The sequence below is a fragment of the Coregonus lavaretus genome (assembly GCF_964263955.1).
Source record: "Coregonus lavaretus genome assembly, chromosome: 34".
Lineage (NCBI taxonomy): Eukaryota > Metazoa > Chordata > Actinopteri > Salmoniformes > Salmonidae > Coregonus > Coregonus lavaretus.
Genome location: NC_140021.1, coordinates 29901507 through 30132545, shown reverse-complemented (window position 1 = coordinate 30132545; position 231039 = coordinate 29901507). Strand labels below are relative to the sequence as shown.

Genomic DNA, 231039 nt, shown 5'->3' with positions numbered 1-231039 from the left:
GACAGTGGTTTTTTCTTTTCTGTACTACAACGACTTTGAAGTTACGTTTTCTTTTGACAGTAGGACAGTGAGTTGTCTCGGTGAGGAGTGTTCGTATGCTGATTTTAAGGCAGAGACAGGCCGTCTATCAACCCACCAGGATGTGGCGTCGTGGTTACAATGAGTGAGGCCCAGGGGGGCGGATGGAGTAGGATGGGACAGGAGTTGGGTCAATCCTGGGCTGGGGAGGCAGGGTAAGGGGTCGTTTTTAGGGGGGTGACAGGATGGGGCCGTGCCTGGCTGAGGAGAGTGCTGGGTGGGGTGCACAGGGCAGGTGTTAGCCCCTGCGTAGCCCGAGGCGGACGCTGGATCAAGGCACTGGAGTTGAGAGGCCCCACGTGGGTCCACGGGTCCTGCGGGGCCCTTGAGGGACTTTTTGTGCTGTCTGTCTGTCACTACGGCTGAAGTGCTCTCACCTGCTGCTCAGACTCCTTATCTGGAAGAAGACCAGGATATACATATAAACATATAATTAAGCTATTAGGGTAGCTAAGGAGAGTTGTCAAAATGAGAAATGAAGCTATTACACAGTATAACGGTAACTGTAGTTTACATTGCATATACACTGAATGACAAAACAATAAGAACACCTTTCCGATATTGCGTTGCACTCCCCCCCCCCCCTTTTGCCCTCAGAACAGCCTCAATCCGTCGGCACCTGGACTCTACAAGGTGTCGAAAGCGATCCACAGGGATGCTGGCCCATGTTGACTCCAATGCTTCCCACAGTTGTGTCAAGTTGGCTGGATGTCCTTTGGGTGGTGGAACATTCTTGATAAACACAGGAAACTGTTGAGTGTGAAAAACACAGCAGCGTTGCAGTTCTTGACACAAACCAGTGCGCCTGGCACCTACTACCATACCCCATTCAAAGGCATTTAAATATTTTTTCTTGCCCATTCACCCTCTGAATGTCACACATACACAATCCATGTCTCAATTGACTCAAGGCTTGAAAATCCTTGAAAACCTGTCTCCTCCCCTTCATCTACACTGATTGAAGTGGATTTAACAAGTGACATCAATAAGGGATCATAGATTTCACCTGGATTCACCTGGTCAGTCTATGTCATGGAAAGAGCAGGTGTCCTTAATGTTTTGTACACTCAGTGTATTTGGTCATATTAAATCAGAATTGGCCATACAATTCAGAAGTTCCCCAGACAGAGCAAGTAACAGTAAAACATGAGTCCTTTACTGAAATAATAATTACAAAATGCTAATCTAATGACGATCCCTTTCTGAAATCAATGCTGTATGACAATATGAGAGTTCTTCTTTGATTTTGCCTCTGATGTGTTGTGCTTTTCTTTGAGACTAAAACTAAAAACAGAGTGAATCACTGATACGGTGATGGTGCCAAACATAAAGAAAACCCCCATTAATAATTAATTAACATGAAAAGGAGTGTGTCCCATCGGTTGATGACGCAGCCGTCCGATTCGTCTCTTATTCTCTGTGCTCCTTCTCTCTTTCCTAATGGAACCTTTCTCTTTCTTCCTTCTCTAGCTGGTGCCTTTAGTCTCCCGTCCATTAAATCTCTTCCTTTAGATCCAAATGTGTGATGTTAGCCTTCTAAGTGTGAATACACGTTTTTTTTTCTTCTCCAATCCAACGTCCACACATGAAAAAGGGTGTGTTATTATGTGGAGCAGACAACATTGTGTTGCCACAGCGATGTGAGCCACGATCGATGTAAAACGCACATCAGCGCATTAAGAGGGTGTGTGTGTGTTTTACGACTGCTGAAAGGCAAAACTTGCTCCTTGAGACAGTGTGACATTTCACAGTCTGAAAGATTTGAGATTTTATGAAGTGACAACGTTTGGATCATTTTTCGCCCTGGTACTTTTTCAATCAACAAGGGGAGTCAACCCTATAAACTTAATTAAACAAAAGTAGAAAAGGGAAATGGAGGTGTCAATAGATTAAATAGAACAACAACAAAAAAAGTTTTCAAACCAGGTTTTCTTTCTGATAATTTCAACAAGTCCGTTACCTTTGACTGGAGGGGCAGGTAGCTTTCTCCTCTGTTGGCGTGATGTGTCGAGGGTTTGAGGCTACAGAGAAACAGCAGATGAGTGCGGTGAATACAGTGGCCATTAGGCTGTGTTTGTGTGTAATTATAGTACGGTGGAAGAATACTACCTTAGGTTTTGGCGTGGGGAATTTGGAGAAACGATTGCAGGCGGTGACGTTCAGTCCAGCTGTTTTTAAAGATAATATCCTCACCTCGATGTCTGATATCTGGAGGGGGATGATGAAAAATGATTCAGAAAAAGGATATCAGACCTGAAGTAAAACTATATTTGCTGTACATGTAGAGCAAAGCTCAGGTTAACAGATCATTTTAATTAACTTTGCTCCTGAAGGACAATTTAGAAAACACCAGTGGAATACAATTACATATCCTACACATTCTCTCCAGTCTCCCCATTTAAGCCTGCATTCTAACAGGACCATCAGACATTGGTCGCGTTCCAGGCCGACCACATTGCAGTTGGGCATCAAATTGCTATATCATAACATGTGGTTGGTAGCCTAGGGTGGTCTAGCGGTCTAAGGCGCAGCCTCCGGGACACATGCCAACCTACTTCCCTTTGACACAAACAATCTTTCCCCACAGTCATCCTCTCTCTTTGCTCAATAAAGTCCGAAAATACCTTAAACATATATATAACAAAAGAAGATGTGGTTGGCTCATATGTCAAGCACCTATACAGGCGTTGTGAAATCTGACATGCATCTGAAATGTAATCAGCATGGAACACAGCCATTGAAACAACTGGGCGTTTGGATATGAATGGACCCCCCTACCTGGAGCTCAGACTGCTGCACCTGGGTCGCGGCAGTGGCCACCTGGTCCTCCAGGAAGGCCAGCTCTCTGTCTGAGGTGCCACTGCTGATGCCCCGGGCCACCTCCTCCAGGTCCCCCAGTGCCCCCTCTAGGCCGTACACCACCCCCGCAGCCAGGTACACCTGCAGGGATAAGTCACATGTTACAGGAGAGCTCAATGGGCACAGGTACGGCGCATAACAACGTTGGGATCCCACAGGGCTCTATCCTAGGGCCTGTCTTGTTTAGCCTCTACATTAAATGAAATAATACAGGTGTTAGTCACTATATGGTCATGCTAGGATGGACAAAAGTGGCTCAGATAGTGACTTCAGATGCGCAAGTACACATTGGTTATTTATTCTCTTGATCTAGGGTTATGGTTGAGGTTATGGTAAGGATTCAGTTTAGGGTTTAGAAAGCGCTGCACTTTGGTCCTTTCTAGCATGACCAGATAGTGACAACCGCCAACATTCAGATGTATGTAGGCTGTGGGTCTCACGTTTTCCTCCATCTTGGTGAGTTTCTGGTCCAGCTTCCTGGTCTCTAAGCAGCTGGAGAAGGACTCAGACGCGCTCATGCACTCTGAGGGGGTGACGCTATCGCCCCCCGCCTCACCAATCAGCTCCTCGGTGGCGTTGAGCACCTTCAGGACCTCTGTGGTGATACTGCACAGAGATGCAGCCGAGTACTTCTGTTCAACACACACACACACGTCAAGACACACACACACACAGAGAGAGAGACACCACATACAAACACACACAGAGATACAAGTCAGGCACACATAGGCACAAAGATGATTAGTGAGTAAAAACATGAAACAGTGAAGAGAAGAGTCGTAGAAGGGTCCGAGTGAGATGTTTACAGCATGGTCCTCAATGACAGACGAAGTCAGTCAATGACACACAGCGCTTATACACCTCCAATCAACACACACACATCATCACGACTCACGCTCGACCTGCAAGGAGCGATCAGGTGGAGGAAAACAGTGTGAGGCTTCAGGTAGAAGAGGAGGAGAGCTGTTGACCTTTTCTATTAGTAGATTCCATTATTGAATAGGTTTAAGTTATAGAGGTCATGTAAGGGTGACAGTGGACCTAACATACAGTGCATTCGGAAGGTATTCAGAGCCCTTGACTTATTCTAAAATGGATTAAACAACAAATGTTCCTCAATCTACACACAGTACCCCATAATGACAAAGCGAAAACAGGTTTTTAGACATTTTTGCAAATGTATTCAAAATAAAAAACAGAAATACCTTATTTACATAAGTATTCAGACCCTTTGCTATGAGACTTGAAATTAAGCTCAGGTGCATCCTGTTCCCATTGATCATCCTTGAGATGTTTCTACAACTTGATTGGAGTCCACCTGTGGTAAATTCAAGAACCCGATGGTCACTCTGACAGAGCTCCAGAGTTCCTCTGTAGAGATGGGAGAACCTTCCAGAAAGACAACCATCTCTGCACCACCAATCAGGCCTTTATGGTAGGTGTGTCCAGACAGAAGCCACTCCTCAGTAAAAGGCACATGACAGCCCACTTGGAGTTTGCCAAAAGGCATCTAAAGACTGAGACCATGAGAAACAAGATTCTCTGGTCTGATGAAACCAAGATTGAACTCTTTGGTCTGAATGCCAAGCGTCACGTCTGGAGGAAACCTGGCACCATCCCTACGGTGAAGTGTGGTGGTGGCAGCATCATGCTGTGGGGATGTTTTTCAGTGGCAGGGACTGGGAGACTAGTCAGGATTGAGGGAAAGATGAACGGAGAAAAGTACAGAGAGATGAAAACCTGCTCCAGAGCGCTCAGGACCTCAGACTGGGGCGAAAGTTCACCTTCCAACAGGACAACGAACCTAAGCACACAGCCAAGACAACGCAGGAGTGGCTTCGGGACAAGTCCCAATGTCCTTGAGTGGCCCAGCCAGAGCCCAGACTTGAACCCGATTGAACATCTCTGGAGACCTGAAAATAGCTGTGCAGCGACGCCCCACATCCAACCTGACAGAGCTTGAGAGGATCTGCAGAAAATAATGGGAGAAACTGCCCAAATACAGGTGTGCCAAGCTTGTAGCGTCATACCCAAGAAGACTTGAGGCTGTAATCGCTGCCAAAGGTGCTTCAACAGAGTACTGAGTAAAGGGTCTGAATACTTGTTTTTTCTTTGTCATTATGGGATATTGTGTGTAGATTGATGAAGGAAAAAAAGTATTTAATCAATTTTAGAATAAGGCTGTAACATAACAAAATGTGTAAAAAAGTCAAGGGGTTTAAATACTTTCCGAATGCACTGTATGGTAAATGAAAGTGCAGTCCCGGCTGGAACCTATACGACATAACAAACCACACTCCAACTGTAAAGTACAAACAAGAACAGTACATCTGAACAGATGAGAAGGAGAGAGGGGAGAGGGAGAAGGAGAGAGATAGATGTAATTCAATATTGAGTTAATCATTGGCTTGAAGCTTTGATCTGTGGGACTAATGAGTGCATTGATCCACCCGCTTTTGCTCTCTCTCTCTCTCTCTCTCTCTAAGACATGTTAGTTAGCTAGTGACCTGCGTGGGCTCTGAAAGGAAGTGTACAGTGTGGGTGTTAGGGGGTGTTAGTGGGTGGCACTCGAGTCTGAGATGAGACGAGATGAGAGACGGCTCCTTTTCAACACTCAGCGGTGACATAGAGAGCAAAGAGTTCCGGTACTGACTAAGTAGGTCGATGGAGAATGGGAGCCGGAGTGAGAGTTTTGGCCATCACCTCCTTTACAAAGAGACATCATTATCACTCCCAACACATGCCTAATTTCCTACTGTGACATTTGTGTTTAGAAAGCACTTTAGAAAGTGCATCCACACTAGTATTCCTGAGATACCATGCAGTGTGTGCTTGTGTAAAGGACATCAACGCTGCTTGCTTTGCGAGTACCACTTCCTTCCGATTCGGCCCATACCTGGCTCGAACTCGGGATCTCTGCCTCACAAACACAAGTGACCGCCCTCCCTCAAGCGTCTTAGCCGATTGAGCCACCTCAAAAGCTAGATAATGAGGCGACGCAAGCGGGACACTTACGGCTGAGGAGTACGTTTCACATATCACCATGTGCTACACTTGGGTGATATGAACATGCTGCAGATCTATCCTTTTGATACTTAGTCATATCTCAAACAAGTGGAGAGCTATGCAAATTTACTTTACAGTGTCTTTAATATTCCAAAAGAGGGACGGCGACAGCATCTTCCACAAATGGCCGCAACAGCAACGTTTTCAATTCATGGTGCTCTTATTTATAAAAAAATTAATACATCACCTTTTAAAAAATAGAAACAAGAGCACCATGAATTGAAAACGTTGTTGTTGTGGTCATTATTTTGTGGGAGAAGATGTTGTCACTTTTCCTCTTTTGGAATAAAAAGGGACTTTACCCAGATTAGCACCCCATTCCAGAGAAGCCTTTTAGTAGTGTGTGGGTGTGTGGGATATCATGGTATATCAATCCATCCATATTTATACTTGAGTAAAAGTAACAAATGAAAGTAAATGTTATACATCAAATTCCTTATATTAAGCAAACCAGACGGCACGATTTTCTTGTTTTTGTACCTTTACGGACAGACAGGGGCACACTCCAAGACTTTACAAGACATTACAAACGCAGTATTTGTGTTTAGTGAGTCCGCCAGATCAGAGGCAGTAGGGATGACAACACGTGATATTGGTAGGTGCATGAATTGGACCATATTGCTGTCCTGCCTGAGCATTCGAAATGTAACGAGTACTTTTGGGTGTCAGGTAAAGTATTTTCTTTAGAAATGTAGTGGAGTAAAAGTAAAACTTGTCAAAAATATAAATAGTAAAGTACAGATACCAAAATAACTACTTATTAGTCCTTTCAAGTATTTCTACTAGTTTCACACCTTTTATGTAACTCTGCCATTCATACCCCAGCCTCTGCCCTTTCCAAATGTCTAAAATGTATTGAAAAAGAATAAAAGAGAAAAGCACTATAAATGAAACAAGTATATTAGCTAATGCAATCGGCTTCATATGTCTGAATTGAATTCAGCACCATCAGCTTTTCACTCCCTCTTTCACTCCCTATCTATTCCTAAAATAGGACACATCTCGATAAGAACAAATCGGCATCACAAATGGTATCCTACACACTACATGCCCTGGTCAAAAGTAGTGTACTATAGAAGGAATAGGGCGCTATTTGGGACACAAACAACTGAAGTAGAGCAGAGAGAGAGAGAGTGACTAATACCATTATGGTCCTTGACAAAACAAGCATGTCTCACTTGATCATGCCTTACTTGTGACAGAGTGTCTGAGAAAGCATTGTAAAAGGAGGAATCATCAGATAGATGCATGTGTGCCTGAGTGTGTGTTAGTGGTCTACAGTCATGGTCAAAAGTTTTGAGAATGACACAAGTATTGGTCTTCACAAAGTTTGCTGCTTCAGTGTTTTTAGATATTTTTGTCAGATGTTACTATGGTATACTGAAGTATAATTACAAGCATTCCATAAGTGTCAAAGGCTTTTATTGACAATTACATGAAGTTTATGCAAAGAGTCAATATTTGCAGTGTTGACCCTTCTTTTTCAAGACCTCTGCAATCCACCCTGGCATGCTGTCAATTAACTTCTGGGCCACATCCTGACTGATGGCAGCCCATTCTTGCATAATCAATGCTTGGAGTTTGTCAGAATTTGTGGGTTTTTGTTTGTCCACCCGCCTCTTGAGGATTGACCACAAGTTCTCAATGGGATTAAGGTCTGGGGAGTTTCCTGGCCTTTGACCCAAAATGTCGATGTTTTGTTCCCCGAGCCACACAGTTATCATTTTGCCTTATGGCAAGGTGCTCCATCATGCTGGAAAAGGCCTTGTTCGTCAGCAAACTGTTCTTGGATGGTTGGGAGAAGTTGCTCTTGAAGGATGTGTTGGTACCATTCTTTATTCATGGCTGTGTTCTTAGGCAAAATTGTGAGTGAGCCCACTCCCTTGGCTGAGAAGCAACCCCACACATGAATGTTCTCAGGATGCTTTACTGTTGGCATGACACAGGACTGATGGTAGCGCTCACCTTCTCTTCTCCGGACAAGCTTTTTTCCGGATGCCCCAAACAATCGGAAAGGGGCTTCATCAGAGAAAATTACTTTACCCCAGTCCTCAGCAGTCCAATCCCTGTACCTTTTGCAGAATATCAGTCTGTCCCTGATGTTTTTCCTGGAGAGAAGTGGCTTCCTCGCTGCCCTTCTTGACACCAGGCCATCCTCCAAAAGTCTTCGCCTCACTGTGCGTGCAGATGCACTCACACCTGCCTGCTGCCATTCCTCTGCACTGGTGGTGCCCCGATTCCGCAGCTGAATCAACTTTAGGAGACGGTCCTGGTGCTTGCTGGACTTTCTTGGGCGCCCTGAAGCCTTCTTCACAACAATTGAACCTCTCTCCTTGAAGTTCTTGATGATCCGATAAATGGTTGATTTAGGTGCAATCTTACTAGCAGCAATATCCTTGCCCGTGAAGCCCTTTTTGTGCAAAGCAATGATGACGGCACGTGTTTCCTTGCAGGTGACCATGGTTAACAGAGGAAGAACAATGATTTCAAGCACCACCCTCCTTTTAAACTTCCAGTCTGTTATTCTAACTCAATCAGCATGACATAGTGATCTCCAGCCTTGTGCTTGTCAACACTCTCACCTGTGTTAACGAGATAATCACTGACATGATGTCAGCTGGTCCTTTTGTGGCAGGGCTGAGATGCAGTGGAAATGTTTTTTGGGGATTAAGTTCATTTTCATGGCAAAGAGGGACTTTGCAATTAATTGCAATTGATCTGATCACTCTTCATAACATTCTGGAGTATATGCAAATTGGCATCATAAAAACTGAGGCAGCAGACTTTGTGAAAATTAATATTTGTGTCATTCTCAAAACTTTTGACCATGACTGTACGTCAATCACAGTAATTTCATAGTTTTGGTGTATCAAGTGAATGTTAAGGTTGGGACTTAGTCATGACTCATGTTGCATAGAAGGTCTATGTGTGTGTGTGTGTGTGTGTGTGTGTATGTGTGTATGTGTGTGTGCCCATACGTGTGCCCGTGTGTGTGATGTCCTGACCGGGGCCTGTGTTATAGAGACAGTAGATTTCACCTGCTGTAAGAGAGAGGAGAGCAACTATAGCCTCCGCTGTAGTTCCAACCCATTCTGTCCCTCCTGACAGACAAGACAGACACGCATGGACGGACCGACGGACGGACAGAGAGACAGACAGGAGAAAGGGAGAGAGGTGGGACATGGATGGCACAGCAAAATATGGATGAGAGAAGAGGTAAGAAGAGGTAAGCGAGCAGGGAGAAAGACGTTAGGGATGAGTAGAAGGTACAGACAGAAGAAATGGGAGGGGAAATAAAGGAGTGAAATGAGGAGTACGATACAGAGACAGTTTAAGATCAGATTGAAAGATAACTAAGGGTAGCCCCCCTGCCGTGTTTAGGTGAGGACAAACAGGACATTGCTGGTAGGCTAAAGCCATAGAGCCATAGATGTACTCGAGAGCTCATCTCCTATCTTTACCCATGCTAAAACAGGCTTTGGGCCAAGTAACCCTATCCTGGTATCCATATCCCTAGATTTGGCCCTCTAGCCAACTCTATGGCTAAAGCGAAATATGAAACAATGAGTTCCTGTTCCGCCTCTCTTTGCTCACCTGTCCGTCACACAGCACCCCCTCCTGGACAGATGGGGAAATAGAAGGTGAGGTGGGCGTGGATCTGATCTTTTCTTTTTGGTCTTCCACTTGTTCCCCCTTTTTCTCGGTCTTTCTGTCCACCTCTTTTCTCTGTGGTCTCTTACTTTGCCTGTTCTTCTCCACTGTCTTCTCTTCTCTGTCATCTACTTTCTCTTCCAAACTCTTTCCTCCTCTCTCCAACCTCCTCTCCTTCACTCTCTCCTCCTCTCTTAACGTCGGCCTTTCCGTTAGTCGCTCTCTCTTTTTCAGTTCCAGCCCTTTCACTGACTCGATTGTCTCTCTCTTCGTCCTATCCTGACTTTTACTGCTCGGTCTGTCTCTCGGTCTCTCACTCTGTCTCTGCCGATCTCGTTCTCTCTCATTCTGCCTCAACTTCTCTTTCAGTCTGTCACTTTCTCTGTCTCTCCCTCCAGGACTTTGGATTGGCTCGTCCTCGGACGAGCTCACTACTTCTTTGCTGTCGGCTCGTCCAACCAGCTGGCTCAGTTTGGAGCGGAGCTCCTGCTCCAGTGTGTCTCCAGAGCCGGGCCCAGTGCTGCTGGGGGACAGTGGGCCAGGGGCCATGGGGTTAAGGGGGTTGGGGGCCGCAGAGTTAGGGGCCATAGTGTCCTGGTCCTTGGGCTCGGGGGTCATGACCTCAGAGGAGGCTTTAGGGATGGGCACCACATCAGGGGCGGCCATCTCCTCACTCATGCCCCTCTTCAACAGGGCATTCAGCAGGAAACTGTTCTCCTAAGGATGGAGAGAGAAAGAGAGAGCGAGAGAGAAAGAGAGAGCGAGAGAGAGCGAGAGAAGAGAGAGAGGAGAGAGAGAGAGGAAAGAGAGAGAGAGAGAGAGAGAGAGAGAGAGAGAGAGAGAGAGAGAGAGAGAGAGAGAGAGAGAGAGAGGAGAGAGAGAAAAGAGAAAGAACGAGAGAAAGAAAGAGAGAGCAATAGGGAGAGAGACCCTAATGTTAATTTCTTTCTTTATGAAAAATATTGGTCCTTTTCTGCCACATAGTGGTGAGGTAATGTTTCTCAGTCTTATGAGGGTTGACCAATGACTTTAAACCTTTTTCAGACATTTGTAACAACAAAAATGAGGTGGAGTAAAAATTATTATAAATCCAAAATCTCTGTATAGCTCAATTTACTACTGTAAATGAGAAATGAGAACGAGATTAGTGTAGCTGCTACACGCTCCTTATCTTTACATTTTAGTAATTTAGCACAGGGTTTCCCCCCCTGGGTGCACGTTTTGGTTTTTGCCCTAGCACTACACAGCTGATTCAAATAACCAACTCATCATCAAGCTTTGATTATTTGAATCAGCTGTGTAGTGCTAGCGCAAAAAAAATAAATGTGAACCCATGGGGGGATTTAGCAGAGACTGTCAGCCAGAGTGACTTACTGTCAAAGCGTTCAACTAAGGTAGGCAAGACAACCGCATATCACAGTCATGGCAAGTTAAACTTCCTGTCGTCCTCCCACCTGTACAGATTGTGCGTAGAGGGGCTGTGTGTGGGCCTGGCTCCCCGCCGGTTCCCTCTTGCTCTTCCTGCGTCTCCGCGACCTCCTGACCTGGTCGCTCTGCCTGCTGTCCTCCGCCTCGCTACTATCCCCCGTCAACTTGGGGTTAAAGTTCACATCCAGCGCCTCCGGGTGGAGCGGGTACGAAGGGAGGTTCTGGTGTTGATGATGGTGGTACTGAGCTTGCTGGGGATGAAGATGCGGGTCCGAGTTAGGGCCTTTTTTTCCCATCAAGTTCTGGAGGGGTTTGCGGGGGCGGGCGGAAGGTACCGAGGTGGACTCTGAGTCCGAGTTGAGGGTCTCAGTGTTGGTGTACTGGCCCGAGGAGGGCGAGGTGACCGAGAGGTGGACCGGGGTGTACGTCCACTCCGGGTCGTGTTGGGAGTCCGTGTAGTACGTCTCGTCTGAGAGTTTCCGTCGAAACTGGCGGAGCGCGGTCCCCCAGCCCCCCTCGTCATTCTCCTGATCGGATTCAGAGCCCATCTCGTCATAGGCTGAGACCACGCCAGACTCTTTCTCCAGGACGCTGAACACCAGCGACTTTCTCTTGGTCAGTAGGCTGGGACGGGAGTGCTGAGAGCTCTGCAGAGCGATCCAGTTACCGTCAGGGCTCTGCAAAACCGAGGACGCGCCTGTACATACATACATACAAGCACAGACAAACATATACAAAGCTTTACATAAGTGACAAAAACAGCATTCTTCCTGTGAGCGTAATGGTATGGAATTGTCCTGTTGCATGTAACATACTGTTTTTGACTGTACAAATAAGAGACGTGAAATTACTGACATCTTTGCATGTCATGTGTGACAGAATGGACATGTCTCTGGGTTGAGTGTAGAGTGTTATGCATCTGACTAAAAGGATGACTGCTATGGACGTGTCTCTGTCTCTAATGTGTGTGTGACTGTATGAGGGACCCATGTTTCAGTGTGTGTCGTACTGGAGTTGTCCAGGCGGTCCACACTCTTCCAGCTGGGCAGTGAGGAGGCCCTGGCAGTGTCCTTCTTCAGAGAGGTGTAGTCCTGTACCCCGCCCCCTTCCCCTGCCCCCGCCACCACTAGTGCCTCAGTGACCTTCGCTGGAGAGTCATCACTGGTCAGGGAGAATGCCGACTGCGACCTCTGTACACACACGCACAAACAACAAATACAAAAACATGTTAATGATAGGCTACACACTTTAAAAACTACAAGTGCTGAAAAGGTAACACAGAATTATACAGAATGCAGAATGTTGGGTCTACCAGCCAAGGCCAGCTTCAAATGCTAACTGTCACAGTGGCAGAATTTTGTTCAGGGCAGCAATTTTCCCATGCTTCAGTTCCAGCCAAACAAAACTGGAGGATTAGGTAGAAAAGATTAGCTTGTTTGGGTGGCTATGTGGATAACAGTGACTACGTGATATCTGCTGGACTGTTCCTTTTTACGGTACTACATCCTGTTTATGTTTAGCCTCAGCCCAAACATGGTTAGTTTATTGTTGTTTCGGTTATTTCTAATTGTACTATATCACTGTAGACCCCCCAGCCTAGCTAAACCTGCCTTAGATAGCTCCTTTGCCCCTCCCCCAATAAACGCGAAGACCGACTCAATTGATGCCTCCAGCGATGCTATCTCTTTCATTGTTACCCAACGCTTAGGTTTACCTCCACTTTACTCATATCCTTCCATATCCTTGTCTGTACATAATGCCCTGAATCTTTTCTATAACACCCGGAAATCTGCCCCCTTTATTCTATGTACCCAACGCACTAGAAGACCAGTTCTTAAAGCCTTTAGCCGTATCCTTATTCTAGTCCTCCTCTGTTCCTCTGGTGATGTAGAGGCTAACCCAGGCCCTGCAGCCCTCAGTATCACTCCTACTCCCCAGGCGCTATCATTTGATGACTTCTGTAATCGCAAAAGTCTTGGTTTCTTGCACATAAATATCAGAAGTCTACTTCCTAAGTTTGAGTTATTCACTGCGTTAGCACACTCTGCCAACCCTGATGTTCTAGCAGTGTCTGAATCCTGGCTCAGGAAGGCCCCAACTATAACATTTTCCGTCTAGATAGAACTGCCAAAGGGGGTGGAGTTGCAATCTACTGTAGAGATAGCCTGCAGAGCTCTATCATACTATCCAGGTCTGTGCCCAAACAGTTTGAGCTTCTACTTCTGAAAATCCACCTTTCCAGAAATAAGTCTCTCACTGTTGCCGCTTGCTACAGACCCCCCTCAGCCCCCAGCTGTGCCCTGGACACCATATGTGAATTGATTGCCCCCCATTTATCCTCAGAGTTTGTACTGCTTGGTGACCTAAATTGGGATATGCTTAATACCCCAGCCATCCTACAATCCAAGCTAGATGCCCTCAACCTCACGCAAATTATCAACGAACCTACCAGGTACAACCCTAAATCCGTAAACATGGGTACCCTCATAGATATCATCCTGACTAACATACCCTCTAAATACACCTCAGCTGTCTTCAACCAGGATCTCAGCGATCACTTCCTTATTGCCTGCGTCCGTAACGGGTCCGCGGTCAAACGACCACCCCTCATCACTGTCAAACGCTCCCTAAAACACTTTAGCGAGGAGGCCTTCCTAATTGACCTGGCCCAGGTATCCTGGATGGATATAGATCTCATTCCGTCAGTAGAGGATGCCTGGTTATTCCTTAAAAGTAATTTCCTCTCAATCTTAAATAAACATGCCCCATTCAAAAAATACAGAACTAAGAACCGATATAGCCCCTGGTTCTCCTCAGACTTGACTGCCCTTGACCAGCACAAAAACATCCTGTGGCGTACAGCATTAGCATCAAATAGCCCCCGCGATATGCAACTTTTCAGGGAAGTTAGGAACCAATATACACAAGCAGTCAGGAAAGCAAAGGCTAACTTTTTCAAACAGAAATTTGCATCCTGTAGCACTAACTCCAAAAAGTTTTGGGACACTGTAAAGTCCATGGAGAATAAGAGCACTTCCTCCCAGCTGCCCACTGCACTGAGGCTAGGAAACACTATCACCACCGATAAATCTACAATAATCGAGAATTTCAACAAGCATTTTGCTACAGCTGGCCATGCTTTCCATCTGGCTACCACTAACCCGGCCACCAACTCTGCACCCTCTGCTGCAACTTGCCCATGCCCCCCCCGCTTCTCCTTCACACAAATTCAGACAGCTGATGTTTTGAAAGCGCTGCAAAATCTGGACCCCTACAAATCAGCTGGGCTAGACAATCTGGACCCTTTCTTTCTAAAACTAGCCGCCGAAATTGTCGCTACCCCTATTACTAGTCTGTTCAACCTCTCTTTCATAACGTCTGAGATCCCCAGAGATTGGAAAGCAGCCGCGGTCATCCCCCTCTTCAAAGGGGGTGACACTCTAGATCCAAACTGCTACAGACCTATATCCATCCTGCCCTGCCTTTTGAAAGTATTCGAAAGCCAAGTTAACAAACAGATCATCGACCATTTCGAATACCACCGTACCTTCTCCGCTATGCAATCCGGTTTCCGAGCTGGTCACGGGTGCACTTCAGCCACGCTCAAGGTCCTAAACGATATTATAACCGCGATTGATAATAGACAGTACTGTGCAGCCGTCTTCATCGACCTGGCCAAGGCTTTCGACTCTGTCAACCACCGCATTCTTATTGGCAGACTAAATAGCCTTGGTTTCTCAAATGACTGCCTCGCCTGGTTCACCAAATACTTCTCAGATAGAGTTCAGTGTGTCAAATCGGAGGGCCTGTTGTCTGGACCTATGGCAGTCTCTATGGGGGTGCCACAGGGTTCAATTCTTGGGCCGACACTTTTCTCCGTGTATATCAATGATGTCGCTCTTGCTGCTGGTGACTCTCAGATCCACCTCTACGCAGACGACACCATTTTGTATACATCTGGCCCTTCATTGGACACTGTGTTAACAAACCTCCAAACGAGCTTCAATGCCATACAACAATCCTTCAGTAGCCTCCAACTGCTCTTAAACACTAGTAAAACTAAATGCATGCTTTTCAATCGAACGCTGCTGGCACCCGCCCACCCGACTAGAATCACCACTCTCGACGGGTCTGACCTAGAGTATGTGGACAACTACAAATACCTAGGTGTCTGGTTAGACTGTAAACTCAACTTCCAGACTCACATAAAGAATCTCCAATCCAAAGTTAAATCTAGAATCGGCTTCCTATTTCGCAATAAAGCCTCCTTCACTCATGCTGCCAAACATGCCCTCGTAAAACTGACTATCCTACCGATCCTTGACTTCGGCGATGTAATTTACAAAATAGCCTCCAACACTCTACTCAGCAAATTGGATGTAGTCTATCACAGTGCCATCCGTTTTGTCTCCAAAGCCCCATACACTACCCACCACTGTGACCTGTACGCTCTTGTTGGCTGGTCCTCACTACATGTTCGTCGTCAAACCCACTGGCTCCAGGCCATCTATAAATCACTGCTAGGCAAATCCCCGCCTTATCTTAGCTCATTGGTCACCATAGCAGCACCCACCCGTAGTCTGCGCTCCAGCAGGTATATCTCACTGGTCATTCCCAAAGCCAACACCTCCTTTGGCCGCCATTCCTTCCAGTTCTCTGCTGCCAATGACTGGAACGAATTGCAAAAATCTCTGAAGCTGGAGACTCTTATCTCCCTCAATAACTTTAAGCATCAGTTGTCAGAGCACCTTACCGATCACTGCACCTGTACACAGCCCATCTGAAATTAGCCCACCCAACTACCTCATCCCTATATTGTTATTTATTTTGCTTTTTTGCACCCCAGTATCTCTATTTGCACATAATCTCTTGCACATCTAGCATTCCAGTGTTAATACTATTGTAATTATTCTGCACTATAGCCTATTTATTGCCTTACCTCCATAACTTGCTACATTTGCACACACTGTATATATATTTTCTGTTTTATTTCTGACTTTATGTTTTTTACCCCATATGTAACTCTGTGTTGTTTTTATTGCACTACTTTGCTTTATCTTGGCCAGGTCGCAGTTGTAAATGAGAACCTGTTCTCAACTGGCTTACCTGGTTAAATAAAGGTGAAATAAAATAAATAAAATAAAAAACGTGCTGTTATTCACCGATCCAACTGAACGTGAACTGGTTGTTTGGTAAAAATGTCAGAAGGTATTGAAACGAAATGGCAACTCAAGTTTGTGTTCTTCCGGTATCCTGGTACATTGTAAGACTGATTTTCAGGATGCGTCCCAAATGGTACCCTATTTTACATAGTGCACTACTTTTGACCAGAGCCCTTTGGGGTTCCATTTGGGACGAACACCAGTCACATGGATGTGATTTATATAAAGAGTCAGCAGGGGGCATCAGAGAACTACAAATACGGACAAGAACAGCGGAGGAGGAACTAATATGAATAAAAAATCTCTGTTTACAGACACACACTCACTTTGAGCTCATTCATAGCGTGTGTGTGTGTGTGTGTGTGTGTGTGTGTGTGCGCGTGACTGTATGTGTATATGTGTGCGCACCTGTGTGTGTGTGTGCAGAGCGTTGATAAAGGGAGCCCATCCCTCTGTGGCCCAGGGAGTGTGTGTAGAGGTTTCCCTGGTAAGTTACTGTACAGTTCACAGGTACAAACAGCAATCATGCCAAAATCTGCCAAAATAATGGAAACACTTGAGTAAATGAGGGATGCAAAGTATATTAAAAGCATGTGCTTCCACACAGGTGTGGTTCCTGAGTTAATTAAGCAATTAACATCCCATCATTCTTAGGGTCATGTCTAAAAATTATGCCCCCATAGGATGACAATGCCCCCATCCACAGGGCACGAGTGGTCACTGAATGGTTTGATGAGCATGAAAATGATGTAAACCATTTGCATGCCATGGCTGTCTCAGTCACCAGATCTCACCAGATCTCGCAACACAATTGAACTTATGGGAGATTCTGGAGCGGCGCCTGAGACAGCGTTTTCCAACACAATCAATAAAACACCAAATGATGGAATTTCTCATGGAAGAATGGTATCACATCTCTCTAATAGAGTTCCAGAAACTTGTAGAATCTATGCCAAGGTGCATTGAAGCTGTTCTGGCTCGTGGTGGCCCAACACCACTTTATATTGGCGGTTCCCTTATTTTGGCAGCCAGACCTCAACCCTGTCTGTCCTCATATCTCATCACTAGGGACAGCAGTTTTTCCTGACCAGGCTCTAGCTAGAGACTATATTTAGGGCCCAGTATTTCCTGGGTCAGGTCAAATGGTCAGGAAAAAGTGTAGTGTATTGTAGTGTAGTATAGTGGAGCTTACTTTAGTGTAGTATAGTATATTATAGTGGAGCTTATTGTGGAGTAGTATAGCATAGTGTAGTGTAGTGCAGTGTAGTGTAGGGTAGTGTAGTGCAGGGTAGCGTTCCATAGTGTAGTGTAGTGTAGTGTAGGGTAGTGTAGTTCAGGGTAGTGTAGGGTAGTGTAGTGTAGTGCAGGGTAGCGTTCCGTAGTGTAGTGTAGGGTAGTGTAGGGTAGTGTAGTTCAGGGTAGTGTAGTGTAGGGTAGTGTAGGGTAGTGTAGTTCAGGGTAGTGTAGTGTAGGGTAGTGTAGTGCAGGGTAGCGTTCCATAGTGTAGTGTAGTGTAGTGTAGGGTAGTGTAGTTCAGGGTAGTGTAGTGTAGGGTAGTGTAGTGCAGGGTAGCGTTCCGTAGTGTAGTGTAGGGTAGTGTAGTGTAGGGTAGTGTAGTGTAGGGTAGTGTAGTGTAGTGTAGGGTAGTATAGTGCAGGGTAGTGTAGTGCAGGGTAGCGTTCCGTAGTGTAGGGTAGTGTAACGTAGTGTAGTGTATGGTAGTGTAGTGTAACGTAGTGTAGTGCAGGGTAGCATTCCATAGTGTAGTGTAGGGTAGTGTAGTGCAGGGTAGCATTCCATAGTGTAGTGTAGTGTAGTGTAGGGTAGTGTAGTTCAGGGTAGCGTTTGGTAGTGTAGTGTAATGTAGCGTAGTGTAGGGTAGTGCATTGCGGTGCAGGGTAGTGTAACGTAGTGTAGGGTAGGGTAGTGTAGTGCAGGGTAGCGTTCCGTAGTGTAGTGTAGTGTAGTGCAGGGTAGCGTTCCATAGTGTAGTGTAGTGTAGTGTAGTGCAGGGTAGCGTTCCATAGTGTAGTGTAGTGTAGTGTAGTGTAGTGTAGTGTAGTGTAGTGCAGGGTAGCGTTCCATAGTGTAGTGTAGTGTAGTGTAGTGTAGTGTAGTGCAGGGTAGCGTTCCATAGTGTAGTGTAGTGTAGTGTAGTGTAGTGTAGTGCAGGGTAGCGTTCCATAGTGTAGTGTAGTGTAGTGTAGTGTAGTGTAGTGTAGTGTAGTGTAGTGTAGTGTTCCATAGTGTAGTGTAGTGTAGTGTAGTGTAGTGTAGTGTAGTGTAGTGTAGTGTAGTGTAGTGTAGTGTAGTGTAGTGTAGTGTAGTGTAGTGTAGTGTAGTGTAGTGCAGGGTAGGGTGGGCGGCAGGTGGCTTAGTGGTTAAGAGCGTTGTGCCAGTAACCGAAAGGTTGCTGGTTCTAATCCCCGAGCCGACTAGGTGAAAAATCTGTCGATGTGCCCTTGAGCAAGGCACTTAACCCTAATTGCTTCTGTAAGTCGCTAAAATGACTAAAATATAAATGTAGTGCAGGGTAGTGTTTCGTAGTGTAACAGAGTAGTGTAACGTAGTGTAGGGTAGTGTAGTGTAGGGTAGCGTTCCATAGTGTAGTGTAGTGTAGTGTAGTGTAGTGTAGTGTAGGGTAGGGTAGGGTAGTGTAGGGTAGCGTTCCATAGTGTAGTGTAGGGTAGTGTAGGGTAGTGTAGTGTAGGGTTGCGTTGTGTAGTGTAGGGTAGTGTAGCTTATGTAGTGCAGCGTAGTATAGTGTACTGTAGAATACAGTAGTGTAGTGTAGTGCAGTGCATTGCGGTACAGTGTAACATAGCTTAGTGTACTGTATTGTAGTATAGTGCTGTGTTGTGTAATGTAGTGCTGGGTAGCGTAGTGTAGTGTAACGTAACGTTGTGAAGTGTAATGTAACATAGAAAAGTGTGTAATGTAGCGTAGTGTAGTGTAGTGTAGCATTACGGAATGTAGCGTAGCATAGCCTAGTGTAGTGTAGCGTTACGGAATGTAGCGTAGCATAGCGCAACATAGTGTAGTGAGGGCTTCCACCCAGACTGACCCAGAGGGAGTAGGAGCTCTTGAGGTGGGTCCGGTTGGCCTGGGCCAGGGTGCTGTGAGGGGGCAGGCTGGGGGAGGACAGCTCACTGCCCTGGGGCTGGCCCTGGCTCTGTGGCCACACAAAGTCATACTCCGTCTGCATCTCGGAATGCTTCCTCCTCTGGATGATCTGGGAGAGAGAAGGAGAGGGGGGAGAGAAAGAGAAAGAGCGAGAGAGGGCAATGTTAATGTGATGTCACCAAAAACGTCACACCAAACTCCAAACATAAAACGTACTTTTTGTACGATGGTTGTGGCGAGTTCCTCTATAAGCTCTTCTTTGTGGTCCCGTAGGTAGCGAGCCTCATTCTGCTTCTCCTGCAACACAGATACATCAAAGCCTGCTCAGAACTACCGTAAAACAAGCTTTTCTACAAGCACCAAAACCTCATCCCTAAACCAAACCCTCATCCCAATAGCTCCAAACCAAAAGAGACAGACAGAGAGAGAGACAGAGAGAGAGACAGAGAGAGACAGACAGACAGACAGACAGACAGACAGACAGACAGACAGACAGACAGACAGACAGACAGACAGACAGACAGACAGACAGACAGACAGACAGACAGACAGACAGACAGACAGACAGAGAGAGAGAGAGAGAGAGAGAGAGAGAGAGAGAGAGAGAGAGAGAGAGAGAGAGAGAAAGAAAGAGAGAGGGATGGATGGGGAGAGAGAGGAGAAAGAGAGAGAGATCGAGAGAGAAGGAAGGAGTGTTGTCTCACCAAGCTGTCACTAAACTCCTCTGCCTTGGCGATGGCTTCCTCTATGGCCTCCTCAGCAACGCGCAGGGCAACAGTGAGGGTCTCTGCCATGCTGTGTCCTGCAAACACACACACATATACACACACACACGTTTACTTACAGCCCTCTCAGGAGCTGTCATTACATAAATGGCAGATTTAATTAGAGATACAGTATACTAGACAAAACATTACCATTGCAGAGCAAATGCAATTAGTGCTGTCTGACTGTGTGTGTGTGTGTGTGCGTACATGCGTGTGTATATATGTGAGAGCGTGTGTGTTTGGGGGTCTGTTTTAGATGGGCAGATAAATACACAGTGGTCTTGTCTATTTGCTGTGATGACTCAGGTCAGGGCTGTGGTGGAGTGCTGCTGTGATGACTCATGTCAGGGCTGTGGTGGAGTGCTGCTGTGATGACTCAGGTCAGGGCTGTGGTGGAGTGCTGCTGTGATGACTCATGTCAGGGCTGTGGTGGAGTGCTGCTGTGATGACTCATGTCAGGGCTGTGGTGGAGTGCTGCTGTGATGACTCATGTCAGGGCTGTGGTGGAGTGCTGCTGTGATGACTCAGGTCAGGGCTGTGGTGGAGTGCTGCTGTGATGACTCAGGTCAGGGCTGTGGTGGAGTGCTGCTGTGATGACTCAGGTCAGGGCTGTGGTGGAGTGCTGCTGTGATGACTCAGGTCAGGGCTGTGGTGGAGTGCTGCTGTGATGACTCAGGTCAGGGCTGTGGTGGAGTGCTGCTGTGATGACTCAGGTCAGGGCTGTGGTGGAGTGCTGCTGTGATGACTCAGGTCAGGGCTGTGGTGGAGTGCTGCTGTGATGACTCAGGTCAGGGCTGTGGTGGAGTGCTGCTGTGATGACTCAGGTCAGGGCTGTGGTGGAGTGCTGCTGTGATGACTCAGGTCAGGGCTGTGGTGGAGTGCTGCTGTGATGACTCAGGTCAGGGCTGTGGTGGAGTGCTGCTGTGATGACTCAGGTCAGGGCTGTGGTGGAGTGCTGCTGTGATTACTGTGATTCCCAAACACAAGAGGCCGACTGGGAGGATCACAGACCTCTGGAACAAGAGGACCACGCAGCAGTGTGTATGTGTGTACTGCTATAATGCTGTGTCATGCTGTGGCTATACGCAATAAGTTAGTCTGATGAAACAGATATAGCTAGTATGACCATTATTCATTGGTTGGGTTCTACATGAGGTTGTGTACCTTCACTCTGCCTGTAGAAGGTGGAGTCACTGCCACAGACGCTGCCATCGTTGTCATTGCTTCCGTCGTGAACACTGCTTTCTACAGGGGAGACAGAGACACAGAGTGAGAGAGGTAGACAGAGACACAGAGTGAGAGAGATAGACAGAGACACAGAGTGAGAGAGAGAGACAGAGACAGAGTGAGAGAGGTAGACAGAGACACAGAGTGAGAGAGATAGACAGAGACAGAGTGAGAGAGATAGACAGAGACACAGAGTGAGAGAGATAGACAGAGACACAGAGTGAGAGAGATAGAGACACAGAGTGAGAGAGATAGACAGAGACACAGAGTGAGAGAGATAGAGACACAGAGTGAGAGAGATAGACAGAGACACAGAGTGAGAGAGAGAGACAGAGACACAGAGAGAGAGAGGTAGACAGAGACACAGAGTGAGAGAGGTAGACAGAGACACAGAGTGAGAGAGATAGACAGAGACACAGAGTGAGAGAGATAGACAGAGACACAGAGAAAAGAAGAAAAGAGAGAGAGAGAGAGAGAGAACAGCAACTCACTGTTTTCTCCGGGGGAGACAGACACATAGAGACACAGAGGAGAGTTTAGAGGTCAGAGGTCAGCTACGGTTGTGCTGGGAGGAACCTTGGCTCACACTGAGAAAACCTCACCTCACCATCATCAGCAGAGGAGAGCAATGTGGCACCTATGGCACTGCTCCAATTCATTTGAACACATCCCTGAACCCATTTTCTTTCAGCCGTGTGTATGTGTGTGTTTATGAACTGTGGGTGTGTTTGCCTGTGTAGCGTTGTCTCTTCATTAACCACACCTCATTGCAGAGGGCCATTTGTTGGCAGATATGTAACCCATAGGGCCATCTGTTTTCTCCAGGAGGTCTTTCATCGACTCTTTAGTTCCTCTCAAGGGAACAATCGACTTCCTTCAATTAGCAGCTAAGATCCACAGTTCTGGGACTAACATCGGTGTTACAGCTGAAATTATCTCCCTGCCACAGCCTGTGCCCCTGAAGTACTGGTCTGAACTGTGTGTGTGTGTGTGTGTGTGTGTGTGTGTGTGTGTGTGTGTGTGTGTGTGTGTGTGTGTAGATGCTGGGGCTGTGATGGCTTTAGCGGTGACACGAAGCATTCGAACCTAGCAGTGGGAATCGCGGCAGGCCACTAGGAATCCTCTGAGTGTCTGTGTGCTGTGAGGCTGAAACTGCAGTGACATTTGGGGCTAGGCGAGCAGACAGACTTGCTTGTGTTGGCCTGTCTGTCTGTAGTGGGACTCTGCTTGGTCAGGCATAGGACAGGTTGTCTTGTGTTTTAACAGTTTTGGTCCCATCCCGGCTTAGAGGGAGTGGTCAGTCTTTCAGTTCTTCTTTGATCTGACAAGAACTCCCACCAATGTCATCTTCATTCAAATCACTGTCCTGTGTCCTCCCTACCTTCCTCTTCCTCTCCTGTTCCTCCTCCCTTTTCTGTCATCTTTCTACCATCCCACCATCTCTGGAGTTTGTTTTTCCATTTGATGGCTTGTTTTTCCCCCTCTGATAATAAGTGAGAATCGTGGCCCCACAACTCCACCACAGCGTATGGTTTAAGTCAGCTTCCAGACCACGTCTCGAATGCTTCAGGTCAGCTTCATTAAATGCCACTCCAAGGCCTCTCTCTCTCCTGTGCTCTGTTTTAGATGCAGGGTGTGTGTGTGTGTGTGCCTGCCCATTTTGACTTAAAGGAGAGAGAGAGCCAACAACAACATACAGTATATTACCCAGCACAAATAAAGCCTGAAATCATGTATGCAGTAGGACGGTGAGAGACACTGGCACTGCCGACGATAACCGAGTCCTAAAAAGGGAAATGAAGCAACAACAATGCCCTGTAAACGAACATGATCACAAGATGGAGGCCGTGTGGTATTTTGTTTACTGACACAGTAACGCTTTTCTGTTTCTTTCTTTTGTTTTCTCACTTTGTCTCCATGCTCACTTTCCCTCACCTTCCCTCTCTTTTTCCTCTCTCTATTTCCATGTCTCATTCTCTCTACATGCATTGTCATGACCCTCTCCTGAATCATTTCGACCCCCCCCCCCCCCCCCCCACACCTCCACTGGGCGTGTCCTCCTCAAACCAGGAAGCTTATGTCATCTCAAGTCAGTTTATTATAGAGATAACTATATCCTCTGTGTTCCTCACTGTTCCTGTTTAATTTCTTCTCATTGACCACGGTCTCACCTTTTCCCCACTCACGGCTCGGGAGAGGAATCACTCGATATCACCATGACTACCCTGCCGACGGCAGCACCGGGCTGTGTGTGTGTCTCTGTGTGTGTGTGAGACACTCCTGTCAGTAAAGCTCCGCTTAAAGGTGAAGTTCCTCAAGCAGTAGGAGGAAGGGCAGTCCAGACAGCTAGCTTTCAATGTTATTAGAGCATCTGCCACCGCACCCACACAACGACTGGGCCTTTATTTACACCACCACAGCTCACACACCAACAGTAAGAGAATGAGAGAGAAAGACAGACGAAGAGAGAGAGAGTTTCTGAATGAGAAATTCACAGACTGGGAGTACACCTGATTTCTCCATCTGCTGCATGTTGTAGTGAAATATACTGGCCACCAGGGGCACTGCAGATCATGATACAGTACAGCAGCAGCCATTAGGGGTTGAGATGAGAGGGGCATGGTGGACTTCTGTTCTGTTCTCCACCTATTAAATCTCTTCTGACACTGACAACGTCTCTGCAATAAGTTGTGTGGGTGGCACTGTGTGTGTGTGTGCAGGTGTGTGTGTGTGTGTAGGTGTGTGTGAGAGAGAGAGAGAGAGAGAGAGAGAGAGAGAGAGAGAGAGAGAGAGAGAAAAAGAGAGAGTGTGTGCGTGTGCGTTGGTTTGTGTGTGTCTTTAAACCACTTAAAACATCTGACGGATAGTTAGTGACAGATCAATATGTCTTTGACATCACAGAGTCAGGGCCACTTAAGGTCACATCATGACATCACCTCCGGCTTCTGTGGGACCGTACTCTATGCCATCCCGTAAACAAACACACACACACACACACAGACAAATACACACAAACACGCACGTACATATGCACAACGTACAGACACACAGAGACAAAGACGCATGGGCCACACACACACAAACATGCAGAGACAATCCATTCAAACATGCACACACAATCCATTCACAAAAACACACAGACAACTACTTGAGTCCTGAGAGTTGCCATAAACAGACATATCGCGATACACTCCTGGCTCCGCATGTCACCGATGTGACAGCGTTTGGCATTGCGTGGTTCGCCACAGACAGACAGACACACATGGATTTCAGGACAGGGCTGTGTGTGAGTCACTAATGTTCCAGCTGGAAGCAGGAAGCAGGAAAGAGACAACAAAGGTCACCAGTCACTGACTCAATGGGTTGGCTAGGGCTATACATACAGTAATGGTTGTGTGCCACGCTGTTGACTGCGCAGTCGGGCATCAGATTGCTACGTCATATTGTCGGGTTAGCTCATATGTTAAATGCCTATCCAGGTGTAGTGAGATCTGGCAGGCATCCGCAATGTAGTCAGCATGGAATGCGGCCATTCTGTTTGTTTGACCTCACATCCCACCGGACCACAATTAGTTGAGTCAACATTGTTTCTAGATCATTTCACCGTACCTTATCGAAACGATCATGTTCCATCAGTGTGGGAATCAGTCCTGGATGTTGGAGTCCCTAAGATGGCGCTGACGGAGAAGGGTGACATCTTACGATTTCCAACCCAACTTTGCTATTTAGTTACTTTAATCGTGTTTATCTTTACTTTTTTTGTACAGAAAGTTCATACTATTATCACATATGACCGCCAAGCACTTCTGAACATCAGATCGACAGTTACTAACCTCGATTTCGACTTTAAATACGACTTCAACTCCGACTCAGCTGTTCCACTGTTCATACCCTATTCCTTTGATCCAAGGGCCAAAACACTGCAGGTATAGACGCGGGAGACGAGGTGGAGTCCTGGTGAAATTGAGGTGGAGAGAACACCGAATGGCGCTCCCCTCCGTTCTATTGGCAAAGGTCCAGTCACTCGAGAATAAGATGGATGAGCTTCGTTCGAGTCTCCTATCAGAGAGACTTGAAAAGCTACAATACTGTGTCTTACTGAAACGTCGCTGGATGATGACACTATACACTTAGTACTCAGTGGATTCTCCATGCAGCGACAGGATCGGATGGCGGCTTCGGGGAAGTCGAATGGAGGTGGAATGTGTTTTTTCATAAATAACAACTGGTGTGCTGCTTCAGGTGTGAAGGAAATCTCGAGCTTTTGCCCAACTGATATAGAACACCTCATGGTAAGCTGCAGACCCTTTTATCTACCAAGAGAGTTCTCATCCGTTAATTATCACGGCTGTCTACATCCCTCCATAAGCCAACACCACTCTGGGACTCAAGGAACTGTATGGGGCCATAAACAAACAAGAAACCGCTCACCCAGAGGCAGTGTTTCTGGTGGGCGGAGACTTTAACGAGGGGAGAATTAAAACCCTCTTACCTCACTTCTACCAACACGTCTCCTGCGCCACTAGGGGCGCAAAAATTCTAGAGCACATTTATTCTACCACCAGAAACGCATACAAGGCCCTCCCTCGTCCTCCCTTCAGAAAATCTGACCATGACTCCATTCTCCTGCTTCCTGTTTACAGACTAAAGCTCAAACAGGAAGTACCAGTGGCAGGACTTGCAGGCAATAACGGATTACAAAGGGAAACCCAGCCGTGAGTTTCCCAGCAATGCAGAAATCCCAAATGAGCTAAATGCTCGCTTCGAGGAATATAACACTGTGCCTTGCATGAACGCCCCTGTTTTTCCGGATGACTGTGTGATCTCGCTCTCCGTGGCCGATGTGAGCCAAACTTTTAAACAGGTTAACAATCACAAGGCCGCCGACGGAATACCAGGGCACATTCTCAAAGCATGCAGAGATCAGCTGGCAAGCGTATCACAGACATTTTCAATCTCTCCTTGTCCCAGTCTGTAATCCCAACACGTTTGAAGCTGACCACCACTGTCCCTGTTCCCAAGAGCTTCAAGGTAACCTGCCTAAATTACTATCTGTAATTATGAAGTGCTTTGAAAGCCTGGTCATGACACACATCAACACCATCCCAGACACCCTAGACCCACTCCAATTCGCATACCGCCCCAACAGATCCACCGATGACGCAATCGCAATTGCACTTCACACTGCCCTCTCCCACCTGGACAAGAGGGGAAACAACAATGTGAAAATGATGTTCATAGACTACAGCTCAGCGATCAACACCATAGTCCCCTCCAAGCTCATCACCAAACTGGGGACCCTGGGACTGAACCCCTCACTCTGCAACTGGATCCTGGACTTCCTGAGGGGCCAGCCCCAGGTGGTAAGGGTAGGCAACAACACCTCGCCACGCTGACCCTCAAGACGGGGTCCCCTTAGGATTGTGTGCTTAGTCCCCTCCTGTACTCCCTGTTCACCCACGACTGCGTGGCCACGCACGACTCCAACGCCATCATCAAGTTTGCCACGACGGTGGTAGGCCTGATCACCGATGGCGATGAGTCAGCTTACAGGGAGGAGGTCCGAGAGAAAAACCCCATCCACATCAATGATGGGGCGGTAGTGGAGCGGGTCGAGAGCTTTAAGTTCCTTGGCGTCCACATCACTAAGGAATTAACATGGTCCACACACACCCGCACAGTCGTGAAGAGGGCACGGCAGCGCCTCTTCTCCCTCAGGAGGCTGAAAAGATTTGGCATGGGCCCTCGGATCTTCAAAAAAGTTATACAGCTGCACCATTGAGAGCATATTAACTGGCTGCATCACCACTTGTTATGGAAAATGCACCGCCCTTGACTGCAAAGCCCTACAGAAGGTGGTTCGGACAGCCCAGTACATCACTGGGGCCGATCTCCCTGCCATCCAGGACCTCTATATTAGGCTGTGTCAGAGGAAGGCCCGAAAAATTGCCAAAGACTCCAGCCACCCAAACCATAGACTCCAGCCACACCAGTTGCCGCACCAGTTGTATTCGGCGCATGTGACAAATAAAATGTGATTTGAGTTGTAATGATTGGGGAACGTTATCTTGTGGTTCTGTGAATATTATCACGTTGTTCTACATAAACATTTACTGTGCGCCACTACCCCAGGAATGCTATCTTGCTTGTGCTGTAAAACGCTATCATGCATGCGGCACTGTTATCTTGCTGTTGTTGGAACCTTATAGTAGTTTGCGAGTGTGGGTGAATTAAAGCTAGATAGCATTAAGTAGAGTTTGTTATTTTCAATGTGTGGTGCTGTCTCTGTTTGACAATTCTCAGGCCACACTGAGGCTAGAGAGCAAAGACCTCTAGGACACACGTTTTCTCTCATTCTCTAAATCAGAAAGTGGGATTTTTAGAGGTGACAAGAGCTGGCTGTTTCTTAGGCTGTGTTTAGACAGGCAGTCCAATTCTGATCATTTTTTCACTAATTGGTCTTTTGACTAATCAGATAAGCTTTGAAGAAGATCGGATGCGAAAAGATACACAGCCAAAGTCAGAGCTGGGATGCATCCCAAATGTCACCATATTTCCTATATACTGTAGTGCACTATAGAACAAAGCCCCATACGGAATAGCCATTTGGGACTCGAGCAGGATAACATGATGCGCTCTCTTTGACAGTGTGTTGATTGCTTAGTGAACGTATTGCTTGAGTCAAATGTGTTCAATTTCCGAGAAAGCAATTCCGTAGCTGTCACATAGTATGTACAAACACGGCTCAAACGTTTTCACATCTTTTGATAAATAATGAAAAAATATACCTTGGTGAGAATTGGTAAACATAGATATTTTCAAATATAGCCTATTCTCCATAGATGGGCAGGTCTAAGATGAGTGTGTAAGTCTAGGGTGACAGGTCTAGGGTTGAGTGTATAGTAGGGTATGTGGTTGGAGGGAGTCCCTGACATATTGCATGTGACTCCCTTCACCTCCTCTCCAATGCTTTGGGTTATACATGGCCCATTGTGTGGCTACTCCTCCAATCCTTTATCGATGTTTAAAACAAGCACACACGTATGCACGAACGGACGCACACACTCACACAGGCAAGCAGAAACAGAAGCGCACACACACACACACATGTGCACGCACGCACGCACACACACACAAACAGGTCATTGAGGCCACATCCATCAAAGAAGTCCAGCAGTAGTCTGCTTGTAGGTCACACAGGTACAGATCTCACCTTCACTGCATACGACAGACTTGAAAGGTACAAATACCTCACATTTAAGTTCCAGACATGTTGGAGTGAAGGTCACACATCATTCTCAAGGGGAAGTGATGCAGTTAAAGTGATAGTTCACCAAAATTACAAAACAACATATTGGTTTCGTTTCCTGTAAGCAGTTTATGGATAAGGTAAGACGGCAATCGATGCTTAGGTTTAGTTTACCTGTCCACTGTTTCCAAATGCTCACTTTTTCGCATTTTTATCCAAAAACCAGTAGTCGAAGTCTTGTTCTGCTTACAGGGTACGGACACCAATATGTCATTTTGTAATTTGGGTGAACTATCCCTTTAAAATGGCAATGGAGTTAAAACCTAACCTTCATTCACCTGTGATTTTCAATTGGACGGAAAGTGATCTATTACTTTCAAATCCTATCTGCTCTTTTTCGAAGCGTTTGACTTTTCCTTTGTCAAAGGCTCCTCAACTCAAACCAACAGCTGCAGTCAGATTGATCTCCCCAAATATATTTTTTTCTTCTGATGATTCGAGGTATAGTTCGTTATGTCACTAACATGTGCCTTCACAATGTGGCTTCACACAATGTGGGCTCAGATGAATACAAAATGTCATCATCCAGTATTTCTACAGCGCCATGGCCTTGACCCATTATGGGTACATCTTTACAATCTTTACCCTTTCAATCTAATATACGAGGAAGAGGAGGAGGAGGTGGAGGAGGGGGAGCGCACTCAGAATGGTGAGGAGGACATTCTCAGGGACAACACACATGGCCGCACAAACACGCACGCACGCACGTGTCAGCACGCACGCGTCAGTACGGTGGGATGCAGTCTCTCAGGCAGTATAATCTGTTCAGCTCATCTGAAATGGGAGCCCAGCGGCAGCTAGCAGCTAATCCTATTTTCTGCCTGTGTGATGTAAGAGTGGCAGTGAGTGGAGAGGAGGACAGTAGAGGAGACGGGGAGAGTAGAGGAGAGGGGGAGAGGTGGAAGGGGAGGGGAGGGGATGGGATCAGAGGGGGACAGCTGGAAAGCAGATTGGCAGACAGTGGAGCTGATTGGACCAACAGCCACCAGTCAGGTAGACAAACAGTCACCAGTACTGGAGCTTTGACACTCCTAATGCTTCAAATAGTGATATAACTGCTATGACTAGCAGCTGTTCCAGTAGGCTGGCTAAGGAAATACAGTGGCCCTATAACTGCTATAAGTAGACCTTATGGCCATGTTGGACACTTTTGACAATACCAGCCTGTTCCACATCAGCATTGGAAGTCAGGGGGGTGTACCCTTCTGTTCAATCAACACATCCCTTTAAAGGGGCAATCTGGGATTTTTTTTACTTTTAAATTGATGATATAGAGAGCTATTAATTATCGAAGAATATCACTTTTAAAAGCCCCATCCCACCGCTGTTGATGTTTGAATTCCAGATTACCCCTTTAACCCACGGTAATATTCCCTAACTCTATACAATCCAAGCGGTCAGGCTGATGGAGGGAGAGGGAAACAACGGTCTCTGGATGCTGAGAGGATGAGGGCAGATAAAACGTGTCTCCACTGTTCCCACAGCAGGAACTAATCATTCAGAGACCAAAGTGGCCCGGGCCACTGAGGGGATTACGACCCAGCCAGCAGAGCAGCTGCCGCCCCATCACCACCACCCCACCCAGGCCTAGCAGCATGGCCACTCTGCTCTCTCCCATTAGGCTTACTGAGCAGCAGCCTTAACGCTAGCTGTCTGCTAATATTACACAAGGATTACCCCTCTCAAACCTCAGGGATTAGGACCGTCTACTGTATCCAGGAGGCTGCCCAGTGTTGGATGATGAGTGTGTTTGTGTATGAAAGAGAGATGACGTGTGTGGGGGAAGGGGGGTGGGGGAGTGAGTGTGTGTGTGTGGGGGGTTGGGGGGTACGAAAAATAGATAATGTGTGTGTGCGTACGAACGAGAGATAATGTGTGTGTATGTGTGTGTGACAGTGTGTGTTAGAGCAAAAGCGTGGGTGTGTATATCTAATGGCCATTGTTTCTGTTTTTCACCATGTGACTGAGTGTGGTTATCTCTACTGTATGTATGAGAGTGGAAATGTGACCTGAGACCTTTTGCCCCCTGTAGTTGAGTTACTGACTGAGAGCCATTAATACGCATTAACCAACATAGCACACAAAATGGGCCAGGCAGTAGGTTAGAGAGGGGCCATATAGAAGTCCAGAGAGATAAATAAAAAAAGTATATATATTTTTTGATACATGGCAAAAAGAAGGACCAGGAAGCACTGCAAAATGTAGAATGAAGGTGCTCTTTGGTTACTTGGTCATTAAATTAAGCTGGACCAAGGTACTCTTCATATAATTAAAATGCTTTTTTTATGGTGGAATGTTCCATAGATATTTTAAACTCCAGAGATATGACACTGTTCTGTACAAGAAGACAGAGAGAGGGAGAGAGTTTGCTTTGGACTGATGCAGTCATGAAAGGCCACGAGGAGACTTTTACATGTACCTGGTAGATCAGAGATGCCTCCTCTCTCCACTATGTGATTCCTGTAGAGCGTCTTCAGAACCTTGGCACTGCCGAACCTCTTGAAGCGGCTCTTCACGTTGTTATAGTACCATTCTAGAGACTGGGTCCTCAATATCCTGGAGAAGAAAGAGAGAGAGAGAGAGAGAGAGAGAGAGCGAGAGAGCGAGAGAGAGAGAGAGAGAGAGAGAGAGAGAGAGAGAGAGAGAGAGAGAGAGAGAGAGAGAGAAGGGAGAGAGAGAGAGAGCGAAGGGAGAGAGAGAGAGAGAGAGCGAAGGGAGAGAGAGAGAGAGAGAGCGAAGGGAGAGAGAGAGAGAGAGAGCGAAGGGAGAGAGCGAGAGAGCGAAGGGAGAGAGCGAGAGAGCGAAGGGAGAGAGCGAGAGAGCGAAGGGAGAGAGCGAGAGAGCGAAGGGAGAGAGCGAGAGAGAGAGAGCGAAGGGAGAGAGCGAGAGAGAGCGAGAGCGAAGGGAGAGAGAGAGAGAGCGAAGGGAGAGAGAGAGAGAGAGAGAGAGCGAAGGGAGAGAGGGAGAGAGAGAGCGAAGGGAGAGAGGGAGAGAGAGAGCGAAGGGAGAGAGAGAGAGTCAGAGGTGAAATTAAACATGGCACAGAGTAAAGATGGAGAAAAAAACAAAGGAACCGAGGAAAACTTCTAATCACGGCACAGTCTAACTTTGGCACAGCGTCAAGAAATCCATGTAAAAACTCTGTTTAATTTTATGTCTCTGTATTACTGTGGCAGAGCGAGAACTACCGCTTATCTCTTTCAGACAACGCTCTGGGAAACAAACTCTTTCCCTTGTGAACAGAGGTCAGTGAGAGAGAGCTGGCTTCTGTCCTGTTCCCCATCTATGGGCTGTATCACAAATGGCACCCTTTTTTCCAACTTAGTGCAATAAGGAAACCCATCAGAGCGGGCTGGTGGGAGGAGCTATAGGAGGACGTGCTCATTGTAATGGCTGGAATTACAGTAAATAAATGGAACGGTATCAATCACATCAAACATATGGAAACCGCATGTTTGACTTCGTTCCATTTATTCCATTCCAGCCATTACAATGAGCCCCTCCTCCTATAGCTCCTCCCACCAGCCTCCTCTGAAACCCATAGGGCTCTGGTCAAAAGTAGCGCATTATATAGGGTATAGGATGCCATTTGAGATGCAGCCCATGGTGTTATGCCACCACGACTGGCATTGTAATCACTGAGCCGTGTAAGTAGTCAAGCAGTCAACAGTCCCATTCACAGCCCCTCTCCAGCACTTTTATGAGAATACTTGCCTTGTTAATCCGATGATCCAATGCCATTGGAGAGTATTGTGTGTGTGTACAGTTAATTCAGAAAGTATTCAGACCCCTTGACTTTTTCCACTTTGTTACGTTACAGCTTTATTCTAAAATGGATTAAATAGTTTTTAAAAATATTCTAAAAACCTGTTTTTGTTTTGTCATTATGGGGTATTGTGTGTAGATTGATGAGGGGGGGAAAAAACTATTTAATCCATTTTAGAATAAGGCTGTAACGTAACAAAATGTGGAAAAAGTCAAGGGGTCTGAATACTTTCCGAATGCACTATATGTGTTCTGTATTGACTGTGCGTGAATGTGTATTGTGTGTGTGTGTATTGTGTGTGTGTGTATTGTGTGTTTGTATGTGTGATTGGATGGCCCATCCTTTTCCCTATGGCTTGGTGTGGATCTGAAGGGTGCTAGCTGCTCATACCAGACCAGACTGCTGTGGTCTGTGTGTTATGTAAGCAGTCATTTACGCTGGAGTGTGTTCTGGTTTACGAAACATGAGAAAAGCGCTCGCCTTGCGCCAATGTTGCATCGGATTGCGTGAATCTCTGCCAACTTCCGTGTTTAATCTCTCCCAAACCGCCGCCCGCCCTATTTCTTTCACACCACAGAAAAACCCTTGTCACATACTGTTCACGTAATGATGGACAAAACGTACTCACACGTGTGCGCACACACACACACTACATACACTGAGTGCCTAATCTGTTTTTTCATTCTATATCAGGGTTTTTTCTGCATAGAAAAGTATTGGGTGGGCTACCTATGTGTTTTTTCGTGTCGCCCATGGCCATGCCCTAGCCACACCCACCACCTAAGCACCATTTTGATCCAGAAAAAAAACTGTATATAGGTTATATATATATACAGTGGGGAAAAAAAGTATTTAGTCAGCCACCAATTGTGCAAGTTCTCCCACTTAAAAAAGATGAGAGAGGCCTGTAATTTTCATCATAGGTACACGTCAACTATGACAGACAAAATGAGAAAAAATAATCCAGAAAATCACATTGTAGGATTTTTAATGAATTTATTTGCAAATTATGGTGGAAAATAAGTATTTGGTCAATAACAAAAGTTTCTCAATACTTTGTTATATACCCTTTGTTGGCAATGACACAGGTCAAACGTTTTCTGTAAGTCTTCACAAGGTTTTCACATACTGTTGCTGGTATTTTGGCCCATTCCTCCATGCAGATATCCTCTAGAGCAGTGATGTTTTGGGGCTGTCGCTGTGCAACACAGACTTTCAACTCCCTCCAAAGATTTTCTATGGGGTTGAGATCTGGAGACTGGCTAGGCCACTCCAGGACCTTGAAATGCTTCTTACGAAGCCACTCCTTCGTTGCCCAGGCGGTGTGTTTGGGATCATTGTCATGCTGAAAGACCCAGCCACGTTTCATCTTCAATGCCCTTGCTGATGGAAGGAGGTTTTCACTTAAAATCTCACGATACATGGCCCCATTCATTCTTTCCTTTACACGGATCAGTCGTCCTGGTCCCTTTGCAGAAAAACAGCCCCAAAGCATGATGTTTCCACCCCCATGCTTCACAGTAGGTATGGTGTTCTTTGAATGCAACTCAGCATTCTTTGTCCTCCAAACACGACGAGTTGAGTTTTTACCAAAAAGTTATATTTTTGTTTCATCTGACCATATGACATTCTCCCAATCCTCTTCTGGATCATCCAAATGCACTCTAGCAAACTTCAGACGGGCCTGGACATGTACTGGCTTAAGCAGGGGGACACGTCTGGCACTGTAGCATTTGAGTCCCTGGCGGCGTAGTGTGTTACTGATGGTAGGCTTTGTTACTTTGGTCCCAGCTCTCTGCAGGTCATTCACTAGGTCCCCCGTGTGGTTCTGGGATTTTTGCTCACCGTTCTTGTGATCATTTTGACCCCACGGGGTGAGATCTTGCGTGGAGCCCCAGATCGTGGGAGATTATCAGTGGTCTTGTATGTCTTCCATTTCCTAATAATTGCTCCCACAGTTGATTTCTTCAAACCAAGCTGCTTACCTATTGCAGATTCAGTCTTCCCAGCCTGGTGCAGGTCTACAATTTTGTTTCTGGTGTCCTTTGACAGCTCTTTGGTCTTGGCCATAGTGGAGTTTGGAGTGTGACTGTTTGAGGTTGTGGACAGGTGTCTTTTATACTGATAACAAGTTCAAACAGGTGCCATTAATACAGGTAACGAGTGGAGGACAGAGGAGCCTCTTAAAGAAGAAGTTACAGGTCTGTGAGAGCCAGAAATCTTGCTTGTTTGTAGGTGACCAAATACTTATTTTCCACCATAATTTGCAAATAAATTCATTAAAAATCCTACAATGTGATTTTCTGGAGAAAAAAAATCTCAATTTGTCTGTAATAGTTGACGTGTACCTATGATGAAAATTACAGGCCTCTCTCATCTTTTTAAGTGGGAGAACTTGCACAATTGGTGGCTGACTAAATACTTTTTTTCCCCACTGTATATATATATATATATATATATATATATATATATATATATATATATATATATCCCTCACTGCCCTGATGGAAGTCAGAGTGTGTGTGTGTGTGTGACAGGTAGCAGTATGTGTGTCTCTCTATGCCAGCATGAGACAAACCAGATACATACAGTATATAGACACTGCTAATAGAGGATCCTGAGTGCCTCTGAAGGTCCTTTGTTTTGTAGACTTTCATCCCTCCCTCCATCCCTCTGTTCTCTGTGGTTTTATTACCCTCCTCTCCCTTTATCTGCTGGCCTGCCTAACGCGCGGGCCTCCTTAATTCACGCCTGGGGTCATCCAGGTTACAATAATAGCTGCCGGGAAAGAGCAGAGCGCCCAACTGAAAAGGCCCGGCTGGTTTTTATCTCTGGCTACTTGCTTCTCACTGCCGCCGCACAGCCAAACAGGAAATAAATGAACTCAGAATAGCAACTGAAGAGAAACAGGGGAGAAATACAAATGGTTTCTGTGTGATAAGGCTTAACGTGACACAGAGGGTGAACTGGGACCCAGAGGTATACACTGAGTGTACGAAACACTTGAGTACACAACACATGAAGGACATCTGCTTTTTCCATGACATAGACTGACCATGTGAAAGCTAAGATCCCTTATTGAGGTCACCTGTTAAATCCACTTCAATTAGTGTAGATGAAGGGGAGGAGACGGGTTGAAGAAGGATTTTTAAGCCTTGAGACAATTGAGACATACACTACATGACCAAAAGTATGTGGACATCTGATTGTCGAACATCTCATTCCAAAATCATGGGCATTAATATGGAGTTGGTCCCCATTTGCTGCTATAACAGCCTCCACTCTTCTGGGAAGGCTTTCCACTAGATGTTGGAACATTGCTGCAGGCACTTGCTTCCATTCAGCCACAAGAGCATTAATGAGGTTGGGCACTGATGTTGGGTACTGATGTTGGGAGATTAGGCCTGGCTAGCAGTTGGCGTTCCAATTCATCCCAAAGGTGTTCGATGGGGTTGAGGTCAGGGCATCTTTGCAGGCCAGTCAAGTTCTTCCACACCGATCTTGACAAACAATTTCTGTATGGACCTCACTTTGTGCATGGGGGCATTGTCTGGGCTCCCGAGAGGCGCAGCGGTCTAAGGCACTGCATCTCAGTGCTTGAGGCGTCACTACAGACCCCCTGGTTCGATTCCAGGCTGTATCACAACCGGCCGTGATTGGGAGTCCCATAGGGCAGCGCACAATTGGCCCAGCGTCATCCGGGTTTGGCCGGTGTAGGCCGTCATTGTAAATAAGAATTTGTTCTTAACTGACTTGCCTTGTTAAATAAAGGTAAAAAAAAAAAAAAAAAAACAAGCACAGAATCGTCTAGAATGTCATTGTATGCAGTAGCGTTAATATTTCCCTTCACTGGAACTAAGAAGCCTAGCCCGAACCTTGAAAAACAGCCCCAGACCATTATTCCCCCTCCACCAAACTTTACAGTTGGCACTATGTATTGGGGCAGGTAGTGTTCTCCTGGCATCCGCCAAACCCAGATTCATCCGTCATAATGCCAGATGGTGAAGCGTGATTCATCACTCCAGAGAACGGGTTTCCACTGCTCCAGAGTCCAATGGCGGCGAGCTTTACACCACTCCAGCCGACGCTTGGCATTGCGCATGGTGATATAAGGCTTGTGTGCAGCTGCTCGTCCATGGAAATCCATTTCATGAAGCACCCGACAAGCGTTGCTTCCAGAGGCAGTTTGGAACTCGGTGAGTGTTGCAACCGAGGACAGACGATTTTTAAGTGCTACGTGCTTCAGCACTTGGCGGCCCCGTTCTGTGAGCTTGTGTGGCCCACCACTTCGCGGCTGAGCCGTGACGTTTCCACTTCACAATAACAGCACTTACAGTTGACCGGGGCAGCTCTAGCAGGGCAAACATTTGACAAACAGACTTGTTGGAAAGGGGGCATCCTATGACGGTGCCACGTTGAAAGTCACTGAGCTCTTCAGTAAGGCCATTCTACTGCCAATGTTTGTCTATGGAGATTGCATGGCTGTGTGCTCGATTTTATAAACCTGTCAGCAACGGGTGTGGCTGAAATACCCAAATCCACTAATTTGAAGGGATGTCCACATAATTTTGTATCCAATTATTTGGAAAGTATTCAGACCCCTTGACTTTTTCCACGTCTTGCTATGTTAAAGCCTTATTCTAAAATGGATTAAATCAAATGTTTTCCTCATCAATCGACACACAATACCCCATAATGACAAAGCGAAAACATGAATTTTAGAAATGTTTGCAAATGTATTACAAATAAAAAAACAGAAATACCTTATTTACATACTGTAAGTATTCAGACCCTTTGCTATGAGACTCGAAATTGAGCTCAGGTGCATCCTGTTTCCATTGCTCATCCCTGAGATGTTTCTACAACTTGATTGGAGTCCACCTGTGGTAAATTGATTGGACATGATTTGGAAAGGCACACACTTGTCTATATAAGGTTCAACAGTTGACAGTGCATGTCAGAGCAAAAACCAAGCCGAGGTCAAAGGAATTGTCCGTAGAGCTCCGAGACAGGATTGTGTCGAGGCACAGATCTGGGGAAGGGTACCAAAAAATGTCTGCAGCATTAAAGGTCCCCAGGAACACAGTGGCCTCCATCATTCTTAAATGGAAGATGTTTGGAACCACCAAGGTTTTTCCTAGAGCTGGCCGCCTGACCAAACTGAGCAATCGGGGGAGAAGGGCCTTAGTCAGGGAGGTGAGGTGACCAAAAACCCGATGGTCACTCTGACAGAGCTCCAGAGTTCCTCTGTGGAGAATGGGAGAACCTTCCAGAAGGACAACCATGTCTGCAGCACTCCACCAATCAGGCCTTTATGGTAGAGTGGCCTGACGGAAGCCACTCCTCAGTAAAAGGCACATGACAGCCCGCTTGGAGTTTTCCAAAAGGCACCTAAAGGACTCTCAGACCATGAGAAACAAGATTCTCTGGTTTGATGAAACCAAGATTGAACTCTTTGGCCTGAATGCCAAGTGTCACATCTGGAGGAAACCTGGCACCATATCTACAGTGAAGCATGGTGGTGGCAGCATCATGCTGTGGTGATGTTTTTCAGCTGCAGGGACTGGGAGACTAGTCAGGATCAAGGGAAAGATGAACGGAGCAAAGTACAGAGAGATCCTTGATGAAAACCTGCTCCAGAGCACTCAGGACCTCAGACTGGGGCGAAAGTTCACCTTCCAACAGGACAACGACCCTAAGCACACAGCCAAGACAATGCAGGAGTTGCTTCGGGACAAGTCTCTGAATGTCCTTGAGTGGCCCAGCCAGAGCCCGGACTTGAACACAATCGAACATCTCTGGAGAGACCTGAAAATAGCTGTGCAGCGACACTCCCCATCCAAACTGCTAGAGCTTGAGAGGATATGCAGAGAAGAATGGGAGAAACTCCCCAAATACAGGTGTGCCAAGCTTGTAGCTTCATACCCAAGAAGACTAGAGGCTGTAATCGCTGCCAAAGGTGCTTCAACAAAGTACTGAGTAAAGGGTCTGAATACTTATGTAAATGTGATATTTCAGTTCTTTATTTTTAATACATTTGCAAAAATTTATAAAAACCTGTTTTCACTTTGTCATTATGGGATATTGCATGTAGATTGATGATGGGAAAAAACTATTGAATCCATTTTAGAATAAGGCTGTAATGTAACGAAATGTGGAAAAATTCAAGGGGTCTGAATACTTTCCGAATGCACTGTAAATAGTGTAGATTTTGTATGTGTGCCATTCAGAGAGTGAATGGGCAAGACAAAATATTTAATTGCCTTTGAATGGGGTATGGTAGTAGGTGCCAGGTGCACCGGTTTGTGTCAAGAAATGCAATGCTGCTGGGTTTTTCACGCTCAACAGTTTCCAGTGTGTATCAAGAATGGTCCACCACCCAAAGGAAATCCAGCCAACTTGACACAACTGTGTGAAGCATTGGAGTCAACATGGGCCAGCATCCATGTGGAACGCTTTCGACACCTTTTAGAGTCCATGCCCCGACGAATAGAGGCTGTTCTAACAGCAAAATGGGGTGCGGAGTGCAACTGAATATCAGGAAGGTGTTCCTAATGTTTGGTATACTCAGTGTAGAGTTTGCCAAGCCAAATCCCAAATCTCCAGGCGGCTACAACGTAAGGACATTTCACCTCGTTAGTGAAATATATGTGAATCAGTAATTGTTGCTTAAACAGGAGTTTGAGACCTCATTTGTCACGTCACTGTATGTTGTGACACTGGACTAGACGGCCAATGCTATCAGATCCAGGTGCATGCATATTTCAGTTCTGCATCAGTGGGCTCAACTAGCAGCAGAGCAGCCCTCCTCTCCCTGCGCCTTTAGACGAGTAGTGAAACAGATGGGGAGAGTGTACAGTTCAGGTTCTCCTCCTCCCCTACAGGCTATTCAAATGTTAAGACTATACACTAAACTAACCCTCTCAAATTAAGTTATATCATGTCAGTACACTAACCTCTTCAAATGAAGTCAGTACACAAACCTTGCCAAATGAAGCCAGTACACTAAACCTTCCCAAATGAAGTCAGTACACTAAACCTTCCCAAATGAAGTCAGTACACTAACCTCTTCAAATGAAGTCAGTACACTAAACCTCCCACATGAAGTCGGCTCTACTGTTTTCATGTATTTTAGGAGAGTGATTTATGAAACATGACATCCTGTCTCGTGGGTTTATCCGATATGAGGAAGAGTCATAAGTTAGAATTTCAGAGAGTGGAGTGGATAAGGGAAGGAGGTTTCGGTCGGCAGCCCCACTGCTGCAGCACAGTTACTCTGTGCGCATCCATATTCCGTAATGAGGTTAGGAGAATCCCGACGTTCCAGGCTCACATGAATAAGGGAGCGGGATTCCTCAGGAGTGTCTCTTCGTGCAACCCCCAGCCTTGGAGCTAGGGAGGGAACAAGCTTTCCTCCCCCTTCCTCGCTCTCTCCCCTCCGATCAATTTGCACATCTAAATGCGATCTATATAAAATATGGATGTGAAAGAAAAAAGTGTAGAAAAAAAGCCTCCGTGTTGCTCTGCCAAGCGTCCCCTGGCAAAGGGAACTATTACCATAATTGACTTTCTGAGACTTGTAATGAATTGGCGTGGTTTCTGTCGAGGGTGTGGAGCAGGGAGAGGGGAGGCGAGGGGCGTGGGTGGGTAAAAGCTGCGCTTCTTTAACATCAAAGATCAAATCTCTGCTCTAACAGAAGATCTCTCTATTTAATGAAACAAAATAAGATGTGGTGGTGAAATGAAGCAGTTCTGTGTTTTATGATTAGTGTAGGGGTTTTAAAGTTTGAGGAGGAGATCATCTCATGTTTTTTACATCTTAATGAGTCTGCTGTGAAATGTTTGAAGTGTTCGTGGGATCTGACCATTTCATTCCATGGAGACTTCACTGTAAGAATGTGTAAAGCGTCACGGAAGGTTCAAGTTATGTGTCAAATATTTTTTTTTTCCCTGTCTGCGGAAAAGCAAGAAAAAAAAAAGTTTAAAAAAGAGGAATTTCTGAAGTTCTCTCTATTTTTACAGAAAATGTCACAAGAAATGTTACACAGACAGCCAAACGTTTGGGTGGAAATGGAATTCAATAAAACCAATTCGATTTACAACCACAAGAACATACAATTGAACAGACATATTTTTACTGTGATTTTAATCATAACCAGACAGTTATAAGCACGGCACAACAGAAAAGGTCAAACGGTCACCATCAGACTATTTATAGTGTTTGTGTGTGTGTGTGTGTGTGTGTGTGTGTGTGTGTGTGTGTGTGTGTGTGTGTATGCGTGCGTCCGTACATCTGTATTAAGAGACACAGACAAGGGGTGAGTCCATCACTAACCACTGGTTATGAAGCAGTATGAGCCACTCCGTGTCTGAATGGAAACCACATAGACGCTGACAGACGATCGGTAGCTCAACCTCATCCCTAAGAAAGGAATGCATGCGAAGCCATCACAAGCAGTGGCATGGCCTATTTTAAGGGCCATCACATTTAGGGCAACCTTAGATCCAATCTAACTCAAATAAAGCATGGTGAAGAGGTGGATGAGAGCAGTCAGACTGGAACAGCACTGAGCCCCTCTAGCATGTGACCTATGTGTGTGTGTATGTATGTGTGTGAGTGTATGTGTGTCTGTATACATGGGCACGCATGCGCGCGAACACAACCCCCCCCCCCCCCCCGGCCAGTTTAGAGGGTACAGGGTGTTCTGTCTTCCTCATTTAACTCACTCGTGTCTTAAAAAGTCTAAATATAGGAGCAGCACATTCTCACTTCTGCTCAGGCACCGCTAGGCAATTCTCTCACCAAAACTCTCATCTTCTCTCCCTCCTTCCTTCCCTCTCTCCTCCCCCTCTCCCTCTCCCTAGACCCCCTAGCACTGCAAATGGCCATGGCAGCCACTGAGAGAGCCCAGGGGTGGCATCCCAAATGGCACCCTGTTCCCTATATAGTGCACTACTTTTCACCTGGGTCCACAGGGCTCTGGTCAAAAGGAGTGCAGTATGTAGGGAATAGGGTGCTATTTGGAATGCATCCCGGGACAGACTGTTCATATTGGGCCCAGTCTGAACTTTAGATGGAGGCAGGTAAAATGAAATGAGAGAGAGACGAGAAGAGGGAAATAGGAATGGGATGACGGAAGACAAAGTATCAATCACAGTTGGTCTGGGAGAGGCTGGACACTGTATGAGATTGTGAGAGCGGTGTCTGTATTTAGGGTGTGTGTGTACACTTACATGCCTGTGTGTGTGCGTGTGTAGCTAGCATCCGACGAAGCAAGCGGCGCAGACCAGAGACAAAATTGTGAAAAGAAGATATATGGCAGTAATATTTTCAGTTGCCTCTTCTCATTCCGTTAGAGCCCAACATAGATAGGGCTCTAACTCCTCTAGCCCCACAGTGAAATAGGGTGCAGGCCAGGCAGCAGGCTGTTAGCCAACCTGCCAGCTTAGTGGAGTCTGCCAATAGCACAGTCAGTGTAGTCAGCTCAGCCATACCCATTGAGACTGTGTCTGTGCCTCGATCTAGGTTGGGCAAAACTAAACATGGCGGTGTTCACCCTAGCAATCTTATTAGGATAAAGACCTCCTCCATTCCTGCCATTATTGAAAGAGATCGTGATACCTCACATCTCAAAATAGGGTTACTTAATGTTAGATCCCTCACTTCAAAGGCAGTCATAGTCAATGAACTAATCACTGATCATAATCTTGATGTGATTGGCCTGACTGAAACATGGCTTAAGCCTGATGAATTTGCTGTGTTAAATGAGGCCTCACCTCCTGGTTACACTAGTGACCATATTCCCCGTGCATCCCGCAAAGGCGGAGGTGTTGCTAACATTTACGATAGCAAATTTCAATTTAAAAAAAAAAATATGGCGTTTTCATCTTTTGAGCTTCTAGTCATGAAATCTATGCAGCCTACTCAATCACTTTTTATAGCTACTGTTTACAGGCCTCCTGGGCCATATACAGCGTTCCTCTCTGAGTTTCCTGAATTCCTATCAGACCTTGTAGTCATAGCAGATCATATTCTAATTTTTGGTGATTTTAATATTCACATGGAGAAGTCCACAGACCCACTCCAAAAGTCTTTCGGAGCCATTATCGACTCAGTGGGTTTTGTCCAACATGTCTCTGGACCTACTCACTGCCACAGTCATACTCTGGACCTAGTTTTGTCCCATGGAATAAATGTTGTAGATCTTAATGTTTTTCCACAAAATCCTGGACTATCGGACCACCATTTTATTACGTTTGCAATCGCAACAAATAATCTGCTCAGACCCCAACCAAGGAGCATCAAAAGTCGTGCTATAAATTCTCAGACAACACAAAAATTCATTGATGCCCTTCCAGACTCCTTCTGCCTACCCAAGGACGTCAGAGGACAAAAATCAGTTAACCACTTAACTGAGGAACTCAATTTAACCTTGCGCAATACCCTAGATGCAGTTGCACCCCTAAAAACGAAAAACATTTGTCATAAGAAACTAGCTCCCTGGTATACAGAAAATACCCGAGCTTTGAAGCAAGCTTCCAGGAAATTGGAACGGAAATGGCGCCACACCAAACTGGAAGTCTTCCGACTAGCTTGGAAAGACAGTACCGTGCAGTACCGAAGAGCCCTCACTGCTGCTCGATCATCCTACTTTTCCAACTTAATCGAGGAAAATAAGAACAATCCAAAATTTCTTTTTGATACTGTTGCAAAGCTAACTAAAAAGCAGCATTCCCCAAGAGAGGATGGCTTTCACTTCAGCAGTGATAAATTCATGAACTTCTTTGAGGAAAAGATCATGACCATTAGAAAGCAAATTACGGACTCCTCTTTGAATCTGCGTATTCCTCCAGGGCTTAGCTGTCCTGGATCTGCACAGCTCTGCGAGGGCCTGGGATCGGGAGAGACACTTAAGTGTTTTAGTACTATATCTCTTGACACAATGATGAAAATAATCATGGCCTCTAAACCTTCAAGCTGCATACTGGATCCTATTCCTACTAAACTGCTGAAGGAGCTGCTTCCTGTGCTTGGCCCTCCTATGTTGAACATAATAAACAGCTCTCTATCCACCGGATGTGTACCAAACTCACTAAAAGTGGCAGTGATAAAGCCTCTCTTGAAAAAGCCAAACCTTGACCCGGAAAATATAAAAAACTATCGGCCTATATCGAATCTTCCATTCCTCTCAAAAATTTTAGAAAAAGCTGTTGCGCAGCAACTCACTGCCTTTCTGAAGACAAACAATGTATACGAAATGCTTCAGTCTGGTTTTAGACCCCATCATAGCACTGAGACTGCACTTGTGAAGGTGGTAAATGACCTTTTAATGGCGTCAGACCGAGGCTCTGCATCTGTCCTCGTGCTACTAGACCTTAGTGCTGCCTTTGACACCATCGATCACCACATTCTTTTGGAGAGACTGGAAACCCAAATTGGTCTACACGGACAAGTTCTGGCCTGGTTTAGATCCTACCTGTCGGAAAGATATCAGTTTGTCTCTGTGAATGGTCTGTCCTCCGACAAATCAACTGTACATTTCGGTGTTCCTCAAGGTTCCGTTTTAGGACCACTATTGTTTTCACTATATATTTTACCTCTTGGGGATGTTATTCGAAAACATAATGTTAACTTTCACTGCTATGCGGATGACACACAGCTGTACATTTCAATGAAGCATGGTGAAGCCCCAAAATTGCCCTCGCTAGAAGCCTGTGTTTCAGACATAAGGAAGTGGATGGCTGAAAACTTTTTACTTTTAAACTCGGACAAAACAGAGATGCTTGTTCTAGGTCCCAAGAAACAAAGAGATCTTCTGTTAAATCTGACAATTAATCTTGATGGTTGTAAAGTCGTCTCAAATAAAACTGTGAAGGACCTAGGCGTTACTCTTGACCCTGATCTCTCTTTTGACGAACATATCAAGACTGTTTCAAGGACAGCTTTTTTCCATCTACGTAACATTGCAAAAATCAGAAATTTTCTGTCCAAAAATGATGCAGAAAAATTAATCCATGCATTTGTTACTTCTAGGTTAGACTACTGCAATGCTCTATTTTCCGGCTACCCGGATAAAGCACTAAATAAACTTCAGTTAGTGCTAAATACGGCTGCTAGAATCCTGACTAGAACCAAGAAATTTGATCATATTACTCCAGTGCTAGCTTCCCTACACTGGCTTCCTGTTAAGGCAAGGGCTGATTTCAAGGTTTTACTGTTAACCTATAAAGCGTTACATGGGCTTGCTCCTACCTATCTTTCCGAGTTGGTCCTGCCGTACATACCAATACGTACGCTACGGTCACAAGACGCAGGCCTCCTAATTGTCCCTAGAATTTCTAAGCAAACAGCGGGAGGCAGGGCTTTCTCCTATAGATCTCCATTTTTATGGAACAGTCTGCCTACCCATGTGAGAGACGCAGACTCGGTCTCAACCTTTAAGTCTTTACTGAAGACTTATCTCTTCAGTAGGTCATATGATTGAGTGTAGTCTGGCCCAGGAGTGTGAAGGTGAACGGAAAGGCTGGAGCAACGAACAGCCCTTGCTGTCTCTGCCAGGCCGGTTCCCCTCTCCACTGGGGTTCTCTGCCTCTAACCCTGTTGCAGGGGCTGAGTCACTGGCTTGCTGGTGCTCTTTCATGCCGTCCCTGGGAGGGGTGCGTCACTTGAGTGGGTTGAGTTACTGACGTGATCTTCCTGTCTGGGTTGGCGCCCCCCCCCCTGGTTTGTGCTGTGGTGGAGACCTCTGTGGGCTATACTCGGCCTTGTCTCAGGATTGTAAGTTGGTGGTTGGGGATATCCCTCTAGTGGTGCGGGGGCTGTGCTTTGGCGGAGTGGGTGGGGTTATATCCTTCCTGTTTGGCCCTGTCCGGGGGTTTCTTCGGATGGGGCCACAGTGTCTCCGGACCGCTCCTGTCTCAGCCTCCAGTATTTATGCTGCAGTAGTTTATGTGTCGGGGGGCTGGGGTTAGTTGGTTATACCTGGAGTACTTCTCCTGTCTTATCCAGTGTCCTGTGTGAATTTAAGTATGCTCTCTCTAATTCTCTCGTTCTCTCTTTCTCTCTGAGAACCTGAGCCCTAGGACCATACGTCAGGACTACCGGGCATGATGACACCTTGCTGTCCCCAGTCCGCCTGGCCTTGCTGCTATTCCAGTTTCAACTGTTCTGCCTGCGGCTACGAAACCCCTACCTGTCCCAGACCTGCTGTTTTCAACTCTTAATGATCGGCTATGAAAAGCCAACTGAGAGACCTGAGCCCTAGGACCATACGTCGGGACTACCGGCCGTGGTGACTCCTTGCTGTCCCCAGTCCGCCTGGCCTTGCTGCTATTCCAGTTTCAACTGTTCTGCCTGCGGTTATGGAACCCCTACCTGTCCCAGACCTGCTGTTTTCAACTCTTAATGATCGGCTATGAAAAGCCAACTGAGATTTATTCCTGATTATTATTTGACCATGCTTGTCACTTATGAACATTTTTGAACATCTTGGCATGGTTCTGTTATAATCTCCACCCGGCACAGCCAGAAGAGGACTGGCCACCCCTCATAGCCTGGTTCCTCTCTAGGTTTCTTCCTAGGTTTTGCCTTTCTAGGGAGTTTTTCCTAGCCACCGTGCTTCTACACCTGCATTACTAGCTGTTTGGGGTTTTAGGCTGGGTTTCTGTACAGCACTTCGAGATATTAGCTGATGTAAGAAGGGCTATATAAAATAAAATTGATTGATTGATTGATTGATTCAGTATGTGGCCAACCGTAGTGTGTGGCTAATGCTAGCCGCGAGCTATGCTAGCCTTGTTTAGAGCTATGCCATCTAATGAGACGAGCACAGCAGAAGCTGAAGAGACAGGGGGGTGAGGGTGTAAACAAATGAATGGCCACTCCTAACACCTTATAGAAGTCCTAACACCTTATAGAAGTACTAGCAACGACCACGCTAATAATACAACAGCCTTGTCCTATTCCAATCATGTGGGGAGGTCCCTGGGTCGCTGGTTTGACTTGGTCCTGGTCCCTGGGCAAGAAAAGGTTGAAGACCCCTACATAACTGTCTCCAACCTTGCATTGTACCTGTAGTGCAATGTCACTCAGAGGAAGAAATCTATTCTGCCCTACCAAGCAACAGAGCAGTAACTGCACATTTGGTCAAAAATGAGTTGACATTCTTTATACATTAAATACATGCTTTATCATGTGGACAAATGTCCTGCCTCCATTGTGTTGTGTTATGGAGAAAATGGAGGGGTCATGTTTGCAGTAACTGCAAAAAGCTACAGTGAAACCAAGGAAAAAGGCAGTAACTGGCATCACTCACGTCGGTTACTGCCTTTTACCTTGGTTTCACTGAGCTTTGGGCTGCAGTGTCTACTGTTTACCTTGGTATTATTTATTGTTCTTCGCTGATACAAGTATTAGACTATATAACACCGACAGCCATATATTAACACAAGTTTGTGTAAAAAAACGAATCGTCATGGAAACGTATTCCAGTGGGTGTCCCAAGCAAGAAGGCAGTAATTGTTGTCTAGGGTCAAAGGTCATGTCAGAGGTCAGGGTCAATATGAATAATAAATTGCCTCATAGTAAGACAACAGATAACCACATCTCCAATGATCTGCCTACAATTCATTTGGCTGGACAATAAAAAAAAACATTTTGGTTATTTTTCTCAGTTTCACTCTATGAGCAGTCTCTGCTCTTTTGCTTGGTAGGGCAGTGTTGTTGTGTTATAAAATGGCTATCCTCTTACTGAAACTAAAACACCTTAGCCGGAAAATGTAATACTGGCTGGAAATAAACGGATCTGAGATTACATCAAATGCCAAGCTGAAAAGGCAAGATTCAGGATCCTCAGGAGAGAGAACCGTGCCATGTGGAAATGATATATGTTAAATTATTTATGTTATATACGGTCTCTGGGAAATCTCATAAGGACAACCCAACCACAAGCCCAATGCTTTGATGCACCTTCTGTAGGACATACAGTGGGGGATAGTATATACTGGTACCTACCGTGTAGACACGTAATGTCACCTTCAGAAAGGGTAAAACAATCTACACATAGAAACTGTAGATACTGAAGGTGACATTTTAGCTCCAATTGTAATAGCCTGGTGAACACACGGAGCTAACATGACAGCCATGTCCTAAACATACTGGCACCATCGTCACTAGCTTAGAGAGAGAGGAGAGAGGAGAGAGGAGAGAGGAGAGAGGAGAGAGGAGAGAGAGAGAGAGAGAGAGAGAGAGAGAGAGAGAGAGAGAGAGAGAGAGAGAGAAGAATGGCCTCCATTCCAGAGATTGTCTATCTATTCTACAGAGAGAGGTCATGGGGACAATATCACACACCCCAGATGCATGGGGCATTTGTTCCTCTGTTTCTCCTTGGTCTCATATTCATAGAAGCCTCTTTTCACCACTGCCATAATTCCCAGTGTGTGTAATCCATGCGGACCGATGTGCAAATCGAGAGACAGAGACAGATAAAAGAGTTTTAGCTATCTTTCATCTCCGGGCTACAGTTCCTTCAAGTGATCTTCCTCTGCCCTCGCTCACTCTGCGGGTAACAAACCATTTCTATTCTCCCTTTGAAGGCAAGCCTTTGCCTGACAAGCCAGCCAGCCGGACGGCCGGCCTGTCGTGCCAAAAGTGGTTTCTTACCAGAAAGGGAACATCTAGGGGATTATGCGCATCCTGGAAGTGAGGCAGCCTCAGAAATGAATCAAGTGAATCAGCCACCATCAGAGCATCCAAGGCTAAACTCTTTCAAACTCTGAGATATGGCCGGATCAATTGGCAGCACCACATCACCGTTTAGATTACCTTAAAGAGAGAGCAGGGGTGGTCAAATCAAACAGAGATTTAGGAAGTGGAGCGCTGCCTCCTGAAGCCCAAGGGTATGATGGGTAGCTGTCAGCGAACTTCCTGTGTGGCTTCCTGTGTTGCAGAGTGGAAATGTCCTTCTAAACAGCTGTGGGGTGTCAGGGATGCTATCTGTCCCAGTTAGAGTACACACCACTGATTTTAGATTCCTATACTGTTTTTGTAAAGGACAGTGGAATTCCACCATCCTTACGTATTTTCTCAAGATTTAGATAGACAATGTAGAAACAGATGGATAAGACAGGCCAGGAGGAGAGAAATTCAGAAAAGATACTGCTGGTAGTGTAATGTATCAAATGGAAAATACTTTATTTCCAGATGTTTCATATGTTCCATGCACAGTGTATCTATGTAATCTCTCAACAAAAAGGATTATCATTGTGTTCATGTTACATGGTCAGTGTAGGATATATAACAGTGTAAATCTAAGATATTGTAATGTGGTTCATGTCCACACACACACACACACACACACACACACACACACACACACACACACACAGAAAAGCACTCAGCTGTGCTTTAAACAATCCTTCTTAACAAAGCAGCATTTTCCAGCTTCAGTCGTATTGAGCTGCTCCACCAACACACATTGAACGGCCTTGCCCTGCAGAGACGAGTGTCCAGGCTTAGAAAACTTTAATACTCCCTCAATGGACTAGCTCACAGGCACCAGTGTGTGTGTGTGTGAGCGTGGATTACTCATAAAAGCATTTCTATAATAGGAATGAATAGAGATGTAATGGATGTGTTTGTCTTTTCCCATCAGAATAATTCCTCGACGCTTGTCACCCTAAGCCAACATTCTCCAATCATTTGAGTGCATTTTACATGAGGCAGCATTGCCAAAAACAGGTCCATAAACACAGGCATTTCACTGCAGCCCGGCCAATTAAGAAACCAACGAATGGCCACTTCTCCCAAACAAGCCCCTAGCCTCCCGAGCCCCTAGGGTTCAGTTTCCTTCAAGTTATACACACAACGCAAGCCAAAAACACTACGGGGACAATTTCTCCCTCTCTGTGGTTCCTTGCCTCTCTTTCCACTCACTCTCTCTCTGTAACTCTCTCTCTCTCTCTCTCTGTAACTCTCTCTCTCTCTGTAACTCTCTCTCTCTCTGTAACTCTCTCTCTCTCTCTCTGTAACTCTCTCTCTCTCTCTCTCTCTGTAACTCTCTCTCTCTCTCTCTGTAACTCTCTCTCTCTGTAACTCTCTCTCTCTCTCTCTGTAACTCTCTCTCTCTGTAACTCTCTCACTCTCTCTCTGTAACTCTCTCTCTCTCTCTCTCTGTAACTCTCTCTCTCTCTCTCTCTCTCTCTGTAACTCTCTCTCTCTCTCTCTCTCTCTGTAACTCTCTCCTCCTCCCTCTGCATGATTCCAAACTATCTCCCTTGGCAGTGGAACAAATCTGGGTGATTATTAACTCCATATTCTTTGGAAAATAGAATAGCAATAAAAAGGCACTGGCAACTGACCACAAAATTGAGGTCTCCGGAGTTCTGTATAATATAGCTGCAGTATATGAATAGGGAATTATCTGCAGTATATGAATGAGGAAAGTATATTAATTTATACAACATGGACAGTGAATTCCGGCTCCGATGTTCTCTATGGGTATGTCCCAAATGGCACCTTATTCGCTACGGGCCCTGGTCAAAAGTAGTGCACTAAATAGGGAATAGGGTGTCGTTTGTACGCAGTCTGTGTGTGATAGAAATACAGTGGACTCTATTTCCTGTCTGCATCTAACGCGTCAATAAGACAGCAGTCAGTCACAGAGACCTAACTCATCAGTCTGTCTGCTTGGCCCATGTCCTGAGCTGTCCTGACAAGCTAGACATGCAGCAAATGGCAAGCACGCCGCAAGTGTGTGTGTGTGTGTGCATGTGTGTGTGATTGCGCATCTATGCCCGCAGGGGTTGAGTCTGTTCTGGCATGGCCTGTATGCTCAGAGACACATCTCCGTGTTTGCATCCCAAATAGCACCCTATTCCCTATATAGTCCACTACATTTGACCAGAACCCATAGTGTACTATGTAGGGGGTGGGTGCAAGCCTATCTGCCAGTCCATAGCCAAGCCTGGTTCATTCACTCCTCACTCAGCTCAGTCAATAAACAGACTGGGAGAGAGACGAGGAGGGATCAATGACTGCACGAGACAAGCTGTAGATATCCTCTCTCTCTCGCAGTGTTCCATACATGGTTGAATCACCAGTAGTACAATAGGAAGTCCCGGTTGACATTACACATGCATCCTCCACTTCCTCTCTCTGCAAACACACAGGCCTTCTGAGAGAGAATTCATGTCTCAATAGACATCCCATGCATGTACGTGTATGTAGATGTTTCGTACACTCCCTCTCGTCACTGACGACAAAGGATGAGCTCTCTCTCTCTCTCCCAGTCTCTCTCTATCGCTCCCTCTCTCTCTCTCCCGCTTTCTCCCTCACTTGAGTCCATGTGGCTGGCTGTGCATTCTGTCCCATCTCATAGAGGGCCACAGGAGAGACAGCATCCATGCACACAAACAGAGAATTCGCCCACTCAAATGATCTCTATAATAGGATAGGAAGATTGGCTGGTGTCACGGATTCTGCCGAGGCTGCCCCTCCTCCTTGCTCGGGCAGGCTTCGGCGTTCGTCGTCACCGGAATACTAGCTGCTGCCGATCTATGTTCTAAGTTTCTATGTTGCACCTGTTGTCTATAGTTACACACCTGTTGCCCATTATGTGATCACTCCTTCCCTATTTAACCCAGTGGCTCCCAATGTGTTTTGTGCGTGGTTGTTTTTCGTTTCGTGTGTCGTTTGGTGAGCGGGTTAGTTCCTCCCTGTGTGGAAGTATTCTGTATTGTTATCTTTAGTTATTTCAGTAAAGTACGTTTCTGAGAGTTCTGTGTCCTGCACCTGACTTCGATCCACCGCATTACACTGACACTCGTGACAGAACCACACACCATTTATGCAGTCAGCAGGTACAGCCAGTCAGTCCGAATCGATGGAGGAACGATTTCAACGACAGGAGAGTATCATCCAGGCTCTCGGCACCGCCATGGAGAGGGTGATGAATACTATGGACCGTTGGGAGAGAGGTGGCCTTCCTACACCTCCTCCAACCACTCTACCACCCATACCACAGTCCACCCCTTCGCCACCTGGGCCCAGTGGGATTCGGCTCTCGCTCCCGAGGGCATATGACGGTACACCAGCCGGGTGTCAGGGTTTCCTTCTCCAGGTAGAGCTCTACCTGGCAACCAGTCACCCGGCGCCCTCGGGATACGAGAGCGTGTCCGCCCTCATCTCCTGTCTGTCGGGGAAGGCGCTTGAGTGGGCCAACGCTGAGTGGGGAGGAATTGACGCTACATCGGTCCGCTACGAGGATTTCACCCGCCGCTTCCGGGCGGTATTCGATCATCCACCGGAGGGGAGAGCGGCGGGCGAGCGTCTGTTCCACCTAAGACAGGAGAGGAGGAGCACCCAGGATTTTGCGCTGGAGTTCAGGACTTTGGCAGCCAGTGCAGGATGGAATGAGAGGGCCCTGATCGACCACTATCGTTGCAGCCTAAGGGAGGACGTTCGGAGGGAACTGGCCTGCAGGGATACCAATCTCAACCTGGACCAACTGTTGGAGATGTCCATCAGGCTGGATAACCTGTTGAAGACCCGCAGACGTTCTGATCAGGGCCCATTCATTCCATCCCCCAGCACCTCCGACTCTACCCCCATGGAGCTCGGAGGTGCTGCGCTTAGGGAGACCAGGAGAGGGGCCGTCCCCTGCACAAACTGAGGACACACTGCGGGTCGGTGCTGGGGAGGGTCCCCAGGGAGTCGAGGCAGTAAGCAGAGCACTGGTCGACCATCTCAGGTGAGTAAGCACCCGACTCACCCAGAGCTCCCTGTTGGTCAGTTGTGTATAGAGGTTGTTTTTCCGGAGTTTTCTCCTTATTCCCAGCATAAGGCGCTAGTAGATTCAGGCGCAGCTGGGAATTTTATTGATCGTCAATATTCACATAGTTTAGGGATTCCTACTGTCCGTGTTGATGTGCCCTTCCCTGTCCATGCATTAGATAGTCGGCCGCTAGGGTCAGGCCTAATCAGGGAGGTTACCGCACCACTCTTTATGAGGACGCAGGGGGGTCATGAGGAGAGGATTAGTCTCTATCTGATTGATTATCCTGCGTATCCTGTGGTGTTGGGACTTCCCTGGTTAACCACTCATGACCCCACTATTTCCTGGCAACAGAGGGCTCACCGTCGCTGGACCAGACAGGACTGGCAAAAAGTGCTCTTCACTGACGAGTCGCGGTTTTGTCTCACCAGGGGTGATGGTCGGATTCGCGTTTATCGTGGAAGGAATGAGCGTTACACCGAGGCCTGTACTCTGGAGCGGGATCGATTTTTGTTGTTATTCTGTCTCTCACTGTTCAAATAAACCTACCATTAAAATTATAGACTGATCATTTCTTTGTCAGTGGGCAAACGTACAAAATCAGCAGGGGATCAAATACTTTTTTCCCCTCACTGTATCACCAAAGTTACAATCCAAAAGGGCAGATGAATAGAAACTTCTGCATTATTCATGTAAATGTGGTAATATTGAGTAATAGTGGCCATAGGGGGAAGAGCTGTAAGATTATGTTCTGGTCGCTATTGGTGACCTTCTGAGCATGTGCAGTAGGCACCCATGGTGATTCCCTCCATCTCCAGGAATGTTAATGAGCTGTACCAAATGGCACCCTATTCCCTATGTAGTGCACTACTTTTGACAATAGCCCCTCTATGGGCCCTGGTCAAAAGTAGTGCACTATATAGGGAATAGGGTGCAATTTGAGATACATCCGAAATGTGATTAGATGGGACTGGAGAGCGCATAAACAACACAATGAATAGTAACTGCACTGCAGGTGGAAATTACATGCTAGAAGGCACTTGTAGGCGTCAAGCCTTCTGTTAGACATTTACATTTACATTTGAGTCATTTAGCAGACGCTCTTATCCAGAGCGACTTACAGTTAGTGAGTGCATACATTTTCATACTGGCCCCCTGTGGGAAACGAACCCACAACTCTGGCGTTGCAAGTGCCATGCTCTACCAACTGAGCTAGCAATCCAATTCAATATTGTCCGATTTTATAGCGATTTGACATTACTAGTTGCGATTTATTTTATTTTTATAATTTCTTTATTCAGATCATAGTAGTAGATTGCAATGAGACAAACATGACTTGTGCATGGGTTTGGGTTGGGAGACATTCCCTCCATTGAAAGATTAGAAACCTCATATACAGTAGCCTAATGTGAAAACCCACTCTAGCGGATTGCTTGCGGTCAAAGATCAACAGTAGTAATGCCTATCTGTGGGGAAGAGGGGATTGAAATAGAGCGAGGTGGGTGCTTTAATAGGGAGGCAAGGGGAAGCCTCAAGTCGCTAACCACTAACTGACCCTGTGGATTACGATGAATAAACATGTGCAGCTGGGTGTGAAAAATGATTAAATCAATTTCACTTGCAAAAGAGGACGCCCGGAAAACTTCTGCTGCCTGCATACCATTAGAAAACAACACCGCAAACAACAGCGGGACAAAACTGGAGGGGAGCGTGTGTGTGCTGAGTGTTAGCTCGCGCTAAACTAGCGTTAGCCTGGGAGGGTCTTTACACTGGGCTGAGGTGGAAACAACAACACTGCTGTGTTTTTGAGTCCCTTTGCAGTCAGGCAGTCTCCGGGGACAACTCTGTTTACCAACAGAGCTTCAACACTGACTGGGTGCCAGCACTGAGAACTAGGATACAGCTAGCAGCAGAGAACTGAACATTGTACAGTAGTAGTTGTTGTGAAACTGCAGCCAAGATGGCCAGTAAGTAGCCTAAGAACAGGTGAATGTGTGGTCATGTCACCCCAGACTAATATACAGGTGCAGCCATGCTATTTGACAGATATATTGCTCACTTCCATTTCCGTTTTGTGCCAGTGCCATTTCTCTGTGACCAAAAAGAACGAAATATAGTGCTTTCGGATAAGTTGACGTTTTAGGTAGTTGGAGTAAACAAAATTGGAAATTCCCTTGATGATTTTATGCTGTGAATTAAAACACCCCAAACTTGGGTTGAGTACCACAAATCCATAGCCTGTGAGGACAAGAGGAAAAATAACCTTAATTCAAAATGCATGGTTCCACAGCAAGGGACTCACTCCAGCTGCTACAGGGCTCCTACAGCTCACCTCTAAAGGCTAACACACACACACAGCTTTGAACATTCTCCATCAGCTTTGAACACTATCCATCAGATACAGCCACAGGGACTGCAGCCTCATTTGCAACAGCAGCCATAGGTTAGACACACATGCCCACATAATAACACACACACACACCAAGTAGAACAAGGTCTGGCCATTGCTTAGGGAGGAGCTGGTTGATCTATGCATTGCTTTCTGAAGCATTCAGTCAGGTGGTGATGGTGGGGTGGAGGGTGGGCGGTCAGGGCTGTGGACAGGAATCTTGGTTGGGTCTTGCTACACTGCTGATGAGAGCACCACATCAAACACCTCCGACCAGTCATCATACCACAGCTTTCAGTTTCCTCCTAACAAAGCATCAGCTTTCAGGATGCCCGAGAGCAAACACACAGATTCCACTACACAGTGCAATACCAAAACACCGATCATACACTGATCACCTCCAGCAAAGTGCCTCTGATTTCATCATCTAACTGGTGTAATGACATCAGACAACCTTAAACATATGATCTCTCACACACACACACACTCCTCCCGCTGAGGTGCTATATCATAATCAAACAAGGTGAGAAGAGAAGAGAAGAGAAGAGAAGAGAAGAGAAGAGAAGAGAAGAGAAGAGAAGAGAAGAGAAGAGAAGAGAAGAGAAGAGAAGAGAAGAGAAGAGAAGAGAAGAGAAGAGAAGAGAAGAGAAGAGAAGAGAAGAGAAGAGAAGAGAAGAGAAGAGAAGAGAAGAGAAGAGAAGAGAAGAGAAGAGAAGAGAAGAGAAGAGAAGAGAAGAGAAGAGAAGAGAAGAGAAGAGAAGAGAAGAGAAGAGAAGAGAAGAGAGGAGAGGAGAGGAGAGGACAAGATGGCTTTAGAGCACTGCGCTGTCTCAGAGCCTCCGCTCTAGTTTAAAGCGGTGAGAAATGAGTCAAGATGAGACGCAGACCTGGAGCGGTGCAGAATCATTGATATGCATCAGGGTGAGAGAGAGAAGAGGAGAGATGAGAGTGAAAGAGAGGGGAGATAAAAAGAGATGGAGAGAATAAAATAAACATAAATTAAAGTGTCTCAGAACTCACACACACACAACAGGGACAGTGGGATATTAACATATAGAGCTAATTGTTATGCATGCTTTACAGGAAGAAGAAGAAAAAAATCCATGAGTGTGTGCTGCATTCCTCTGACTCTCTCTCTGTGTGTGTCTGTGTGTCTGTCCTAATATGCATGCATACTGTATTTGTGTGAGATAGAGGTGTATCTCGAGTGTGGAAACCCACTGTTTGCCACAGAACTAGAATTTCTAGGTGTTTAGCCCAATTCAGTCAACTGAAAAAGGTCAAATTGCAAGATGACAAAAACGGGCACAAGATCTCTCTGTACGCTATAGGTCATTTTCAATAAAACGTCACAATATGTTCAATTTGGCTCCTGGGGGGCAAGGAGAGCGCCAGCTCCGCTAAAACCTTTGACAGCTATGTCCCGTTTTCAAGGGATTGTTAAACAAATGTTATAATGACTTGGTTTTAATATCATGCCCTATTGAGCATAGTCAGAACTACAAATGTCAAATTATTCCATGCAAAACAATTGCGCACATTTCACTCTATCATCAGAGTTATACAGCAAGTAACTGCATGCTTTTCATGATCAGTAAACATCAATTGATCATGTATTTTCAGATACGTGAAGGCACCTTATATCCATTTGGGATGTAGCTAGCTAGCTAAGCAAACAACATCATTTAGCTTGCTTCATCAGAGATGATGCTTTTGGAAAGAGCTTGACATTGCCAAGTCCTCGTCCTGGTAAAGCTGTCAGTCGGACTACTGTCATCACCACTATAGATGGCAAGCAAATCAAACAATTTTTGGATATAGGTATCTAATTTATTCCCTGAAAAAGTTAGATTGTTAACTAGCTACATTGACGTGATCTGTTATTAGCTAACGTTAGCTAGCCAATTTGATGTGGTCCATCAATCAATGTAGCCTATCATGTCTGTCAGCAGCAACCATGATTAAACACTTAAAACAATGTTGAAAAGGGGACAATGTTAGCTAACCTCACTAGGTAGGCCTACGTTAGTTGGAGAAAAAAGTACATTTGATCTACTTACCACTATGTTTAACCAACTGTACAAAGTTTCTACTGGTAGCTTGCAAAGTAAACATTATCAGCTAACAGTACCACGGCAAATGCGCCCTTCTGCTGCTTGACAGGCAGAGCCCACAAAGGATGGGAAATTAACCTAAACCACCCTGTCACGATCGTTTATAGACGGGACGGACCAAGGCGCAGCGTGATATGCATACATGTTTATTAACGAATAAACACAACGGCAAAACAATAAACAAACGATACGTGAAGTCCAAGGCAGCGCAACACCTTAACACGGAACAAGATCCCACAACCCACTAGTGCCAATAGGCTGCCTAAGTATGGTCCCCAATCAGAGACAACGAGCGACAGCTGCCTCTGATTGGGAACCACACCGGCCAACATAGAAATAGACATACTAGAAAATCACCATAGAAATATACAACATAGAATATACACACCCTGACTCAACATATACACGTCCCCTGAGTCAGGGCGTGACAGTACCCCACCCCAAAGGTGCGGACTCCGACCGCGCCACATAAACATAACAGGGTAGGGGCCGGGTGGGCATTCCACCTCGGAGGCGGATCCGGCTCCGGGCGTGACCACCACTTACTCTCCACCTCCCTGTTGCGCCCCTGGTCTGGTCCTCTGCGCGCTGCTTCCCCTCTCCTTCCTCCCACGAAGTACCAAGCCCTGTCTGGACCCTGGTGTGGGAGACCCCGAACCTGGAGAGGGGCTGACATCTGGCTCCGGAGTGGATCCGCTGACCGGAGCTGGACTGGACCCCGGTGGAGCGGATTGCTCTGGCTCCGGGGTGGAGCAGCTAACCGGAGCTGGACTGGACCCCGGTGGAGCGGATTGCTCTGGCTCCGGAGTGGAGCAGCTAACCGGAGCTGGATCAGGCACAGGTGGAGCGGACTGCTCTGGCTCCGGAGTGGAGCAGCTGACCGGTGCCGGACCAGGCACCGGTGGGACAGGCACGGGCCATGCCGGACTGGACACACGCACCACTGGCTTGGTGCGAGGAGCAGGAACAGGCCGGACCGGGCTGGCGACGCGCACCACTGACTTGGTGCGAGGGGCAGGAACAGGCCGGGCCGGGCTGGCGACGCACACCACTGGCTTGGTGCGAGGGACAGGAACAGGCCGGACCGGGCTGGCGACGCGCACCACTGTCTTGGTGCGAGGAGCAGGAACAGGACAGGACGGGCCGGACTGGCGACGCGCACCACTGGCTTGGTGCGAGGGGCAGGAACGGGTCGGCCCGTACTGGGAACACGCACCACTGGCTTCTGCTGCCTAACCAGCTCCTCTCGCCGTTCCTCTACACTTTCCTTCTCCCTTATAGCCTCCTGTAGTGCCTCCCTCTGACCGAATAACTCCTGTTACCTCTGTTACCCGTCGGCACTGTTGGCGCCGTTTCTCCTCTCCTACCTGGGCATCCTCCTTCATCGCCTTCCGGTAACGGACGGCCTCCTCCTCCATGATTCTCCCCCAACCGAGGAGGACATCTACTAATGTAACCTCCTGTTGAATTCCCGGCGTTTGCTCCTGAACACGTTGCTTGGTCCTCGTTTGGTGGGATCTTCTGTCACGATCGTTTATAGACGGGACGGACCAAGGCGCAGCGTGATATGCATACATGTTTATTAACGAATAAACACAACGACAAAACAATAAACAAACGATACGTGAAGTCCAAGGCAGTGCAATACAACATACCTTAACACGGAACAAGATCCCACAACCCACTAGTGCCAATAGGCTGCCTAAGTATGGTCCCCAATCAGAGACAACGAGCGACAGCTGCCTCTGATTGGGAACCACACCGGCCAACATAGAAATAGACATACTAGAACATATCACCATAGAAATATACAACATAGAATATACACACCCTGACTCAACAAATACATGTCCCCTGAGTCAGGACGTGACACACCCATACTTGTCAGGTATAGTTCACTTTTATTTTATATCACTCAAATATCCAATTAATGGTGGCTAATATTGAGAGACATCGTGAGGCTGCCCTACGTATCTGAAATTACATGATCAATTGATGTTTAGTCTACTGATCATGAAAAGCATGCAGCTACTTGCTGTGATGATGGAGCTAAATGTGCACAATTGTTTTGCATGGAATAATCGGTAATGTGTAGTTCTGACTAAGCTCTTCAAGAGGTGATGATATTACAACCAAATAGCTATAACATTTATTTAACAATCCCTTGAAAACACAACGCAGTTGTCAATGGTTTTAGCGGAACTGGGGTTCTCCTTGCCCCCCAGCAGGCAAATCTAACGCACTGCACCTTATTGTGACGTTTTATTGAAATTGACCTATCAGCATGCACAAGTGCAGCAGGGAGTGTGAATACTAATTCTCCTATTCTAATATAACTGCTGCATTGTGGTGACGAGGGAAGGGATTTGTGCAATTATGGAAATGTTTGCATTGGAAGGAGATCAAATCCTGCCTTACCCTCCTCTGTCTCCCTCACTCCCTCTCCTTCTCTCCAACCCTCTCTCGCTTTCCTTCTTATCGTTACCTCTCTCTCCCTACCCCCTCTCTCCCTCCAGCTCTCGCTTTCTCTCCCTAGCTCTCTCCGTCTTCAAAGGGGTCTCTCGGGCCGGGAGGAAGGGAGAGAGGGAGGGAGGGAGGGAATGTGTGTTGAATATGAACGCTGAGGTGTCAATATCTCATTTTGGGTTGGGCGCTGGAGAGCACACCGTGGCACAGGATCAGATGGAACCGCCTTGCCCTCAGGAAGAGTGGTGCACGAGCCAGGGCGGGAGAGAGGAAAAATACAAGGGGGTGCGAAAAAACGAGTGAGAGAGAGCGTGAGAGAGAGAGATATTTCTAACCCAGCAGCACCTCAGGATTCCCTCCCTGCTTGTTTTTTCTGAGAGGTATAAGAGAGAAAGAGAGAGAGTAGAGAGAACACAAATTAAAGAGAGAGAGAGAGCAATGAGATTACATGAGAGAGAGGAGTAATTGCACTTGAGTCTTTTATCAAATATCTCCCAGTGTAAAAACAAGAACAGCAGGAGATGGAGATCGGAGCCATTGGTCTGCCAATCACAGCCCGGATGCATCACCTGGAGACACACTTCAGCCGGCCGCTCAGCAGGCCAGCAGGATATGAGATACGGCACTCTGGGGTTGGAGAGAGACCGAAAGACTCTGATGCCAACATTACTACAGATCACATATAAAGCTAACTGCATAGCCAATACTATACGTGGGCTGGGAGCACATTTATGCAGTTTTTCCAAAAGGACTGGGTCCCATTCCAGTCTTTTTGAGGGTTGTAAGCACTAGTGTTATTCTGGTAAAATTGTGTTTCAACTAAGGACTTGTGACGAGCAGAATCAACAACCTCGGAATACTCTACACAGTTGCTTTGGAATGTAGAAATTGTAGGTCTAACTTGTTTTACTGTGAGGCAAAACAAGTTCAAATCCTTTCCCATTAACCCATAAAACAGCAAGGGCTTAGCACTAGACCTGGCATCCCATAAACTGATTTAAGAATCATGAGATTCCCAATCGCCTGTGTGTGAACAGGGAGGCCCAGCCGCAGCACAGACTGAATCATCTGAAAGAGCCCTTTCACGTGGAGAGCTTCCAGTATGGCAGCCAGTTTCCTGAATCAAAATGCTGAATTGGTGAAACCGGAGGCACAACAGGAGCCACAATGGAGTTGGGGCCACAGCTGTGAGTGGCAGAGGCTTGACACTCTGGGTCTCACTTTGTCACACACACAGCCACCAGGGAGGCCTGCAGATTGACAGAGAAACCATGGCACCACTATATTAACCCACAACAATGAATCAGGCATCTCTGCAGGGTGACACAACCACACACAGCACAGACAGACACACACACTGGCATGGCACCTGCCAGAGCGGATGGATGCCTGTTTGGCTGGCAGCAGCATTGGATTATCACCAGCTCCAGATGCACACCTGAGCCCCTACAGAGAGACTCTGATAGAACACATAGGGCCAACAGAGCAGCAGTCAAGAGAACTACAGGGAGAACAGAGAGCATGCACACGTACGCGCCTGACTCACACAGACACACACACGCGCACACACACACACACACACACGGGAAGATTGCCTCTAGGCTAGAGCGTTCAACTGTAATTAGTTTCGTGGAAGCTCCTGCACGAATTCCATTGGTAAAAATTAACCAGGTCTGTGAATTAGTCTGTTTAAATTTCTGAATGCCGGGTTGTTAAATGTATCTTAAATCAAGCACAAACAATTCCACTGTCTTCTCTGGTCCACAGGGAACCTAAACAAACTCCTAAATCACCACCTATACAGAATACTACAGATCAGCCTGTGTGTGTGTGTATGTGAGTGTGAGTGTGTGTATGATTATCTGGCTGTTTGTAACCAACTCAACACCCGGGAGTTACGAGCAGCCGATGGCTGCCATGTCAGATGGGAGGGACACAGGGAGAGTCTGTAAAGGACAGGAGCGAGGGAGAGACAGTGATAAAGAGAGAGGACGATATCAAGAGAAAGAGATGAGGAAAGTGAGAGATAGCGAGAGAGAGAGAGAGCAAGAGAAAGCTGAGGAAAAAGCTGAGGAAATAGAGAGCTAGAGCAAGCTGAGGAAATAGAGAGAGAGAGAGCTAGAGCAAGCTGAGGAAATAGAGAGAGAGAGAGTGAGAGAAAGCTGAGGAAATAGAGAGAGAGAGAGAGAGAGAGAGAGAGAGAGAGAGAGAGAGAGAGAGAGAGAGAGAGAGAGAGAGAGAGAGAGAGAGAGAGAGAGAGAGAGAGAGAGAGAGAGAGAGAGAGAGAGAGAGAGAGAGAGAGAGAGAGAGAGAGAGAGAGAGAGAGAGAAGAGGAGATCATTACTGCTCTAAGTCAAGTGGACTGGGGCTGCAGGTATAGTGTTCAGCTCCACTCTGCATTTGGCCCGAACCGTTTCAATTGACTAAAAGCTTCCTGGGAAGAACATAGAGTGAGTCTCTGAACCTACCCCCAGCTCACAGCACAATGCCACATCTCCCTAAGCCTCTCTCCCTTCGATCTCAAGAGATAGAAATACTGCAACTGCTCAGGCCAGTGCAACACACACACTTGAATACACCCACACAAACATGCACGCATACACACACAGGTTATTAACAGTCTGTGAACTACTCCCCCCCCCCCCCCAACACAGCATTTAACACAGCTCAACTGCTACTCCGTGGCCTTTAAGATGGGTAATGGGGATGATGCTGGGGATACTGGGGCTGCGGAGAAGAACATGATTACATTTGAGCGGAGAGAGTCTGCTCTCACCTAGCTAGACTGTCTGGTTGCGTCCCAAACGGCACCCTATTCTCTATTTAGTGCACTACTTTTGACAAGTAGTGCACTATTTATGGAATAGGGTGCAATTTAGGAAGTAGTCGGTCTGTCAACTTCCATTAGTCTCAGAGGATGTTCTTTTCCATTAGATTAAATCAATCACATTGGCTGCTATTTTGTTAATGTGTGTGCATATATTTGCATGCTATGGTAGTTCATATAGTGCATAATCTCTTCCATGCAGATACATTTACATGAAGACTTTAGGATGAGATTACACAATCCATATCTTAATGACAATACTCAGAAACGTCAGCCCCACACACTCCATTCAGTGCAGTCTAATCTATAGAGTGACGCAGATTGGGTCCATCTAGTCAGATTGAGAGTGGGGAATGCAGTTGAAATGTATATTTGGATAGAATGGTGACTTCATCTCACAGATGGATGTGGGGAGAGCAGCACGCGGCAACTTCAGAGAAAAATAAAAAGAGGATTTCATATTAATTCGCTAGAGTGTCTGCTCTGCTGGAGAACAGGGAGGCAGTTTATGGCTTTGCATCACTCTCTGTCATTACGCCTCTCTCTCTCTCACTCTCTCCTCAGCTTTCTCTCTCTCTCTCTATTTCCTCAGCTTTCTCTCTCTCTCTATTTCCTCAGCTTTCTCTCTCTCTCTATTTCCTCAGCTTTCTCTCTCTCTCTATTTCCTCAGCTTTCTCTCTCTCTCTCCTCAGCTTTCTCTCTCTCTCTATTTCCTCAGCTTTCTCTCTCTATATATATATATACATACAGTGGGGAGAACAAGTATTTGATACACTGCCAATTTTGCAGGTTTTCCTACTTACAAAGCATGTAGAGGTCTGTAATTTTTATCATAGGTACACTTCAACTGTGAGAGACGGAATCTAAAACAAAAATCCAGAAAATCACATTGTATGATTTTTAAGTAATTAATTTGCATTTTATTGCATGACATAAGTATTTGATACATCAGAAAAGCAGAACTTAATATTTGGTACAGAAACCTTTGTTTGCAATTACAGAGATCATACGTTTCCTGTAAGTCTTGACCAGGTTTGCACACACTGCAGCAGGGATTTTGGCCCACTCCTCCATACAGACCCTTCAGGTTTCGGGGCTGTCGCTGGGCAATACAGACTTTCAGCTCCCTCCAAAGATTTTCTATTGGGTTCAGGTCTGGAGACTGGCTAGGCCACTCCAGGACCTTGAGATGCTTCTTACGGAGCCACTCCTTAGTTGCCCTGGCTGTGTGTTTCGGGTCGTTGTCATGCTGGAAGACCCAGCCACGACCCATCTTCAATGCTCTTACTGAGGGAAGGAGGTTGTTGGCCAAGATCTCGCGATGCATGGCCCCATCCATCCTCCCCTCAATACGGTGCAGTCATCCTGTCCCCTTTGCAGAAAAGCATCCCCAAAGAATGATGTTTCCACCTCCATGCTTCACGGTTGGGATGGTGTTCTTGGGGTTGTACTCATCCTTCTTCTTCCTCCAAACACGGCGCGTGGAGTTTAGACCAAAAAGCTCTATTTTTGTCTCATCAGACCACATGACCTTCTCCCATTCCTCCTCTGGATCATCCAGATGGTCATTGGCAAACTTCAGACGGGCCTGGACATGCGCTGGCTTGAGCAGGGGGACCTTGCGTGCGCTGCAGGATTTTTATCCATGACGGCGTAGTGTGTTACTAATGGTTTTCTTTGAGACTGTGGTCTCAGCTCTCTTCAGGTCATTGACCAGGTCCTGCCGTGTAGTTCTGGGCTGATCCCTCACCTTCCTCATGATCATTGATGCCCCACGAGGTGAGATCTTGCATGGAGCCCCAGACCGAGGGTGATTGACCGTCATCTTGAACTTCTTCCATTTTCTAATAATTGCGCCAACAGTTGTTGCCTTCTTACCAAGCTGCTTGCCTATTGTCCTGTAGCCCATCCCAGCCTTGTGCAGGTCTACAATTTTATCCCTGATGTCCTTACACGGCCATTGTGGAGAGGTTGGAGTCTGTTTGATTGAGTGTGTGGACAGGTGTCTTTTATACAGGTAACGAGTTCAAACAGGTGCAGTTAATACAGGTAATGAGTGGAGAACAGGAGGGCTTCTTAAAGAAAAACTAACAGGTCTGTGAGAGCCGGAATTCTTACTGGTTGGTAAGTGATCAAATACTTATGTCATGCAATAAAATGCAAATTAATTACTTAAAAATCATACAATGTCAGTTTCTGGATTTTTGTTTTAGATTCAGTCTCTCACAGTTGAAGTGTACCTATGATAAAAATTACAGACCTCTACATGCTTTATAAGTAGGAAAACCTGCAAAATCGTTAGTGTATCAAATACTTGTTCTCCCCACTGTATATATACATATATATTTCCTCAGCTTTCTCTCGCTCTCTCTCTCTATTTCCTCAGCTTTCTCTCTCTCTCTCTATTTCCTCAGCTTTCTCTCTCTCTCTCCTCAGCTCTCTCTCTCTCTCTCAGCTTTCTCTCTCTCTCTCTATTTCCTCAGCTTTCTCTCTCCCTCTATTTCCTCAGCTTTCTCTCTCCCTCTATTTCCTCAGCTTTCTCGCTCTCTCTATTTCCTCAGCTTTCTCTATTTCCTCAGCTCTCGCTCTCCCTCTCTCCCTCTCTCCCTCCCTAAGAGAGGTAGTAAATGTCTGTGACTCTAAGGAGGAAAAGGCTTTCCAGACAGTGAGGACATGTGTCTGTATTTCTCATTAGAAAGACAGAAACGTATCTGGCCAGTCAACCATCGTGTCTGTGTCTGTGTGTTCGTGTGTGCGTATGAACCCAGGGATGGACCGCACGGTTAATATGACCAGACTAGACACGGTCACGCTTGAGACGCTCAATGCACCTGCTCATTCAGGACTGGTAGGGGCATGTGTGTGTGAGTGTGTGTATACGTGTGCCTGCGTACATGTGTGTGAATACTAGTGTGTGTGAGTTCAGGGACTTACAGGCAGATAGTGTGACGGGCCTGTCACTACAGTGAAGACCCACAGGAGAAGAAGCTAGCATCAATCTGATTACCTTTCCACCCTCTTAGCACACATACCTGCCTGACACGATCTATGTCTCAGTTACAGTACATCTCTACCTGGGTCGTATTTATTCGGCACCAAATGGAAGAAAACAGACTGAAACAGGGAGGAACTATCTGAACTTGTCCAATAAGAAACACTTGTTTCCATTTTTTCCGTTGAAAAACGTTTTGCTACGGTGTGCACTAAGGAATACAACCCTGGTGAAGACAATTGCAGCCAAAATGAAGTCTGTATCATTCTGGTGCACATAGGAAGAGCATAAAAAGCGAACAGATAATGCAAAATCATAGTTTGGTGTAAATCAACCAGTACGTTTTTATAACCCAAACCATAGGCCTATTATGAATTGATGTAATCAGGTGAGAAATAGCTACGGTATAAATACTGCAATGTGGGTTTTCAAATTAAAAAGCCATAACATTTTGATAGACATAGATGTGGTCCTCTGTAGCTCAATTGGTAGAGCATGGTGCTTGTAACGCCAGGGTAGTGGGTTCGATCCCCGGGACCACCCATACCTAAAAAAAAAATGTATGCACGCTTGACTGTAAGTCGCTTTGGATAAAAGCATCTGCTAAATGGCATATTATTATTATTATTATATTATTATTATTTTGAAGCCCTAAAACAGTTTGCGGAGCTCCATTTCATACACCCTTCTTCTTTCTGTGAGGCTGTGGTAGAGGCTGACGTCCAGAAGAAAGCCAGCCACACGGACAGGCTGTTTCACACATACAGTCTGTCCATCAACACCTACAGCAGTATACTACAGTACCGCGCCAGGAGAAATATGCGGCAGTCACATGCCAACCGCCACACCCAGATCTGATGGCCTGATATCAGGCAAGGTGATGAAATGGTAGTGGATTTTTATAGTAGTAGTTTATTACAGTTGACTGTAGTATTTCAGTGTGATAATTCATGAGACAGTGGGGAAACGATGGACGCTCTGTCCTTGTTGAAATTAGGTGATATACAGAATGATAGCTACATCTACTGCTGGTGTGTGAGAAATATACAGGCTAATAGTAAGTACTATGACTGAAGAAAGAAAGCACATTGCGGCTTTGATCTTTTAAATTGCATGGCGGCAAAATCATTTAAGCTACACAAAGCAATTGGATTGAATGTAATCGGATCGATGTTGTGATTCTCGTGAGTGTTTAGTTTAAGAACACACATATGGGCCATGGTCAAAAGTAGTGCACTATATAGGGAATAGGGTGACATTTGGGATGGAGACCGTCTTATGCGGTAATGAAAAGTGCTGTCTTGATATACAGTTAAAACTAGTTTTTCAACCACTCCACAAATGTCTTGTTAATAAACTATAGTTTTGGCAAGTCGGTTAGACCAAGTAATTTTTCCAACAATTGTTTACAGACAGATTATTTCACTTATAATTCACTGTATCACAATTCTAGTGGGTCAGAAGTTTATATACACGTTGACTGTGCCTTTAAACAGCTTGGGAAATTCCAGAAAATGATATCATAGACTAATTGACATCATTTGAGTCAATTGGAGGTGTACCTGTGGATGTATTTCAAGGCCTACCTTCAAACACAGTGCCTCTTTGCTTGACATCATGGGAAAATCCTTGAGAGCAATTTCCAAACCCCTGAAGGTACCACGTCATCTGTACAAACAATAGTACGCAAGTATAAACACCATGGGACCACGCAGCCGTCATACCGCTCAGGAAGGAGACACGTTCTGTCTCCTAGATATGAACGTACTTTGGTGCGAAAAGTGCAAATCAATCCCAGAACAACAGCAAAGGACCTTGTGAAGATGCTGGAGGAAACAGGTACAAAAGTATCTATATCCACAGTAAAACGAGTCCTATATCGACATAACCTGAAAGGCCGCTCCAAAACCGCCATAAAAAAGCCAGACTACGGTTTGCAACTGCACATGGGGACAAAGATCGTACTTTTTGGAGAAATGTCCTCTGGTCTGATGAAACAAAACTGTTTGGTCATAATGACCATCATTATGTTTGGAGGAAAAAGGGTGTGGCTTGCAAGTCGAAGAACAACATCCCAACCTTGAAGCACGGGGGTGGCAGCATCATGCTGTGGGTGTGCTTTGCTGCAGGAGGGACTGGTGCACTTCACAAAATAGATGGCATCATGAAAATTAAGTGGATATATTGACGCAACATCTCAACACATCAGTCAGGAAGTTAAAGCTTGGTCGCAAATGGGTCTTCCAAATGGACAATGACCCCAAGCATACTTCCAAAGTTGTGGCAAAATGGCTTAAGGACAACAAAGTCAAGGTATTGGAGTGGCCATCACAAAGCCCTGACCTCAATCTTATAGAAAGTTTGTGGGCAGAACTGAAAAAGCATGTGCGGGGAAGGAGGCCAACAACCCTGACTCATTTACACCAGCACTGTCAGGAGGAATGGGCCAAAATGTACCCAACTTATTGTGGGAAGCTTGTGGAAGGCTACCCAAGTTAAACAATTTAAAGGCAATGCTACCACATACTAATTGAGTGTATGTAAACTTCTGACCCACTGGGAATGTGATGAAAGAAATAAAAGCTGAAAGAAATAATTATCTCTACTATTATTCTGACATTTCACATTCTTAAAATAAAAGTGGTGATCCTAACTGACCTAAGACAGGGAATTTTTACTAGGATTAAATGTCAGGAATTGTGGAAAAACTGAGTTTAAATGTATTTGGCTAAGGTGTATGTAAACTTCCGACTTCATCTGTACATCCCATCATGATGGTTGTTGATATTATGATAGCATTTAGTATAATTTACATCAGTGACTCAGGCTGAACGGTAATGAGCGTGCGTATTAAAGAGCTGGGGGCATCAAAGCCTCTACTCATCTCACTAACATTAAGTTGGAGAGAGTTACAGCCCTTTGCCTTAGGGTAGTATCAGGGAGAGGAAAGATGAGGGAGAGAGAGACGGGGGGTGGAGAGAGGGGGGGGGGGTGAGGGAGGGAAAGAAAACAGGGGGTTGAATAGAGGAAGAGAGAGCGAGAGAGAGAGAGAGAAAGAGAGAACAACCAACTTCCATTCTGATCGATAAAACCCTTTCATCTCGTAAACCCAGTTTGGGGCTGCGTGTCTAATTCGATACAATGCAGCAAAAATAAGTCACACAAACACAGCGGAAGATAGAGAGAGAGAGAGAAAACACATCACGTTTTCCCCCTCGCATTGGCATGTTCAGCAATCACTCACCATCATCATACACACAAACACACACAGTGTCATATCACTGTCATAGATGGTACGATGTGGAGCACATTCGTTTTCCATGTCAGAGACTCAGGTGGTAGAGATAAAACTGACTGCACCCTCCTTCAGACATTTCTATACATCTAAAACCACTCAGAAGGCTGACACACTCAACACACAGTGTGATGCTGGGGCGGCAGTTAGCCTAGCGGTTAGCGCGCTGGGCCAGTAACCGAAAAGTTGCTCGTTCGAATCCCCGAGCCGGCAAGGTGGAAAAATCTGCCGTTCTGCCCTTGAGCAAGGCAGTTAACCCCCAACAACAACTGCTCCCCTGGCGCCGATGACGTGGACGTCGATTAAGGCAGCCCCCCGCACCTCTGATTCAGAAGGGTTGGGTTAAATGCGGGAGAGAAATTTCTATTGAATGCTTTTAGTTGTACAACTGACTAGATATCCCCTTTCACACACACACATGACATAACACATCCCGTCATATGAAGTCTACCCACCCTTAGGGGAAAACACACACAAACAGCTTTCCACACACCCATGAAAAGCAGTGTTCAGGTTTTCATCAAGCCCATAGCATAGAGTATAGCCCATATAACGCAACATAGCACTCAGCTCAATTCATCATCCTCCCATGTAACGCGGCTCAATACGGTGAAGCCTTGTTAGTCTAGCTTCATGCAGGTGTCACGCAAGCATACACACAGGAAGTCACTCCTCCGGACGTATACAACATGGAATACACTGACAACACCTGCAGCATCCAAAAAACACCTTTCTTTCTTCTTTCTTCTCTCTCTCAACTCTCCTTTCCTCACAACCTACACCCTCCCTCTCCTCCCCTCTGTCCTTCCCCTCATTCCTGAGAGCCCTCTCCGACACCGGCATGACATGCTGTTCACTCCCCCGTCTTCCCTTTCTCCCTCCCTCTCCCTCCATCCTAACTAACTCTGGTCAGCGTTGACAGACAGTAGTAACAGCAACGGTAGTATAGTATCCTCCTCATTCACTCTTCCCTCCCTGCTCTCTCTCTCTCCCTCCATCCCTCTCTCCCCAGTCTCCAACCCATCTATCCGCCTCTCTCTCCCCCTCTACCTCCCTCTGCTCTCCCTCTCTCACGCCTCCGGTCTTTGCCCCTCTCTCTCTCTCCATCCATTCATTCATCCAGTGAGATAGACAGATTCCGACCGTAGTAGACTGACCTGGTCTTCTGGCAGGCGGTGCAGAGCCAGGCTTTCTCCCGCTTGCTGTAGGTGCGGCAGGTCTTGCAGACGTTGTACTGGCAGTCCAGACACGGGCGCTTGGGGTTGATCAGGAAGGTGAAGGGAGAGCAGCAGCGGATACAGCAGTGCTCGTTGAAGCGGTGCTGCTTGGAGAGGATGGAGCATCTGCTGCCTTCCTCCGCCAGCTCCTGCTTCATCTCACTGCCCGACGGAGAGAGACAGGGATGAGGGAGAGTGGGAGGGGGGAGAGAGAGGGAGGGAGTTAGCGAACTGAGAGGTGGAATGTGAGGCGGCGGAGAGAAGAAGCAGATGCGGAATAATTGGACGCTGTAACAAATGAACAATTAAATGGAGGATAATGAAGGAGGTGGGAGAGAGTGTTAACATGGCGCCTGACATTTCAATCGGAGAGCATGTCACTCCTTGTTTTTGGTTTTTTTAGGGGGTAGATCAGCTTTAATATTGCAGATAGATTGTAACTTCCATCAATGTAATTGTCTGCATCACTTCCAATCCCCCATATGTTTTTTTCTCTCTCGCATATATATTCGGCAGGTAGCTTAGTGGTTAAGAGCGTTGTGCCAGTAACCGAAAGGTCGCTGGTTCTAATCCCTGAGCCGACTAGGTGAAAAATCTGTCGATGTGCCCTTAAGCAAGGCACTTAACCCTAATTGCTCCTGTAAGTCGCTCTGGATAAGAGCGTCTGCTAAATGACTAAAAGATAAAAAGAAAAAGATAAAAGATATATATATATATACTGCTCAAAAAAATTAAGGGAACACTAAAATAACACATCCTAGATCTGAATGAATGAAATAATCTTATTAAATACTTTTTGCTTTACATAGTTGAATGTGCTGACAACAAAATCACACAAAAATTATCAATGGAAATCAAATGTATCAACCCATGGAGGTCTGGATTTGGAGTCACCCTCAAAATTAAAGTGGAAAACCACACTACAGGCTGATCCAACTTTGATGTAATGTCCTTAAAACAAGTCAAAATGAGGCTCAGTAGTGTGTGTGGCCTCCACGTGCCTGTATGACCTCCCTACAACGCCTGGGCATGCTCCTGATGAGGTGGCGGATGGTCTCCTGAGGGATCTCCTCCCAGACCTGGACTAAAGCATCCGCCAACTCCTGGACAGTCTGTGTAATTTTTTTGAGCAGTGTATATATATACACACATACATACAGTGAGGGTAAAAAGTATTTGATCCCCTGCTGATTTTGTACGTTTGCCCACTGACAAAGAAATGATCAGTCTATAATGTGAATGGTAGGTTTATTTGAACAGTGAGAGACAGAATAACAACAACAAAATCCAGAAAAACGCATGTCAAAAATGTTATAAATTGATTTGCATTTTAATGAGGGAAATAAGTATTTGAACCCCTCTCAATCAGAAAGATTTCTGGCTCCCAGGTGTCTTTTATACAGGTAACGAGCTGAGATTAGGAGCACACTCTTAAAGGGAGTGCTCCTAATCTCAGCTTGTTACCTGTATAAAAGACACCTGTCCACAGAAGCAATCAATCAATCAGATTCTAAACTCTCCACCATGGCCAAGACCAAAGAGCTCTCCAAGGATGTCAGGGACAAGATTGTAGACCTACACAAGGCTGTAATGGGCTACAAGACCATCGCCAAGCAGCTTGGTGAGAAGGTGACAGCAGTTGGTGCGATTATTCGCAAATGGAAGAAACACAAAATAACTGTGAATCTCCCTCGGCCTGGGGCTCCATGCAAGATCTCACCTCGTGGAGTTGCAATGATCATGAGAACGGTGAGGAATCAGCCCAGAACTACACGGGAGGATCTTGTCAATGATCTCAAGGCAGCTGGGACCATAGTCACCAAGAAAACAATTGGTAACACACTACGCCGTGAAGGACTGAAATCCTGCAGCGCCCGCAAGGTCCCCCTGCTCAAGAAAGCACATATACAGGCCCGTCTGAAGTTTGCCAATGAACATCTGAATGATTCAGAGGAGAACTGGGTGAAAGTGTTGTGGTCAGATGAGACCAAAATGGAGCTCTTTGGCATCAACTCAACTCGCCGTGTTTGGAGGAGGAGGAATGCTGCCTATGACCCCAAGAACACCATCCCCACCATCAAACATGGAGGTGGAAACATTATGCTTTTGGGGTGTTTTTCTGCTAAGGGGACAGGACAACTTCACCGCATCAAAGGGACGATGGACGGGGCCATGTACCGCCAATTCTTGGGTGAGAACTTCCTTCCCTCAGCCAGGGCATTGAAAATGGGTCGTGGATGGGTATTCCAGCATGACAATGACCCAAAACACACGGCCAAGGCAACAAAGGAGTGGCTCAAGAAGAAGCACATTAAGGTCCTGGAGTGGCCTAGCCAGTCTCCAGACCTTAATCCCATAGAAAATCTGTGGAGGGAGCTGAAGGTTCGAGTTGCCAAACGTCAGCCTCGAAACCTTAATGACTTGGAGAAGATCTGCAAAGAGGAGTGGGACAAAATCCCTCCTGAGATGTGCGCAAACCTGGTGGCCAACTACAAGAAACGTCTGACCTCTGTGATTGCCAACAAGGGTTTTGCCACCAAGTTCTAAGTCATGTTTTGCAAAGGGGTCAAATACTTATTTCCCTCATTAAAATGCAAATCAATTTATAACATTTTTTACATGTGTTTTTCAGGATTTTATTGTTGTTATTCTGTCTCTCACTGTTCAAATAAACCTACCATTAAAATTATAGACTGATCATTTCTTTGTCAGTGGGCAAACGTACAAAATCAGCAGGGGATCAAATACTTTTTTCCCTCACTGTACATACATACATACACATACATACATACATACACACACATACATACATATATACACATACATATCATTTTAAAAAATATATTTCCCTTTATTACTTTCCAACCCCACCACCCCTTCCCTAATTGGAGTAAACTAGTGAACACTCCTTGTTTCAAAGCTGATGGGATACTGAGAATGCGGCATGCTACACACGTGTGTTTGGTGTGTGTGCATGCCTCCTGTGTCTGAAAGTTTTAACTCTTAATCGAACAGGACATGTGTACAAAAATCTACAAGCTTAGTAGCTGCTTTCCTCCCTGTAGCATATTGTTCCTTACCAGAGGTATTCTCAAACTTGTTGCAATGCAGCTACCAACCAAAGCCTCTAAATACCAGAATTTGCACTCAGCACTAGATATTATTTGTCTTTATGCCAGCATTGTTGAATGTATTATACATTTACATTTACATTTTAGTCATTTAGCAGACGCTCTTATCCAGAGCGACTTACAGTTAGTGAATACATATATATATATATATATATATATATATATATTTTTTTTTTATTTTTTTTTATTTTTTTTTTATACTGGCCCCCTGTGGGAATCGAACCCACAACCCTGGCGTTGCAAACGCCATGCTCTATCAACTGAGCTACATCCCTGCCGGCCATTCCCTCCCCTACCCTGGACGACGCTGGGCCAATTGTGCGCCGCCCATGAGTCTCCCGGTCGCGGCCGGCTGCGACAGAGCCTGGATTCGAACCAGGATCTCTAGTGACACAGTTAGCACTGCGATGCAGTGCCTTAGACCACTGCGCCACTCAGGAGACTATTATAATGTAGTAACAAAATAAAATGAATAACAAGGACGTATAAAAGGTAGATTTTCAGCTTGTCATGATTGAAGAGACCCTTTACCTCTAACTCCTGGGTCGTATTCACAAGAAACCAAACAGAAGAAAACGGACCAAAACGAGAGGCACTACCTAAACTTGTCCAACAAGAAACTTGGTTTGCTACGGTGTGCACTAATGAATACAACCCTGTTCTGTTCCCCCGACTATATTCCCTCTACTGGTGTCCCATCAGATGAACTCCTTTCCCTGTTAACTAGCGGTAATAGGAGACTCATTAGTGTTACCTCTCTTCTCCCTCTGCAACCCCTAATGACACAGAATATTAAGCTATAGGACTACCCCCATTGTAATAATGACGATGATTAAACAGTGCAATGTTAAACAGTTATAAAGCTGAAGGTCACTGGGGCGCTTTTAGCAAAACACACACGTACAGTCTTGGTCAAACGTTTTGGGAATGACAAGTATTGGTCTTCACAAAGTTTGCTGCTTCAGTGTTATGAGATATTTTTGTCAGATGTTACTATGGTATAGTGTATAAGTGTAATTACAAGCATTCCATACGTGTCAAAGGCTTTTATTGACAATTACATTAAGTTTATGCAAAGAGTCAATGTTTGCAGTGTTGACCCTTCTTTTTCAAGACCTCTGCAATCCGCCCTGGCATGCTGTCAATTAACTTCTGGGCCACATCCTGACTGATGGCAGCCCATTCTTGCATAATCAATACTTGGAGTTTGTCAGAATTCGTGGGTTTTTGGTTGTCCACCCGCCTCTTGAGGATCGACCACAAGTTCTTAATGGGATTAAGGTCTGGGGAGTTTCCTGGCCATGGACCCAAAATGTCGATGTTTTGTTCCCCGAGCCACTTAGTTATCACTTTTGCCTTATGGCAAGGTGCTCCATCATGCTGGAAAAGGTATTGGCCAAACTGTTCTTGGATGGTTGGGAGAAGTTGCTCTCGGAGGATATGTTAGTACCATTCTTTATTCATGGCTGTGTTCTTAGGCAAAATATTGAGTGAGGCCACTCCCTTGGCTGAGAAGCAACCCCACACATGAATTGTCTCAGGATGCTTTACTGTTGGCATGACACAGGACTGATGGTAGCGCTCACCTTGTCTTCTCCGGACAAGGTGTTTTCCGGATGACCCAAACAATCGGAAAGGGGATATATCAAAGAAAATGACTTTACCCCAGTCCTCAGCAGTCCAATCCCTGTACCTTTTGCAGAATATCAGTCTGTCCCTGATGTTTTTCCTGGAGAGAAGTAACTTCTTTGCTGCCCTTCTTGACACCAGGCCATCCTCCAAAAGTCTTTGCCTCACTGTGCGTGCAGATGCACTCACACCTGCCTGCTGCCATTCCTGAGCAAGCTCTGCACCGGTGGTGCCCCGATCCCGCAGCTGAATCAACTTTAGGAGACGGTCATGGTGCTTGCTGTACTTTCTTGGGCACCCTGACGCCGCTTTCACAACGATTGAACCTCTCTCCTTTAAGTTCTTGATGATCCAATAAATGGTTGATTTAGGTGCAATCTTACTAGCAGCAATATCCTTGCCTGTGAAGCCCTTTCTGTGCAAAGCAATGATGACGGCACGTGTTTCCTTGCAGGTAACCATGGTTAACAGAGGAAGAACAATGATTTCAAGCACCACCCTCCTTTTAAAGCTTCCAGTCTGTTATTCTAACTCAATCAGCATGACAGAGTGATCTCCAGCCGTGTCCTCGTTAACACTCTCACCTGTGTTAACGAGAGAATCACTGACATGATGGCAGCTGGTCCTATTGTGGCAGGGCTGAAATGCAGTGGAAAAGTTTTTGGGGGATTAAGTTCATTTTCATGGCAAAGAGGGACTTTGCAATTAATTGCAATTCATCTGATCACTCTTCATGACATTCTCGAGTATATGCAAATTGCCATCATCAAAACTGAGGCAGCAGACTTTGTGAAAATTAATATTTGTGTCATTCTCAAAACGTTTTACCACGACTTTACACACTTATTGCCCCGCTCAGGCATTGGGTAAATAATGTTAATGATGAGTCTGTGGGCCAAACACACTGCAACTATAGCGGCTAGGGCTTTGGTCCAATAATAATGGTCCTGCTGTACACTAATGAGGCTGACGCACACAGGTTATTCCAGGTATACTTAGTTAATTACACAATTACCTTTCTGTAGGCAGGATGTGCATTGATTACTGTAGCTTTCTGTGTATCTGTGGTGGTAGCTTTCTGTGTATCTGCGGTGGTTGCAGTGTTGCAGTTTCATGACTTGGACTTGACCAATGGTGACTCGGACTCGGAATCGCCTTCTCCACCATTGGTGACTTGGACTCGCCTTCTCATGACTATGATGAGCAGAATATTAGCAGCACTGGGTGCGCAAAGCAGCGAGGGTTCTGTTCTTTAACAGTGGGTAGGACCAGCCACACCCGGCACACACAGCCTACATCAGCTGGTGAGCTGCAGGGGAGCAAGCGATGAGTGTGGGCAGGCTCCACTCTGGCTCCGACTCCGCCTCCGATCATAGGCTACACATCGTGCAAGCGACTCTCTAGCTTCTCCGTAACGACCAGTAACCAGCCTACTACTTAGCTTTGCCTGGTTAAGAAACACAAACTGCTTTACAACATTGAAAATAATACTAGTATTGAGTTTAATACTAAAACAACAGTCTAGTTATTTGTCTCTCTCTCCCCTTGTGTATAGAAAAGTAGGCTGTGTCTTTGAATTTGTAGTCTCGCTCCTCCCTCCCACTTTCCCCCCTGCATCTCATAGCCAGGTTCTGACAAGTCTCCCTTTAGTTTTCACTATGCAATATAAAACCTACAAAAATGTCAGTGGGTGATTTGATTAATTTATGTAATAAATAAGTACGGAAAAACAGGTATTGAGTAGAACTTGTGAGGTAGTGATGATTAGTAAATGAGTTGGAGATATACTGCCATATGGCGGGGACTAGAAACAATTGAATAATAAGACAAACTATAAATTGACTCGTGACTAGACCATTGGTGACTCAGACTTGGACTCAGACTTCAGCAATAGAGACTCGTGACTCGACTCAGACTCGAGCACAGCGGACTTGGGACTCGACTCGTACTCTAGGCTTAATGACTCGACTACAACACTGGGTGGTTGGACTAGCAGCAAGCTCTCGCAGTCTCACTTCAGAATATCCGACGTTTGTCCATAAGGTTTGGGATAGGGTTAAAACAAAAACTACTTGGCGGTTAAGTTTAGGCATTAATTCCGAATGGTTAAGGTAAAGGTTAGGGTTTGGGATAGGGATAAAACAATGTTTGAACATGCAACCCTCGGAGCCAGCGCTTGCTGGTTACGCCCATCCGCCATCCCCAGCGCCCTAGCAACAAACCGCAAGCCCACTTGATGGTAATAGCGCTCACTGTTGCCCCTAGTGGCAGGTTTTGAAGTAATCTCCCAACGTCCTGGGTACCTAGCCAGATTCTTATGGGGCTAGTAGAAAGGTGAGAGACAGGGTGAGTTTAACTCATGGTTGGAGAGTAAATTATTCACACACACCTCTCCTCTCCTCCAGAATTTACTGTGCTCAGGATAACTCTTAAACAGCTTCTATTGATCCTACATCTATGCACGCACACACACACAGACACAGACACAGACACACACACACACACACACACACACACAGACACAGACACAGACACAAAACTAACCCTCCCTCATCTTTTGATATCAATCCAGTTACTTTTATCTATCCACAGAGATCTATAATTGAATTAATTTGATTATTTCTCCCCAATGAAAAGCCACATAGTGCAACATGATCTTCTAAATCCAGATAGTATAGAGCACATAGTACTGCAGTGATGGTGAATGCAACCTGCGATGGGGGGGTCCAACCATGTGTGTGTGAGAGAGAGAGAGAGTGTGTGCGTGCGTGCATGCATGAGTGTGTGTGTGTGTTTGTGTGCCTGCGTTTGACCCAGGTAGCGGCTTTGACCCATTTTAGTGAGCCTCCCTATCGCTTAATGCCTAGCGCTGAGGGGCCAGATGGATGATCCTGTAGCTCTGGACCATAGCTCTGGACCATAGCTCTGGACCATAGCTCGGTAACAGTGCAGATAGGCCATTAGGCTAAATGAGCACGGTAATACACACATATACAACAAGGACAGAGAGCCCTGTAACTCCTGGTGTCCCATCAGATTAAAGGGATACTTTATCTGCTTCCCCGGAGTCAGATGAACTTGTGGAATATCAGTTTTATGTCTATGTGCCCAGTATGAAGGAAGTTAGAGGTAGTTTCGCGAGTGCACAGCTGGAAATGCAAACTAGTAGTCTATTCTAGGTTTAAAAAGGCTTCTAAAGTTTGTAATTTCCACTTAAACATTTCAGACTTGATTTGCCGTAACAAAAATGTATCAACTCCTACAAAAAAATGCCATTCATTATAATCCACATAATAATTCCCATTTCCTGTTGCTGCAGGATTGATTTCCTGATGTAGTAAACTGGCTCAAATTAAGATCCTACATCTGAGATTTTTTAGCCGGACCTAGCCTTAGCCTCGAAAAGTGAGGTTAAAGACATGCTCTGAAACTAAGTATTTTTTTTAACTCCCGGTTTGGGCTGGATGTCAATGTGTAGTTCATACATGCATAATCTATGAGCAGAATTACTGTCTTACATCGATTAGCCACGAAATCCCTAGTTTGAAAGCAACTTTATCTGGAAGCTGTGCTGCGCCATTTTCCCTATATTTTCCTCCACCTGGGCCAGCCCCTTAGCAAGTCGAGTTTTAGCCAATGAGCTTCAGTCCCTCTCCATTTGAGTGACCGCTAAAAAATCCAAACACAGCAGAGTGAGAGAGAGCAATGACGTGGTGCACATATATGACATAGTACGCAATCTTCGGGGACCACTTTTTGCTCGTGAGTACTACTTTCAGAACTACTGGCTAAAAATATATAAAAGTACCAGAGAATCTCTTTAATGTTAAGCCTAGTGGAATGACCATTCTTCATCAGACCTTTTCACACACAACAGAAACCAGGTGTAAAAGAAGGAAGGGTGCATTTTCAATGTATTGGAACAGGGCTGCAGAGTGTACAGTGTGTGTGAGGGACACACTCTAAGTGTAACCCATCCCAGGGCTAACAGTTAGCGTCTGGGAACCATTAATCCTGGTGGAATAACAGCAGGGAGCGACCAGCCGGCAGATATTTCATCATGGAGCACAGCCTGGGGATTTACAACCTCTCTCTCCCAATGGTTTATTCTACAGAGTATGGCTCAGCACCTTAAATAGACCAGCCCAGACACATGCACACACAGAGATCCTATAAATTCTATATGTAATTCTATGTTCACACATGCTTGGCCCACACATACACAAACACCCATATGCACACACGCACACTGATCGACCAAGTGAGCTGGGTCCCTTCCCACAGCTGCTTCTTTCCTCAGCACTAGAGATGGCTGGCTGATGGGCTTTCCACTGCAGAGAGATGAAAAGCCTGGGCTGCGTCCCAAATAGCACCCTATTCCCTTTATAGTGCACTATGTAGGGAAGGGGAGCCATATGGGACGCAGCCGTAATCAGTCTTCCTGTGATGTGACCGTGCCGCCCTCCCTACACTAACCCCAGGTTAACGTTATTAGAAGGCCATTCTGTGTACTCTCGCCCAACCTCCACCCACACATGCGCACGCACACAAACACACGCATGTCTGGGGTCACACTACACCACAGGGGAATGTCCCTAACCTTTCATGAATAAAATACCAGCAAAAAGGAGAGTTAAACATGTGTGTGTGTGTACAGTGCATTCGGAAAGTATTCAGACCCCTTGACTTTTTCCATATTTTGTTACGTTACAGCCTTAATCTAAAATGTATACAATTATTTTTTCCCTCATCAATCTACACACAATGACAAAGTGAAAACAGGTTTTTAGATTTTTTTGCAAATGTATTACAAATAAATAAGTATTCAGACCCTTTTTTATTTAACCTTTATTTAACCTTTATTTAACTAGGCAAGTCAGTTAAGAACAAATTCTTATTTACAATGACGGCCTACACCGGCCAAACCCGGACGACGCTGGGCCAATTGTGCGCCACCCTATGGGACTCCCAATCACGGCCGGTTGTGATACAGCCTGGAATCGAACCAGGGGGTCTGTAGAGACGCCTCAAGCACTGAGATGCAGTGCCTTAGACCGCTGCGCCACTCGGGAGCCCTTTGCTATGAGACTCAAAATTGAGCTCAGGTGCATCCTGTTTCCATTGATCATCCTTTAGATGTTCCTACAACTTGATTTGAGTCGACCTGCGGTCAATTCAATTGATTGGACATGATTTGGAAAGGCACACGCCTGTCTATATAAGGTCCTTGACAGTGCATATCAGAGCAAAACCCAAGCCATGAGGTTGAAGGAATTGTCCGTAGAACTCCGAGACCGGATTGTGTCGAGGCACAGATCTGGGTAAGGGTACCAAAAAATGTCTGCAGCATTGAAGGTCCCCAAGAACACAGTGGCCTCCATCATTCTTAAATGGAAGAAGTTTGGAGCCACCAAGATCCTTCCTAGAGCTGGCCGCCCAGCCAAACTGAGCAATCTGGAGAGAAGGGCCTTGGTCAGGGAGCTGACCAAGAACCCGATGGTCACTCTGACAGAGCTCTAGAGTTCCTCTGTGGAGATGGGAGAACCTTCCAGAAGGACAACCATCTCTGCAGCACTCCACCAATCAGACCTTTATGGTAGAGTGGCCAGACAGAAGCCACTCCTCAGTAAAAGGCACGACAGCCCGCTTGGAGTTTGTCAAAATTCTCTGGTCTGATGAAACCAAGATTTACCTCTTTGGCCTGAATGCCAAGCGTCACGTCTGGAGGAAACCTGGCACCATCCCTACGTTGAAGCATGGTGGTGGCAGCATCATCATGCTGTGGGGATATTTTTCAGCGGCAGGGACTGGGATACTAGTCAGGTCAAGGGAAAGATGAACGGAGCGAAGTACAGAGAGATCCTTGATGAAAACGTGCTCCAGAGCGCTCAGGACCTCAGACTGGGGCAAAGGTTCACCTTCCAACAGGACAACGGCCCTAAGCACACAGCCAAGACAACGCAGGTGTGGCCCAGCCAGAGTGGCCCAGCCAGAGCCCGGACATGAACCCGATCGAACATCTCTGGAGAGACCTGAAAATATCTGTGCAGTGACACTCCCCAACCAACCTGACAGAGCTTGAGAGGATCTGCAGAGAAGAATGGGAAAAACTCCCCAAATACAGGTGTGCCAAGCTTGTAATGTCATACATAAGAAGACTCAAGGCTGTAATTGATGCCAAAGTAAAGGGTCTGAATATTTATGTAAATGTAATATTGCAGTTTTATATTTTTTATAAATTTGCAAAATTTTGCAAAAATGTCAAAAAAACTGTTTTTGCTTTGTCATTATGGAGTATTGTGTGTAGATTGATGAGGAACATTTGTTGTTTAATCCATTTTAGAATAAGTCTGTAACGTAGCAAAATGTGGAAAAAGTCAAGGGGTATGAATACTTTCCGAAGGCACTGTGCATATACAGCACCTTAATGTGCCTGTGTGTGTACATGTATAAGACCTTATGAATAAACTATAGTGGGAGCCTTAACAAGCCCCTGTGTGATGTTTAAATGGGGACAGCTTTTTTCATTAGCTTGCCTTTACTATTTAGTAGGGCCGAGATGATATCGTGGCAAGGACACAAAACATGAAGTGGATTTAACCTCTTTAGGAAAGCAGCTCTAATGTTGGAATCAAACGGCATTATGCTGTCATCCAGCGTCACATGTATTTATTTAGAAACTATAGCACACAATATTTTACATATAGCAGGTTTTTAAAGGACCAAATAGTTTGATCTGCTTCGTATTTTCATTTTTGACATTGAAAAAATATTGCGATACTGGTATCGTCACAACCCTACTATTTAGTCAATAATTCATTCTCCCTCTCATTCCCTATGCGTGGAACAGTTTACTGCTGCCCTCTGTAGACTGACTGAGAATGGGGATGCGTTGCAAATGGCACCCTAATCCCTATATAGTGAAACAATGTATACGATAATGCTCCAGTCTGGCTTTAGACCACACCATAGTACTGAGACTGCACTTGTGAAGGTGGTAAATTACCTTTTAATGGCATCAGACCAAGGCTCTGCATCTGTTCTCGTGCTCCTAGACCTTAGTGCCACTTTTGACAACATTCATCACCACATTCTTTTGGAGAAATTGGAAACCCTAATTGCTCTACAGGGACAGGTTCTTGCCTGGTTTAGATCTTATCTGTCTGAAAAATATCAGTTTGTCTCTGTGGATGGTTTGTTTTGGTGTTCCTCAAAGTTCAATTTTAGGACCACTATTGTTTTCACTATATATTCTACCTCTTGGTGATGTCACCTTCACTGCTATGCGGGCGACACACAGCTATACATTTCGATAAAACATGGTGAAATGTCCTACCCTGGAACCATGTGTTTCAGATATAAGGAAGTGGATGGTGGCAAATGTTTTACTTTTAATCTCGGACAAAACAGAGATGCTAGTTCTAGGTCCCAAGAAACAAAGATATCTGCTGTTTGATCTGACAATTAATCTTGATGGTTGTACAGTCGTCTCAAATAAAACTATGAAGGACCTCTGTGTTACTCTGCACCCTGATCTCTCTTTTGACGAACATATCAAGAATATTTCAAGGGCAGCATTTTTCCATCTTCGTAACATTGCAAAAAACAAACTTTTTGTCCAAAAATGATGCAGAATAGCTAATCCATGCTTTTGTCACTTCTAGATTAGACTACGGCAACGTTCTACTCTCCGGCTACCGGATAAAGCACTAAATAAACTTCAGTTAGTGCTAAATGCGGCTGCTAGAATCTTGACTAGAACCAAAGAATTCGATCATATTACTCCAGTGCTAGCCTCTCTACACTGGTTTCCTGTTAAGGCTAGGGCTGATTTCAATGTTTTACTGATAACCTACAAATCATTACATTGACTTGCTCCTACCCATCTCTCCAATTTGGTCCTGCCGTACATACAGTTGAAGTCGGAAGTTTACATACACCTTAGCCAAATACATTTAAACTCAGTTTTTCACAATTCCTGACATTTAATCCTAGTAAAAAATTCCCTGTTTTAGGTCAGTTAGGATCACCACTTTATGTTAAGAATGTGAAATGTCAGAATAATAGTAGAGAGAATGATTTATTTCAGCTTTTATTTATTTCATCACATTCCCAGTGGGTCAGAAGTTTACATACACTCAATTAGTATTTGGTAGCATTGCCTTTAAATTGTTTAGCTTGGGTCAAACATTTCGGGTAGCCTTCCACAAGCTTCCCACAATAAGTTGGGTGAATTTTGGCCCATTCCTCCTGACAGAGCTGGTGTAACTGAGTCAGGTTTGTAGGCCTCCTTGCTCGCACACGCTTTTTCAGTTCTGCCCACAAATTTTCTATAGGATTGAGGTGAGGGTTTTGTGATGGCCACTCCAATACCTCGACTTTGTTGTCCTTAAGCCATTTTGCCACAACTTTGGAAGTATGCTTGGGGTCATTGTCCATTTGGAAGACCCATTTGAGACCAAGCTTTAACTTCCTGACTGATGTGTTGAGATATTGCTTCAATATATCCACATAATTTTCCTTCCTCATGATGCCATCTATTTTGTGAAGTGTACCAGTCCCTCCTGCAGCAAAGCACCCCCAAAACATGATGCTGCCACCCCCGTGCTTCACGGTTGGGATGGTGTTCTTCGGCTTGCAAGCATCCCCCCTTTTCCTCCAAACATAACAATGGTCATTATGGCCAAACAGTTCTATTTTTGTTTCATCAGACCAGAGGACATTTCTCCAAAAAGTACGATCTTTGTCCCCATGTGCAGTTGCAAACCGTAGTCTGGCTTTTTTATGGCGGTTTTGGAGCAGTGGCTTCTTCCTTGCTGAGTGGCCTTTCAGGTTATGTCGATATAGGACTCGTTTTTTCTGTGGATATACAGTGGGGGAAAAAAGTATTTAGTCAGCTACCAATTGTGCAAGTTCTCCCACTTAAAAAGATGAGAGAGGCCTGTAATTTTCATCATAGGTACACGTCAACTATGACAGACAAAATGAGGAAAAAAAATCCAGAAAATCACATTGTAGGATTTTTAATGAATTTATTTGCAAATTATGGTGGAAAATAAGTATTTGGTCAATAACAAAAGTTTCTCAATACTTTGTTATATACCCTTCGTTGGCAATGACACAGGTCAAACGTTTTCTGTAAGTCTTCACAAAGTTTTCACACACTGTTGCTGGTATTTTGGCCCATTCCTCCATGCAGATCTCCTCTAGAGCAGTGATGTTTTGGGGCTGTCGCTGGGCAACACAGACTTTCAACTCCCTCCAAAGATTTTCTATGGGGTTGAGATCTGGAGACTGGCTAGGCCACTCCAGGACCTTGAAATGCTTCTTACGAAGCCACTCCTTCGTGGCCCGGGCAGTGTGTTTGGGATCATTGTCATGCTGAAAGACCCAGCCACGTTTCATCTTCAATGCCCTTGCTGATGGAAGGAGGTTTTCACTCAAAATCTCACGATACATGGCCCCATTCATTCTTTCCTTTACACGGATCAGTCGTCCTGGTCCCTTTGCAGAAAAACAGCCCCAAAGCATGATGTTTACACCCCCATGCTTCACAGTAGGTATGGTGTTCTTTGGATGCAACTCAGCATTCTTTGTCCTCCAAACACGGCGAGTTGAGTTTTTACCAAAAAGATCTGTTTTGGTTTCATCTGACCATATGACATTCTCCCAATCCTCTTCTGGATCATCCAAATGCACTCTAGCAAACTTCAGACGGGCCTGGACATGTACTGGCTTAAGCAGGGGGACACGTCTGGCACTGCAGGATTTTAGTCCCTGGTGGCGTAGTGTGTTACTGATGGTAGGCTTTGTTACTTTGGTCCCAGCTCTCTGCAGGTCATTCACTAGGTCCCCCCGTGTGGTTCTGGGATTTCTGCTCACCGTTCTTGTGATCATTTTGACCCCACGGGGTGAGATCTTGCGTGGAGCCCCAGATCGAGGGAGATTATCAGTGGTCTTGTATGTCTTCCATTTCCTAATAATTGCTCCCACAGTTGATTTCTTCAAACCAAGCTGCTTACCTATTGCAGATTCAGTCTTCCCAGCCTGCTGCAGGTCTACAATTTTGTTTCTGGTGTCCTTTGACAGCTCTTTGGTCTTGGCCATAGTGGAGTTTGGAGTGTGACTGTTTGAGGTTGTGGACAGGTGTCTTTTAAACTGATAACAAGTTCAAACAGGTGCCATTAATACAGGTAACGAGTGGAGGACAGAGGAGCCTCTTAAAGAAGAAGTTACAGGTCTGTGAGAGCCAGAAATCTTGCTTGTTTGTAGGTGACCAAATACTTATTTTCCACCATAATTTGCAAATAAATTCATTAAAAATCCTACAATGTGATTTTCTGGATTTTTTTTTCTCAATTTGTCTGTCATAGTTGATGTGTACCTATGATGAAAATTACAGGCCTCTTTCATCTTTTTAAGTGGGAGAACTTGCACAATTGGTGGCTGACTAAATACTTTTTTCCCCACTGTAGATACTTTTTTACCTGTTTCCTCCAGCATCTTCACAAGGTCCTTTACTGTTGTTCTGGGATTGATTTGCACTTTTCGCACCAAAGCCTGTTCATCTCTAGGAGACAGAATGCGTCTCCTTCCTGAGCGGTATGACGTTTGCATTGTCCCATGGTGTTTATACTTGCGCACTATTGTTTGTACAGATGAACGTGGTACCTTCATGTGTTTGGAAATTGCTCCAACGATGAACCAGACTTGTGGAGGTCTACAATTCTTTTTCTAAGGCCTTGGCTGATTTCTTTTGATTTTCCCATGATGTCAAACAAAGAGGCACTGAGTTTGAAGGTAGGCCTTGAAATATATCCACAGGTACACCTCCAATTGACTCAAATTATGTCCATTAGCCTATCAGAAGCTTCTAAAGCCATGACATCATTTTCTGGAATTTTCCAAGCTGTTTAAAGGCACAGTCAACTTAGTGTATGTAAACTTCTGACCCACTGGAATTGTGATACAGTGAATTATAAGTGAAATAATCTGTCTGTAAACAATTGTTGGAAGAATTACTTGTGTCATGCACAAAGTAGATGTCCTAACAGACTTGCCAAAACTATAGTTTGTTAACAAGAAATTTGTGGAGTGGTTGAAAAACAAGTTTTCATGACTCCAACCTAAGTGTATGTAAACTTCCGACTTCAACTGTACCTACATGTACGCTACGATCACAAGATGCAGGCCTCATTATTGTCCCTAGAATTTCTAAGTAAACAGCTGGAGGCAGGGCTTTCTCCTATAGAGCTCAATTTTTTTTGGAATGGTCTGCCTATCCATGTGAGAGACGAAGACTAATCTCTTCAGTAACTCCTATGATTGAGTATAGTATGGCCCAGGGGTGCGAAGGCTCCCCTCCCCTCTGACCCTACTACGGGGGCTGAGTCACTGGCTTACTAGTGCTCTTCCATGCCGTCCCTAGGAGGGGTGCGTCACGTCGTGCCAGGCTTTTTTTACCAAACTCGACTTGAGTGAGTTGAGTCACTGACGTGATCTTACTGTCCGGTTTTGCGCCCCCTTGGGCTTGTGCAATGGAGGAGATCTTTGTGAGCTATACTCAGTCTTGTCTCAGGGTAGTAATTGGTGGTCTGTTGATATCCCTCTAGTGGTGTGGGGGCTAGGCTTTGGCAAAGTGGGTGGGGTTATATCCTGCCTGGTTGGCCCTGTCCGAGGGTATCGTCGGACAGGGCCACAGTGTCCCCCGACCCCTGCTGTCTCAGAGTCCAGTATCTATGTTGCAATAGTCTATGTGCCGGGGTGCTAGGGTCAGGCTGTCCTGTCAGATGAAATTCACCTGTCTTATCTGGTGTCCTGTGTGAACTTAAGTATGCTCCCTCTAATTCTCCCATCTCTCTCTCTCTCTCGGCTCTCTTGGAGGACCTGAGCCCCAGGACCATGCCTCAGGACTACCTGGCCTGGCTCCCCAGTTCACCTGGTTGTGCTGCTGATCCAGCTTCTGCTGCTTTGCCTGTGGCTATGGAACCCTGACCTGTTCACCAGATGTGCTATCCAGACCTGCTGTTTTCAACCCTCTCTCTCCCTCTCTCTCTCCCTCCCTCTCTACCGCACCTGCTGTCTCAACCTCTGAATGCTCGGCTATGAAAAGGCAACTGACATTTACTCCTGAGGTGCTGACCTGTTGCACCCTCTACAACCATTGTGGTTACTAACCCTGCTGGTAATCTATGAACGTTTGAACATCTTGAAGAACGATTTGGCCTTAATGGCCATGTACTCTTATAATCTCCACCCAGCACAGCCAGAAGAGGACTGGCCAACCCTCAGAGCCTGGTTCCTCTCTAGGTTTCTTCCTAGGTTCCTGCCTTAATAGGGAGTTTTTCCTAGCCACTGTGCTTCTACATCTGCATTGCTTGCTGTTTGGGGGTTTAGGCTGGGTTTCTGTATAAGCACTTTGTGACATTTGCTGATTTAAAAAGGGCTTTATAAATACATTTTATTTGAAACACTTTTGACCAGGTCCCATAGCGCTATGTATGGAATAGGGTGCCATTTGGGACACAGCTGGGACTTCAGGCAGCAGCAGTGTTAGGGCCAGATTTACATGGTACATGAAAAACTCCTGGTCCATATACTTTTGGTACAGAGATAGAGCAGAGAACCCATGGATGACATGTTCTAGCTTACCAACATCTCTTTTACCTTCTTCTGAGCAGAAAAATTACTTCAAGAAGACAAGTACACAGAGGCATAAAAAACAGACAAAGGCATTATTGTGTGTGTGTTTGTGTGTGTGTTTGTATTGTGTGTTTGTGTGTGTGTGCGACTGACTGACGATAAGTAATGTGCTGCTGCTTGTGTTCATTTGATTTCTGTTTTTGGAGAGCTGTGGCAGAGAAGACCTGGGACTTGGCTTGTGTGAGTGTGTGGATGACTGCTGCTGCAGCTGAGAGAGAGAAAAAGAGAGAGACGTGTGTGTGTGTATATATATATATATGTGTGTTTGTGTGGTGTGTGTGTATTCAGAGAGAAAGAGAGAGAGAAAGAGTGAGAGATAGAGAACAAATGAACACAGCACAGACAATTACCACCTGAGCAAACCTTCTCTCTGCGACAAGCAGATGCAACTAGGCTGTCATAAATTCCATTTTAAATATGCTAACTTAAATCAGTATTCCACTGTATATATGCACTGTTAGTCTCTTGCGCTCGAGGCAAATACAGTACCATTATCATCTCCATAATCAATCAATACTGCAGGGATCATCAACTAGATTCAGCCGCGGGCAAATCTTTTCTTGAGTGGATGGTCAGGGTGCCGGAACATAATGACAAATAATTTTTAGACTGCAAATTGACCGCAAGAAGCCCAAACAGATATAATAATTTCAAACAGACGATCACATACAGTATATCTCTCTATTATGCGTGGGAATACTTTGGAACAGATTTCCAAAATTCAAACCACTTGGAGCTGATTTGCCGGTGTTTTTACAGTCTTTTATGTTTTGATCTCTCACACTACTTCCTGCTCTTTGAAACTGGTCCAGGGCCAGTTGTATGAATTGGCTGATAATGGATCGGAATATGAGTGAGGTAGGGATAACTGATCCTAAATCAGTTATCATGAAAATCAGTTGTCATCATAAATCAGTTATCCACAACATAACCTTCACTCCAAATCAAAACTCCAAACCTACAACCTGATTTTGGACAAAATTATCAAATCAAATCAAAAGTTATTTGTCACATGCGCCGAATACATTTGCAATGCAAATAGTCTGGGTAGCCATTGGATAGAACAGCAGCCTCTGGTAAGACAAGGGGTGGCGGTCTATGTATATTTGTAAAAACAGCTGGTGCACGATATCTAAGGAAGTCTCGACGTTTTGCTTGCCTGAGGTAGAGTATCTCATGACCTGGAAGGATTCCTACTACCAAAGATTCTTATTTCCAAGGTCTATACAGCAAATGCTCTGGCAAACCAACGACCAGCAAAAGAAGCACAAGAAACCTGAAAACACCATCCAACCTGGAACTGAGTGAGTAATGTTTAGTCTGAAGCTACTTTTAAAGCCAAGGCGCCGGAGGGGATGGCTGCCGTTTTATGGACTCTTAACCAACCGTGCTATTTTGTGTGTTTTTTCGCATTGTTTGTAACTTATTTTGTACATAATGTTGCTGCTACCATCTCTTATGATCGAAAAGAGCTTCTGGACACCAGAACAGCGATTACTCACCTTGAACTGGACAAATAATTTTTCTTTAATGAGTCAGACGAGAGGGATTTGCTCCAGACACCCGAAAGGGTCCTCATCCCCATCATTCGCAGTAGAAAGAAAAGGAGATATTGCGGAAGGAGATCAGGGTGCTTGGTAAGGAGCCGGCGACGAGTGGCTAATCTGCCTTTGCCATCAATACTATTGGCCAATTTACAATCGCTTGATAATAAAGTGGACGAACTACAGAAACGAATATCCTACCAAAGGGACATTTCCAACATTTCCTCATCTCCCACCCCTTCTAATGCGACTAGGCCCGGTGCTCCTTCCTCTTTTTCCCCTGCCCCACTACAAAGTTTCTCCCTGCAGGCGGTCACTGAGTCCGAGGTGCTAAAGGAGCTCCTTAAACTTGACCCCCAAAAAACATCTGGGTCAGATGGTTTAGACTCTTTCTTCTTTAAGGTTGCAGCCCCTATCATCGTCAAGCCTATCTCTGACCTTTTGAACCTGTCTCTCCTCTCTGGGGAGGTTCCCATTGCTTGGAAGGCAGCCACGGTGCGTCCTTTATTTAAAGGGGGCGATCAAGCTGATCCTAACTGTTATAGGCTAATTTCTATTTTGCCCTGTTTGTCAAAAGTGTTAGAAAAACTTGTCAATAATCAACTGACTGGCTTTCTTGATGTCTACAGTTTTCTCTCTGGTATGCAATCTGGTTTCCGCTAAGGTTATGGATGTGTCACTGCAACCTTAAAAGGTCCTAAATTATGTCAACATTGCCCTAGATTCTAAGCAATGTTGTGCTGCTATTTTTATTGACTTGGCCAAAGCTTTTGATACGGTAGACCATTCCATTCTTGTGGGCCGGTTAAGGAGTATTGGTGTCTATGAGGGCTCTTTGGCCTGGTTTGCTAACTACCTCTCTCAAAGAGGGAAGTGTATAAAGTCAGAACATCTGCCGTCTCAGCCACTGCCTGTCACCAAGGGAGTACCCCAAGGCTAAATCCTAGGCCCCACACTCTTCTCAATTTACATCAACAAACTGGTCCTGGAGCTGTCATGTGACAAGATGGCGTATTGAACACACAGCGGTGCGAATCACCTCAAGATAAAAATGTAATATTCAATATCAGTAAGTTAGACTAAATATTAGCATTTATATACTCATTGGTAATAACATTCAATCTGGATAATAACACAAAACAAATCATAAGGCTAGAGAAATGTAACAACAAATATTGCAACAACAAACAACACTCAAACATGATGAAGGATAAACGAGGAGAATCAATCTCCAAGAGAAAACGCGACTCCTCGACAGATACAGATGATTTATGCTTTTCACCACTGGGACTGGTAAGTGTGGAAAGTGATCTATTGGTCGATAAATGACAAACTGGGCATACTAGAGTTGGTCAGTAAGGATGTAAAAGAGTTGAAGGCGAGTCTTGAAATGAGTGACGAAAAAGCTGCGATAATGGAGAAAGAAACAAAAAAGCTAAAAAGGACAGTCAGAAAGATAGAAACGGACGTTAAGGAACATAAAAAGGAGAACAACTTTCTGAGAGAAGCCTTACTAGAGATACAGACTAGATCGATGAGAGAAAATCTAGTACTTACGGGTATCCAAGAAAAAGAAGGAGAGGTTACCGAAAAAATTGTGAAAGACTTCTTACAGCGCTTCAAATCCCACTCGATGCTGTCGATAAAATCCAACTCGAACGTGTACACCGTTTCGGACAAAGAGGACAGAGATATGAGCGTCCATTCGTTGCCAAATTTGCTTTCTTTAAGGATAAAGTAACGGTTTAAAGGTAAAAGACTTGCTGGCACGGAAATAGTCATGAATGATCAGTTCCCGAGGGAGATTGCAGAACGGCGCAAAGTTCTGTACCCAATCTTCAAGGAAAATAGATTGAAAGGGAAGTGTGTTGCTCTCATAGTCGATAAACGGTATGTTGACAACCAAATGTTCCGCGACACAAAGACTACTCCATGGCTATTCTGAAAGTTCTAATAGAGGAGTCGAATAATGGAACACCCAATACTAGCCATGGTAGGGATTGTAATAATAAAGCACATTTATAGTATTTATAGTATTTTAGAAAGGTGTGCGTTTTTGTGTTTGGAAAAGTGTGGCGAGTGAGTGAGAAAGGAAATGGTTGCATATCCCAGAACCAACATGTGTCTGTGAGCAGGGGTTGTGAGAGAGAGCTTTCAATTTTGTGCAGATGAGGGATATACATTTTAAAATAAAGTATATATCTAATCTATTTTTTTATTGTCCTATCATGATGGAACGGTCCCCAACCCTATATCCTAGACACCCACCTGAGCGACCCATACACCAAAGAGAAGTCCCCATCTGTTTTATGGCCCTGCTGTAAGTTGCCTATATGCAGCCAAAACAGAAAGATAAATGTGGTCAGAGACCTACTAGAGCAGCACCACCCCCTCAAGATTCTGAGCCTGCCTGGCAGAGTTGGTCCTACAAAGCCAGAGCCCCCTGATGGGAGAGCATAATATACAAGGAAATTCTCAAAGCTGCTAATGAGAACCTTGACGACCTTGTACCTAGCTGGTGGGGATTCCGGTGGGGTACCGCCACCCAGGTAGTGGCAGTGCTGGCAACACTGGCTGCAGTAACCCATGGGGAGGGGGTCACACTCGGACAATCAGAGAGGGGGTATATTATTGTGGCCCTGGTGGCACAAAATAATCAAAGGTCTGACTGCACAGAGATGCTTGGGAAGAATGGTTACAACGGGGGACCAGAGTGTTTGTGTCTCAGTGGAAGAGGGTGGATCTGATCTCCATCACCTAGGACTTGACATAGGTTAATCAAATCTCACATTTTTGTCAATTTTGGTCCTTTCTTGAGTTGGGCTCTGGGATGTAACAACCGTTGAGCATCTGAGCTTATGGTTGATTGTGGAGGAAAGGGGTTGAGTGTGTTAGAGTATGTGTGTGTGTGTGTGTGTGTGTGTGTGTGTGTGTGTATATGTATATATCCCACATCTGTTGCAAGGGGGTAAGGATGTTAGGGAGAATATAGGATGAACCACAATAATACAATGGCAATCCGGGTTATAGGTAACAATCCTTCGCATGAACTGCCAACATTATTACGCATATTAATTGATAATGATGTCAGGGACAAGATTGTAGACCTACACAAGGCTGGAATGGGCTACAAGACCATTGCCAAGCAGCTTGGTGAGAAGGTGACAACAGTTGGTGTGATTATTCGCAAATGGAAGAAACACAAAATAACTGTCAATCTCCCTCGGCCTGGGGCTCCATGCAAGATCTCACCTCGTGGAGTTGCAATGATCATGAGAACGGTGAGGAATCAGCCCAGAAATACAAGGGAGGATCTTGTCAATGATCTCAAGGCAGCTAGGACCATAGTCACCAAGAAAACAATTGGTAACTCTCCGTGAAGGACTGAAATCCTGCAGCGCCCGCAAAGTCCCCCTGCTCAAGAAAGCACATATACATGCCCGTCTGAAGTTTGCCAATGAACATCTGAATGATTCAGAGGAGAACTGGGTGAAAGTGTTGTGGTCAGATCGAGACCAAAATCGAGCTCTTTGGCAACAACTCAACTCGCCGTGTTTGGAGGAGGAGGAATGCTGCCTATGACCCCAAGAACACCATCCCCACCGTCAAACATGGAGGTGGAAACATTATGCTTTGGGGGTGCAAAGAGGAGTGGGTCAAAATCCCTCCTGAGATGTGTGCAAACCTGGTGGCCAACTAAAAGAAATGTCTGACCTCTGTGATTGCCAACAAGGGTTTTGCCATCAAGTACTATGTCATGTTTTGCAAATCAATTCATAACATTTTTGACATGCGTTTTTCAGAATTTTTGTTGTTGTTATTCTGTCTCTCACTGTTCAAGTAAACCTACCATTAAAATTATAGACTGATCATTTCTTTGTCAGTGGACAAATGTACAAAATCAGCAGGGGATCAAATACTTTTTTCCCTCACTGTATATTCACCCCCTTTGCTATGAAGCCCCTAAATAAGATCTGGTGCAACCAATTACCTTCAGAAGTCACATAATTACTTAAATAAAGTCCAGCTGTGTGCAATCTAAGTGTCACATGATCTCAGTATATATACACCTGTTCTGAAAGGCCCCAGTCTGCAACACCACTAAGCAAGGGGCACCACCAAGCAAGCGGCACCATGAAAACCAAGGAGCTCTCCAAACAGGTCAGGGACAAAGTTGTAGAGAAGTACAGATCAGGGTTGGGTTATAAAAAAATATCAGAAACTTTGAACATTCCACGGAGCACCATTAAATCCATTATTAAAAAATGGAAAGAATATGGCACCACAACAAACCTGCCAAGAGAGGGCCGCCCACCAAAACTCACGGACCAGGCAAGGAGGGCATTAATCAGAGAGGCAACAAAGAGACCAAAGATAACCCTGAAGGAGCTGCAAAGCTCCACAGCAGAGATTGAAGTATCTGTCCATAGGACCACTTTAAGCCGTACACTCCACAGAGTTGGGCTTTACGGAAGAGTGGCCAGAAAAAAGCCATTGCTTAAAGAAAAAAATAAGCAAACAATCCCCAAACATATGGAAGAAGGTACTCTGGCCAGATGAATCTAAAATTGACCTTTTTGGCCATCAAGGAAAACGCTATGTCTGGTGCAAACGCAACACCTCTTATCACCCCGAGAACACCATAGGCAGGGACTGGGAAACTGGGAAACTAGTCAGAATTGAAGTAATGATGGATGGTGCTAAATACAGGGAAATTCTTGAGGGAAACCTGTTTCAGTCTTTCAGAGATTTGAGACTGGGACGGAGGTTCACCTTCCAGCAGGACAATGACCCTAAGCATACTGCTAAAGCAACACTCAAGTGGTTTAAGGGGAAACATTTAACTGTCATGGAATGGCCTAGTCAAAGCCCAGACCTTAATCCAATTGAGAATCTGTGGTATGACTTAAAAATTGCTGTACACCAGCGGAACCCATCCAACTTGAAGGAGCTGGAGCAGTTTTGCCTTGAAGAATGGCCAAAAATCCCAGTGGCTAGATGTGCCAAGCTTATAGAGACATACCCCAAGAGACTTGCAGCTGTAATTGCTGCAAAAGGTGGCTCTACAAAGTATTGACTTTGGGGAGGTAAATAGTTATGCACGCTCAAGTTCTCTGTTTTTGTGTCTTATTTCTTGTTTGTTTCACCCCAAAAATCTTCAAAGTGGTAGGCATGTTGTGTAAATCAAATGATACAAACCACCCAAAAAACAATTTTAATTCCAGGTTGTAAGGCAGCAAAATAGGAAAAATGCCAAGGGGGGTGAATACTTTCGCAAGCCACTGTAATGCATTTAAAATCATCGAGGATGACACAAAAGAGTTTGAAAATGTATTTCCATTGTGGTCCTCTTAAATAAATGGCTAAAATGTTATACAAACATAACATAGTAGGCCTAGCCTTCTAGGCATACTTGGGTTACAGATATAATAATTAATAAAAAATTTAATCTGTATAGCGCTTTTCAAAGAATCTCAAAGTGCATTAAAAGTAAAACAGATAAAAAATATAAATGATGGAAATGCATTGTAGGTTCAGTGGAGAGGGCATCGATGGGACAGCCAAGGAGAAACAAAGAGAGTCTGAAAAAACAGGCCCAGAGCTCTTCAACAGCGCACCACACCTGCTTCTCTGAATGGTCAGTCACTCCATTGGAGCCGCTTCTATGGTACTGGTCTTCCATTGTCAGGAATCTAGCACCCACCTGGGTAATGCCACGGCTGCTGAGAAGTGCACGAAAAGCCATCACAACTTGGCAGTGGTTAGGAGCATTCCCTGAACAGTCCCTGAAATTATTCTGCTACCTCTGGACACAGCATGCAGTCCTTGATGTAATACTTCCAAACACATTATTTGAATCCAAACAGCCAGCTAGCTAGCTAGCCATCAAGACAAAATATATACTTTTCATCATGATCCTGCAACTCTGAGAGTCAAGACCACACGATATAGTGAATACATAAAAAATGCAACAAAAAACGTAAAAATAATACAAATATGTACAATATATACAGAGTTCTCTTCCTAGGTTACCTTATGGCGCCATGGCAACCATGGAACTCTACCAATTATTTGTGGCTAACTGGCTAGCCAGTTAGCCCTACTGACTTACTATGGGCTTCGATTTACGTACACTACAGTGGGTATTGTAGGCAGGTAAACATGTTAAATTAAAACAGTATGTTATTTTTTACGTATGAAGATAAAATATTGTGAATGGGCAACATTTCAACATTTTCAATGGGCAACATTTCATTTATCTCACTTCAGCTAAAATAATGGCTGCCATTGACTTCAAGTAATGTTTCGTAATTTTTTACATGGATGCGTCATATTTCTGTGCATACTTTCCATTGAAGCAAAATAGGGGGCAAAATAGTGACGACTGTCACCAGGTTTACAAAGTAACTGATTAGCTAAGCTTCACACATGTCTAGCATCAACCAAGCCATTTCTAAGGTTGGCTTGCACCGCTCAGTTTAAGGCCAGAGCTAGAAGACACTTATTGCTAATCATCCTCTTGGTCATTAGCTAGCCATTTTGCAAAGGTGTTTTTAAACCGCACTTAGGCTTTTGCATATCAGTCGGTATGCATAACAGTCACTTCTCTCTCTCACACACTCTCCCTCTCTCTCCCCCTCCTTCCCTCCCTCTCTCTCTCTAGGTAAGTGTAGCAGCCAGTGGCAGGGGGAGTTGGTGCTGGGCTGATTGACCTTGAGATGAACCGTGAAGTGTTTAAAGCTCCAGAGTATCCTTCTCACCACCTTTTCCTCCACACCTCCTATCCACTAAGATCTCTCTCTGGGTGGACGACTAGTGCTAACCTCAGCAACCACCCAGCAGTAGGAGCCTACTACTGTTACAGTAGAGAAATTGGCTGATTTGAAAGATTGAAGAAGAACAAAAACCTCTGGGGATATTCTTATGGAGAAAAGAGTGAGAGATAGAGAGAGAGAGAGAGAGGTCTCTATTGAGAGATAAAGCACAGTTCCCCTCCCTGTTTGGATGCACCCTATTCCCTATATAGCGGACTACTTTTGACCATAGTCCTATGGGTTTCCCTATGGGCCCTGATCAAAAGTAGTGCACTATATAGGGAATAGGGTGCCATTTGAGACACAGACTATGTCACTGTCCCATGACTGATGGAACCTGTCCTAGGGGGAAGGGAACAAGTCACAGCACGTGTCATTACCCAATTTCACGTTTTATTGTCACGTGCACGAGTACAGTGAAATGCCTTTCTTGCAAGCTCTTTTCCCAACAATCCAATAATCAATATATAGTACTATAAAATAAAGTAAAGTAAGACAAAAACTCACGAGAAATAGAAATAAGAAGAACATCAGAACGTAAGTAAGCTATATCCAGGGTCAGTTCCAACATTTACAATGTGCAGGGATGCTGGAGTGATAGAGGTAGATACTGTATAGGGGTAAGGTGACTAGGAATCAGGAGTAGCAGCAGCATATATAATGATTGTATGTGAGTGTGTGTAGAGTCAGTATGAATGTGTGTATGAGCAAATTAAGTGTGTGTGTGTGTGTGTGTGTGTGTGTGTGTGTGTGTGTGTGTGTGTGTGTGTGTAGAGTCCTGTGAGTGTGCATAGAGTCAGTGCAAAAATAAAAATACAATAAAAAGGTCAATGCAGATGGCTTGGGTGGCTGGAGTCTTTAACAATTTTCCGGCCTTCCTTTCACACCACCTGATATAGAGGTCCTGGATGGCAGGGAGCTAGGCCCCAGTGATGTACTGGGCTGTCCGCACCACCCTCTGTAGCGCCATGCGATTGAGGGAGGTGCAGTTGCCATACCAAGTAGTGAGGCAACCAGTCAAGATGCTCTCAATGGTGCAGCTGTAGAACCTTTTCAGGATTTGAGGGCCCATGCCAAATCTTTTCAAATTCCCAAGGGGGAAGAGGCGCTGTCCCGCCTTCTTCACGACTGTGTGCGCGTGTGTGTGGACCATTTTAAGTCCTTAGTGATTTGGGCACTGAGGAACTTGAAGCTCTCGACCCGCTCCAATGCAGGTAGCGTTAGAGTACTTGGGAAAAGGAATGATGGTGGTCAGCTTGAGGCATGTGGGGATTACAGACTGGGACAAGGAGAGGTTGAAAATGACTGAATATACCTGCCAGCTGTTCTGCGCATGCTCTGAGAATGCGCCCTGGAATACCGTCCAGCCCCGCGGCCTTGCGAGTGTTGACCTGATTAAAAACCTTACTCACGTCGGCCTCGGAGAACAAGATCACCCAGTCCTCTGTGTCAGCGGGGGCCCTCTTGCACGGCTCTGTTGTTTTTGTCGAAGCGTGCATTAAAATGCATTGAATTCGTCTGGTAGAGAGGCATCGTTGGGAAGATCACGGCTGGGTCTTCCTTTGTAATCCGTAATGGACTGTAGCCCCTGACACATGTGGTGGCCGTCGAAGACTGTGTAGTAGGTTTCCACCTTGTTCTTATATTGTCCTTTTGCTTGTTTGATGGCTCTGCAGAGGTCGTAGCAGGACTTCTTGTATTTGTTTGTGTCCTCAGCCGTAGCCTCGGTGTGTGGTAGCCCTGTCCTTTAGCTTAGCGCCAACCTCAGTGTTAATCCAAGGCTTTTGATTGGGGAAGCAGTGAACCTTCACTGTGGGGACAACGTCAGCGATGCATTTCCTAATGAAGCTGGTGACTGAGGTGGTGGTTAGGTCGTCGATGCTATCGGCGTAGTCCCAGAACATATTCCAGTCAGCGCTGGCAAAGCAGTACTGTAGCATAGCCTCCAATTCGGAGGACCATTTCTTAATGGAGCGCGTCATGGGTACTTCCTATTTGAGCTTCTGCTTGTAGAAGCAGGAGAATAGAGTCATGATCTGATTTGCCGAAGGGGGGGAGAGGGATGGCCTTGTGGGTGGAGTAACAGTGGTATAGGACTTTATCGCCCCTAGTGGTGAAGGAGACATGTTGATGGAAGTTGGGCATCACATGTCTTAATGATGTGGAATTAAAATCACCGGCAACAAGAAAAGCAGCCTCGGGTGCATGTGTTTTTGCTTGTTTATAGCCTGGTACAGTTCGTTAAGTGCCAGCATCTTGTCCTGAGGTGGAATGTGTACAACAGTCACGATAACAGCTGAAAACTCTCTTGGGAGGTAAAAGGGTTGGCATTTGACCATCAGGTATTCCAGGTCTGCTCGGTGAATGGAGAATCCAAAGAGTTGGATAGCCATGGGGGGGGGGTACCTTGTCTGAAAGCCATGTTTCCGAAAAGCAGAGAATATTGCAGTTACAAGAGTCCCGTTGATAGCAAATCCACTAGCGGAGGTCATCCATCTTATTATCAAGTGATTGGCCAATAGAATGGAGGGAAGAGGTGGGTGGTTTTCCCTACGCCTTAATCTCGCCAGGACTCCCCCTCTCCTGCCTCTTTTTCGCAGGCGTTTCTTCTTGGATAGCCTGAAAATTGGGTCTGAATTACACAAAGAGCCCAGGGCAGATGAGTCGAAGTTGAAGCCGGAATTTAGGTTAGCAACTGCCGATCTGATGTTCAAAAGTTATTGTCGATCATAAGAAATGATAGCGGATACATTTAGTACAATAAAAGTAAAGATAAACGACAAAAGAATCACAAAATAGCAAACTTTGGTCGGCGCTCACGCTGACGAACACTGGGAGAGGAATAGAGAGAAATGGAGATGAGTGGGATGGAATGGGGAAATGGAGGGATGGAGGGAGGGACTAGAGCAGGGTTCCCCAAACTCTGAAATGTACACATGTTCAGCATGTAACATTTTATTTTTCACATGTGATTGGGAACACTGTGTATGTTTATTGATACAGTAATTGTTATTCAACATGTCCTCACCTGGGATTTAACCTCACAGCCTCATTAGGGTCCACTGGTCAGGAGCACTGCACACACACATGTACGCACATGGTAGGGCAGAGAGTGGGATCGTAGAGAAGCGTACCAAGGAGAGATGACGCTTCATCAATTACTGTAGTAGGCTGCACCACTGCTGTCATGCGCTCACACACATGCTAGTAAAGGAAAACGCACTCACGCACGCATGTACGCACTCACGCAGGCAGGCATGAACACATGTACACACCCACGTCATTCACACACAGTACGACCTATGGTGCAGTAACAGTGAAAGACGATGGGTGAGAAGCTGGTTTGTACTAGTCAAGCCTGATTGCACAGTCATCACATATTCAAGTTTCTTGCTTATCCCAAAAGTCTAAATGAGGCTCATAACTTATCACTGATTTGGGAATCTAGGAAATATTGGCTATTATCTACGTTTATCTCACTTTGTGTAACATTGTGATATGATATATCATTGTCCCAATCTCTGTCCATCACTACAAAACTCCAGTCTATGTCTGCATCCCAAATGTCACCCTTTTCCCTATACAGTGCACTACTTTTGACCAGGACCCATGGTATGCCTGGGGTGTGGTGTGACTGTGATTGTGTGACGCATGTCCTGACAGCCCCCACACACACACACACCCATCCCTGAAGAGCGGATAAAGTACTTTAATCTCATCTTTCGCTATTAACATATTTCCACTTCTTACATACAGTCAGATCATTGTCAGTTCAACCAGCCCACAGTATAGAGACACACAGAGAGAACAGGTCATGTGTAGTGTTTACTGTATTGATTTGCCACTTCAACTATATTATCATAAAACCATGTCTGTCAGCTGTGAGAAAGTGCATTAGCGCAGTCTGTCTGGCTGCATCCCAAATGGCACCATATTCCCTATTTAGGAATTGTCCAGTCAAAAGTAGTGAACTAAATAGGGGATAGGGTGCCATTTGGGACACGTCCTGTCTGTGTGCATATTTATAACACCCACACAGCACCCCAGCCAGACAGGGTCAAACCAGTGGGTGTTTTTGTTGTGTCTGCTAGCTTAGTCCAATATGCCTCGGAGCGCTACGCTAGTAGCATTCTGCTAATGCTCAAATCAAACCATATTGCTTGGCTGTTACGAATGGGCCGCACATCTCAGCCTCTAAAATCTATAACTCGTCATCTTTAAAACTCAATAGCATATTTTTCACTCCTCAGACCTTGATCCAAAATTGCTTCTTGTGGGCGAGAGAAGTCCTTCTCCCTCCCCCTCCAGGCGCTCAGTAATCAAACGTGCTCAAGGGCTGTGCATCCGTCCATCAGTCTTGTTGTCTTAAAAGGGCTGTGCTGCTCGCTCAGGCCTGAGTGCTGGCAGAGCGCTACATGAGGCTGGGCCTAATTGATCATTTTAGGTGGGTTGGGAGGGGTGAGAGGGGGGTCGTCTATTGTTAGCGACTGTCAGATCTGTCAGAAATAAGGGTCACCCTCAGAGACCCAAAACAGGGCTTTATGAGGGGTGCATACTGATGCACAGACACACACACGGACGGATGCACACATACACACATCGGCAGCCCATCCCCTTACAGATCTGTCACTGATTCTAGAGAACCTGACAGTCAGGCAGCTATGTTCACCAGGCTATACTCCATTGTTTCAGTGAGTCAAGTCTATAAAAACAATATCAAAGCCAGACAGTTTTCCTCCTCTCGGTCTCTCTCCTTTGACGACATGTTCCACACACAGCTCTAGGAGGTTAGTAGATGACAGTCAGTCAGTGTGTCTGTGTCTGTGGAGCGCAGCGTCCCATAGTAGCTCTGTCATGTGTAATGTGGACCGTAATTGGGATCAGGACACCCTGGACAGGAAGTGAACCCAGTTCCCATTAAGTCACAGCGCCACCGCCACAGCCAATCCCTGGCTCACTAATTGAATTGGTATCTCCCAAAAAGAACTCTCTCTCGCTCCCTCTCTCATATTTTCCTGCGTACAGCACTCGTCATCACAGGGGAATAATGGTGAGCAATGTAGCTCGTCGATCTGTGTCTTTGTTGCCTTTGTTGCAGTATGAAAAAAAAATGTGTGCACTCACTAACTGTAAGTCGCTCTGGATAAGAGCGTCTGCTAAATGACTAAAATGTAAAATAGCCCCTATCCCTAGTGGCTCCCTCAGACCCCTGCATGTAGGCATACTACTGTAACTCACTGGCTCTGTCCCAAATGGCATCCTATTCCCTACATAGTGCACTACATTTGACCAGAGCCCTATGGGTCCTGGTCAAAGGTAGTGTACTATATAGGTAACAGAGTGCCATTTGGGACATGGAAACTGTACATCTTAAAGACGCAACAACCACCAAATGACTTATATTTACATCACCACAGCAACAAAATATACAGTATCTACCCACAATTACAGTAAATATCAAAAACGCTTGCTTTGAAATGAGTGACTAAAGTCACGTATTACTCTGGTGAGCTCGGTTGAAGTGGAGCGGGGAGCGGGATATTCTGAGTTACAGGTTGTGCCGCAACTGTTGTGCGCTTTAGATTAATCATCTGGTGGGGTCAGACTAGCAGTGCCAGCATTTCTACCGTGCGCCCCGCCATCGGGAGCGATCGCCATCATTCCTCTGTGTCCGCCCCGACAACAGATTGACTCCATCCATATGCTGCAAACAATGCATTTCTCCAGGGCCCGCGTACCGGGCCATTCAGGAGCCCATACGTTAATAGCTGTGAATGTCTCCATCTCTCTGTCCCACCCCTCTCTCATTTCCCCCTTCTCTCCCTCTCACTGGACTTCTATCGATGGGTGACGCTTAGGCTGAATGTTTGGCATATTTGGTTTGCTTTCCTCTCCATGTGAAAAGAGAGCAAATCACAGGCTTCCACTGAAGCAGCAGCGCCATGTGACAAGAATCACTTATCTCACCGAGCCTGAGTAACAGAGGGAGGGAGGGTTAAAAAGAGATGGTCAGGGTAGTCAAAAAGCCATCTCGTTTGGCAGTTGGTTTATGAGGCAGGCCATTACATTGGCATTATGAAAGTCTGGAAAAAGATGACAGTCAAATTCATATTTACATACAAATACTGTATGTGTGTGTGTGTGTCGCTTACATTTGTGTGTGAAAAGGGGGATTAAGTAGAAGAGTTGAGAGACGATATAATGATTGTCAAAAGTCAAGAAAAAAAAGGGGGTCATCTTCCCACGGTTTAAAAACGATAATTAAAACAAAACACTTCAATAGGTCCCTGTGGACATTTAAGTAGAATGTTCCATGTCATCATATTGCATTATGTTAAAGAGTTGGAAAAAAATGTCTCAGGAGATATTAGTTGACTACGGCAAACCCTACATTTTTAAACACTTTGTGTATTTGCCTCCTGTAATATGACTTTCCATTCAGCCACCCAATACAGGTCAAGGAGACCAGTGGAGTCGACTCATTATCCAATCAGGCACTACGATAACTCAATTTAACGAGGCAACACAAACCTGACCACCGCTCTGTCATTGACTTATACACCCCTGCCAGTCACCCATCTTCAGCCATTGTTAACCAGACTTTCTAGTAGAATCTATAACAGATAGGGCACTGTGTTTTGGACTATCATGTCACGTTACCTAGACTTTTACCTTTATTTTAAGCCTTTTCCAGAAATGAGAATTACACCAAAAAATTAAAGCAATTGTCTGAGGATGGTGCTGGACCATCTGACATAAATAGAAAAGGGGTTTAATTAAAAAGCTTGAAATAAAAGGTCATGTGACATGATTGTCCAAAACACAGGGCCCTATTGTGCGTGAAATGGCATTTACTGCAGAGTGGATACATAGTGTGTGTGTGCCCTTATCAGCTTGTTTGTGAGAACCTGACAATAGTGGTGCAGCCTACTACAGTGATTGATGAAGTGTCATCTCTCCTTGGTTCTGCCTGGGATTTCACTATCTCCTCTACCACACACACACACACACACACACACACACACACACAAACACACGTTTTCATTCACAGAATAATGATTCCCACAGTGACACACTCACAACTCACAGATCTAAAATAAGTGCTGCGTCTCGGTAAGACTCTGTCGTAGTGGCTCACACACCCCCTGGATCAAAAGCAGACAGGCGATCTCTGCAGCACGCGATCTGGCATCCTTCTGGGAGCAGCATACGACACTATAATGGGCCTCAGCAAGTTCTACAAACCTCTTCACAGAGACAGTAATGACAACAACATCAGTTTCAATATCAACTCCTCTGATGAGGATATAAATGTATCGGATATATTAAAGGGGCAATCTGGGATTCAAACAACAGCAAAGCGGTCACCCAATCCCAGATTGGTCCTTTAATATTGTAGCATTCAGTGATGTAAGTGGGGGCCACGTTAAAGAAATGCGAAGAGGGTTTGTAGGGGCGTGAACACTTACCAGCCGTGCACATCTTAAAATGTTATATTAGTTATTCAAAACACAACATAGGACACATAAAAAATACAGTGAATGAATTAAACCTATCAATGATGCAGAGTGGGGACCAAAGAAACATGAATGAAAAATAACAAAACCAAACAAAAGACAGAAGCAACTTCAACTTTTTTTTTACCCACAGATTAATTTGCATTCATTCATAGTAGAGCTGCGGTATTATGATGACAGGGAATCTTTTAAACTTCATTACAACCCCACTCTCTGGGGAAACACTGTGGAAAACAACAGAGCAGTGTGTGTGTGTGTGTGTGTGTGTTTGTGTGTGGTTTCACAGAACAGTCAAAAACAAAGAGCAGCAAGGTTTTTTTATCCAGTCTCTATGACTTAGCTTAGTAAAGAAACACTTCTGTTGTGTGTCGCATTTTAATTATTCCCCAAGGAAACGAAAAGAAGACCGCTCCACAGCAACAGTAGTGGGATATTCTCCCCTGATACTCTAGTCTACTCCTTAGTGTGATGCCAATTCTGTCTCAACACAACTGTAGCTTATACCTATTACAGAAGATGTGGTATGTTACCTGTTGGTTACAGGGTCTGTGAAAATACAGGAATCATGACTAGGTCTCAAGGTGGGATTTAAAATACCATGTTTTTTACCCCCTACCCTTTTCAGATCTACAAAACAGCTGGTATAAAAAAAGCTGCCATTGTAAAATAGTGGGATTGTCGTCTGTATATTACAGTAGAATATGATCAGCTATGTTTTTTTACTGCTTCCAGTGTGCATCTCTATGGTTGTGTTTACTCAGGCAGTCCAATTCAGATTTGTTTTTCACTAATTGGTCTTTTGACCAATCACATCAGCTCTGAAAAAGATCTGATTTGAAAAGATCTGATGTGATTGGTCAAAAGACCAATTAGTGGGGGAAAAATATCAGAATAGGGCTGCCTGTGTAAACGCATAAAAGCTGGTATAAAGCTGGTTGAAAGTATGTGTCCACATAGACAGTGGGCTGAGAGTGTGTCCACAATAGAGAGACGGTTGAGGGTGTGTCCACTTCCATGTAGAGAACAGGTTGACACTGTGTGTCCACATAGAGATTTGGTTGAGCGTGTGTCCACCTCACTATCATACTGAACATTGAGTTGATCATATGTGTCGATATAGAGAGCGGGTTTAATGTGTGTGTCCACTGCATAGAACAGGCTAGGAGTGTATGTCTCTGTCCACCTCTACAGTGGGTTGGTTATATGGGTGTGTCTGGCTCCAACGCTGTACCTGTCTATGACTTAAGGTTCCCCTGCAAAGGCTCTAATCTAACCCAGGGATAAACACAGCAATACACCCTGTATCTGACCTGGGTCTTCAGTAGCCCTTACAGTGCACTATAGGGAATATGGTGCCATTTCGGATGCAGCCAGAGAGGCTGTGGAGGGGTGACATGAGGTTACTCTGTGACAAGCATCTGCAGCGACAGGTGATCTAATGACATCCCTGTCTGTCACCGCGGGCAACACACTGTTAACTGACAGGAGATGACAGGCAGAGTAACAGAGGGAACACAGACACAGGCAGACAGAGGATCACTGAGGGAGACAGTGAATGAGAGAGGGAGATGGGGAGAGGGGGGAAGAGAAAGAGAAGAGTGAAAGAAAGGGTGAGGACAAAGAAAGAAAAAAGACAGAAGGGCAGAGAGAGAAAGAAAGGGCAGAGTGAAAGAACAGAGGGAGGAGAGAGGGAGAGTGAGTGCCAACAAGTGATAGAGGGAGAGAGGGAGAGCAAGTTCAATGAGAGAGAGAGCGAGCGAGAGAGAGAGAGAGAGAGAGAGAGAGAGAGAGAGAGAGAGAGAGAGAGAGAGAGAGAGAGAGAGAGAGAGAGAGAGAGAGTGCAGACGAGAGAAAGAGAGGGGGGGGGCACAAGTGCCAACGAGAGAGAGAAAGTTCAATGAGAGAGAGAGAGAGAGAGAAAGAGAGACTGTTTATATTAACAGGAAGCAGTAGAGGAAGTGTGGATGTACTGTGTGGCTGTATGGATGAGTCAAAACTCAGTGCAGATTGATTACTACAGATCACTAGGGCATCTACTGCCAGCAGGGAGACTGGGCTTACAAGCTCCTACAGCTCAGCACAGAATCCCAATAAGGAACATGGTCGATTCCATGCCCGCATGGCATGCTTAGACCTATACATTTGTAACACAAACCATTTATCAGAGAATCATGCTGAAAGTGGACATTTTAGGCCCTTTTCAGACCTACACTATCCAGGTCTGTGCCCAAACAGTTTGAGCTTCTACTTCTAAAAATCCACCTTTCCAGAAATAAGTCTCTCACTGTTGCCGCTTGCTACAGACCCCCCTCAGCCCCCAGCTGTGCCCTGGACACCATATGTGAATTGATTGCCCCCCATTTATCCTCAGAGTTCGTACTGCTTGGTGACCTAAATTGGGATATGCTTAACACCCCGGCCATCCTACAATCCAAACCAGATGCCCTCAATCTCACACAAATGATCAACGAACCTACCAGGTACAACCCTAAATCCGTAAACATGGGTACCCTCATAGATATCATCCTGACTAACTTACCCTCTAAATACACCTCCGCTGTCTTCAACCAGGATCTCAGCGATCACTGCCTTATTGCCTGCGTCCGTAACGGGTCCGCGGTCAAACGACCACCCCTCATCACTGTCAAACACTCCCTAAAACACTTTAGCGAGCAGGCCTTCCTAATTGACCTGGCCCGGGTATCCTGGATGGATATAGATCTCATTCCGTCAGTAGAGGATGCCTGGTTGTTCTTTAAAAGTAATTTCCTCTCAATCTTAAATAAACATGCCCCATTCAAAAAATACAGAACTAAGAACAGATATAGCCCCTGGTTCTCCTCAGACTTGACTGCCCTTGACCAGCACAAAAACATCCGTGGCGTACTGCATTAGCATCAAATAGCCCCCACGATATGCAACTTTTCAGGGAAGTTAGGAACCAATATACACAAGCAGATAGGAGAGCAAAGGCTAACTTTTTCAAACAGAAATGTGCATCCTGTAGCACTAACTCCAAAAAGTTTTGGGACACTGTAAAGTCCATGGAGAATAAGAGCACCTCCTCTCAGCTGCCCACTGCACTGAGGCTAGGAAACACTATCACCACTGATAAATCTACAATAATCGAGAATTTCAACAAGCATTTTGCTACGGCTGGCCATGCTTTCCACCTGGCTACCACAACCCCGGCCACCAGCTCTGCACCCTCCGCTGCAACTTGCCCATGCCCCCCCCCGCTTCTCCTTCACACAAATTCAGACAGCTGATGTTCTGAAAGAGCTGCAAAATCTGGACCCCTACAAATCATCTGGGCTAGACAATCTGGACCCTTTCTTTCTAAAACTAGCCGCCGAAATTGTCGCAACCCCTATTACTAGCATGTTCAACCTCTCTTTCGTAATGTCTGAGATCCCCAGAGATTGGAAAGCTGCCGCGGTCATCTCCCTCTTCAAAGGGGGTGACACTCTAGATCCAAACTGTTACAGACCTATATCCATCCTGCCCTGCCTTTCGAATGTATTTGAAAGCCAAATTAACAAACAGATCACCAACCATTTCGAATCCCACCGTACCTTCTCCGCTATGCAATCCGGTTTCTGAGCTGGTCATGGGTGCACCTCAGCCACGCTCAAGGTCCTAAACGATATTATAACCGTGATCGATAATAGACAGTACTGTGCAGCCATCTTCATCGACCTGGCCAAGGCTTTCGACTCTGTCAACCACCGCATTCTTATTAGCAGACTAAATAGCCTTGGTTTCTCAAATGACTGCCTCGCCTGGTTCACCAACTACTTCTCAGATAGAGTTCAATGTGTCAAATCGGAGGGCCTGTTGTCTGGACCTATGGCAGTCTCTATGGGGGTGCCACAGGGTTCAATTATTGGGCCGACTCTTTTCTCTGTGTATATCAATGATGTCGCTCTTGCTGCTGGTGACTCTCAGATCCACCTCTACGCAGATGACACCATTTTGTATACATCTGGCCCTTCATTGGACACTGTGTTAACAAACCTCCAAACGAGCTTCAATGCCATACAACACTCCTTCAGTAGCCTCCAACTGCTCTTAAACACTAGTAAAACTAAATGCATGCTCTTCAAATCGAACGCTGCTGGCACCCGCCCACCCGACTAGAATCACTACTCTCGACGGGTCTGACCTAGAGTATGTGGACAACTACAAATACCTAGGTGTCTGGTTAGACTGTAAACTCTCCTTCCAGACTCACATTAAGAATCTCCAATCCAAAGTTAAATCTAGAATCGGCTTCCTATTTCGCAACAAAGCCTCCTTCACTCATGCTGCCAAACATGCCCTCGTAAAACTGACTATCCTACCGATCATTGACTTCGGCGTTGTCATTTACAAAATAGCCTTCAACACTCTACTCAGCAAATTGGATGTAGTCTATCACAGTGCCATCCGTTTTGTCACCAAAGCCCCATATACTACCCACCACTGTGACCTGTACGCTCTTGTTGGCTGGTCCTCACTACATGTTTTTCGCCAAACCCACTGGCTCCAGGCCATCTATAAATCACTGCTAGGCAAATCCCCGCCTTATCTTAGCTCATTGGTCACCATAGCAATACCCACCCGTAGTATGCCCTCCAGCAGGTATATCTCACTGGTCATCCCCAAAGCCAACACCTCCTTTGGCCGCCATTCCTTCCAGTTCTCTGCTGCCAATGACTGGAACGAATTGCAAAAATCTCTGAAGCTGGAGACTCTTATCTCCCTCACTAACTTTAAGCATCAGTTGTCAGAGCACCTTACCGATCACTGCACCTGTACACAGCCCATCTGAAATTAGCCCACCCAACTACCTCATCCCCATATTGTTATTTATTTTGCTCATTTGCACCCCAGTATCTCTATTTGCACATCATATCTTGCACATCTATCATTCCAGTGTTAATACTAATTGTAATTATTTTGCACTATGGCCTATTTATTGCCTTACCTCCATAACTTGCTACATTTGCACACACTGTATATATATTTTCTGTTGTATTTTATAAATAAAGGTGAAATAAAAAATAAAATAAAATAAAACACAGTGTACAAAACATTACGAACACGTGCTCTTTCCATGACAGACTGACCTGGTGAATCCAGGTAAAAGCTATGATCCCTTATTGATGTGACCTGTTAAATCCACTTCAATCAGTGTAGCTGTAGGGGAGGAGACAGGTTAAAGAATTATTTGTAAGCCTTGAGACAATTGACACATGGATTGTGTATGTGTGCCATTCAGAGGGTGAATGGGCAGGCCAAAATATTTAAGTGCCTTTGAACAGAGTGTGGTAGTAGGTGCCAGGCTCACCGGTTTGAGAGTGTCAACAACTGCAATGCTGCCGGGTTTTTCACGCTCAACAGATTCCTGTGTGTATCAAGAATGGTCCACCATCCAAGGAACATCCACCCAACTTGACACAACTGTGGAAAGTATTGGAGTCAACATGGGCCAGCATCCCTGTGGAACGCTTTTGACACTGAAGGCAAAAGGGGGTGCAATTCAATATTAAGAAGGTGTTCCTAATGTTTTGTACACAGTGTATACATGCTTCCTGTAAAACACAATGATCTGTAAACAATACATGATATAGACAACACCTTGCTGTCATTACTCTGAAATACAATTTTACCCATGAATATCTTAAAAGTACCCTTTTTGATTTAGCTTATTTTTACATTTACATTTTACATTTTAGTCATTTAGGAGACGCTCTTATCCAGAGTGACTTACAGGTAGTGCAAATATATATATATATATTTTCATACTGGCCCCCTGTGGGAATCAAACCCACAACCCTGGCGTTGCAAGCGCCATGCTCTACCAACTGAGCTACACGGGACATATTGTTTGCAACAATATACGCTTCAAACACATTAAATTCCCAGTGGGCTCTCTGCTACTTTTAAAGTTATGATGAATTTTATGAGCACCACCAACACAGTAAATGGGAAAAAGGATTCAAAGGGATCTCCCTCTGCTGGTGATTTGCTGAATCCACAATCCTACAGGAGGGCTATGATTGGTTAATGACCTATAACATCAATTTCTATGTACAAAATGGATAATTTCTTCATAAGTAGCAGAAAGCCCACAAATTTGATGTGTTCGAAGAGTATATTGTTCCAAACAATATTAGGGCCCCATAAAATCTGCATTGCCGTAAACGTTTATAATAGCAATAAGGCACCTCGGGGGTTTGTGATACTGTATATGGCCAATATACCACGACTAAGGGCTGTGTCCAGGCACTCCATGTTGCGTCATTTCTTACATTTACATTTTAGTCATTTAGCAGACGCTCTTATCCAGAGCGACTTAAAGTTAGTGTACAGTTACATTATATATATATATATTTTATATTGGCCCCCATGGGAATCGAACCCACAACCCTGGCGTTGCAAACGCCATGCTCTACCAACTTAGCTACATCCCTGCCGGCCATTCCCTCCCCTACCCTGGACGACACTGGGCCAATTGTGCGCCGCCCCATGGGTCTCCCGGTCGCGGCAGGCTACGACAGAGCCTGGATTCGAACCAGGATCTCTAGTGGCACAGCCTTAGACCACTGCGCCACTCGGGAGACGCATAACAACAGCCCTTAGCCGTGGTATATTGGCCATGCACCACACCCCCTCGGGCCTTATTGCTTAAAATAAGCACCGGGCTCTGTTGACAGAGCAGTGTCGCTTCTCACAGCAACTTTTGAGGATTTTACATGTTGTGGTGGTCTTCTGAAAAGTTATTTCCACAGATCGCAAAAAGCTAAATGAACATGACACGAGCTGAATTAAATATAAATGGCTCTGTTGACATTTCAAAGAAATACGCTTGTTTTTCTGCGAAATCTTCAACAAAATTACAGGAATTTCGCATTGAGAAATCTTTGAATATATTTCAGGAGTTTCGCAATAATATGAAAAGCGTATACTAAAATATGAAAATACTACAAGTCTCAAAATCGATATCTATCTTACCTCCATATAGTTTTACGTCCTCCGGATTCGAGAAGAAAGATGACGACTTCAATGGTGAGCCTGTCAATTTGCCTTAATTCTCGCACAGCATCCAGCCTAGCTGACGCAATGCTATTTTCCAGATTTATTACCACTTTTTCGCCATTGATTTAGTCACCCTAATCTTGGCCATCCTACAAGGGTAAAAACTCCAATAACTTCTGAACGGATTATGATAGAGACATGAGGTTTGGACGCTTGGTTTTCTTAGAGGAGTATCTACACAATTAACACACTTATTTTACCCATTGCTAATCAAACAACAGTCTCCAGCTGGTTCACACTTGCATTAAAAGGGCAACTACACCCAACATTTTTTTTTTTTTCAGACCTCAAAAGTGGTCTCCTGATGTGGTTTTAGGGCTGGGCGCTATACCGTATTTTACTATATACCAGTATTGACGCACGGACCGGTTTGGGTTTTTACTTTCGCTTCTATAATAGTATTTGAATGTTTGGTTTGTTAAGTGTAATATGCTGTGTGAAACATCAATTTTTATAGTTTACTTCGCTACTTGAGTCATCCCTCTCCGTGCTCTCTCGCTCTCCATGCCACTTTCCACACAGACCTAGCCCCGCCCCCTGTCACTCAAGGAGCGCATTTGTTGTTGCTTGACCATGAGACAATTGCGTTCAGTATGCATGGTCAATGCAGCACATGCACCAATGTTGACAATGATGTTGTTTCCACTCTGCTTCTTAATATAAATCCAATAGTTTGTGTTTCTTACATCTGCAAACAGCCAGTTGGTCTTTTCTTAGCAAGTTTTAGCTAAATCGTGTTAGCATCTAATGCTAATCACTAGTTAGCTGGCTAGCTAGCTAATAAATGTACTGAGTCAGAGCAAACGTAGCTAGCTATACAGCCAGATAGCAGTGATAGTGTAGACCTAAATCAGCATGTTGTTAGTGCAACAGTTTCTTCTAAATCAAAGAGGAATAGGCGAAGCATGAATATGTTGGCTACATGAAGAAACATTTCATGTAGCCAAAGATTATAGGGTCCCCTAGGAAAAACTGACCAACGCTTTGGTACCTATCCTGTCACAATAACTCCTCCCTGGCATTTTCAATCATTGTAATGTCAAACAACACTGTATTCAAAGTGCCCACGGTTAACTTCGAAATATAGAATTAGAATAATCATTATTGATTAAATTGAATTGCAATTTGGTTAAAAATAAGGCCTAGATTTTTTGCCCATCTCGTGCAGCCCTATGTGGCAGTGTGGAAATGATCTCAAATGAGTGCAAGAAATGCAGAAATTGATAAAAATGCAGGAAATTATTTTTGGTTGAAGTTGAATTGAACAGTATAAAACAAATCATAATGTAGAAAGACCCATTGACATCACTTAGAATGTATGTGTTGCCACCCTAGGGTCACGCACTACTCATAAAGCAAATGTAGAACTTGTATTATTCCAAAACATAAAATACTGTCAAATACAGTCATATCATTTTTTTTTTTTTTATATACTGTGATATGATATTTTGGCCATATCGCCCAGCCCTATGTGGATTAAGCATTGTTGTAGACTTAAAACATCAAATTGTGTTGTTTTTATATGACAAAGTGTGATTTTGAGAGTGAAAAACTGAAACCCGGCAAAACTAAGTAGAGAAAAACAAAATTTGGGGAAAAACTAAAAGGAATCAGGCAAAAGAATGTAACATATATTATACAATATGTCCAAAAAATAACCTACATCAAAAAGGGTACTTTTTGGATATTATTACAAATGTGAAAATTGTATTTCAGAATATAGACATGCTACATATTTAAGAGCACACTATAAGTATAATGGCATGAAGATGTTGTACGTTCACTGATCATAGGGTCTTAGAGGACACATGTATAGGTCTGAAAAGGGCCTACAATGGCCACTTACATCATGATTTTCCCCCAAAAAAATGGTGATAGAAATGTAAAAAAACAAACATTTTAAGCATACTTCCTCCAAATGAAGTTTTTATGTCAGAATTACCAGAACAATCTGAGATACCAAAAATATTTTTGATATGGAATGGCACAATATTATACTGCAACTTTCTCCTTTTTGTAGCCTTTCCCTCATTTTTATGTCAGGATACCTACCCATACACAGTTGAAGTCGGAGGTTTACATACACTTAGGTTGGAGTCATTAAAACTTGTTTTTTCAACCCCTCCACAAATTTCTTTTTAACAAACTATAGTTTTGGCAATTCGGTTTGGACATCTACTTTGTGCATGACACAAGTAATTTTTCCAACAATTGTTTACAGACAGATTATTTCACTTATAATTCACTGTATTACAATTCCAGTGGGTCAGAAGTTTGCATACACTAAGTTGACTGTGCCTTTAAACAGCTTGGAAAATTCCAGAAAATTATGTCATGGGTTTAGAAGCTTCTGATAGGCTAATTGACATCATTTGAGTCAAATGGAGGTGTACCTGTGGATATATTTCAAGGCCTACCTTCAAACTCAGTGCCTCTTTGCTTGACATCATGGGGAAATCAAAAGAAATCAGCCAAGACCTCAGAAAAAAAGTACACCTCCACAAGTCTAGTTCATCCTTGGGAGCAATTTCCAAACCCCTGAAGGTACCATGTTCATCTGTACAAACAATAGTATGGAAGTATAAACACCATGGGACCACGCTGCCGTCATACCGCTCAGGAAGGAGACGCGTTCTGTCTCCTAGAGATGAACGTACCTTGGTGCGAAAAGTGCAAATCAATCCCAGAACAACAGCAAAGGACCTTGTGAAGATCCTGGAGGAAACCGGTACAAAAGTATCTATATCCACAGTAAAACGAGTCCTATATCGACATAACCTGAAAGGCTGCTCAGCAAGGAAGAAGCCACTGCTCCAAAACCGCCATAAAAAAGCCAGACAACTGCACATGACAAAGATCATACTTTTTGGAGAAATGTCCTCTGGTCTGATGAAACAAAAATAGAACTGTTTGGTCATAATGACCATCGTTATGTTTGGAGGAAAAAGGGGGCTATTTGCAAGCCGAAGAACACCATCCCAACCGTGAAGCACGGGGGTGGCAGCATCATGCTGTGGGGGTGCTTTGCTGCAGGAGGGACTGGTGCACTTCACAAAATAGATGGCATCATGAAGAATGAAAATTATGTGGATATATTTAAGCAACATCTCAATACATCAGTCAGGAAGTTAAAGCTTGGTCGCAAATGGGTCTTCCAAATGAACAATGACCCCAAGCATTCTTCCAAAGTTGTGGCAAAATGGCTTAAGGACAACAAAGTCTAGGTATTGGAGTGGCCATCACAAAGCCCTGACCTCAATCCTATAGAAAATGTGTGGGCAGAACTGAAAAAGCGTTTGCGAGCAAGGAGGCCTATAAACCTGACTCAGTTACACACAGCTCTGTCAGGAGGAATGGGCCAAAATTCACCCAACTTATTGTGGGATGCTTGTGGAAGGCTACCCGAAACATTTGACCCAAGTTAAAAAATGTTAAGGCAATGCTACCAAATACTAACTGAGTGTATGTAAACTTCTGACCCACTGGGAATGTGATGAAAGAAAGAAAAAGCTGAAAGAAATAATTCTCTCTACTATTATTCTGACATTTCACATTCTTAAAATAAATTGGTGATCCTAACTGACCTAAGACAGGGAAATCTTACTAGGATTAAATGTCAGGAATTGTGAAAAACTAAGTTTAAATGTATTTGGCTAAAGTGTATGTAAACTTCCGACTTCAACTGTATGTAAGAATATTTCCTTGTATAAGCCAGATATTCTCATTTCACCACCATATGCAAAGTGTCCTTGGATCCATCCCAAATGGTAGCCTATTCCATATAAACTGCACTACTTTTGACCATGGGGCCCATAGGGGTCTGGTCAAAAGTAGTGCACTATATAGGGAATGGAGTGCCACAAGGAGACATTAAGGTTGGTTCCACAGATGATGCTCTGTGTATCATGTGTATCAGGTTAAATAGCAGAGTAGCATGTTGAGTGACTGAGGGATTAGTACTGAAGAACTCCCTGTCTTAATTTCAATCCCTCCATAAACATGGTAAACACAGATGCCTGGAAGAGATTGTGTCCACCCTAAATGGCATCATTTTCCCTATATAGTGCACTACTTTTGACCAGGACCCATAGGGCTCTGGTCAAAAGTAGTGCACTATAGGGAATAGGATGCCATTTGGGACACAGTCATTATGTCCAACATCTCTTGTACAGTATGTGGAGAAACAAGCCCGTCTATTTCTATCTACATATTTCTATGAATATAGATACTGATGTCAAAGTCATAATCCATGATCAATTGCTACAATTATTTTTTTCTATATGTCAAACTAATGAGGATTATGAGGGGGAAATAGATGGATCCATATGTAATAATCTGTAATATCAAAGCCATAAAGAGAAATGGGGCCGACATGGATCTGTGACCTGCTGTACATACTGTACGTGTTTGCCATGCTGATGGATGTTAATACTAAATCACATGCAGACGACCCTACCTCATTAACAGGTGCCGGAGCTGGAGCTCATGTCTCCATGGCAACAGCCCACTGAGTGTGCATGGGGGGTCGACGCGGGGAGGGGTCGACGCCGGTTCCGGTAATTAATGAGTGTTGGTTTTGAACTCACAACATTGTACCATGGGCTGTACTCCAAATCACCTGTGTCCAACACACACGTGTACACGCGCACACACACACCCTCTACCGTCACACACCTTCTGTAAAGCCTTCAAAACTCACCCCATGGTGCCCTGACTGGGTCGTACCCCTTTGTAAACCTCCGCTACACCCTGTCGCTCCACAGCTCCAGTCCTCACACCCCTCCTGGCTGACTGACTACACTGCGACGGCAACACTCACTCCCTCTCCACCCATCACTGATCTCCACACACTGTGCTACAGATCCCTGAAAGGGTATACAGGGCTGGGCCAGAGGGATACAGTATCAGGAACGAGAAATAGGTGCAGGTGGATTTCTTCAATAAAGTGGAATCTGTGCCATGTAGCCTCTAGCTAAACACACACACACACACAAATCCAGTTAGAATTACACAATAGGCCAAACTTGACATTCAGGGGTGTGCAGACAACTGGAGTATACAGTGACTTGCAAAAGTGTTCATCCCCCTTGGCGTTTTTCCTATTTTGTTGCATTACAACCTGTAATTTAAATTGATTTTTATTTGGATTTCATGGAATGGACATACACAAAATACTCCAAATTGTTGAAGTGAAATGAAAAAAATAACTTGTTTCAAAAAATTCAAAAAAGTAAATAACCGAAAAGTGGTGCGTGCATATATATTCACCCCCTTTGCTTTGAAGCCCCTAAATAAGATCTGGTCCAACCAATTACCTTCAGAAGTCACATAATTACTTAAATAAAGTCCACCTGTGTGCAATCTAAGTGTCACATGATCTCAGTATGTACACACCTGTTCTGAAAGGCCCAGAGTCTGCAACACCACTAAGCAAGGGGCACCACCAAGCAAGCGGCACCATGAAAACCAAGGTGCTCTCCAAACAGGTCAGGGACAAAGTTGTAGAGAAGTACAGATCAGAGTTGGGTTATAATTTTTTTTATCAGAAACATTGAACATTCCACGGAGCACCATTAAATCCATTATTAAAAAATGGAAAGAATATGGCACCACAACAAACCTGCCAAGAGAGGGCCGCCCACCAAAACTCACAGACCAGGCAAGAAGGGCATTAATCAGAGAGGCAACAGAGACCAAAGATAACCCTGAAGGAGCTGCAAAGCTCCACAGCGGAGATTGGAGTATCTGTCCATAGGACCACTTTAAGCCGTACACTCCACAGAGCTGGGCTTTACAGAAGAGTGGCCAGAAAAAAGCCATTGCTTAAAGAAAAAAATAAGCAAACACTCCCCAAACATATGGAAGAAGGTACTCTGGTCAGATGAGACTAAAATTGAGCTTTTTGGCCATCAAGGAAAACGCTATGTCTGGCGCAATCCCAACACCTCTCATCACCCCGATAACACCATCCCCACAGTGAAGCATGGTGGTGGCAGCATCATACTGTGGGGATGTTTTCCATAGGCAGGGACTGGGAAACTGGGAAACTAGTCACAATAGTTATGCACACTCAAGTTTTCTGTTTTTGTGTCTTATTTCTTGTTTGTTTCACAATAAAAAATATTTTGCATCTTCAAAGTGGTAGGCATGTTGTGTAAATCAAATGATACAAACCCCCCCAAAATCCATTTTAATTCCATGTTGTAAGGCAACAAAATAGGAAAAATGCCAAGGGGGGTGAATACTTTCCCACGGGGGGCCAGTATGAAAAAATTAAAAATAATAATGTATACACTCACTAACTGTAAGTCACTCTGGATAAGTCTGCTAAATGACTAAAATGTAAATGTAAATGTACTTTCGCTAGCCACTGTAAGCCTAAAACACTGTCAGACTGCTTAATACTCCCAGACTCTGTATCTCACTAGTAGTGTGTGTGGCCTCCACGTGCCTGTATGACCTCCCTACAATGCCTGGGCATGCTCCTGATGAGGTGGCGGATGGTCTCCTGAGGGATCTCCTCCCAGACCTGGACTAAAGCATCCGCCAACTCCTGGACAGTCTGTGGTGCAACGTGGCGTTGGTGGATGGAGCGAGACATGATGTCCCAGATGTGCTCAATTGGATTCAGGTCTGGGGAACGGGCGGGCCAGTCCATAGCATCAATGCCTTCCTCTTGCAGGAACTGCTGACACACTCCAGCCACATGAGGTCTAGCATTGTCTTGCATTAGGAGGAACCCAGGGCCAACCGCACCAGCATATGGTCTCACAAGGGGTCTGAGGATCTCATCTCGGTACCTAATGGCAGTCAGGCTACCTCTGGCGAGCACATGGAGGGCTGTGCGGCCCCCCAAAGAAAAGCCACCCCACACCATGACTGACCCACCGCCAAACCGGTCATGCTGGAGGATGTTGCAGGCAGCAGAACGTTCTGCACGGGGTCTCCAGACTCTGTCACGTCTGTCACGTGCTCAGTGTGAACCTGTATCTCACTAGTAGTGTGTGTGGCCTCCACGTGCCTGTATGACCTCCCTACAATGCCTGGGCATGCTCCTGATGAGGTGGCGGATGGTCTCCTGAGGGATCTCCTCCCAGACCTGGACTAAAGCATCCGCCAACTCCTGGACAGTCTGTGGTGCAACGTGGCGTTGGTGGATGGAGCGAGACATGATGTCCCAGATGTGCTCAATTGGATTCAGGTCTGGGGAACGGGCGGGCCAGTCCATAGCATCAATGCCTTCCTCTTGCAGGAACTGCTGACACACTCCAGCCACATGAGGTCTAGCATTGTCTTGCATTAGGAGGAACCCAGGGCCAACCGCACCAGCATATGGTCTCACAAGGGGTCTGAGGATCTCATCTCGGTACCTAATGGCAGTCAGGCTACCTCTGGCGAGCACATGGAGGGCTGTGCGGCCCCCCAAAGAAATGCCACCCCACACCATGACTGACCCACCGCCAAACCGGTCATGCTGGAGGATGTTGCAGGCAGCAGAACGTTCTGCACGGGGTCTCCAGACTCTGTCACGTCTGTCACGTGCTCAGTGTGAACCTGCTTTCATCTGTGAAGAGCACAGGGCGCCAGTGGCGAATTTGCCAATCTTGGTGTTCTCTGGCAAATGCCAAACGTCCTGCACGGTGTTGGGCTGTAACCCCCACCTGTGGACGTCGGGCCCTCATACCACCTTCATGGAGTCTGTTTCTGACCGTTTTAGCAGACACATGCACACAGAAAGAAAGAAAGAAAGAAAGAAAGAAAGAAAGAAAGAAAGAAAGAAAGAAAGAAAGAAAGAAAGAAAGAAAGAAAGAAAGAAAGAAAGAAAGAAAGAAAGAAAGAAAGAAAGAAAGAAAGAAAGAAAGAAAGAAAGAAAGAAAGAAAGAAAGAAAGAAAGAAAGAAAGAAAGAAAGAAAGAAAGAAAGAAAGAAAGAAAGAAAGAAAGAAAGAAAGAAAGAAAGAAAGAAAGAAAGAAAGAAAGAAAGAAAGAAAGAAAGAAAGAAAGAAAGAAAGAAAGAAAGAAAGAAAGAAAGAAAGAAAGAAAGAAAGAAAGAAAGAAAGAAAGAAAGAAAGAAAGAAAGAAAGAAAGAAAGAAAGAAAGAAAGAAAGAAAGAAAGAAAGAAAGAAAGAAAGAAAGAAAGAAAGAAAGAAAGAAAGAAAGAAAGAAAGAAAGAAAGAAAGAAAGAAAGAAAGAAAGAAAGAAAGAAAGAAAGAAAGAAAGAAAGAAAGAAAGAAAGATCAATATTGCATGTGATGTTCATCAATGGGACTTTGCCTCATAAGAACGTATTACTTAAAAAAGCAAGTGTGCATTTGTTCAAAGCTTAGGCTTTAGTCGAGCACATAGCTGAAGGAAGAGGGGAGGCTGGAAGAGCCTCAGTTATTATTCATGTGGACATTATGAGGAACAAGCAGTAGCTTTTGAATATGAGATGAGAAGGGCCTAGCTGGCTGGCTGGGTCGGTGGGTGGTGGTATACTACTGCAGAGGGTAAGGCCTACCGAAACCAACATTATAGCTTATCAGAATCATAACAAAGTATCGCTTATCAGAGCCATTACATATTTTTTTTAATTTATTTTTTATTCACTCACCTTTGATATTTTTTATCTGGTTTGAGACAGCCATCTCTCCGGTAGGGAGATTATAATGTGTCTAGACCAAAGGCTCTGCATAACCCACTTTTATATATTGAATATATCCCTTATTGAAACAGTCACAAAAACCATTCGTTCCTGTTACGACTATAACGAAAATAATGAACTATCGTTGACAAATTGAAGAAAATCTCTTGATATCATAGAAAATGTAATTCATCACATCATCTATAGCCAGGGGATTTCAAAAAGATTGCTCTGAATTACACTATTCCTGACAACTCAATAAACCTACCATTGCTTTTCACATTAATTGAAAGCAGTAACTCCCGTCAATGCACTCTAAACATCTCATGATTCCAGGATCAAGAAAATGTATTCAAATTACCTTATGAAGTTTCGGAATTGCATGTTCGTCAATGGTAAAAATATGACAGGTTTCAATTTTCTGACCAGTTTCAGTTTTGGAGATACAAGTTTTTATTTTGACAGCAGCGCAATGTAAGAAATAGGGCAGATAAAGCCTAACGACGCAGTGTTCTACAATCACTGCAGAGCAAACTGTTCAGTACTCCGTGACCCACAGCTCTGATGTCATTGTTAACAGAACCGTAGCCAATCTAACCAACGCACCCATCGAGCACGGCACCTACATCCCCGCTTAATCACTAGCATGACAGGGCGTGCTAATTACTCTCTCTACCCCCTCTGTCTCCCCCTCCAACTCTCCTCACGCCATGGTGACAATTCTGTACAGTTTGAAACTAGAACTGTTCAGCTTCCTCCAATTAATTATTCCAGTCATCTCACATTGGTCACAGTGGTGACGCTACATAACACCTAGTCATTGTCTGCGTGCCAAATGGCACCCTATTTCCTATATGGAGCACTACTTTTGACCAGGGACCATAGGGAAGAGGTCAAACGTAGTGCACTATGTAAGGAAAAGGGTACCTAGTCACGGTACAATTACACAACACGGCCTGCTCTCGGGATGTTCAACAAAGTCTAGGCTAGTTCAGTAAAACATTTGCTTGAGGTTCTGTTTTGTGCTTTCATACCAACTCCTTGACTCGTTTGGCTTGACAATGACAGAATGGAGTTGGCTAGAGTGCAAACAGATTTGGAACTCAAGCTAGTAAAACATGGGCTATGGAATGAATACTGTACAGTAATGGCACTGGGGATTGTGAAGACTGATTGAAATACTGTACTTCACAACACCTCTCAATAGACTCTTGTGAGTTTATGATGCCAACATAGTATGTATTAACAGCAGAGATTGGCAACTGGTGGCCCCCCTTTTGTAGGCCTGGGGATCAACAAAATTAAGAACATCTTCCTAATATTGGGTTGACTCCAATGCTTCCCACAGTTGTGTCAAGTTGGCTGGATGTCCTTTGGGTGATGGACTATTCTTGATATACACGGGAAACTGTTGAGCATGAAGAACCCAGCAGTGTTGCAATTCTTGACACAAACGGGTGCGCCTGGCACCTACTACCATACCCTGTTCAAAGGCACTTAAATACTTTATCTTGCCCATTCACCCTCTGAATGGCACACACAATCCATGTCTCAATTGTCTCAAGGCTTAAAAATCCTTCTTTAACCTGTCTCCTCCCCTTCATCTACACTGATTGAAGTGGATTTAACAAGTGACATCAATAAGGGATTATACCTTTCACCTGGATTCACCTGGTTAGTCTATGTCATAGAAAGAGTAGGTGTTCTTAATGTTATGTATACTCAGTGTAGACATTCCTGCAGTCAACATGCTAATTGCATGCTCCCTCAAAACTTGAGACATCTGTGGCCTTGTGTTGTGTAACAAAACTACACATTTTGGAGTGGCCTTTTATTGTCCCCAGCACAAGGTGCACCTGTGTAATGATCATGCTTTTTAAATCAGCTTCTTGATATGTCACACCTGTCAGGTGGATGGATTATCTTGGCAAAGGAGAAATGCTCACTAACAGCGATGTAAACAAATTTGTGCACAACATTTTAGAGAAATACGCTTTTTGTGCGTAAGGAACATTTCTAGGATCTTTTATTTCAGCTCATGAAACATGGGACCAACACTTTACTGTATATGTTGTGTTTACATTTTTGTTAAGTATATATTTTTTTGGAACTCAGTCGGGGTCTCAACTTACTGTTGTGAGTTAGAATAGTATAATACAAGGTGCAATTTCTATATATATATATATATATATATATATATATATATTAAAAATAACATTACAAACATTTCTCTCCACCCTATGGCAAAGTGTGTAGGATTGCAGGAAATTATCTGTAAAACTGAAGAAAAAAAATTTGCTCCATGGCAAAATGTGTAGAATTTCACTTAGGGCCCCCAAACGCCTAGTACAGGCACTGACTGCATGTGTGGGTATGGATGTGGGTATGAAGACCCGCGAGCCACCGCGGCCCCTCATGATGAGTTCAGAGTTACGTTTTTTGTGCTCCCCACCCCCATCAAAGTTGCCTATCCCTGTATTACAGGGTATAATTTGGTTCACTTCCAACCTCTTTGTTCCTCGGTTTTTCAATCAACAGTACACATAATGCCTCAGGCATAAACACACACATGCACACAGTACCGTGTGTACAGTACCATGTCACTGTGTACATTGAAATAGTATTCAGACCCTTGAGTTTTTCCACGTTTTTACGTTACAGCCTTATTCTAAAATAGATTAAATTAATTGTTTTCCTCATCAGTCTACACACAATACCCCATAATGACAAAGCAAAAACAGGTTAACACATTAAAAAAATAAAAATAAAAATGAAATACCTTATTTACATAAGTATTGAGACCCTTTGATATGAGACTCGAAATTGAGCTCAGGTGCATCTTGTTTACATTGATCATCCTTGAGATGTTTCTACAACCTGATTGGAGTCCACCTGTGGAAAATTCAATTGATTGGACATGATTTGGAAAGGTCCCACAGTTTGACAGTGCATGTCAGAGCAAAAACCAAGCAATGAGGTCGAAGGACTTGTCCCTAGAGCTTCGAAACAGGATTATGATTTTGTCAAGGCACAGATCTGGGGAAGGGTACCAAAACATTTCTGCAGCATTGAAGGTCACTAAGAACCCAATGGTCACTGACAGAGCTCCAGAGTTCCTCTGTGGAGATGGGAGAATCTTCCAGAAGGACAACCATCTCTGCAGCACTCCACCAATCAGGCCTTTATGGTAGAGTGGCCAGACGGAAGCCACTCCTCAGTAAAAGGCACATGACAGCCCACTTGGAGTTTGCCAAAAGGCACCTAAAGGACTCTCAGACCATGAGAAACAAGATTCTCTGGTCTGATGAAACCAAGATTGAACTCTTTGGCCTGAATGCCAAGCGTCACGACTGGAGGAAACCTGGCACCATCCCTACGGTGAAGCATGGGGGTGGCATTATCATGCTGTGGGGATGTTTTTCAGCGGCAGGGACTGGGAGACTAGTCAGGATTGAGGGAATGATGAACAGAGCAAAGTACAGAGAGATCATTGATGAAAACCTGCTCCAGAGCGCTCAGGACCTCAGACTGTGGAGAAGGTTCATCTTCCAAAAGGACAACGACCCTAAGCACACAGCCAAGACAACACAGGAGTGGCTTTGGGACAAGTCTCTGAATGTCCTTGAGTGGCCCAGCCAGAGCCGGATCGAACATCTCTGGAGAGACCTGAAAATAGCTGTGCAGAGACGCTCCCCATCCAACCTGACAGAGATTGAGAGGATCTGCAGAGAAGAATGGGAGAAACTCCCCAAATACAGGTGTGCCAAGCTTGTAGCGTCATACCCAAGAAGACTCGAGGCTGTAATCGCTGCCAAAGGTGCTTCAACAAAGTACTGTGTAAAAGGTCTGAATACTTATGTAAATGTGATATTTTAGTTTGCAAAAATGTCTACCTTTTCCCAAACAAAATTTTACAATCGTGTTTCATGTATAAATATAACTAAAGTCAAGCGCCTGTCGTCTTTTCTAGTGCGGGGTTTTTAGGCTTGTTTTTTGGAAGTTGTTCTTGCTTAAACCAGATTGAGAGTAATAAATGCATGGTCAATTCAAGGATTTTCCCCACGCATTCATGTTTCCCTGTAATGAGGCCCCATTCCAATAGAGGGGGCTGAGAAACAATGGGAGATTGAACCCAGACCCAAGAGCTTGACTTTTCAAACATTACAACATTTCAAGTAACAGAGGACAAGAAAGCAGGGATTCCGAGTACAAAGGAAATGTCGACCTAAGTAATAGACCACGACTAAACGACTAAGATAAGAGTCTCGAGCAGCTTTGATGCTGCTGGCTTCTCCTGTCATGCTGAGCAGAGAAACAGAGCTCTTTGGATCAATGGGTGTAATTAATATTAGCCAAACCGGGATGGAGGAAGAGGGAGTGAGAGAAACTGAGAGGGAGACAGAAAGAGAGAGAGAGAGAGAGAAAGAAAGAGAGAGGGAGACGGAGAGGCAAACGGAAAGAGAGAGCAAGAGAGAGGAGAGAGAGGGAGACGGAGAATAGAAGAGGTGACTGTCCTCTGTTACGCTGTTGGAGTGTAGCTTCATTAAAATCATTACTGCAGTCAATGTGAAAGAAGTACGATACGTTTGTTTCTTATTTGTGTCATTGGTTTTTCGGAGCGAATATCACAGTTCTTAATGATACAGCTGATACATACATTTCCACACGCACATAGACAACACTGGTTAAAGGCGGACAAAGGAGCCTGGGTGTTGTTGACAGTAGCTAGGTTTCCATCCAATTGGCGACAGATTTTCATGCGAATATTCTAGACTCCGCATAAAGAAAATCGGAGCATTTTCCCACCAGTGGTATGTTTTTTACCAAACGTACTTGTTGCGGATCGAAATCAGTGCGTGATGAGGTAGTGCACACAAAACGTACTTTTCACTTAAGTTTTCATGTACTGAATAAAAATCGAAAGTTCAATGTGTTTCCATTGCATGTTCAACTCTACTGCATGTTCAACCTACTCTGGTCTTGGCACCGTCGCTCTAGCCAACTGCTCCCAGATACAGTGCGGGTAGGCTGTGCAGGCTGGCTAGTCTACATGATGATATTATTATGGATTATTTTTATTTCTCAAAAGGGCAGTCACGCATCGATAATTTCACCAGAATAAGACCCTTGATATTTATTGAAAAGCATCACCGTGCACTTTCACCACCCTGTGAAGTTCATCACAACTTATTTCATCTGTAGCCTAATAAACTGCATGGTTTCCCGAGTCATAGTGGGAGGACCACACAACATATCATCGTGTGACTACAAATTTACTTCGATATGATGGTTATTATATAAATATTTGCGCATAAAGGCGTTTCCACCGCCATTTACCGCATAATTCATTTTACCGACACAAAAAGATCCCACCATATCGAATGAACAAATTATCTGTCAGCATTTATAAAATGACAGTGATTCCTTTTTTATACGATATGACTTTACTCGCAAAACAACTGTGGAAACGTGGTTAGTGAGAATCTGTGTGGCCAGCAGGGGAGTCGAGACCTGACAACCTGGACAACAGTGCTCCCTATGGGCTCTACAGAGCAAGATCAACCCACCTCCAACCTCACAACCCATGGATGAACTACGACAGACCAACAGTGCAGCCTTCACAATCTTACAACCCACTGATGAGCTATGACAAACCCACGGACAAATCAATTTATCTGGACATTTCTCAAGCACTATAATCCACAGTAGTCCCTGGCAACCCTTTGTTTGGGAGGCCAGAAGGGAAGTGGCAGACCTTATTAACATATTTCGGGAAGTAACTCATAACCTGGCAACCCAGTAATGCACTGTTCAAACCCCACAGCACACAGAGCACTGTATTAAAGCTCCATCCATATCCACTGAAAAAGTTCATCTTAACACTGCTCCACTCAGTCAACATCAGCTTTGCTAGCCTTATCCACAGTTGCATCTTCAAGCCTACAGGCCAATCTCTTCGTACACTACATGACCAAAAGTATGTGGACACCTGCTCATCGAACATCTCATTCCAAAATCAGCATTAATATGGAGTTGGTCCCCCCTTTGCTGATTTGACAGCCTCCACTCTTCTGGGAAGGCTTTCCACTAGATGTTGAAACATTGCTGCAGGGACTTGCTTCCATTCAGCCACAAGAGCATTAGTGAGGTCGGGCACACTGATGTTGGGCGATTAGGCCTGGCTCGCAGTTGGCTTTCAAATTCATCCCAAAGGTGTTCGATGGAGTTCAGGTCAGTCAAGTTCTTACACACCGATCTCGACAAACCATTTCTGTATGGACCTCGCTTTGCGCACGGTGGCATTGTCATGCTAAAACAGGAAAGGGCCTTCCCCAAACTCTTGCCACACAGTTGGAAGCACAGAATCATCTAGAATGTAATTGTATGCTGTAGCGTTAATACTTCCCTTCACTGGAACTAAGGGGCCTAGCCCGAACCATGAAAAACATCCCCAGACCATTATTTATCCTCCACCAAACTTTACAGTTGGCATTATGCATTCGGGCAGGTAGTGTTCTCCTGGCATCCGTCAAACCCAGATTCGTCCGTCGGACTGCCAGATGGTGAAGCGTGATTCATCACTCCAGAGAATGCGTTTCCACTGCTCCCGAGTCCAATGGCGGCAACCTTTACACCACTCCAGCCGACGCTTGGCATTGTACATGGTGATTTTAGGCTTGTATGCAGCTGCGCAGCCATGGAAACCCATTTCATGAAGCTCCCGACAAACAGTTATTGTGCTGAAGTTGCTTCCAGAGGCAGCTTGGAACTCGGTAGTGCGGGTTGCAACCGAGGACAGACAATTTTTACACGCTACAGCACTCGGCAGTCCCATTCTGTGAGCTTGTGTGGCCTACCACTTCACGGCTGAGCCGTTGTTGCTCCTAGACATTTCCAATTCACAATAACAGCACTTACAGTTGACCGGGGCAGCTCTAGCAGGGAAGAAATTTTACGAACTGACTTGTTGGAAAGGTGGCACCCTATGACGGAGCCACGTTGAAAGTCACTGAGCTATTCAGTAAGGCCATTCTATTGCCATTGTTTGTCTATGGAGACTGTGCAATCGATTTTATACACCTGTCCACATACTTTTGTATATATAGTGTATATACTCACCAACGTCCCAAATGGCACCCTATTCCCTATATAGTGCACTACTTTTGACCAGGGGCCATTGGGCTCTGGTCAAAAGTAGTGCACTATATAAAGGGAATAGGGTGCCATTTGGGATGCAGCTTAGACTAGCGTCATGGATGGAGCCTGCATGCTATGGAAGACAGTAGACCCTATTAGATGCAGTACCGGTGTGCTCGCCATTTTGGTAGAAACTGACAACAAAGTTGAAGTTGGTATCCGATCTCAGTGCCTACCAGGCACACACACACACGAGTGTGAGTACATGCACTTGACACGCACACTTTAACTAAATCCAAGATGTGCTTTACCTACTACACTGCTACACCCTGGCTCCCAGCCAATGAGGTGCATGGGAATATCCTTTGTCAGAGAGTCAGGGCCCCAAAGCACTAATTCATGAGTCATAGGATGCTCCTAATCAGATATAATCTCATGTTAGCAGAAGCACTAAAGGAAAAATCCAATCATCCAATCATATGATTGATCTGACGCAAGCAAGGCCACGCCACAGTAAATAAAAGGTAATTTGTATCACTGTCTGTGAAACAAATGGTGTGGTTAGTATGAGTGGGCTGAGGGCCTGGGGCTTTGGCTCATGTTAAATACAGTACCTAAGCTGATATTGGAGGGACATTTATTCTAATTTTACCCTCCGTTGGGCACAGTTAAAGGGCGACTGCACTTCCTGATTTGGCCTCGTTTTAGATTTGGTTAATTTAGAAATGCTAGTGGCCATGACCGAATTCAAAAACGTGAGTTGGTTTCGGGGTGTGGTTTGATGTGGGTGTCTCTTGTGTGTGTGTTCGCAGGTGGGAAGAGTTGGATAAATTATTTTGCCAATTAGCTTCAGCCGGCTGGTGTGCGACTGTGGTAAAGTTGGTTTGACTTTGGATAGCCTATTTCCGGGGCTAGTTTGGGACGTCAATAAATTATACAATGTAAATGAGACAATATTTTCATGTTGCACACCTTTTAGTTTTCATTAAATGCTTTCAATGTTTGTATATTAATTTCTACAATTTATAGTTGTTTTGAGGTTTGGAATTGCTATTGTAACGTTAACTTATTTTTGTCCCTATGTACATTGTGTAATTTACCAATGGTCCCTAACTAGCCCTATACGGATATCCAAAGTGAACCCAAATTTACCACATGCATTACAATTTGGTCGCGTGCAGCTGCACTCCAAATTGATGATTACTTCTGTGCTGCCAGCTGTGGGCAGGCTTGAAACAAACCTTAATTTATGTTGTGATGAAGTCACGACCACAAGTCTCACAAAACTCAGTTTTGGACGAGACTGACATTATGTCCAAATGTATCCTATTTACATTTCATCAATTTTGACAGTAGAATAAATGTACCCGACTCATAGATGTTTTCTAAAATGATACGTGGTGGGAAATTGGACTTCATAGGGGAATGGCCATGGGCTAAAGCTGATCAATATCTAACAGTGATAAACTTGCCTGGTAGAGGACCCAAGTGTATCTTGTCCCCCACGCACAGTGAGAAGGATGGTTCGGGAGGCAAAGAAAAGTCCAAGGGGCCACAGTTGGAGAATTACAGAACTTGGTTGCATCTTGGGGTCACCAAGTCTCCAAATTTACAACGAGATGCCACCTTCATGCCAATAGGCTATTTGGAAGGGTTGCCAGAAAAAAGCCTTTATTGAGAGCAAAATAATTTTCTCAGAGAAATTGTATTAGTACAAAAGAATATACTTTTCTGATTTTTTTTTTTGCATACAATATAGCTCAGTATTTGTATTATTTATTTTATACAGCCTTTATCAAGGGTGTCAATCATTTTTGGAGGTGACTATGTTCACATTGCCAAAGCAAATGAAAAAACAAACATCTGAAATTAACAGTAAACTTTATACTCACAAAAGTTTCAAAGGAATAAAAGGCATTTCAAATGTTATATTATTAGTGTTTTAACAATGTGCAATTAGTAAGAATGGCAAGGGAAAATAAATACACAGCTAAATATTGGTTGTATTTACAATGGTGTTTGTGCTCCACCGAATTCCCTTTTCTTATGGCAACAGGACAGTTCACAAATGTTGCTGCTCTGTCTCTCTTTTCTCATTCCTTCTATTGTTCTCTTTCTCCCTCCTTGCCTTTCTATATAAACCCAGTAGTTCCCTGTGTGTGTGTGTGTGTGTGTGTGTGTGCGCTCCTGACAGCGGCCAGGCCATACTGTATCGGACAGCCCCCCCCCCCCCCCATCTCTGTATCTCCATACACTATCTCTGTGCCCAGATAACATATGCAGCTCACTGGCAACACAGACTAACAGCTGGCCTTTTTATTACCCATTACGGGCTTCTCCAGTTAACACCGTTCTCCAGTTAACGCCGTTACGCAGCTGCATAATGAAAATAATTTACAGTGTGTTTGTGATGAGTGTTAAAAATGTATCCTGATTGGAAAAGCTTGTAAAGTGAGGTTCCACCAAACTGAACAGCAGCTGACTTCTTTGCTCCGAGTATTTCTCAGGATCGCTTTTTTTTTTTAAATGGAGAGGACAGGTGCGTCACAGACACACTGATCATGTCCCAAATGGAACTCTATTCCCTATGTAGTGCACTACTTTTGACCAGGACCCATGGCCATTTGGGATGCACCCTCCAGCTTTACCTGAATTAAAGAACACTATGTTTGTCACTTTAGTTTTTACAAGTCAAGCTATTTAGAATTCAGACGCAGCCCATCTGGCTCTGCTTAGACCGCTCCACGAGACAATATCCAACTGGAATCTGACATGTACGATCAGTGGAGTGGCTGAAGACTGCAGAGAGAGAGAGAAGAGAGAGAGACAGACAGACAGGAGAGGAGGAAAGAAACGGCTGTGGATGGACCTACTGTGATTAGCAGTAGCACAGAGGCTGTTCTCACCCCACAGCAGCTGCTGCTGCAGAGAGAGAGAGATATTGTTGTCCTCATTCATTTCTTACTGTATTGTCCTGTTAATTATTCCTACTCATTGAGTATTATTATTTGTCCTATTATTATCTATCTGCGTCATCAATGATTTGATGTGTCTATATGTTTGCTTTGGCAATGTATGTGGTAACACAGAGAGAGAGAGCGAGAGAGCGAGAGAGCGAGAGAGCGAGAGAGCGAGAGAGCGAGAGAGAGAGAGGTGTGGGTGTGTGTCACACACCACTACTGTACAGAGAAATATCCTGTCTGGTTTGAGCTGAGGGGACCAGTGTATCTCCACGGGGAGTAGGGTTATACACAGGCAACGGGTTTGGTGCAACTTTCAGTTTGAAACATCTTCAGGATGTATACAGTAAAGTATAGTACACAGTGCAGTCTCTAGAGAGTGAAGGATCTATCAAACTAGATCCATGCAGAATTAAGAGTTTGTTAGATCTAGCCTGCATTAACATATTGCATTAGATGCATCACAATTGCTTAGATGGATTGCATACTATTCATGGTGTTCAGACCTGGGTTCAAATACTATTTGATATCATATCAAATACTTTCTGTGCTCGATTGAGCTTTTCTGGCTTAATGGACCAAAAGAATAGTCCAAAAACCGCAAACCATCTGGCACTCCAGGCAGGCTATGTGACACTCTGGCTCTAGGACTTTTGTATGTGAGCTAGAGTGTATGTTGTTTTGTTGGGGATTTGGGTGTTTTTCTATGTTGGTAGTTCTGTCGGGTGTATTTCTATGTTTGCAGGTCTGTGGGTTGTTTTTCTAGGTGGTTGTATGTTGTAGTCAATGACTCCCAATCGGAGGTAACGAGTGTCAGCTGTCGGCTCGTTATCTCTGATTGGGAGCCATATTTAAACTGTCAGTTTTCACCTTTGTTTTGTGGGTTATTGTTCCTGTTCCAGTGTTCTATGTTCTGTCGGTGTCACAGAGGACTTCACGTATCGTCATTTGTTGTTTTCTCGTGTTGTGCTTTATTTAATAAAAGTCATCATGTTCACTCGCAACGCTGCGCATTGGTCCGCTCCTTTAGACGATCGTGACAGAATAACCCACCCTAAAAGGACCAAGCAGCGTGTACAGGAGCAAAGAGACTGGACATGGGTGGAGGCGCCGGGTAAGGAGATCGAGAGGCTGGCGATGGCCCAGGTGGGCAAATCGTGGTCCTGGGAGGACATGCTCGGGGGCAAGGGACCTTGGGGGAAGATCAAGGCCCTGGCGAGAGAGGAGCATCGGCGGCAGCAGGTTTTTCGTCGGAAGGACGAGAGGCAACCCCAAGAAATTTTTTGGGGGGGGCACATGGCTTGGGCAGCTGGGCAGCAGGAGGCTGCCACAGGGAGAAAAGGAGAGAAGGCTAACGGAGTACGGGAGTCATTGGCGAGTAGAAGGAGGGAAGTGTGTGTGGCACGGCGTGAAGGACTGATGTGTGTTGCCAGTCCGGTCCGGCCCGTTCCTGATCCTCGGTTGAGGCCAGTGGTGTGTGTTCCCGGTACGGACCGGCCTGTTCCTACTCCAAGCACCAGGTCCACGGTGTGCTACGCCAGTCCGGTCCGGCCTATTCCGGCCACTCGCACCAGGGATGCGGTGCGCGTCGCCAGCCCGGCCCGGCCTGTTCCGGCCACTCGCACCAGGGATACGGTGCGCGTCGCCAGCTCAGCCCGGCCTGTTCCTACTCCACGCACCAGGGATACGGTGCGCTTCGCCAGCCCAGCCCGGCCTGTTCCTACTCCACGCACCAGGGATACGGTGCGCTTCGCCAGCCCGGCCCGGCCTGTTCCGGCCACTCGCACCAGGGATACGGTGCGCGTCGCCAGCCCAGCCCGGCCTGTTCCTGCTCTCCGCACTAGGCGTGAGGTGAGTCCCCAGGGTCCAGCATGCCCTGTTCCGGCTCCCCGCACTAGGCGTTATGGGAGTCCCCAGGGTCCAGCATGCCCTGTTCCGACTCCCCGCACTAGCCCTGAGATGCGTGTCCTCAGCCCGGTACCTCCAGTTCCGGCACCACGCATCAGGCCTACGGTGCGTCCCCAGGGCCAAGCATGCCCTGTTGCTGCTTCCCGCACTAGCCCTGAGATGCGTGTCCTCAGCCCGGTACCTCCAGTTCCGGCACCACGCATCAGGCCTACGGTGCGTCCCCAGGGTCCAGCATGCCCTGTTGCTTCTCCCCGCACTAGCCCTGAGATGCGTGTCCTCAGCCCGGTACCTCCTGTTCCGGCACCACGCACCAGGCCTACGATGCGCCTCAGACGGCCAGAGTCTGCCGTCTGCCCAACGGGGCCTGAACTGCCCGTCTGCCCAAAGCCTGTAAAGCCGCCCGTCTGCCATGAGCCATCAGAGCCGTCCGCCGGACCGGAGCCGCTAGAGCCTTCCGCCAGACAGGATCAGCCAGAGCCTTCCGCCAGACAGGATCAGCCAGAGCCTTCTGCCAGACAGGATCAGCCAGAGCCTTCTGCCAGACAGGATCGGCCAGAGCCTTCTGCCAGACAGGATCAGCCAGAGCCTTCCGCCAGACAGGATCGGCCGGGTCCGTCAGTCGGCCATGAGCGGCCAGATCCGTCAGCCAGCCATGAGCAGCCAGATCCGTCAGCCAGCCATGAGCAGCCAGGTCCGTCAGCCAGCCATGAGCGGCCAGATCCGTCAGCCAGCCGTGAGCGGCCGGGTCCGTCAGCCAGCCATGAGCAGCCAGATCCGTCGGCCAGCCGTGGGCGGCCGGATCCGTCAGCCAGCCATGAGCCGTCCAGCCAGGATCCGCCAGAGCCGTCCAGCCGGGATCCGCCAGAGCCGTCCAGCCGGGATCCGCCAGAGCCGTCCAGCCGGGATCCGCCAGAGCCGTCCAGCCGGGATCCGCCAGAGCCGTCCAGCCAGGATCCGCCAGCCAGCCAGGATCCGCCAGAGCCAGCCAGCCAGGATCCGCCATTTAGTCAGGTGCTGCCCCTTAGCTCGGTGTTGCTCCTTATCCTGGTGCTGTCCCTTATCCTGGTGCTGTCCCTTAGCCTGGTGCTGTCCCTTAGCCTGGTACTGCCCCTTAGTCCGGTGCTGCCCCTTAGTCCGGTGCTGCCCCTTATCCCGGTGCTGCCCCTTATCCCGGTGCTGCCCCTTATCTCGGTGCTGCCCCTTATCCCGGTGCTGCCCCTTAGGCCGAAGCTGCCCCTTAGTCCAGTGTTGCCCCTTAGTCCAGGTGGGGTTAGTTGGAGGGTGGTCATTGGGAGGAGGCTACCGAAGCAGGTTGTGACTGTGGTGGGGTGGGGATCACGACCGGGGCCAGAGCCGCCACCGTGGACAGACGCCCACCCAGACCCTCCCCTAGTCCTGATGTTGGTGCGCCCGGAGTTCGCACCTTTAGGGGGGGGTACTGTGACACTCTGGCTCTAGGACTTTTGTATGTGAGCTAGAGTGTATGTTGTTTTGTTGGGGATTTGGGTGTTTTTCTATGTTGGTAGTTCTGTCGGGTGTATTTCTATGTTTGCAGGTCTGTGGGTTGTTTTTCTAGGTGGTTGTATGTTGTAGTCAATGACTCCCAATCGGAGGTAACGAGTGTCAGCTGTCGGCTCGTTATCTCTGATTGGGAGCCATATTTAAACTGTCAGTTTTCACCTTTGTTTTGTGGGTTATTGTTCCTGTTCCAGTGTTCTATGTTCTGTCGGTGTCACAGAGGACTTCACGTATCGTCATTTGTTGTTTTCTCGTGTTGTGCTTTATTTAATAAAAGTCATCATGTTCACTCGCAACGCTGCGCATTGGTCCGCTCCTTTAGACGATCGTGACAGGCTAGAGCAAATTCTCAAAATATTTGAAAGATTTCAATTACTATTTGAACCCAGGTCAGGTAGTGTTCAAAATGTATTCCCAACCTATTAAGAATGTATGGCTGACACACCCACTCTCCTCATATCGTGAAGAAAGGATGAAGGAGATGAAGGATGTTGGTGTTACCGGGATGAATAATCCCCTCTCAGCAGAAAGACAAGAGAGCTCTCCATAACATCCGTCATCTTCCTCGTCTGTCATCATTATCCATCTACAGCTATCCATAGCTCTCTCTCCTCTCTTTCTATCTATCTATCTATCTATCTATCTATCTATCTATCTATCTATCTATCTATCTATCTGGTCTCCTCTGTCATTGCAGTCCCTCCTTACAGAGGCTTGTGCTTTGTTTCAAATGGCACCCTATAGACCCATTTCCCAGCCCCGTCGTGAAAAGTTGCGTGTCAGAAGAAAGTTTATATGGAAGTGGATGCGATCACATGCAACTTCAAATGCAGCACATGCAAGTTAAAAAACACGTAATTATTTGGATATCGTCTAAAACATCACAGATGTTGTCAGAGGATTGATTACCTAGCAAGCTAGCATGCCAGCGAGGCAAGGTCAAATATCCCAAACGGAGCTAGATAAAGCCAGAAGAATAATATACTGGTTGAACATAGCTATAGCCACCAGTCTTGTGTGTTTTCATGGTCTTCACTCACTAAGTTTGTCAAGGTCCCAACATCATGTTTCAAGTTGTATTAGTCGTATGTACATGGTATTAGTCTATTGTACATGCAACACCTCCGCGTTGTCGTGGTGCTTGTTGTGACTTGGCTACCTGCCAAACTTTTCATTTTTTACTTGTAATAACCATTTCATCAAAACTATGCATTTAACACTTTAACCAACGTCTTAGTTTTTTTCCATGCTCAACTTTTTTTCATTCAACTTTTTCACCCCGGAAGCTTTAGTACCTGGAAACCAAAAACCGAGCCAGGCTACCAAGAGCTCAACTCATACAACGCTCTCTATAGAACTACTAAAGGAAAGTGCTTATTTCCAGCATGTGAGTGTGACTCCAATTGTTGGCAAGTAAAGTTGAAGTTCAAATCAAATCAAATCAAATTTTATTGGTCACATGCGCCGAATACAACAGGTGCAGACATTACAGTGAAATGCTTACTTACAGCCCTTAACCAACAGTGCATTTATTTTAAACAAAAAAGTAAGAATAAAACAACAACAAAAAAAGTGTTGAGAAAAAACGAGCAGAAGTAAAATAAAGTGACAGTAGGGAGGCTATATATACAGGGGGGTACCGTTGCAGAGTCAATGTGCGGGGGCACCGGCTAGTTGAGGTAGTTGAGGTAATATGTACATGTGGGTAGAGTTAAAGTGACTATGCATAAATACTTAACAGAGTAGCAGCAGCGTAAAAAGGATGGGGTGGGGGGGCAGTGCAAATAGTCCGGGTAGCCATGATTAGCTGTTCAGGAGTCTTATGGCTTGGGGGTAGAAGCTGTTGAGAAGTCTTTTGGACCTAGACTTGGCACTCCGGTACCGCTTGCCGTGCGGTAGCAGAGAGAACAGTCTATGACTAGGGTGGCTGGAGTCTTTGACAATTTTGAGGGCCTTCCTCTGACACCGCCTGGTATAGAGGTCCTGGATGGCAGGAAGCTTTGCCCCAGTGATGTACTGGGCCGTACGCACTACCCTCTGTAGTGCCTTGCGGTCAGAGGCCAAGCAGTTGCCATACCAGGCGGTGATGCAACCAGTCAGGATGCTCTCGATGGTGCAGCTGTAGAATTTTTTGAGGATCTGAGGACCCATGCCAAATATTTTTAGTCTCCTGAGGGGGAATAGGCTTTGTCGTGCCCTCTTCATGACTGTCTTGGTGTGTTTGGACCATGATAGTTCGTTGGTGATGTGGACACCAAGGAACTTGAAGCTCTCAACCTGTTCCACTACAGCCCCGTCGATGAGAATGGGGGCGTGCTCAGTCCACAATCATCTCCTTTGTCTTGGTCACGTTGAGGGAGAGGTTATTGTCCTGGCACCACACGGCCAGATCTCTGACCTCCTCCCTATAGGCTGTCTCATCGTTGTCGGTGATCAGGCCAACCACTGTTGTGTCGTCGGCAAACTTAATGATGGTGTTGGAGTCGTGCCTGGCCATGCAGTCATGGGTGAACAGAGAGTACAGGAGGGGACTGAGCACGCACCCCTGAGGGGCCCACGTGTTGAGGATCAGTGTGGCAGATGTGTTACCTACCCTTACCACCTGGGGGCGGCCCGTCAGGAAGTCCAGGATCCAGTTGCAGAGGGAGGTGTTTAGTCCCAGGATCCTTAGCTTAGTGATGAGCTTAGAGGGCACTATGGTGTTGAATGCTGAGCTGTAGTCAATGAATAGCATTCTCACGTAGGTGTTCCTCTTGTCCAGGTGGGAAAGGGCAGTGTGGAGTGCGATAGAGATTGCATCATCTGTGGATCTGTTGGGGCGGTATGCAAATTGGAGTGGGTCTAGGGTTTCTGGGATTATGCTGTTGATGTGAGCCATGACCAGTCTTTCAAAGCACTTCATGGCTACAGACGTCAGTGCTACGGGTCGGTAGTCATTTAGGCAGGTTATCTTAGAGTTCTTGGGCACGGGGACTATGGTGGTCTGCTTGAAACATGTTGGTATTACAGACTCAGTCAGGGACATGTTGAAAATGTCAGTGAAGACACTTGCCAGTTGGTCAGCACATGCTCGGAGTACACGTCCTGGTAATCCGTCTGGCCCTGCGGCCTTGTGAATGTTGACCTGCTTAAAAGTCTTACTCACATCGGCTACGGAGAGCGTGATCACATAGTCATCCGGAACAGCTGGTGCTCTCATGCATGCTTCAGTGTTGCTTGCCTCGAAGCGAGCATAGAAGTGGTTTAGCTCGTCTGGTAGGCTTGTGTCACTGGGCAGCTCGCGGCTGTGCTTCCCTTTGTAGTCTGTAATAGTTTTCAAGCCCTGCCACATCCGACGAGCGTCAGAGCCAGTGTAGTATGATTCAATCTTAGACCTGTATTGACTCTTTGCCTGTTTGATGGTTCGTCGGAGGTCATAGCGGGATTTCTTATAAGCGTCCGGGTTAGAGTCCCGTTCCTTGAAAGCGGCAGCTCTACCCTTTAGCTCAGTGCGGATGTTTCCTGTAATCCATGGCTTCTGGTTGGGGTATGTACGTACGGTCACTGTGGGGACGACATCATCGATGCACTTATTGATGAAGCCAGTGACTGATGTGGTGTACTCCTCAATGCTGTCTGAAGAATCCCGGAACATGTTCCAGTCTGTGCTAGCAAAACAGTCCTGTAGCTTAGCATCTGCGTCATCTGACCACTTTTTTATTAACCGAATCACTGGTGCTTCCTGCTTCAGTTTTTGCTTATAAGCAGGAATCAGGAGGATAGAGTTATGGTCAGATTTGCCAAATGGAGGGCGAGGGAGAGCTTTGTATGCGTCTCTGTGTGTGGAGTAAAGGTGGTCTAGAGTTTTTTTCCCTCTGGTTGCACATTTAACATGCTGGTAGAAATTAGGTAGAACGGATTTAAGTTTCCCTGCATTAAAGTCCCCGGCCACTAGGAGCGCTGCATCTGGATGAGCGTTTTCCTGTTGATTAATGGCCTTGTACAACTCATTCAGTGCAATCTTAATGCCAGCATTGGTTTGTGGTGGTAAATAGACAGCTATGAAAAATATAGATGAAAACTCTCTTGGTAAATAGTGTGGTCTACAGCTTATCATAAGATACTCTACCTCAGGCGAGCAAAACCTTGAGACTTCCTTAGTATTTGATTTTGTGCACCAGCTGTTGTTTACAAATATACACAGACCGCCACCCCTTGTCTTACCAGAGTCTGCCGTTCTGTCCTGTCGATGTAGCGTATAGCCTGCTAGCTGGATGTTATCATTGTTGTCGTTCAGCCACGACTCCGTGAAACATAAGATATTACAGTTTTTAATGTCCCGTTGGTAGGATAACCGTAATCTTAAATCGTCCATTTTATTCTCAAAAGCTTGAACGTTGGCTAATAGGATTGATGGGAGAGGCAGTTTACTCGCTCGCCGTCGGATCCTTACAAGGCACCCGGATCTGCGTCCGCGATATCTCCGTCTCTTCCTCACGCGAATGACGGGGATTTGGGCCTTGTCGGGTGTTTGTAGGATATCCTTCGCGGCCGCCTCGTTGAAGAAAAAATCTTCGTCCAATGCGAGGTGAGTAATCGCAGTCCTGATATCCAGAAGCTCTTTTTGGTTATAAGAGACGATGGCAGAAACATTATGTACAAAATAAATTCCAAATAACGCGGAAAAACAAACATAATAGTACAATTGGTTAGAGGGCTGTAAAATGGCAGCCATCTTCTCCGGCGCTGTTCATGTACACCTTAGCCAAATAGATTTAAACTCAGTTTTTCACAATTCCTGACATTTAATCCTAGTCAAAATTCCCTGTTTTAGGTCAGTTAGGATCACCACTTTATTTTAAGAATGTGAAATGTCAGAATAATAGTAGAGAGAATGATTTATTTCAGCTTTTATTTATTTCATCACATTCCCAGTGGGTCAGAAGTTTACATACACTCAATTAGTATTTGGTAGCATTACCTTTAAATTGTTTAACTTGGATCAAACGTTTCGGGTAGCCTTCCACAAGCTTCCCACAATAAGTTGGGTGAATTTTGGCCCATTCCTCCTGACAAAGCTGGTGTAACTGAGTCAGGTTTGTAGGCCTCCTTGCTCACACACGCTTTTTCAGTTCTGCCCACACATTTTCTATAGGATTGAGGTCAGGGCTTTGTGATGGCCACTGTCGTGTCGCGTCGGCTGCTGGTGGCTATTGCTGTCAACCAAAGAGTCTGCTTAAGCTGCACCGTGTTCAAAGGCTTTTATTAAAATCACGAGGTTACAGCATAAGTTACAGACACGCGAAGTCTGGAGAAGCTCCGTTTCCCAAATGAATCTTGAATGCTTCTGCCCCTTCGTCGTTTTTCCCCCAGTATATATAAACTCCCAAGATGTGGGTGGCTCCCTCTACTGTCCAATCCCCGTGTCTACAACACACTTCCTGTCTGTTGTATGTGGTGTTACACTAAAACATTCCCTCTTGATACTAAAATCAACATTCTTTCAGTTCCACTTAAAAACATTTAACACCATCATAATCTCAATACACGACACCACTCCAATACCTTGACTTTGTTGTCCTTAAGCCATTTTGCCACAACTTTGGAAGTATGCTTGGGGTCATTGTCCATTTGGAAGACCCATTTGCAACCAAGCTTTAACTTCCTGACTGATGTCTTGAGATGTTGCTTCAATATATCCACATAATTTTCCTTCCTCATGATGCCATCTATTTTGTGAAGTGCAACAGTCCCTCCTGCAGCAAAGCACCCCCACAGCATGATGCTGCCACCCCCGTGCTTCACAGTTGGGATGGTGTTCTTCGGCTTGCAAGTAGCCCCCTTTTTCCTCCAAACATAACGATGGTCATTACGGCCAAACAGTTCCATTTTTGTTTCATCAGACCAGAGGACATTTCTCCAAAAAGTATGATCTTTGTCCCCATGTGCAGTTGCAAACTGTAGTCTGGCTTTTTTATGGCTGATTTCTTTTGATTTTCCCATGATGTAAAGCAAAGATGCACTGAGTTTGAAGGTAGGCCTTGAAATTGATGTCAATTAGCCTATCAGAAGCTTCTAAAGCCATGACATCATTTTCTGGAATTTTTCAAGCTATTTAAAGGCACAGTCAACTTAGTGTATGTAAACTTCTGACCCACTGGAATTGTGATACAGTGAATTATAAGTGAAATAATCTGTCTGTAAACAATTGTTGGAAAAAGTACTTTTGTCATGCACAAAGTAGATGTCCTAACCGACTTGCCAAAAGTATAGTTTGTTAACAAGAAATTTGTGGAGTGGTTGAAAAACAAGTTTTAATGACTCCAACCTAAGTGTATGTAAACTTCCGACTTCAACTGTACATGCTGAAACTATGTTTTGTATCCCCCACGACTAGACACTGGGGACACAGCTCTGAGAGGCTACACCAAACGCTAACACGCAGCCGGGCCGGTGTGTAGCAAGGAACAGCCGGCGACCTGCCCCTGACAACCGACCTAGCCATCACCCGCCCCCCTGCGCTTCTCTCTTGCTCTTCACATTCAACGAGAGACAGACAACAACACGGTTGTGCAAGGCGCTGTTAGGGGCATCCGCGGCCATGGAGCATCTAAGTTCCTGGCGGCCCCGGGAAATGTTTGTTCCCTTGGACTGTCGGCGTTCAGCAGTGAAAACTCCTTTGAATCTGCTGGGAACTCGTGTGCTATGAAGTGTATAATCTGCGACATGTTTGTAGTCACAGGGAAAGGTCCAATGGATACCTTCATTTGTGAAAAATTTGTTGAACTTGATGCAGCAAAATAAAGTATTATTACTCTTCATGAAGAAATAAAAAAAATTAGCAAGCGCCTTGAACTGAATAAGGATTCCATGAGACTATCGGCATCTTTAAATGCATCCTATCAAAACATCCAAGAAGATCATAATGAGACCTTCCTGGACTATGATACATTTCCGCCACTGCACCCCTCTACTAGCTTGAACCAGAAAATGGCTGCTCATTGTTCGACTCCAGGTGAGAGTAAATGGATGCGTGTCGGAACCAGAAAGAAGGAGAAGAATTGTTATCGGCGCACCTGACTTCTTCCCCCACGTCCGGACTTACAGTGAGGGAAAAAAGTATTTGATCCCCTGCTGATTTTGTACATTTGTCCACTGACAAAGAAATGATCAGTCTATAATTTTAATGGTAGGTTTATTTGAACAGTGAGAGACAGAATAACAACAAAATAATAGATTTGCATTTTAATGAGGGAAATAAGTATTTTACCCCCTCTCAATCAGAAAGATTTCTGGCTCCCAGGTGTCTTTTATACAGGTAACGAGTTGAGATTAGGAGCACACTCTTAAAGGGAGTGCTCCTAATCTCAGCTCGTTACCTGTATAAAAGACACCTGTCCACAGAAGCAATCAATCAATCAGATTCCAAACTCTCCACCATGGCCAAGACCAAAGAGCCCTCCAAGGATGTCAGGGACAAGATTGTAGACCTACACAAGGCTGGAATGGGCTACAAGACCATCGCCAAGCAGCTTGGTGAGAAGGTGACAACAGTTGGTGTGATTATTCGCAAATGGACGAAACACAAAAGAACTGTCAATCTCCCTCGGCCTGGGGCTCCATGCAAGATCTCACCTCGTGGAGTTGCAATGATCATGAGAATGGTGAGGAATCAGCCCAGAACTACAAGGGAGGATCTTGTCAATGATCTCAAGGCAGCTGGGACCATAGACACCAAGAAAACAATTGGTAACACACTACGTCGTGAAGGACTGAAATCCTGCAGCGCCCGCAAGGTCCCCCTGCTCAAGAAAGCACATATACAGGGCCGTCTGAAGTTTGCCAATGAACATCTGAATGATTCAAAGGAGAACTGGGTGAAAGTGTTGTGGTCAGATGAGACCAAAATCGAGCTCTTTGGCATTAACTCAACTCGCCATGTTTTGAGGAGGAGGAATGCTGCCTATGACCCCAAGAACACCATCCCCACCGTCAAACATGGAGGTGGAAACATTATGCTTTGGGGGTGTTTTTCTGCTAAGGGGACAGGACAACTTCACTGCATCAAAGGGACGATGAACGGGGCCATGTACCGTCAAATCTTGGGTGAGAACCTCCTTCCCTCAGCCAAGGCATTGAAAATGGGTCGTGGATGGGTATTCCAACATGACAATGACCCAAAACACACTGCCAAGGCAACAAAGGAGTGGCTCAAGAAGAAGCACATTAAGGTCCTGGAGTGGCCTAGCCAGTCTCCAGACCTTAATCCCATAGAAAATCTGTGGAGGGAGCTGAAGGTTCAAGTTGCCAAACGTCAGCCTCGAAACCTTAATGACTTGGAGAAGATCTGCAAAGAGGAGTGGGACAAAATCCCTCCTGAGATGTGTGCAAACATGGTGGCCAACTACTAGAAACGTCTGACCTCTGATTGCCAACAAGGGTTTTGCCACCAAGTCATGTTTTGCAGAGGGGTCAAATACTTATTTCCCAAATTTGCAAATCAATTTATAAACTGTTTGGCATGCGTTTTTCTGGATTTCTTTGTTGTTATTCTGTCTCTCACTGTTCAAATAAACCTACCATTAAATTTATAGACTGATCATGTCTTTGTCAGTGGGCAAACATACAAAATCAGCAGGGGATCAAATACTTATTTCCCTCACTGTAAGACTTTCAAATCTTCTGCCGGGGACTTGGGTATTCCTTCCATGGCTGTGGATGTCCCTCCAGCTACCTCTCCCTGTCCTAGTCAATCAATTGCCTGGGCACATCCTGGACCATCGCGGCCCCCCTCCACTGGGCCGTGCCCTCTGGATCACAGCTCTGTCCCTTTGGCTGTTGTGGCCTGCACACAGCCGGCGTCCCAGCAGCCCTCTTCTCAGGTGAGTCCTGTGACTCTGGCATAGTAATCAGCTTCGAGACACGGAAGAGGCCGGATCATTCCAGCTATTGTGATAGGGAGTTCGATGGTGAGGCATATATCTGTACCTGGGGCAAAGACTTTGTGTCTTCCTGGGGCAAAAGTTCAGGATATCATCAGGTTGCTTCCCGAGGCTGTGCGTCAGTCACCGGGGGCTGATACTGTCATGGTTCATGTGCGGTCGAATTACATTATGAAGGGCAATTCAGAACAGCTGAAGATGGATTTTAAAGAACTGATTGGGTCCCTACTTGACACTGTTCAATGCCACAATTTAGGGAGGGCAGAGGGCCAGATATTATGGGGCGTTTGTTGGCATCAACAAACACCCCATAATATCTGGCCCTCTGCCCTCCCTAAATAGTAGCATTGAACGGTTCAGCAGACTTTTAGCCCTCCATAACTGGCTACGAGACTATTGCAGCTCTGTGTGTGTAACAGTTTTTTACAATTTTGATACCTTCTGGAAACCAAGCTCGTATTATAAGGAGGATGGTATCCACCCAATGGATCCATCCTGGATCCTTTCACAGCATTATAAGGCTGCGTTGAGACAATGATTTATCAATGACCCAAGCCCAGCTCATTTAATCCCTACCATTGTGTCGCTGAGTTGTCATGCTTCAGCAAATGTACATTATCACAGGGGCGTTGGAAGACACAATATAAGCAACCTAATTTATGTTCCTCTTACTGCCCTGAATGCCTCTGCTGATCCTACAGCTATTGTATGCAGTAATAATATGCCTATGAACCAGAGTTATACTGTTAGCTCTGAGGTGGTGTGCCCTAGCAGGGGGTCAACTGTGTGCAGTTCACCCTTTACTAACATAAGTAACTCGAGCATGTCTACCTCTGCTAAGCTTCCCAGTAAAGCAAGAAAAACAATCAAGCATCCAGAAAAGTGTTACAAATAGCCCACGTTAACATATGTAGCTTAAGAAACAAGTTTCATTAAATAAATAATTAGCTAGTAACAGATGACATTCAGACAATCTCTGAAACTCACTTAGATAATACCTTTGATGATACAGTGGTAGCAATACATGGTTATAAGATCTACTGAAAATACAGAAATGCCAAAGGTGGAGGTGTGGCTGTTTATATTCAGAACCACAGGCCTGTAAAGCTTAGAGAGGATCTCATGTTAAATACTGTTGAAGTGATATGGCTACAGGTTCATCTGCCTCACCTAAACCCATTCTGGTGGGAAGCTGCTATAGACCACCAAGTGCTAACATTTAGTATCTGGATAACATGTGTGAAATGCTTGATAATGTAAATGCAGCAAAAAAAGAAACGTCCCTTTTTCAGGACCCTGTCTTTCTAAGATAATTCGTAAAAATCCAAATAACTTCACAGATCTTCATTGTAAAGGTACACTGTTTCCCATGCTTGTTCAATGAACCATAAACAATTAATGAACATGCACCTGTGGAAAGGTTGTTAAGACACTAACAGCTTACAGACGGTAGGCAATTAAGGTCACAGTTATGAAAACGTAGGACACTAAAGAGGCCTTTCTACTTACTCTGAAAAACACCAAAAGAAAGATGCCCAGGGTCCCTGCTCATCTGCGTGAACGTGCCTTAGGCATGCTGCAAGGAGGCATGAGGACTGCAGATGTGGCCAGGGCAATAAATTGCAATGTCCGTACTGTGAGACGCCTAAGACAGCGCTACAGGGAGACAGGACAGACAGCTGATCGTCCTCACAGTGGCAGACCACGTGTAACAAGGATCGGTACATCCGAACATCACACCTGTGGGACAGGTACAGGATGGCAACAACAACTGCCCGAGTTACACCAGGAACGCACAATCCCTCCATCAGTGCTCAGACTGTCCGCAATAGGCTGAGAGAGGCTGGACTGAGGGCTTGTAGGCCTATTGTAAGGCAGGTCCTCACCAGACATCACCGGCAACAACGTCGCCTATGGGCACAAACCCACCGTTGCTGGACCAGACAGGACTGGCAAAAAGGCTGGTGTAACTAAACCCACAGGTTTGGGATGAGTCGGACGGCAGAGTGAAGGAAAAGCACCCAACAAGTGCTAAGCATATGTGGTAACTTCTTCAAGACTGTTGGAAGAGCATTCCAGGTGAAGCTGGTTGAGAGAATGCCAAGAGTGTGCAAAGCTGTCATCAAGGCAAATGGTGGCTATTTGAAGAATCTCAAATATAAAATATATTTTGATTTGTTTAACAGTTTTTTGGTTACTACATGATTCCATATGTGTTATTTCATAGTTTTGTAGAAAATAGTAAAAATAAAGAAAAACCCTTGAATGAGTATGTGTGTCCAAACTTTTGACTGGTACAGTAAGTATTCAGACCCTTTACTCAGCACTTTGTTGAAGCACCTTTGGCAGCGATTACCGCCTTGAGTCTTCTTGGCTATGACGCTACAAGCTTGGCACACCTGTATTTGGATAGTTTCTCCCATTCTTCTCTGCAGATCCTCTCAAGCTCTGTCAGGTTGGATGGAGAGCGTCGCTGCACAGCTATTTTCAGGTCTCTCCAGAGATGTTTGATCGGGTTCAAGTCCAGGCTTTGGCTGGGCCACTCAAGGACATTCAGAGACTTGTCCCAAAGCCACTCCTGCATTGTCTTGGCTGCGTGCTTATGGTCGTTGTCCTGTTGGAAGGTGAACCTTGGACCCAGTCTGAGGTCCGGAGTGCTCTGGAGCAGGTTTTCATCAAGGATCTCTCTGTACTTTGCGCTGTTCATCTTTCCCTCGATCCTGACTATTCGCACAGTCCCTGCCGTTGAAAAACATCCCCACAGCATGATGCTGCCACCACCATACTTCACTGTAGGGATGGTGCCAGGTTTCTTTCAGATGTGACGCTTGGCATTCAGGCCAGTATAGGTTTAATCAGACCAGAGAATCTTGTGACCTTCGGGTTCTTGGTCACCTCCCTGACCAAGGCCCTTCCCTCCCGAAGAGTCTTGGTGGTTCCAAACGTCTTTCCATTTAAGAATGATGGAGGAAACTGTGTTCTTGGGGACCTTCAATACTGCAGAAGTTTTTTGGTACCCATCCACACATCTGTGTCTCTACACAATCCTGTCTCGGAGCTCTACGGACAATTCCTTCGACCTCATGGCTTAGTTTTTGCTCTGACATGCACTGTCAACTGTGGGACCTTATATAGACACGTGTGTGCCTTTCCAAATCATGTCCAACCAATTGAATTTACCACAGGCGGACTCCAATCAATTTGTAGAAACATCTCAAGGATGATCAATGGAAACAGGATGCACCGGAGCTCAATTTCAAGTCTCATAGCAAAGGGTCTGAATACTTATGTAAATAAGGTGAAAAATATAATAATCTGTTTTCGCTTTGTCATTATGGGGTATTGTGTGTAGATTGATGAGGGAAAAAATTATGTAATCAATTTTAGAATAAGGCTTTAACCTAATAAAATGTGGAAAAGTCAAGAGGTCTGAATACTTTCCGAATGCACTGTACTTCATAAACAACAGGTGTAGACTAACAGTGAAATGCTTACTTACGGGCCCCAACAATGCAGAGAGATAAAAGGAAATAATAGAAGCAAAAACATGTAATGATAAAATTAATAATAGTAACACAATGAGTAGCGATAACTTGGCACGGGTACCGAGTCCATGTGCAGGGGTACGAGGTAATTGAGGTAGATATGTACCTATAACTAGGAATAAGGTGACATATAATAAAGAGTAGCATCAGTGTATGTGATGAGTGATGACCTGCAAAACAGGTCAATGCAGATAGTCCGGGTAGCTATTTGGTTAACTATTTAGCAGTCTTATGGCTTGGTGGTAGAAGTTCTTCAGGGTCCTGTTGGTTCCAGACTTGGTGCATCGGTACCCCTTGTCGTGTGGTAACAGAGAGAACAGTCTATGACTTGGGTGGCTGGAGTCTTTGACAATTGTTAGGGCCTTCCTCTGACACCGCCTGGTATAGAGGTCCTGGATGGCAGGGAGCTCAGGATCTGCCCATGCTAAATCTTTCCAGCCTCCTGAGGCTGTGTTGGTGTGTGTGGACCATGATAGATCCTTAGTGATGTGGACACAGAGGAACTTGAAGCTCTCGACCCACTCCACTACAGCCCCGTCGATGGGAATAGGGGTGTGCTTGGCCCTCCGATTCCTGTAGTCCATGATCAACTCCTTCGTCTTGCTGACGTTGTGGGAGAGTGTGTGTCATTGCTGGGAAGGGATTCACACAGCAGCCACTCCAGTCCAATTATTTACTGAGTCATGGCGTCTGAGGAGGAGTTGATTAAAAGCACTGAGGCCTAAGGTTACTGTCGCTACTACCACTTTATGATGACTTGGCTTTAAATAATATTTATTTTCTCTCTGCTGATATTTTGCTTTGGTTTCAAATTTGGTTTCTCTCTCCCTCGCCTTTTCTCTCCACACCCTTCTCTTTAGCTAGTGGTTTAGCTCTGGTCTGGGGGCATGGGCTATAGAGTGTTTATGCTTTCTGCAATAGCCTCTCACAGGATCACTTCACTCTAACTCAATCTACCAACGACCAAACCCATTTCAATTTCCCCTGCTTTATCCTCAGCAGGTTATACCCACACAGTAAAGCTCAGCCATTGGAAACACAGGATGCGTCCCAAATGCACTCTATTCCCTACAGTACACTACGTTTGACAGGTCAAAAGTAGTGCACTATATAGGGAATAGGGTGCCATATAATACCTCAGAGAAAGAACCTCCATTTCAACTCTAACTCACCTCGATAGACTCTTACAGACTCTTACTCATAACCATGATGAAACTTCTCCATCAAACCGAGACAGCAGAAAAGCCTGGAGCTCAATCCCAGCTTTGTCTGGTGGTGTTTGAAGTAAGCCCAAGTCCTCCTCTCTTTTCGTCTCTCTTCCCCTCTCCTCTATTCTATCTGGGTGGACCTTAATCTTGCAGGGAGCCTGAGACTATAGATGCTTCCCAAATGGCACTCTATTCCCTATCTAGTACACTTGTGCTCAATAGGGATCTAGTCAAAAGTAATGCAGTATATAGGGAATAGGGTGCCCTTTGTGACGCAAACTTAGACTATCAAATAATTTGCAATAAACCATCGAAAAGCCACTCCAAACCCAGGATAATGAACTATGTCACATAATTTGAACCTCTCGGCGGTGGCTAATAGTGACTGGGATGTACCGTAAACCCCACTTTAATCCAGGAGCTGTAAAGTTCCATTTTAATTCAATATGAAACGACCCGCTGGCCTCGCATGGATGGATGGATGAATGGCATTTGGAGAGTAACTGCATGACGGATGTGTGTGTCCTGACCGGATGTGAGAGACTGATGATGATGATTCAGATAGGGAGAGTTTAGCTACTGTCTGTCTGTCTCATACTTCACTTTGACTGACTGACTGGACTGGGCCAGCTCTGCTTTTCTCAGAGAGACAGAGCGAGAGAAAGTGAGAGAGAGCGAGAGAAATTGAAAAAGAGAGAAATTGAAGAAAAAAAATGAGAAAGAGAAAGAGAGAGAAAGAAAAGAGATGGAAAGAGGAAGAGAGAGAGGACGAGAACAAGAAAGAAAGACCAGCATATCCTGAGCTAAGGCGCCCTGTGAACAGAGCAGAAGAGATCCGCTGCTTGACATTTGGCCAGTGGAAAAAAGTAATCGCAGCAGCGGTCAGCCTGTTCCTTGTGACATGATCAAAAATAAAAAATAAAAAAACTTTTGTACTCAGCCTGTTACAAACCTTGATAGCCTCAGAATAGCCTCAGAGCCTGTATTGGAAAAAGCCAATATCATATCTCGTATACTGCATCTTTCTGCGATGATGAGCAAGGGCTTATCAACTACAGTATGTATGCATGCGTCCCAAACGGCACCCTATTCCCTATCTAGCGCACTAGGGCTCCATAGGGCTGTGGTCAAAAGTAGTGCACTATATAGCGAATAGGGTGCCATTTCGGCCGCAGTTATATTGCTCCCCTTCACTTGGACCCAGCTGAGCCCGGCTAAAAAGCAAGGGGATGATGATTACCTTTCCAATGTGACCTGGAGGAATTAGAGAGGGTGGCTCTTCCGAAAACGTATAAGCTACATACACCCGAGCGGGCAAGGTTACTTTGGAAAACACATACAGTGGGGGAAAAAAAGTATTTAGTCAGCCACCAATTGTGCAAGTTCTCCCACTTAAAAAGATGAGAGAGGCCTGTAATTTTCATCATAGGTACACGTCAACTATGACAGACAAATTTAGATTTTTTTTCTCCAGAAAATCACATTGTAGGATTTTTTATGAATTTATTTGCAAATTATGGTGGAAAATAAGTATTTGGTCACCTACAAACAAGCAAGATTTCTGGCTCTCACAGACCTGTAACTTCTTCTTTAAGAGGCTCTTCTGTCCTCCACTCGTTACCTGTATTAATGGCACCTGTTTGAACTTGATATCAGTATAAAAGACACCTGTCCACAACCTCAAACAGTCACACTCCAAACTCCACTATGGCCAAGACCAAAGAGCTGTCAAAGGACACCAGAAACAAAATTGTAGACCTGCACCAGGCTGGGAAGACTGAATCTGCAATAGGTAAGCAGCTTGGTTTGAAGAAATCAACTGTGGGAGCAATTATTAGGAAATGGAAGACATACAAGACCACTGATAATCTCCCTCGATCTGGGGCGCCACGCAAGATCTCACCCCGTGGGGTCAAAATGATCACAAGAACGGTGAGCAAAAATCCCAGAACCACACAGGGGGACCTAGTGAATGACCTGCAGAGAGCTGGGACCAAAGTAACAAAGCCTACCATCAGTAACACACTATGCCGCCAGGGACTCAAATCCTGCAGTGCCAGACGTGTCCCCCTGCTTAAGCCAGTACATGTCCAGACCCGTCTGAAGTTTGCTAGAGTGCATTTGGATGATCCAGAAGAGGATTGGGAGAATGTCATATGGTCAGATGAAACCAAAATAGAACTTTTTGGTAAAAACTCAACTCGTCGTGTTTGGAGGACAAAGAATGCTGAGTTGCATCCAAAGAACACCATACCTACTGTGAAGCATGGGGGTGGAAACATCATGCTTTGGGGCTGTTTTTCTGCAAAGGGACCAGGATGACTGATCCGTGTAAAGGAAAGAATGAATGGGGCCATGTATCGTGAGATTTTGAGTGAAAACCTCCTTCCATCAGCAAGGGCATTGAAGATTAAACGTGGCTGGGTCTTTCAGCATGACAATGATCCCAAACACACCGCCCGGGCAACGAAGGAGTGGCTTCGTAAGAAGCATTTCAAGGTCCTGGAGTGGCCTAGCCAGTCTCCAGATCTCAACCCCATAGAATATCTTTGGAGGGAGTTGAAAGTCTGTGTTGCCCAGCTACAGCCCCAAAACATCACTGCTCTAGAGGATATCTGCATGGAGGAATGGGCCAAAATACCAGCAACAGTGTGTGAAAACCTTGTGAAGACTTACAGAAAACGTTTGACCTGTGTCATTGCCAACAAAGGGTATATAACAAAGTATTGAGAAACTTTTGTTATTGACCAAATACTTATTTTCCACCATAATTTGCAAATAAATTCATTAAAAATCCTACAATGTGATTTTCTGGATGTTTTTTTTTTTTTTTTTTCAGGCCTCTCATCTTTTTAAGTGGGAGAACTTGCACAATTGGTGGCTGACTAAATACTTTTTTTCCCCACTGTATCTGTCCAGTCAACTGGAAACACCTAAATATTAAGCCACAATGTGTCCTACTTTTGACCAAAGCACTCTGGGAAAATCAGAGTCCCACCCATCCGCCTGGTGATGCAGTAAACTGTTCTCCACTGACACCCAGAGGTATCACCTCACTGCCACTAACAGGCTAGCACACACAGATACATGGTCAGCATGACAGGGTCAGCACGACACACAGTGTAATCAAAAGAGATGGAATTGTCTCATAACCAGAAAAGAGGATGAAAGATGATGATGACAGCAAACAGTGAAAGAATGAAGTAACTTTACTATGTAAATCAGAATTGCTCTCTGTTTTCTATTTTCTTTGGCTGAAAGTACATGACTGTAAAGTCAGCAAATATGGATGACCTTTAGCCAGAGTTCAGAGGGTGTTTTCCCCCTCTCCCTTGGCCTTGTGGGTAACTGGACTGTATGGCCAGAGAAAGCTGCCACGTCTCTCATAGTCAGAATAAAAGCAGGTACACTATGTGACTGAATAAGTATGCATATGAGAGTGCATAATTGACATGGTTAGGGCTACATTTTTGGTAGGCTATTTTAACTTCGCCAGAATTAAATATCAACTACTCAGAGACAAAATTATAGCCTAATTAGGAATCAAGAGCCTCAACCAGGCGCAGAGATCACCTTTACAACCCTGGACGTACGCTGGCAAATTAAAACACAACTGCTGATTAGAAGAGCTAAGGAGGTTTTATGGCCATCCCATAGAGATACACTACATGATCAAAAGTATGTGGACACCGGCTCGTCGAACATCTCATTCCAAAATCATGGGCATTAATATGGAGTTGGTCCCCCATTTGCTGCTATAACAGCCTCCACTCTTCTGGGAATGCTTTCTACTAGATATTGGATCATTGCTGCGGGGACATGCTTCCATTCAGCCATAAGAGCATAAGTGAGGTCGGGCACTGATGTTGGGTGATTAGGCCTGGCTCGCAGTCGGCGTTCCAATTCATCCCAAAGGTGTTTGATGGGGTTGAGGTCAGGGCTCTGTGCTGGCCACACCGATCTCGACAAACCATTTCTGTATGGACCTCACTTTGTGCACGGGGGCATTGTCATGCTGAAACAGGAAAGGGCCTTCCCCAAACTGTTGCCACAAAGTTGGAAGCACAGAAACATCTAGAATGTCATTGTATGCTGTAGCATTAAGATTTCCCTTCACTGGAACTAAGAGGCCTAGACCGAACTATGAAAAACAGCCCCAGACCATTATTCCTCCTCCACCAAACTTTACAGTTGGCACTATGCATTGAGGAAGGTAGCGTTCTTCTGGTATCCGCCAAACCCAGATTGGTCCGTCGGACTGCCGATGGTGAAGCGTGATTCATGACTCCAGAGAACACGTTTCCACTGCTCCCGAGTCCAATGGCGGAGAGCTTTACACCCCTCCAGCCGACGCGTGGCATTGCACATGGTGATCTTAGGCTTGTGTGCAGCTGCTCGGCCATGGAAACCCATTTTATGAAGCTCCCGATGAACAGTTATTGTGCTGACGTTGCTTCCAGAGGCAGTTTGGAACTCGGTAGTGAGTGTTGCAACCGAGGACGGACGATTTTTACGCGCTTCAGCACTCAGTGGTCCCGTTCTGTGAGCTTGTGTGGCCTACCACTTCACGGCTGAGCCGTTGTTGCTCCTAGACATTTCCATTTCACAATAACAGAACTTACAGTTGAACGGGGCAGCTTTAGCAGGGCAGAAATTTGATGAACTGACTTGTTGGAAAGGTGGCATCCTATGACGGTGCCACGTTGAAAGTCACTGAGCTCTTTAGTAAGGCCATTCTACTACAAATGTTTGTCTATGGAGATTGCATTGCTGTCTGCTTGACTTTATACACCTGTCAGCAACGGGTGTAGCTGAATCCACTCATTTGAAGGGGTGTCCACATACTTTTGTATATATAGTGTAGTTAGAGGATGCAACATTGTATATGAGCATGGGTAGCACCATTGAGGTCATCTCCATTTTGAAGAAGAATAATTGTCTTCTTCTACTATGTGCATACTGCCACCTATAGTGTGTTTGAACAGGTATAAAGCCACGGCTGACGATTTACTGCCACCTGCAGTTATGGAATGTTTTCTCACGAGTATAATTCATTGGCTGATCCCTCCTGATGACCTGGATGGAATTATGTGATCCTTCCTTAACCCACAGGACGTCCCACCCAGTTGACTACTTCGAAAGTCCTCAATGGCGCTGCCCATGCTAAAACAGGCTCTCTGTGGGGCACATTAACATTTTTTAATTTTAGTCATTTAGCTGACGCTCTTATCCAGAGCGACTTACAATTAGTACATTCGTCTTAAGATAGCTAGGTGGGACAACCACATATCACAGTCATAGTAAGAAACAACATTAGTTCAGAACAATTAGCTTGATAGCAAGAGAAAATGTCGCTCTCAAAAAGTATCAAAAGAAAAGGTGGATAATGAAACTCGAAGTTTCAGGGAAGAATGGACAGAGAGATATGCCTTCATCTTACCAATGCCAAGCCAACGTGTCTTATTTGCAATGAAAATGTCGCTGTTTACAAAGAATTCAATCTCAGACGTCATTATGAATCTAAGAATGGAACTTTTGAAGTGGCCTTCTCGCCCCAGACAGAGGCCCGACGCAAAAACATTGAAGCGTTAACTGCAAGCTCCCACACTGCTTTTTTGGCTGACATTCTCTGTCACTTAAACAGGTTAAATCTGCAGTTACAAGGAAGAGGGAAAACTGTCGTGGACATGGAAAAACCTGAGGCCTGTACTGGAAGATTTGGATTTGTCATCTGGCTACTGCACTTCAGCACACTAAAGAAAGGACAGGCAGAGGGACCAGGCCGCAGCATTGTCACAGAGATTATGGAAGATTTCATCAAGCAGCTGAGGGACAACTTCTCCACCAGATTTGAAGACTACAGCATGCCCATGGATACCATTGAGTTTGTACGTGATCCTCTCACAGTCCAGCCAGGTGGAGAATTCTCCTCCCTTGCTAAGAAAACGATACCCTCGCTGGATGAGGCCGCAATTCAAACTGAGCTGATTGAATTCCAGACATCGAGCCAAATCAGGGATGCGCTCAGGAGTGCCGAGTCCTTGTGTGCGGTTTGGTTGGCATGCTCAGAGGAATAGGGCACAATAAAGAAACTTGCATTTTATGTGCTAACAATGTTTGGATCGACTTACACCTGCGAGTCCTCATTTTCCTCTATGAACACAATATAGACTCACGACAGGAACCGGCTTTCACATAAGTCAATCAAGGACTGCCTGCTTATTAAAGTCACATCCATCTCACCCGATATCCACAAGATCGTGTCCGAGGGGAAATGTAACTTTTCCCATTGAGTAAGTAACTTAGTGGCCTATATGACTGTATTTAGTAAATACTAACATTATTGTGAGTGCTTATCCAGGGATATTTAGATCTCAAGCTGACAGTATTTTCTGTTTGTTCTATCTTCACAGGAGCAGGTTATCCCGAGACACCCGATACAGACATTCAGACATCGCTTTTATTTTCTTAAAATTATTGTTTTATGTAGGATGCTACATTTTTGGCCAGTTGCAATTGTAAGTAGGCCTAATTTTAAAAAATCCCTCTTCTATTAGGCCTTATTTTCTTCTTGTGAAAGATGCTGTTTAGCCTCATAATTGGCTGAGGTAGGCTAAGTGATTTTATATAGTGCTGTGCGTCACTTGCATAAGAAGTTAGCTATATTTTCAGCACCAGGCGCTGTTCACCTCCTATTGATTGCACTGTGGTTGCAGCTTTACGTTTCAGCACCACAAAATGGTCCACTGCCTGCTTTATTAGTTGACTGTCTCCTGCATTCTCTCTCCTCATGAATTAAGTTCAAATGTAGCTTTTGCATTATTTAGGTAGGGTAACTTCCTTCTTGGGACATTGCATTTGCGACTTTTTGGATCTCGGGTCCGAGACGTATTAATAATTAATTTGGGGGGCTTTGGGGGACCAAATAATATTGCTGGTGGGCCAGATTTGGCCCGCGGGCCGCCAGTTGGGGAACCATGTTGTAGAGCATGCACCTGCAGGTGCGAGTCACTGATTGGATGTTTGCAGAGAATGAAATGTGTTTTTCACGGTCACGCCAAGGTTCTTTGCACTCTGGGAGGGGGACACCGTGGAGTTGTCAACTGTGATGGAGAGGTCTCGGAGCGGGCAGGCCTTCCCCGGGAGGAAGAGCAGCTCAGTCTCATCGAGGTTGAGCTTGAGGTGGTAGGCCGACATCCAAGCTGAGATATCTGCCAGGCACTCAGAGACGCGTGTCGCCACCTGGGTGTCAGAAGGGGGAAGGAGAAAAGTAAATAATAAATATAAATAATATGCCATTTAGCAGACGCTTTTATCCAAAGCGACTTACAGTCATGCGTGCATACATTTTTTTTGTGTGTATGGGTGGTCCCGGGGATCGAACCCACTACCTTGGCGTTCCAAGCGCCGTGCTCTACCAGCTGAGCTACAGAGGACCACGTAATTGAGTGTCATCCGCATAGCAATGATAGGAGACATCATGTGAGGATATGACAGAGCCGAGTGACTTGGTGTATAAAGGGAAGAGGAGAGGGCCTAGAACGAGCCCTGGGGGACACCAGTAGTGAGAGTACGTGAGAGTATGTGGTGCAGACACAGATCCTCTCCACGTCACTTGGTAGGAGCGGCCTGCCAGGTAGGATGCAATCCAAGAGTGTGCAGAGCCTGAGACACCCAGCCCTGAGAGGGTGGAGAAGAGGATATGATGGTTCACGGTGTCGAAGGCAGCAGATAGATCTAGGAGGATGAGAACAGAGGAGAGCAAGTCAGCTTTGGCAGTGCAGAGAGCCTCCATGACACAGAGAAGAGCAGTCTCGGTTGAGTGACCTGTCGTTATGCCAAACTGGTTAGTGTCAAGAAGATCGTTCTGAGAGTGATAGCGAGAGAGTTGGTCAGAGACAGCACGCTCAAGTGTATAGGAAAGAAAAGAAAGAAGGGATACTGGTCTGTAGTTTTTAATACCAGAGGAGTCGAGTGTTGGTTTCTTGAGGAGGGGAGCGACTCAGGACATTTTAAAGTCAGAGGGTCAGGGATGAGTTGGAGGGAAGTGAGGAATGGGAGAAGGTCTCCAGAGATGGTCTGGAGAAGGGAGGAGGGGATGGGGTTGAGCGAGAAGGTTGTCGGGCGGCCAGACCTCACTAGTTGCAGGATGTCATCTGGAGAGAGATGGGAGAAAGAGGTCAAGGCGTAGGGTAGTTCTGTGTGAGTAGGACCAGTGGACTCAATAGACCTCAATAGATACTCTACAGCACCATATTTATTTAATTTAAACTAGTGTCAGATAGCAGGAAGATAGGATGATGAGACCTCTTTGCACAATTCTCATTTCCCAATACTGTGAGAAGCAGTTTGATGTTTCGCGTAATCAGCAAACGTATCATAAACAACTTCATTTAAAAAAGAAGTACAGTAGCCTATATCATAAGGACTGTGGCATCACCAAAATAAAGAAACCCTAGGTATCTGAGAGTGTCTCGGCTCTATCTAGTTCCCCAGTTGAGTGTAGGTGACAGGCTGTTGTTAGAGACAGGGGCTCAGGTGTCACATCTAGAGGGCAAGGCCCTGTCGACAGACAGACACCGCGACAGGCTGAGAAGGCTGCTTTTCTGTTTTCCTGTCAGACTGTGGTTTCCTCCTCTCTTTATCCTTTTATCTCTCCATGTACCTGACTGTCCTGTAAAAGAGGGACTCATTTCTTCACCGCACCCTCTCTGAAAGCAGACAATACCAACCAAATTCTCAACTTTGTCTATGAGGATGGGAAGGAGGGAGGGAATAATGATGAAAAATAATCACATTTGTCCTAAATTACTTTTCTGTCAATCAGATTGGATTTGGATTTAAAAGACGAAAGCAAACCCCCTGAGCAGATATTGTCTTCAGGTGAACATGTGTCACTGTAGGCTAGGTCTGGTTGTTGTTCCGTTAACTGGCCTCCAATGAAGACCGATTAACCTGGTGGCTCAGTCACATGCCCACAGTCATGTCCTCTCTGCTAACTATATACAGTGCCTTCGGAAAGTATTCGGACCCCTTGACTTTTTCCATTTTGTTGAGTTACAGCCTTATTCTAAAATTGATTGAAAAACAAAAATGTCACATTTACATAAGTATTCAGACCCTTTACTCAGTACTTTGTTGAATAACCTTTTGCAGTGATTACAGCATCGAGTCTTCTTGGGTATGACGCTACAAGCTTGGCACACCTGTATTTGAGGAGTTTCTCCCATTCTTCTCTGCAGATTCTCTCAAGCTCTGTCAGGTTGGATGGGGAGCGTTGTTGCACAGCTATTTTCAGGTCTCTCCAGAGATGTTCGATCAGGTTCAAGTCCAGGCTTTGGCTTGGCCACTCAAGGACATTCAGAGACTTGTCCAGAAGCCACTCCTGTGTTGTCTTGCTGTGTGCTCAGGGTCATTGTCCTTTTGGAAGGTGAACCTTCTGAAGCAGGTTTTCATCAAGCATCTCTCTATACTTTGCTCAGTTCATCTTTGCCTCGATCCTCACTAGCCTCCCAGTCCCTGCCGCTGAATAACATCCCCACAGCATGATGCTGCCACCACCATGCTACACTGTAGAGATGGTGCCGGGTTTCCTCCAGACGTGAAGCTTGGCATTCAGGCCAAAGAGTTCAATCTTGGTTTCATCAGACCAGAGAATCTTGTTTCTCATGGTCTGAGAGTATTTAGGTGCCTTTTGGCTGTCATGTGCCTTTTACTGAAGAGTGACTCTACGATAAAGGTCTGATTGGTGGAGTGCTGCAGAGATGGTTGTCCTTCTGGAAGGTTCTCCCATCTCCACAGAGGAACTCTAAAGCTCTGTCAGAGTGACCTTCGGGCTCTTGGTCACCTCCCTGACCAAGGCCTTTCTCCCACGATTGCTCAGTTTGGCCGGGCGGCCAGCTCTAGGAAGAGTCTTGGTGGTTCCAAACTTCTTCCATTTAAGAATGATGGAGGCCACTGTGTTCTTCGGGACCTTCAATGCTGTAGACATTTTTTGTACCCTTCCCCAGATCTGTGCCTCGACACAATCCTGTCTCAGAGCTCTACGGACAATTCCTTCAACCTCATGGCTTGGTTTTTGCTTTGACTTGCACTGTCAACTGTGTGACCTTATATAGACAGGTGTGTGCCTTTCCAAATCATGTCCAATCAATTGAATTTACCACAGGTGGACTCCAATACAGGTGGACTCCAATCAAGTTGTAGAAACATCTTAAGGATGATCAATGGAAACAGGATGCACCTGAGCTCAACTTCGAGTCTCATAGCAAAGGGTCTGAATACTTATGTAAATATGTATTTATTTTATTTATGTTTTAATTAATTTGCAAAACTTTCTAAAACAACCTGTTTTCCCTTTGTCATTTTGGGGTATTGTGTGTAGATTGCTGAGGATATTTATTTATTTAATCCATTAAAGAATAAGGCTGTAACGTAACAAAATGTGGAAAAAGTCAAGGGGTCTGAATACTTTCCGAAGGCTTAGTATGGCTCACGATAGCTTCGAAACACAACTAAGGATTCTGAGTCAGCCCAATGTCCGCTCAGAATCCTTAGTTGTGGTACGTACGAAGCTTACCATAGCCCTATCCCTGAGCCCCTAGCTGATACTATAGATTAACTACCTTCTATTAATGACTCAGAAAATGTTATTTTAGTAAATTGGAATAGTTCACGCTACATTTGACCACTTTAGATATTGCAGAACAATAAAAGAAAGGTAGCTAGCATTGATAATCACTTGTTGGATTTAAATCAGAAAACATGTATTGCTCTCACTTCCTGCCGCAAGGCATTCTGATCAAGTTTTTAACCGATACAACAGAACATTTCTCAATCACATGAATCAATGAAATACAATTACTATTGTAATTAACTGTAAATAATATCTGTAGATAATCTCAGTGAAATGAACTGTGTATATTTAACTGTAACCATTTAAATAACAAAAGATTTGTACAAATCTCAATCTATTCTTTACATTTTGTTTTCAAAGTGTGTTATTAGGTTTAAGCTTATTGGTCCCAGACTTGTGACCTTACCGTACCCATGGATATATAAAGAAGATTTAAGATTTAGATCTGCTGGGGTGGGCCACTTGGGACGCAGGGCGGAATTTGGCACGCAGCCGTAGTGTTGGTATTATAGAGGTCAGCCTGTAGTCACAATGCAAATTATTCTTAAATCCCACCCTTTCATCAATCTCCACTGACACAGTATTAAAACGACAGTCTATTTTTGGTAACACACACGTAGGCCTACACCATGCCTGTACCATGTCATAATAAGCCTTGTCAGGTAATACAACCATCAACCCAAAAGACAAGGGTAAAACAAACCGCACATTGATACTGTTCAAAGTAGTCTTTGATACAGTAAGGTAGTTTTCACCAGGTCAAATTCCTGATATACAATACCAGTCAAAAGTTTGGACACACCTACTCATTCAAGGGTTTTTCTTTATTTTTACTATTTTCTACATTGTAGAATAATAGTGAAGACATCAAAACTATGAAATAACACATATGGAATCATGTAGTAACCAAAAAGGTGTTAAAAAAAATCAAAATATATTTTATATTTTAGATTCTTCAAACAGCCACACTTTGTCTTGATGATAGCTTTGCACACTCTTGACATTCTATCAACCAGCTTCATGAGGTAGTCACCTAGAATGCATTTCAATTAACAGGTGTGCCTTGTTAAAAGTTAATTTGTGGATTTTCTTTCCATCTTAATGCATTTGAACCAATCAGTTGTGTTGTGACAAGGTAGACCAAGTCCATATTATGGCAAGAACAGCTTAAATACGCTAAGATAAACGACAGTCCATCATTACTTTAAGACATGAAGGTCAGTCAGTCTGGACAATTTCAAAAACGTTGAAAGTTTCTTCAAGTGCAGTCGCAAACACCATCAAGCGCTATGATGAAACTGGCTCTCATGAGGACCGTCACAGGAAAGGAAGACCCAGAGTTACCTCTGCAGCAGAGGATAAGTTCATTAGAGTTACCAGCCTCAGAAATTGCAGCTCAAATAAATGCTTCACAGAGTTCAGGTAACAGACACTGTGTGAATCAGGCCTTGATGGTTGAATTGCTGCAAAGAAACCACTACTAAAGGACACCAATAAAAGAAACTTGCTTGGGCCAAGAAACACGAGCAATGGACATTAGACCAGTGGAAAGCTGTCCCTTGGTCTGGAGTCCAAATTGGAGATTTTTGGTTCCAACCGCCATGTCTTTGTGAGATGCAGAGTAGGTGAACGGATGATCTCCGCATGTGTGGTTCCCACCGTGAAGCATGGAGGAGGAGGTGTGATGGTGCTTTGCTGGTGACACTGTCTGTGATTTATTTAGAATTCAAGGCACACTTAACCAGCATGGCTACCACAGCATTCTGCAGCGATACGCCATCCCATCTGGTTTGCGCTTAGTGGGACTATCATTTGTTTTTCATCAGGACAATGACCCAACACACCTACGGGCTGTGTAAGGGCTATTTGATCAAGAAGGAGAGTGATGGAGTGCTGCATCAGATGACCTGGCCTCCACAATAACCCGACCTCAACCCAATTGAGATGGTTTGGGAAGAGTGAAGGAAAAGCAGCAAACAAGTGCTCAGCATATGTGGGAACTCCTTCACGATTGTTGGAAAAGCATTCCAGGTGAAACTGGTTGAGAGAATGCCACGATTGTGCAAAGCTGTCCTCAAGGCAAAGGGTGGCTATTTTGAAGAATCTCAAATATAAAATATATTTTGATTTGTTTAACAGTTTTTTGGTTACTACATGATTCCATATGTGTTATTTCAGTTTTGATGTCTTCACTATTATTCTACAATGTAGAAAACAGTAAAAATAAAGAAAAACCCTTGAATGAGTAGGTGTGTCCAAACGTTTTGAGAATGACTCAATTATAAATTTTCACAAAGTCTGCTGCCTCAGTTTTTATGATGGCAATTTGCATATACTTCAGAATGTTATGTTATTTTGCCTAAGAACACAGCCATGAATAAAGAATGGTACCAACATATCCTCCGAGAGCAACTTCTCCTAACCATCCAAGAACAGTTTGGTGATGAACAATGCCTTTTCCAGCATGATGGAGCACCTTGCCATAAGGCAAAAGTGATAACTAAGTGGCTCGGGGAACAAAACATCGACATTTTGGGTCCATGGCCAGGAAACTCCCCAGACCTTAATTCCATTGAGAACTTGTGGTCAATCCTCAAGAGGCGGGTGGACAAACAAAAACCCACAAATTCTGATAAACTCCAAGCATTGATTATGCAAGAATGGGCTGCCATCAGTTAGGATGTGGCCCAGAAGTTAATTGACAGCATGCCAGGGCGGATTGCAGAGGTCTTGAAAAAGAAGGGTCAACCCTGCAAATATTGACTCTTTGCATAAACTTAATGTAATTGTCAATAAAAGCCTGACACTTATGGAATGCTTGTAATTATACTTCAGTATACCATAGTAACATCTGACAAAAATATCTAAAAACACTGAAGCAACAAACTTTGTGAAGACCAATACTTGTGTCATTCTCAAAACTTTTGACCACGACTGTACAAGCGACTAAACAGCCTTGTTTGGCCTTGACACTTTATTTTATCACCACTTCATCTCCAAACATTGACCAATTAAAATCATCGCCATAAAACCTACACCGTTTACTAATCAGCTCCAGATTTGTTTTCTACATATGGGAGGGGGGAGAGAACATGCTTGAGCCAGCACATCCAGTGACAGAGAAACACAGACAGAGAGAGAGATACAGAAAGACTGGGAGAGAGCGAGAGCGAGAGAGAAATAGAGAGAGAGAGAGACCGACAGAGAGAGAGAGAGACCAACAGAGAGAGAGAGACCACTAGATATAATGACAAAGAGAGAGAAACCGAGAGAGAGAGAGAGAGAGACCGACAGAGAGAGATTACAGAGAGAGAACGACAGAGAGAGAGAGAGAGACACAGACACACAAAGAGAAGGCATTAGTCTACACGGGACAAAGGAATAGCAAATTGGCCACCAGACATTGTTCAATTATCATGCTATTTTTACCTCGCACGGACCACTAGCTTCACACAGACAGGACGGTAAAATGCAGACACTTGACTTTCGCCTACGGCTGTAAAGATAGACTTGTCAAAGGCTCATTAATAGCAGTGTCTGTGAGCTAGGTAAAGACTGACTGAGCATGGGATGAGTAATGTTCATTATCATGTCAGGAACAGCCCTTTAATGGATCAATCTCCACCATCTCCAGGAGTAATCACTGCTGCTGTACGTAGAAACAGAGAGAACAAACACATTTTTATAATTCTATTGTCTTTCCCTCTGTCCGTTGGGAGTCAGTGCTGTTTGGTCTCTTTTTTTCAACCATCTCTCTGGCTGGGCTCTGAGTCTGAATTCCCTGTGCTGGTGTAATGAGACACACTCCAGAAGGCTGGCTACAGTGAGAGGAGGAAGCAGGCCAGAGGGTGGACAGTAGATACTGTAACTGTACATCATAATTGGGTAAAAATCACATCATCTTGTACATTTTACGAAGGAAATATTTAACAATGTTGACATACAGTAGCAATCCATTCTAAACAATTTAGCTCACTGGCGTTACAATCACTGAGTAAACTAAGCTTTAGTAGTATTAGAAGAAAAATAGCTATGAATGTTTAAAAGGCAGTCAAAAATGTGATTTTCCTGTGTTTTATATATTTCCACACTATGAGGTTGGAATAATACTGTGTAATTGTGAAAATTATGATAATGCCCATTTAGTGTAAGAGCTGTTTGAAAAGACCGCCTGAAATTTCTGCCTGTTTTGGTGGGATGGAGTTTTGGCCTACCTGATGACATCACCAGGTGGTAAATTAGTAAATAGACTAATAACCTCTCTGCCAATAACAGCTAGTTTTCAGTTCTCCCCACTCAGACCACTCCCAGACAGTCTTAGCAAAATTCTTGCTTGAGAAATTGCTCTTTGCTATGGAGTTATTTTTGTTTCGTTTTCACCATTTTAATTGAGAACAATCACAGCAAGGTACTTAATTGTTACCCAGAAATGATTTGATATTGAGATCAAAACGGCTGCATTGGACCTTTAAGAAGTCACTTGCAGAATTTGAGTCGCACAAAAAGCTGTGATTGTACCCAAGTTTGATTACATGCACATCATTTGGTTATTTACACTTTTCTGACAGGCCAGTATTTATGTGACAGAAGGTAATATCAATTAAGTTTCTCAACATTTCTTAGTAGGAAACACTAGGGAAATTAAAATGTAGCGTTCGAAGTGCCAGCTGAGACTTGTAAATTAGCCTTGTGAAGGATTCATGGGACACTTTATAACTCCGGCAGGCTGGCGTCATTTAAAACAGAAGAAACAAACGTCAGCCATGCATGGAGGGGGGAAAAAACCCGGGGGGGAGAGTACGACAACCTTGAAACAACCAAACTACCATCTGCTACTGTTAGCTACTGTTTTCATAGGTACAATTGCTTTGTTTTTATTAATGTAATGTTCAAAACAGTCCTTTCCTTCTGACTGCATTCATATCAAAAGGAGAACAACAGGCTTTGTTTTTGTCGTTGTAACCTAGTCACTTGGAATATTGTGAAATGTGGAATTCGGGCTTGATCCCTCTTATAGCTCAGACACACGGGTAGGATTGTCAAACGTTTGCCTGCCGACAGTACTTAGCACCTCTGAACAGTGTTGGCAGTCAATCTCTGTTGTGATCACACAGCAAAGACCTTGAAGTCGTCAGCCACTCAGCCTTGTTAAAATACTCCAAACCAGAAGCTTAGGTAGTGTTGTTTGGCAATGCATGTCCGTGTGTTGCTTTATGGTCTAGTCAATGTTAGCTAGCTAGCTGCGCTAATCTTGCTATTGTTGTAGAAAGCCGTTGTTAATACTAGCCAGCTAGCTAATAAGCTAGTGCACATTATCAAACCAAACAAAACAATCCTTCTTCCAAGCACAAAACTCCTATGCTAGACATAAAAGATGTAAAGACTTGATCTAAAAAAAAAAGTATGTATTATGCAGCTTTATTGTTAAAGTTAGAACAATTCTGATGGAAAGCGTGGATTAGACTGAAAAAATGCCCTATTCTTTCCTTTCTTTTCAGCTACTCTACAACGTCCATGAACATCCGGTGTTGGTCGGTCCTGAGTGGGGGAGAGGGCTGGTTACGGTAAATGGAAAGAGAGGGGGCTCATGGGTAGGTGTCAGTAAGAGGCAGGAGAGGTGCATTAACTGGAGAGAAAGAGAAGAGAGACAGGGAGAGAGAGTCCAGACTGTTTTTACACTCTTGCTTTGACCACCATGCGACAGAAAGAGAAAGAAAACAGTTATGAGTTGAACATAACAGTAAGCCAGTGGAAGGGAGGACTGTAGCAGGTGACCCAACTGTGGTTTGTGACTACTATGAATTCTCATTGTAGCCAATTGAGTTGCAGTCATTCTGTTACAGATTTTGTTGCCGATTTGCTAACAGAATGAAACATTTTAATCACTTAATAAATCATAAACTAAATTGTTATCAGGAAAAACACTATAACTAATTGGTAGGTCTACCTTTACTTGTTACTTCTATGAACTGTCATTATCCTCCCTTCTCATGAGGGAGAGAAATTAGATAATATCTTAAAGATATGTGGGTTTTGGGTAACAGAATGACAAGACACTAGGCAATAATTCTTAACCTTACAGAAGGCAAATCATTTCTGCAAAACTAAATATAAAAGTTAATGTTAGTTGGCAGGGGTCTTTACTTCAACATTATTGTGTTTTGATGGATTTCTAATACCTTTTAAGACTTTTTCTGCTAGATGTCTTCAAGGACCCCTTTTCCATCTGTTTGACCAGAAATCAAAGCCTTTGCTCATTCCTAATGCCCATACACGTGTAATGGGCGTAACACTGCTTGCTTAGCGAGTACCACCTCATCCTGATTCGGCTCACACAGGACCTCTGCCTTGCTAGCACACGTGACCGCCCACCTGAAGTGTCTTACCAGTTGGCGCCACGCGAAAAGCTAGCAATATGGCGGTTCAGACTGAGGAGTACGTTTCACACATCCCCATGTGCTACATTCACCCCTCAAACTGACTCAACAGCGAACCCAGGACCGAACCCAGGACCTCTGCACTCCAACCAACCTCAACTACAGGAGTCTGATAGACGTGAATGAATTTGAGCAAGTGTTCAGCACTGCTCAGAGAGCCCTCGACTGGGAACTATCGATTTCTCTAGAGCAACGATTATTGCACACCGTTGATTGTGTTATGAAACAGAGAAAGTCCACAGAGAAATCAAAAACCAACGGAAGACGTAATTACATTTCGGAACAATACAGACCAAATTGAACTAAGAAAACAGAAGACGTAACTCAATTTGTTGTCAGTGGGCATCTAGTATATATAATATAGTATACACTGCTCTTTACTGGTCTAGACCACTTTGCTCCAGCTCGTGTTCCTTTCAACAAGGCTACCAAGCAATCTTGATTATTTCTTTAATGAGCCACGGAATTCCCAATAAAAATGTGCATGTTTTTACAAGGACATTCATCCTTTTATCCATTCATCTTTTAAATGGGGAGAAACACCAATAATGGCTCGACATTGTGTTTTTTCAAAGGTTTATTTGGTTTTGATCATTTGAAAGACTTTGCAGAGAGGACATCTTGTATTTCCCAGTAATTCATGGAGAAGCTAGCTAGCTGTAGTCCGGTCTTGATTAGACAAACCCCAGAAGGGTCTAAATCAAGAGTTGCTGACTCAACTGCTGCCTGCTGTCTGGTCAATAATAATGTAGCCTCGATCCAGCCTTCCCCTAGTAAACTGAGTGAATGTGAGATTACAGAGTCTGATGATGCAAGATATAATAATGTTATGTAAAAATAATGTTCTTCACTGGGTAAAAAAACTAACCAATAACGGACTGCATTCATGTCGATACACATCATCCCATGGTAGGTAACCACTGTGGTGTCCTATAACACAATAATAAGCCTAGAAGAGAAACTGCCAAGAAGTGTAAAAAGCTACTGCAGTACAGTGGAAAAACACTTTGGGCTCTTGATGAAATGTGGGGACTGGGGAGCATAACGTCGTAGAAAGTGAAACTTGACAACCCTTTAAATAAATATGTACATGTATTTCCATATTCAGTTTGATAGATTTGTCATTTCGGAGTGGTTCGAGGCATCCTCCAGGATCATCACCATAGAGGCTTGCTGATACATCACAAACCAGACGGTCTGATCTGCCTAGAAATCAGATGACCGATTCTCACAGGAGCCTGTCAACATCACAACACTGTATCCCCTAGCTGCAGCTTGTCACACACACACACACACACACACACACACACACACACAGACACACACAGACACACACAGACACACACAGACAGACACAGACAGACAGACAGACAGACAGACAGACAGACAGACAGACAGACAGACAGACAGACAGACAGACAGACAGACAGACAGACAGACAGACAGACAGACAGACAGACAGACAGACAGACAGACAGACAGACAGACAGACAGACAGACAGACAGACAGACAGACAGACAGACAGACAGACAGACAGACAGACAGACAGACAGACAGACAGACAGACAGACAGACAGACAGACAGACAGACAGACAGACAGACAGACAGACAGACAGACAGACAGACAGACAGACAGACAGACAGACAGACAGACAGACAGACAGACAGACAGACAGACAGACAGACAGACAGACAGACAGACAGACAGACAGACAGACAGACAGACAGACAGACAGACAGACAGACAGACAGACAGACAGACAGACAGACAGACAGACAGACAGACAGACAGACAGACAGACAGACAGACAGACAGACAGACAGACAGACAGACAGACAGACAGACAGACAGACAGACAGACAGACAGACAGACAGACAGACAGACAGAGAGAGAGAGAGAGAGAGAGAGAGAGAGAGAGAGAGAGAATGTCGCATGAAGAAGAGCAGCACCCTGAGGCCTGACCCCTGACCGGATCCTGACCTCAAGACCCTAAGAGACAGTCACATCTTAGCCCCCTTTAAATCCAACAGGATCAGCACAAATATCTTTCCTCAACCTCATATCAAAGTCAGATAGTTATGTCAAAGATTTGGATAACACGGCTATCATTAAAAAAAGAAGCACTCTTCTCCATTGGAGAAGTGTATTAACTTTCGTAAGGGGGATTGTATACCAGGTAGTCCTGGGGGCACCAAATCTTCAGTCATTTTATTTGTGTTTTGAATTGACACAGGAATAAAAATTACCGCAAACATGGTACACTTTCATGCAGTGGCCTCCCCTTCCCTGCCCCCCCCATCTCCCCCAGTTCCCCGTCTCACCTGAGCCTGACCTCCTCCTTCTTCCTCAGCTTCATGTCCCGCTGCACCACCTTCAGCACGTGCTCTGCTTCGTCGTCCGTCAGGCCCGACAGGTCCAGCTTGCGCCCCATCTCTCCTGGGCTCGCCACCGCCACGGGGTGCTGCTGCAGGGGGGCCCTGGGGATCTGGGGGGGTCACTCGGGGGGCCCGGGGCTGGGATGACCCTGCACAGGGGAAGGGGGTAGAGGGGGCTTAGAGACAGAAAAAGAGTAGAGGGACCATATCTATACAGAACAGAAATATAAACTCAACATGTAAAGCGTTGGTCCCATGTTTCATGAGCTGAAATAAAAGATCCCAGAAATGATCAATTTGCATAAAAAGCTTATTTCTCTAACATATTGTGCACAAATGTGTTTACATCCCTGTCAGTGAGCATTTCTCCTTCGCCATGATAATCCATCCACCTGACAGGTGTGGCGTATCAAGAAGGTGCACCTTGTGCTGGGGACAATAAAAGGCCACTCTAAAATGTGTGTTTTGTCACACAACACAATGCCACAGATGTCTCAAGTTTTGCGGGAGCGTGCAATTGGCATGCTGACTGCAGGAATGACCACCAGAGCTGTTGCCAGAGAATAAGCCGCCTCCAACGTCATTTTAGAGAATTTGGCAGTACGTGCAACCGGCCTCACAACCGCAGACCACGTGTAACCACGCCAGCCCAGGACCTCCACATCCGGCTTCTTCACCTGCGGGATCGTCTGAGACCAGCCACCCGGACAGCTGATGAAACTGAGGAGTATTTCTGACTGTAATAAAGCCCTTTTGTGGGGAAAAAGTCATTCTGATTGGCTGGGCCTGGCTCCCCAGTGGGTGTGCCTATGCCCTCCCAGGCCCACCCATGGCTGTGCCCCTGCCCAGTCATGAGAAATCCATAGATTAGGGCCTAATTAATTGTATTTCAATTTACTGATTTCCTTATATGAACTGTAAGCTCAGAAAAATCGTTGAAATGTTTGCATGTTGCGTTTATATTTTTGTTCAGCATACATTCAGTGTTCCAGCGTTTTTGTATTGTATTATGTTGCATTGTAGTGTAAATGTAATTTCCATGTGAATGGACAATAAAGTTATTGTATCGTACGTATGAGTGTGGACGCAGCCTATTGAATGAAATAAGAGGGGATGGAAAGAGAATGGTGAATCATAAGCTCTGAGAATGATGTGCTCTATTATTGACCTAGCCTCATCATCAGAATCATTTTGACAAGGATGGATGGAAGGGGTAGGCATCATATTCAGTTGTTTCAGACCGGGAGGTGACAGTTGCCTTTCGTTAGGTCAAAGCTATCTAAATTGGCAATCAACTTCCAATGTCATATTGTATGTTGAAAACACATCTCTGTTTTCAGTCGGCTTAAGATATACGTACAGAATAGATCAAGAGCACATACAGCGCATTCAGAAAGTATTCAGACACCTTGACTTTTTGCCCCATAATGACAAAGAAAAAACTGGTTTGTATAAATTTTTGCAAATGTATAAAAAAAAAAAAAAACTGAAATACCTTATTTACATAAGTATTCAGACACTTTGCTATGAGACTCGAAATTGAGCGCAGGTGCATCCTGTTTCCATTGATCATCCTTGAGATGTTTCTACAACTTGATTGGAGTTCACCTGTGGTACTTTCAATTGATTGGACATGATTTGGAAAGGCACACACCTGACTATATAAGGTCCCACAGTTGACAGTGCATGTCAGAGCAAAAACCAAGCCATGAGGTCGAAGGAATTGTCTGTAGAGCTCAGAGACAGGATTGTGTCGAGGCACAAAACATTATTGCAGCATTGAAGGTCCCAAGAACACAGTGGCCTCCATCATTTTTAAATGGAAGAAGCTTGGAACCACCAAGACTCTTCCTAGAACTGGCCGCCCGGCCAAACTGAGCAATCGTGGGAGAAGGGCCTTGGTCAGGAAGGTGACCAAAAACACGATGGTCACTCTGACAGAGCTCCAGAGAATCTCTGTGGAGATGGGAGAACCTTCCAGAAGGACAACCATCTCTGCAGTACTCCACCAATCAGGCCTTTTTGGTAGAGTGGTCCTCTGTAGCTCAATTGGTACAGCATGGCGCTTGTAACGCCAGGGTAGTGGGTTCGATCCCAGGGACCACCCATACGTAAAAATTTATGCACACATGACTGTCAGTCACTTTGGATAAAAGCATCTGCTAAATGGCATATTATTATTATTATTATTATTATTCGAGTGGCCAGACGGAAGCCACTCCTCAGTAAAAGGCACATGACAACCCGCTTGGAGTTTGCCAAAAGGCACCTAAAGGACTCTCAGACCATGAGAAACAAGATTCTCTGGTCTGATGAAACCAAGATTGAACTATTTGGCCTGAATGCCAAGCGTCACATCTGGAGGAAACATGGCACCATCCCTACGGTGAAGCATGGTGGTGGCAGCATCATGCTGTGGGGATGTTTTTCAGCAGCAGGGACTGGGAGACTAGTCAGGATCGAGGGAAAGATGAACGGAGCAAAGTACAAAGAGATACTTGATGAAAACCTGCTCCAGAGCGCTCAGGACCTCAGACTGGGGCGAAGATTCACCTTCCAACAGGACAACGACCCTAAGCACACAGCCAAGACAACTCAGGAGTGGCTTCGGAACAAGTCTCTGAATGTCCTTGAGTGGCCCAGCCAGAGGCTGGACTTGAACCCGATCAAACATCTCTGGAGAGATCTGAAGATACCTGTGCAGCGACGCTCACCATCCAACCAGACAGAGCTTGAGAGGATCTGCAGAGAAGAATGGGAGAAAATCCCCAAATACAGGTGTGCCAAGCTTGTAGCGTCATACCCAAGAAGACTTGAGGCTGTAATCGCTGCCAAAGGTGCTTCAACAAAGTACTGAGTAAACGGTCAGATTTTTTGTATATATATATATATACACATTTGCAAACATTTCTAAAAACCAGTTTTTAATTATTCATTATAGGGTATTGTGTGTAGATTCGAGGGGGAAAAAATGATTTAATCCAGTCTAGAATAAGGCTGTAACGTAACAAAATGTGGAAAAAGTAAAGGGGTCTGAATACTTTCCGAATGCACTGTAAGGCCACAAACTAACACGCAAACACCACACAAACAAACAGTGTCACGTTCTCAGCAGCTTCAGTGGGAAAAAGCTGAGAACTCTCTCAGGCTGAGTCTCAGTAAGCCGCTATGGTTCTGCTTAAATGCATAATGATGTCATTCCCAAGGCCAACCACTCTGGCATAGACATGCGAGCACTTCTAGACCTCCATCTCTGACTGTCCACAGGGGGAAAGTATCCTGGCATAACTGGATGGGATTTCAGCATTTCACTTTCTATTGTATATCACACTCTTAAGGCTGCAATACCCTGCCTTGTATTTCTGCCTGACTAAGGAACAACTGCTCGGAGAGGTTGAGAGTAGAAGAAGTTCAGTAGAAAAAAAAAATATATATATATAAAATTATTGTAAAATTGACTGTGTCCATAAAATGTAGATAGTAAGTATAAGCTAGAAGTAGAGGCCTAAGTATTGTTGTTCACTAGTTTACCCCAAGTAGGGAAAGGGTGGCGGGGTTGGAAAGTAATAAAGGGGAATATATATATATATATAAAAAACATGGGGGATTGGAAGTGATGCAGACAATTACATTGATGGAAGTTACAATCTATCTGCAATATTAAGCTGATCTACCCCCCCCCCCCAAAAAAAAGAACAACTGCTTTCTGAACACAAATTCTAATAATACTTTGAGTCCTTTTCAGTTGCACACAAGTGGCTTCAAGGCACCCCGTGATACAATATCTGTGTCCCTACTGATAAAAATGATCCTGGTGATGACAGAGCGAGAGATCGGAGAATACAGTACAAGGCCATCGCCCGTCCTACCCCTGGCCAAGCCGCTGGACTTCCTGGAATTGTCTGCTCTGTCTCTGACGTACAGCAGGAGAGAAGGACCAAGCTATTTATCTGTTGTACTGTATCTGCCTTTGGCTCAGGCATTGGGCAGGGCCATAGCAGTAGGTAGGTAGAAAGGTAGTACAGTCCTAGTGTGCGTCCCAAATGGCACCCTATTCCCTATATATGGCACTCCTTTTGACCAGGGCCCATAGGGCCTTGGTCAAATGTAGTGCACTACATAGGGAATAGGGTGCCATTTGGGGTAGACAATGTATCTAGAGGAGGGAATTATTCAGTCCTGCAGGGGGAGGAAATTATTCAGTCCTGCTTTTTATAGTCGTGTCAAGGACAGGGTGGAGGGCATCAATTATGCCTGTGTGTGTGTGTGTGTGTGTGTGTGTGTGTGTGTGTGTGTGTGTGTGTGTGTACACAGTAAGTATGTGTGTCTGCATCTGCTCGCCGGGGTGACTCAAGAGATTTAGGCTCTGTGGCAGCCAACGTTCCCCACAAGACCGTTTTCATTGATGATGCGTTCCCTATTACACGTGCACGCATGTCCACACACACACACACACACACACACACACACACACACACACACACACACACCCCCTCCCTCCTGGGAAGATGTCACCACATTTGTGTCACACACTGTCAATAACCCACCCACCATCCCTCCACCTAAAACAATAGCACAAATTAGGCTTGGATCAGCCTGAATGCTGCAGCACAGCGGGATGTGTGGGTTATACAGGCTGCGCCCCATATAGACTCTGGTCAAAAGTAGTGCCCTATATAGGGTATAGGGTGCCATTTGGGATGCAGCCTTCGATACCAAACTGTGCTGATCTGCTACGGTGTTTGGAAATTGTGTCGACAACGTTTCAATGTCTTTTAAATGGGTATAGCCTATCGCAATCCTTCAAGACACATGTTCACGCCCAGAAAATAGCTATATCTATTTCAAAGAGCTAATATAGATTGCTCTTTTTGCATCGTACTGTGCACCACAAATGATACTGTTGCATTAAAGCATGGATCATTACTAAGTGAGTCACTGCAAGCTCTAGTGAATGAAAACAACAACATGGCAACTCATAACAGATGTCATGTGACTCATGTCCACTAAACACAGGGAATCAGACAGCCTCATTCAGAATGCCTCGCTTCAGGGTGATGTTTTCCCTAGGTACAGATCTAGGATCAGCTTCCCCTTCCCCAATCCTAACTTTAACCATTAGTTAGGGAAATGCTAAACTGAGCCCAGATCAGCGTCTACGGGCAACATCACCCTACTCCCCTACATGAGATAGCTATGCTAATCCATCACCACTGCTTAACTCGGACTGATGAGTCATCAACACAGACACCCTCAATCCCACAATGCAAAGCTCCTCTTCATTATATAGTGTTTTACCCGATGCTTTCTCTTTACGTAAACAAACAATACTCGTTGTTGATCAGCTTTGACTTCACTGCCCTTGTGAGTGAGTAGTATTGAGAACAGGCATTGGGAATACGTAACATAGCAGCAACCAGGACATGACAATAGTTGGATAGAGGATGGACTGGAGAATGAAAGTCCTGTATCTCTCAGCTAAGGATGTTCAAGATAGGGAGTCCATTCTATTCTTCACAGACAGAATTCCACACAGTCAAACGGAAAATACACACGTACTGTACATATACATAGATGAACGTATGCACACACACAATTATATTATGCACAGACCTATAGTAGCCTACTTTACTGCACTGTCAAACTGTACCATAACTCACAGACACAGCGACATCCTTAATGCATGTATAGCAGGGGTGTAAAACTAATTCATCCCCAGGGGCTGCATTCTGTCTTCAACGAGGTCCGGAGGGCCGTACTGAAAATGTGTTATATTTCTTTGCCATCAAAATATCCATCGTGTTGGAAATGTGTTATGCTCCCTGACTGTCTAGCTTTCAATTCGGTGATTATTAACGAGCTGGACACAGTAAGAAGAAACTGTATGAATGTAGGTCCATTATCATTTCTACACAGTTTCGATTTGGTTTGAGTCATTTTAAAGTATATTGAGTTCGTTCCCCATACAATAATTGTGTCAGTGCAACCCTGCTAGGGCTCCACAGCAGACGGACGCATAAAAAACAGGCCTGTGTGTGTGAACTCAAAAGGGCCATCTGTATTTGTTCAGGCTTGTGATTGGAATAGCTGAAATACCGTACGGTAGGTATATCCTATTATTACATGTAACAGAGTCACCAGTATTAAATGAACTGCTTGTTTTAGCCTCTTAGAGGCTAGTTTAAGGATCAGCGCTTAGCCTTAACCAGAAGAGAGAGAACCGCTCTCACTGTCTACATCTTAAATGGCACCCTATTCCCTATAGAGTGGACTACTTTTGACCTGGGCCCATCCGGCTCTGGTCAAAAGTAGTGTACTATGTAGGGAATACGGTGCCATTTGGGACGCATCCACCGAGTGACTGAGAAGGACATTTTTATTCTAAGACGTATCTTATGAATAAAATCAATGGACTTTTCCACTTGAGGTTTATTCATTGGCGCACTGTAGGGCCTACGATGTGTGACGCATAGCATGGCTCTGTGCTTTTAGGGTGAATGCTGGAGATAGAGAGGGTGTGGAAACAATTTAATAGATCATAGACGATACTCCATAGTGGCGCTGTCACTTTGCAAAACGGGACACCTAAAGCGCTGGATCTGGTTTGCGAGTTTCACTCGAAAAATGTGTAAGTCCACCAAGTCTCCTCAAAAAGTGTCCCACTTAACTGGTATAATTGCCTTTCCTTGTGTCTATTTGGCCATTTGTCTTGTCTGACTAATGTGTCAGGAAGTAGACAGTTTCCAATCCTCCTAAGGGCTGAGAAGTAACTAGAGGAGAATCTCAACTGCATACTCCTCGCGTCCTCTCTCCTCGCCTCCTTCTCAAAACCCATTGGATGAAAACGCCAGAGGTCCCTCCCCTCTGACCTTCTCCTCCAATGGGTTTTGAGAAGGAGGCAAGGAGAGAGGACGCGAGGAGTATGCAATTGAGATTCTCCCTAGGACTATCTGTCAGGAGTGGCCTCCATTCTGGGGCTTCGTCCCAAATGGCACCCTATTCCCTATATAGTGCACTACTTTTGACCCGGGGCCTGCACTATATAGGGAATAGGGTGCTATTTGGGACGTATTCCGGGCCCTGGAAGCGGGAACGCAGGTTCCAGGTTGGGAGAAACACCTGATCATTTGTCACTGTCTGACATCTTGCTATCACACCCCGCACCTGCCTCCCAATTACCACCCTCTATATAGTAGGTGCCAAGTTGAGAATATGCTGCATTGTATTCACAACCTGCTGGCAGTGCAGCATCCAACGGTTTCTGTGAATAAACTACTGTGTAACTGTGCTGATGACCAGTGGCGTGTATTCATGGATGCCAATGGAAGCCAGGCTTCCCCAAAAAAAGAAAATAATGTATCTTTCATCTCTCTGTGTTTTCATAATGTTCCTTCAATTCGCAAGAGGCTGAATGTATCTCACCGGAGAAAGCCTCTGAGCGAGCAAAATAGCGCCCCTCTGTCTCTGTATGTGAAGGCCATCTACCTGATGCTGTTTCGTCATAAAGAGTATGACATTGTTGCCACCCATAGCATTGAATGCAAGGGAAGCCAGCGAGCATTTGGCCTCCCTTGATAAAAAAAAGTATAATATAATAGCCAATCAGCGTTGAGCTAAACTGAGTGAGCTCAATTGTTAATGGTCCTGGCGCATAAAAAAAAAAGTATCAAGGGAAGTCTGGATTTGGATTTGGCTTCACTCCTATCAGATCGCATCAAGAGAAATACGTCATTGACAGAAACAACTTGAATTGTTGCATCTCGTTGTGTTGTTGTCCTCCCGTGGCTAGCTAGCTAAAATTGGCCCTTTCCTAAATTAGTCATGGATGGAGATAGGGATTTTGACTTGTGGTTTTACTTAATTCTCCGTACTGGCCAATGATTATAACAGCGATTCTGATCCAACCATAAATTCATACATTGTGCCCCTGGACTGAGAGGATGGAAGTAGCTAGATGTAGAAGGCTAATGTTAACTAGCTAACGTTGCCCATGAAAGGAAGTTAGGCTAGCGAGCAAGGATTTTAGCCAGGTAGCCTAGGACAACAAAAAAATTAAAGAGTGTAATGTATGACAGAGTCATAGACCGTTTCGTCAAGATGAAAGAGAGGAGGATGGCATTGGTGTTTCTCTACAAGTAGGGGGTTATTTCTGCACGCACAGACATATCAGAACTATGGACAGCCACATCATATGCATCTTACATTCATTGGACTAAATTGTTTTTGGTATCTTTTAGTTGTCACTGTATTAGACTAAGCATAGGTGATTTGATGATGTTGAAATGTTGAAGTTGAAATGGTGCTGGAATAGTGGAGGCAGCTCCTGTTTTCTTTGCAACATGCGTTAACTCTCCGTGGTTCTAAATCAATTGCTGTTTAGTAGTCAGAAAATGTTGAAAACATTAACTTGCTTGACCATGTTGTAGGTCATGGAACTGTTTGTTATATGCAATATGCTTTGTGGACTTCACCAGACAGAGGTTGCTCTCCGGTTTTGTGATGAAACAAAGGTGTGTTTGAATGTATTCTTTCACTGTCTTCTTATTGTCTCAGCCTTAGGCCTATATATCACGGTGGCAAGGCATATGAACTAACAGGTCATAGAGCAAACAACGCAATTATCACAACACATAGGTTGTAATATGGCTATTTTTTTTCTGGCTTGGCTTCCCCAGTGATTTGACCCACCACTACTGCTGATGACACAAAAACCAAATGTATGTGAATTAAAAAGGAGACTGGTTCCTAGAATAATAACATAGACATGTACATATTGTGGTATATTGATGTGAACTATTGTGGGTAGCCAATTGCTAGTAGGACATTGTTGAATTTAAAGACAATATCCAGCTAATCAAAGTCAGACAGACAGGTGCAGTAGTATATGACCTGTTTATTTTTAATGGGTTCTCTTGTCATCTTGTGTCCATAAGATAATAACTCTGAGCATTTTGCAGTCTCTATTATCACATTGTCAACCATTGACACACATCACCTTGCTGGCCAACAGTTGAGAGCAATGGGTGTCAAAGAGTCAAGGCATCACAGATACCAACTCTCAGTATGCATGCTTGTTTTGCTTATATTTAGGCTCCGAATAGAAATGATACATAATGGGATATAATATTATGCCATCAGTCCCCCAGTCCAGACTCGCCCCCTAAGGGTATGACTGCAAGCCATTACTTTTTGGCAGCCCAACCCGCATCACATTCTTCCCGATTTAAATCCCCACAACCTACTCTCGTGACTCACTCTCACGCATTCTCCTGCATATTCATTCATCGCCATAGTTTTTTGACCTAGGCCTACTCCTTCTTGCTCGGTCAGAGGTATCCAAACACTTGTTTACAATTACCTATATACTCCTGCATCATGAAATGGACAATGTTGAGCCTGATATTTTGCATTTACACCGATTTTCAGGTCTCTTATTGCATGAAGGAGATTCTATGTATATGGCTATACCTACATTGACATTTAAATCACAGTGTAATTTAAACAATCAGATCGAACCTCCGCACTGGGCACACACTGGTTAAATCAACGTTGTTTCCAAGTCATTTCAATGAAATTATGTTGAACCAACGTGGAATATACGTTGAATTGACGTCTGTGCCCAGTGGGTCATGAAATCAATTGTTGCAGTCCAGCGTATCCTCCACCCCCCGTTCTGACTGCCACCTTTGCAATGTTTTATTGAAACAGATTATCAATGAGGATTTGGCATGCAAACATCAGTGATCAACATGCATAACAGGTGTTATTGATAAACGAATGTGGTGAGTGGATGTCGGTCCCTGCTATGTGTTCTTGTCACCTTAAGACACACAATAATTTATAGGCTAATGAATGAAAACATTTCAAAGTGTTCATATCTGTCCATATGGATAGGCTATAACGAGGTAAACAAACGTTTAGATAAGCAGATACTTGTCATGATTTTTATTTCTCAACAAGGACAAAGTTAATTTCAATCTTGTATCAGGGAATTCTTAATTTTGGTCAATGCTATTTGTGATGATATCGCAAAGGTAGACTATAAAAAATGAGAAGTTAATGTGATAATCGATCACTTACACGAGCGCCGGATGACCGCCAGCTACAGCCTCCAAATCGAGCGCTCTCCCGGACACACAACGTGGGAGGAAGCGTTCAGATAAGCGGACAAGTGTAAACTTCCTTTAGATGTGTCTCAGATACTTTGACTGCCTCGTCTTCAGGTTATTTTCCACACGCAGCGGTCGCAGCAGTCACCATAGAGGAGTCACGAGGTTTGAATTACAGTGAGAGGACGCAGACGGGCGATGTGAGGCTTTACATATCTTTGTTCTCCTTGTTGATAATTATACTGCCAATGTCTAGTAAAATCTGGGTAGCATATGCTACAATTGGAAAGATAGCAAGGCGAGCCTCACTTTCGGTGTCTCTGTCAGGCAACGTCGTAAGATCCAGCTGCTGATTCCAATTCTCTGTCAACACCTGTGCATCCTGTGGGACAGCCAATGGGAGAGCCTCAAGCCAACACCACTACTCTCCTTTCTCGAAGAAGCAGCGCGCGCCCCGGCTACCGCAGAATTAACTCGCGCGATGCGTTCATTCACAACGCCACTGCCACTCTGTCTTCGGTCCGTGCTATCCGTGATCCTTGGGATGTCCCTACCCCATTGAAGTTGACATTTAAATGGTTAAGGTTAGGGTTTAGGGTAGGGACGTCCCAAGGATCCCGGATAGCACCTCTGTTGAGATGTGTGTGGAGAGACAAAAGCAGGTAAACTAATTGGACATATCTCCTGTCTTTCTCAGCACTGGTTCAAATAACTTAATTAAAGTGATGATCCAGAACTTTTGTATAATTTCATCCAGCAGTTTTGAAAGTGGTGCTCATGAGCCAAAACGGGTCCCCATTTTTGATGTACTATGTAATCCTATTGCGTACAACATCATCCATTTGGTATTATATGTTACGTTTGTATTTATTTTTTGCAATTCGTACGAATTTGTTGTGCTTAAGATCCTGGACTGCATATTTAACACAAAATGTATAGATAATTCTGCTGTGTAGGTTAGGTGGCGAGCTGATAACATTCATTTGACTTTGCTTCAGAAATCAAGGGGGACAGTTCAACCAGCTCTCACAGTCTCACTGCAGAATTAGATGTTCATCCACATTCTCCAAATGTCACATTTCGAAGTTGCTGCAAAGTGTTTCTGTTGCTCCTGCTGCTCTGTATAGTTCCATTTCTCCAAATATCACATTTCGAAATGAAGGATTAAGTTTAGGCACTCATTCTGAATGGTTAAGGTGAGGGTTAAGGTTTGGGATAGGGTTAAAAAGCCCCCAAAAACAGTGTCCACAATTGGAATTAAACACACAACCTTCTGATCCAAAGTCACGGGATAACAACCATCCACAATGCCCTAGCAAAACCAAAGCCTACTTGATGGTAATAGTGCTCACTGTTGCCCCTAGTGGCCGGTTTTGAAGACATTTCCCGACCTACTCGGGACATGGATAGACGTCCAATTTCGACGTCAATCTTGAAAGACCTGGCTGGATAGTTGCATAACAATGCAAATTAGGCTGTGTATAAAGACCCTCTTTCTTTCTAGTTTGCCATCTGCCATGCATGCAACCCTGAACAAAATGTTGAGTAGGCTACTTAGTAGAAACTTTTATGTTATGCAAACGTGGCTAGTAGTAATTTAAAAGTTCAACAACTCAGCCTGTTTAAGTGGGTGAGGCACCAAGCCAACCCCCGATGACAAATAGCCATGTCACTACCAACCAAAACCTCATAAATCTAGATAACAATTGAACATTCTACTATTTGGCCTTGTCAAGTGGGGAGCAGAGTTAGTGTGTCAAAATAGATTTTCCCTCCAGTCTGAAAACATCCCCATGTCAGCATAAAGACTAGTTGCTCCTGCTGAATCAGGGCCTTACGTGGCACACTAAACCTCAGCAATGGAATGGGCAGCGGGTGGTGGAGGGGTGGGCAGAGATCTGGAGAGACGCCACGGTGGAGCGTAAGGAGGAAAGAGAAGACACAGCAAAGCACTTTTTGATTCCAGCAAAGAGAGCAGCATTACGTTTCACCCCATCTCCTCCGCCACTCTCACACTCAAAAGCACACAGACAGCTATAATGCCCTACACAGATACGATGTCTCTGTGGAGACCTCTGGGGCTTTCTCTTCACTCTCTGTGGAGACCTCTGGGGCTTTCTCTTCACTCTCTGTGGAGACCTCTGGGGCATTCTCTTCACTCTCTGTGTTAGTGTTACAGACCGTCAACACACAATAACATAAGTTAATATTTAAATGTACAGATCGACGGCACTTCGGATGGAAGCGTATCCTGGACCTCCAAGCCAGCAGCATACCTCTCTGCATCCAACAGTATTCAGACGCCTTGACTTTTTCCACATTTTGTCAGGTTACAGCCTTATTCTAAAATAGTTTTTTTTTCAATCTACACACAATACCCCATAATGACAAAGCAAAAACAGTTTTTTAGATTTTTTTGCAAATGTATTAAAAATAAAAAACGGACATATCACATTTACATAAGTATTCAGACCCTTTACTCAGTACTTTGTTGAAGCACCTTTGGCAGCGATTACAGCCTTGAGTAAGCTTGGCACACCTGTATTTGGGGAGTTTCTCCCATTCTTCTTTGCAGATCCTCTCAATCTCTGTCAGGTTGGACTGGGAACGTTGCTGCACAGCTATTTTCAGGTCTCTTCATAGATGTTCGATCGGGTTCAAGTCCGGGCTCTGGCTAGGCCACTCAAGTACATTCAGAGACTTGTCCAGAAGCCACTCCTGCGTTGTCTTGGCTGTGTGCTTAGGGTCAATGACCTGTTGGAAGGTGAACCTTCGCCCCAGTCTGAGGTCCTGAGCACTCTGGAGCAGGTTTTCATCAAGGATCTCTCTGTACTTTGATCTGTTCATCTTTGCCTCGATCCTGACTAGTCTCCCAGTCCCTGCCGCTGAAAAACATCCCCACAGCATGATGCTGCCACCACCATGGTCCACCGTAGGGATGGTGCCAGGTTTCCTCCAGACGTGATGCTTGGCATTCAGGCCAAAGAGTTCAATCTTGGTTTCATCAGACCAGAGAATCTTGTTTCTCATGGTCTGAGAGTCTTTAAGTGCCTTTTGGCAAACTCCAAGCGGGCTGTCATGTGCCTTTTACTGAGGAGTGGCTTCCGTCTGATTTGTGGAATGCTGCAGAGATGGTTGTCCTTCTGGAAGGTTCTCCCATCTCCACAGAGGAACTCTAGAGCTCTGTCAGAGTGACCATATGGTTCTTGGTCACCTCCCTGACCAAGGCCCTTCTCCCCAGATTGCACAGTTTGGCCGGGTGGTTCCAAACTTCTTCCATTTAAGAATGATGGAGGCCACTGTGTTCTTGGGGACCTTCAATGCTGCAGAATTTTTTTCTACCCTTCCCCAGGTCTGTGCCTCGACACAATCCTGTCTCGGAGCTCAACAGACAATTCCTTCGACCTCATGGCTTGTTTTTTTCTCTGACATGCGCTGTCAACTGTGGGACCTTATATAGACAGGTGTGTGCCTTTCCAAATCATGTCCAATCAATTGAATTTACCACAGGTGGACTCCAATCAAGTTGTAGAAACATCTCAAGGATGATCAATGGAAACAGGATGCACCTGAGCTCAACTTTGAGTCTCAGAGCAAAGGGTCTGAATACTTAAGTAAATTAGGTATATATTTTTATAAATGTGCAAAAATGTCTAAACAACCTGTTTTTGCTTTGTCATTATGGGGTATTGTGTGTAGATTGCTGAGGATGAAATTAAATGTAATCCATTTCAGAATAAGGCTGTAACCTAACAAAATGTGGAAAAAGTGAAGGGGTTTGAATACTTTCCGAAGGCTCTGTATATATCCCAGGGCAGTGATTGTGGACATTACCCTGTGTAGGGTGCTGGTTTCTGGATGGTACGTTAAACTGGTGTCCTGACTCTGTGGTCACTAAAGCTCCAATGGCATTTATTGTAAGAGTAGGTGTGTTAACCCTGGTGTCCTGGCTAAATTCCCAATCTCGCCCTCATACCATCATGGCCACCTAATCATCCCCAGCTTCCAATTAGCTCATTCATCCTCCCTCCTCTTCCCTATAACTATTCCCCAGGTAAATGAGAATGCTTTCTCAGTTAACTTATCTGGGAAAATAAGGGTATAATGAATTCGCTGAAGTGATGGAACTTTCTATCTCATCCCAGCTATAGGTTCCTGTCTATTCCTGTTCCTTCAGAGGGAAGACCCAAGGTAAATAAATAGTTAAAAGACCCAGGGTAAATAAACAGTTACAAGAGCAAACCAAGGGTACAGATTACTTCATCTTATCAAATCAAATGTATTGGTCACATACACATGGTTAGCAGATGTTATTGCGAGTGTAGCGAAATGCTTGTGCTTCTAGTTCTGACAGTGCAGCAATATCTAGCAAGTAATATCTAACAGTTCCACAACAAAAACCTAATACACACAAATCTAAGTAAAGGAATGGAATAAGGGGTCCCGTGTAGCTCAGTTGGTAGAGCATGGCGCTTGCAACGCCAGGGTTGTGGGTTCGATTCCCACGGGAGGCCAGTATGAAAAAATTTATGCACTCACTAACTGTAAGTCGCTCTGGATAAGAGCGTCTGCTAAATGACTAAAATGTAATAAGAATATATAAATATATGGATGTGCAATGTCATTATCAGAGTGGCATAGGCTAAGATGCAATAGATAGTATAGAATACAGTATATACATATGAGATGGGTAATGCAAGATATGTAAACATTATTAAGATAGTATAGAATACAGTATATACATATGAGATGGTTAAAGTGGCATTATTAAAGTGACTAGTGTTCCATTTATTAAAGTGGCCAGAGATTTTCAAGTCTGTATGTAGGCAGCAGCCTCTCTGTGCTAGTGATGGCTGTTTAACAGTCTGATGGCCTTGAGATAGAAGCTGTTTTTCAATCTCTCTGTCCCAGCTTTGATGCACCTGTACTGACCTCGCCTTCTGGATGATAGCGGGGTGAACAGGCAGTGGCTCGGGTGGTAGTTGTCCTTGATTATCTTTTTGGCCTTCCTGTGACATTGGGTGCTGTAGGTGTCCTGGAGGGCAGGTAGTTTGCCCCCAGTGATGCGTTGTGCAGACCGCACCACCCTCTGGAAAGCCCTGCGGTTGTGGGCGGTGCAGATGCCGTACCAGGCGGTGATACAGCCCGACAGGATGCTCTCAATTGTGCATCTGTAAAAGTTTGTGAGGGTTTTAGGTGACAGGCTACATTTCTTCAGCCTCCTGAGGTTGAAGAGATGCTGTTGTGCCTTCTTCACCACACTGTCTGTGTGGGTGGTCCATTTCAGTTTGTCAGTGATATGTACGCAGAGGAACTTAAAACTTTCCACCTTCTCCGCTGCTGTCCCGTCGATGTGGATAAGGGGGTACTGTTAAATAATAAAATGCATTTAAATACAATGCAAATAAAACATGGCATGATGTGCACAAACTATGCATTAAAAGGTACAATATACTGTACATATAGGGTTAAACAGCTTTCTTAAAATATACAATTCCCATTCATACGTTGCATTGGATCTATTCATAGAAATCCAACCAAAACCTTCTCTCCTCCTGTATGATGCAAAAACTAATTTCCTAACGGATACAATGAAATCACCATCCTATGAATCATCAGGATCAGTCATAGTGAAGATTCTATAATTAAAGATTCTATAATTAAAGGCTCTATAATTCATGTGTCTCAAAAATCACTTGTCTGGGACAGAGCCTCTTTATTACATTCTTATAAATAGTTCCCATTAGCTTCCGATGTAGTGTGTATGAAACATATTGCAGCTAATGAGGCAAACAGAAATAGATAGGAACGTTCATTAACTGCTATTGAATACCATTTAATTGATTTCCTTTAAGGATCAATCACACTGAAGTAGTTATCATCACATTAGCATTTGAATAATGAACAACATTACGTTGTCACTATCAACATTCTGTAATTAAAATGGTTGGTAGGCCTAGATACAGTTGAAGTCGGAAGTTTATATACACTTAGGTTGGAGTCATTAAAATTCGTTATTCAACCACTCCACAAATTTCTTGTTAACAAACTATAGTTTTGGCAAGTCGGTTTGGACATCTACTTTGTGCATGACACAAGTAATTTTTCCAACAATTGTTTACAGACAGATTATTTCACTTATAATTCACTGTATCACAATTCCAGTGGGTCAGAAGTTTACATACACTAAGTTGACTGTGCCTTTAAACAGCTTGGAACATTCCAGAAAATGATGTCATGGCTTTAGAAGCTTCTGATAGGCTAATTGACATCATTTGAGTCAATTGGAGGTGTACCTGTGGATGTATTTCAAAGCCTACCTTCAAACTCAGTGCCTCTTTGCTTGACATCATGGGAAAATCAAAAGAAATCAGCCAAGACCTCAGAAAAAAAATGTAGACCTCCACAAGTCTGGTTCATCTTTGAGAGCAATTTCCAAACGCCTGAAGGTACCACGTTCATCTGTACAAACAATAGTACGCAAGTATAAACACCATGGGACCACGCAGCCGTCATACCGCTCAGGAAGGAGACGCGTTCTGTCTCCTAGAGATGAACATATTTTGGTGCGAAAAGTGCAATTAAATCCCAGAACAACAGCAAAGGACCTTGTGAAGATGCCGCCATAAAAAAGCCAGACTACGGTTTGCAACTGCACATGGGGACAAAGATCGTACTTTTTGGAGAAATGTCTTCTGGTCTGATTAAACAAAAATAGAACTGTTTGGCCATAATGACCATCGTTATGTTTGGAGGAAAAAGGGGGTTGCTTGCAAGCCGAAGAACACCATCCCAACCGTGAAGCACGGGGGTGGAAGCATCATGCTGTGGGGGTGCTTTGCTGCAGGAGGGACTGGTGCACTTCACAAAATAGATGGCATCATGAGGAAGGAAAATTATGTGGATATTTTTAAGCAACATCTCAAGACATCAGTCAGGAAGTTAAAGCTTGGTCGCAAATGGGTCTTCCAAATGGACAATGAACCCAAGCATACTTCCAAAGTTGTGGCAAAATGGCTTAAGGACAACAAAGTCAAGGTATTGGAGTGGCCATCACAAAGCCCTGACCTCAATCCTATAGAACATTTGTGGGCAGAACTGAAAAAGCATGTGCGAGCAAGGAGGCCTACAAACCTGACTCAGTTACACCATCTCTGTCAGGAGGAATGGGCCAAAATTCCCCCAACTTATTGTGGGAAGCTTGTGGAAGGCTACCCGAAACGTTTGATCCAAGTTAAACAATTTAAAGGCAATGCTACTGTCAGCGCGTGCTGTAGGTGCAGTGGTGGAATCAACGCAGGACGCAGACGGATAATCCAACAGACTTGTATTAATGCCAAAACATGGCAAACGGACAACACTTGCCCGAAGGCGAAATACGCACGAAGGCGAAAATGAAACAACAGCGCACCAAACAGGTGCGTAATAACTCCAGCGCAGTGGAGAGAAGCTCAACCGAGCGAAATACACGTCTGACAAAAACCAATAACACACAACACCTGACAAACACAACGAGAACTAAATAGGACGCTAATGACACTAAATGAAAACAGGTGTGACAACAATCAGACAAAAGCAAACGAACATGAAACATACAACGGTGGCAGCTAGTATTCCGGAGACAACGAACGCCGAAGCCTGCCCGAACAAGGGAGAGAGGCAGCCTCGGCCGAAACCGTGACAGTACCCCCCCCTTGACGCGCGGCTCCAGACGTGCGCCGACTCCGGCCTCGGGGACGACCCGGAGGACGCGGAGCAGGGTGCGTCGGGTGCCCACGATGGAATTCCGTCAGGAGAGACGGGTCCAAAATGTCTCTCCTCGGCACCCAGCACCGCTCCTCCGGACCGTACCCCTCCCACTCCACTAGATACTGGAGACCCCCCATCCGACGTCTCGAATCCAAGATGGACCTCACGGAGTACGCCGGTGCCCCCTCGATGTCCAATGGGGGCGGAGGAGTCTCCCTGATCTCACTTTCTTGGAGTGGGCCAGCTACCACCGGCCTGAGAAGGGACACATGGAACGAGGGGTTAATACTTTTATATTCAACAGGTAGCTGTAATTTATAACACACCTCGTTCAACCTTCCCAGGACATTAAATGGCCCTACAAACCGCCGACCCAGTTTCCGACAGGGCAGGCGGAGGGGCAGGTTTCTGGTAGAGAGCCAGACTCGATCACCAGGTGCGTACACCGGTCCCTCACTGCGGTGGAGATCGGCGCTCGCCTTATGACGTCGGAGGGCCCGCTGCAGGTGGACGTGTGCAGCGTTCCATGTCTCCTCCGAGCGCCTCGCCCACTCATCCACCGCAGGAGCCTCGATCTGGCTCTGCTGCCAGGGTGCCAGAACCGGCTGGTAACCTAACACACACTGGAAAGGGGTTAGGTTAGTGGAGGAATGGCGTAGGGAATTCTGGGCCATTTCGGCCCAGGGAACGTACCTTGCCCACTCCTCCGGCCGGTCCTGGCAGTATGTTCTAAGAAACCTGCCCACATCCTGGTTTACACGTTCCACCTGCCCATTACTCTCCGGGTGGTAACCCGAGGTGAGGCTCACCGAGACCCCCAACCGCTCCATAAAGGCCCTCCAGACTCTGGAGGTAAATTGGGGACCCCGATCAGACACAATATCCTCGGGTACCCCGTAGTGCCGGAACACATGGGTGAATAGGGCCTCGGCAGTTTGCAGGGCGGTAGGAAGGCCCGGCATGGGGAGCAAACGACAGGCCTTAGAAAACCGGTCCACAACGACCAGTATAGTGGTATTCCCCTGTGAAGGAGGAAGGTCAGTAAGGAAATCCACCAAGAGGTGGGACCATGGTCGTTGTGGCACGGGCAGGGGTAGTAACTTACCCCTAGGCAGATGTCTAGGCGCCTTACACTGGGTGCACACTGAGCAGGAGGAAACATAAACCCTCACATCCCTTGCCAACGTGGGCCACCAGTACTTGGCACTAAGACTAAGTGCACTGTCCGGCCGATACCCGGATGTCCAGAGGAGGGTGACGTGTGAGCCCAATAGATCAATCGATCCCGAACCTCGAGCGGAACGTACTTCCGACCCTCCGGGCACTGTGGTGGACTAGGGTCGGTGCGTAACGCCCGCTCGAGTTCAGCATCGACCTCCCACACTACCGGTGCCACCAGACACGACTCCGGCAGTATGGGAGTGGGCTCCACGGACCTCTCCTCCGTGTCATACCGCCGAGACAGCGCATCTGCCTTACCGTTCTGTGACCCAGGGATGTACGTGATCTTAAAAGTAAACCTGGTCAAGAACATATTCCATCTTGCCTGGCGAGGGTTCAGCCTCCTCGCTGCCCGGATGTACTCCAGGTTACGGTGGTCCGTCAAAATGAGGAAAGGGTGTTGAGCCCCCTCAAGCCAGTGCCTCCACACCTTTAGGGCCTGTACCACGGCTAACAGCTCCCTGTCCCCTACGTCATAGTTCCGCTCCGCCGGACTGAGCTTCTTAGAATAAAAGGCACAGGGGCGGAGTTTAGGTGGCGCGCCAGACCGTTGTGAAAGCACGGCTCCTAGACCGGCCTCTGACGCGTCCACCTCTACCTGGAACGGCAAAGAGGGATCCGGATGCGCCAGCACCGGGGCCGAGGTAAACAGGTCCTTCAGCCTCCCAAACGCCCTGTCCGCCTCGGCCGACCACTGCAGACGCACCGGACCCCCCTTCAAAAGAGACGTGATGGGAGCTGCCACCTGTCCAAAACCCCGGATAAACCTCCGGTAGTAATTCGCAAACCCCAAAAACTGCTGCACCTCCTTCACAGTGGTTGGTGTTTGCCAATTACGCACGGCCGACACCCGGTCTACCTCCATCTTCACCCCTGACGCAGACAACTGATACCCCAAAAAGGAGACCGACTCCTGGAAAAACAGACACTTCTCTGCCTTCACATACAGGTCGTGCTCCACCAGCCTCCGCAACACTCTACGCACCAGGGCCACATGCTCGACACGGGTAGGCGAGTACACGAGAATGTCATCTATGTACACAACCACCCCCTGCCCCTGCATGTCCCTGAAGATCTCATCCACGAATGATTGGAAAACTGACGGAGCGTTCATCAACCCGTATGGCATGACCAGATACTCGTAATGGCCCGAGGTGGTACTAAAGGCTGTATTCCATTCATCGCCCTCCCTGATGCGCACCAAGTTGTACGCGCTCCTGAGATCTAATTTAGTGAAGAAACGCGCCCCATGCAACGACTCAGTCATGGTCGCAATCAGCGGGAGAGGATAACTGTACTTCACCGTAATCTGATTGAGACCACGGTAATCGATGCACGGGCGCAAACCACCATCCTTTTTCTTCACAAAAAAGAAACTCGAGGACGCAGGGGAAGTGGAAGGCCGTATGTATCCTTGTCTCAGAGATTCGTCTATGTAAGTCTCCATAGCTTTCTTCTCCTCTTGAGACAGAGGATACACATGGCTCCGTGGGAGCGCAGCTCCTGCCTGGAGGTCTATCGCACAATCTCCCTGCCTATGGGGCGGCAACTGCGTCGCCCTCGACTTACTAAACGCAATAGCCAAATCCCCATACTCAGGGGGAACGTGCAATGCGGGCACCTGGTTTGGACTCTCCACCGAGGTAGCCCCTACGGAAACGCCAAAACATCTACCCACACACTGGGCAGACCACTCCATCAGAGCCCTCTCCTGCCACGAAATGGATGGGTTATGGGTACTCAACCAGGGCATGCCCAGCACCACCGGATACGCAGGAGAGTCAATCAGAAATAGCTGAATCATCTCCTGATGACCCCCCTGCGCACACATCCTAAGTGGCGCAGTGACCTCCCTGATCAAGCCCGCACCCAACGGACGGCTATCTAGGGCATGAACGGGGAAAGGAACATCAACAGGAAGAAGGGGAATCCCTAAAGCTAAACAAAACTTCTTATCAATAAAATTCCCAGCCGCGCCTGAATCTACCAGCGCCTTATGCTGGGAATGAGGTGCTACCTGTGGAAAACGCACAGGCATACAAAAATGTGCAACAGAGAGCTCTGGGTGAGTGGGGCGCCTACTCACCTGGAGGGAATCCCCAGTGCGGGACCTGTCGTCCTCTCCCCTAGGAGGCCATCCCCAGCACCTAGCCGCGGTGTGTCCTCCCCGACCACAGTTGGTGCAGGGGATGGAACCCCTAGTAAGCCGACCCCTCCTCTCTCTAGCGCCAGCGCCCCCGAGCTCCATGGGGCACGGCTCGGAAGCGCTGGAGGGTGAAATGGACGGACCCCCCTCGGAACGTCCGCGGGTAGCTAGCAGGTTATCCAGCCTGATGGACATGTCGACCAACTGTTCGAACGTGAGGCTGGTGTCCCTACAGGCCAGCTCCCGACGGACGTCCTCTCGTAGACTACACCTGTAGTGATCGACGAGGGCCCGATCATTCCACCCTGCATCTGCCGCTAGAGTACGGAATTCGAGGGCGAACTCCTGAGCACTCCTCTTCCCCTGCCGGAGGAAGACCAGACGCTCCCCCGCCGCTTTCCCCTCCGGGGGATGGTCAAACACCGCCTTGAAGCGGCGGGAGAACTCGTTGTAAGTTATGGTGTCCGCGTCGATCCTCCTCCACTCCGCGTTGGCCCATTCCAACGCCTTCCCGGACAGGCAGGAGATCAGGGCGGACACGCTCTCATGTCCCGAGGGCGCCGGGTGCACGGTGGCCAGGTACAGCTCCACCTGGAGAAGGAAACCCTGGCACCCGGCCGTGGTCCCATCGTAAGCCCTCGGGAGCGAGAGTCGGACTCCTCGGGGTTCTGGTGCGGGAATAGGCTGACTGGCCGATGGTGCTGGCACGGAGGGTGGCGGTGGAGGCGTCCCCCAGCCTCGGATGGTGGTGATCACCTCCTGCAGTGCGGTCCCCATCTGCAGGATCTGGTCACCTTGTTCCCGGACCCTGTCCTCCAGAGTCGCCTGGGCTGCTGCGGCTCCTGCTGATTCCATAAAGGTGTGTTATTCTGTCAGCGCGTGCTGTAGGTGCAGTGGTGGAATCAAACGCAGGACGCAGACGGATAATCCAACAGACTTGTATTAATGCCAAAACACGGCAAACGGACAACACTTGCCCGAAGGCGAAATACGCACGAAGGCGAAAATGAAACAACAGCGCACCAAACAGGTGCGTAATAACTCCAGCGCAGTGGAGAGAAGCTCAACCGAGCGAAATACACGTCTGACAAAAACCAATAACACACAACACCTGACAAACACAACGAGAACTAAATAGGACGCTAATGACACTAAATGAAAACAGGTGTGACAACAATCAGACAAAAGCAAACGAACATGAAACATACAACGGTGGCAGCTAGTATTCCGGAGACAACGAACGCCGAAGCCTGCCCGAACAAGGGAGAGAGGCAGCCTCGGCCGAAACCGTGACAGCTACCAAATACTAATTGAGTGTATGTAAACTTCTGACCCACTGGGAATTTGATGAAAGAAATAAAAGCTGAAATAAATCATTCTCTCTACTATTATTCTGACATTTCACATTCTTAAAATAAAGTGGTGATCCTAACTGACCTAAGACAGGGAATTTTCTCTAGGATTAAATGTCAGGAATTGTGAAAAACTGAGTTTAAATGTATTTGGCTAAGGTGTATTTAAACTTTCAACTTAAACTGTATAAATACAAATGGATTAATCGACATGGACAATCAATCTTTCACAGTGCACAGATAAATGTAGTGTACACCAAGCTTCCTCACACTACAAACGAGATAGGCTCTATGGGCCATTCTGGCTTGGACAAGGCTAGCTTGCTTGCTTACTTACTTGGCTAACCATTAGTTCTGAGAATGTAAATAATAAATAAAAAAAGATCATCTTTTAAAGAATGATTCCAGTTACCTAAGGCTGGGGCGGTAATCTTGTCTTATCAATTGTCACTATAATCCTCAACATGTGTCTGCCAGCATGACCGCATAGTGGCTGTTCAGTGGTGCACATTAACAAAGATTAGCCTATTAGGATCGCATGCACTGAGCAGCAAGAATATTGAGGTGACACTTGGAACAAAAAGCTCATGCGTTTCAAATCAGATCAATTTGAACCTAACAGTTCATTTTAGTTTTTTTGTTAATTACCTAAGTAACCATTAACCGTTGATGACCATTCATGTTATCAATCACATTACCCTCTCACCTGTTAGAATGTACTGTATGTACAAGTCACGTCCTGTTGAGCAACTCTGTATGATGTCTCCTTATAAGTCTTAACTTTCCTAATTAATGTTGAAAGTCTCAGATACAACAGAAAGCTTACTAATGCTTATGTAATGTACTGCACTGTTTGGAGGATTCGGAGAGTGGAACATCAATCATCAACATCCAATCCCCTTTAAAACAGGTATGAGGGTAATGTGATTAATAACATGAATGGTCATCAATAGTTAATGATAACTTATGGTTATTGATGGTTAATGGTAACCTATGGTTCAGCAAATCTATCTAATCATGTTGAAGTGCTGAATCACTGCTGCCTGAGCTCAGCTTCAGACCATTGCCAGACAAATACTGATATGCAGCTCTTAAGGCAGAATTCTAACAAGCTCCTCGTCATATATGGAAGGGAAAATGTATTCTGACCAGCGTTGCATTATTTTGCCCTTTTCTTTCAATTAATTCCTCTGACAGTTGTTGTGTTGACCATTTCATAATTAAGAGGTTGTTGTAAGTGTTTTTGTTTTTCAATATTCGGCAAGGGAAATAGAATCCGGTGTTTCTATGTCAAACAGTTTTGTTATATTTCAGTCTTCTGTGATGTATATAAAGTGTAATTTTGGGATGCAAACGCAACATCTAATACATTTCAACTCTATATCTGATTTGGTACAGGTGTCTTCTTTTTTTAAGCCCATAACCATGTGTGTGAGGTGTATTTGTTTTAACTACCAAGAAACACTGTGTGACCCTGATTTAGCCCACTGCAGTAAAAGGTTAAACCCCTCCACGCACACACCAACCCACCAGAATCACTTTGGGGCATACATAGAGTACTCACAGTAATCTTCAGCCATAATGAATATAAATCTACAGGCCATACCTTTCTTAGCATGTTTGTGCCTGATATAGATTTTCCCCGCATGAGACCTCTCATAGGCCTACTGGGGAACAGTGTGATTGCTAACATGGAATTACTAGGCAGAATAAAAAGAGCAAAGCATTCTGGTCCTTCTATCCCTGTCACATGCCTCCTGCAGAAGGAGTGTCAGTAGTGTTTGTGTGTGTGTGTGTGTGTGTGTATGTGTGCGTGGGTGTGTTCGTGTGCAGAACTCTTGTTTGTCTGGGAATATATTAGCTTCACAGCGTAATGCTGGCATTTGAGGGACATTTTTTCAGGGGGTGTTCTACACGTTGTATGAACTCTTCCTTCAGCGAAATGTCACACTTCAAAACAATGTAATTGGTCAATGAAACGGAACTACATTGACAGCAAAACAGAATTGATTTATGAATCCTAAACAGGTCTTTTGTGGGGATTATTTGTAACAATTATTCTTCATAGTGGTTGGCTCTTTGTTAGTGTTGTTACTTCTTACAGGAAATAGACTCCATTGTTACGTGATGTAGGTACAGTGAGGGAATAAAGTATTTGATTCCCTGCTGATTTTGTACGTTTGCCCACTGACAAAGACATGATCAGTCTATAATTTGAATAGTAGGTTTATTTGAACAGTGTGAGACAGAATAACAACAAAAAAATCCAGAAAAACGCATGTCAAAAATGTTATCAATTGATTTGCATTTTAATGAGGGAAATAAGTATTTGACCCCTCTGCAAAACATGACTTAGTACTTGGTGGCAAAACCCTTGTTGGCAATCACAGAGGTCAGACATTTCTTGTAGTTGGCCACCAGGATTGCACACATCTCAGGAGGGATTTTGTCCCACTCCTCTTTGCAGATCTTCTCCAAGTCATTAAGGTTTCGAGGCTGACGTTTGGCAACTCGAACCTTCAGCTCCCTCCACAGATGTTCTATGGGATTAAGGTCTGGAGACTGGCTAGGCCACTCCAGGACCTTAATGTGCTTCTTCCTGAGCCACTCCTTTGTTGCCTTGGCCGTGTGTTTTGGGTCATTGTCATGCTGGAATACCCATCCACGACCCATTTTCAATGCCCTGGCTGAGGGAAGGAGGTTCTCACCCAAGATTTGATGGTACATGGCCCCGTACATCGTCCCTTTGATGCGGTGAAGTTGTCCTGTCCCCTTAGCAGAAAAACACCCCCAAAGCATAATGTTTCCACCTCCATGTTTGACGGTGGGGATGGTGTTCTTGGGGTCATAGGCAGCATTCCTCCTCCTCCAAACACGGCGAGTTGAGTTGATGCCAAAGAGCTCCATTTTGGTCTCATCTGACCACAACACTTTCACCCAGTTCTCCTCTGAATCATTCAGATGTTCATTGGCAAACTTCAGACGGCCCTGTATATGTGCTTTCTTGAGCAGGGGGACATTGCAGGCGCTGCAGGATTTCAGTCCTTCACGGCGTAGTGTGTTACCAATTGTTTTCTTGGTGACTATGGTCCCAGCTGCCTTGATATCATTGACAAGATCCTCCCGTGTAGTTCTGGGCTGATTCCTCACCGTTCACATGATCATTGCAACTCCACGAGGTGAGATATTGTATGGAGCCCCAGGCCGAGGGAGATTGACAGTTCTTTTGTGTTTCTTCCATTTGCAAATAATCGCACCAACTGTTGTCACCTTCTCACCAAGCTGTTTGGCGATGGTCTTGTAGCCCATTCCAGCCTTGTGTAGGTCTACAATATTGTCCCTGACATCCTTGGAGAGCTCTTTGGTCTTGGCCATGGTGGAGAGTTTGTAATCTGATTAATTGATTGCTTCTGTGGACAGGTGTCTTTTATACAGGTAACAAGCTGAGAAAAACATCCCCAGAGCATGATGCTGCCACCACCATGCTTCACCGTAGGAATGGTATTGGCCAGTTGATGAGCGTGACGCTTGGTTATCAAGCCAAAGAGTTCAATATTGGTTTCATCAGACCAGAGAATCTTGTTTCTCATGGTCTGAGAATCCTTTAGGTGCCTTTTGGCAAACTCCGAGCAGGCTGTCATGTGTATTTCACTGAGGAGTGGCTTCTGTCTGTCCGCTCTACCACACTGTCTGTCCACTCTGGAAGGTTCTCCCATCTCCACAGAGGAACTCTGGAGCTCTGTCAGAGTGACCATCGAGTTCTTGGTCACCTCCCTGACCCAAGGCCCTTCTCCCCCGATTGCTCAGTTTGGCCAGGTGGCCAGCTCTAGGAAGAGTCTTGATGGCTCCAAACTTCTTCCAGTTAAGAATGATGGAGGTCATTGTGTACTTGGGGACCTTCAATGCTGCAGAAATGTTTTGGTACCCTTCCCCAGATCTGTGCCTCGACACAATCCTGTCTCGGAGCTCTATGGACAATTCCTTCGACCTCATGGGTTGGTTTTTGCCCTGACATACATTGTCAACTGTGGGACCTTATATAGACAGGTGTGTGCCTTTCCAAATCATGTCCAATCAATTGAATTTACTACAGGTAGACTCCAATAAAGTTGTAGAAACATCTCCAGTATGATCAATGGAAACAGGATGCACCTGAGCCCAATTTCGAGTGTCAAGTGGTCTGAATACTTTTGTAAATAAGGTATTTAGGTTTTTTATGTTTAATACATTTGCAAAAATTCATAAAAACCTGTTTTCACTATGTCATTATGGGGTATTGTGTGTAGAATGATGAGGAAGATTTTTAATTTAATCAATTTCAGAATAAGGCTGTAACATAACAAAAAAGTGGAAAAAATGAAGGGGTTTGAATATTTTCCAAATGCACTATATTCCCTTACAGAAAATCCACAGGAATTCCACGTGATAACATTACATTGTCACTATGTTATCTTACAGTTGAAGTCGGAAGTTTACATACACTTAGGTTGGAGTCATTAAAACTTGTTTTTCAACCACTCCACAAATTTCTTGTTAACAAACTATAGTTTTGGCAAGTCGGTTAGGACATCTAAATTGTGCATGACACAAGTAATTTTTCTAACACATTTTTTTTTCTCACCTTTATTTAACCAGGTAAGCCAGTTGAGAACAAGTTCTCATTTACAACTGCGACCTGGCCAAGATAAAGCAAAGCAGTGCGATAAAAACAACAACAACACAGAGTTACATATGGGGTAAAACAAAACATAAAGTCAAAAAATACAACAGAAAATATATATACAGTGTGTGGAAATGTAGCAAGTTATGGAGGTAAGGCAATAAATAGGCTATAGTGCAAAATAATTACAATTAGTATTAACACTGGAATGATAGATGTGCAAGAGATTATGTTCAAATAGAGATACTGGGGTGCAAATCAGCAAAATAAATAACAATATAGGGATGAGGTAGTTGGGTGGGCTAATTTCAGATGAGCTGTGTACAGGTGCAGTGATCGGTAAGGTGCTCTGACAACTGATGCTTAAAGTTAGTGAGGGAGATAAGAGTCTCCAGCTTCAGAGATTTTTGCAATTCGTTCCAGTCATTGGCAGCAGAGTACTGGAAGGAATGGCGGCCAAAGGAGGTGTTGGCTTTGGGGATGACCAGTGAGATATACCTGCTGGAGCGCATACTACGGGTGGGTGTTGCTATGGTGACCAATGAGCTAAGATAAGGCGGGGATTTGCCTAGCAGTGATTTATAGACGGCCTGGAGCCAGTGGGTTTGACGACGAACATGTAGTGAGGACCAGCCAACAAGAGCGTACAGGTCACAGTGGTGGGTAGTGTATGGGGCTTTGGAGACAAAACGGATGGCACTATGATAGACTACATCCAATTTGCTGAGTAGAGTGGTGGAGGCTATTTTGTAAATGACATTGCCGAAGTCAAGGATCGGTAGGATAGTCAGTTTTACGAGGGCATGTTTGGCAGCATGAGTGAAGGAGGCTTTGTTGCGAAATAGGAAGCCGATTCTAGATTTAACTTTGGATTGGAGATTCTTAATGTGAGTCTGGAAGGAGAGTTTACAGTCTAACCAGACACCTAGGTATTTGTAGTTGTCCACATACTCTAGGTCAGACCCGTCGAGAGTAGTGATTCTAGTCGGGTGGGCGGGAGCCAGCAGCGTTCGATTGAAGAGCATGCATTTAGTTTTACTAGTGTTTAAGAGCAGTTGGAGGCTACTGAAGGAGTGTTGTATGGCATTGAAGCTCATTTGGAGGTTTGTTAACACAATGTCCAATGAAGGGCCAGATGTATACAAAATGGTGTCGTCTGCGTAGAGGTGGATCTGAGAGTCACCAGCAGCAAGAGCGACATCATTGATATACACGGAGAAAAGAGTCTGCCCAAGAATTGAACCCTGTGGCACCCCCATAGAGATTGCCATAGGTCCAGACAACAGGCCCTCCGATTTGACACATTGAACTCTATCTGAGAAGTAGTTGGTGAACCAGGCGAGGCAGTCATTTGAGAAATCAAGGCTATTTAGTCTGCCAATAAAAATGCGGTGGTTGACAGAGTCGAAAGCCTTGGCCAGGTCGATGAAGACGGCTGCACAGTACTGTCTATTATCGATCGCGGTTATAATATCGTTTAGGACCTTGAATGTGGCTGAAGTGCACGCATGACCAGCTCGGAAACCGGATTGCATAGCGGAGAAGGTACGGTGGGATTCGAAATGGTCGGTGATCTGTTTGTTAACTTTGCTTTCAAATACTTTCGAAAGGCCGGGCAGGATGGATATAGGTCTGTAACAGTTTGGATCTAGAGTGTCACCCCCTTTGAAGAAGGGGATGACCGCGGCAGCTTTCCAATCTCTGGGGATCTCAGACGTTACGAAAGAGAGGTTGAACAGGCTAGTAATAGGGGTTGCGACAATTTCGGCGGCTAGTTTTAGAAAGAAAGGGTCCAGATTGTCTAGCCCAGCTGATTTGTAGGGGTCCAGATTTTGCAGCTCTTTCAGAACATCAGCTGTCTGAATTTGTGTGAAGGAGATTTACAGATTTACTGTACTTTATGTCTAAAGAGTAGGAATACAGGTGAAGTCAGTCATTGACACAGACATGGTGGCGTAGCAGGAAGATTGGAATACTGTCAACTAAGAGGTTGTGAGTTCATATCCCAGGTGAGGACATGTTGAATAATAATTACTCTATGAACATACACAATGCAATCATGAATGTCAAATATGTACGTTAAAAGCACTGTGTGTGTATACTAACGACTCATTTTTGTTTGCAGGGCATCACCTGTGAAATCTCGTGAAAAATATACACGTGAACATTTGAATCCACATGTGAACGGTTATGTGATCACATATGAAAATCCAACAGTGAAACTTCATGTGAAATATCATCACGTGAAGTGTTCCCTAAAAAATTATGTGATTTTCATGTGTTTTTTCCATTAGGGTTCCCTCTGTCAGCCTGAGAGAGAGTCACTAAGCTCCAGGTACCTCTGATGCATTTAGAGTGGAACAGCTTTTGCACCTGGGCCACTCCATATTCACCCACCTGTGAGCCGTGACACATCCAATCCTGTGTTTGATCCCAGCTGTGAGCACTCTGCACCATCCTGCTCCTGTATTCAGTTACCTCTCCTCGCTGTCAAGGGAGTTAAAGGTAGGGTTGCAATCTCAGACGTCACATTGCAGCTGCTACTTCATCCTGCATGTGACTCTCTGTCTGTGTGTGTCAATGCCACAATGTGAATACCCTCTTATTTAATGACCTCTTACGTAGCTTATAGTGTAGCTTGTCGTTTATCAATGGCTGCTATAATGTCAGTGAATTAATGTCACAAAATGTAAATATGTAGAAAAACCTCAGCCCCAATATTGATCGCATGGCCACAACACTGGGCATTAAAGTAATCATTTGTTTTCTCCAAATCGAGCCCTTTGCTCTGATCTCATCCCAATTATATGCGCATATTGAGTGCTCGAAGTGCTCGAAGTGTTTTTCAAAACGTTTCCATAGTCACGATGAAGCTGGCACGACTGTGTGGTTGCACAGTTATGTATCTTAGTAGCACACACACATTTAAACTGTGGAAACATATTAGTCAGTCAACCTGAAGCCTGTATTGGACACTGGTTGACAGAGGACATAGTGTTACAGTGCTGGTGCAGAGTGCCTCTGTATACATGGACCCCTCGGAATATTGTCGCTTCCGTTACGAACCATTCAACATCTCCATCTCAGTGCAAGAGATGAGCGGTTTCATTGAGGAGTTCATCCACTTTTACATGCACAAGATAGACCACCTGAAATACTTGCAGGTCCATTGGAGGGCTATCAACTTATGAAAATATATATTATATTTTCCATACATGTTTGTGATGGACTGCTGAGGTCAGAGACCATCATGAGGGGACTGAGAGAGGCGCTTCTCTATAGCCCACGTGTGGGAGAGGCTCTGTGGGAAGCTGCCTTCTCCACCATCCTTCGTCCCTGGTGCCTTGGTCAAGTCAACTGACTAAATGAGCTTCACTGAGAGACTGTGAAACTTCCTTATCCATGCGTCCCAGGACATGATGGCATATGGTTATTGGCTAGACATAGACACCTACTACAGTGAGATTCGAGCAAAGCCATCAACCTATTGTGAGATGATAGGCCAAGCTGACTTGTGGCTGATCCGGACGTACCAGGACTTTGGCTACCCTCATCCTTTCCTCCCTAACTTCAAGTTTGTGGGGGGAATCCTCTGCAAGCCTGTCAAGCCATTACCAGAGGACATAGAGGAGTTTGTGCAGAGCTCTGGAGATGACGGCATCCTAGTGTTTATCCTGGGGTCCATGATCAAGAACCTCACCACAGAGCAGTGGAACATGATCACCTCAGCTCTGGGACAGAACCCCCAGAAGGTCCTGTGGAGGCTCAGCAGGGAGAAGCCTGAGACCCTGGCCCCACAACACCAGTCTTCGACTGGATCCCCCAGAACGACCTGCTGAGTCACCCCAAGACCAGTGCCTTCATCACCCACGCCGGAACCAATGGCATCTGCAAGGCCATCTACAACGAGGTCCTCATGGTGGGGATTCCTATGTTCGCTGATCAGCCAGACATGAAGGACAAAGGGGCCGCGGGCCAAGCACCTGAGGGTCTAATCCCACGAGCTCACTTGGTATCAGTGACACAGACTCGATGTGTTTGCTTTCCTCCTGGCCATCATGCTGCTCCTCATCCTCCTCTTTGTTAAAACATGCTGCTTCTGTGTCCAGAGGTGCTGTTAGGGAGCAAAGTCTAAAGGGAAGACAGAGTGACAGGTTCAACACCAGCAAACTTCCATACTGTTCTGTCCTTAATTTAAATGTATTTTCTCCTTGTAAAGAGTTGAGACCAGGCTTTATACAGTCTTACATTTTAATGGATTTCTCAGATTTTTCTGTTCATTTCCGGCCTTTCTTGATCCTAGAGAAATGCATAGGCATGATATGTATATACAGTTGAAGTCAGAAGTTTACATACACTTAGGTTGGAGTCATTAAAACTAATTTTTCAACCACTCCACAAATTTCTTGTTAACAAACTATAGTTTTGGCAAGTCGGTTAGGACATCTACTTTAGGCATGACACAAGTAATTTTTCCAACAATTGTTTACAGACAGATTATTTCACTTATAATTCACTGTATCACAATTCCAGTGGGTCAGAAGTTTACATACACTAAGTTGACTGTGCCTTTAAACAGCTTGGAAAATTCCAGAAAGTGATGTCATGGCTTTAGAAGCTTCTGATAGGCTAATTGATATCATTTGAGTCAATTGGAGGTGTATCTGTGGATGTATTTCAAGGCCTACCTTCAAACTCAGTGCCTCTTTGCTTGACATCATGGGAAAATCAAAAGAAATCAGCCAAGACCTCAGAAAAAATTTTGTAGACCTCCACAAGTCTGGTTCATCCTTGGGAGCAATTTCCAAACGCCTGTAGGTACCACGTTCATCTGTACAAACAATAGTACGCAAGTATAAACACCATGGGACCACGCAGCCATCATACCGCTCAGGAAGGAGACGCGTTCTGTCTCCTAGAGATGAACGTACTTTGATGCGAAAAGTGCAAATCAATCCCAGAACAACAGCAAAGAACCTTGTGAAGATGCTGGAGGAAACAGGTACAAAATTATCTATATCCACAGTAAAACAAGTCCTATATCAACATAACCTGAAAGGCCGCTCAGCAAGGAAGAAGCCACCACTCCAAAACCGCCATAAAAAAGCCAGTCTACGGTTTGCAACTGCACATGGGGACAAAGATTGTACTTTTTGGAGAAATGTCCTCTGGTCTGATGAAACAAAAATAGAACTGTTTGGCCATAATGACCATTATTATGTTTGGAGGAAAAAGGGGGTTGCTTGCAAGCCGAAGAACACCATCCCAACCGTGAAGCACGGGGGTGGCAGCATCATGCTGTGGGGGTGCTTTGCTGCAGGAGGGACTGGTGCACTTCACAAAATAGATGGCATCATGAGGAAGGAAAATGATGTGGATATTTTGAAGCAACATCCAAGACATCAGTCAGGAAGTTAAAGCTTGGTCGCAAATGGATCTTCCAAATGGACAATGACCCCAAGCATACTTCCAAAGTTGTGGCAAAATGGCTTAAGGACAACAAAGTCAAGGTATTGGAGTGACAATCACAAAGCCCTGACCTCAATCCTATAGAACGTTTGTGGGCAGAACTGAAAAAGCGTGTGAGAGCAAGGAGGCCTACAAATCTGACTCAGTTACACTAGCTCTGTCATGAGGAATGGGCCAAAATTCACCCAACTTATTGTGGGAAGCTTGTGGAAGACTACCCGAAATGTTTGACCCAAGTTAAACAATTTAAAGGCAATGCTACCAAATACTAATTGAGTGTATGTACACTTCTGACCCACTGGGAATGTGATGAAAGAAATAAAAGCTGAAAGAAATAATTCTCTCTACTATTATTCTGACATTTCACATTCTTAAAATAAAGTGGTGATCCTAACTGACCTAAAACAGGGAATTTTTACTAGGATTAAATGTCAGGAATTGTGAAAAACTTAATTTAAATGTATTTGGCTAAGGTGTATGTAAACTTCTGACTTCAACTGTAAATATGCACTTAAATTGCTTATATCTCTGTAAAATTGTCTGGGATTCTTGTCATTTTTATTATATGAGCGTTTACATCTTAAAGCTGCAATATGTAACTTTGTGGGAGACCCGACCAAATTCACATAGAAATCTAAGTTATAGATCTGTAATTCTCATTGCAAGCAAGTCAAATAAAATAAAATATAAAAAATGTGCCACATGCGCCGAATACAACAGATCGAATACCTTACAGTGAAATGCTTACTTACAAGCCCTTAACCAACAATGCAGTTTTAAGAAAAATAAGTGTTAAGTCAAATATAGATAAGCAAAATAAAATTTTAAAAAATAATTAAAGAGCAGCAGTAAAATAACAGTAGCGAGGCTATATACAGGGGGTACCGGTACAGAGTCAATGTGTGGGGGCACAGGTTAGTCGAGGTAATTGAGGTAATATGTACATGTGGGTAGAGTTAAAGTGACTATGCATAGATAATAAATAGCGAGTAGCAGCAGCGTAAAAGAGGGGGTGGGGTAGGGTGGGTGGGACAATGCAAATAGTCCGGGTAGCCATGATTAGCTGTTCAGGAGTCTTATGGCTTGGGGGTAGAAGCTGTTAAGAAGCCTTTTGGAGCTAGACTTGGCGCTCCGGTACCGCTTGCCATGCGGTAGCAGAGAGAACAGTCTATGACTAGGGTGGCTGGAGTCTTTGACAATATTTAGGGCCTTCCTCTGACACCGCCTGGTATAGAGGTCCTGGATGGCAGGAAGCTTGGTCCCAGTGATCTACTGGGCCGTACGCACTACGCTCTGTAGTGCCTTGCAGTCGGAGGCCGAGCAGTTGCCATACCAGGCAGTGATGCAACCAGTCAGGATGCTCTTGATGGTGCAACTGTATAACTTTTTGAGGATCTGAGGACCCATGCCAAGTCTCCTGAGGGGGAATAGGCTTTGCCGTGCCATCTTCACGACTGTCTTGGTGTGTTTGGACCATGATAGATTGTTGGTGATGCGGACACCAAGGAACTTGAAGCTCTCAACCTGTTCCACTACAGCCCCGTCGATGAGAATGGGGGCGTGCTCAGTCCTTTTTTCCTGTAGTCCACAATCATCTCCTTTGTCTTGATCATGTTGAGGGAGAGGTTGTTATCCTGGCACCACACGGCCAGGTCTCTGACCTCCTCCCTATAGGCTGTCTCATCGTTGTCGGTGATCAGGCCTACCACTGTTGTGTCATCGAAAAACTTAATGATGGTGTTGGAGTCGTGCCTGGCCATGCAGTCATGGGTGAACAGGGAGTACAGGAGGGGACTGAGCACGCATCCCTGAGGGGCCCCCGTGTTGAGGATCAGCGTGGCCGATGTGTTGTTACCTACCCTTACCACCTGGGGGCGGCCCATCAGGAAGTCCAGGATCCAGTTGCAGAGGGAGGTGTTTAGTCACAGGGTCCTTAGCTTAGTGATGATTTTTGAGGGCTCTATGGTGTTGAACGTTGAGCTGTAGTCAATGAATAGCATTCTCACGTAGGTGTTCCTCTTGTCCAGGTGTGAAAGGGCAGTGTGGAGTTCAATAGAGATTGCATCATCTGTGGATCTGTTGGGATGGTATGCAAACTGGAGTGGGTCTAGGGTCTCTGGGATAATGGTGTTGATGTGAGCCATGACCAGCCTTTCAAAGCACCTCATGGCTACAGACGTGAGTGCTACGGGTCAGTAGTCATTTAGGCAGGTTATCTTAGTGTTCTTGGGCACAGGGACTATGCTTGAAACATGTTGGTATTACAGACTCAGTCAGGGACATGTTGAAAATGTCAGTGAAGACATTTGCCATTTGGTTAGCGCATACTTGGAGTACGCGTCCTGGTAATCCGGCTAAGAAGCTGTAGATCTGTTCTATGTGCGCTATTTCTATGCTTCCAGTTCTTAAGTTAAATTTTCGTATCTTTTACTTTCTGTTTTGTACACCAGCTTCAAAAAGCTGAAAATGCAATATTTTTGGTTATTGAAAATATATTTCACAGCAGCTTAGATGGTACAATTATTCTCTACACTATGCATTGCGTGTTTCATCACATAAACTGAAATTAGGTGAACTATTAGAATTTGAGCAACCAGGAAATGGCTGAGCGATTTTCTGCTTATTGCATTTTTAAAGTAACTGTCCAGTGCAAATCTCACTTTTAAAAGTAATATTGTGTTAACTCATACACAAATAGTGTTGTTGACTCATCCTTGTCGATGAGTATTTATCGTATTTGTGGCCAAAGCATAAATTGGAGAAAAACACTTTAAAAAACCCACCTCAAACTTGTATCTCAAAGAGACCGTTTCAAAAATGCTTGCTATTTCCTCAAAGAGCATTATGTTATTTGAAGTGCATATATAGTCAAGATCCTTGCACAACTGAAGAAGAGAAAACAATAGATTTTACAGAGAGACATTCTAATTTCTGCCTCTGAGGGGGATATGGGCTTGTGTGTTCATGCGTGTGTGTGTACGTGTGTATGTGTGTGTGTGTGTGTGTGTACAGTATGTTCACAGCCACAAGAGTGACAGTCTGATCTGTATTGAGTAGAATAAACTGGGATTAAACCCCTATATCCAGTCTTTATTCAGACCCGGAAGTAGTCCGAAGTTTAGTGAGCCTACAATCCATACTCTAAACTTTGACATACACTATATATACAAAAGTATGATGACACCCCTTCAAATTAGTGGATTCGGCTATTTCAGCCACACCCGTTGCTGACAGGTGTATAAATTCGAGCATACAGCCATGCAATCTCCATAGACAAACATTGACAGTAGAATGGCCTTACTGAAGAGCTCAGTGACTTTCAACGTGACACCATCATAGGATGCCACCTTTCCAACAAGTCAGTTTTCACATAAGGGCAAAACACGTGATAAATGTACAATTGAAACTTCACACGTGTCTGAAAACTCATGTGAAAGAACAAAATATACAGTATTTAATATATACACCGCCCCTTCACAAAAATGTGGCCATGGCTTGCTAATTGAAGACAGGCATCGAGGCATTCAGTTACTGTTCAATTGAACGTTAGAATGGGCAAAACGAGTGACCTAAGAGACTATGATCATCGGTGCCGGGCGCGTTGGTTCCAGTGTCTTAGAAATGGGCTTTTCACGCACGACAGTGACTAAGGTTTACCAAGAATGGTGCGACAAATAAAAAATATCCAGTCAGTGGCAGTCCTATGGGCGAAAACAGCTCGCTGATGTTGAGGTCGAAGGAGAATGGCAAGAATCGTGCTAGCTAACAGCCGGCCACAAACAGGCAAATAACGGCACAGCAAAACAGTGGTGTGCAAAATGGCATCTCGGAACGCACAACTCGTCGGTCATTGTCACGGATGGGCTATTGCAGCAGGCGACCACACCGGATTCCACTGCTATCAGCTAAAAAGAAGAAGAAGCGGCCCCAGTGGGCACACGATCACCAACACTGGACAATTGAGGAGTGGAAAAACATTGCGTGGTCGGACAAATCCCGGTTGCTGTTGCGTCATGCTGATGGCAGAGTCAGGATTTGGCGTAAGCAGCATGAGTCCATGGCTCCATCCTGCCTGGTGTCAACGATACAGGCTGGTGGCGATGCTGTAATGGTGTGGGAAATGTTTTCCTGGCACACGTTAGGTCCCTTGATACCAATTGAGCAATGTTTACATGCCGCAATGAATTCAGGCTGTTCTAAAGGCAAAGGGGATCCGACCCGGTACTAGATGGGTGCACCAAATAAACTGGCCACTGAGTGTATTATATACAGTATATATAATTTCCACGTGACATTTTAAACGTGATTTGTTCACACTTGTCCAAAAACCACATAAAAAAAAGTCATGTTTTTTTTGTGGCACTGGGTCTGTCAGAAGGGCATCAACAAAAACAAACGCTAAAACAAACTCCAAGATTTTACAGAGATCTAAGTAGAAATGTTGGGCAGTTGGCTACGCTTCGGGGAAAAAAGACGGCTATTATGTGAGCACTCTTAATCAGGGAAGCCAGCTTCACATACTCCATTACGTATAGTACTTTATGTATTAAAGTAGCCTACACAAAAATAAACCCTGGGGTGTCTAGTTTCCATGGAGGAAGGCAGGAGGCCATTCTCCCAGATACAGCTAATAAACTAGCGCTAATAATGCCCCGGCCTCTTTAATGAGTCAAAGTATAGTGGCCGAGGATATTCCCATTCATTATACATTTACATTACATTTTAGTCATTTAGCAGACGCTCTTATCCAGAGCGACTTACAGGAGCAATTAGGGTTAAGTGCCTTGCTCAAGGGCACATTTACGTCATTTAGCAGACGCTCTTATCCAGAGCGACTACAAATTGGTGCATTCACCCTATAGCCAGTGGGACAACCACTTTACAATTATACTTTTTTTTTTTTTGGCCAAAACAACTATCTGCCTCCTATTTACAGCACACTCACAGCTCAACTATGGTCATTAAAGTAATGAGAGACAGCACAGGCTTAAAGAGAAGTTTCACCGCTGCTCTATTTCACTGTATATGTCAATTAATATGTAATTTACATATCATATGTGTCATAAAAATTGTGAATTACGAGCGTTTTTGAATCTCACCAGTAGAAATAGGGCCATCTACATTTCCTGGTTGTAAGCAAACCACAATATCCTAAATTCATAACGATTTCAGGATGTAGTGCTGCCCCGGTGGAGGTGGATCTAGTTGATGTGAATACTCCCGTGAAGAAATATCAAAATGTCTTTGTTTGAAGCCAGCACTTTCAGCCAGAGGATTTCTAAACGGACCTGAAGTCTCAACTGATGGGTTGCCAGGTCATTGAACATTGAAAGGTGATGCTATTCCATAGATTTTCCCCTTCACTTCAAAGAGGAATGCATCCGATCCGCAACCATCAGCAAAGCCGAAAAGAAGTCGAGCTGAGCTAACTACCGAACTGCTTTTGTTTATCTAAACCAAAATCTATCTAGCTAGCTAGCTTTCATAATACAATAGCTAGACATTCCGAAGCAAATCAATGTAATTAGCCAGCTGCTATCTGGCGATGGGATTTCTAACTTTGCAAGCTATAGTTAGCTACGTTAAGTTATGTTAGCTACAGTCTACCGGACCATATCTAACTGTTAGCTAGCTAGCTAACAAACTACCGCAGAGGCTAACGTGACTATGTATTCTATTTAGAGTCCGATCCCATCAACATCTGCAGCAGCATCAACATCAAGCTCAGCACCAGGAACTAGTGTAAGTCACCTTTACCTAAATTCACCTAAATCTTTCCATGACTCCATGATGAGCAAATAAATATACTGGAGCTAGGCATAAACATGGTTCATGTCTTCTTGTCATAGTTGGTGTGTTTGCAAGTAGGCTACAACTTCAAATTTCAGGCAGTCTTTCTGTCATGGGCTGATGTAGATGTGGTGTAGGAGTCAGGCGCAGGACACAGAAGCTTAGTCCAACAGACTTTACTAGTCAAAACTAGGCAAATACAAATAACGGCCTCGACACAAAACAGAGGCGAGCGATTACGCAAACTGTGCGTAAACTACAAAAACAATAAATCAGAGAAAACACGCAGCACCAACGGACAGGCGGACAATAACACACAAACTCACAAACACAAAGCAGGAAACTTATAGGACACATAATCAGACACAAACGGACACAGGTGCAACAGACAGACCAAACCAATCAAACATCGAAACATCTAACGGTGGTAGCTAGTACTCCGGGGACGACGAACGCCGAAGCAAGGAGGAGGAGCAGCCTCGGCAGAATCCGTGACAGTACCCCCCCCTTGACGCGCGGCTCCAGCCGTGCGCCGACCCCGGCCTCGGGGACGACCAGGAGGACGCGGAGCAGGGCGCGTGGGATAACCACGGTGGAACTCAGTCAGGAGGGATGGATCTAGGATATCCCTCCTAGGCACCCAGCACCGTTCACCGGGCCGTAGCCTTCCCACTCCACGAGATACTGGAGACCCCCCATTCGACGTCTCGAATCCAAGATGGTCCGGTCCATGTACGCCGGAGCTCCCTCGATGTCCAGTGGGGGCGGGGGGGTCTCTCCTATCTCACCTTCCTGGAGTGGACCAGCTACCACCGGCCTGAGAAGAGACACATGGAACGAGGGGTTAATATTCTTATAATCAATAGGCAGTTGTAACCTGTAACACACCTCGTTCAATCTCCTCAGGACTTTAAAAGGCCCCACAAACCGCCGACCCAGCTTCCGGCAGGGCAGGCGGAGGGGCAGGTTTCGAGTCGAGAGCCAGACTCGATCTCCCGGTGCGTACACCGGGCCCTCACTGCGGTGGAGATCGGCGCTCGCCTTCTGTCGACGGATGGCCCGCTGCAGATGGACGTGTGCAGCGTTCCACGTCTCCTCCGAGCGCCGCACCCACTCATCCACCGCAGGAGCCTCGATCTGGCTCTGGTGCCATGGTGCCAGAACCGGCTGGTACCCTAACACACATTGGAAAGGGGTTAGGTTGGTGGAGGAGTGGCGGAGAGAGTTCTGGGCCATCTCTGCCCAGGGGACATACCTCGCCCACTCCTCCGGCCGGCCCTGGCAGTACGATCTCAGAAACCTACCCACATCCTGGTTCACACGTTCTACCTGCCCATTGCTCTCCGGGTGGTACCCCGAGGTAAGGTTCACCGAGACCCCCAAATGCTCCATGAACGCCCTCCAGACTCTGGAGGTGAACTGGGGACCTCGATCAGACACTATGTCCTCGGGTACCCCGTAGTGCCGAAAGACGTGGGTGAATAGTGCCTCAGCGGTCTGTAGGGCAGTAGGGAGACCCGGCATTGGGAGGAGACGACAGGCCTTAGAGAACCGATCCACAACGACCAGAATAGTGGTATTCCCCTGCGAGGGGGGAAGGTCTGTAACGAAATCCACCGAGAGGTGAGACCAGGGTCGTTGTGGAACGGGCAGGGGTTGTAACTTTCCCCTGGGCAGGTGTCTAGGCGCCTTACACTGGGCGCACACCGAGCAGGAGGAGACATAAACCCTCACATCCCTGGCTAACGTTGGCCACCAGTACTTAGCGCTAAGACAGTGCACCGTCCGGCCAATACCTGGATGTCCAGAGGAGGGTGATGTGTGAGCCCAATAAATCATTCGATTCCGAACCTCGAGCGGAACGTACGTCCGACCCACAGGACACTGTGGAGGACTAGGGTCGGTACGCAACGCCCGCTCGATTTCCGCATCGACCTCCCATACTACCGGTGCCACCAGACAAGACTCCGGCAGTATGGGAGTGGGCTCAACGGACCTCTCCTCTGTGTCATACCGCCGGGACAGAGCGTCTGCCTTACCGTTCTGGGACCCAGGGATGTACGTGATTTTAAATACGAACCGGGCTAGGAACATGTTCCACCGCGCCTGACGAGGGTTCAATCTCCTAGCTGCCCGGATGTACTCCAGGTTACGGTGGTCAGTCAAAATGAGGAAAGGGTGTTGAGCCCCCTCAAGCCAATGCCTCCACACCTTTAGGGCCTGTACCACGGCTAACAGCTCCCTGTCCCCTACGTCATAATTTCGCTCCGCCGGGCTGAGCTTCTTAGAGTAAAAAGCACAGGGGCGGAGTTTAGGTGGCGTGCCGGACCGTTGCGATAGTATGGCCCCAATACCGGCCTCTGACGCGTCCACCTCTACCTGAAACGGTAAAGCGGGATCCGGATGCGCCAGCACCGGAGCCGAAGTAAACAGGTCCTTCAGTCTCCCAAAAGCCCTGTCCGCCTCAGCTGACCACTGCAACCGCACCGGACCCCCCTTCAAAAGAGACGTAATGGGAGCTGTCACCTGTCCAAAACCCCGGATAAACCTCCGGTAGTAATTGGCAAAACCCAAAAACTGCTGCACCTCTTTAACCATGGTTGGGGTTTGCCAATTACGCACGGCTGACACACGGTCAGCCTCCATCTTTACCCCTGACGCCGACAACTGATAACCCAAAAAGGAGACAGACTCCTGGAAAAACAGACATTTCTCTGCCTTGACATACAGGTCGTGCTCCAACAGCCTCCTCAACACTCGGCGCACCAGAGCTACATGCTCGGCTCGGGTAGAAGAGTACACAAGAATGTCATCAATGTACACAACCACACACTGCCCCTGCATGTCCCGGAAGATCTCATCCACGAAGGATTGGAAGACTGAAGGAGCATTCATCAACCCGTATGGCATGACGAGATACTCGTAATGACCCGAGGTGGTACTAAATGCTGTCTTCCATTCATCGCCCTCCCTAATGCGCACCAAGTTGTACGCGCTCCTGAGGTCCAGTTTTGTGAAGAAACGCGCTCCGTGCAATGATTCCGTCATAGTCGCAATCAGAGGGAGTGGATAACTGTATTTCACAGTGATCTGATTGAGACTACGGTAATCAATGCACGGGCGCAACCCTCCATCCTTTTTCTTCACAAAAAAGAAGCTTGAGGACGCAGGGGAAGTGGAGGGCCGTATGTATCCTTGTCTCAGAGATTCGGCTATGTAAGTCTCCATAGCCCTTTTCTCCTCTTGAGACAGAGGATACACATGGCTCCGCGGAAGCGCTGCTCCTGCCTGGAGGTTTATCGCACAGACCCCCTGTCTATGAGGGGGCAACTGCGTCGCCCTCGATTTACAGAACACGAGTGCCAAATCCTCATACTCAGGGGGAATGTGCATTGCGGGCACCTGGTTTGGACTCTCCACCGAGGTCGCCCCTACGGAAACACCTAGACATCTCCCTACACACTGGGCAGACCACTCCATAAGAGCCCTCTGTGGCCACGAAATGGTAGGATCATGGGCGATTAACCATGGAAGCCCTAGCACCACGGGATACGCAGGAGAGTCGATCAAATATAACTGAATGCTCTCCTCATGACCCCCCTGCGTCGTCATCTTAAGTGGTGCTGTGACTTCTCTAATCAACCCCGACCCCAGCGGCCGGCTGTCTAGGGCATGGACAGGGAAGGGGACTTCCACCGGCCGGAGGGGAATTCCTAACCTAGAACAAAATTTACGATCCACAAAATTCCCAGCTGCGCCTGAATCTACTAGCGCCTTATGCTGGGAATGAGGTGCCACCTGTGGAAATCTCACAGGTATACATAGGTGAACAACAGAGAGCTCTGGGTAAGTGGGGCGCCTACTCACCTGAAATGACTCCCCAGTGCGTGACCTGTTGTCCCCTCTCCCAGGAGACCCTCCCCAGCACCTAGCCGCAGTGTGCCCTCCACGGCCACAGTTGGTGCAGGGGACGGCTCCCCTCGGGTTCTCTCTCCTCCTCTCTCTAGCGTCAGCAACCCCGAGCTCCATAGGAATCGGCTCGGAGGCGCTGGAGGATGGAATGGACGACCCCCATTCGGGACGTCCGCGGGTAGCCAGCAGGGTGTCGAGACGGATGGACATGTCCACCAACTGGTCGAAAGATAGGTTGGTGTCCCTGCAGGCCAGCTCACGACGAACGTCCTCACGTAGGCTGCATCGATAGTGGTCGATGAGGGCCCTCTCATTCCACCCCGCATCCGCCGCTAGAGTCCGGAACTCCAGGGCGAAATCCTGTGCACTCCTCTTCCCCTGTCGGAGGTGGAACAGACGCTCCCCCGCCGCCTTCCCCTCAGGTGGATGGTCGAACACTGCCCTGAACTCCGAGTAGGTGATGGTGGCGGCGTCTATTCCCCTCCATTCGGCGTTGGCCCACTCCAACGCCTTGCCGGAGAGACAGGAGATGAGGGCGGAGACGCTCTCGTATCCCGAGGGCGCCGGGTGTATGGTAGCCAGGTAGACTTCCACCTGCAGGAGGAACCCCTGACACCCGGCTGCGGTACCATCATATGCCCTCGGGAGCGAGAGCCGAATACCACTGGGTTCCGGTGCTGGGAGAGGAGGACTGGCCGATGGTGATGGTAAGGTGTGCGGAGGTGTGGGCACCTCTCCAGTGACCAAACGGCGCAGAGTGTTAGACACCTCGTTCATGGCGGCCCCAAGTTGCCGGATCATGGTGTCCTGATCGCTGATCCGTTCCTCCAGCGACTTGGGTGCCGCCGCTGCTCCTGCTGACTCCATAGTGGTGTGTTATTCTGTCATGGGCTGATGTAGATGTGGTGTAGGAGTCAGGCGCAGGACACAGAAGCTTAGTCCAACAGACTTTACTAGTCAAAACTAGGCAAATACAAATAACGGCCTCGACACAAAACAGAGGCGAGCGATTACGCAAACTGTGCGTAAACTACAAAAACAATAAATCAGAGAAAACACGCAGCACCAACGGACAGGCGGACAATAACACACAAACTCACAAACACAAAGCAGGAAACTTATAGGACACATAATCAGACACAAACGGACACAGGTGCAACAGACAGACCAAACCAATCAAACATCGAAACATCTAACGGTGGAAGCTAGTACTCCGGGGACGACGAACGCCGAAGCCTGCCCGAGCAAGGAGGAGGAGCAGCCTCGGCAGAATCCGTGACACTTTTCAAACAGCTCTTACACTAAAAATGCATTATTATCATGTTCACAATTTCACAGTATTATTCCAACCTCATAGTGTGGGAATATATATATAAAACACAGGTAAATCACGTTTATGATGGCACTGGGCCTTTAACAAAGCTGAGATTTACTTTGAAGTCCAAAGCTTAAGAATACAGGTGAAATCAGTTATTGATACAGACATGGTGGCGTAGCAGGAAGATCGGAATCCTGTGAACCAAGAGGTTGTGAGTTCAAATCTCAAATGAGTACATGTTGAATAATAATTACTGTATAAATAAACATACACAATGTAATCATGTACAGTACCAGTCTCAAGTTTGGACACACCTACTCATTAAAGGGTTTTTCTTTATTTTTACTATTTTGAATATGAAATAACACATGTGGAATCATGTCCTGTTGAAAAACAAATGATAGTCCCACTAAGCCCAAACCAGATGTGATGACTTATCGCTGTGTCGTATCGGGTGAATGCTGGCAATTATTGCTGTCAACAAAGAGTCCGCTTAGGCTGCACCGTGATTAGAGGCTTTTATTAATATCACACGTTTACAGCATAAGTTACAGACCCGCGGTGTCTGGAGAAGCCCCGTCCCAAATTAATCTGAATGCTTCTGACTCTTCTTCGTTTTTCCCCCAGTATATATAATCTCCCCAAGATGTGGGTGGCTCCCTCTACTGTCCAATCCCCTGTCTACAACACACTTCCTGTCTGTTGTATGTGGCGTTACACTAAAACATTCCCTCTTGATACTAAAATCAACGTCCTCTCCGGTTCCACTTAAAACATTAACAACGTCATAATCTTCATATACGATATTCCCCCCTTCGAGACTAAACAGTCTCGAAAACAAACAGAATAGGATTATGACAAGTGACAATTTATCTTATTGAGTATCTTTAACATTAAACCAAAAACATTCTTCTCTAGAGTGTAAATACCTTTCTATGAAATATGAATAACTGTTTATGAAGTGTGAATACATTACTATGAAATATGAACAAATCTTTATGGAGTGTAAGAGCGAAAAACTGTCCGGCAGCCATCTTTCCAGATATCCATCCATCAATCAAGACAGTAAAATTCTCTCACGGTTCCTCTGCCCCAGGCAACCACCTAGATACTCCAGATAAACTCATAAACCATGTAAATGCATTTGAAACTATGATGCAATTAAATACACATGTAAGCCCCTGCAAACAAAATACTATCCAAAAATGTCCACTCTAAGGCTGGTCAACCCATTGGACCCTACAGTGGACCTCTCCCTGCCTAGACTCCCTGTCCCTAAGCATCAACGAAATAAACAAAAACATCTAAGATCCTCACATGCATTCAAAAACATCAAATATCCTTCTACAAAAATTAATACCTAAGAATATGACACAAATTATGTATTACACATGCAAATATGTCTATATTTCATTGCAGACACTGGAATGTAGTCCACTACACTTCATCTCCCCGTAGTCTCGACTTCCAATGGATTGTTGATGATGGAATGGGAACCTTTCCACACCCTCCTTTGTTCCATCTCCTCCAGTCATTGTCCTTTCATATTGTCCCTTCATATTGTCCTTGTTTGAGTATTTCAATCTCCACATATTCCCCCAAATGCTTCTGGAAGAAAAGAAAAGACCAAACAGTATCTTTTGCAAAACAACCCTTTCAAATTAAACATCAATATCAACTAAGAATATAAAAATGATATATAAATGATGTATGAATCACATTAACCATTTCCCCCCTTTGATTCATAAAATCATACTAAAATCACCCTAATATTGATTTCTTTTTTGAAAAATGATCAAATAATCAAAAAGGATATTTATCATCCAGTCCCACTTGTCCATCTTCATCCAGATCAGGAACAGTCAACAACGGCATCTGAGTGTTGTCTCCAGGCATCACTCTCCAACCTATCTCAATATCATAGCTTTCTCAAAGGTCAGTAACAAATTACAAACCTCACACACAGTGCTATCAAAGCTGCCATTAAAATCTGAACCATCACTGCCCCTACTGGGCCTACCTGATCTTGCAACCAAGTCTTCGCTGATCATCCAGCTCCTTCAGATCTACCAAATGCATCCCTTATATTCTTCAATGCATATATAACCCTAGTGATAATATCTGAACTATCTGGACTCGAAGTATAACTAACATTATCAATAGGATCTTCCCAAATGTTACACCATACCATGAAAAAAGTCCCCCCTTCTCCCTTAGATTTATCCTTCAAGATAGGCTTGAAGACTATCCTCTTTTAATGGTAAAAGCCTCATATAGAAGCTTCAATGTTGACATGTAACAACATCCTATCCATCCATAGGGTAAGAATATATATATTTCATCACCACAAACCCTCCAAATATCTCTACAATTCACAATAGTCACATTGTCAGGCAAAAGCTAATCTTTCACCATCAAAGTATTGCTGTTCTTACTACCTGGAACATAAAAAGTAACATTATATTTCTCATTACTACCCTTAAGGTCATGCATACCCAAAGTTATCATATAATCATCACAATCTGATATTCCCATAAACATACCCCTTACATCATATGTTTTATTAGAACAAAAACAACTTTTAGCCCTCAATGGTTTCACCTCCAATACTTCAGGATTCGCTGTTACCTGATTTTCCTTCCCATCTAACAAATGCACACAAGTTAATTCACTTAACCCAATAACACCTAACCCTAGGCTTAAACAAATGTTTTGACAACAACATTATTTTATCTGTTACTGACTGTTGCTGATACCACAGTCATGACAAAGCATAAGATTGACACATACTTGATAGAGGTCGAGCGACCGTCTCTAAAATGTTTGACTGGAATTCTCAACAGACATGGACCCTCAAGATTCCTCACTGATCTTACAGAATGAGCTGCTGGAACCAAAGATTCCTACCTGCTATCTTTAATTTTTCACAACAGAATAATCAAACCCATCCATTTAGTTTCTCTCTTCCCTAACGAGCGGTACTGATCAGATACCTCTCCTTGTCTGTCATTAAAATCAAAGACCTCATCCTGTACCTCCATGATAGTATCCTTCACTATTTCAGATGAATCTATATTGCTCTCTACTACTATCTGCTCTCCTATTTTAACCCTATCCTTACTATCATTGACAGCACTCTCCATCCGTAACATAAACCCCTGAGTCCTTCTTGCTACCCCCTTTAATTTCAGAAAAGTTGTTGTCGGTGTCATACTTCCTACATTTGCTATTGCCATCGTATCATTAATCCCTTCCAAAGTTACCATTAAAGTAGTTGATTTAGTTGATGAATTAACACCCTTAATTACTTCTAGTGGGAAAGCTACCGATATCCTATGTGCATTATTTACTGTTGGAGTGACTACTGTAACATATTCTTCCTGAACTCCTTTGGTGACTGTGGAAACTTCAACAGACTTCAAATCTTCCATTATAAGCGTCACTTTACGAATTACATAGCCTTTTAACTAATAATTCTTAACCGGAACAAATTGTAATGCTTGCACTAGATAAGTACACATATATTCTCCCTGATCTTTCTCTGTAACATTACGCAAAATAAATGAACAATCACTCATAACCCTCTTCCACTTCATATCGTTGTACAAACTATACCTCCTTTGACTAGGGGCACCGCTTCTACATCTGGTCCTGATAACAATACTTCTTCTCCATAATTATCTCTCCATGTGGGAGGAACGTCCCCATCCTAACCCTAATAAGTATTTTTCCTCTAAAATTGGTGCTGGAGCCATTGGCTCCCTTATAATCAAATGCGATATATTTATGGCTTTAATAACTATCAATGTTGAAAGAGTTAAATTGCTTCTCACTGTTGTTTTAATAGACTGAAGTGTTAATGTCCTTAGTTACTTCATCCATTTTCCCCAAAGCTTTGAAGTCTTTGCTTGTACTTCCATCTATCACCACTAGTGTCACTTTTTCCCAACTCTCAGTCCTACCTCTAATCCCTGACTTTCAAACTTTTGATTATAAAAAAATACACCTATAATTACCTTGATCTCCCTGCTGGGAACTGTAAATATAGATACTCAATCACCCTCAATCTTCTCTTATTATTCAGCAACACATACTTTCTCAATGCATCTGCTCCTAACAGATCTAAACTCCTACCATATCTTCCCATTAAACTCTAAAATGTCCTTCACCACTGTTCTCTCTCTTACTACTAACTTTGAAACTTAGCTTACTGTCTTAGAGTCCCTTCAACCTAGTTCTCCTAACTTATTTTAATCTAATATTTTCTCCTAACCTTTAAAAACCTTTTCCACTGATTTATTCACAAAATCCCTTCACCACCAATTTTTAGGATATGTGATTGGGAAGTCCCCACATGCTTCTGACTTCTTTACACACAGACTTGGCAAACGACCAAACATCTTTCAGCCTAGCCTGAAATCTCTTTGTGTAGGAATGTAACCCAGAATAACAGTCACCCCTTTTAACTTTATTTTTCAGACAGATTGTCTAATAGGCAGTCTAATAGATTGTCATCCTTCCTATGATATTATCTTTTCAAGCAAATAGGGTTCCCAAAAACCCTATTCTTTCAATGCTCTAATATTAGTATGTCTATTTTAATTTCTCTTTGAGTTCTATAGCAGAGCTCAATTGGTTCCTTAAGAGTAATTAACTGTTTTACTACCTCAAATCCCTATCCTAATTAGTTAATTTTACATAGTGAGATGTTTAACCTCTTTAGGCTGAACACAGATAAGTTTTTCCACTATTCACCATTATTTCTCATAGTCCTCTGTTTTTACTTCAATTGTTAGATATTTTCTCTTCTTCTCTAATAGGTGCTATCAGCTGACACCCCCCTTCGTATCTTCTAGGCACTCTAGACTCTTTAGGGTTCACCTGGAGAACAGGTGATCTTGACTGGCCCCTGTATCTTCCTTAAAAATGTTCTCTGTTGTTTCCTCCTGACTTATTGCACTCACAGGTAAAGTGACCAACCTGTCCATAATTATAACAGTCTTCTGGAGATTGCTGGAAGTGTAGCTGAAATCTTCCTCCTCCTTCTAAGCCTTCTCGTCCTCTTCCTCTCCAATTCTGTGTCTGTCCAGAAACTGGCTGTGGATATGGAACATCTGGTACCGCCCTTGGTGGCTGGTACATTGCATTTGATATTGTTCAGTTGAAGCTGTAACAGTGATTGTTGATTTGGTTCACTCTGATTCTTCATAACCAAAGCTTCTCTTCTCCACCAGTTGTATGATTGAGTTTTCTGAGAGTTTCTTGATCCCGTTCTTTCCTGCCGTCGACACATCAGGACTCTTCAAAAGCTTATATTCTAAGTTCTGTCCTCGAAATATCATCTTCCATCATCTTCTTACTTTTCTCCAGCTTCTTGGCCTCAATGTATTCTTCTCCTCCAATTCTTGGGATCCTTTTCTCAGCAGTTTTTCTTCCTTAGAAATGTTCTCTTCTTGAGTTGTTCATCCAGTTGTGTTACTTCTTCTAAACTAGTCGCTTTATCCAGGCATAATAAGCATCGGTCTATATCTTCTTCTATTTCTTCTGTGCCAGTCCTTGTAGGACAAACTCCTTTTGAATACACAGCACCTTTAGTCTCCTCTTTATCGCTGTCTTCATCTGAACTCGAATCTCTTGTATCCTTCTTCCTTCACCTTCCATCAGAGATCAAATCTCTAGTATCCTTCTTTCCTCTCTTGCCAACTTCCTTCTGATCACAGAGTCATATCCACCCATGATCTCTTCTCAATCACTCTGATCTTCCTCTTCATCATCTTCTTCAAGTTCCATCTTCCTTAACCTCACTCTTCTCTTCCAGACATCTCATTTTCTTCCTTCTGGAGTTTTGGATTCATCTTTCTGGTCGTTTCTGCTTGTCCTCTATCTATTATTCGTTCATCTTCCTCTCCGATGCAACAATCACCCTGCTGGATGATCACCGGAAGCTGAGGATAAACATCCCTAAGCTCTACTTCCTTCTCGTAAGGTGGGGGTCTTTTTGCTGAATCCGTATGTGAGAAAGGTGTACTAACTTCTGCCATTAGTTTTCCTGTCGCCTTTTCTTCCTTTAGCATTTTCTCTATACCTTTATCTTATCGCTGGAATCTTTTATCAGTTTTTGTTTGAGAATGAAGGGCAACTTTTGTTTCATTTGCCGGATAACCTAACACTACTTTAGTTAAAGGATTACTATTTTGTACTATATCAACCGGTGTAATCACTTTCATAGCCTTGATGTCGTTTTTCCCCATTGTAACAACCCTTTTATATTCCTTTATCGTGAATTATTTTATTTTAGCCTATATAGCCTATATAGCCTATGGCTTCCCCCCTTTAATTATTAATATAACCTAAACAACCCCCAAAAAAATAAATCAATAAAAATATGAATATGAAAAAATTCAATTCAATTTTTTATTCAAAAACCATTTCTAATTAAAATTAAAAATCAATTAAAAAATGAATTAAAAATTATGAATAATTAAAACCAATTTTTATTTCTATATCCTATCCTACCCATTTATCAATTAGTGGCTATTTTACCACAACCCATCAGGAAAGTAAATGTAAGTTAGTCAACTTCAAAGCAATCCCAAAAACAAAGCCTTCTAACCTTACAACACTACAATTCCCATAAACCCCCTTGCTCTATAAGCACCTAATTATTTAAATTTTACAGAATAATGTCAGTCCTTGATTCCCAACACAACTGCAATTATGCACAGAGCCTCCCAAATGCAATTTTTAATGAATTTGCCAAGCCTATGTGAAATTGTCATAACATCAAACATCCTGTAGGGGAAGATTTTGTGAACAGACCAGTACCAAAACCTTTTTGACTTGATCCTCTGTCGCGTCACGTGACGTGATGTATACGTCAGCACCCCCTCTCTCTCTCTCTCTCTCTCCTGTCGTATCGTCCTATTGCTCCTCTCATATGACAGAAGAACAGAGACACAGGAAAATATTTTAGTAGTTAATGCAATACTGAGTTACTTCAACCATATTCAATATTCCCCCGTTCACATTCGCTCTAAGACTAAACTCAGGACTAAATAGATCGCTCAAAAACATTTTTATTTTATTTTAATCCATCATTTAATTTAATTCATTATAATCCGTCACAATATATCTAATTTATAAATTCACTACATCTCAACAAATAGTTTCATTTTCTAACACCAGTCACTTTAACGATTAGAAGATTCGTGTCCAAATCTCTCTTGTCTGTGGCTATTTCTCTGTCGCCCCCTGCAGCAAAGCCCCACAGAAATATGACACTTTATCCACAATCCCGTGTTGTAGTTTAACCAAACCACCTCGTGTCGTAGTTTTAGCGCCGTAAAATCAAGCGCATGCGCAAATCCATTTAACCATACGATTGCCACACAATAGAACGCCAGCGTTCTACCTCAGTTCTCTATTTTACACTTATAGTCAGACAATTACACATAACAGAGCTCACATTTGCGTAGAACTCTGAATTCCACCCACACACAAACACATTTAAGAGGCTTATCTCATCGCAATGAGACCTCTAAGGACACGTTAGCATGTAGCACGCAACACAATTAGCATTTAGCCTTAGCCTTTAGCATTAGCCGCTATGTACAATGTGGCATGAAACCCCATCCAGCATTTAGCATTAACATTAGCCTTAGCCTTTAGCTAACTGTGGCCTACCACGCCTTAAGTAACCTTGCATTGTGCCTAAATCATTGTCCATTTATCCCCTGCTAACTTTATGCTGCCGTGAATTCTGGATATTATATGAGCGGTTACCCCAAACAAATACCCCGTCGACTACCATATGAGAATAACTTACAATATAACCGTCCACCTCATAGTTCCCAGAACCAACCTGACAACACCTAGCGCGTTGCAAGGATTTGTGGCCTACTCCTAAGGAGTCGCCTCATTTAGAGGTCTTCCACAGATTCACAATGCCCTAATGTATACATATTCCTGACTTAATTGTACACCTGCCAATAATTAATTCCTACCGTTTTGTGCTCTAAAATTCCAATTATCTACCGTTTACCAATGGAACCACATTTTAGAATATTATTACAGACTCCTAGTCGACAGCAATAACGCCACATGAGGCACATTTCAGTCGTAATGGTACACCCCTCCAGTGTACACAAGCAGTATCCAAACTAAGCTGTGAGGAACACTCACCCTTGTCTGGCCATGACTTCAGACCGAGTTAGCTTGGCGGCTACGAATGAAGCAAAGGAGAGATGCAGACCAGCCCCATGTTGGGCGCCATTTGTCGTATCGGGTGAATGCTGGCAATTATTGCTGTCAACAAAGAGTCCGCTTAGGCTGCACCGTGATTAGAGGCTTTTATTAATATCACACGTTTACAGCATAAGTTACAGACCCGCGGTGTCTGGAGAAGCCCCGTCCCAAATTAATCTGAATGCTTCTGACTCTTCTTCGTTTTTCCCCCAGTATATATAATCTCCCCAAGATGTGGGTGGCTCCCTCTACTGTCCAATCCCCTGTCTACAACACACTTCCTGTCTGTTGTATGTGGCGTTACACTAAAACATTCCCTCTTGATACTAAAATCAACATCCTCTCCGGTTCCACTTAAAACATTAACAATGTCATAATCTTCATATACGATAGCTGCAGAATGCTGTGCTAGCCATGCTGGTTAAGTGTGCCTTGAATTCAAATAAATCACAGACGGTGTCACCAGCAAAGCACCCCCACACCATAACACCTCCTCCTCCATGCTTTACGGTAGGAAAAACATATGCATCTCACAAAGACACAGCAGTCTCCAATTTGGACTCCAGACCAAATGACAAATGTCCACCGGTCTAATGTCCATTGCTCATGTTTCTTGGCCCAAGCAGGTCTCTTCTTCTTATTGGTGTCCTTTAGTAGTGGTTTCTTTGCAGCAATTTGACCATGAAGGCCTGATTCACACAGTCCCCTCTGAACAGTTGATGTTGAGATGTGTCTGTAACTTGAACTCTATGAAGCATTTATTTGGGCTGCAATTTCTGAGGCTGGTAACTCTAATGAACTCATCCTCTTTAGCAGAGGTAACTCTGGGTCTTCCATTCCTGTGGCGGTCCTCATGAGAGCCAGTTTCATCATAGCGCTTGATGTTTTTTGCGACTGCACTTGAAGAAACTTTCAAAGTTCTTGAAATGTTCCGTATTGACTGACCTTCATGTCTTAAAGTAACGATGGACTGTCGTTTCTCTTTGCTTAATTGAGCTGTTATTGCCATAATATGGACTTGGTCTTTTACCAAATAGGGCTATCCCCTACCTTGTCACAACACAACTGATTGGCTCAAACGCATTAAGAAGGAAATAAATTCCACAAATTAACTTTTAAGAAGGCACACCTGTTAATTGAAATGCATTCCAGGTGACTACCTCATGAAGCTGGTTGAGAGAATGCCAAGAGTGTGCAAAGCTGTCATCAAGGCTATTTGAAGAATCTCAAATATACAATATATTTGTATTTGTTTAACACTTTTTTGGTTACTACATGATTCCATATGTGTTATTTCATAGTTTGATGTCTTCACTATTAATCTACAATGTACAACTTTTTAAAAATAAAGAAAAACCCTTGAAAAAGTAGCTGTGTCCAAACTTTTGACTGGTAGTGTATGTCAAACAGTGGAGGCTGCTGAGGGGAGGATGGCACATAATAATGGCTGGAACGGTGCTAATGGAATGGCATGAAACCATGTGTTTGGTGTATTTGATACCATTCCGCTCCAACCATTACCACGAGCCCGTCCTCCCCAATTAAGGTGCCACCAACGTCCTGTGATGTCAAAGTGTGTCAAATATGTAAGTTGAAAACACTGTGACTGCATGATGTTCCAGGGACATCATAACGACTCACCTTTGTTGACAGGGCATCACCTGTGAAATCTCATGTGAAAAATATCCACATGTGAGACTTCATGTGAAATAACACCACATGTGAAGTATTCCAAAACCACATGGTTTCACGTGATTTCAAGTGTGAAAAGGTTATGTGATTACGTGAAAATCCACGTGAAACTTCATGTGAAATATCATTACATGTGAAGTGTTCCAAAACTAGATGGTTTCACATACCCCACACACACGATTATCTGTAAGGTCCCTCAGTCGAGCAGTGAATTTCAAACACAGATTCAACCACAAAGACCAAATCAAATCAAAATCAAATCAAGGAAGGTTTTCCAATGCCTCGCAAAGAAGGGCACCTCTTGGCAGATGGGTAAAAATGTAAAAAGCAGATATTGAATATCTCTTTGAGCATGGTGAAGTTATTAATCACACTTTGGATGGTGTATCAATACACTCACTCACTACAAAGATACAGGCGTCCTTCCTAACATGGATTTCACCATGAGGCCAATGGGGACTTTAAAACAGTTACAGAGTTTAATGGTTGTGATAAGAGAAAACTGAGGATGGATCAACAATATTGTAGTTACTCCACAAAACTAATCTAATTGACAGAGTGAAAAGAAGGAAGCCTGTACAGAATATAAATATTCCAAAGCATGCATCCTGTTTGCAACAAGGCAGTGAAGTAATACTGCAAAAAATGTGGCAAAGCAATTAACTTTTTGTCCTGAATACAAAGTGTTATGTTTGGGGCAAATCCAATACAACGCATTACTGAGTACCACTCTCCATATTTTCAAGCATAGTGGTGGCTGCATCATGTTATGGTTATGCTTGTAATCGTTAATGACTGGAGAGTTTTTCAGGATAAAAAATAAACGGAATGGAGCTAAGCACAGGCAAAATCCTAGAGGAAAACCTGGTTCAGTCTACTTTCCACCAGACACTGGGAGAAGAATTCACCTTTCAGCAGGACAATAACCTAAAACACAAGGCCAAATCTACACTGGAGTTGTTTACCAAGAAGACAGTGAATGTTCCTGAGTGGCCGAGTTACAGTTTTGACTTAAATCTACTTGAAAATCTATGGCAAGACTTGAAAACGGTTGTCTAGCAATGATCAACAACCAATTTGGCAGAGCTTGAAGTAAATATTGTACAATCCAGGTGAGGAAAACTCTTATTAGAGACGTACCCAGAAAGACTCACATCTGTATATTGCTCATGTGAACAGCAAACCTGGTTTCAAAAAACAGATAAAGCAACACCTCACAGCACAACGCTTCTCCCCTATTTGACCTAGATTGTTTGACCTAGATGTATTGATATGTAGGCTACGTGTGCCTTTTGTGAAAAAAATATAATTTATGTAGTTCTGTTTTTGTCTATTAATGTTCTGTATTATGTTTCATGTTTTGTGTGGACCCCAGAAAGAGTAGCAGCTGCTTTTGCAACAGCTAATGGGGATCCTAAAATACCAAACAGCTCATCTCAATGCCTCATTATTGACTCTGAGTGTAACAAAACACATACCAGTCTACTGTATCCTTTTATTTTTTTGAGATTAACATGGTTTCACATCTTCATTATCAGTCTTCCCACAAGCTCAGAACCCACCACTTCAGGGAGAGGCTTGTCCACCTTGCTATGGAGTGCAGAAAGGAGCCAGAGTCACAGCTCCCCAAACCCAACATCCCTGCCAACATTGCCACAGCCTGCTAAACCAGCTGCCATTACCCAACAACATTTTACATTTTAGTCATTTAGCAGACGCTCTTATCCAGAGCGACTTACAGTTAGTGAGTGCATACAATTTTTTGAGTGCATACAACCCTGGCGTTGCAAGCGCCATGCTCTACCAACTGAGCTACACGGGACAACACACCAGGTTCACCAGCTGAAGAACAATCTGGAAGGTGCCTGGAACATTCAACCTACACAACATCCATATTCAGTTAGATTGATGTTGTAGTATAATATAGAATGTCTAGTATGCTCACAACTGCATTGTGGTATAGATATTGCTTGCTCTTGTACATATGTATATAATAGTGTACTGACAAGTTACTAAATGATTCCAGCTGCATCAAAAACCAATAAAGTGTTTACTTCAACTTCTGGATCAATTCATTGTGATATTCATGAAATGTATTTGGATAAACGAGCTATGATTTTACTGCTAAAGCAAATGATGCAGGGAGTTGGTGTATCATTTAAACTTTAATTGGTTGGCAAGGAAACATGTTTCAATAAACAGATTAGTTTGTCAATTTAGCAAGTAAATAGAAATGGCTTATATTCAAGACGTTTATTTGCTCTGGAGACTGAGGTGAGTTTACACAGTGGTATGCAGGAACAGTTATGGCAATGTATGACATATTGTATTTACACTAGAATAAAAATATACTGCTAACGCCTATGATAAATACTACAGTTCTAAAAAGGGAATACTTACATTTGGTGTGTTTGGGTGGTGCAGTGAGGTGTTCGGAGTCACTTTGATACAAGGGGAGATTGTTGTTATGGTACATTTCACATCTCCTCTTGAGTCACCAACTTCTTTGTATCCAAGCGGCATTGTCTGTGAGAGAAAGAAAGAAACACTATTAGACATTCATGGGCAATCATTGTGTACTATTTGTATTCCTACTGTAGCAGCATGATGTATAATATGAGACATCTCACAGACACACGTTAGCTAGCTAGCTACAACACACAGGTATAGTAACTCAACGTTAGCTAGCTAGCTACAACACACAGGTATAGTTCTATATCGTGGAGCTCCGCCCCATAGGGAAGCTCTGCTCCTAATGGTTTACCCTCTGCCCTAAGGCAGCAGCAGCCTGAGACAAAATTATGCACACACCTACAGCCAATAGGAGTACAGGTGTCCCTATAAGAGGGGGTGCCTCCCCTCAATCAGCCTCCCTTTTTCTTCAGCGACTGGATGACTAGACTGAAGAGCCAAGAAGAGACGAAGCACGAAGACTCAGGACGAAAACGCCGTTGATACTCCAGTCATCAACGTCGTCTAAATGAGCACACCGGGAGATTTTCCACCCCCAAAAGCTCTTTTCAGAGCTCAGTGCAGATGCACTTCCATGGCGGCCGGTGACCACCACGACTTATGTTTCGTGTGTTTGGGATCCCAGCATGCCAAGGAAGGCGTCTGCAGTCCCCCGAATTGCGCCTCCTGCGCCCTCCTTTCTTTAAAGGAGAGGAAGCAGCGTTGGGCGTTTTTCAGGGAGGACATCCCCCTTGAGGATGTGTTGTCGATACTAGCCTCTGCTTCAGAGGCGTCGTCCGACGCCGCAGACTCTGGGGAAGATGGGGATTTTGAGGAAGGGTCTGGCATTCCAATGGAACAGTCGGACCCCGTCCCTCATACTTTCAAACCCCCCTTTCCTTTGGAGAGCGAGAGGGCTTGTAGTCCCTATAGCGAAGGGGATACGAGCTCTGAGAGATCAGAAGCTCTCTCTTTCGCTGCAGCCTCTCTGAGAGCGGATTTTCCGGGTCTCATTGAGAGAGCTGCTCAACGGCTGGCAATAGAGCTGCCCCCTCTTCCCTCCGCACCGGAGGTTGATATGATGGAGGGCTGTCCTTATTCCAGGCCAAGGAAGGCGGCAGAGCCAGTGGCTCCTGCCATGCCTTCTTTGGCTAGGTACGTTGGAGGCTCGTGGGAGGCACCTTTAGCGGCGCGTTCGCCGGTAAAAGCGTATCTCCCATTCACGAGAGTGGAAGGAAGGCTTCAGGGTCAGGGAATCCCCAGGTTAGAGAGCGCCATAGCGGCGTATCTCGTACCGGGTTCGAGCCCTTGGCCCTCTTCCAAGAAGGCCACGTTGCCATCCCAGAAGGACCGACTCACAGCGTCGCTGTTAGAGAAGTCTTTTGGGTTGGGAGCCCAAGCTGTAGCAGCAGCTAACAACATTGCCCTCTTGGCGGCCTCTCTGTCCCGTTTAACCACGGGTAAGACAGAGATGGCACCGGAGGAGGTGGAGGAGGCGTCCAGAATTTCTGGCGCCATACTCCACCTTACACAGGCGTCCGCAGTCTGCGCGGGGAGATCCATGGCCACTTCGGTGGTCGGGGAACGACACCTCTGGTTGTCTTTGACTTCCATGAAAGAGGCAGACAGGACGTCTCTCTTGAACGCCCCCCTCTCTGACGACGGCCTCTTTGGGGTCGCAGTCAAAGCGGCGACGGAGCGTTTTTCGAAGTTGGAGGAGGAGAAGAAGCAGTTGGCCAAGCACCTGCCGTTGGCAGGACGACTCGGCCCCCCTCCTCCCCAAAGGCCATCTACCTCCGCCCCTCTAAGTAGACCGGGATCTACGACGAGGCGGCGTAATCGGCGTCATCCGGCGGCCACGAGCAGCAAGGGAGCGGGCTCGGCCCTCCCAGCAGCTACGGTAGCCCCACTACAGCCGGCGAGGGAGGTGACGAGGACGCCGACCTGGCCCTCCAAGGGAGGCAAGAGGAGGCGTACGTGACGGGACGCGGGGGAGAGGATGGAGGACGCATCGATGGTGTCGAACGCGCCCACTGTTCCCCCCCACCCTTCGGTTGAAGGGACGGGTGCTGATGTAAATGCTTTTGTTGATGTGTTTAATAAAGAGTTGGCTCCACCTGACTTTGTCAAAAAAGAGCCTCTTTTCCATAATACGTCCGAGAGCGTTCAAATCTCACCCTCTCTTCCTTACCACTCTAAGAGCCGTTCAGCCCACCGAGGGTGCGTTGCTGAACAGGCACTAAGAGTAGGTATCCAGAAGACCTCAATCAGGTCGTCACATCACACTTCACGTATAAGAAGTGCTTTACATAGAAGGCAGCAGTCCTGGTCAGATTCTGACATGAGGACGCAGCCGCTATTTGGGGATGGCGCACTAGTACAGACTAAGGTCTCCACTAGTACGAGCCAGACCCATGCTGCGTTCACGGAGGGCCCGATTACCGCGGTCACCAAGGTGCCCAGAGTATCGGCGCCCCCAGGCATTGTAACACAGCAGCTATCTGGGGACGGCGCATTATCGCAGACCAAGGTCTCGGTTAATGCGATTCAGACCCATGCTACGTTCATGGAGGGCAGGATTACTAGCGTTATGGGTATAACCAAAGTATCAGCTCCCCTGACAGAACGAGCCAGTACTCACCACACTGAGCGTGAATCAACCCACCAGGGGTGCAGAGTTGAACACACACAGAAGGTGAAAGTTAAGAAGGTATCAAGGCGCCGCCTTGTTTTACCTCATAGAGACCTCATACTACAGACTTCTAGGAGTACTGTAGTGAAGGGCTCTGATAGCGAATTGCAGTCACCTAAGATGACGCAATCGCTTGCTGGGGATGGTGCCCTGCCGCAGGCTGTGGCCTCGGTCAGTGCAATTCAGACCCGCGATGCGTTCAAGGAGGGCAGGAATACGACGGTTACGGGTTTAACCGACGTCCCTACTCCTCTTTCTTTCTCAGAACGCATTTCCTCTCCCTTTCACGGGAGGCCCACCTTGGGCTGTTCCACCACTTCAATGTTGGGGAACAGTGGCGGTAAGGGCCATAGAGGAATACAGGTCCTTCCTACAGGATGCACCACAGCTTCGCGCCAGCCACTTTCTCAGCATTGCTGGCAGTGGCGAAGAAGCTGCACCCTCTCACGCTGGCTAGAACAGACGTTGCAGAAGGGTTATGCTCTCCAATTCCACCGGACCCCACCCCCGTTCAGGGGAGTGGTGGAGACGGTGATGAAAACGCCAGACAAAGTGGCTGCTCTGATGACAGAGATTACGGAACTTTTGGCGAAGGAGGCGGTGACAGTAGTTCCCCGGGAGCAAAGGAACAAAGGGCTATATTCGCCTTATTTCCTAGTGCCCAAAAAGACGGGGGGAGTGAGGCCGATTTTGGATTTACGCATTCTCAACGAGAGCATAACCAAACGGCCCTTCCGAATGCTAACGACAAAACGTCTGCTGGAATGTGTCCAGAGAGGGGACTTTTGTACGAGCATAGACCTAAAGGACGCGTACTTTCATGGGCCGGTTCAGCCGCGTCACAGGAAGTTTCTGCGGTTCGCCTTTCAAGGGGTGGCGTACGAATACACGAGGATGCCATTTGGGTACGCCCTGGCACCTCGCACATTTTCCAAGTGTGTGGAGGCGGCATTGGAACCGTTGCGTCGTCAGGGAATACGGCTACTAGCCTACCTGGACGACCTACTGGTTCTCGCCCCGTCAGCAGAGCTGGCGATCACTCACACAACACAGACAGTGATGCATCTCACAAGTCTGGGGTTCGCTGTGAATTGGAAAAAGAGCGCGCCCTGGCCCACTCATCAGATTGTCTACCTGGGGATACAGCTAGACACTGTGAGGATGAGGGCTCAAATCTCGGACCCCCGAAGGGTAGCCTTGTTGCTAGCCCTAAGGAAGTGTCGTCCGAATCACACGGTGACGGCCCTGTCGATCATGTCACTTTTGGGTCTCATGTCGTCAGCCCACTCTGTGGTTCCGCTGGGACTCCTGCACATGCGCAGGACGCAGCGATGGTTCGCCCAACTAAGACTAGACCCATTGCGTCAACGTCATCGGTTGGTGGTGGTTCCCCTCTCGCTCAGTGCAGACCTAAACTATTGGAGAAACTCGCGCGTTCTCACGCACGGAGTCCCGATAGGAAAGGTGTCCTCTCACATCCCAGTATTCACGGATGCGTCCCTGACGGGATGGGGAGGGACATGTCAGACACAAGCGATAGGAGGTGTGTGGCCTCAATCAGGTCGTCACATCAACCTCCTGGAGTTGGAAACGGTTCGACTGGTTCTGACCCACTTCGTGTCTACCCTTCGGGGTCACGATTTGCTGGTCTGGTCAGACAACCGGACCACAGTAGCCCACATAAATCGCCAGGGTGGAGTCAGGTCACCTGCTCTCCATCGGGCGGCAGAGGAATTGTGGCTGTGGGCTCACGAGCACCTTCGCTCATTGAGAGCAGCACACATTCCGGGCTACTTGAACGTAGGAGCAGACCTCATGTCAAGAGGGGGTCCTCGAGACGACGAGTGGTGTCTGCATCCAGACATTGTTCTCCAGATTTGGGAACAATTCGGGAGAGCCGAGGTGGACCTATTTGCATCACGCGTGAACGCGCAATGTCCTCTGTGGTTCTCTCTGAGGGAACAGGACGAACCGCCACTGGGAAGGGACGCCTTTGCGCACCAACCGTGGCCGAGAGTTCTCCTGTATGCATTCCCTCCGCTGTCCTGCATTCTCCCACTGCTAGCCAGGGTGAGGTCAGGGGGGCTGTCAGTGATACTGATAGCGCCCGATCGCCCGGGGGCTCTGTGGTTTGCGGAGATTAGTCAGATGTTGATTGCGCCACCTTGGCCAATTCCACATCGACGGGACGCGTTGTCTCAGGCGGCTGGCACGATAGGGAAATTGCCCATAATCGGCCAACCACTGAAGGCCTGGCTGCTGAGAGGGACAGGCTAGAGCGCCGTGGGTTATCTGATGCAGTGATCAGGACCATACAGGGTTCACGTGCCAGTTCCACTTCTAAGATGTATGCCAGTAGATGGAACGTGTTTTCACGATGGTGTGTCACACAAGGTGTGGACCCCATGAGCTGTCAGGTGGAGATTATTCTCGCTTTTCTGCAGCTCATGTTTGATAAGCAAAAATCGCCTGCCACGATTAGAGTGTTTGCAGCAGCGATTTCAGCTTGTCATGAGGGTTTTGGCAGAGACAATGTCTTTAGTCACCCTCTAGTGAAACGCTTCCTATTAGGAACGCGGCGACTTAGGCCAACACCTAGAGTCACGCTTCCTCAGTGGGATTTGGCTTTGGTACTCGAAGCGCTATGTAAGTCGCCGTTCGAGCCATTGAATCAAATACCCCTCAAGATGCTGTCTATCAAGACAGCACTGTTGCTCGCTTTGACTACAGCTAAGCGGGTCAGTGATTTGTGTGCTCTTTCGACGAGACCTGACTGCCTGGCCATCAATGGTGACCTGAGCAGAGCAGTGTTACGTCCTAACCCGGCATTTGTGGCGAAGGTTATTAAGAGTTCATATAGGTCACAGACCATGGAGCTGTGGGCTTTTTCCCCTCCTCCTCATAGAGAGAGGAGTGAGGAGAAGCTCCATCGCCTGTGCCCGGTACGCGCTTTGGCGTGTTACGTCGAGCGCACAGCAGCGATTAGGTCATCGCCTCAGTTGTTTGTGTGTCACGGTGCGGCTGCACTAGGTAGACCACTTTCAAAACAGAGGCTGTCTCACTGGCTTAGTGAAGGCATTGAGACAGCTTATGAGGTAGCAGGGCGGCAATTGCCTCAGGGTATCAGAGCTCACTCCACTCGTGGAGTAGCGGCTTCTACTGCCCTTTTTAGAGGAACAGGAGTAGAGGATATCTGTAGAGCAGCATCCTGGTCGACGCCGTCTCCATTTATCCGTTTCTATCTCTTAGATATGTCTTCTAATTCTCTGGCTCGATCTGTACTCAGCGTGGCTGAAGGGAGATCTTGAGCAAGAAAGAGAGGAGAAGCAGGACTGTGGACTCAGGTTTCCATCAGGTCCGCTTTGGTTAGGAAGACGTGTTTTTGACAGATGTGTTTTCTAACTCTTTGGCTCGGTCTGTACTCAGCATAGCTGAAGGGAGATCTGGAGCTAGGAAGAGAGGGAAAAGCAGGACTATGGACTGGGTTTCCATCAGGTCCGCTTTGGATAAGAAAACATATTTTGTGACATGAATCCTGACTGACAGGATCAGTACAGTAGAGGCATGCGTTGATTAACAGAATATGAGGTCATCTATCTGCTTGTTCAGTTAGTATGACAGTTGTTTTTGTTCCTGCCCACTAATCTCTGGGATTCCATTGAGTGAGTGAGGCGGTCTACCGCGTTCATAATGTAGAGTGACACTTGATGTCATTCCATTAGTGGTCGGTAGTGTTTTCACAGGATATTGAGGCACATCTATCTGCTAGTACAGATTAGTATGGCTTCTATTCCTGTGATCTGCCCACTAGTCATTGGCATTGCCATTGGACTAGGTGGGGCGGGTTTTTTAACCGATGACGCGGTATATTGTGACGCCCGTAGGGGTTTTTAGTTGCAGTACTGCGGGACTCGGTTGCAGCCATTGCTAGGCTTGACTTTCTCGTTTCGATGGGAAGTGTTAGGCTCGGCAGGGAGTACATTTTGGAGCGCTACGCTCTGCCTTAAACCATTAGGAGCAGAGCTCCCCTATGGGGCGGAGCTCCACGATATAGAACGATTAGTTACCGGAGTGTAACTCCAGTTCTATGAGTGGAGCGGAGCCCCATAGGACTTAAGGCCCCGCCGACCCTCTCTAGTCTCGCTGAAGAAAAATATCTCGGGAGGCTGATTGAGGGGAGGCACCCCCTCTTATAGGGACACCTGTACTCCTATTGGCTGTAGGTGTGTGCATAATTTTGTCTCAGGCTGCTGCTGCCTTAGGGCAGAGGGTAAACCATTAGGAGCAGAGCTCCCCTATGGGGCTCCGCTCCACTCATAGAACTGGAGTTACACTCCGGTAACTAATCGTTACTCAACGTTAGCTAGCTAGCTACAACACACAGGTATAGTAACTCAACGTTAGCTAGCTAGCTACAACACACAGGTATAGTAACTCAACGTTAGCTAGCTAGCTACAACACACAGGTATAGTTACTCAACGTTAGCTAGCTAGCTACAACACACAGGTATAGTTACTCAACGTTAGCTAGCTAGCTACAACACACAGGTATAGTTACTCCAAGACAAATTAGTCATAAAGCCAAAGTCATTCCTTTACTCTTCGTCATCATCATCAAAACCTTTCTCCAGTTTTGCGCCTAATGAGATGCACTGAGGCTAGCTAGGCTAGTTAGCTAGCTAGCTATAACGTTAGACTACAGTACATTTTAGGTATAGCAAATAAAGCTAGCTAGCTAAACGTGGTACAAGCAAGCCCTGTTATGGCCGAATTGATCATGAAATTGTACTGTACTGAACAACACTGCCTTGTGTAAAAAGAGAGCTTATATTGCTAGCTAGCTACCGACAGCAAAACAACTTGCTCGTTTGTCATTTGCCCTCCTGCTGGTCCAGTTGGTCTAGGCTGCCATTGCCCGTTGATCTAGGAGGTTCGGAAGAACATCTCCAGCACTCCTCTATCCGTGTGTCGAAACTTTGGTCTGTCACACACATATGATCCATGGGGTCTGCAGTAACCCTCTCCAGTAAGAACTGTCTGCGATCTAATTCATTGCAGCACAGACATTCCTCCTTTGCTGGTCTCACAATTATTGTTCTCACTGTCACAACTCCTATTCAGTGTATTCCAGCTCAAATAAATAGGGCTGTATGTTCTTATGTAAAATAACATTTAAAAAGTATTTTGTCGTCCAGCTCTTCTTGGAAAGAGGAATCATCAGAAGCAGCCATTGTAATTATTTAGCAATCTCGGATAGACAGTACATAGTAACATAACTTCCGTGAACCTGTAGAAACTAGTACCGCCCCCATTTTGAAAAGCCCGCCTTCGAGGGTGGGAACGCAAATGGACAAGGAAGTAGGGCTCCCGTCAGGCTGTAGTCGTTACAAAGCCAGGGAAAATGTGTCAACCTAGATATCCTGCAATGTCCTGGCAGATAGGACATCATTGAGACAAGTCTAATGGCTCTATTGAAAAAGGACAACCATATGCTGCTAGTGTGATTGTGCAATCGGCGAAACATAAAGGCCACAATAATTGCTACAAAACTTGACTCCATTCATTTTTACATCAGACAGCAGGCTCAATCAACTGATGACGTCATTGGTTGAACTCTCCCGGTGCGAAAAATCTAAAATACCGCTATAGTGCATAATTATGTCTGAAACACCTATCAAAACACCCCAAATAGTGTATAGCTGTGAAGTTTCCCTTTAATGACTTGCTACCCGGACAGTTTGGTCTACCAGTCAAAAAATGGCTATTATACACTGTGTTGTCAGTAGGGCCAGGAGTTTTTCATAACTGGCTTACATGACAAGGAAAAACTCTGGCCGTAGTTATCACAGTGGACCACAATTGGGCACTGAATGACTCAGTGGTGAATGACGCTCGCAGTGGTCATTTAGAGATATGAGCTTGATAACAACTCTCGTCGTCAAGATCTTCTACAACAGTGTGTGTTTCCCTTCTATGGAAACCACAACACATTGAGAGTCTCCCCAGGCTTCCAGACTTAGTCAGAGGAAGGCTGTCAGTCAAAGAAAAGCTCCCCTCTAACCGCCCTCGCTGTGTTTATTTCACAAATTTGGATGAGTAAGAGTACATTTGCCAAGTACTCCACAGTTCGCTTTGCAAATATTACTCCAGCCACAGCTGTTTGCTAAGACACTTTGTGTGGCTAGCTCCACACAACATTTCAATAATGGGCTCAGGTCAAGCAACACTTTGTCATTACGCATTACTCATACAAAGTAGAGTCTGCAATCAGGAGCTTGTGTGCCAACAGTAACTGAGAAATGTGTAATTCAAATACATCCAAGACACTTACAGTGGGGGAAAAAAGTATTTAGTCAGCCACCAATTGTGCAAGTTCTCCCACTTAAAAAGATGAGAGAGGCCTGTACATTTCATCATAGGTACACGTCAACTATGACAGACAAATTGAGAGAAAAAAAATCCAGAAAATCACATTGTAGGATTTTTTATGAATTTATTTGCAAATTATGGTGGAAAATAAGTATTTGGTCACCTACAAACAAGCAGGATTTCTGGCTCTCACAGACCTGTAACTTCTTCTTTAAGAGGCTCCTCTGTCCTCCACTCGTTACCTGTATTAATGGCACCTGTTTGAACTTGTTATCAGTATAAAAGACACCTGTCCACAACCTCAAACAGTCACACTCCAAACTCCACTATGGCCAAGACCAAAGAGCTGTCAAAGGACACCAGAAACAAAATTGTAGACCTGCACCAGGCTGGGAAGACTGAATCTGCAATAGGTAAGCAGCTTGGTTTGAAGAAATCAACTGTGGGAGCAATTATTAGGAAATGGAAGACATACAAGACCACTGATAATCTCCCTCGATCTGGGGATCCACGCAAGATCTCACCCCGTGGGGTCAAAATGATCACAAGAACGGTGAGCAAAAATCCCAGAACCACACAGGGGGACCTAGTGAATGACCTGCAGAGAGCTGGGACCAAAGTAGTAAAGCCTACCATCAGTAACACACTACGCCGCCAGGGACTCAA

General features: G+C 45.2%; 1 protein-coding gene and 1 pseudogene across 2 annotated transcripts; one reads left to right on the top strand and one right to left on the bottom strand.

Annotated features, from left to right (window-relative positions):
* Positions 1-434: 434 nt before the first annotated feature.
* LOC311109024 (rab effector MyRIP-like) lies at positions 435-165255 on the bottom strand (the record flags this gene model as incomplete). The annotated part of the gene is given in 17 exon segments (XM_084151808.1): positions 435-475; positions 2039-2099; positions 2188-2286; positions 2857-3018; positions 3378-3569; positions 9042-9065; positions 9069-9104; positions 9598-10371; positions 11109-11779; positions 12092-12272; positions 19309-19476; positions 19584-19664; positions 20072-20169; positions 21299-21379; positions 31090-31226; positions 69449-69670; positions 165146-165255. Coding segments are annotated over 17 exon segments (3138 nt in total).
* Positions 165256-195465: 30210 nt separating this feature from the next.
* Positions 195466-196557, top strand: LOC311108917 (UDP-glucuronosyltransferase 2A2-like; annotated as a pseudogene). The gene is made up of 3 exons: positions 195466-195600; positions 195703-196448; positions 196546-196557. The product of its transcript is annotated as a UDP-glucuronosyltransferase 2A2-like (transcript).
* The last annotated feature ends 34482 nt before the right edge of the window (positions 196558-231039 follow it).